Genomic DNA, 202,018 nt, shown 5'->3' on the forward strand with positions numbered 1-202,018 from the left:
AGAGCTCGCAAAAAACTAACTTGTAGCTTATTTAGCTGCCTGCATTAGTGATAGGATCAGGAAAACACCACCAACCATCTACAGGTAGCTTTAGCTGAACACTGTGCAGAGCTTGCAAAAAAATAACCTGTAGCTTATTTAGCTGCATGCGGTAGTGATAGCATCATGAAAACACCACCAACCTTCTACAGGTAGCTTTAGGTGAACACTGTGCAGAGCTCACAAAAAACTAACTTGTAGCTTATTTTGCTGCCTGCGGTAGTGATAGGATCAGGAAAACACCACCAACCTTCTAGAGGTAGCTTTAGCTGAACTCTGTGCAGAGCTCGCACTACACTAACTTGTAGCTTTAGCTGAACACTGTTCAGAGGACGCACTACACTAACTTGTAGCTTTACCTGAACACTGTCCAGAGGTCGCACTACACTAACTTGTAGTTTTAGCTGAACACTGTGAGGAGGACGCACTACACTAACTTGTAGCTTTAGCTGAACACTGTGCGCTACACTAACTTGTAGTTTTAGCTGAACACTGTGTGGAGGACGCATTACACTAACTTTTAGCTCATTTAGCTGCCTGTGGTAGTGATAGGATCAGGAAAACACCACCAACCTTCTACAGGTAGCTTTAGCTGAACACTGTGCAGAGCTCGCAAAAAACTAACTTGTAGCTTATTTAGCTGCCTGCGGTAGTGATAGGATCAGGAAAACACCACCAACCTTCTACAGGTAGCTTTAGGTGAACACGGTGCAGAGCTCGCAAAAAACTAACTTGTAGCTTATTTAGCTGCCTGCTGTAGTGATAGGATCAGGAAAACACCACTAACCTTCTACAGGTAGCTTTAGGTGAACACTGTGCAGAGCTCGCAAAAAAAAAACTTGTAGCTTACTTAGCTGCCTGCGGTAGTGATAGGATCATGAAAACACCACCAACCTTTTACAGGTAGCTTTACGTGAACACTGTGCAGAGCTCGCAAAAAACTAACTTGTACCTTATTTAGCTGCCTGCGGTAGTGATAGGATCAGGAAAACACCACCAACCTTCTACAGATAGCTTTAGCTGAACACGGTGCAGAGCTCGCAAAAAACTAACTTGTAGCTTATTTAGCTGTCTGCGGTAGTGATAGGATCAGGAAAACACCACCAACCTTCTACAGGTAGCTTTAGGTGAACACGGTGCAGAGCTCGCAAAAAACTAACTTGTAGTTTATTTAGCTGCCTGCGGTATTGATAGGATCAGGAAAACACCACCAACCTTCTACAGGTAGCTTTATCTGAACACTGTGCACAGGTTGCACTACACTAACTTGTAGTTTTAGCTGAACACTGTGCAGAGGTCGCACTACACTAACTTGTAGTTTTAGCTGAACACTGTGAGGAGGACGCACTACCCTAACTTGTAGCTTTAGCTGAACACTGTGCACTACACTAACTTGTAGTTTTAGCTGAACACTGTGAGGAGGATGCATTACACTAACTTGTAGCTTACTTAGCTGCCTGCGGTAGTGATAGGATCAGGAAAACACCACCAACCTTCTACAGGTAGCTTTAGCTGAACACTGTGCAGAGCTCGCAAAAAACTAACTTGTAGCTTATTTAGCTGTCTGCAGTAGTGATAGGATCAGGAAAACACCACCAACCTTCTACAGGTAGCTTTAGCTGAACACTGTGCAGAGCTTGCAAAAAACTAACTTGTAGCTTATTTAGCTGCCTGCTGTAGTGATAGGATCAGGAAAACACCACTAACCTTCTACAGGTAGCTTTAGGTGAACACGGTGCAGAGCTCGCAAAAAACTAACTTGTAGCTTATTTAGCTGCCTGCGGTAGTGATAGGATCAGGAAAACACCACCAACCTTCTACAGGTAGCTTTAGCTGAACACTGTGCAGAGCTTGCAAAAAACTAACTTGTAGCTTATTTAGCTGCCTGCTGTAGTGATAGGATCAGGAAAACACCACTAACCTTCTACAGGTAGCTTTAGGTGAACACGGTGCAGAGCTCGCAAAAAACTAACTTGTAGCTTATTTAGCTGCCTGCGGTAGTGATAGGATCAGGAAAACACCACCAACCTTCTACAGGTAGCTTTAGCTGAACACTGTGCAGAGCTTGCAAAAAACTAACTTGTAGCTTATTTAGCTGACTGCTGTAGTGATAGGATCAGGAAAACACCACTAACCTTCTACAGGTAGCTTTAGATGAACACTGTGCAGAGCTCGCAAATAAATAACTTGTTGCTTACTTAGCATGCCTGCGGTAGTGATAGGATCATGAAAACCCCACCAACTTTTACAGGTAGCTTTCGGTGAACACTGTGCAGAGCTCGCAAAAAACTAACTTGTAGCTTATTTAGCTGCCTGCGGTAGTGATAGGATCAGGAAAACACCACCAACCTTCTACAGGTAGCTTTAGCTGAACACTGTGCAGAGCTCACAAAAAACTAACTTGTAGTTTTAGCTGAACACTGTGAGGAGGACGCACTACACTAACTTGTAGCTTTAGCTGAACACTGTGAGGAGGACGCACTACCCTAACTTGTAGCTTTAGCTGAACACTGTGCAGAGGACGCACTACACTAACTTGTAGTTTTAGCTGAACACTGTGCAGAGGTCGCACTACACTAACTTGTAGTTTTAGCTGAACACTGTGAGGAGGACGCACTACCCTAACTTGTAGATTTAGGTGAACACTGTGCACTACACTAACTTGTAGTTTTAGCTGAACACTGTGAGGAGGACGCATTACACTAACTTGTAGCTTATTTAGCTGCCTGCGGTAGTGATAGGATCAGGAAAACACCACCAACCTTCTACAGGTAGCTTTAGGTGAACACTGTGCAGAGCTCGCAAAAAACTAACTTGTAGCTTATTTAGCTGTCTGCAGTAGTGATAGGATCAGGAAAACACCACCAACCTTCTACAGGTAGCTTTAGCTGAACACTGTGCAGAGCTCGCAAAAAACTAACTTGTAGCTTATTTAGCTGTCTGCAGTAGTGATAGGATCAGGAAAACACCACCAACCTTCTACAGGTAGCTTTAGCTGAACACTGTGCAGAGCTTGCAAAAAAATAACTTGTAGCTTATTTAGCTGCCTGCTGTAGTGATAGGATCAGGAAAACACCACTAACCTTCTTCAGGTAGCTTTAGGTGAACACTGTGCAGAGCTCGCACTACACTAACTTGTAGTTTTAGCTGAACACTGTGAGGAGGATGCACTACACTAACTTGTAGCTTTAGCTGAACACTGTTCAAAGGACGCACTACACTAACTTGTAGCTTTATCTGAACACTGGGCAGAGGTTGCACTACACTAACTTGTAGTTTTAGCTGAACGCTGTGAGGAGGACGCACTACCCTAACTTGTAGCTTTAGCTGAACACTGTGCGCTACACTAACTTGTAGTTTTAGCTGAACACTGTGAGGAGGACGCATTACACTAACTTTTAGCTTATTTAGCTGCCTGTGGTAGTGATAGGATCAGGAAAACACACCAACCTTCTACAGGTAGCTTTAGCTGAACACGGTGCAGAGCTCGCAAAAAATTAACTTGTAGCTTATTTAGCTGTCTGCGGTAGTGATAGGATCAGGAAAACACCACCAACCTTCTACAGGTAGCTTTAGGTGAACACGGTGCAGAGCTCGCAAAAAACTAACTTGTAGCTGATTTAGCTGCCTGCGGTAGTGATAGGATCAGGAAAACACCACGAACCTTCTACAGGTAGCTTTAGCTGAACACTGTGCAGAGCTTGCAAAAAACTAACTTGTCGCTTATTTAGCTGACTGCTGTAGTGATAGGATCAGGAAAACACTGCCAACCTTCTACAGGTATCTTTAGGTGAACACTGTGCAGAGCTTGCAAAAAAATAACTTGTAGCTTACTTAGCTGCCTGCGGTAGTGATAGGATCATGAAAACACCACCAACCTTTTACAGGTAGCTTTATGTGAACACTGTGCAGAGCTCACAAAAAACTAACTTGTAGCTTATTTAGCTGCCTGCGGTAGTGATAGGATCAGGAAAACACCACCAACCTTCTACAGGTAGCTTTAGCTGAACACTGTGCAGAGCTCACAAAAAACTAACTTGTAGTTTTAGCTAAACACTGTGAGGAGGACGCACTACACTAACTTGTAGCTTTAGCTGAACACTGTGAGGAGGATGCACTACCCTAACTTGTAGCTTTAGCTGAACACTGTGCAGAGGACCCACTACACTAACTTGTAGTTTTAGCTGAACACTGTGAGAGGTCGCACTACACTAACTTGTAGTTTTAGCTGAACACTGTGAGGAGGACGCACTACCCTAAATTGTAGCTTTAGCTGAACACTGTGCACTACACTAACTTGTAGTTTTAGCTGAACACTGTGAGGAGGACGCATTACACTAACTTGTAGCTTATTTAGCTGCCTGCGGTAGTGATAGGATCAGGAAAACACCACCAACCTTCTACAGGTAGCTTTAGCTGAACACTGTGCAGAGCTCGCAAAAAACTAACTTGTAGCTTATTTAGCTGTCTGCGGTAGTGATAGGATCAGGAAAACACCACCAACCTTCTACAGGTAGCTTTAGGTGAACACGGTGCAGAGCTCGCAAAAAACTAACTTGTAGCTTATTTAGCTGCCTGCTGTAGTGATAGGATCAGGAAAACACCACTAACCTTCTACAGGTAGCTTTAGGTGAACACTGTGCAGAGGTCGCAAAAAAATAACTTGTAGCTTACTTAGCTGCCTGCGGTAGCGATAGGATCATGAAAACACCACCAACCTTTTACAGGTAGCTTTAGGTGAACACTGTGTAGAGCTCGCAAAAAACTAACTTGTAGCTTATTTAGCTGCCTGCGGTAGTGATAGGATCAGGAAAACACCACCAACTTTCTACAGGTAGCTTTAGCTGAACACTGTGCAGAGCTCGCAAAAAACTAACTTGTAGTTTTAGCTGAACACTGTGAGGAGAACGCACTACACTAACTTGTAGCTTTAGCTGAACACTGTGAGGAGGACGCACTACCCTAACTTGTAGCTTTAGCTGAACACTGTGCAGAGGACACACTACACTAACTTGTAGCTTTATCTGAACACTGTGCAGAGGTCGCACTACACTAACTTGTAGTTTTAGCTGAACACTGTGCAGAGGTCGCACTACACTAACTTGTCGTTTTAGCTGAACACTGTGAGGAGGACGCACTACCCTAACTTGTAGCTTTAGCTGAACACTGTGCACTACACTAACTTGTAGTTTTAGCTGAACACTATGAGGAGGACGCATTACACTAACTTGTACCTTATTTAGCTGCCTGCGGTAGTGATAGGATCAGGAAAACACCACCAACCTTCTACAGGTAGCTTTAGGTGAACACTGTGCAGAGCTCGCAAAAAACTAACTTGTAGCTTATTTAGGTGCCTGCATTAGTGATAGGATCAGGAAAACACCACCAACCTTCTACAGGTAGCTTTAGCTGAACACTGTGCAGAGCTTGCAAAAAAAATAACTTGTAGCTTATTTAGCTGCATGCGGTAGTGATAGCATCATGAAAACACCACCAACCTTCTACAGGTAGCTTTAGGTGAACACTGTGCAGAGCTCACAAAAAACTAACTTGTAGCTTATTTAGCTGCCTGCGAAAGTGAAAGGATCAGGAAAACACCACCAACCTTCTAGAGGTAGCTTTAGCTGAACTCTGTGCAGAGCTCGAACTACACTAACTTGTAGCTTTATTTGAACACTGTTCAGAGGACGCACTACACTAACTTGTAGCTTTAGGTGAACACTGTGCAGAGGTCGCAAAAAAATAACTTGTAGCTTACTTAGCTGCCTGCGGTAGCGATAGGATCATGAAAACACCACCAACCTCTTACAGGTAGCTTTAGGTGAACACTGTGCAGAGCTCGCAAAAAACTAACTTGTAGCTTATTTAGCTGCCTGCGTTAGTGATAGGATCAGGAAAACACCACTAACCTTCTACAGGTAGCTTTAGCTGAACACTGTGCAGAGCTCGCAAAAAACTAACTTGTAGTTTTAGCTGAACACTGTGAGGATGACGCACTACACTAACTTGTAGCTTTAGCTGAACACTGTGAGGAGGACGCACTACCCTAACTTGTAGCTTTAGCTGAACACTGTGCAGAGGACACACTACACTAACTTGTAGCTTTATCTGAACACTGTGCAGAGGTCGCACTACACTAACTTGTCGTTTTAGCTGAACACTGTGAGGAGGACGCACTACCCTAACTTGTAGCTTTAGCTGAACACTGTGCACTACACTAACTTGTAGTTTTAGCTGAACACTATGAGGAGGACGCATTACACTAACTTGTACCTTATTTAGCTGCCTGCGGTAGTGATAGGATCAGGAAAACACCACCAACCTTCTACAGGTAGCTTTAGGTGAACACTGTGCAGAGCTCGCAAAAAACTAACTTGTAGCTTATTTAGCTGCCTGCATTAGTGATAGGATCAGGAAAACACCACCAACCATCTACAGGTAGCTTTAGCTGAACACTGTGCAGAGCTTGCAAAAAAATAACCTGTAGCTTATTTAGCTGCATGCGGTAGTGATAGCATCATGAAAACACCACCAACCTTCTACAGGTAGCTTTAGGTGAACACTGTGCAGAGCTCACAAAAAACTAACTTGTAGCTTATTTTGCTGCCTGCGGTAGTGATAGGATCAGGAAAACACCACCAACCTTCTAGAGGTAGCTTTAGCTGAACTCTGTGCAGAGCTCGCACTACACTAACTTGTAGCTTTAGCTGAACACTGTTCAGAGGACGCACTACACTAACTTGTAGCTTTACCTGAACACTGTACAGAGGTCGCACTACACTAACTTGTAGTTTTAGCTGAACACTGTGAGGAGGACGCACTACACTAACTTGTAGCTTTAGCTGAACACCGTGAGGAGGACGCACTACACTAACTTATAGCTTTAGCTGAACACTGTGAGGAGGACGCACTACACTAACTTGTAGCTTTAGCTGAACACTGTGCAGAGGTTGAACTACACTAACTTGTAGCTTTAGCTGAACACTGTGAGGAGGACGCACTACACTTACTTGTAGCTTTAGCTGAATACTGTGAGGAGGACGCACTACACTAACTTGTAGCTTTAGCTGAACACTGTGAGGAGGACGCACTTCCCTAACTTGTAGTTTTAGCTGAACAGTGTGCAGAGGTCACACTAAACTAACTTGTAGCTTTAGCTGAACACTGTGAGGAGGATGCACTACACTAACTTGTAGTTTTAGCTGAACAATGTGCAGAGGTCACACTAAAAATAGGATCAAAAGAACACCAGCAATTTTCTTCAGGTAGCTGTAAATACTGTAACAGAGACAAGCCTGCCTGTCAGTAGGAAGATAACAGGAACGGATCTAGCTAAACTGAATACAGTTTGTATATATATATATATATATATATATATATATATATATATATATATATATACAACACCTGGGATGCATATATATACACAATACACTGTAAGTACAGCTAACTCACTGACTGTCCTGCCTAATCTATCTAAATCAAATCAAATGACACTGTCTCTCTGTCTATCTCTTTCAACGCCGGAACACACACTACACAGGGCCGCCGTGCAGGCGGCCTTATATAGTGTGGGGCGTGTACTAAATCCCCTGAGCCATAATTGGCCAAAGCCTCCTTGGCTTTGGCCAATTACGGCTCTCTGTTCAGACGGCGCTGTGATTGGCCAAGCATGTGGGTCATAGTGCATGCTTGGCCAATCATCAGCCAGCAATGCACTGCGATGCCGCAGTGAATTATGGGCCGTGACGCGCCACACGAATTTGGCGCGAACGGCCCATATCGTTCGCAATTCGGCGAATGGGCGAACAGACGTTGTTCGAGTCGAACATGGGTTCGACTCGAACACGAAGCTCATCCCTACTTGTCAACCAGCAACTGGCCATACCTAGTTCTGTCCTAGCGCTATTTTCTGGATCGGCAGCACAACCTCTGTTGCTGAAACCCTCCCACTATGAGCTGCAGTATCTGGAAGAGGGTGCGTGTGAGACACAATTGAAGGAGAATTTGGCTCAATCAGGTAAGGTAAAGGTTTTTGTTTACTTTAGGCTCCTTGCATACTTCCAGCATTTTAGCACATAGAGCCCTAGTGGTGAGTACCACTTGATACAGCATTCAGTCCCATCTAGCCACAGCCTGCCATAGAATTGGACAGGCTGCAGGAAGTAGGGCTGGATGTTACACCTGTGCCTCGTAGGTGCGCTAGCTATTGCCCCCATATGCAATGGGCCTTATGAGGCTTGTGCACAACATCGTAAATTGATTTTGGACTACTGTATATACTGTCATATGGGAGCCTTTAGGTGTAATTTAAGTTCTCTGTTTGAATTGTTCATATTCTTGAAGTGTAACACATGCATTTGTGCTGAAGAAAAGGATCTTTATATAAATATGTAAGTGAAATTTATTTTGTTCTCATATGAAATTGAAAGTGTTACAAGCTTAACATCAGCCATATTTTGTTGCATGTTTCTGTGAATATTATTTTATTGTAACTGTTGATTCATGTGCTACATTCTTTACATACATTGTTCTGTTGTAGACCTTTAGAAATTAGATTCGAACAGCCTTACCTTAAGTTGGCTATACGATGCTTAAAATTTGGCCAGTTCATCAGGGACCAGCTGAATTTCAATCAGTGTGTTGCAGTTCATGATTGACAGAAGTCTGGCGCTTGACTAACTTCTGTCGAAGGGACATGTTGGAAAATGTTTCTCATTTACTGACTGCAGCCTCTGATCAGTGTATTCTGACAGCTGCAGGTGCAGCTGTCAGAATACAATGTCCCAGTGGGGGGGTGTTTCACTACCCATTTAGTTTTCCTCGATGAAGGGATCTGTTTTCTTTCTGTTCAGCCATAAGTACTGGATATTTTCTTTTCCGAGCCAGAGGGAGGACAAGATGGAAAGAAGAGTATGTGCTGTTGGAGAGGGGTGCATTAGTCCTCCTTCATGCAACCGTTTAGCCACATAAACTGGATTCCAGCAGCTCTTTTTGCGGCTTGAATGACAGGTGCATGTAAATAGTGGCAGCTGCTCAACATGTACAAATTGTTGACAGGCTGACAGGCTGACAGTTGCAGTCGCTGTTCGCATGTAGCCACACCAAGCAGTTACCTGCAGTTAGGAATGAGTGTCCAAGTCTGGATGCAGTCAGATGTCTGTCTACTCATTAAACTAAACACATGTGAGATAAGATAAGCATCTTTATTTTACATTACATAAAATCACCCAGATTCTAATTATACCAGGGCTTCTGTTTACTGGAGAGGTTTGAAAAACCAATTATGTTCTTAACGTATAAGGTGTATACTTACCTTATTCCTTACTCCCCCAGCCACAGCTCCTCTTTTGTCCAACACACCTGGGTTGTAAGCGGGCCCTTGGCATTATTTTGCACAATTATTATTATTATTATTATACAGGATTTATATAGCGCCCCCCAGAGTTCAGCTTTAAATAATTTTTACGAGGAAGGAGGACGTAACGTGTATGGGAGAAAGAGCCATGAAGTGTGATGTCACCCGCTGCTATCCGAATTCTAATTATCTGGTCGCAAAGGACGGGAATACCGGCTTCCAGCTGTTATTTGCTTGTTGCACGATCCAAGAGGAAGAAGATGTGCGTTTTATTCATACGGAGAGCACTTAGATCTGTCCTGTATTTTGCATGGGCGTTGGTTTGCATCCGTGACCGCTGGCATGGCAGATATTTCTTCAATACACCCCCGTTCCCCTGTTTCCAGGGTAGAGGCAAACAGTGTTTTTGACCTTCCTGTTCATTTAGGGGTCAATATTGTGAGGTGAGCGTGCATTTTTTGTGTTGGTGGAGGGCTCATTCACTTATTGGGGGATTACTACATGTGTCTTTACACAAGGGACATCTTCACCTCTCCCTGTGATTTAAGGACATTGGGTTCTGATTATGGACTATTGATATTTTCCTTACCTTTATACTGTGATACCTATTATCTGCGCTGCACCTTATATATGTTGTGGATGTTATTAGGGGCTATGTGAAATTCCCTTTGGTGTCCAGCTTGCGATGTGACTTAGGGTTCGCCGATTGCCTTCTTTATAGTTAATATATATTTTAAAAGAGCTAAGCTTATCTTTAGGCTTTGGTTAGGCATTATTTATTTATAATGTCATATTTAAAATAATTTTTTTAAGGGCATGAGTCTACCCTATTCTCTTGATACAAAGAAGAAATGTAAAGAGCAATATGTACATTGTTCTTGTTCAAGGTGAATCCATGTGCTTCTGATTTCCCTGTTGTATAGAACAAGAAATATGTCCTGGGGATACATTTGGCAGAGGTTACAGATTCATGAATTGCCAATGTGAGGTACTGTGCTTTTTTCATTGTCTGACAAGATCATGGATACATCCCAATGGAACAGGAACAGAGGATGCACTTTCTATGAAATTTGCCTTCAGTTCCCAAATGAGAATTGCTAAATTTACCACATTTAGGAATACAGCCGTGTCAGCTGTCTTGGAGACATGCCTTATCTGCTCGCTATAAATAGTCAAGGTTTAACAACTACTGTGGACAATTGCTAGTATTTGTATACAACAGTATATCAGTTTATCATATTTAACTGCTATCCCACATGACATTAACTCTTGGCTTGTCAAGAAGACCATGGGCTTGTGCCAGAGCAGAGATTATAAAAGAGTTCAACAAATCAATATCCACACCTGACTGGAATAACTCCACTTAATTAACTTGTAGTATGAACAACTGCAAAATCATCATCTAAACACACATACTGTACTTGGTTTTCTGTATTTTGAAACTGCTAATATTATCTGGTTTGGGCTGCATTTAAAGGAAACTTGTTATAATAGGCTTTCAAAAATGGTAACCTGCTTGTCATTGCTGACCCTTCAATAGTTTCTAAAAACTGATCTGGACCAGTTATGCAAATCAGGAATTCCAAATGTCACCAGATGCATATGTGTTTGGTGCTAATCTTAAGGTTCCCCCTTTTCCCCCCACAGAGAGAAATGGGTCACTGGTTGCAAGTGATATCAGCTTAGAATTAGGAACAGATTGGGCAAACGTAGAGAAAGCTTATATTGTTTGTTGCACATCTGTTGTAGTGATCAACACCTACTTTTGCTCTGTGCACAGGAAGAAATGAGGGAATGAGAGAGAGAATAAGAATGTGAGAGAGAGAAAGAGAGAGAGAGAGGGAGAGAGACTAACCATAGGTAATTTTCCTTTCCACCAGTCACAAGGAGTACACTTCTGCAGGAACTTCTGCACTTAACACAGAACTAAGCACCCGGGTTTGCATGATATTGCATATCATGGCAAACGTACCTTTGCTGATAGGTCCATGTTTCCCACATCTCACACCCACCCACATTTTATTGGGATTTTATGTGATAGACCAACACAAAGTGGCACATAATTGTGAAGTGGATGGAAAATGATAAATAGTTTTCAAATTTGTTTACAAATAAATATCTGAAAATTGTGGGGTGCATTTGTATTCAGCTCCCCTGAGTCAATACTTTGTAGAACCACCTTTCACTACAATTACAGCTGCAAGTCTTTTTGGGTATGTCTCTACCAGCTTTGTACATCTAGAGAGTGACATTTTTGCCCATTCTTTTTTGCAAAATAGCTCAAGCTCTGCCAGATTGGATGGAGAGTGTCTGTGAACAGCAATTTTCAAGTCTTGCCACAGAATCTCAATTGGATTTAGATCTGGACTTTAACTGGGCCAATCTAACACATGAATATGCTTTGATCTAAATCATTCCATTGTAGCTCTGGCTGTATGTTTAGGGTCGTTGTCCTGCTGAAAGGTGAACCTCCACCCCAGTCTTAAGTCTTTTGCAGATTCTAACAGGTTTTCTTCTAAGATTGCCCTGTATTTGGCTCCATCCATCTTCCCATCAACTCTGACCAGCTTCCCTGTCCCTGCTGAAGAAAAGCATTTCCACAACATAATGCTGCCACCGCCATGTTTCACAGTGGGGATGGTGTGTTAGCTTTCTGCCACACATAGTGCCACACATATTTAGGCCAAAAAGTAAAATTTTGGTCTCATCTGACCAGAGCACCTTCTTCCACGTTTGCTGTGTCCCCCACATGGCTTCCCACAAACTGCAAACGGGACTTCTTATGGCTTTCTTTTAACAGTGGCTTTCTTCTTGCCACTTTTTCGTAAAGGCCAGATTTGTGGAGTGCACACCTAATAGTCGTCCTGTGTACAGATTCTCCCACCTGAACTGTGGATCTCTGCAGCTCCTCCAGAGTTACCATGGGACTCTTGGCTGTGTCTCTGATTAATGCTCTCCTTGCCTGGTCTGTCAGTTTAGGTGGACAGCCATGTTTTAGTAGGTTTGCAGTTGTGCCACACTCTTTCCATTTTTGGATGATGGATTGAACAGTGCTCTGTTAGATGTTCAAAGCTTGGGATTTTTTTTATATACCTAACCCTGCTTTAAACTTCTTCTCAACCTTATCCCTGACTTGTCTGGTGTGTTCCTTGGCCTTCATGATGCTGTTTGTTCACTAAGGTTCTCCAACAAACCTATGAGGGCTTCACAGAACAGCTGTATTTATAGGTGGACTCTATTTACTAATTAGGTGACTTCTGAAGGTAATTGGTTCCACTGGATTTTAGTTAGAGGTATCAGAGTAAAGGGGACTGAATACAAATGCACGCCACACTTTTCAGATGTTTATTTGTAAAAAAAATTGAAAACCATTTATCATTTTCCTTCCACCTCACAATTATGTGCCACTTTGTGTTGGTCTATCACATACAATCCCAATAAAATACATTTACGTTTTTGGTTGTAACATGACAAAATGTGGAAATTTTCAAGGAGGTATGAATACTTTTTCAAGGCACTGTATCTTCTCAGTGACTTGTTCTGGCCCGGCCTCTTGTTTCTTCCACCCCTGATGAGGTAAATCTTGCACATGCATGCTGGAATTACATTATTCCAGCACCTGGCTGATGATCTACTAAACTTCTAGTTATTATTCTCTAAGGCTGGTCATAGATAGGTCATTTTTTTGTTTGTTCAGCTAGCAGGCTGAATGGAAACAAAATGAAGAGATTCCTCCATCCACACAAGGAATCCCTCCCTGCTTCTGTATTCGGACAGGGGGACTTTACTCAGACATAAAATATGAACAAAGAATATCCTTCTATAGTGTGTGCTTGTCTCAGAGCACTAAGTGTCATTTCTGTCTGCTGCTTCATTCCCCTGGTATTAGTATGAATCACTTCTGACAAGTTTTTCTTATAAAAAATGGTGACAGGGGAGGTAGCTGATTGACAGCCTCAGCTCTGTTCCTGTGTACTGTGTGCAGGGGGTGTGTCTCTTCCCTCCAATCAGCTCTCAGAGCTTTCCTTACTGGACTTTAAAGTGTGTACCAGGCCTTTTTCTGACATTTGTTGTTTACAAGTAAAAATATCTATTTTTTATGCTAGAAAATTACTTAGAACCCCAAAACATTATATATTTTTTTTTAGCAGAGACCCTAAAGAATAAAATGCTGCAAAATTTTATGTCACACAGTATTTGCGCAGCAGGTCTTTTAAATGCATTTTTTTTGGCAAAAATACACTTTAACCACCTCAGTCCCAGAAGGTTCACCCCTCTTCCCGACCAGGCCATTTTTTTGCAATACGGCACTGCGTTACTTTAACTGACAATTGCGCGTGCAATGCTGTACCCAAATAAAATTGTCTTTAAAATAGTTTTTTTTTCTTTTGCGCTATAAACAAAAAAACTGACCATTTTGAAAAAAATCTGCAATTTTTAGCGTGACTGCAACATTGCACCGAACTGACACTTTTGACACTTTTTGGGGACCAGTGACACTAATACAGTGATTAGTGCTCAAAAAATGTAGTGTTACTGTACTAATGACACTGGCAAGGAAGGGGTTAACATCAGGGGTGATCAAAGGGTTAAGTGTGTCCCTGGGAGTGCTTTCTAACTGTGTGAGGGACGCTTTGACTGGGGAAAACAGAGAACTGTGTTTCTGCTTAGCAGAAACACAAGATTTCCATTTTTCCCTCTGGCAGAACGGCAATCTGCCTTGTTTACATAGGCAGACCACTGTTCTTCCTCTCCTTAGAATGTCCCGGTGGACCCGCTGATTGGCTCCCGCTGTGTCCAATCACTGCGGTAGCAGGTCGCCAGTGGCATGTGTGCCCCAGACTCTTTGCACAAAATCACATACAGATACATGATTTTGCACAGGAGGGCCACCCTGCCGTAGTATATCTGCGTGGGATGCTCTTAAAGTGGTTAATGAATTTAAAAATAACAAAACACTAAAATTAGCTTTTGTACAATGTGAAAGATGATGTTACGCCGAGTAAATAGATACCTTACATGTCATACTTACACTGTTTACATATGTACATATATGTAAACTTACATTTGTGTTCGCTTGTGCATGCGACCACGGAGGGATGGGGTGCTTTACAATTGATCATAGAACATTTTGGTTTTAGTTCTTGATATCCTTTATTTTTTTCTGCTTGGTTTACAATGGGGAGTAAAGGATGTCACTTCAATTTTACAGTATATATGTCGAGCTTCCATGTTGTGAATATGTATCATCAGCATGTGTATGTGTTCGCTTGTGTGCACGAGCACGGAGGGATGGGGCTCTTTAATTTTTTTTCTTTATTTTACTTTTTATTTTTACACTGTCCCTTTATTTTTTTGATCATTTTTATTCCTATTACAAGGAATGTAAACATCCCTTGTAATAGAAATAAGCATGACAGGTCCACTTTATTGAGAAATCTGGGGTCAAAAAGAACTCAAATCTCACACTTACCTTTTAAACGCAAAAAAAAAAAAAAAAATTATTACATTTTGACTTTAAAAAAAAAAAATCCCGTCTATCTGCCCGAGGACCTGAAGTGACGTTGTAGGTCACTCCGGTTCTCCAAGGGCATAGAGTCGAGAGGGGGGCTATCTTGCCCTGACTCGACTTCCTGCCTAGCCATCGGCTGCATCGGATCAGCTCCGGTAAGCTCGGAAACGATCGGGAAGTGGCGGGAGCACCTCTCCCGCCACATATAAAAGTGATCTCTTGGAGAATCCGCTGTTGGGACCACTTTTATCTGAAAGCCGGTCACCAATGGGAAAAAACATGATGTACATTCCCAGTTAGGTGGTCGGCAAGTTGTTACATTGGCCCTCTTTTTGTGGCTATAGCAGCCTCAACTCCACTGTCTTCACAATTCTGGTGTATGTGTGTGAAATGTGTACCCATTCAGTCAAAATAGCATTTGTGAATTAATAATGGACAAGACAACATAGCTTGCAATAAGTGTTTAATAGGGTTGAGGTCAGGGCTCTGTGCAGACCACTCAAATTTATCAAACTGCGGTTTTATGGACCTGGCTTTGCGCACCTGAACTCAGTAATTTGGAGGGGTATCTACATACTATTGGTCAAATAGTTTAGTTTGTGAAGAAGGAAATGTCCTTCAAAGCTGAACTTCATGCAAGCAGCTAAATGCACAGTGTGAACGATTTTACTTGACAAGTTGTTCCTATGATCCAGACCCCATTAACAGACAGCACAGATTGGTCCAAAACACACTCCACCCTGCTGATTGCACAGTGATCAGCATTATGCCCAGCCATCACTATGCGCTTTCCCTTTGGCAGTATACTTCCGGCCAGCACAACAGTCATGAGTCCTGATGTACAGAGGATGAATCACTTGACCTCTGGATGGTTTCCCCACCTTCATGACCAGGGCTATTTTTTGCTACTCAGCACTGTGCTACTTTAACTGGCAATTGCTTGGTCATGCAACACTGTACACAAATGAAATTTATATAATTTATTTCACAAAATAGAGCTTTGTTTTTGGAGGTATTTGATCACCACGGGGGGTTCTATTTTTTAGTATATGAACAGAAAAAAATGAAAAAAGGCAATATTTTCTATTTTTCTACTTTTCTGTTATAAAACATATTAAATAAAATCATATTTCTTCATAAATGTAGGCCTAAATGTATTCTGCTATATGTCTTTAATAAAAAAAAAATCCCAAAAAAATCCCAATAAGTGTATATTATTTAGTAAGTTAAAGTGAAAGTTATAGTGTCTGCAAACTATGATATATATATATATATATATATATATATATATATTTACATTTATGCTGCTATAGAAGCTAAACTAGTAATGGCGGTCATCAATGACTTATACTGTGACTGTGATAGTGTGGCGGCCAATCTAACTGGTACTAACTGATACGGACATCAAAAGGGACACTAATACAGTGATAATACTTTACACTGTACTAATGACATTGATGGTGACAGGGGTGATCAGAAGGACAATCAAAGGGTTAACTGTGTGCCTAACAAGTGTATGTGTGCTGCTTTTACTCACAGGATCTGGCTGTCTTTTCTCCCTGAATTCAGAGTTGATTTCAGGGAAAAGAAACAGCCAGTACACTGTTCTGTGATTGGTGTTGTGTGTGTTTATAAACACAGAACACTGTGCCGTGATTGGCCACAGCCGATCAGCAGATATACAGCCCAAATCACAGCAGCAACCTGCTGACAAAGTTGTGCAGTGTCCAATCACAGCACAGGTCAGCTGGGGGCAACCAGGAAATTTACCGCTGCCGGTTACGTCACCAGCGCACACGCACTGAAGGAACGGCCGCCCGGGCCGAGTCCTGTGTTGTAAACAGTGGCTCCTGCGCGCATTTGCGGGAGTGACGTCATCACGGCTCTGGCCACTCACACACCCAGAGTCCGCAAACCCAGAAGGTAAAGATAGAACTTGGCAGTGGTGACAGCTCGCCGCTGGAAGGCTTCATTCTAAAGTAAGATGCCATGCATACTAGCACATTGTGGCTTTACCTTGCAGGTTCCAGGGGGGGGGGGGGAGGAGAATCACAGCAATTTACCATTACTTTAAGGCAAATTAAGGTACTCCTACCATTTGCATGAAAAAATTAATTTTTTTAAAAATTGATCTGCTTTTTTTAAATGTGGAACTGTATTTTGCATGGAGTTAAGCTTTAATACGCAATTGCAATCTTTTTTTTTTAACTGTAAATGTTCGACTAATCTTACAGCAACATTACAACCAATAAAAATGAAATCACAAGCATTCTTGTCCAACTGTAATTTATGTAAAGAAAACCAAAAACTGCATTCATTATCGTATGTGATATACAGTCGTATGCAAAAGTTTAGGAACCCTTGCCAATTTCCATGATTGCCATTTATAAATATTTGGGTGTTTGGATCAGCAATTTCATTTTGATTTATCAAATAACTGAAGGACACAGTAATATTTCAGTATGAAATATGAAATGAGTTTTATTGGATTAACAGAAATTAACAGAAAATGCTCAATATGCATCAAAACGAAATTAGACAGGTGCATAAATTTGGGCACCCTTGTCATTTTCTTGATTTGAATACCTGTAACTACTTAGCACTGATTAATTGGAACACACAATTGGTTTGGTGAGCTCATTAAGCCTTGGACTTCATAGACAGGTGCATCCAATCTTGAGAAAAGGTATTTAAGATGGCCAATTGCAAGTTGTTGTTCTTTGACTCTCCTCTGAAGAGTGGCAACATGGGGGCCTTAAAACAACTCTCAAATGACCTGAAAACAAAGATTGTTCTACATTACGGTTTAGGGGAAGGCTACAAAAAGTTATCGCAGAGATATAAGCTGTCAGTGTCCACTGTGAGGAACATAGTGAGGAAATGGGAGACCACAGCCACAGTTCTTGTTAAGGCCAGAAGTGGCAGGCCACATAAAATATTGGAGAGGCAAAGGCGAAGGATGGTGAAAACGGTCAAAAACAGCCCACGGAACCACCTCCAAAGACCTACAACATCTTGCTGCAGATGGTGTCACTGTGCATCCTTCAACAATTCAGCGCACTTTGCACAGGGAGAATCTGTATGGGAGAGTGATGCGAAAGAAGCTTTTCTGCACACACACCACAAACAGTCTCTTGACGTATGCAAACACACATTTGGACAAGCCAGCTTCATTTTGGAATAAGGTGCTGTGGACTGATGAAACAAAGATTGAGTTATTTGGTCATAACAAGGGGCGTTATGCATGGTGGCAAAAGAACACAGCATTCCAAGAAAAACACTTGCTACCCACAGTAAAATTTGGTGGAGGTTCCATCATGCTGTGGGGCTGTGTGGCCACTGCCGGTACTGGGAATCTGTTTAAAGTTGAGGGTCGCATGGATTCCACTCAATATCAGCAGATTTTTGAGAATAATGTTGAGGAATCAGTCACAAAGTTGAAGTTACGCCGGGGCTGGATATTTCAACAAGACAACGACCCAAAACACTGCTCAAAATCTACTTTATGCAGAGGAACAAGTACAATGTTCTGGAATGGCCATCCCAGTCCCCAGACCTGAATATCATTGAACATCTGTGGGGTGATTTGAAGCGGGCTGTCCATGCTCGGCAACCATCAAACCTAACTGAACTGGAGATGTTTTGTAAGCAGGAATGGTCCAAAATACATTCATCCAGAATCCAGACACTCATTACAGGCTATAGGAAGCGTATAGAGGCTGTTATTTCTGCTAAAGGAGGCTCTACTAAATATTGATGTGATTTTTCTGTTGGGGTGCCTAAATTTACGCACCTGTCTAATTTCGTTTTGATGCATATTGCGCATTTTCTGTTAATCCAATAAACCTAATTTCACTACTGAAATATTACTGCGTCCTTCAGTTATTTGATAGATCAAAATGAAATTGCTGATCCAAACACCCAAATATTTATAAATGACAATCATGGAAATTGTCAGAGGTTCCTAAACTCTTGCATATGACTGTATTTATGGCCTCATCTTAGGCATTTCTTTAAATTCTTTCTGCTTATATAAATAATATAAATATGTGTGCTTACTTTTATATATGCCCTATGTAAATGTCATCTAAACACTAGTGACGAATAAATGTGTTTAATACTATGAGAAGAAACAAATAATAAACAGTGTGATATATTATTTAATTATGACTAGTTAGATTGGATGATCAGACCCTTCCCAATCCTTCCCAAACCACTAAGTTTTAATTATGAATACCAGGAACACGCTGTCATTACTAAAATTACTAAATCCCCCATGGTTCTGATAAAATATTTTTACAATATTATTAAATAAGCCGGTGAAAAGCTGCAAAGACAATTCTCTTATTCATAGGAAATATGTACATTTTTCTTTTTTTTTTCAGATAAACAGGTAAAAAAAAAAGTTTGCTGTAGATAGGAGTATAAGTACAAGGGGCAGACATATTTGCTCATTACATTTGCAGGCTCTGCCTCTGCTTTTGCAGTGTTACACAATGAGGTTGATTTACTTAAGGCAAATACAGTGCAGTCCAGTAATTATTCACAACGCTTCACTTTTTCCACATTTTGTTATGTTATAACTCACTCTAAATGGATTAAATTATTTTCTTCAAAATTCTACAAACAATACCCAATAATAACAACTTGAAAGAAGTTTGTTTGAAATCTTTGCAAATTTATTAAGAATAAAAAAACGAAAAAAATCACATGTACATAAGTAGTCACAGTCTTTGCCATGACACACAAACTTAAACTCAGGTGCATCCTGTTTCCACTGATCATCCTTGAGATGTTTCTACAACTTGATTGGAGTCAACCTGTGGTAAATTCAGTTGATTGGACATGATTTGGAAAGGCACACACCTGTCTATATAAGATCCCACAGTTAACAGTCCATGTCAGGGCACAAACCAAGCCATGAAGTCCAAGTAATTGTCTGTAGAACTCCAAGACAAAATTGTATCAAGGAACAGATCTGGGGAAGGGTACAGACAAATGTCTGTAGCATTGAAGGTCCCAATGAGCACAGTGGCCTCAGTGGCACAGTGGCCTCCATCATCCATAAATGGAAGAAGTTTGGAGCCACCAGGACTCTTCCCGACCAGCCAAACTGAGCGATCAGGAGAGAAGAGCCTTAGTCATGGAGGTAATCAAGCATTTCTCCGTGGAGAGAGGAGAACCTTCCAGAAGAACAACCATCTCTGCAGCTCTCCATCATTTAGGCCTGTATGGTAGAGTGGCCAAACAGAAGCCACTCCTCAGTTAAAGGCACATGACAGCCCGCCTGGAGTTTGCCAAAAAGCACCTGAAGGACTCTCAGACCATGAGAAATCAAATTCTCTGGTCTGATGAAACAAAGATTGAATGCTGTGGCCTGAATGGCAAGTTTCATGTCTGGAGGAAACCAGGCACTGCTCATCACCTGGCCAATATCATCCCTACTGTGAAGCATGGTGGTGGCAGCATCCTGCTGTGGGGATATTTTTCAGTGGCAGGAACTGGGGGATTAGTCAGGATTGAGGGAAAGATAAATGCAGCAATGTACAGAGACATCCTTGATGAAAACCTACTCCAGAGAGCTCCGGACCTCAGACTGGTACGAAGGTTCGTCTTCCAACAGGACAATGACCCTAAGCGCACAGCCAAGATAACAAAGGAGTGGCTATGGGACAACTCTGTTAATGTCCTTGCGTGGCCCAGCCAGGGCCCAGACTTGCACCCGATTAAACATCTCTGGGGAGATCTGAAAATGGCTGTGCACTGACGCTCCCCATCCAACCTGATGGAGCTTGAGAGGTCCTACAAAAATGGGAGAAACTGCCCAAAGATAGGTGTGCCAAGCTTGTAGCATCATACTCAAAAAGACTTGAGGCTGTAATTGGTGACAAAGGTGCTTCAACAAAATATTGAGCAAAGGTTGTGAATACTTATGTACATGGGATTTTTTATTTTTAATAAATTTGCAAAGATTTCAAAGAAACTTCTTTCGTGTTGTCATTATGGGGTATTGTTTAAAGAATTTTGAGGAAAATAATGAATTTAATCCATTTTGGAATAAGGCTGTAACATAACAATATGTGGAAAAAGTGAAGTGCTGTGAATACTTTCCAGATGTACTGTATACTGTGCACTGCAAGTGCATTTGCTCTAGATCTGAGAGGAAGCGCTGCTGATTTCTATCATCCAATCATGTGCAAGCAAAAATGCTGTTTATTTTTCTTGCATGTGATTGAGTATTCTTTGCAAAGTGAAGCTTTACCTCATTTACTAAGCTCTGGATCAAATGCACTTGTGGTGCACTTGCAGTGCACAATATATTTGCCATTAGTAAATTAACATTAAGGCTCCATGCACACTAGCGTTTTAAGCTTAAAAAACGCTGGTAATAGCGTTTTTAGTAGCATCTTAGGAACGTTTAGGAGTGTTAGCGTTTTGACAGTGTTTTTTATAGTCCCTTTAGGAAAAAACGCTAAAAAAAGTTATTAGTAGCGTTTAGGGGCATTTAGCAGCATTTAGGAGGGTTTATGAGCATTCAGCATTTTTTTTTTCTGCTGTAAAAACGTTGCAAGAAACTCTACAAAAACCTTTTTTTTTCTGTTGCTAGATGCTGAAGCTCAAAAAACACTAATAGTCTAAAGTATGGACACATACTATTTAGCTTCTAGGAGCAGAAAAAAATGCTAATAACTTCTAGGAGCTTACAAAAATGCTAGTGTGCCTAATGGCTTCACTTTACTGCTACATCTCATGTTTTCAGTAAGCTGAATAATTGAAAACAATGCACTCCCTATGTGGATGATATGTTATTTCAACAAATAACAAAGTAATTATATTGAACTCTAAATAGATTCTTATAACGGCTAATCTAAGACTAGATCTCTATTTTTTCAGCTCCATTCATCAAGTATACCAGTACATTATATTTTAAAGGAAATCCTTAAAGCGGACCTTCTCCATCCTGAGGATAATCCCGCTTCTCCGCTCCTTCTTATTTCCTCTGCTGGAATAGGGCATCATTTTTTTTTCTTTTGTTTAGGTCTTTTTTTTTTTTTTTTTATGTTAGGTCCGCCCCGCCTCCTCATGCATGTCATTTGCCTTAAGCGAATGACATACACACTGCCCGCTGTGCCTCCCAGGATATGGAGGTCACATATCCCAGGAGGCATTGCCTTTCATTCAAAAACAGGAGGAGGGGGTGGGCCTATCCGCCTGTCATTGAGAGGCCCGCCCACTGAAGCCGGAAAAGCCAGCGGGCCTCTCGATGACGTCAGCGAAAACATAGAGGCATGGGATGGATCTGTGCCTGGGCCTGAGATTATCTCAGTAGGACAATGCTGGATCCACTGGATGGGTGAGTATCTGAAATGTCTAGATACCACCATCAGGTAAGTGGAGCAAAAAATTTAAAAAATGGGGAGATCCCCCAGAGTTTCTCTTTAATCTTGCACAGATGATTTAGTTTGAATTATTAGATATGTAATTCTAGCCTTCCAAAACACATATTCCTTATATATACACAGAACACATTACATTTATACTGTACATTAACATTACATTCATTGACACCCATGAAATACATACAGTACTTTGGTGTATGGAAATAATAGCTGCATATGTGTATCCGAACTGTGCTATCTCATCAGATAAGTTCCCCTTTGGTAAGTACCAAAAACAAATTCTATTTCAAATCCATTGCAATACCTGTAACTGCAAAAGCTCCACTATTTTTCTAGGTAATACAAAAATACTGAAACATAAAAAGTGTGCTTGTTGGTAGCACACTTCTCAATTCTGTGCAGTTAACAACAAAAAATAAATATAAAAAAAATATATATATATAAATATATATATATATATATATATATATATATATATATATATATATATATATATATATATATCATATTCATCAAACTGTGTTTTCTTAAGCTTTCTGAGTTTGTGTTTTCCTCCAAGTGACATTTTCATCCACAGTGGTTTGGTCATTTGTGTGCTTATGGCAACCCCCGAATGTTAGATGAAAGTGGATATGCTGGTTCAAAGACATCATCCTCCACACCTTCCTCAATTGGTTTCATCTTGGAAGATGCTCTTAGGCAGGGAGAGTGACCTGTTGGTGAGGAAGAATACAGACAAGCATTACAAATGATGCAAGCCCAAATTACTTTACTGGTACCATACTAGTGACAACACGTTCTGTACTTTGCAGAGTTTAAATCTACAACTCTGATCTAAGACACATATTACAGAAGTCTACCAAACAACACATTTTACTTTAGGATATAGCAGAGAAGGTTTTTACTGTTTACTATGTTCCCTTCCACTCACTACTTATTCTTGTGACTAGACTAGGTTGTAAAACACTTTTGTGGGGAAGGTCAGAATGTTTGGCTGTCTGGCCCCATGCATGGTAAGATTCTGTAACAGAAAGTTAGTTAAATTCTTCCCAATTGGGATATAGACATGGAATTCTAATACATAATACAGACACAAAATTCTGACAGGTGTATTAACAACCCCCATACACACGCAAAGTTTTTTTGAGCAGACATCTGCTTTAGCCATCTTGAGAATACTATCTCACCCATTTTGCAAAAATGATGTATGGGCTATGAATATGGCACATCTGAAGACACTGGTTATGAAGGTTTATGCGTGTTAGAATGAGGTCTGGTCTTAGGTAGCTGGTGGATCTAACATGCTCTCCTGTCCTGTTTGACTTTGGGTGGCTGAGATGTCGCTTGACATTCACTCTGATTATCATTTTACACCTTGCAAGTTTATAATGGGCGATTATCAATATTTGTTAACAACATAGTGTTTCATATTCCCCCATATATTTTGCTGCAAAGCAAGATAAAATTCAGAGTCCGATATAAGGGGAGATGGTGTTTGTTAAATAAGCTCAGAAAACATACTATACATGTAATATCTCCCCCAGTTATTAAACAAGGTTACCTGCTACTTGGTGCCCCTGGCAGTTAGGATAGCTTTTCCTCTACAGAGTTTTTAGACCCCCAAATCCAAGACCATTCTGGTATATGAATATAGACTCAGCTTAATGGGTCCATAGTATTTTCCACCTTAATACCCTGTACACGCGGTCGGATTTTCAGACGGAAAATGTGTGATAGGACCTTGTTGTTGGAAATTCCGACCGTGTGTGGGCTCCATCACACATTTTCCATCGGAATTTCCGACACACAAAGTTTGAGAGCTTGCTATAAAATTTTCCATCAACAAAATCCGTTGTCGGAAATTCCAATCGTGTGTACACAAATCCGACGCACAAAGTGCCACGCATGCTCAGAATAAGTTAAGAGACGAAAGCTATTGGCTACTGCCCCGTTTATAGTCCCGATGTACATGTTTTACGTCACCGCGTTTAGAACGATCGGATTTTACGCCAACTTTGTGTGACCGTGTGTATGCAAGACAAGTTTGAGCCAACATCCGTCGGAAAAAATCCATGGATTTTGTTGTCGGAATGTCCGATCAATGTCCGACCGTGTGTACAGGGCATTATTCTTATGTTTGGTCCATCACTAGCCTCACTAACCCACAAGTGGGGCTCTAGAGATGGAATAGGATAGAGTTATTCTCTCAACTCAGAAAGCTGGGTATACATGCCTACCAGAGTGTCCAAAGATTAGGGGGATGGGAACGGTGAAGAGTACAAGATGCTTGCTATATGGTACCAGCAGCAGCTCAGGAAAGTATTTTTACTTCTGGGTTGCTTTAGAAAAGTTTAAAATGTAAGTACGAAGAGGAAAGTGGCTAAGTCAATTTGCACATGCTGTAATCAGATTAGTAAATCATGAAACCTGTTTAGCTGCTATGAGCTACAAAACTTTGCACATACGGTAATTATTGAACTCTTCAGTGTGCGTTTTACAGTTATTCCTCTTTATCAAATCATTCTGCTAGTTTCTGAATGCCAATATTAGCTCAATAATAGGTATAGTTTAGAAAAGTCTAAAAGTTGTACTACGTGAAAAGGTGCTCTTACACTAAAAGAAAAACTCTCCAAATGTATCATTGGGGAAGAGCTGCACATCTCCTAGTCTGGGTCCTGTTAGTGATTACATCTGCTATCCTATGGAACAGAAAACCCTATACAGTCACTCTAGCACTACAGCTGACCACCGCAAAGTCACAGTTCAGAGTTTGCGGCCTCAGTTTACCGCGCGTACCTATGTTCTCATGTTTTTCGTTCTTCTTAAAGCCTTAAGATGCCGCCTGTATATTTTATTGTATTTTTATTTAATTAAATTATTACTGTACAGTATTTAGCCTAAAAATAGGCATTTATATGCATTTTATTTGACCACATCCAAAATTTGTGTTTTTTCACAATTCGCGGGTGCTCTACGAACGTAACCCCCACGAATTTCAAGGGTTGACCGGTAGAACATTTTTTTTTAAACTGGTCAACTAATTTAATGCAATTGAAGTCATCCAACGAAGGTAGATGAACGACTTTGTTACTTTGTTCGTCATGTTATGAAGACCTCTTAAAAATAAATTCATATGACAACATATAATATATTCATAAAACACAGCACTTTTTCTGAAATGAAAATATTTTAGTTAACACATGCACATGACTACATGCAGAACATGCAATTAATACATTTTTGAGACATGCAATATGGATGCAAAATGTCACAACTGATTCATGCAAATAGTATTCAGGTAGTATTGAGGAAGAAAATGTCACAGTATGTTACAGTAGATAGTAAAGTAGTATGTAAAGAAACTGTCAAATGTATGTAAAGGTAAAGTTTTTTTTCCCCTAAAATAAAAAAACATGTTGTACTTACCTGCTGTGTTCAATTGTAGTGCACAGAACATCCCCAAACCCCTCTTCTGGGGTCCCTTGCCGATGCTCTATAGAGCATCACAGAGAACAGCTCGGCCCCAACCCCCGCTTCCTCCTCACAGGCTCCTGCTGCTGCCCCTGTGTCCTTTGAGGAGAGGAACACAGACCAGCGTTGCTGCAGACTGACACAGCACTGGATCAAGATAGGTAAGCATTTGGGGAGGTAAAGGGGGTAAACAATTACTGGGACATTTTTTACCCTAACACTGGGAATGTATTAAAGTGGTTCTAAATCCTTAAAGTGGTTGTTAACCCACTTCTATAAAATTCTTCCATCCCCTCTGTACTATAACAATAAGTGCCCATGTGCCTGTGTTATAAAAAAAATATGCTTATCTGTACCTATAACACAGCGGCTCCCAGCGATCACGTGACTCTTCAGCTCTCTCCTCTGCCCAGGTCCAGCGGGCGGGGCAGAACACTGATGCTGACATCAGCCGGGAAGGAGAGAAGAGAGAGCAGAGGAGTCACGTGATTGCCGGGAGCCGCTGTGTTATAGGTACAGATAAGCATATTTTTTATATAACACAGGCACATGGGCACTTATTGTTACATTTCAGGGGGAATGGGAGCATTTTATAATTATTATGAGAGCAGCAGGAGTGGAGGGGGCAGGCGCTGACACAAGCAGACAGGCAGGAAGGGGAGGGTGGAGAAGATAGGACAGGACAGAAGAGAGACAGGAGGGCTGCGGATGACGGAGGCATGTAAACCGACCACGGTGTCAGGGCTTAGCAGCCATGATACACCGTGGTCAGCTTACAGGTGGGAGGGCATAGCCAGGCAGGATCAGCCAGGTTTTTTAGTTGTTACAGGGGGCCAAATTACACAGCACAAGCACCGTGCTGTATAAAATGATCTAGGGGAACAGGATCTGTTTTTTTTTTGTGTCAACAAATGCTTTAAGGTTTTTCACCTTTATGCATTAAGGTGAAAAACCTTCTGTGCTGCAGTCCCCCCCCCCCCCCCCTCTATTTCTTACTTGAGCCCGATCCGATCCAGCGATGAACACGAGCGCAGCGGTTCCTGTTGCTGTCTCCCACTTCATTGGACTGATTTATAGCAGCAGGAGCCATTGGCTCCTAACCCTGTCAATTAAAAGCTGTGACACAGGAGTAGGGGGCGTGTCTGTGTCAATGGACGCAGCAGCGGGACTCGTGAGCGAGCCCAGGGTGGCACCTGCCGAAAAGGAGGGGCCTGGAGAGCTGTCAGGGGGCCCCAGAAAAAGAGGATCTGGGCTGCTTTGTGTACAAGCATTGCACAGAGCAGGTAAGTATAGGCATGTTTGTTATTTTAATTGAAAAAAAAAAAAAACAGGGTTTAATACTGTGAAATATGCCCTGCCTGTAGAACCACTTTAAGGCCAAGCTCACTGTATAGAACAGACGGTGATAGGTGGCAGTCAGGTTTTTGGACGTCATTGTTTGCTTATCCAAGATTCCTAAATTAAAGAGCCTGCTATTTACTGATGTTTTCATTTTTATTTGTGCTCAGTAGAAAGGGTTGCTTTAAAGAGTTTTCCACTTTCAAACAGAAGGTAGGTAACCTGTTTACATGCCCTCTGCATATCAGAAATGTAACCACTTACCGACCACCCGTCGTTATTATACGGCGGCTGTTTGAAGAGGAAAACTGTTGTTATGGCAGCAGCTAGCTGCCATAACCCCAATATCCTCTTCTTCAGCAGGCAGTCGGCTTCCAGATACCAGTCATCTCCACCCGTCGTTAGCGGCCGTGATGATCGGGTCCTCTTCCCTCACAGGCTGGATGCAGAGTGAGGGAAAGATGCTAGAGGTGAGAGGCTGGGGGAAATAGGGGGCGCACTTCTGATCAATAGTTGGATGGAACAAACTTCATAGACACTCCTGTCACATCGATTGTTTATTGAAATTGCACTTTTTTACTTTTATGAACTGTTTTTTAGAAGACCTAGTTGGATGGAACAAACTTCATAGACACTCCTGTCACATTGATTGTTTATTGCACTTGCACTTTTTTACTTTTATGAACTGTTTTTTAGAAGATTTGACCCCGTCTTTATTTGGGAGTCATATTTTACGGTTCATCGGATTATATTCATCACTTTGTCACTTTATTTGCTATTTTTGGACAGTTTATTCACACGTTTAGCTGTGTCACGGCACTACTTTATTGCATTGATTATTGCGTTATTTTAGAATTGTTTATTTATTAGAAATTTGATTCATGCACATTGCTATATTTGTTATTTACACATTTGCACTGGTCATTTCACATTGCACTTATCCATATTGTTTATTTGGATTTACTTGTCTTTGCACTTTATTATTGATTATGCGATAATTATGCAATCTACGATAATTTATTTTTATTTATTTATTGATTGTATCTGTCATTTTTATACACATGTGGATTGTTGTTTGCTTCACAAGATATTTTACTTAGGTCAGGTAGCGCCACATGCCTTGTTTACCATCTACTTTTGAGGGAAAGATGGCTCCCGCTCAGCTCCACACCATTGGATGGCAGAAGCGATGTCAAACGTCACTTCCACCCAATGGTCTTGAATTTAATTTTTTAATTTTTATTATTGCATTTTAGTGTAAATATGAGATCAGAGGTATTTTTGACCCCAGATCTCACATTTAAGAGGTCCTGTCAAGGGATGTTTACATTCCTTGTAATAGGAATAAAAGTGACCCCAAAAAAATATTTTTTAAAAGACAGTGTAAAAATAAAAAATAAAAAGTAAAATAAGTAAGAAAAAAAAAAAAAAATTTAAAGTGCCCCGTCCTGCCGAGTTCGCGCACAGAAGCGAGCGCTACTTAAGTCGTGCCCGCATATGAAAACAGTGTTAAAACCACACATGTTAGGTATCGCTGCAATCAACAGAGTGAGAGCAATAATTCTAGCACTAGACCACCTCTGTAACTTAAAACTGATAACCTGTAGAAATCTTTAAACGTCGCCTATGGAGATTTTTAAGGGTCAAAGTTTGTCACCATTCCACAAGCAAGCGCAATTTTGAAGTGTGACATGTTGGGTTTCAATTTACTCAGTGTAGCATTATCTTTCACAATATATAAAAAAATGGGCTAACTTTACTCGTCTTATTTTTTAATTCAAAAAGGTGTATTTTTTCCAAAAAAAATGCGCTTCTGAGACCGCTGCGCAAATACAGTGCGACATAAAGTATTGCAACGACCGCCATTTTTTTTTTCTAGGGTGTCTGAAAAAATATATATATAATGTTGGTGGTTCTAAGTAATTTTCTAGCAAAAAAAAAAAATGATTTTAACTTGTAAACACCAAATCTCAAAAAGAGGCTTGGTCCTTAAGTGGTTAAAACGTGCTTTTGAGAAACTGTAGGGTTATCATTGTTTGGAGAGCTGCCTAGTGACACAGTCTCATCTTGTAAATGCCCTGCTCTTTGCCTTAGGATAGCAAAACCTCTTAAACTTCAACTAATCTGTATGTATTACTAAATTTTCTTTTTTTGCACCCATTACGGTACAGGTGGATGCAAGGTGATCATTGAGTGAACTGGGCAGCAACGCTTATGACTCTAGCTATTGGCTGTTTTGGTTTTCCCAGCTGACCTATTTCCTTGAAATAAGTCTGGTATATGCTCACTTCCTGATCGTAAATGTAAATGTAGATGCATATATATGCACAATAAATGAGCATGTCTATACAGAAATATTAATTTTAAAAAAGAGAGAATTTTGTACTCAACGTAAAATCCTTTTTTTGGAGTCCAATGAGGGATAGGGGATGTCTTTACATCTAAGATAAAGCCGCCAGTTCAGACACTCGCCTTGCTGAGGGGATGGCTACAAGGAACACCACCCTATGTGTGAGTGTAGAGAGGAATGTCAGAAATAAGTTAAAACACAATTGCTTGATGAGTAGAGAGAACTAGGTTCAGATCATGTGGAGTTACACAGGAATAAACAGAAAGAGCCATCTGGGAGACTCCCCACAGTCTATGTAACACGATAGCAAGAGCAGAAACCCAACCCCTAATAGCGGTCGGCAACCCATCGATCGCGATCCACCTGTGGACCATGGGAAGGTGACAGGTGGATCACGAACGGACACTGTTTCTTCCTGACAGCTTCAAAGCGCACAGATCCCCGCCTGCAGAGACAGCCCCGCCCCTTGTATACACACAGCTGTGGTGCGGGAAAGCCCTGCAAATAGCTCAGAGGGTTTGGGCTCGTGACATGCCCGAGCTCTTCCACTGACTGCAGCGTGCACCTCTGCAATGGCTCTCCCCCTCTGATCCATCCAGGGCAGCTGGGATCAGAATATGGAGCTCTACCATGACAGTTTCCCTTCGCCACTCTGCATTAGTACAGAACATTTGTGTCTTTCTGACCCCCCAATACTATATCCTCCTAACCTGCCTGCACCATGCTCTCCTGACCGGCCTGCTCCATGCCCTCCTGACCTGCCTGCACCATGCCCTTCCGATCTCCCTGCACCATGCCCTCCTGACCCCCCTGCACCATGCCCTTCTGACCTCCCTGCACCAAGCCCTTCTAATCTCCTTGCACCATGCCCTACCGACCTGCCTGCACCATGCCCTCCTGACCTGCCTGCACCATGCCATTCTAATCTCCCTGCACCGTGCCCTCCCGACCTGCCTGCACTATGCCCTCCTGACCCGCCTGCATCATGCTCTTCTAATCTCCCTGCACTGTGCCCTCCTGACCTGCCTGCACCATGCCCTCCTGACCTGCCTGCATAATGCTTTCCTGACCACCCTGTACTTTGCCATCCTGTGCCCCTGCACCATACCCTCCTCATCCCCATGTACTCTGCCCTTCTGAGCCCCCCAGTACAATGCCCTCCTAGCCCCCAACACCATACCCTCCCAACCACCCCTGTACTGTCCTCCTACCCCCCCAGTACTGGGCCCTCTTGAACCCCAAATACTCTGCCCTCCTGACCGCCCCAATACCGCGCCCTCCTGACCGCCCCAATACCGTGCCCTCCTGACCCCCCTGTTCCCTGACCTCCCTGTCCTCTGCCCTACTCCCTATACACTGCTCTTCATACTGCTGACCTCTATACATTTCTCATCATCCTATTGACCTTTGTTCACTATCCTACCTACTACTGACCTCTATACACTGTCCTACCTACTACTGACCTCTATACACTGCCCTACCTACTACTGACCTCTGTACACTGCCCTACTTACACTGGCCAGGAATCAGAGCAGATAGCCAGGCCTGAAACTAGTTGAAGAAGTCAGCCTGCAGTACCAGATGTTCTGCTTTGTGGGAGTAATCAATTACTCCCCAGACATGAAAAAATTTTGAATGAAAGCGAATGCCGAATTTCTCACTGAAGCTAAATTTTAAGGTAGGCTAAGTTTATATTTCTACAGTGACATTAGTTTTATAAGATTTCTCTGTTTTCTCTATCACGTCTTCACTTTTCATTGGAGGCTTGCTAGTTCATTTCTTTAAAAAAAAAAAAGGGCGTAGCACCAGGTGACCTTTGATCTTTTCCATGCTGTCCGGGTAGATCTCCACCTCTCAAAGGTTGCCTACCCCTGCTTTATAGCGTTGAGAGCCAAACACTAGTCCAGACTCAAAGGTAGGAAGGAGAACATTTATCCCTTGAAGCTCCAAGATTCAAACCAAGAGAAGTGTGCCTTCTCTGTTTGATAAAAGACCTTGAAAGAGATGTGTCAGAGATGCCTCTGTCCCACAGAACCTGGGTTTCAACACATGCCGTTAAAGCCAGAGGCTGTGGAACAGGATGGCAAATGAGTCAGTGAGACATAAGATGCAGGCGATACGGTAGAGCCCCTGGGGCATCCACTAAGATTCTTAGCAGGTCGGAGTACTACATAGACTATATTACCGGAAGTATTGGGACGCCTGCCTTTACACGCACATGAAATTTAATGGCATCCTAGTTTTAGTCCGTAGGATTCAATATTGAGTTGGCCTACCCTTTGCAGCTGTAACAGCTTTAACTCTTCTGGGAAGGCTGTCCACAAGGTTTAGGAGTGTGGGAGTGTGTCTATGGGAATGTTTGACCATTCATCTGGAGGCGCATTTGTGAGGTCAGGCACTGATGTGGACAAGAAGGCCTGGCTCACAGTCTCCGCTCTAATTCATCCCAAAGGTGTTCTATCGGGTTGAGGTCAGGACTCTGTGCAGGCCAGTCAAGTTCCTCCACCGCAAACTCGCTCATCCATGTCTTTATGGACCTTGCTTTGTGCACTGATGCACAGTCATGTTGGAACAGGAAGTGGCCATCCCCAAACTGTTCTCGCAAAGTTGAGAGCATGAAGTTGTCTAAAATGTCTTGGTATGCATAAGCCTTAATTGAGAGTTCCATTCACTGGAACTAAGGGGCCAAGCCCAACCCTTGAAAAACAACCCCACACCATAATCCCCCCTCCACCAAATTATTTGGACCAGTGCACAAAGCAAGGTCCATAAAGACATGGATGAGTGAGTTCGGGGTGGAGGAACTTGACTGGCCTGCACAGAGTCCTGGGCCAGAAAGTCATTGTGGTCTTGGGGCTCTAAAGGACTGAGAATAGCACTGGTAGAAGCAACAGCCATGGTGTGTACTGCACCAGAAACAGCAGGCATGGTCTCCTTGATTTAACAAGGTCAGCCAGTAAGGACTGGAATAACTCAATATCAGATCTCAATCTCAGGGCCACTAAGGCAATGGGCAAATCAGATATAGAATTTGCAGGGCAAGGATGCCTGTGGCCTCTGGGGTCAGAGTCATCAAAACACTGAGTTATTTGGACCTGGAAAGTGCAAAGTGGCTAACTTGTTTCCGGAACTCTGTCTGGAAAGTTCTTTATGTGGAACCCAGTGCTCATAGGTCACTTTAGGGCTTGCCCCAGAAATACCAGTTTAGTTAGCTGCAATCAAAGACACCGGGTCTAGTGGAGATGATCCTTGATTGAAAGTAAAAAAAAAAAGAGAAAAACTTTTCTAACAAAATTTAAACTTTCCCAGCAGAGCTAAATAAAAGACATTCATCCTCCAAAGACATTAGCAAAAAATTGAAGCATGCTGGAAAGTGTTATTCTGGGCTGGCCTATAGTTTTTTTGTTTGCCAGGGTCCTATCCCTCAATGGACAAGAAAGAAAAAAATAATTGGTCAAGGTACAGATCTTGTCCCCATATTCAAACACTATCTTATGTCTATAGCTTTTTTCATTTCTTGCAGATTTAACAGTAGTGAAGATTATCATGACAACAGATAAACTTAAGAATGACTGAACTGCCTATCCTAGCAAAATCACTAGACAGTAAATCACTAGTAAGCACATTATGCTTAACACTGCACTGATAAGCAATCCATTATACTTGTATATAAGCATCACCATGCTGTAAAATGTTATCCAAATGCCATTTTGAAACTCCATATCTGATGATTTGCAGGGCCATATATAAAATCACATTGAAAAACTGAAATTCCATTTTCCAGATGGCCACCCTAGTTACAACATAACCAGTCAGGCAGGAAATATTTACTCCTATTACATAAACAGCACTAAGAAGTATAGATTTTACTCCATCACCAATAGCTCAGTCAATACACCATTAATTCTATGTTACAGTATATATCAATATGTTAAATTAAAGTCAATAGTGGTAATACCTTTTATAGGAAGTCATAAAACAGTTTAGTTAGCTTATGCTAGGGTTGCAACCAGCAAAAGCCAATCTGCATATATTTTTTTTATGCTAGGGTTGCAATCCTCAAAAGCCAATCTGCATACATTTTCTATATATTAATTACAGAATAGGTTAAAAAAAATGACATTTGAAAAATCAGTCACAACCTTCTGTTTTTTGTTTATTGAATAAATAAACAAAATACCAAAGGAAGTAAAAACAAATCTTTAGAGCCAATAAGACTTCAAAAGATCTTCATCGCAGTGCAACAAGCAGATGCTGGACTCAAAAGGTAATGTGCTTATTTCTGAGTACAAGAGCTTTCCCATGGCATCCTGTGTGTAATGCTATTCCCAAAGCATTCTGTGCAGCAAAGTGGCTTTGTTAGACCTCTGCCCTGCAGTACTGGAGTCTTTGGCAGTGACGGCCTGTCCATTAGAGGCGCAGGGGCACCGCCCACTTAATCCATGTGCCCGGCCCCTAATCTACATGCAAGGGACCGGTCGCATAGATTTCAATGGGGTTTTTTTTTTGTGAAGCACATGATTAGAGCCTAAAGCTCTAATTGGCTTCAAAAAAGGGTGGGCTCGGGGGCACAGAGCACTGCCACCTGACCCCACCCAGTTGTGTGACAATAGCAAATTAAAATTCGCTATTGTCTTCCTGATTATCCTCCCGGCCAATCAGGAAGTGGGTCCCGAGACCTGATGGGCTGGGAGTCTTAGTACTGTAGTGACTTGGGGTGGGTGTGTCCTCTGTGCCTGGAGCTGAGCACCAGCCGCCACTTGTCTTTGATTTGAATCCCAGGCAGGACAATAACGGCATTGAGCTTGCACATTCTCCCTGTTCTTGCATGGGTTTTCTCTAGGTACTCCATTTTTTTCCCACACTCGGAAGACATGTTGGTAGTTTATTTGGCACCTGTCAAAAGTGGCCCCAGTAGGTGTGTGTATGCATGTGAGATAGGGTTGTATATCTACAGTATGTAAGCAATGTGTAAATTGTTGGCAATATATACTGAAAATGTAAATAATTTCTAATAATACTACTGTTATTACAGCATCCCGTGTGTACTGCATTCTCTGTTCTCCAGCAGACCATACTGTTCTTCAGAAAAAACACAAAAAAAAATAGAAAATAAAGTTCATGTTTCACTGGTTTTAAAATAATGGAGACTGCAGGTAGATAGTGCAAGCCAGCAGGGATTCAGTCCAGCAGCACCAAGCAATAGTTTCACTATCAGTTTTAGGTGGACTCTATACTATACTATAACACAATATACACACAATGGAAATAAATCTGCGAACAAGAATAGAGAATTTAACTTTTATTTCTTCCTATCCCCATCCTTAAAGCAGAGCTTCAGTCGTTTTCATAAATATTAAAAGTCAGCAGCTACAAAAAGTGTAGTTGCTGACTTTTAATAAACACATACTCACCTGTCCCACGGTCCAGCATTGTGGTTGCTAGGACCCTCACTTCTCTCCCTCTCCTCTGCCCGGTGCTGGCATTTCAACTCACCCGGCTGTGACACCTTGCAGGTGCGACTCATCCCAGAAGACTGCATGAAGGGAGGGGAGAGGAGAACTAGAGATCTGAGTGCAAGTGGGAGCTGTGACATACTCACCCGGGATAGAGGCTTTTGGAGGGGACTGAATGTGAGCCTCTTGCCTACAGATTATGGGCCCTGGCATTTGGGGTACCCTTGAGGTGTTGTTACTTTGGCTTCGGGTCCTTGTCCCCCCAGGACACACAGACTCTGTGGACCCTGTATTTGCCATAGTAGCAATAGTGACTGAGTCATACTGTTGTGACTTATACTGTGAGAAGATGCTAATGTCATCAACTCCACTCACCTGTCTGATGTCAGCTATAATGTGTTTAATGTAAATGAGTTTAGTCTGGCTTACCACAGGTTCTAAGGGTATTCGACTCATTGTTGTTTGTTCTAATTAACCCTGTGTTGATGTTTATGGTAATGTGTGTTGAATAGTCAATGAGCTAGGAGACGTAGTCACTTAGTCTGGGTAAAAGGATAAGTTAATAAGCTCATGTTAATTAGGTTAGGTTTTAGTCATTCTGCTGTGTATATATTTGTGTGAGATCTCAAATAAAGGGTCAGTCCATGTTAGCAACAAGCAAGTGTCGCCTTGTTTTGTGCTCAGAGAGGTTGGAATATCTGATATCTGTATCCAGACTACAAGGAAGTGGTATACTGACGGAAGCACTCAGAGTGTGGGACATTCCGTGACAGGAGCGGGTACCTGTCTAAACTAGGTACCCACTCCCCCCCAAACAAAAAATGACATGCCAAATGTGGCATAGGAGGGGCGGGGGTGGGTGCTTAAAGCTGAACTGCCACATTTGGGTGGAGCTCTGCTTTAACATGCTAATGAAATTGTTAATATAAAAAAAACCTTTTCATTACATATCTTATTTTAAACTCAGTGATATCATCACTGGGGTTTTGTGCTTTTCTATGCAACGCAGGCAGATCATGGCCAGTGGGAGGGGACATCAGGGTGCTGTACATAGCTTACTGAAAACATTGCAGCATCCTGTTTTAGTGCTCCTCTCAAGAATCCTCCACCGTGATGGAACCTGTGTGTTAGCTCTTGGGAGGAGTTATGCAAATATCAGAATGCCTTGATGGATGGATGTTAGTCTTATTCCCAGGCAGGCTGCATTTGTATGCTGACTGCTCTAGGTAATGCCCACGTGTGATGTTGAGCCTCCGGGATAGAAATACAACAAATAAAAGGGATGGGCCAGGCAGTACCAGGATAAGTTCATCTAGCACCCAGGGCAAGGATGTGGAACTGCACCCCTCCCCTACTGTTAATGCATGCCATAGAATGGGTTTACTGCCTTTTGTCCATTCTTTGCCCCCTTGCTCCAGTGTGCCTTAGGCAGCCGCCCCTCCTGTCCACGCCTGGTCAGAGCCCTGGGGCCAGGGGCAGTAAAGCTAGAGAAGAAAGAAGATGCTGGATGACCTTGAGCCAGGAAATTAAGCAGACTCTTTCTGACTTTAACGCACACTGAGACGCTCACATGCAGTGCGCTCATGTGCACAATGTACATAGAAATCAGTGGAAACAATTTCAGTATAGGACTGTACACTGTGCAAGACTGAAGGTAAGGCTGGCGTTCAGCTTTAAAATGTTAATGTCAGTTCTTCAAATGGATTATGGATGAGCAAATCCTACACTTTTATTCCTGTTCAAGGTTCCTAACCAAAAATTAAAACAGTAGTCTAATCTTATTAAAAGATTTGACAAAAAGAAAAAAAAGTTAAAATATCCACTCTGCAGGAGACAAAATGGATACACGAAGTACAATAAGTATAATCAATATGGCAAAAGGCAACCAAGATCGCATTTAAAAGGAACTTCACGGTATGATGAAATCATTTGGAAATCCACTGAAAATCAATGGTCTCCATATATATGAATGAACAGAACCAGTTTTGACCATATAAATACAGATTTTGGCCATTCAGAGTATATAGGACACAACATAAGATATGTAATGTACAGTAGCACAATATACACCACAGGCCAAAGCCAGTTTTCCTTGTATTTCATGCTGAAGTCACTTTTTCTTTTGATAAGGCACATTGTACAATTTTTGTGTAAAAATTACGGTACACCCTCAAAGGTTTAGAGAGTTTTTGTGATTAACACAAGTTGGTCAGGGAACAACAGAAATAAAAATATAAGTCTGTCTCTTGAGTTCTGGTTTGAATTTTAGAGAATTAAATTGACTAAGAGCCTAACACCAAGGAAAATACATGCACCCAAATTGGAATACAGTTTGTGAAGAGTGGCAGCAGTACATGCAACATCTCCATTTGTTACCCTCCACTAGCATTGGCCTTAAATTACCTGAGCAAGTACTAAATCAATGTATTTAATTAATGGATTTTTGGCCACCCTTAAAGAAAACTGACAAGAGAAAAATGAGGGTTGACCTCCATCTGAAAATGCTAGTTGCTGGTTGTTTGCTGACCTTAGTACTTTGAATTACTGACCCAAGGCAAACTATTCAGAAAAGGGTAGTAAAAGCAAAGTTGGGACTCCTTTTATGACTTCTTGTTCCAGTTGTGGCTAAGAAAGCACTGAAGAAAGAAGGTCAACATTATAAGCAGGCAAAAAGCAAAGTTGTTACCAATGGCAGCCTCTACTTTTCTCACATGAGAGGTTACTTTTATAGCAGATTCCCAGCCAAAAAGAACATAAAAGTTAATAGGTAAAAAACAAAATTAGGTATGCCGCCTGTGTTGCACTTTGTTCACTCTAATACCCTGTACACACGACCGGTTTTGCTGTCGGAATAAACGCTGAAGGTTTTTCCGACAGAATTCCGCTTAAGCTGTCTTGCATGCACACGGTCACACCAAATTCCAACCGCCCAGAACGCGGTGACGTACAACACATACGACGGGACTAGAGTTCAATAGCCAGTAGCCAATAGCTTCCGTCTCATACTTGCTTCCGAGCATGCATCGTTTTTGGTGCGTCGGAACAGCACACAGACGAGCGTTTTTTCCGATAGTAATTTGTTCCGTCAGAAAAATTTAGAACATGTTCTCTATCTAAGTCCGTCTGACTTTTCAACAGAAAAAGTCCGATGGGGCACACACACGGTAGGAATATACGATAAAAAGCTCCCTTCGGACTCCTTCTGTCGGAAATTCCGCTCGTGTGTACGTGGCATTAGATGATTCAAGCGAGGCCGATTGTAGGCCTTATTTTTGTATGTTTCTGTCTACCTCTTTACCTTTGTAAAACACTTTCAATAAAAAATACTGAAACAGAAAAACAAAATTAGCTTTTGCTGCCACATTCACCTTAATTCTAGAGATTTCCCCTGTAGTACTCTTTTTCTGTCACAAGATGTTCTCAAACCTATAGCAAGTATCATAAAAACACCTTCCCCTGAGCCCAGGTCATCCTGGACCAGCCCCAGCCTGTGATTGAAAAGTGAAAGGAGAAGAAGCACAGTGATGAGCCCATCTCTCTGTCACTCTTTTTCTTCCTATAATCATGCTACTTGTCAGCAAATGAACTGATTGGCTCTTTGTGCTGCTTACTACTCTCACATACCAGCCAGGTTGCACAAGTGAATGCAAGAGGCCAATATCAAGTCAAATTTACATATTTACACTGCTTTCACTTACATATTAGTGATTACAGAGCCACAATAATGTGTGTTTTTATATCTGTCTAGGGGTCAGCTTTTAACTGTCCTTTTATCTCCATTAAAACTTTCACATATAAAAAATGATGTAAGTACTATGCAATTTTCTTTTAGAATGCAGTCACTTGGTTATGCTATTCCTATTTCTTGATCATACATCACAGGACACAGAGTATTCATTACATAGTGGGTTAGATAGGCACCATCGGTGATTGGACACTGGTTAAACCCAATTAAGGAGAATGCCTCCCCTATATAACCCCTCCCATACGAGGAGGACCTCAGTTTTTTCACCAGTGTCTAAGGTGGTTGGTCACGTAAAACATGTGCTATGAAGAAAGCTCCAGTTTGGTCCCTGCGGGGGCTTAAAGGGCTATGCTGACCAGATCCATATCTCGGGCCGATATTTTGACTCCCAAGATGGTATGGTACCCGGGCCTCGTCATCCGAAGAAGCGAGGTTTTGCCTGTAAGTCTCTCTTTGGAGGACTGGGCTCTGAGAAAACCAGGCTTGGTGTACTATTAAAACAGTGGCACGAAAGTTTCTGGCAGAGTCTTTTACAGGTCCAGGTAAGAAGTTTCTCTGAGTAGGAATCCAAAAAACCCTGAAGGTTGGCACAACGCTACCCGCCGTGATGGGTGAAGGCTGGAAACTGTCAGTTCTCAGCAGTTCCTGCGGCGTGGACAGGTAAGAGAAGTTAATCCTATATATATATTTATATTACAAATGGATTTTCTTCAATGAGTAGTTGCATGTCTTACCTGATTTCCACCACTAGAGGGAGTAAGGAGCAAACTTACGTGCCTTTCAGATGCACACTCAGTGAGAGCCCATTCACACAGGGGCAACTTTTGATCCGACTTTAAGTCGCCCCAAGTCGCCCCTAGTCGCCTCAAGTCGCGCTACATGAAAAAATCAATGTAAGTGAATGGATCCATCTTAATGCACACTACTGCAGTCGCTCCGACTTCAGAAAAGGTTCCTGTACTACTTCAATCCGACTTGAAGGCAACTTGTACCCATTGATTTCAATGGAAGTTGCCTCCAAGTCTGATCACTGTTCATACTGAGGCAACTTTACAGGAAGCAGAAAGGAAACAGAAAGTAATTTCCTCCACTAAACAGCCAGCCCCCTCCTTCTCACACACAGCTGATAAGCTCTGATTGGCCACTTGTAAAGTTCCCTGTCCTGCAGGCGACTTCAAGTTGTGTTGTAAGTTGCCCCAAGTCGTGCTGTGATTCATACTCAAGTCGTGTCCAAGTTGCCTCCCAAAGTCGCGCTGGAAGACGTGTTGCCCCTGTGTGAATGGGCTCTGAAGCTGGTGTCCAATCCGCTCACTTCCTCCACTGCAGGTGTGCAGACGCCAGGTGGCTAATTTAAAAGCCCAGAGCGTTCAGAGCTCTGTAAACAGATGGACACAGAGTGTGGGCAGTGAGCATCCTAAAGTGGTCGGATCCAGGCTAAACCTAAGACACCTACTTGGCATCAGGTTGTGCAGTATTAAGCATATATGTATATTGTGAGACTTTTAGCACAACAGTGATTGCATATGTACTAGTACCTCTGCTTTGTAGCTTGGGACTATGTCTCCTCATAAGAGGGTCTCGGGGGGAGGTAACAAAGGCACAAGAAAGTCACCGCCTTTGTCTAGGGGTCCTAAAGATGCCTGCAGATTACCATCCCCCCTGTAAGACTGGAGCCAGCCTCACAGGATGAGTCAGTGCCCCTGTCAGGTTTTGCAGCCTCTCCTAATGTTACAGCTCCAGTGTATGTCACAGAAGATTCCCTTAGGGCTACATTGGAGGGTTTTGAGGGAAAAATTACAAATTTTATTTCAGCTTCCTTAAAAGATAGCAGAAAAAGGGGTAGATCCCTTCTCTCTACTGCACTTTCTCTTTCAGATGATTCTTCTGACAATGAGGAGAGATCCCTATCCAGAGATAGGGATCAAGAGCAGTCTGAGGATTCAGAGGAAGAGGAGAGAGCTTCTTCCTCTCAGGCACTCAAGAAGCAGGTCCAGTATTATACTGAACTAACGCGTTCCACATTTAAAATACCCTCTGCTGAGGCCGCCACATCCTCTTTTTCTTCCCTGGGGGTCAGAAGGATCCCACAGACTGCTTTCCAATTCATCCTTTAATGGATAAATTGTTGTATAAGGACTGGGGACATCCCGATAAACTGTTTACTCCTCCTAAAAGGTTTTCTATGCTTTATCCTCTGGAGGAAAGCTTCACCAAGAAGTGGGAGGTCCCATCCGTGGATGCGGCTGTCTCTTGTGTGAATAAATACCTGACCTGTCCCTTGGACAATGCTCAGGTGTTTAAAGATCCAACTGATAAAAAGCTGGAAACTTTATTAAAAGCCTCCTTCTCCATGGCTGGCGCTGTAGTTCAACCTACAGTCGCAACTGTGGGTTTGTTTTGACTCCTCAAGGAACAGGTTAAGCAGATGCTTGGCCTCTATTCACAAGGACAGGATTGTTATGCGTCCTAATCATTCCTTCTTACCTAAGGTGGTTTCAGGATTGCATTTGAATCAAGATGTAATCCTACCATCCTTTTTTCCAGATCCGCAGTCCGCGGAAGAAGAATCTTTGCACACTCTTGATGTGGTTAGAGCAGTCAGTGTCTATCTGCAGGCAACCGCTCAGATACGGAAAACTGATTGTTTGTTTATTCTGCCAGATGGCCATAAGAAAGGCCAAGCAGCGTCAAAATCCACTCTTTCTAGATGGATTAGACAGGTTATTTTTCAGGCTTATGATATAAAGAGGAAGACTCCTCCTTTTCATGTGAAAGGGCACTCAACTAGGGCTGTTAGTGCTTCTTGGGCAGTGCATCACCAGGCCTCCATGGCTCAGATCTGTAAGGCTGCGACTTGGTCTTCAGTCCATACATTCACCAGATTCTATCAGGTGGATGTAAGAGGGCAAGAGGATACCGCCTTCGGGCGCAGTGTACTGCAGGCTGCAGTTTAGTTCCTCTGGTCCGTTTGCGGTCTATATTTTCTGATCTGTGTCTCCCTCCCCTCAAATGAGCATTGCTTTGGGACATCCCACTATGTAATAAATACTCTGTGTCCCGTGATGTATGATCAAGGAAATAGGATTTTTAAATACAGCTTACCTGTAAAATCCTTTTCTTGAGAGTACATCACGGGACACAGAGCTCCCGTCCTTCTATGGGTTTTACGTGGTTACCTATTGCTTTGCTACAAAACTGAGGTCCTCCCCGTATGGGAGGGGTTATATAGGGAGGAGTTCTCCTTAATTGGGGTTAACCAGTGTCCAATCACCGATGGTGCCTATCTAACCCACTATGTAATGAATACTCTGTGTCCTGTGATGTACTCTCAAGAAAAGGATTTTACAGGTAGGCTGTATTTAAAAATCCTATTTTTAAATACATATAGCCTAGCACTGGGGTTGTTTCAGAGGTTCTAGTCAGTAAAATGTAAACTATTCACTTTACAATTGAGGGAGGGTTGCTCTGCAAAACAAAAGCCACAGGGATGTATTATGCAATATACAAGCCTCCAGTGCTGCGACAAGGTAATTTAGCGCCCAGGGCGAAGACACCAAACTGCGCCCCCCCTCCAAAAAAAAAATTAAAAAACTGAGCACTAATCGGCATACTTAGCCCCAAACACAAATAATACCCCCTATCATCCTTACTAGTATAAATTCTCCCCCCCAATCCCCATTTCTAACAGCCCCAATATTTCCTATCCTAGCACAAATCTCCCCCCATCACTTCTTCTAGCACAACCCCCCCAAATCTGCCTCCTAGCACAAATCCCCCCCCCCCATCTCCACAGCACAGGCACAAATCCTCTCTCCTGGCACAAATTCTCTTTCCCTCACAGAACAAATCCTCCCTCCCAGCACAAATCTTACCCCTGTCACCCCCCAAAATCCCCCTCCCAGAACAAATCTTACCCCTGTCACCCCCCAAAATCCCCCTCCCAGCACAAATCTTACCCCTGTCACCCCCCAAAATCCCCCTCCCAGAACAAATCTTACCCCTGTCACCCCCCAAAATCCTCCTCATAGCACAAATCCTCCCCCCAAATTTCCCCTCTAGAACAAATACCCCCAATCATCCCTAGCATAAATTCTCCCCCCCAATCCCCATTTCTAACAGCCCCAATATTTCCTATCCTAGCACAAATCCCCACCCCCATCACCTCTTCTAGCACAACCCCCTCCCCCCAAATACCCCTACTAGAAAAAAATCTTATCCTGGCACCCCTCAAATTCCCCATCCCAGCAGAACCCCCCCCAGAATTCCCTTCCTAACACAACAGCACAAATACACCCCCCTCCCCCATATCATTCCCACCTAGAAGTAATCATTTTCTCCCTACAAATACTCTCATTCCTCCCCTTGTGTCCTCAGCTTGGCAGCAGTTTTCCTCACACACAGACCTCAGATACAGTGCAGCACAGCGCTCTGTGATGCCTATCTTCCGACTGTCCTCCTCATGTTGTCCTGTCAGAGCTGAGGAGGAGCCGATTTCTAAACTTGCCTGTGCGGCAGCTAGCGGGAGGGATACCGCTGCTGAAGGGGACCGGGATCGCGGTTCAGAGATGCCCGCCTCCCACCCACACTGCTTTCCACTTCCGGGTAGAGCCAGGCTCCTCTGCTCCTCGGCTCCTCTAGGTTGCAGTGCCGCCAGAGCTCTCCGCACTCCTCTAAGTCCTCCCACCCTGCCTCCGGCCGTGAGTGACCTCACACCGCCGGCCGGGACTACGAGGCTGCTCCGTAGGGGGAGTGAACGGTGAAGCTGACAGGAAAGTGAGGTGAAGCCAGGGCTTGTTGTGCCGGGTGCAGGAGCGCACTCGGCACACTTACAGACAATTTTTTGGGTACAGCGGCACTGGCTAGTGCGTATAATGACAGGTATGAAGCACATTGCTGGCACTTCACCTGCGCCCCCCCCTTCCGATAGAAAATCGTACCACCCAGGGCATCCGCCCCTTCCGCCCCTGCCTTGTACCGGCCCTGCAAGCCTCTATTGGCAAAGAGAGAGGTGTGATGTCTCCAGTGCACAAATGTACAGATCACCTTCTATTTTATTGGATTGCTATCATTAGTGTCCATAACAGATACCAGATAGGGACCAACGGTAGCACCCGATAAATCAAGAAAGCTGGCTTCAGATGAATAGTGTAAGAAGGTAATGCATGTTGATTATGGGTAAAGATTAGTAAAGATTAAAAAAAACACCTTAAACTTCTGATGGGCTTGTTTGGAATACAACTGCAGATTAAGGCTGGGTTCACATCAGTATGCTGTGCGACATCGCATGTGATTCGCACTGCACTGCTGTGCAAATCACATGCAATGTCTGTGCAATGCGAATTTAGCCATACAGATTGTATGGCTGAATTTGCATCGTATTCGGGCCAAAGTCGTGCAGAACCCTTTTTTGGTCCTCACCACAATCGGATTGCATGGGTGTTCACACTCATGCGATCCGATTCATGTCCGAATTGACAGTTTGCACTGCGATATGCAAACCGATGTGGGGGTGTCATTAACTTTCTATTGACATTCCCAGTGTAAACTGCCCTGCGAGTCAGGTCCGTTGCGGGAACCTGGGCTGGATTCGCAGCGTTAATACACATCGCATCTATGGGTTCAAGCACATGGACATTTGTAGGCTATTTATATGCCTATTGGAAATTTTCTAGGTCTGGGAGGCCACAGGTACCAGCTGTAGTCTTGTAAACCCATGCATGCGTGTATGGCGTATCCCCAGAATGCAAGCCTTTGCCTTTCAGGCAGTGGCGGTGCATCCATTAAGGGCGCATGGGTGCCGCCCCCTCTCTCCAGCCACCCCCTCTGTGTGGTATTGATAGATTCATGCATTGCACTGCATGCGCTGTAGCCACCATCTATTCAGGCATCCGGCCCAGTTTTGGACACTGGGTGCCTGAATTACAGCGGCGGGGGGTGTTTTTGAAGCACTTGATTAGAGCCATAGGCGCTAATAGGCTTTAAAAAAAAATGAACTGTGAGTGCAATCCATTGCACTCGCAGTTCACCCAGGTGTATTAGCAAAGCAAATGATTATTAGCTTTGCTAACACAGATCCACCTCTCAGCCAGTCAGGAGGCGTGGATGTAATACCGGTCACCTGATTGGCTGAATGCAGGGGTGATCCCATTGGCCGCCTAGCAGAACAGGAAGAAGACGCGAACAGAGGACACATGAGCCAGCGCCGTGCTACAAGTCCCACAGTTTGCCACCTGTCCCGCTGCCTGACCCGCCACCACGATGAGGTAAATGCTGAGTAGACAGCGAGCAGACAGGGGGGCACAGTGGCTGCATATTATTGCCACAGAGGCTGCAATTGATGGGGCACAGTTGGCTGCATTTGCTGGCATAGTGACTGTATATTATTGGCACCGAGGTTAAAATTGATGGGCACAGTTGGCTGCATATGATGGGCACAGTGGCTGCATACGATGGGCACAGTGGCTGCATTTGATGGCACAGTGGCTGCAACTGATGGCACAGTGGCTGCAATTGATGTTTTTGTTTCAGTATTTTTCAGTTCGTTTGCTCCCCCCAAAAATTTTGAGCACCAGCAGCCACTGCTTTCAGGAGATATGCCATACATTCATGCGAAGGTAAATGCTAATGTAAAAAGCAACTTTGTTTAAAAGAGTATGGTCACATATAGCCAGTCAATTGTATGTCAGGTTTCATGCAGCACCTGTGGCTCCCTGGGCCCTGGAAAGCTTCTGAAGCACTGCCCATTCATTCCAATGGGCAGGGCGTTTTGGGAGTGCTAAATATAGCGCTCCCAACCCACCCTAAGGATGCTGCTTGCAGGACTTTTCGGAACGTCCCACAAGTGCACCACCGAATGTGAAAAATCACACTTAAAAAAACACCCCAGTGTGAAAGGGGTCTTAAGGAAAGTAATAAATAAGAAAAATAAAATCTGTAATGTTTAATAACAATAATTAATGCCGAAAGGCACAACAAATGCTGTTTTCAGTTATTACTCCAGTTATAAGTAATATATAGTACAACTATACAGCCCCTGGCAAAAAGTATGGAATCACCACTCTTGGAAAATGTTCATTCAATTGTTTAATTGTGTAGAAAAAAAAACTAATCACAGACGACTCAAAACTATTTTAATTTAACATTCCAACCTTCTGGATTTAATAAACACTTCAAAAATAAAAAAAAAATAAAGAAAACTGTAGTCAATTGCAACTGTTTTTGCAGATCAAGCAGAGGAAAAAAATATGCTAAATTCTGATGAAAATATTATGGAATCATGAAAAAAACACTATAGTACACCTTTAGTACTTTGTTGCACCACCTCTGGCTTTTATAACAGCCTGAATTTTCTGAGGCATGGATTTAACTATCGACAAACAGTATTCTTCATCAATCCGGCTCCAATTTACTCTTAGTGCAGTTGCCAGATTAGCTTTGCAGGTTGGAGTCTTGTCATGGACCAATTTCTTCCATTTCCACCATAAATATTCAATTGGATTGAGGTCCGGACTATTTACAGGCTATGCCATTGACATCATATGTCTTTCTTGAAGGAAAGTTTTCACGGCTTTTGCACTACGGCAAGATGCATTATCATCCTGAAAAATTATGTCATCATCACCAAACATCCTTTCAATCGATGGAATAAGAAAAGTGTCCAAAATCCCAATATAAACTTGTGCATTTATTGAAGATTTAATGACTGTCATCTCCCCCATACCTTTACCTGACATGCAACCCCATATCATCAATGATTGTGGAAATTTGCATGTTTTCTTCAGGCAGTCGTCTTCACACACTTCATTGGAACGGCACCAAACAAAAGTTCCAGCATCATCACCCTGCCCAATGCAGATACGTGATTCATAACTGAATATCACTTTCATCCAGTCATCCACAGCCCATGATTGCTTTTCTTTAGCCCACTGCGTTTTTTTCTGTTTAGGTGTTAATGATGGTTTTCGCTTGGCTTTTCTGTATGTAAATCCCATTTCCTTTAGGTAATGTCTTACAATTCGGTCACAGACATTGACTCCAGTTTCTAACCATTTGTTCCTCATTTGTTTTGTTGTGCATTTTCTGTTTTCAAGGCATATGTCTCTAAGTTTGTCTTCCCTGATCTATCAGTACGCTTCACTTTAACAACCTTCCCATTTGATTTGTACTTGGTCCAGATTTTAGACAGCTGACTGGGAACAACCAACATCTTTTGCAACATTCCGTGATGATTTACCTTCTTGAAGAAGTTTTATAATCCTCACCTTTGTTTCAACTGGAATCTTTTGTGTTGGAGCCATGATATATCAATCAGGTTGGTGTAACAGCTCACTAAGGTGTACAAGCACTCCTTTTTAACTGCAGACTAATTAGCAGATGTAATCTGATGCAGATGTTTGTTTTAGAATTGCAAAGTACATGATGATTCCATAATATTTTCCTCCGAATTTAGTGGTCCAATATTTTTTCCTCTGCTTGATCTGCAAAAACAGTTGCAATTGACTGCAGTTGTCTTTCTTTTAGTGTTTCTTAAAGTCAGAAGGTTGAAATGTTAAGTGAAAATAGTTTTGAAGCATGTCTGTGATTATTTTTTTTTCTGCAAAATTAAACAGTTGAATGAACTTTTTCCAAGATTCCATACTTTTTGCCAGGGGTTGTATTAATCTAAAATGCAAAGCAATGTTGTAAACATTTTAAAAAACTGATAAGAATTTACAGAAATATGAGGAAGCAAAAACATAGTACATCAACATACAGGTCTTTGTTTACTAAAAAATCTTTTAATTTGTTCCAAAAGCATGGCAGCACAAAACAATCAAGCTCCCATTTCACAAAGCAATGTTTTGGATCATGTCTAGCCCTTTACCAAGATAGAAGCAAACTAATATTTTCAAAGATGTGGGTGTGTATATACAATGTTTTTGCATGCTTAAAGCGGTGTTCCTCCCAGAAATGGAAATTCCGTGGATCGAATTTCTCCCCCCCTCCAGTGCCAGATTTGGGGGGAGGGGGGAGCGGATACCTGTCAAATCCAGGTATCTTCTCCCACTTCTGGGGAAAGATCACCGCAATCTGTGCGGCGAACTACACAATGTCCGACCTCTCCTCCTCCTCCCTCCTACCCCCCGCTACCTTCTGGGAGACACACAGGTCCCAGAAGACAGCAGGGACCATTCAGAAAGTGCAGCGTGACTCGCGCATGCGTAGTAGGAAACAGGCTGTGGAGCCGCAAGGCATCACTTCTTGTTTCCCTTAGCAGGGATGCTGGTGCCTGCACCTGGAGCTGAGGGACGGGTCAGCTTCGGTGCCGACATCGCAGGCTCATTGGACAGGTAAGTATCCTTATATTAAAAGTCAGCAGCTACAGTATTTGTAACTGCTGACTTTTCGTTTTTTTTTTTTTTCCTAGACGGAAGTCCGCTTTAAGGTTCCTCCAAGTTGCTGAAGGGGGTCCTGGCACCAGTCACTGAATAAGCTGTGTGCTCCAGAAGTACTTTTGTTAACAAGGAACGTCATTTCACATGATTAATTTGTTTGCAATTACAGCACTTACATGTACCAAATTTGTATATGAATGAGTAATAATTATGGTGCTTCATAACAACAGGTCTGGTCCAATCTTTTCTTTCCATCATTCACTGACACAGTTGAATTGGTTGCAGTGGGGTGATGCATAGACAGCTCATATCTAGACACTTTGTAAATGAGTTAAGGTGCTAAGGTTAATTAAAGGTTTTAAAAGTGTGGACAAGGGGGGGGCAGTGTTGCTTGAATTCTCCAAAACCCCTGTACATTCCACTCCCGTTATTGCTCTCATATGAACACCTACACAGCTAAATCATTGCCTGAATCATATTGTTTGCAATTATCTAAACCAATGCATTACCACTAAAATCTTTCTAAATAACAATATAGGAAAAATATTATTGTAGCCAATAGGAGTGTGTGCTTTTTATTGTTATGGATTAGTGAGATGTGAAAAGAGTGAAAGATGTCACAAGAATAGAAATTATGTAAGAGTTAGCGTGCATTATTATACCATACAAGTTAAACAGTAAACTTAATAAATAGCTTTGGGATAGATGATTATTACCAGAAGAAAACGTAATTTTATATAAACACACATAACATATTCAAAGCCACCGAAAGCTTAACATTACCACTGCACTCATTTAGTTCAATTTTCCATCATCCACAAGAGGTCAACAATCCATCACACTGTAAAGTGGACGATTGATTTATAAACATTTGCACAGTAAAATTACTACATTAGTTCAAGAATTACATTATTATGAAAAATTTCCCAGCAAACAGCATTTAAGAATCACCTATTAGTACCTTGTGGGTGGATCTTTTTATTTTTAATATGCAGTTATCAACAGAAAACATCATGCGCCACACGACCCATTCCGTAAGAATTATAGAACTCTTGGTGGTTATTCCCTTAACGTAAAAGCAGATGGTTAGTTTTTCTTAGTCAAACACGTTACATCAATTAGTTTCCAAACTGTTTATAATAATAAAGAAAGGCAAACTATTTATTAGGCCTAGAAGTTCAAAAAGCAACAATTGAGGGTAGAGTGCCGTAGCCTGCAACAACCAGTTTTAAGTTGACAACAGATTAACTTTGTTAAGCTACTGTGAGTTACTTCATTTTGTGCATGTCTCTTTGTCTTGTTTAGTAAGCTTATCTTTACAACTGTAATTTATAATAGTCAATCTTGCTTTGAAAAAAAAAACTTCCATACTATAAAACTGTGTGCATTCATATATTCTGAAACTGATTATTGCTGCACCAATAACCTCGGCCTTGTGAAACAATATGTAGTATTGTTGATGCTGAGTTACAGGATATGACAAGCTTTTTATCCAAGACATTTATAGTCACGATTATACTATGATTTAATTTATAGATTGGGGTAAAAAAAAAATCAAACAAATAGAATAAAAAAGAAACTTGTCCAATAAAGTAAAAAGAATACCCTAAACTTACTAGAGTTATCTACGTTTTTATAGACAGTGCATTCCATAAATTCTCAAAAGCATGCTTTAAAATTTATAGCTCTGTAACTTTTCTAAGTAAAATGCTCTTTAACTGTCATGCCATGCATCAAATGCTACTTACATTTTTACTAACCTTAAATGTTATGCCAAAGCTATTTAACTAGAATCTACCAAATAAGCGTATAGTTCTGGAGCTGCGAGAATAGAATGCCATGATCATGTACTCACTGTGGAAACATCTAAGTCACAAAGGAACCTTTATAGTCTTGCATTTTCCTAGCAATGATACACTAACAATGGCCTTCAAGCTGCATAATAATTCTCAAGATAAGCAGTTACTCGATACACGACCATCTGTTCCTCACACTAAATAAGACAGATGCTGACGTGCAGATTCTTTTAGGATCTTGCTGGGAAACTTACGCAGAGAAGAAGCAGTTGAAGTTCCCCGCAGAAAGTTCTGCAGACCATCTTCACTGTCACTTGTGCTGGCCATGCTGTTTCTCATCTGCATTACAGACAGTTGTGAGCACAGACTTGGCTGCCTGTCCATTTTCTTTGCCACCTAAACAGAAGCAGAAAACATTTTCAATGAACTCTACTTTCCTGACACAAACTGAATTACTGTGGGAATATAGCAATTTATATATAAAAAATAAAATATATATGTGGAATATAGCATTCTATATAATAGCTAGTATAACCTTGTGTTTATGTCCTGTGTAAAAGAATCAGCAGGAGAACAGCCTGTGCTGGTTTAAGAAATAATTGGGTCCAGGGAAATAATTAGCCTAATGGGACCATCTTTATATAGATAGCATTTATTTATCTAAAGTGCTGACCATTCTATTTTGTTTAGAATAGGGTTGGGAATGGATAAAACTCCCATTTGTGTCCTATTATAAGATTTCCCCTTTCTACCTGCCCTTGAGACACAACCAAGGGTAAAGGAAAAAATCTACTCCTAGACACTTGTCACGGAAATAGTTGCCCCCATTGGACGATTTCCCCTTTATGCCTGTTCCGGTATCACCTATAAAGTTTGGATTTCATATCGCTCGCTGTATGAATGACAATAGTCACCAGAACAAATACAGAGAGCAATAAAAACCTCACAGAAGTATTATTTTCACAATCTGTCTAAAGCCAATAAAACATTTTTGGCTTTAGACACATTTAAATGCTGTGCAAGATATTCTGTGAGTGTTCGATTTTGGATGCAGACATCTTAGATATTGGTCTAGTATTTACACTTGCAGCAGGATTAAAACTTTAATTTGCTGTTTGTTTGATTAAGATTAGTAGCATTGAATCGTCAGTATAAAATATAAGGATTTATTTTTTAAACCAACTGTGTCACACACCTGGGCAATTCAAATAAATTATAGAACATGTATAAGCAAATGTTTCCTTAATTGAAAAGTACTTTTCAATGTCATGACTAGCAGATCAAGCTGATATGATATGCAGATATTGATCTCCTACTTAAAGGAACCAAAAGGAGACTCTGAAAACAGAAGGAATGATGCCACATGCCTTCTGCTTATAGTCTCCTATTGGTCCTTTAAAATGAAGTTCAGTCTAAAATTATCAATAGGAGGCATCAGGAGGCTTAAAGTGGTTGTAAACCCTTGAAAAAAAAAAAAAAAAAAAAAACCTGCAAGACAAAGGCATAATCAGCTAGTATGCATAGCATACTAGCTGATTATGAACTACTTACCCGAGATCGGAGCCCCTGCAGCGGTCCTCCTTCACCATTCTGGCGGCCGACATCTCTCCCGGGGGTTAGTTCCGGGTATCGCGGCTCCGGGGCTGTGATTGGCCTGAGCTGAGATGGCGTCACTCCCACGCATGTGCGCTGAAGCCGCTGGTAATGGCACAGTATATCTGAAGTAAATGGCACCTACATGCCGTTGCTTCAGTTTGTTTAAGTGCGCATGTGCCGATGACGGCGGCACATGCAAATACAGGGATATCTCCTAAACCGTGCAGGTTTAGTAGATATAGTATAAAGTGGGTGTAAAGGGTTTACAACCACTTTAAGCCTGGTACATATTATGAGTTTTTTTTTTCGTTCATCCAAAAAAAAACTGTCAGCTCCAGTCAGAACACCTGTACTAACTATGCGAAGTTAGTATAGCAATCTCCCCTGCTGAGCTGTTGTGTTCTGACAGGGGGACCAGCACTCTCTGATCGGGAGTCGGTTGGCTGCTGGTTTTCCAGCATGCTCATTCGACAGAAGCTGTTTTTTTTTTTTTTGTACAGGCTTTAGTTAGGTAACCTCTGCTTACTTTTTTTCTTATTAACAGCTTGGTATAAATGATCAAGATCTGTAGAAGATTTACTTGAAAATAAGGTCTTATACTATGTCTATATAGTTCTTCAGGGGGGTTCTTTTGTAGAATATTTTATTATTGGCCTAGGGGAAGTTTACCTTTTGTCAAAAAATGTAAATGGCCCAGGAAAAAAACATAGAGACTGAGCTACCATATTTACTTCAATTAAATAGCAACTGAAAGACCATATAACAAAACACAGTTTACCAGAATCATCTACCTACTGTAATTCTTTTTCTACCAGATAAAGAACTGTGTATTTATTCTAAACAAATATGTTCAGCTATAGCTAGTCTAGCCATATTTTTATTGATTTTTCATTTTTTTAATTCTTTTTTTTAAACAACAAGGTTGGTCTTTATTTGAGAAGACATCATGTAACAGTTATCATCCATAAATTGAGCTCTTATATACAATCCAGGACTAAGCAAGTTAAAATACAGAAAAATACATTAGTAAAGGGAGAAATCAAAATCAAGTGTAAGAAGAGTAAGCTGTACAGATCAGCACATTCAACACCACATATAACTTCCCATGTGCACATGTTCTACAATGTCAGGTTACAAAACTATTCCTTGTCTGGGGGGGATTGTACCAGCTTATGCTATTTTCACAATATCTTGGGGCGGTGCCTTACTCGTCATGTGGTGGGAATATTAGAATTGTTCAGTCCAAGGTAACCATATTCGATCGAACTTCTGTGGGCAACCTCTATTAGTATAGGTCATCTTATATAGGGGTAGCACAGCGTTAACAGTGGAGTCCCATGCCTGCACCTTTGGGGGAGACTGTGAAGCCCACTTCTTAAGGACTTCCTTCTTGGCATAGAACAACAGCAATGAGGTGAGTGTTTTTGTATACTTAGGTCTCTGATCATCGTCATGGATGCCCAAGAGAGCCAGTTCAGGTGATACCAGCAATGTTAATTGCAAGCGGATATTGATGCTTTCATATCTCTGCCCAGAACTTCATAATAAGGGGACAGGTCCAGAACATATGCATGTACGTGCTATCAGGGGACTGACATCTGTGACAGTTTGGTGACCTATCAGGGTAAATCTGGTGCAGTCTCTGTGGCGTGTAGTATACACGGTGCATAAACTTAGTTTGCAGCAACTTATCTCTAGAAGATATCACTAACTTAGACCCGTCCTCAAAGCACTCCTCCCAAGTTTCCCTGTCTAGGCTGGGAATGTCAGCCTGCCACTTGGCCCATAGAGTGTTCATTTTAGGTGAATCAATTTCTAATAGGACAAGATATAAGGTGGAAAGGGTCTTCTTGAGAGTCTCCTGTGCCAGTATTCCCTCAATGGGATCCGTTTGTAAGCTTATAGGGTAGGGGAATTGAGCCCTAGCTGCATGTCTCAGCTGATGATATCTGAATAACATTCTCCCGGGGAGTCCATATTTCCCTGCTAAAGCCTGAAATGAAAGTAGTGTCCCTGAGTGGATAACATCTTGAAGGACCTTAATCCCAAATCGGGCCCATAAATAGTCCTAAAATGAGGGAGGGAAGGATTCCCCCATAGTGGAGAAAAGGGGGAGTACTGGCGAGGACGTAGGAATCTCTTCCTGGCCACTGCCCACACTTTGAGGGTTGCTTTGGTGGGGCCTGGAAGGGAGGGGTAGACCAAGGGACCTCTATATACTATATTACCTAGTTCTGTGAGGGAGCCAAAAATAGCAGCTTCTAAACATGTAGCTGCATTCGACCTGGACTGCTCAAACCACCATCTCACAGTGACTAGTACTGCTGCCCAATAGTAAACCAGTAGGTTAGGTAGTGCAAGACCCCCACAATGAGCCGGAAGCTGTAGAGTCGATCTAGCTAATCTGAGGGAGGACCCTTTCCATAAAAACGAACCAATGCACATATCTAATTCTTTAAATAGGGAGCCAAGAAGCCACACTGGGCAATTTCGGAATACATAATTTAGTCTAGGTAGATATAACATTTTCAATATATTAATGCGTCCTAGGAGATTAAGTGGTAATTCCTTCCATTTAGAGCAATGCTCTTTTAGCCTTGTGACAATAGGCTGAATATTAAGGCGACGAAAGGCCTGGAGGTCCTTGGTTACTATAATCCCCAGGTATTTAAACTCCTCCACCCACAGTAGCGGAGTCGATGGCACTGCTGCACGGGCCTGAGAATCTATTGGGAAAATGACCGATTTGGACCAATTAATTTTGACCCCCGAAAACCTCCCGAACCTATCAAAGATCTCCAGTGCTACTTGCAATGAAGCCTCGGCGTCATGCAGATACAGCAACGCGTCATCCGCATATAAAGAGATTTTCTCCTCCAGAAGGCCAACCCTGAGTCCCCGCACGTCGCACGATTCCCGTATCAGGATAGATAGCGGTTCAAGAGCCAGCGCAAATAAGCTAGGTGACAGTGGGCAACCCTGCCTCGAGCCCTTCTGGAGGAGAAAATAATCGGAGAGGGTGTCATTTGTACGGATCCTAGCCCTTGGAGATTTATAAAGTAAGCCTATCCAATTAAGAAATCTAGGGCCGAACCCAAACCGCTTTGTTATGTCCCACAGATATCCCCATTCCACGGAGTCAAAGGCTTTCTCCGCGTCTAGGGAAGCTATGACTCTAGTACCTCCATTGTCATGGGCTGTATCAAAATTAAGAAAAAGTCTGCGTATATTGATATCGGTACCTTTCCCCGGCACGAACCCCATCTGATCCTGATGAACCAGGTCTTCAATCACTGTGGCCAATCTGAGAGCCAGGATTTTAGCCAGTAACTTGGCATCTGCGTTTATGAGAGATATGGGCCTATAGGAGGCACATTCTTCAGGGTCCTTACCGGGTTTGGGCACCAACACCACCACCGCCTCAGACATAGAGTCTGGAAGGGAGCCAAGGGTATAAAACTGAGAAAGGAGAGAGGCCAGTCTGGGGGCCAACAGCTCCTGATGCAGTAAGTAAAACTCTATGGGTATACCGTCTGGACTAGGGGCTTTCCCCGCCGGCATGCAACCCATGGCCGTCTGAATCTCCCCAGCATTATGTCCTCATCCAGAGCTTTGCTTTGGTCTGGTTCAAGTGAAGGTAATGGTATAAGGTCTAAATATTCAGACAGGTCAATGGCTGTGTAGTTTACCCTAGAAGAGTACAACTCTTGGTAAAATTGTAAGAATGTATTGCTAATTGTCTCAGGGGTGGTTAAGAGTGTACCATCCGTGTCCCGCAGCCTACCTACATGAGTCATTGCATATTGCCCTTTGGCTAACCAGGCTAGAAGCCTGCCATTTTTATCCCCGTACTCAAACACCCTTTGGGCGCAAGCCAACATAGACTTCTTAGTGAGGTCCACTCGCAGCAGCGACAGTTCCCTAATGGTGTATTGCCAGGAGATGTAGTTATCTGAATTCGGGGTGCTAACATACAATTGCTCTTTTTCCCGGGCCTGTTCTTCTAGTTGCCCAAGAGACTGCACAGATACCCTTTTTCTATTTGCAATTTTCCTAATATATTCGCCTCTCAACCAGGCCTTAAATGCATCCCATGTTATGAGTGGTCCAGAGGAGTCTGCATTACTCAGCCAGAAATTGCATAATGCCTCGGGCATCTCCTCTTGGATCTCTGTGTCCATAATCCAGTATTTGGATAATCTCCACAACCGCGGACCCCCAGGTGGAACCGCCTGGACCGTAACCATCAATGGAGCATGATCTGAGATACCGCGGGAGAGAATCTCAGTGGACACTGTCTCCTGCAGCAGGTCAGATGAAGCAAAAGCCATATCTATACGGGACAGTGTCCAAAAGGTAGTGGATAAGCAGGTAAACTGAGCATCCGAGGGGTGGAAATGGCACCAGAGATCTGTCATATGAAAGGAGGATGCCCATTGCGACAGACCGGTATTAGTAGAGGGAGAGGGCCGAAGCCTGTCTCGTTCATTAGACATGACTAGATTGAAATCTCCCACAAGCAGCACTCTACTGACATCATATTGTATAACAGTTTGCATCAGAGTATGAAGTAAGGTATTATCAGGAGGAGGAGGCAGGTATATTCCTACAATTATATATGGAGAACCAGCAATTAGTGCATGTACAAGAACATATCTGCCCCCGGGATCAGTTTTAAATGCCACTAGTTGGAAAGATAGGGATCTATTCACCAGAACACTTACTCCTCTGGCGTAGTTGGAATAGGAAGCATGATAATGGGCAGAGACCCAGGCTCTCTTTAACCCCAGTATCCTGGCACCTATCAAGTGGGTTTCTTGCAAAATGCATATTTTGGGGTTATGCTGCTGTATGTTTTTAAGCACTAGGGACCGCTTTATTGCTGAGTTGAGACCCCTGACGTTCCAAGACAGCACTGTAAAATTAGCCATACTTCCTACACAACCATGTATGAAGGATATCATAATACTGAAGTATGCTGGTCTCGTCCGCAGGTGCGCAGCCCCCCCACCCTCCATTGCTCCCCAGACCCTGCCAAACTGTTGGGGCACGGTGACTGCACATCCCCGGACGGCCACTTGTTGCACAGAGCAATTAGAACACATAGACCAACCATGTATACCAGTAACCTTATAAGGAACAAAACAACCAAATTACAGATGGCAACGGCCATCCAACTCCCCCACTGCCACCCCGTGCACCCTCAAACATCAAGGGGCACATGACCCCAAACAAAACTTAGAACAAATCCAAAAGAAAATTTGGTATCGGGAAGCGTCTGCCCAATTTAGGACATTCCAAAGTTTGTACTTTGCAGCCAAAGAGAAAAGGGGAAAACAGAAAAGTGAAAAAAAACAAATTCGCCACTGAATTGAGTTGCTGGAGAGTTAATAAAGGAAGGGAGACTTATGAAGACAGTCATAATATGTTCCAGGCCAGCAACTGGGTTACGATAAGGCGTTTGCACCAATCTGTTACATTGGGACTTCGTCACAGGGTACAGTACAGGATAAACTAGGAAAAGCAAGTCCAGGCCCAACTGTATCCAAATGCACTCAAGGACCAAAATCTGGGATCAATCTGTACAGGACAGCGTCTATACCTCCTCAGTGCAGAGCCCCTGACCGCGGCCTCAGCAGCCCCAAACAGAATGAAACAACAAAAAATAAAAATAAAATTAAGGCTTAGGGCAGAAGACAGAGGAGCTTTAAGGAGGCAATGTCTCCAGCCATGCGCCGGCTTCTTTAGGACTGGTGAAGATCCTCACCGTCTTTCCATCGACTACATGCAGCTTGGCGGGAAATAGGATGCTATAGCGAATCCCCTTAATTCGAAGAGCCGCTTTCACCACGTCAAAAGACCAGCGCTGCCTCTGTGTCTCCATCGTGTAGTCGGGGAACAGCATGAGCTTCGCGTTGCGGTAGGGGATGTCACCTGCTGCGCGGGCCACTCTCAGGAGCTCGTCCCTGTCTCTGAAATTTAGCAGTCGTAGAATTAGTGTACGGGGGGGGGGCTCCTTCTGGTCCCGGCCTTGGCGGTACTCAGTGAGCCCTCTCCACCGTAAAGTAGGATGATAGGTGCGCCGCAGGAAGAACCGACCGTAATAGATCCTCAGTAAAGGCAGTGGGATTGCGCCCCTCAACCCCCTCCGGGAGCCCAACAATGCGAAGGTTGTTCCTCCTGCTCCGATTTTCGGCATCCTCAGCTCGATATTCCAAAGCCTTTACCTTCGTCTGGAGTGCTCTGATGGAGGCCACATGATCGGTCACAGTGTCCTCCGTGTCACCAACCCGCTGTTTCACCACTGTTATCCTAGATTGGATTTTATCCAGGTCTTGCCGCATCAGCCCCACGTCTAACTGTACAGCCTCTATCTTGGACGTAAGCGCTGTCTGGCACATAGTGATAGCTGCCATTACCTCAGGTATGCCTGGTGGAGCGGCCTCCTCATGGTCAGTCTGCGACGCCATGTTGCTAAGGCGCGCTGGTGTAGGTCGCTGATCCGGAGACGGGGTCGCCTCAAACTCAATGCCAGGGGGAAACTTTAGCCTTTTGCCCCATTTCTGGCCTCCAGAGGTTCTAGAAGGCATGCAGAAGCTGTGAAGACCTATTATAGTGCGAGTTGACCCAAAAATGGATTTTTAAACGGATTCCTCTCCAGCAGAGCTCAGAAGGCACATCTGCTCAGCCCACCATCCCGGCCACACCCCCTTTTTATTCTTTAAAATATGGGAATGGCCTTTATATCAAAATACCTCCAAGGCTCACCATACACTATACAATCTGATTTTACAGACTCATTTAGGTCTACTACCAACTCCTTAGAACAGGGGCTTGCCCGAATTGATAAAAATGAAATGCATTGTTTTTCTTCATATTACGCAGCTTTGGTATAATTGTATAATCAGATTGTATATCGTATAGCCGGCTTAACACATTTATATGCATCAACTGATAAAATATAAATGCATTTAATTTTATTTCTGAAATCTATAGCAACGTGTTCTTGGACCAGTCTGCCAAGCTAAGGTTTCTACTATAACATCACAATAAATGGTCAGTTAATGAAAACTTTGAGAAGACTTAATATGACATAGCTTGCAGCTTAGCAAAATCTGAATGGTGTTTACTTGCACATGAGATGGTTGCACTTGCACAAGAACGTAAACTACAGTAGACATGAATGACATCATTGAAAGTAAATCATGGTAATTTAGGAGCAAACAAATAATGGGTTTTGGCAGTAAATACTGCATTTTTCATTAGTTTAATGGTGTGCTGTTGAACACATATTTGCTGCACTTACCGCAGCATTATAGTCTAAATAACTTTAAACTTTAGTGGGGTTTTTTTTTACACTGACTTTTTCTTTACTATGTGTATAGTATATTTATTTTACTAATAAATTACATATAAAGTGCAACTGTGACAACGGTGTCACAAAAAAAAAATTACCAACACACTAGCCAATAATGCAAGAACATGAGTTCTTTGATTTGAACACACACAAGCTGTGAGAGACGCACACTCCACAAATTTGTAGTCAGAAAACTCTTCTCTGCAGCAGATAACAGGTTAGTAAAGGAAACATGCCACTTTCTTTTGTCACTACAAGGTTGACTAAACTAGCTACTTCCACCTACAAGGTTAGTGCAGACACATACACTTATGCCGTGTACACACGGGCGGACTTTTCGACCGAACTCGTCCGCCGGAACGAATCCATCGGACAATCCGACCGTGTGTGGGCTTCATCTGACTTCCGACGGACCTTTTCGGTCAAAAATCAGACGGACTTTAGATTTGAAACATGTTTCAAATCTTTCCGACGGATTCGAGTCTGGTCGAAAAATCCGTTCGTGTGTATGCTAGTCCGACAGATGAAAACCGACGCTAGGGCAGCTATTGGCTACTGGCTATCAACTTCCTTATTTTAGTCCGGTCATACGTCATTACGTACAAATCCGTCGGACTTTGGTGTGATCGTGTGTAGACAAGTCCGTTCGTTCGAAAGTCTGTCGGAATTCCGTCAAAAGTCCGTAGGAAAGACTGTCGGACCTTTGATGCCGAAAAGTCCGCCCGTGTGTACACGGCATTAGAGGCTCTATCTCTCTGAATTTGTATGTATTTTAGTGTAATCAAAAATAAACTTGCTAATTGTATATTTAATATTCTTAAAGGGTGGACAGTGCATATGTACCAAAAATATAAAATGTTACAAAGAATGTACATACAAGCAGAATGTTTTTTTTTTTTTAAAAAGGGATAAAAACAGACAGATTACCCAAGTACTCTTTTGTTCCAGGGGTTAAATGAAATGTGGAATATACCCCTAGTCAGCAACTGGACCGCAAGTATATGAACACAAATTAAATTTCAGTCAAAAGACTTTATACTGCATAGATCTCTCCATTTCTATGTAAAAGTCTGTTAGTTTCATGCTATGTTCATTTCCAGTCCATAAACATGTTCAGACTAAAGAAAGAGCTTCAATCCTAAATAGCTGCTGAGTTATGGTATATAAATATGGAATTATGATAAAGATTGTGGCATTTATTAATCTATACATATCAAACCCATTTTAGTCCTAGTAAGGCCCACATTTCCTGTACATATCCCAAGACTTTCAGGGCATATTTACACTCTTGTAATTTTTATGACTGTATACTACCAAGTATGGGATTCATGAGTGCTTTGCTGGGGTGACTATATGAGACCTCTTTTCCTGAAGAAAGTGCAAAAACAGAACATTCCATAGCTCAACTCACCAACCAGTCTGCCAACTGACCAAATTAACCTGTCCTACAGTCTGCATTAAAAAGAGGGGTTTAGTTAACATGCATTTGCATAGTTGCCAACATTGTAAAAAAAAAATTCGGGACACTTTTTTGGCTGTAGGCGGAGTAACCTTATAATTAGGGGGGCGGGGCATGCATTAGTAGGTGTGACATAGGGAAAGAGAAAAATGCGGCGCTCAGAGCGCCCCACCGAAAAACGGCCATGGTTTGCGTGAATAGTGGGTGTGGCTTAAAGGGGCGTGACTCAAAGGGGGTGTGGTTAGAGTCTGAGATGAACGAGGGATGGAGGGAGAAACAAAGTAAGAAAGAAAGAGAAAGAAAGGGATGGAGGGACAGAAGGCCCAGATCCTACACCACAATAGAAATATGTGTATTTCAGAAAGTTTAGCAATCAGCAAATAAATATACTCCAAACACCTGGTGTTAGCGCTTCAATCATCCCGACACCATGGTTGTTATGGTGTCAGGGTGATTAAAGCGCATTATTATTACATTGTAATAAAAAATTAAATAGTTCAACTCACCATAATGCAGAACCAGTGGGAGCCCCGAGTGTGTCACTTGTCATGTCGCCTGCCACCAGATGCCATCAGGTGTCCGCAGTAGAGTCCCTCCTTACATCTCAGGTGTCCCCAGCGGAGTGCCTCCTTACATCTCAGGTTGGTCAGTATGCAGTGTTGCAGTGTAGGGGTCCCTCTATGATAGGGGGTAGGTGAGTGTGGGGGTCCCTCTGACAGGGGGTAGGTCAGTGTGGAGTGTAGGGGTCCCTCTATGACAGAGGGTAGGTTAGTGTGGAGTGTAGGGGTCCCTCTATGACAGGGGGTAGGTCAGTGTGGAGTGTAGGGGTCCCTCTATGACAGAGGGTAGGTCAGTGTGGAGTGTAGGGGTCCATCTATGTCTGAGGGTAGGTCAGTGTGGAGTGTGGGGGTCCCTCTATGACTGGGGGTAGGTCAGTGTGGAGTGTAGGGGTCCCTCTATGACTGGGGGTAGGTCAAGACACATCCAAACTGGTGCACTCACTCACAGGGCTGCTGTTAGAAATTATCGGGGCCCCATACAGCCCGAGGAGGGAAAGAGGGAGGTGAAAGAGAGGCAGTAGCGAGGGGGGGTGAGAGAAAGGGGGGAGGAGGGGAGAGAGGTGAAAGAGGGGGGTCTGACAGAGAGGAGGGGGGTCTGGTGCACTCACTCACAGGGCTGCTCTTAGGCTGTATGGGTCAGACAAAAAAGAGGGGGGTCAGACAGAGAAGAGGGGGGTCTGACAGAGAGGAGGGGGGTCTGACAGAGAAGAATGGGGGTCTGATAGAGAGGAGGGGGGTCTGGTGCACTCACTCACAGGGCTGCTCTTAGGCTGTACGGGTCAGACAAAAAAGAGGGGGGTCAGACAGAGAAGAGGGGGGTCTGACAGAGAGGAGGGGGGTCTGACAAAGAGGAGGGGGGGTCTGACAAAGAGGAGGGGGGGTCTGACAGAGAAGAGGGGGGTCTGACAGAGAGGAGGGGGGTCTGACAGAGAGGACGGGGGGTCTGACAGAGAAGAGGGGAGTCTGACAGAGAAGAGGGGTGTCTGAAAGAGAGGAAGGGGGGTCTGACAGAGAAGAGGAGGGGTCTGACAGAAGAGGGGGGTCTGACAGAGAGGAGGGAGGTCTGACAGAGAGGAGGGGGGTCTGACAGAGAAGAGGGGGATCTGACAGAGAGGAGGGGGGGTCTGTCATTATCTCCGCCGGCCGCAGACCTCTACCAGAAAAAAAAATCATGAAAAAAGGGATTTCCCAGGACATTTCCAGGGAAACACTAAAACCAGGAAAAGGGTCTAAATCCCGGGAATGTTCCGGGAAATTCGGGACTTTATTGGCAACTATGCATTTGCAAGCACATGCATTAAATGGATAGATGAGGGGCAGGTGGGCCTGGAGGCAGCCCAACCCCCCTCTTGCTGGGTGTCCAGTGTGCTCCTTTTCCTTTAAGGGGGATTGGCCCACCTGCCCCTCATCTATCCATTTAATGCATGTGCTTCCATTGTGGAGAAGCTTACAAATTCAGTTTCGTTAGGACTGCAAACATACACAGGGTGCCGTGAAGAGCCTTGCAGCTTATGTATGCGTTTGCAAATGTGTGCTAACTAAACCCCTCTTTTTAACACAGACTGTTGGACAGGTTAATTTGGTCAGTTGGCAGACTGGTTGGTGAGTTGAGCTATGGAATGTTCTGTTTTTGTCTTTCATGTGATAGCCCTTCCATGTGCTCCTTGCTATGAAGGCCAGTTATAGGTGGGGGCAGGGGTCATTTGTTTGATTCTGATATAATTGTAAGCAGGCTTTAGCAGTTTTCTGCTGTTAGCGCATCCTCCTTAAGCATATTTAACATAATGGTGAAAAATACATATATAATTACAGCCCCAGGGCTGTATAATTTTTGACCCCTGATGGGCTGACTTAGGATGCTGAATCACCAAGAGTAATATTGTTTTTTATAGAGAGAACGCTACACTCGAAAAGAGAATGTTTTTACTGTGCCGTTTGATACATGGAGGGAAAGACTGACTCCTTTGACTCATTTCACTGTGTCTAATTTGAACTTGAGCTATTGACCTCTGTGAAAGACAGGATTCGTTCAGTAGTGCAGTTAAAAACAGCTAGGTAAACGTAAAAAAGTGTCTATTTTCCACCACATGGTTACAAATGTACTGTAAATGTGAAATATTAATATGCACTATTTCAGGGATATGCAATTAGCAGACCTCCAGCTGTTGCAGAACTACAAGTCCCATGACGCATAGCAAGACACTGACAGCCACAAGCATGACACCCAGAGGCAGAGGCATGATGGGACTTGTATTTTTGCAACAGCTGGAGATCCGCTAATTGCATATCCCTGCACTATTTTATGCTTACCTTACTGAAAAAAAAAAAACTCTCACTGCATTTGCAGTCCTTAACAAAAACATACATTTTCCTAAAGACCAACATAAAAAATACAAAATCATAAAGCCCAGAAAACATGTTTTAAACCCCTAGTCTAGCCAAACTTTTTTTTTTTTTTTTTAAGTTTAAATAAAGTGGGGAAGAGTTAGAAAATCTACCAGGTTTTTTATTGTAAACCCAAAAACAAATGCTTGGCTGGACTGGCGGTTTAAAATCGGTATAGCATAATGGTAGAAAAAATGGTTTACCCTAGCACTGTATACAGTAAACTTAGTAAGGTGACAATGCTCACTGCCTATTTCAAAGCACAGAGCTGACACTTCCTGCCCAGCCCCATACCCTTCTGCCTGACAGCAGCTCTAGCAGGAAGTAGCACTGTCAGCCAACTTTGGCCATGGTATTATATTAGTGGAAGTGATATTCTGCTGCAGCCTCATTAACAGACAGAGAACTAGAGATCATGTGTTCACTTCATAAATAAAAAAATAAAAAAATGTACATTGTTTTTTAAAACACATGTAACTTAGTAAGTATGTAGCTTTTTAGCATTCTCTTTAGTTTATAAAAAACACCTTTAAATTTGCTTTAAGAGACAACTGCACCTTTGGCCCAATGTAATTCATTGGGAAGTCATACCCTGCTGGACCGCTGGAAGCTACCATGAGTACGGATGTCCCATAGAAATGAATTGGGCTGGGCTCCATGTGCACTAAGAGGAAGACCTGAGAGGGACATATTCAGTAGAAAGGCTGGGAGACACTGTATGGGCATGCACAGCAAAGATCGCTGAAACAAGGAGAGATTTAGTAAGTATTCCAGCTGCTGGGTTGCACTCAAGGGGTGGGAGATTTATAATTTTGGTCTAGGTGATTACAAATGAATCAATACACGTGATTACAAACAAATGATAGAAAATGCTGATGTCATTGAAGCTGTGCTCTCCTTAATACAGCGCTGTGAAAGAAAGCCTACATGCAGAATATTTTACATGTCAGCATATCTGTATTAAAGTGTAAATTCAGCTTTACCAGCCTAGTGTACTAGATCTAACTGTAAGCCACGGTTCCCTTTCTGTTTAAAGTATGTAGTTCAAAACTACATTTAGAAGAAGCTTCTTAAAATCCTTTGTAGTCTGTGATAGCTCAGTTCCGACTCCTTGTAAGGATGAAGCTGCCGTTGGGACCAGCCCTTCTTAATGCCATGGGAAGGAGCGCAGTTCAGTTCTTTTAACCACACATGCATAGTGTATACTCTCTCCTGTTGTAGCCGCTAACCTCATAGGCAACAGGATGGGCGCCATCACAGGCCACATAGGATTTTAAGAAGTTTCTTTTAAATATGGTTTTGGACTACATTTTTGTTAAACAGAAAAAAAAACCCTGGCTGGTAAGCAGGTTAAGCACACTGTACTGCTATGGGACAGCATAGTGGGCTCTTTTGTAAAGCTGAATGAAAATGCTAACAAAATTCTACAATGTAATAAGGCCTTACTTGCGTCATTCAAATAACTGTAAATAGTCTTCTCACAGCAGTTCAAGAAAAGTTAAACACACCCTTACCTTGTCACTTAATGTGGGGTCATTCAGTGAGTATAGCTTATTTGTAATGTCTCTACCAATTAAATATTTAAATATCTCATAAAGGAATGGTTCGGACTCCAGAAAATATGTTAGCCTCTCCCGAGACCAGCACAGATATGCACAATTATCATCTGCTGTGATTGTGACCTAAGACAAGTAAAAAGGGAAAACAGGTTCAATTACTTTCTTTAAAAAAAATTTAAAAATCTAGATTCGATTAATTGCATTTCATGGTAATGTATACCATTTCATAAGGCACACATTGACTTTTATATAGTCTGAACTAAATCTACAGTGAAAATAATTACGGTACACAATTGTTGCTTTTACTCAGAGGCCCAATGGAAAAAGTTAGTTAGGTATGGGGGCCCACCTGGGCAACCCATCAATATTATCAATACAGTACAAGTAAAGAATTTACCCAACAACAATGCCATTATTTCTGATGCTGCAACTTAACACAAAAGAATTATACATTGCATTGTATTTAAAACACAATTGTGCAAATATATTTTGACAACTTATTTCAGCTGGTTTCATTATTGTGACCAATAAACAACACCCAAGCTGTAAACAGCAGCTTAATATCAGGTGAATTTAAAATGACATACCCAGTAACTGGTCAAGAAAGTGTCATTATATATAATAAGAATGACCAGTAATTGGTCAAGCAAGTGTCACTATATACGATGAGCAATGGTACAGGTACAGCTGGAATCACTATTACCCAATCTTCAAGATGTTGACATTCGTTATGTAGAGTTTAGCAATGTCTCTCTAGTAAGAATAATGGATATTGAGCAACTTTATCAAGGATGTCATCAGGCAAGTGTCACCAAGTATAATGAGGATGATGACCAGTGGTACTGAGCTGCAATCATTGCGTTACCCAGTCCTCAAGATGTTGACATTAATAATGTACACTTAACATGTTTATAGGATAAGGGTGTACCCACAAACACTTCTGCCAAAATCTTAATCTGAAGCGCTGCTAAAAAAGCCGCTAAAGCACCGGTCGTTTTTGCAGTTGCTTTAGCTGCGTTTTAGCTGTGGTAAGGCAATAATATCTTGAGGCATCTCTAGGCTGCATTTCAGCCAAAAAGTGCCCAGACACACAATTGATTCTGCTGACATCCAGCACAGTCTCTATAGGGGTGAATGGGGAGGTGAGGCCACTCTGGTGCACACAGGCCCACCATGCAAGGTAAACATTGGTGGCTCTCTCTAGCATAGAGAAGGAGCTGCTTAGCTCAGTGATAGCTTGGCATCAGGGGGCTCCACAACTGGATGGGCTACAGTGCAAATAGTCCCCTACCATCCATAAACAGCACAGGCAGCCTAAAGTGCTTAAAGACAGCCAGCACAGCTGCAGCGAAGGAACTCCAGACCTCTTTACTCAACCAAGAGGCTCTCCACTTCGTACAGGTATTGATTACGTTTTCCAAACAAGTGAATTTTACTTTTCATCACCTACAGCTTATCACCTCAGACCCTGCAACTTAGAAGACGCTTTTCACCCAGTCCCTAACAGATCACTTTGGCGAAAGATAGAGCTGAAGACATAGAGGACAGTCCCTGTGCAACAATGTGGGAACTGTGGGCCTTCCCATCAAAGGGCTTTAACCTTGTGGTATTTATAAAGAACTGGCTAATCTAAACATCTGATCATAGTTCTTTCTCTACCAACTTTGTGGACGTGTTTCATTTGACTAAATCATTTGGGGGTCTAAATAGGACATTTGTTTCATTTGTGGGGACATTTTTTCAGGTTGGTTGTCCACTGATCAATCACTACATAGAAGACATAATATTAAAATCATTCTAGCGGCCCATCCTGTAACAATTCAGGCATTAATTTTTCTTTTGTGAGCCTTTTCTGAAGTAAAGGGCTTTCAATTACAGCATTAACAATGCTCCAGAAGGGTACTGCTTGCCTTTCGACAAATGCTTCCACAAATGTTTCCACTTTTAAAAAGGATTCCTGAGCATTATAATTTGGAGTTTGGTCATTTACACCACTGGTTCTCAACCCTGTCCTCAAATACCCCCAACAGGCCATGTTTTGGTAATCTCTCTTAGATAAAATAGCTGTTCAAAATACCAAGCCATTGACACTGATTTAAAGCACCTGTGCAAGAAAACCTGCAAATATGGCCTGTTGGGGATACTTGAGGACAGGGTTGAGAACCACTGATATACACCATTGGCCAGGTCTGTAAAACATCTATGTGTTCGCATACACTGTGACACTGGACTAGCAATATCAAAAATTTGCATAAACAGAAATGAGATAAACAAAGATGTACTGTATATCATGTGAAAGCATGAAAGTAGATTTCTGGCCTAACTCACCGCTCAGACCACACAACAGAATACACTGTGCATATCTAAATTCTGCAACAGACCACTGGAGGATCACTGTCTGTGCATAACAGATCCCCATATGGGAATACTGCATACCTGTTTTTAAAGCCATGGGATTTAAAACCATAGAAGCCATAAAATAATGCTTTCTAGGGACGGTTTTGAGTGGTCTGGGCGGATCTATTTATCAATGTTTTTATCTCAGTGGTGGGGTTGTCTTCTACCTGACCTGCTTTGGAATTATTAAGACATCACAATAGTGTGTTGAACAACTCTCCCCTGAAGAATTCAATACATTTGTTGTTTTTGCATTTATGCTTACTCAAGGCCAAGAGATAAGGGATATAAAGTTATTATTCCCCTATAGAACATTTTGATATAGTATGTGACAACATATACAGCAGTGTGTTGATTTAGTGGGGTTGTGTTCTATCATCTATGTAATCTGTATCTGTCTTTGTTTTCTTTTAGATTATCTTGTTTTTAGTCATGTACTGGCTATTATTGCCTTTTTATAACAAAACAAAAAAAAAGGCTGTGGTTCAGCCCAGGGCTGGTCAATAATAAAGGATCTTGTTTGTAATTGTATTCTTTTGAGAGATCATCCACCTTAAAAGTCCCATTCCTTATGTATATCCCATGCCAGTTTTGGGAAAAGAATAAACTGGAGTACAAGTATTGAGGATGTGATGGTAATAGGTATGCTGTACCCCTGACATGGTTCATGAGCCCTACTCACTTTATCTAATATAGGGGATTCAGCAACGTGTTTCAAGCAGTACAGTAGAATGGTATACTGTGGTCTACAGTGAAACGAAAGATGGTACACAGTGCTCTTGACTTGCTGCACCACCATACTATTAATTGAAATACCTTTACAACATTTTTCTGTACGTTTTCTTGTGGTAGCAAGTTTTTCAAAATGTTGGCACTCATCTCAGACTAGGCCTCAACACTTGTTGTGTTTGGCTTGTTGTCAGTTGATACAGTGTTAGCATTTGGGTTCGGGGGTCAGCCTTTTAGGAAAAAAAGAAAATACAGAACTAGACTTTAAGGCGTGCCAAATTTTGGGCTCAATTTTGAAAAATGTGGTATGGCTGCCTCAAAAACTCCAGGCTGTCAACTTCTGGAGGACATCTCCGTGTTACATCTTGTTTGCCAAACATTGGGCAGGGGTATGGCTTCAGAAATAGAGCACTGCTGCTGTAGGACCTCGCTACAGTTACATGTTACAGCTTACTTGGTGTATGTGGACCTAGGAATGGCACCAAGAACGAGACACTGCTGCTGGAGGATATCATTTGCTTATACCTAGCTTGTTGACTTGGGGATGAAATCAGAAATCAGTAGCTGTGCTACTGGGCTGACTGGAGGCCAACACTGTGTTATATCATGGCTGGTGTGATATCTGTTGATTTGGGGATAGAATCAGGAATGTTCTGTTGCAAATTCTGAGGTTTCTAAATAGTATGATTTCTGCTAAAGTCTCAGATATGTCAGGTTTCAAGTAGGAAAACCTTGCAAAAAAAGGTGGATATAATATGAAGCGAAAATAAAGGTAAAATAATGAACATAAAACACTAGCTATACTACAATACTACTAGCAATGCAGCCACTTCTTTGTACAACTAACATAGTATGATATATACAGTACATTGCATAGTACATAATGTTTATCCTTGGCCTCACCATAAAATTAGCAAAACTGAACTTCAGTTACATAAACATGCAACATTTCAAAATGTAGTTTAAAGGGTTAGTTCAATTTTACAATAAAATTACCATGCATCCCAGTGTCCCCAGTACAGTAAAAACACGGCTTGGGTTTTGAAAAAGAAACTTCTGTTTGATGCCATACTTGTAGGCTGTCCGTGGCTTCTCCCAAGCCTGTCCTGAAAAACTTTCAGGTCGGCGACCCTCCCTGCTGGGGGTGGACATGCTGGAGTGACCCCCAAGTTAATGATCCAGGTTTAAGACAAAATATTTTTTTCAGTAAGTTGGTTAGATAAGGCTTAGTTATTAATTGATGAAGAAGATGGACAATGTCTGTGACACGTGTCTCATTCTGGACTCCCCAATCCCACTGTCTCTACAATCCCCTTGCCAGCAATAAGTGAACCCAAAATAAATTCTATCAGTCTAAAGTGATCTAGCAGGACAACATTTTCTGACTAAAGTTCCACTTTAAGAAACAAAAGCGAATGACTCTAGGTAGCCACGCTTGCTCTGGCCGGGGGGGGGGGGGTCTTGGAAGGGCTGCCTGGGCCATAGAGAAGTCTCTCAGCTGCAGCTTTCTTCTCTACTCATGCCGAGCTGTTCTTCATTCATCAGATCCCTTGTACGGAGGGGTCTACAGGAGCTGGTGGTGGATGGTGGAGATCGATACCAGGAGTATATAAGATTTATTATCACAACACTGATCAGGGAGAATGAAATCTGATTCTGGTTTTGGTTAATCATATTCTGTTTTCTATTTAGCGCGATTTTATATATTTTATAAGTTATTGAGAATACTTTAGCCATTCTTGATTCACTTATTTAGAGAAGATGGCTGCTGCTACCACGTCTTTTTCTTCCTGGACGCTTGGCCTGAACAGCCAGCCAGTTCAGCAGTGCAGTCTTCTGCAGCTCCTAAGGCATGCTCATGCAGGCTGATTTTTTGGGGTGTTGCAGAGGGTGCTGATGGGGGAAGGGGGGGTCAGTAAATCAGATGTCAGGACCTTGGTCTGTAGGTAGTTACATCACTGCCTAACAACAGGATACAGGCACAACAGAAGAGGGTAGATGGCAGCCAGGTGGCAGCTATTACCCAAGTACACATACTTGCTGAAATTGCTGTGCAATGTACAGACTGTTCAATCAATGATGGGAAATACATAGCTTGGGGCCTGGGGGTAGGATGCTTGGTGCTGAGAGGCAGGTATGACATTGACAAGTAGAACTTAAAGCCCCCCACTAGTTTTTTTTTCTTTTGGGCACGTAGTTGGTGCCCGCTGAAGGATCCTCTCATCCAATCTGTGCCTGCTTTTCCTGCACCGTAAGTGGATATCTTTGAGGCAATGCTCAGTTACTAAAACTCTAGAATAGATATGCATATTACAACACCAGCTATGAACAGTACACATTTTGACTATACAGTGCACTGAGGATTGGGGATTAAACAGTTGCTTTTTATTTTTTATTAGCTCATGCCATTGTTGGACTTCAAGGCTATACAAAACAACTGATATGGAAAGTTACCTGAAATTTTTCTCCTCTCTCCATTTCTGTCGATCTGAATTCCGGAGAATCTATATAAGCATTGGGATATATGTTATGAAGAAAATGACCTCGATAGGAGACCTTCATCCTAAGATTGATTGTGTAAAAACAAGATAACAGAATATTTACAGTATTCCCAAAATGTATACCGATTTATTATAAATACTGAAATACTTTGCTGCTGGTTATATACAGATTTCTTTTCAGGCTCCTTAAGGGCATTTACAATAATATAAATCAAATCTAAACAGGGTACTGTTTGTTACAATACTAAACTCCTAATTAGCCACAACTGACCTTGTTGAACATTTTTTTAGGAAATCCCATTTATGCTGTAGTTAGCACATACAGTGCATTCGTAAAGTATTTACAGCGCTTCACTTTTTCCACATCTTCTTATGTTACAGCCTTATTCCAAAATGGATTGAATTCATTATTTTCCTCAAAATTCTGCAAACAATACCCCATAATGACAAAATGAAAGAAGTTTGTTAGAAATCTTTACAAATTTATTAAAAATAAAAAACGAAAAAAATCACATGTACATAAGTATTCACAGCTTTTGCTCAATACTTTGTTGAAGCACCTTTGGCACCAATTACAGCCTGAAGTCTTTTTGAGTATGATGCTACAAGCTTGGCACACCTATTTTTGGGCAATTTCTCCTAATTTTCTTTGCAGGGCCTCTCGAGCTCCATCAGGTTGGATGGGGAGCGTTGGTGCACAGCCATTTTCAGATCTCTCTAGAGATGTGCAACTGGGTTCAAGTCTGGGCTTTGGCTGGGCCACTCAAGGACATTCACAGAGTTGTCCTGTAGCCTCTCCTTTGTTATCTTGGCTGTATGCTTAGGGTCGTTGACCTGTTGGAAGATGAACCTTCACCCCAGTCTGAGGTCCACAGCAGGTTTTCATCATGGATTTCTCTGTACATTGCTGCATTCATCTTTCCTTCGATCCTTACTAGTCTCCCAGTTCCTGCCACTGAAAAACATCCCCACAGCATGATGCTGCCTCCACCATGCTTCACTGTAGGAAAGGTATTGGCCAGGTGATGAGCCTGGTTTCCTCCAGACATGACACTTGCCATTCAGGCCAAAAGGGTCAATCTTTGTTTCATCAGAGAATTCTGTTTCACATGGTCTGAGAGTCATTCAAGTGCCTTTTGGCAAACTCCAGGTGGGCTGTCATGTGCCTTTTATTGAGTGGCTTCCTTCTGGCCACTCTATCATACAGGCCTGATTGGTGGAGTGCTGCAGGAATGGTTGTCCTCCTGGAAGGTTCTCCTCTCTCCACAGAGAAACGTTGGAGCTCTGTCAGAGAGAACATCAGGTTCTTGGTCACCTCCCTAAGGACCTTCTCCCCCTATCACTTATCTTGGCCAGGCGGCCTGCTCTAGGAAGAGTCCTGGTGGTTCCAAACCTCTTCCATTTAAGGATGATGGAGGCCACTGTGCTCATTGGGACCTTCAATGCTGCAGTGATATTTCTGTACCCTTCACCAGATCTATGCCTTGATACAATCCTGTCTCGGAGGTCTACAGACAATTCCTTGGACTTCATGGCTTGGTTTGTGCTCTGACGTGCACTGTTAACTGTGGGACCTTATATAGACAGGTGTGTGCCTTTCCAAATCATGTCCAATCAACTGAATTTACCACAGGTAGACTCCAATCAAGTTGCAGAAACATCTCAAGGATGATTAGTGGAAACAGGATGCACCTGAGCTAAATTTTGAGTGTCATGGCAAAGGTTGTGAATACTTATGTACATTTGATTTTTCCTTTTTTTATTTAAAAAAAATTTGCAAAGATTTCAAACAAACTTCTTTTACGATGATATTATGGGGTATTGTTTGTAGAATTTTGGGGAAAATAATTAATTTAATCCAATTAGTAATAAGACTGTAACATAACTAAATGTGGAAAAAGAGAAGCGCTGTGAATACTTTCCGGATGCACTGTAGTTAAGTCGATTTTAAACATATATTTTCATGTTATACTTACCTGCTCTGTGCAATGGTTTTGCACAGAGCAGCCCTGATCCTTCTCTTCTGGGGTCCCCCACCGGTTATCCTGGCTTCCGCCCTGTCAAGTGCCCCCATAGTAAGCCGCTTACTTGTCCCCATGTTGTGTTTGTCCATAGCAGTGCTGTAGCTAGCACATCTGGCACCCGGGGCTAGTCATTTTTTTCAAACCCCCCAAGAAAAATGTTAAGTGACAATATAGTGGCACATTGTCAATACTGTGGGTGTGATCAGATTGCATCAACAGTGGGAGGGGCTTAAATGGCCATATGCTTTAATGACTGTGCCACAAGTGAGTATGTAACAGACAGTACAAACCTAAGTACACTCATTTTAATAAAATAAAACTGTTCTTTTGCACACCCTTTACTACACACAGCTAACCTTAAAGTGATATTAAATTCTTGTTTTTTTAAATAACAAACATGGTATACTTACCTGCTCTGTGCAATGGTTTTGCACAGAGCAGCCCAGATCCTCCCCTTTCTCGGTCCCTCACTGGCACTCCTGGACCCTCCTTCTTGCCGGGTGCCCCCACAGCAAGCAGCTTGCTATGGGGGCATCAAAGCAGGCGCACTCCCAAGCCACGGCTCTTTGTGTCCATTCACACATGGAAAAGTGGCTCGCCCCCGCCCACTCGATCTTCTGATTGACTCACTGGCTGTGATTGACAGCAGTGGGAGACAATGGCTCCTGCTGCTGCCAAAAGCCCATGCAAGGACATTCCTGGATCGAGCGGGGGCTCAGGTAAGTATTAGGTGGGGCGGGGGGGGGCTGCTGCACACAGAAGGGTTTTTACCTTCATGCAAAGAATGCATGAAGGTAAAAACACCTTATGCCTATACAACCATTTTAACAAAGAATGTGCTGTACTTAGAATGCAGTAGTCAGGAGTAAGAAATGTAAAATACAGGAAGGGGGATTTATCAAAACTGGTGCAGTCAGAATCTGGAACAGCTGAGCATGGCAACCAATCAACTTCTATCTTCAGTTGTTCAGCTTTGAAAATGAAAGCTATGAGCAGATCGGTTGCCATGCACAGCTGTTCCTAATTCTGTCTGCTCTAGTTTTGATAAATTCCCCTAAGGGCTCATTCAGACAGGTGCTGAGACAGGTCCTGTATGCTGAGCCACTTTTTGCTGCATCTGCATCCACCAGAGAGCTTTACCTATAGAAGTGGGTGCACAGAGCCGAATGCAGACACTGTGCATTTGAATACATGCATTCCTTCCTGTCTGCCAAATTTTGACATTTGACTATGTCCATCCAGCTGCCACGTCCCAATTGACTTTGACAGGAGTGCCTGCACAGAGATGCACAGAACACCATGCATCCCCACGCGGTACACAGCCATCACACTGGGCATGGATGCATATGCTCCATGTGAATAAGGGCCTAATTGTCATGTGGGCCAGATAGCAGGAAAGAGATGTTGGGTAATTACAAGAGCGGTATGGAAATCTCTAGGTTGATGCTGCATCTGTGCCCTGCTGGCTCTAAGGCTGAGAACCGAGGAATCAAACACCTCCGATCACCCAGTTCTCAGTGCTTCCTGAGCAAAGAGCTAGTGACTGTCTCAGGCTCTCAGCGACTGGGTGCACATGGGCAGATCCTGACCATATGATTGCGATCTTTCCCCAGTCAGAACTGACTCTGTGACGTCAGCCGACAGCCTGATGTCAGCTGAAAATGGGTTACAGGAGTGCAAAACAATCTACACTGCTGTGATCCACAGGAGAAGTACAGCCAAACAAGCAGTAAATCTATCACACGACCTGTCTCTCTGCTCCTTTTCGGCATTACTTGCGACAATTCAATAAATGTCCCCATTTATGTTGTGAACCCACCCTCCAGGGCCCAGGCCAGGCTCTTCCTTAGCCCAAGCTTTAGATCCAGGCTCTTTCTGCTGCTTTAAACTTCTCCACAACTTTATGCCTGACCCATCTGGTGTGTTCCTTGGCCTTCATGATGCTGTTTGTTCACTAAAGTTCTATTTATGCTGAGGTTAAATTACACACAGGTGGACTCTATTTACTAATTAGGTGGCTTCTGAAGGAAATTGGTTCCACTAGATTTTAGTTAAGGGTATCAGAGTAAAGGGGGCTAAATACAAATGCACACCACACTTTTCAAATATTTATTTGTAAAAAAAATTGAAAACCATTTATCATTTCCTTCCACCTCACAATTATGTGCCACCTTGTATTGGTCTATCACACAAAATACCAATAAAATACATTTACGTTTTTGGTTGTAACATGACAAAATGTGGAAAATGTCAAGGGGTGTGAATACTTTTTCAAGGCACTGTATTTATGTGTTTTAGGTGCACAGAAAAAAAAATAGCTTACATTTTTAACAAGGATTAAATCTGTCATTAGGAACTATTTCCTGTGCATACACAAAACATGCAAAGCCAAGATAAATAAGATTATTTTCGCTTCCTGACATAGTTTCGGATTACATATTAAAAACACTCCAAAAACGATGATGAACGCTACTGAATATATGTAGCCGACTACAAAGAATTGTGGTCTGTTAAACATTTAAAGTTATAAAAGATAAAGTAGGAGGGCATTCCAACAGTTGCTCTCCATTCCACCCTTAATTTGCAAGGTTCCCTGGCTGTTTGGCTTATGTATGCCATGCACACTGTCATATTAAAGTGGAGGGCCACCCTGAAAAAAAAAATTCACCAAAAATCCTAAAAAAAATTTGAAAAAAACATTTGAAAAAAAAAAAATTAAACTTACCTGAATCCTTGTTGCTAGGCATTCTTTCTAATCTGCCTCTTCCTATTCCGCGGCGTGTTCTGCTCCTAGCTGAGCGGCCCCGTTGCCTTCTGGGAACTGTGTGTGTTCCCAGAACACCACAGGGCCATTCACAGATCGCCATGCCGCTCGCGTGTGCGCAGTAGGAAACTGGCAGTGAAGCCGCAAGGCTCCACTGCCTGTTTCCCTTAGGATGGCGGTGCCGGGACCCGAGAGCCGAGGGACGGGGCGGCCTCGGGTGGCCGACATCGTGGGCACCCACGACAGGTAAGTACTTATTTGTAGCGTGTTTAGTAGTTGCTAGTGTTTGTAGCTGCTGACTTTTACATTTTTTTTTCAGGGACGGAATCCCGCTTTAAAGTGGATGTAAACCCGATTCAATTTGAGCTAGGCACGTACTGTATATCTGCAGTGTTTTGTTATCTCTCTTCAAAGCATTATGTCCCGTAGCTGTCTCCTGCTCTGTTCTTCTGCTATAAATAGATTAGCAGAGCCCTGAACTATACAATGAACAAAGCTGAAAGTCTCTACCTATGAGGAGAGGGGGTGTGTGCCTTTCCCCCAATCAGCTGTCTTGGCTGTGTACCCAGGCTGCTCTGCAGTCTTAACCAGCAAGAGAAAATCTGTAACACGAAGAGCACTTTCTAAAGGATATATACAGTTGAAGACAACAGATATACATGTAAAACTTATGTAGGGAGATTTGTTTCATCTCTGTGTATCATCTGGGGCTGTTCACTTCACTGGGTATAAGAGAGGATTTAGAAAATTATACAGATATTCTCAATTTGCTCTAACAGAAAGTAAAAAATATTGGGTTTTTTTTAATAAATGTTGTATTTTTTCGTTTATAGCCCCAAAAAATAAACCCAGTGGCAATCAATTACCACCAAAAGAAAGCTCTATTTGTGTGAAAAAAATTATATTAATGTAATTTGTGCACAGCGTCGCATGATTGCGCAACTGTCAGTTAAAGTAACGCAGTGCCAAGAAGCAAAACATGGTTAAAAGCCATGCCTGGCCTACTTTTTGCACTAAATATTCTGGGTGAACCCTCTGCGTACTGCTATATACCCTTTATAGCAAGTTTTGCAATAAAAAAACATGGATTTTAAGTTCATGCATATTACAATACATGGTTAAGCTGGCGAACTGCATCAAAGTAATCCCTCTATGGCTAACCTGCTCTGCACAATACAAGTGCTACAGTGGACACAATGCCAACATGGAGCAAACAGACACAAATTGAGGGAGAGACACTATGTTCAGGTCTGGTCACTGACCTGCAATGCAACAAAAATAACATATACCTGTGCTCAGATCCCAATAGCTTGTACATGTATATAATCTATCAGGTGCTAAGGGGGCCTACTTTTTGCATTTTACGTGCGTGTAGCAGCCCACTGAATTGAATTGGCTGTCAAAAACAGCAAGTAAAACAGAAAGTATTGAAATGCACAAAAACTTGTTTTTCTCCTGTGTAAACTGGCCCTAAGACAGGAAGTGTGTTACTGGCTGGATCACCAGGTGAAATAAAAGAAAAACAGGCCTCAAAAAAGAAAACTAACACAGCCACAACATCCAAGGATTGCTTAAATGTAACACATTTTTGTTTTCTGGTTTATTACTGCTTTAAACATCACACCTTACCTAAGACAGAGAATTAACCCCTTCCCGCCGACCGAACGCACATATGCGTACTCGGCTTTCCGGGGTTATACCGGGATGATGCCCGCAGCTTCAGGCATCATCCCGGTACCGTTGTTTTCAGCGGGCGATCGGCTACCCGAGTATAACAACCGATGCGGCTAAAAGCCGCTCGGCTGTTATACCGGAGGAGCGGGAGGGGACACCCCCCCCTCCCGCCGCCTCCCGCCGCTGTTACCGGGCCTCCCGTGCGATCGGGAGGCCCGGTGTCCATTCGGGAATCTCCGGCGGCTGGGGGCGGGCTGGAACGAAGCTGTGAGCGGCTTCGTTCCAGCCTTCTAATTGTAAATGCGGAAGCGACGTCATGACGTCACTTCCCGTTTACTCGGCTGCCAATGGCGCCGAATTTAAAAAAGTATACAGTATTCAGAATCGCCGTTTTCGGCGATCTGAATACTTTGAAGTGTAAAGGAGGGATGGGGGGTCTTTTAGACCCCCCCATCCCTCCATAAAGAGTACCTGTCACCACCTATTACTGTCACAAGGGATGTTTACATTGCTTGTGACAGCAATAAAAGTAAAAAAAAAAAAAAAATTTTTAAACACAATTTATAAAAGTACAAAAATAAATAAAATAAATAAAAAAAAAAAATTTTTTTAAAGCGCCCCCGACCCCGCGAGCTCGCGCAGCGAAGAAAACGCATACGGAAGTCGCGCCCGCATATGTAAACGGTGTTCAAACCACACATGTGAGGTATCGCCGCGATCGTCAGAGCGAGAGCAATAATTCTAGCCCTAGACCTCCTCTGTAGCTTAAACCTGGTAACCGTAAAAAATTTTTAAAGCATCGCCTATGGAAATTCATAGGTACCGTAGTTCGTCGCCATTCCACGAGTGCGTGCAATTATAAAGGGTGACATGTTTGGTATCTATTTACTCGGCGTAACATCATCTTTCACATTATACAAAAAATTGGGGTAACTTTACTGTTTGGATTTTTTAAAATTCATGAAAGTGTCACTTTTCCAAAAATTTGCGTTTAAAACACAGCTGCACAAATACCGTGTGATAAAAAATATTGCAACAATCGCCATTTTATTCTCTAGACTCTCTTCTAAAAAAATATATATAATGTTTGGGGGTTCTAAGTAATTTTCTAGCAAAAAATACGGATTTTAACTTGTAAACACCAAATTTCAAAAATAGGCTTAGTCATGAAAGGGTTAAAAGAACTGATTGTATTTGTTGACTAGCATCAGATATAACTAGATAAATAAGAAAAAAAAAACTAAATTCACTAAAATGAACACCAGCCAGAGTTGTTACAAAGAAAGGTTTAACGTAATAATACAAAGTAACAACATTTTTTAATTATAGAAATAGCAGATGCTCAAGTTATCGGAAAACTTACTTTCCTTTCAGCAGTATACTTAAGCGGTCGTCTACAGATGTTTTATCCTCTATTGCATAGGTCTGTCCCTTTGGTAAGGTCTGAATCCTGCAAAACTGGCTAGTGAGTCTCTTGAACAGCTCCGGGGGCACGTGAAGAGGCTCAAACATTTTGTGATAGATACCTTTCAGCTCCTTTTCTATCTTGATCTAGAAAAGGAAAAAAGTAATGCAGCCATCATATTTGTTTGACAAATTAGTAATGCAATACATTGTCAGAAGTAATAAGACGAAGGTTATTGATATGTGATTAAAGCCTAAATAAGAATGCCTGTCACCTGGTCCTTAAAGTAGTACTAAACACTCAGTGATTTTTAGCTTAACATTGAGCACAATAAAATGAACATTCCCCAGTAAACTATTACTGGGTTGTTTACACTGTTATCATGTGATCGCTATAACTAATAATATCGGTCACATTATTACCCGGTTACCGGTTAATGGTAACAGGAGGAACGTGCTAAGCACCCCAGCATACGCACCGCATGCTCCTAACCCAGAAGAGGCAGAATCATGTATATATACATGACTGAACCTGCAGCTGCCACCTTGCCGCAGCAAATGTACTGTGATGGGGTGGCAAGTGATTAAAACAAGCCCTTATTCATCTCTGCAGTTATATGTATTGTGCAAAAATTTGTCTTAAAAGTTCACATAAAAGCACACAAATCTTAGGTTCAATTCACACCTGAGCAATTGGAACCAGCAATTCCTGAAGTGCCTCCATGCTCAACATTGAGATTTCTATTATATTCAAAGTGCCTATTCACACCTAAGTGTCGTGTCACTTGTTGTTTGAAGCTCGAAAAAAGTATGAGAGTCTCTTTGGGGCAGATTTCAATGAGAGTGCCTGAAAATTGCACATTTTTTTTTTCACAACTTTTCTACTATCTTTCTCCTATTACCTAGCTTTCTACTGGTTAAAACAACAACACTCAAGCCCAGAAACTCTTAAAAAAAATGTTGACAAATACTCATTAAAACAAAAAGCTACAAAAAAGCTTGATGAAGTGTGAACCTATTTTTTTCTATGACACCAGAATCTTGGAGGCCTGCCAGCCCTCTAATATAAAAAGGCATTAGATGTTTCTAAGCTGTTACAAAATAACTTCATAGTCTTTGTTGTAATCTTTGAGGGTCTTTAAAGTGGGGTTCCACTATCTCCGAGATTTTTTTTTTTTGGCAAAGATTACATGACAAAGATTAGGATCTATGAATATATATATGGATCTATGATAAACTCACTTGTTCCGTTTTTAAGGATCAGTGCTGTCCGTTTTCTCCTAATAAAGAAAGTTATAAATTCTGATACAGACGGTTGTCATCTTGCCTGTGGGCATGTGAAGCCCACAAGCATCCTCTTCCGGGATACGGAGCGTCTGATCGACCAGCATGCACCGCCCGTTCTATTCCCGATCTCGCACATGCGCAGTAGACTGACATCGGAGCGCCGTCAACAGCTCCGGTTGCCATCACAACGAGTGGCGGCTTCACTCCGTGCATGTGACGTCAGAAATGAAGTCATGGCGCCGGCATCTAGCCATAACATCTCTTGTCCTGATATGGGGAGGTCTCCGCGCTTGTTGCAGAGTGTATCACTCACTTCAGGTGCGGCTCCCTCTCCTCCATTGGTTCATTGGCGTGGCGTTGGCGGCATAATTACATCCCCCATTTAGGTGAGCTGTCTAATTTGACTAGTCTCCCTGTGAGGTCTCTACACACCAGCTATATGATCTGCTGGGGGTTCCTTTGTTACAGCATTAGGGTTGGCGTTTTCTTTTGCTTTCTCAACCTTTACCTTCTTCTCCTTTCCCTCTTTTGGTGGATCAGTCTTCTGTCCATACTACTTGCTCTTTATTGCACATTGGTATTTCCATCAGCATTCACACCACAATTTGCCGTATCGTCATGTTCATCACTTTTACACACAGACACTTCCACATTCTTGGGCACCATTCGTACCTTCCCTACTTTTTCCATATTATTTATAAACTTCTTATATGGAGCTATACTGGGTTCACCCATTGGTATTACTATCTCTTACTATATATTATCACCATGATTAATATTACTATATTTACACATATATCAAATATTTTGTTCCCAGATATCCTTGCTCCATGGAGTTATACACCATCTTTTTGGCCACATGGAGCTCTCATCCACACCTCAAGCTCTTGTCCCATCTGATGCTGCATTCCTGTATTATGCCGCCTCAGCTCCCGCGTTGAGGCCATATTCTCGTCCAACCCTGCACCGATCACCCCACTTTGCGGTCTATGCCTGGGTTGGTGAGTGTTAGTGGTTAACCATCTATATCAACAGAAACAACATTTTTGAATTTTTCTGAGAAGTACGGTTCCTTAAATCTTTTTATTCCATAGAAATGCCTGACTCATCCACTCCTGACGAGTGGGAAAACCCACGAAACGCGTAGAGCTTTATTTTGATGCCGCAGCCATATACCCCATACGGATTGAGATTTATTTATTTATTTATTATGAATACATGATGTTTTTTATACCATCTGGTGGATACAGATGTACCATGTGGGTGCATGTGCCGGTATTAGGCCTGCTGCTATTGGCACAGACATGTTATTCTTATGTATATATAGATTCATTATTCTGACCATATGATGTTATGCATATATTTTTCCACTCTACATACTCAGCCCTTGTGCACGCCTCTTGTGTATATATGATGTGAAATATTTTTTAATGTATGTAGACCCATGCTATTAAATAAATATGTTTATATTGTAATCCCCCTCCACTACTCAATTGCTTCATATAAAGTCCCAACTTCCCTTTCCTATGACGCTATACAGGGATGGAGGCACCTTAGGGTGCTTCATATAAAGTCCCGCGGGATGGAGGCACCTTAGGGTGCTTCATATAAAGTCCCAACCTCCCCCCATTTTTATATCACAACGAGCGGCGTCGTAGGAAGTCCCGCCCCGTTGTGATGGCAATGGAGATAAGCTTCCAGGATTGAAATCTCGAGATAACTCACGCCAGGCCACCGCAGTGACTCCTGGGAACAATGACACAAACTCCCAGGAGCCAGTGCGGCTCATAGGAAGTGACGATTTAGCTGCAGTAAACACGCCCATATCCGCAGGCTGTACATCCTGGAAGACAAAAACATAATAACAACAACAAAGGTATTGTGGAAAAAAAAAGTCATGTTTTGTCATCAGGACATTGCGGTAATCCTCTTCAGCTATTGTTTTAAAATCGGGTGGAGATCCGCTTTAAGAACAAACTTCTTCACATTATAAGCAGTTAGAGAGGTCAGGGATGGCTTGTTAACTTTTATGGCTTGTTAAAAATATTTAAATACAGTAATTTAATGTCCATATCCTGAACAGGTGCACTTTAATATACAGAAAAAAGCACTGCAAATACTTCCAAGGCAGAATTCTAGTGTAAGTGTATAAATTATGTCAAGAAACCAAAAAAAACCCATGAAATAAATGCAAATTGGTAATATAGCACTCCGCCATACTTGCTAGTGATTAGATTTTCTACACCAGGTTTTAAGGGAGAAAAAACAGCAAACCAAGCTATTTGAGCTCTTATTTTTTTACTTACTGGTCTTTTCTTATATACCAGATATATAAAATGCATAAAATTAATCCCCAGGAAAACTGCATTCCAAACCATTATATCCAAAGCACAGCGGAAAAGAGTTGCCCAAATGATAAAGAAGGCACACCCTGTTGAAGAGAGTAAATTTAAAACAAAGTAAGTGCATGCATTAACTAAATAAGTTAAATATTATAATTTGAATGCATTGCAAATTTCACATTTCATTTACATTATATACTTGACAATTGTATTCTGACGGGGTTATCAAGTAAAGCATTGCAACAAACAGTGATGAGATGTAATGTTCAGTTACTGAGTAGCTGTTGTGAATTTCTACACTTTACTTTCTGCTTTGCTACAAGCTTATTGTTCACACTACGTCAGATGCAGAAACATTTTTCGGGAGTCTTCTAAGTTGAAGTTAGAATGCTAATGCTAATGTTAAAAGTTACAGGCAGTAGAAATAGCCACACTACAACCTCCTTCTACCGATCTATTCTATTCTGATTTGTGGAAGCTTTGTAGGAGGTCATAACTGCTTATTATTATTTCTGTTTCAGTAAATGTTTATTCTTTTTGTAAACAATATAGAACAGTGCATGATGGGAAACTTCAAATTTCCTTATTATTATTGGTTTACCAATATCTAAGAATGAATCCTAAGCCTGGTTACCTTAACTGACTTCATACCCCAGGAATGTCATTACGAACTGACAAAATGACCAAGCACTTTCAGGAATGTGTTATCTTCCTTAAAAGGTAATATCACTTTCCAAAGGTTATGATGGGTCATTACTTACCCACTAGTCCTGTATATACCACAGCCAAAATTGTAATAAACTAGTCCCGTACCAGGGCAAGCATGAACCTGATTTGATAATTTGCCAAGCTGGAAGCAGAGGACTCCTTGGAAAAAGGCATCTGTAGCTAAGTATTCTTGTTACATTTTCCAATATAATTACATTTGTTATATTTATCTATTATTATTTAATTAAATGTTATATACAGTTTGACTTTACCGACAAGTGTTTGTGTGATCTCTTTTCACATCTTGAAAAGCCCCAAAACGTAAACTATCATGTAACCATGATAAAACAGTGCATTCGTTCTTGGCTCATATCTTTTATATGTACAACAGTGTAATGCCCTGTACACACGGTCGGATTTTTCGACGGAAAATGTGTGATAGGACCTTGTTGTCCGAAATTCCTACCGTGTGTGGGCTCCATCACACATTTTCCATCGGATTTTCTGACACACAAAGTTTGAGAGCAGGCTATAAAATTTTCCGACAACAAAATCCGTTGTCGGAATTTTCGATCGTGTGTATACAAATCCAACGCACAAAGTGCCATGCATGCTCAGAATAAATAAAGAGATGAAAGCTATTGGCTACTGCCCGTTTATAGACCCGACGTACGTGTTTTATGTCACCGCGTTCAGAATGATCGGATTTTCCAACAACTTTGTATGACCGTGTGTATGCAAGACAAGTTTGAGCCAACCTCCGTCGGAAAAAATCATAGGATTTTGTTGTCGGAATGTCCGATCAATGTCTGACCGTGTGTACGGGCATTAGGGTTTATAGAAAACTGAAAATATTGAAAAATATAAATACGAAAATATTAAAAAATATTATTACGTTTTGCAGCAATAAGTTTATATAATGAGTTTATGTAATAAGTAATATGTAATAAGTTAAGTAATACATTTATAACATAGTTGAAGAAAAGCTTAGTATGATGTAATTCTGTCACTGTCATTAATAAGCTACATCAATATGTTGATTGTAATGTGTTCCTTTTGGGATGGGGGGTTGTGCTCAGAGATGGAGGTGGTTATATAGGTAAGGTAGTTAGGTAAAGAAAAAGCAGTGGATGGAGGAAGGCAAAGAAGCCCGAGTGGTACTAACGTTTAGGACAGTATGCACCAAGGGACAAATGCCCTGAACCTTAAAGGTCTGTGTTCTGTGCATTCGGCTCTGATGCATACTGCCCTAAACATTAGTACTGCTCAGTGTACTGTACAGCCCCATCCAGCTGCAAAAGCTTTCAACCTCTCATAGTGTTTTACAGGCTGCTGGAAGTGGAGCTGGGCAGTGCGACTGTGCCTTCTGCCTGCACCTAAGCATCAAAGTACAATGCACACCCAATGTGCATGGGGTCTAAAAGGCACCCATGACCCATTGGTACTGGACCTTTCAATGATCCCCTGCCACTCCTTCCTCTATCACAGCTATTGCAAAATACTTGGCGCTTCCATGTGACCTCCTTCCATGATGCCTAGTGGTCAATTATTAATAGTCAAACCCTGTCACATTAAAGATGGTGTAACACCAAATGCCAGGTATTTTGGTGGCAGGTGTGACATAGTAAGGTGTGGAGGAGATTGCTGGGAAAGTATCAGTTGGTCAAAGGGGGAGCCTTTACACCAACACTGTCACCTAGCCCTGAATATTTTTAGCACTATTTTTTTTGTTTTTTTGTTTTCTTTCTGTCTATGGCCCTGAACAGATGGTTTTGCTATCATCCAAACAGGAAATAAGAGTAAACCTCCATTAGCTTTTCATTGTGAGTTTTGCTATAGATATAATTTAATTTCCTTTCAAATATACCACATGCATGCATGATACAATTGTCAATGATTGAATACATGTACAAGATTTGAAACGCCAAATATTTCACCATAATCAAAACAATATGTATATTGATCAATAGGTCAAAACATCAGCAAAAACCATTACCTACAGGCAACCTACAGCATGAATTGGAAATGTAGTTAAAATCATCTTAAATTGGAACTTTTAAAAGCACCGTTAGCTAAAATTATACACACCAATTTCATTTCTTTTATAAGTGTAGTTCCATACTGATACACAGCAAGTATGCCTAAACTGTCTTCATTATAGATAAGCAGCATTGCCAATCACTTAAACCCTGTCAAATACCCTAAATATCAACATAGAAATAGATTTCTAAAGGGCTGTCTGATCTTTGGTTTATATTTTTCAGGCTGCTTACCAAGCCACAAATCTTGTGTCAAGCCCTGACATTTAATCCAGCCAATATAATTCCATGACCTATTTATATTTCCTCCCCACAATCTGAAAGTTGGAAAAGCAAAGTCACTGCTCAGACATCAAAGTGACTGGCATAGCTAATTAAAAAGTAGAAAAATAATCTGTATTTTATAAAACTGGCATAAGGTGACTACTGATGAGCAACATACATATTTTTTTAGAACATAACTTTTAAAGGAAACCCGTCAAGATAGAAATATGTGAGCTGCTATTGTGAAATTGATTGAGGAGGTGCAGCATCAAGTGTTGTCATTCTTATCCTCCTGGTTCGACATAAAATTTAAGTAGCCAAAGGACTCCCTAGACCTGGTGCAATTAGACAAGTGCAGAGTTTGTCTAAAATGCTTTTCACGCTGCCTCCCAGGCACGGGGATGGCAAAACTCACCTTGTTCACTCTTACACTAGCCACAGCATAAGGCCTTGCGCTCTTCTATTGGACTTTCACCAAGTGCCAGCCATTTTACTCAAAGCATTGAGTCCCCAGATCCTCCCACACAGTTCTAAAATGGTGAAGTAATGGTTAATAAAAGGTGATAGACAAAGGTCTTGTCATTATCAGGTTTAGTAAGGGAAACTTGTATATGATGTTTTACCCACAGCAATATTTAATAGTCTAACTGGGCTGTGGCATAGTGGTTACTATTACTAGGTGTTTGGGTCCATTAGGCTACACATTAGAGGCATCACATTCCCTGTCCTTCAATGCCTCAAGGAGAACCAGTCAAAGCGTTGGAAATTCTGCCAGGCAGTACCTGAGCTTAGACGAGACCAACACTTTCAGTGGAGGCATCATAACTTTTGGTTTCAGCAGCTGTCACGGAACAGAACTGAGTATACCCTGTTAATTAGCTCGCTGCACATCAACAATAGACAGCTTGCAGATGTCACATCAGGTGTTCCCATCTACCACCTGTTCTTCTGGGCTCAGCTTAGGGGAGCGAGAGGAGAATCTAGATAACTGCATTCGCGCCAAATGTACCAGTCTAAAGAAAAAGATCTTTCACAAAATCTTTACAGAATCACGGAGCACTACCTGCTCTTATGTTTCAAATGTCAGTTCATAGATTAACATACCTCCTTAAATCTAGTCTGTCCAGACACCATGGTCACCTGATGACTTGGCACCACTCAGAGGCAGTTGAACTCTTTAACCACTTCAATATCGGGTACTTTTACCACCTTCCTGCCCAGGGCAATTTTCAGCTTTCAGCGCTGTCACACTGTGAATGACAATTGCGCGGTCATGCAACACTGTACCTAAACTAAATGTTTATCATTTTGTTCACACTAGAGCTTTTTTTTGGTGGTATTTAATCACCGCTGGATTTTTTACTTTTTGCTAAATAAACAAAAAGAAAACATAACATCTTGAAAAAAATGTATTCTGCAACATTTCTTTGGTGAAAATAACCCAAATCAGAGTATACTATTTAGTCTTTGTGAAAGTTATAGAGTCCGCAAACTATGGGATATATCTGAAAATTGATCAATCCCGATGTACTGACGGGCTATCTCTTTCTATCTCAGGCTTGCAAACTTCAGGAAATACCCCCAAATGACCCCTTTTTGAAAAGTAGACAATCCAAGGTATTTAGTAAAAGGCAATGCAAATTTTTTGAAGTTGCCATTTTTTTGTCAGAATTTTTTTGAAAATGTTAATTTTCTTTACATACTGTCACCAGTGCAGTAGAACGTTATCATGCAATTGGTGTGGCATTGATCAGGGACACTGACTGGTGACAAAACGGAAAAAAAATATAACTAATTACATTTATTTTATATACAAAATTACATTTTTTTTCTTTTATGATTTTATTCAACACACTGTGACCAGAGCAATATAATGTTACCAAAGTAACATTGTACTACTCTGAGGAAGTGATCAGGAATTTTTTTTTATTACACATTTTGATTACTTATAGCAGTGCATTACATTACTATAAGCAATCATTTTACTGAAAGAAACGTACTCATTCAGTTTGTTTTGTTTTGATTAGCGTGATTGGCCAAACTAATCACACAGTGCAAATGGGCAGTGATTGACCCTATCTGTACCATGTGATCACACGGACCAATCACAGCTAGCAACACAATTGAACACAATGGATGTCATGAAACAAAGCCATCCATTGTTTATAACTGTAATGTGACCAGCTGTGATTGGTTGGAACCATTTACAAACACTTTAATTCTTACTCAACTCAGCCTCTTAGAGTGGAGCTTAAAATGGCAATAAACCCAAATGCAAACATTTATTATTTTGCAGATTATCAATTCTTAGATGGGTAGCTACATTCATATTCTTTTTAGGCTTTCTTTCCATTATTTTCACCTGCAGATCTGACCAGTAAGTCTGTTGTCTTTCAACAGAACAAGCTCTCCTGCAAATGTATCATTTACCACTGACTGTGTTTACCACCACTGTGTTTGTATTAATTTTTTAATGTAAAACTTGTACCCAAAAGAAAAAACTGTTGCTGTAACTTCTTGTGTATCTGCAGTGTAAGCTGGAGTATGGCTTCTATTTGGTAGTGTAGTGTAAATCTACTAGTGCATATAACACTCCCCTCCTCCCAGACTGACAATGCCGCTGTCCAAAGGCGCCCCTGTGCCCTTTCATCCAGAGTTGGTGCAAGTATATTAGTCCATGAATATTTTAAGGCACTTGAGGGGCAGCTCTAATTTTGTAAAAAAAACAAAACATTGTTTTATATATATAGATATATATATCTATCTATATATATATATATATATATATATATATATATATAGATAGAGATATATATATATATATATATAGAGAGATATAGATATATATATATATCTATATATATTCACAGCAGAAGCTGATCTCAATGTCCTCCGGCACCTGCCGTTCTTCAGTAACACACACGGAATGGAGATCTGCCTATGTAAACAAGGCAGATCTCGGTTTTGACAGGGGGGAAGGAATGGGTATTGTGAACAAAATCTATCTCTTGCCTTAGTAAAAGCACCTCCCACAGTACACAAAAACACTGGCTAGGCACACAGTTAACCCTTTGATCACCCTAGATGTTTAACCCATTCCCATATTTTTAGCACTGATCACTTTATTAGTGTCACTGGTTCCGGCAAAGTGTCAAAAGTGTCAGTGTCCGATTGTCTTCCGCAATATCACAGTTCCACTATAAGTCGCTGCTCGCCGCCATTACTAGTATAAAAAAATATATATTTAAAAATTCCATAAATTGATTCCATAGTTTGTAGATGCTATAATGTTCGTGTAAACCAGGGGTGTCCAACCTCTTGAAGAGCGAGGGCCACTTTAGCGACCTGGTAACCGGTCGTGGGCCACAATGAGCTTAGTGGGCAGATGACAGGTTTGTGTCCACTCTGCATATGCTGGCGGGTACTGCTGGATAGTACTACTGGGGGGTACTGCTGGCTGGAACTGTTGGTGGGTACTGCTGGCTGGTACTGCTGGTGGGTACTGTTGAGGGGTACTGCTGACTCTTACTGCTGGTGGGTACTAATGGCTGGTACTACTGGGAGGTACTGCTGGCTGGTCCTGTTGGCAAGTACTGATGGTGGGTACTGCTGGCTGGTACTATTGGCTGGTACTGCTGTAGGGTACTGCTGGTGGGTACTGCTGGCTGGTACTGCTGGCGGGTACTGCTGGCAGGTACTACTGGCTGGTACTGCTGGCTCGTACTGCTGGGGGGTACTGCTGGCTGCTACTGATGGGGGGTACTGCTGGTGGGTAATGCTGGCTGGTACTACTGGTGGGTACTACTGGCTGGTACTGCTGGTGAGTACTGCTGTCTGGTACTGCCTGGGGGGTACTGCTGGCTGGTACTACTGGAGGTATACTGCTGGGTGGTACTGCTCGTGGGTACTACCGGGGGGGGGTACTGCTCGTGGGTACTGCTGGCTGGTACTGCTAGGGGGTACTGCTGGCTGGTACTACTGGGGGGGTACTGCTGGCAGGTACTGCTGGCAGGTACTAATGGCTGGTACTGCTGGTGGGTACTACTGGCTAGTACTGCTGGCTGGTACTACTGGCTGGTACTGGGTGGGGTACTGCTGGCTGGTACTACTGGGGGCAACTGCTGGCTGGTACTGCTGGAGGGTACTGCTTTGGTATCCCTGGTGGCTGCTGTCCCAGATCGCGGGTATCAGTATCAGGGCTGAGTAACGGTGTGACAGGAGCAGATGCTGGAGGAAGCATGCGGCTGCAGTAGAGAGCAGAGCCGATGCTTCCTATATTGTTCCTGTCACAGGCGGAGTACACTTGGCATTGGCTCTGCTTCCTTTAGCACCGGCTCTATTCTTTACACTGATGCTCGGGGATGGCGGGTCCGGAACCCCCAATCTGGGCTTGCCGACCTGCCATCCCAGAGCAGGAGGTGGCGGGCCACAATAGTAGGTGCCGCGGGCTACATGTGTGGGTCAGCGGTTTGGCATCCCTGGTGTGAACCAATCAATTTATGTTTATTGGGTTTTTTTTTTGTTTTTTTTACCAAAAACATGTAGCAGAAAACATATTGGCCAAAATTTATGAAGAAATTAGATTTTTTAAAATTTTTTATTGGATACGTTTTATAGCAGAAAATAAAAAATACTGATATTTTTTTCAAAATTGTCGGTCTATTTTTGTTTATAACTCAAAAAACACAGAGGTGATCAAATACCACCAAAAGAAAGCTCTATTTGTGGGAAAAACATTGTCACACGACCACGCAAATGTCAGTTAAAGTAACGCAGTGCCGCATCACAAAAAAATGGCCTGGTCATGAAAGGGGGTAAATCTTTCAGAGGTCAAGTGTTTAAAATTGCTTTAAGGTAAACACTGCAATAATAACTGAAAATGTACTACACTCAAACATATAGTAAATTATTATCTTTAAAACAGAAGATATTTCTGGTGGTGAAAATGCTTTACTACATACAGAACCTGCCCTGTAATCTTTCTGAGCTATACTGCATTAAGCCTATTATCAGCAGGAAAACGGTCATAACCAGAATCAATATGATGCTCTTAGCAATACTGCAAGTGTTAAACTCTATAAAATATCTCAAGGTATGCCAGGTTATTTTTGTACCTTGTTTTTAGGGCAAATTTTGTTTTAGAATTTCCTTCCAAATGAAAAGCACCGTTTTCCATGAATAGCAACATACTACTACAAAAGGCTAAATAAAAAAAGCTTCCCTAGAACTAGAGCACTTACCCAGGCAGAGAAAAGCACGAAGGAATATCATATGCAGGTTCAGAGTAGTCGGAATAACCAGTCCTAGGGCAAAGCACACATTTGCCAAATGGAAAACCAAGTGGTGAATCTCTCTCCAGTTGTCACACACCTCCTCCTCCTCCAGAGTCATGTTCTGGTTGCCACTTGTAGCATTCATTGGTAGCACAACAGTTAATATACTTTCAGTACTCATCTTTAGAAATCCTCAGGATCTGGTAAAAAAAAATGCAAGGATATGATTAAAAAAGTCATGCCAGCTATACAAAAAAAAATGATTACAGTCTTTACGGTCTCAAGAGAACTTTTATATACTCAGCGGGATAACACAGTGTATGACAGTTTACTTTAAAGCGTAAATCTGGGGAGCACAGAAAGTATATACTCGTCCGATCCTTCGGTCTTCTGATCTTCTGAAGAACAGCACTGCCACACATCCAGCAGTGGACTGTTCCTGCCGTCCTCATGTCCAGAGCCGGTCTATGGCCGTGATGACATCAGGAACAGTCCACCGCACAAGAACGCTAGACTGCAGGGGGGGGGCAGGAGTGGCAGGGACCGGTCTTACACTCAGAGGATCAGTGAATTAGGTAAGTATATCTCTGCTCTCCTCACCCATAGACCAAAATGAGCAGTTAACCCATACAGTGCGGCCATAACCCCACTGCATGGAAACATTTTTTTCCCTGGAATTCCTCTTTAAAGCTGAACAGTAGTCTGGTTATAAGGTGAATTACTAAAAGTTATTTCTTGCTTACTTGGCAACCAGCATTCTCCTCCACAGTGACGCAACCAGGATGTTGGCGGGCCCTAGATAAACATACAAACAATGGTTCCGAATTGTACAGGATGGTGTCAGACAGCTCTGATTGGTTGGGCAGCAAAGAGGAGCACTTTGGGGGACCAGTAGTACAGTATGGAGGAAGTCTGCAGGAGCAAGGAAGTATTTCACTTTATTCCTATAGGCAAAGCAAGCAGTAAACTCTTGAAGTGTGGAAGTAGACTGCATGGGTAACTTTTTCTCCAGCTCAGACTTCAGCTTTAACAGTATTTAAACATTCTGGCTATCAAGTTCATTAATGGGTGGTCAATGAACAAGTCTCTCACTGACAAGAGTTCTTGCATAAAGCAAGGCGTTATTTATTTTCTGCATTCTTCATAGTAAAAAAAAAAAAAAAAAATACAAGCATGAGTAGGAAACCTTTGTAACAACCTACATGCATTTTCCTAAAATATAAACACCAATTCTGGTCAGAATGCCCCTCTAAAGGGTAGATTTCTTCAGGCATGTAATTTAATTTACCTTTATGGTTTGCCCTTTGGGTAAAATATTTTCATGTGCACTGCTACGTATTTCCCACCCAAAGCTACATTTTAACTAACAAGTGTACTTTTAGACAAAGTTCAGTTACGTTGATGCTTTAAATTAATTGTCAACAGATTATTTTGGTCATACCATGTTTTGTTTAGGCAAATATGGATCAAATACTTGGCTAAAGTAATCCAGCTGTCCATGCTTGGTAGCAACTCATGCATCACCTAAGTAAGATAGATACTTTGCAGCTTTTAAAAGCTGTTCTTTAGACTTGTTCTGTCAATCCTTGGGTGGATGCCCACATTCTTTCACACCATTTTAGCTCAATTATCTATTGGCTCTATGACAAACTCAGAAAAGTAACACAAAGTGTGCCATGGCTGCAGACCATTACTGCTTTTGTTGACAACATGATAGGGAGGAAAACTTCATCTGGGCAGCTATGTTTACCATGTTTAACAAATATAGTGGGGAAAATTTGATCCCCTGCAGGTTTTGTAAATTTGCCCAAAGAAATTAAGGGCCTATAATTTTTATCGTAGGTGCATTTTAAATGATAGAGACAAAATAACAACCAAAAATCCAGAAAAAACACATAAAACAAATGCTATAAATTAAACAAGGGAGAAATGGCGCAAAATATCAACCAAACATGAAAGAAAAATTTTTTAAAATAATAATGTCCCAAGTGTCCAAAAGGTCCAAAATGATGGTATGTATCTATGATGTAGGCGTATATGGGAAAAAGATAGCAATATGGGGCACATATATTCTAAAACTGTGAAGTCCCCAAATTAACTAAAAGTTCAAATGAAGATGATACTGAGCACCAGCGGCTGTTCCCTTGGGAGTAGAAGCAATACTCTGGAAGGCAATGTGGAGATAAAAGACAAGGTGCGCCAATCTAAGTGCAGTATCGAACACAACTTTAATTAATAAATGTAAAAATGAACGACCAAATAGCTACTCACAAGGATTCAGTCAAAGTAAAGCACATAATAACATGTAGATAGCCCAAGGACGTGATCGCAGCTGCTCTCAGTGCAGGATCCCAAAGTAGTTACAAAGCGCTGGAGAGAGTGTAGAGAGGCTGTCCGCGGTATGTAGTCCTCTGCTGGCTCCTTTACTATGAGGGGTACGGAGAGACCCAGGTGTCAGCAAGATAAAGAGGTAATCTCTAGATTAGGATTATCTATATAAAGGATTGTTGGCTTGAACGGCTCGTCTATGCTCTCCAAACCTTGCACGTAGAGTCCTAATCGTTCTACCCACATATAAGAGCCCACAAGGGCAGGTAATACAATATATCACGTAGTCGTGGAACAATTAAAAAAGGATTTGAGGGTATAGTTGTTACGCACGCCAGATCCTCTATATTAATGATGCCTACTCCACCAGCCTATTAGATCTGAAGAAAATGCGGAAGCATTGAAACGCATCATCTGACACGTCCAGACGACACTTCCGCTGCCCTCACTCCAGTGTATGGTGCGCTCCACGCTGGTCCTCATCTGGTTCCAGGTTCCGGTTTCCTGGCTTCCGGTGCCTGACTAGATGCCGGCTTTACCTTGCTGACACCTGGGTCTCTCCGTACCCCTCACAGTAAAGCCCCCACCAGCAGAGGACTACATACCGTGGACAGCCTCTCTACACTCACTCCAGCGCTTTGTAACATCTTTGGGATCCTGCACTGAGAGCAGCTGCGATCACGTCCCTGGGCTATCTACATGTTATTACGTGCCTTACTTTTACTGAATCCTTGTGAGTAGCCATTTGGCCGTTCATTTTTACATTTATTAATTAAAGTTGTGTTCGATACTGCACTTAGATTGGCGCACCTTGTCTTTTATCTCCAAATGCTATCAATTAAAGCGGGGTTCCACCCAAATTTTGAACAATATCTGTATGTATTCTCTTCCTTGCCTAGATGCTGACATGCCGTTTAAAAAAATTTAAATCGCCGTAATTACCTTTTATTTTTCTATTCTTCTTTGCACTTCCTGGTTCTCCTCCCGTGGGAGTAGGCGTGTTTCTAGCCTCTCCCAGACTCCTGGGAGCTAGTCTCAGGCTTCCCAGGATGCCACTGAGCATGTGCTGGAATGAGCGGTGAATGCTGGGAGCACAGCATTCACCACATCCAGGAAATAAATGCTTGTGGGCTTCAAATGCCCACAATGAAGATGGAAACCGCCTGCAGTGAATAATATAAGTTATTCTTTCCGACAAAATCTGACAAAGGCGGACATATTACACACAATATGTGAGTATGTAATGCTGAGAAGAAAAGTTTGAGAATGAACTCAAAAAAAAAAAAAAAACGATAGATAGGTGGACCCCTGCTTTAAGTTGCAGTTCAGTGAGTAAAATAAGTATTTAATCCCCAAACAAAACATGACTTAGTACTTGGTGGAGAAACCCTTTTTCGCACGCACAAAGGTAAGACGTTTCTTGTAGATGGTGATCAGGTTTGCACACATCTCAGGAGGAATTTTGGTCCACTCTTTTTTACATATCTTCACTAAATCCTTAAGGTTTCTTGGCTGTCTTTTGGCAACTCAAGGTTTTAGCTCCCTCCATAAATTTTCTATAGGATTAAGGTCTGGAGACTGACTAAACCACTCCATGACCTTAATGTGCTTCTTCTTGAGCCACTCCCTTGTTGCCTTGGCCTTATGTTTTGGGTCATTGTCATGCTGGAAGACCCATCCACAACCCATCTTCAGTGTTTTGAGTGAAGGAAGAAAGTTCACATCAAAGATTTTACAATACATGGTCCCGTCCATTGACCCTTTAATCCGGCAAAGTCAGCCTGTACCTTTAGCAGAGAAACAGCCCCAAAGCATCATGTTTCCACCTTCGTTCTTGATTGAGCAAGGGGAGAGACCACACAGCTGGGATACCGATCATAGAGGGGAGAAACCTCAAAGCTAAAAAGTGAGTCCAGCATTTGCAATACATCCAATAGAGGAGACTAGGCTTTGTCCTTAATGAGACCTGATGGACATTTAGCACTCTGCACCCTGTGTCTGGAATAGCCAGTTTTCTGCAGAGTGGGGGGGGGGGGATTAAGGAAGTCCCCCTTGGACTTTTGTGGTGCAACTTTTCTCGGCCTCATTACCCTCCTCTCCCTTTTTCTCCCTCTCTCTCCAGAGTAACCATTACCCTGCCCTAAGGTGGGGAGTTGCTGTGCTGTGCTATTATAACATATAATTATGACGAGGAAGAGAGGGGAAGACCCGTCGCAACAGGACAGTGCCGGCTCCAGTTCCCAGTCACAACGAAGTGTGAAGGGGAACCAGGCAGCTGCAAAATTAGAGAAATTTGCCCATACTCCGGGTCAGAACCCCACAAAAGGAGGGCAACAGAACTTGCAAGTGCAATCTAAGGCGTATACCGGGGCCACAGCTGTGAGGAAAACCCAAGGTCAAGGGCAAGCTATAGCAGCACCAGAGGTAGACTGCACAGGGTTGAAACTGGCAGGTGAGGATATCCAGGATGCCCTAGAACCCTTGACTGGAGCTGGAGCCTTAACAGAGGGTGAACCAACACTGAAGGAGGTCCTGCAGGCAATTAATTCCTATAGGACATCTTTGGGTAAACTGTCTGACCAGCTTAAAACCATCAGGGAAGAGCTTTTCTTTGTTACAAAAAGTACGAGAAAGGACTGCTGCCCTTGAAGGGAGAGTGAGTCTATTGAATGATGAACCCCCTTAAGCAGGAGATAAGAACCGTAAGAGAACAAAAGGCTAATTACGAGATAAAAATAGATGACATGGAAAACAGGATGCAAAGGAAAAATGTAATGATCGCGGGGCTCCCTGAGCGCAGTGAGGAGGCATTTCTCGAAAAATGGTTCCGGGAACTATTTGGAAAGGACACTTTTTCACCCTTTTTCGCAATGGAAAGAGCTCATAGGGTACCCTCTATAACTCCTCCACCAGGGGGTCACCAAAGATCCCTCCTGGTAAAAATGCTTTTTTATAAGGACAGAGTAACCATATTACAGAAGACCAAGGAAATGGGTAATATTCTCTATGAAGGTGCAAGGGTATCTATTTACCCAGATTTCTCACCGGAACTGCAAAAACGGAGGGTTGCCTTTCGGAAGTTAAACACAAATTACAACAACTGAAAGTATCATATGCCCTGCTATATCCAGCGAGACTGCAGGTGACTGCTTTGGGGGAGACTCTGTTTTTTTAATCCCCAGAGGGGGAATCCCATAAGGCAAAATTATAGAAGAACTGGAAAATAATGTTTCAAAGATAAAAGTATAATAACTGCATGGGTGATTTAAGGGCACAGCTGACCACTTATTGGGCACATTAAGGAGCTAAGGTGGGGGGTTGCATTTTAGGTTAGGGGGAGTAATGTGTATGCAGCCCCATTTCTCAAAGAGATTTGGGAGAATTTTTTTCTTTCTTTTTTTCTTTTATTATTTGTATGAGATTTTTTTGGGGGGATGGGAGGGGGAGAGGGGAGGTTATATACAAGGAAATAATATTCGTCATTTCGAGCACATGGGAAGGTCACTTTGGAAGCCCCCAGAGAGGACCCAAAGGGTAGGTTAGTGGAGCCGGAACGAGACACGGATGGTGTGATAGGTAAGAAAGGTGTATGTAGGGATGTATGAAGAATAAATGCACTTCAAGTAGGAAACATTATGTCACAAAACTATCAAAGAAGAGATATAATGAGAAGAACGGGTACTGGTTATCAAGGAAATATTACACAAAGTATACGGAAATCACACATATTAAGATTGGGTATTTTGAATTATATGCATTTGTTGAACAATAAATGGTTAATTTTATGCAGGCAAAAAAGTTAATTATATGCTCTTGGAATGTCCAGGGGTTGGGAGACCCCGCAAAAAAAAATACAGTCCTTTCTGTAGCAAAAATGTATGGAGTGGGACTACTCCTATGCCAGGAGACGCATCTCACCAATGTCTCTATTCCGCAGCTGGCTTGGGGTGATTTTCAAACCCAGTATCATTCAGTTCAAACCTCCTATTCTAAGGGGGTGAGAATTTTGATTAGATCTGGAGTGATGTTCACCTGAAGGCAGATTAAGACTGACGAATTGGGGCGTATACATCTTTTTATATTCTACAATACAGAATAGATGTACTGGCTAATTTATATATTTCTCCTCCTTTCAATACTTTAAATTTATACAAATTAATGGAGTTTATTCTGGACAAACCGGGTGTGCTGGTTATTGTTATGGGAGACTTTAACATGGTCATGGACCAGAAGGCAGATAGGCTCCCCCAGGGAACACAGAAAGGTGCTATAGACGATGACCGGCTGACCCTATTTTTGGGAGGGACCGGATTAATGGATATATGGAGAGTGCGAAATCCGGAAGTCCAGCAGTGCTTGTGTTTTTCTAGGACACACTCCACTCTTTCCAGAATTGATCTGGTATTGGGGAATGAGGAGGCATTACAGGTGATAAGAAATGTTAGTTATATGCCAAGAGGTCTATCGGATCACTCCCCAATGACAGTATCAAAAGAGGTAAGGGAGAATTATTGCCTTGAGGAGTGGAAAATAAGCCCTTTTTGGATGGAATTGATGGGCAACCCAGATGAGGTGCTAACAGCTTTAAGTGAATTTGTAAACTCGAATAGAGGAACTTCCCCTGTGGGAGTAATTTGGAACACTTTGAAGGCCTTCCTTCATGGTTTAATAATACAGCCAAGTGTCAAAAATTTAAAAAAAACGTACCAATGACTTTATAAGGGTGGCAACAATGGAAGAGGAATATATGTGAACAACCCGACCCCTGATACTCTCAGAGGAACAACAGACTTATAGGACATTAATAGTTAGGAAGGCAGAGAATAAACTACTTTTTCAGAGGCAGAATGCCTTTGGGGAGGGGGAAGGGTGGGGCAAATGCTGACCCACCTGGTCAAGGCAAACTCACCCCCATCTGTGGACCCCGCGATTAGTATTGGGGTGGGCAGGGTTTCATCACACACTCCAGGAAATTGTAGATAAGTTCAAAGAATATTTTGAGCATTTGTATAGCTCCCGGCAGGAGATGGGAGAGGAAGTGGACTTTTTTTTTAGGGGTTTGGCAATTTCAGGCCCTCTCTGGAACCAATAGGGAGGCGTTGGACTCACCTATAACATTAGAGGAACAGCGTGCCACAAGGGAAATGGCTGGTCAGAAATCTCAAGGACCCAATGGCCTTCAAAAGATACGGGAAGGTGTTACTGCCCGAGCTGCTGGGGGTCTTAAACTGGTCGGCGACGGTGGGGGTGCTCCCTACATCTATGATGAAATCTATCATAGTTGTGATACATAAGGAAGGCAAGGATCCACTTAATACATCCTCATATAGACCTATTTCCTTATTGAATACAGATATAAAATTCCTGGGCGAAGGTCTTGGCGGCTAGGTTAAACAGGGTCATCCAAAAACTTGTCCACCCCGATCAGTCGGGATTTATCCCTCGAAGATCTACTAGTATAAATATAATTTAATATAATGTATTTGAATTTACACATCCTGGCTGACTGGGATGGATCGAGGGCTATTTTGTCTTTGAATGCCGCCAAGACCTTCGACAGCCTTGAATGGCGATATCTGTGGAGGGTCCTGGCTGAGTTCCAATTTGGTCCGGGCTTTATTAACTGGATAAAATTGCTATACAAAGTTCCGGAAACAAAAGTGAGAGTGAACAGTGAATATTCTGACAAATTTCGATTGCTGAGGGGGATGAGACAGGGGTGCCCTATGTCCCCCCTGCTCTTCGCCCTCGCAATCGAACCTCTGGCAGTGGCTCTCAGGTCCTCCCCAGAAGTAAGAGGCTTTAGAAGGGGTTTAGTAGAAGAAAAGGTGGCATTATACGCACATGACCTTCTACTATTTCTGAGTGACACACAGACTTTCCTGTTGAGGGGCAATGGAAATAATTACAAATTTTGGCCAATTTTCTAGTCTTGCCATCAACTGGGAAAAATCTGCATTGTTACCAGTAGACCCCCTGTGGGACCCCTTGCCTGAGGAGGTTGCTCAGATTCAAATAGTGGACAAAATGAAATATTTGGGAATTAACATTACAAGAGACCCCAAACAGTATATCACAATTAATATTGTCCCACTTCTGGAAAAATTCAGGGGAAAAATCTAAATATGGAAACGTCTCCCATTATCAGTAGCCGGACAATGTAACTTTATTAAAATGCTATGGATGCCACAGCTTTTGTTTGCATTACATATTTCTCCAGTGTGGGTATACAAAAAGTGGTTCCAAAAGTTAGATGTTATCTTTAGAGAATTAATCTGGCAAGGTGGTCAAGCAAGAATCCGCTTACGTACCCTACAATTACAAAGACAGGAAAGAGGGGTTGAACTTCCACACCATCAGAGTTATTTCCTTGCGGCACAATTACAGCATATGGGAGGGTATAATGGGTCGGAAGGGGGATATGTAGGGAGGGAAATGTTGCTACAAAATGCTCCACATGGATCAATGGTGGAAGCCATGGAGGCGGGCTCTTTCCCTTCTGGGCTCCCCACATTAAGCTTAATGGAAAGAGTATGGGATACAATGAAGACATTGCTGGGGTATAAGGGATTCACAGAGTATACCCTCCCATGGGAGAATAGAAATCTGGGAGAAATCCAGAAGATGAGGACAATTAAGGAATGGGGAAAGGTGTGGAATAAAGTCTATTAGCAAGCTATATAAAGATGACATTCTGAAATCTTTCAGGAGCTGAGGGAACAATATACAATACCGAATGAAACCTTTTTTAGATCCCTACAGGTTAGGCATGCTCAGTTTAGAGAGGGAATGGAGCAAGATTACTTTGCTCCAGAAGGTAATTAATGCAACAACCCTAAAAGACCTTATTTTGAGCTTATATCCGCACATATACAAGGGGAGCCTGGAGGGAATAGGGGCGCCACCAGGTAGGAGGGGGTGGGAACAAGACGTAATGGAAGAACAGTGGAGCAGAGTCCTTGAATTGAGCCCTTTGGTCTCACTTTCTCCCTCCCAAAGGATTTCACATCTGTTTGCTATATAGAGCTTATTATACCCCTCAAAGGCTTTTTTTGTTCAGCCACAGATTGCACGCAAGTTGTCCAAGGTGCAGGGAAAAGGGAAAGTAATTTAATCCATGTTTTGGAGGTGTCCGAAGTTATTCTGGTATTGGAGAGAGGTAGCTGGAGTTATAAGTCAGGTATTCAGAGGACCTCCAAACCTGGATGTTAGGCTCTGTGTAATGGGGCTTGTAGAGGGGGAGGGAAACTGCCGATGTACCCATATTGCAATCCTTATGTGTCTATTTCAGGCAAGGAAATTGATAGCACAAAGGTGGCAATCGGTCTTACCTCCATCTTGTACAAAATGGGAGCGAGGCATGAATGAGACAATTTGGAGGGGAAAATCTATATGTGTCAGGCAAGGTTGCATAAAGAAATATGAAGAAATCTGAAAACCCTGGTGGGAGGTAAAAGGGTATCCCCCTAGAAAAATGGTACTGGGAGGGGGAGGGGATAATGGTCCTATGTATGATAATATGTTTAATGAAAAAAAAACTCAATAAAGATTATAAAGTTAAAAAAATAAAAATGTATCCCAGATCCAAAGGGCCTGGTATGGACCGGGGGTGGGGGTGGGGGAACCCATGCCATTTTTTTTTCTTAATTCTGTCATAGGGTTCCCCTTAACCACTTCAATACACTGTATTATATACTGTACACTGACTGCACTGTATGTGTATATATATATATATATATATATATATATATATATATACACACACACACAGTGGGGACGGAAAGTATTCAGACCCCCTTAAATTTTTCACTCTTTGTTATATTGCAGCCATTTGCTAAAATCATTTAAGTTCATTTTTTCCTCATTACATTACACACAGCACCCCATATTGACAGAAAAACACAGAATTGTTGACATTTTTGCAGATTTATTAAAAAAGAAAAACTGAAATATCACATGGTCCTAAGTATTCAGACCCTTTGCTCAGTATTTAGTAGAAGCACCCTTTTGATCTAATACAGCCATGAGTCTTTTTGGGAAAGATGCAAAAAGTTTTTCACACCTGGATTTGGGGATCCTCTGCCATTCCTCCTTGCAGATCCTCTCCAGTTCTGTCAGGTTGGATGGTAAACGTTGGTGGACAGCCATTTTTAGGTCTCTCCAGAGATGCTCAATTGGGTTTAAGTCAGGGCTCTGGCTGGGCCATTCAAGAACAGTCATGGAGTTGTTGTGAAGCCACTCCTTCGTTATTTTAGCTGTGTGCTTAGGGTCATTGTCTTGTTGGAAGGTAAACCTTCGGCCCAGTCTGAGGTCCTGAGCACTCTGGAGAAGGTTTTCATCCAGGATATCCCTGTACTTGGCCACATTCATCTTTCCCTCAATTGCAACCAGTCGTCCTGTCCCTGCAGCTGAAAAACACCCCAACAGCATGATGCTGCCACCACCATGCTTCACTGTTGTGACTGTATTGGACAGGTGATTAGCAGTGCCTGGTTTTCTCCACACATACTGCTTAGAATTAGGGACAAAATTTTTTATCTTGGTCTCATCAGACCAAAGAATCTTATTTCTCACCATCTTGGAGTCCTTCAGGTGTTTTTTAGCAAACTCCATGCGGGCTTTCATGTGTCTTGCACTGAGGAGAGGCTTCCATCGGGCCACTGTGCCATAAAGCCCTGACTGGTGGAGGGCTGCAGTGATGGTTGACTTTCTACAACTTTCTCCCATCTCCCGACTGCATCTCTGGAGCTCAGCCACAGTGATCTTTGGGTTCTTCTTTACCTCTCTCACCAATGCTCTTCTCCCCTCATAGCTCAGTTTGGCCGGAAGGCCAGCTCTAGGAAGGGTTCTGGTCGTCCCAAACGTCTTCCATTTAAGGATTATGGAGGCCACTTGCTCTTAGGAACCTTAAGTGCAGGAGAAATTTTTTTGTAACCTTGGCCAGATCTGTGCCCTGCCACAATTCTGTCTCTGAGCTCTTCAGGCAGTTCCTTTGACCTCATGATTCTCATTTGCTCTGACATGCATTATGACCTGTAAGGTCTTATATAGACAGGTGCGTGGCTTTCCTAATCAAGTCCAATCAGTATACTCAAACACAGCTGGACTCAAATGAAGGTGTAGAAATGGACAGCACCTGAGTTAAATATATGAGTGTCACAGCAAAGGGTCTGAATACTTAGGACCATATGATATTTCAGTTTTTCTTTTTTAATAAATCTGCAAGAATGTCAAAAATTCTGTGTTTTTCTGTCAATATGGGGTGCTGTGTGTACATTAATGAGGAAAAAAAAAGAACTTAAATGATTTTAGCAAATGGCTGCAATATAACAAAGAGTGAAAAATTTAAGGGGGTCTGAATACTTTCTGTCCCCACTGTATATACACACACATACACTACACTGCCTGCACTGCACTGTATATATATTCTACACTGACTGCACTGTATTTATATATATATATACTAGACTGCCTGCACTGTTTATATAGTCTACACTGAATGCAGAGTATATATATATATATATATATATATATATATATATATATATATATATATATATATACACTAAACTGCCTACAGGCCACTAACTAACCTGCCTCTAGCTAACGTTCTCTCATTCATAACACTATATACGGCCGCCATGTAAGCAGCCTTATATAGTTTTGGGCGTGGACTTATCCCCCTGAGCCATGATTGGCTTGCCTTTGGCCAATCATGGCTCTCACAGCAGGGCGCGCTGTGATTGGCCAAAGCATGCAGGTCAGGTGTATGCTTTGGCCAATCATCAGACATCAATGCACTGCGATGTCACAGTACATTATGGGGCAATCCGCGGCGCTTGAATTTGCCGTGAACGCCCCATAAAGTTCGGTATTTACCAAATGGGCGAACACCCGATGTTCAAATTGAACCTACGTTCGACTTGAACATCGGGACCATCCCTACCCAGGAGTAAACTAAAGGCAAAGCCTATCTTTCAGTGTTTTCTCCTGCACTCCCAATACTCCAAATCCCAGTCAACTCTCATACATAAATATCAATATTCCTAGTAATTCTGGCTCATCACTATGATGGGTGGCCATGCTGGCCAAAAGAAATAAGGCAGGTAGGGTGAACAAGCTTTTCACACCACCAGGAAGTGTCAAGCTTTTCAAATAGGTGGCCTGAGATTTCGGGAAATTATTTTAGTAGGCATACTCTAATGCATTACCTGAAAATAAGGTAGTTTAAATGGGATTATGATTCCCTGGAGAGCATACCATAATAACAGATGCCAAACATTATTTGTAATAAAAACAGATGATGGTACGGAATGAAATCCCCACACAGACATTATTCCATTTATTTCTTATTAAGCACATAAACATAACTATCTTTCCAAAGTAACAGTCCTAAAGTGAAGAGGTACTTGTGACTGCTGAGGCATTTTAGCTAGAGGTTGTATATACCCATCTTCAAGGCAAGATGATGATACTGCAGCCAAAATCTTGTATATTAATGTTATAAACAAGTCATTTTCATTTGTAACTTATATCACAGAACATTTGAGCTGTATTCTGAGCAGCTGTGTGCTTCAAAAAGCACTTTAAAAGAAATGTATAATTGTTTTACATTTCCCCCCCATAGATATACATGCAAATGTAATAAGCTTAATGCCAATATTTCCATTAATGTATGCCAATATTTGTAAAGACTAACTTATATGTATATTTTCATATCAAACAAAATACATAAAGAAATGCGGGGGTTGCCATTGCTGACCTCCTTCTGAAAATACTAGCTGGGGAAAACACAGGAAGCACCACCTGAGTGTAGCATTAAAACACAGTTTTTCCTTGTCAAAAGAAGTTTATTGAGTATACAATGTTATAAAGATACATAAAGTAAGTTTACAAGGATCTATAAAGTAAGCTCATTGTTTTACAGTAGGGTTTATATAGGTAAATATCATGAAATTTCAAATATTAAACATTGGGTTCACGTAAACCTAAATTAAAGATATATATAATTTCCTTAGTTACTTTTGTAGGTATTTAAATGATTTATACCTACTATACATATTGTTTACAAGTAGAGTGTATATAGGTCAAATAAATTCTGATAATGAGCTTTAATCGTAAGGTGGAGAAAAGGAAAGAGAAAGAAGAAAAAGGGTTGAAAGGTAGAGGTATGGTCCACAAGGTTGTCCCGCTCGTCAGTTTATTATTCTTTTTAGTTCTCTTTGAAGCCTTAGAATGGGTGTCTCTGTAAGTCATTTAATCTGTTACCATGGCAACAGGACAGAGTCATTGAAGTTTGACAGGAACTGTTGTTTTATCCAAGGATGCCAAAGTTTTTCAAATTTTGGAATTTGATTTTGATCGATGGCTACCATCTTAGCATGGGACATTGTATTATTCATTCTGTGAATTGTTTCTGCTAGTACCAATGTAGGAGATTTCCATGCCTTGGCCACTGTTTGTTTTGCAGCCGTTATTAGTTGGATCATAAGTTTGAATTGAGAGAGTGTTAACCATTCCGGTTTTAGATTAAGTAAAGTTAAATATGGATCTGGTTGTATTATTTTTTTAAATATTTTAGATGCAATCACGAAGACTTCCTTCCAGAAGGTTTGGATTACTGGGCACGTCCACCATATGTGTAAATATGTGCCTATTTCTGGGCATCCTCGAAAACAAAGAGCTGAGGTATTAGGTGAATATTTTGCCACTCTGGCGGGTACAAGGTACCAGCGAGTTAGGGCTTTATAATTTGTCTCCAGTGCTAAGATGTTGGGAGAGGATGACTTCGATGTGAGCCATATGTTAGACCAGTCCGTGTCTTCTAAAGTTCGTCCCAGGTCCTCCTCCCACCTCTGAACGTAAGAGGGTCTATTAAGATTTGCTACTCCATATAATTGATTATAAAGTGATGAAATTGTACCTTTAGCAAATGGATTTTTTGTACAGATTGATTCAAAAATGGATAATTGGGATAATGGTGTATCCCCCTTTAGGAATGGTGTATAGAAATTTTTGATTTGGAGATATCTAAATATCTCAGAGTTTGGTAGATCATATTTTTCTCTTAGCGATGGGAATGAAAGGAATGATTTAGATGCTATGAAGTCATTTAGTGTCTGAATGCCTGATGTTGTCCAAGCTTTAAAAGAATTTGGGTAGATCCATGCCGGATAAAAGGCCGGATTTCTGATAAAAGAAAGGAGAGGATTGTGTGGAGATTGTAACTGATATTTGGTTTTTAGTTTATCCCAGAGAGATAAGAAGTGTTTAGTTATGGGATTATGAATTTTAAAGCGGTCTTTAGGATCAAGCCATAATAAATTTGATATTAATAGAGGGTCATTTTCTGAAGCCTCTATAAATACCCATAATGGGATTTCCTGTTTTGCATGGTATTTGGACAGACTGGCCAAATGTGCTGCTCTGTAGTAGTTAGTAAAATTAAGGTATCCCAGGCCTCCTTTATTTTTGGGAAGATGTAGTGTGTGTATAGGTATACGTGGTTTAGAAGAGCCCCATATAAACGAAGTTGCTCTTTTTTGTACTATTCTCAAAAAATAGGAAGGAATTGGAATAGGGAGGACTCTGAATAGATAAAGCAATTTGGGTAGAATAGTCATTTTGATTGCATTAATCTTCCCTATCCAGGATAAAGGAAGTTGCGACCATTGTTTTATTAGATTTGTGATCTGTCTTAATACAGGAGGATAATTGGTTGAGAATAAGTCAGAATGAGATGCTGTTAAATGAATTCCAAGATATGGGATTGATTTTTCTGCCCATGTGAATGGGAGTGCAGCCCTAGCCGGGATCAATTCCATGTTTGTGAGTGAAATATTAAGCACTAGGCATTTCTTAGGATTAATCATAAGGCCGGATAGGGCTGCAAATCCATCAAGAGCTGGTATTAAGTTAGGACCAGAGACCTGTGGTGATGATAGAAAAAGTAATATATCGTCTGCAAATATACATAATTTGTGTGTAATACCTCCTACTTCAATGCCAGTTATAGTTTTGTTTGTTCTGATGTATTGGGCCATGGGTTCGAGTATAAGGGCAAATAATAAGGGAGATAATGGGCAACCCTGTCGGGTACCTCTTTCGATATTAAAGGCTTCAGATTTGTATCCAGCATATTTTATATAGGCTTTGGGTTTATTATATAATGCTTTGATCCATGTTAAAAAGTGGGGTCCAAAACCCCATTTTTGTAATGAATATTGCATATATTGCCAGGATACTGTGTCAAATGCCCTCTTAATATCGAAAATATAGAAAACATAAAGGGATTTTCCGTTTTTTAGCAATATGTGCCAATAACACTGCCCTGCGTATATTATCGCCTGCCTGTCTATTTGGCATGAAGCCTACTTGATCTCTATGTATTAATTTTCCTATAATGCTATTGAGGCGTTTTGCTATTATTTTTGCTAATAATTTAATATCGAGGTTTAACAGAGAGATAGGCCGATAATTCACACAGGAAGTATCATCAGAAAGGGGTTTTGGGATCATACAAACAATTGCCATTAGTGTTTCTTGCCGAAAAGAATGTCCATCTAGAAGTTTGTTAAAAGTTTCAGTGAGAATGGGAGAGAGTATTTCTGAGAATGTTTTATAGTATAAAGCCGAGTAGCCGTCTGGGCCTGGTCTTTTGTTAAGTTTTAGGTCTTTTATGGCGTTAGCAACTTCATCTATAGTTATAGGCTCATCCAAACTGCTTTTTTGATTCTGAGATAACTCAGGTAAGGTTATTTTTGAGAAGAAGGATTCAGCCTCTGTAGGATTAAATTCATTGTTAGTCTTGTATAAAGTTGCGAGATGTGAGTGAAATTTATGGACTATTTTAACTGGATTACAAGTGTAAACATTTTTTGATAATTTCAAACGTATTGGTTTGAAAGATTTGTTAGTTGAATTTAATGCCCGAGCCAAATATGTACCTGGTTTGTTTGTATTCATGTAGAAATTGTGTTTGGAGCGTTTGAGGGATTTATCAACTGACTCAGTGAGAAATAGATCGTATTCCAATCTAGATTTTTCCAGATGAGATTTTGTACTCTGAGATGGATTATCTTGAAATGATATGTAGGCTGCATTAAAATTGAGTTCTAGTTTTTTTGCTAGATTTTTGCGTTCCCGTTTAAATAGTGCCATTTGTCTTTGTATTGTACCACGCAAGACAGGCTTATGAGCTTCCCACAGTGTTATTGGGGAGATGTCTGTTGTATTATTAATTGATATGTATTCCTTTAAAGCTTGTTCAATGGCCATCTGATGTAGTGGGTGTTTGAGCATTATGTCCGGTAAGTACCACGTTGGGTCATGCGCTTTTGGTATGGCTGAGGCTATAGTAGTGTATACTGCATTATGGTCAGACCACGGAATCGGAATTATATCTGATGCAATAATTTCTGGTATCATTCCTATTGTTAGAAAAATATGATCTATTCTGGTGAAGGTTTGATGAGGGTGCGAGAAATAAGTGAATTTCTTTTTCATTGGGTTACTTTCTCTCCATGAATCTACCAGATTGTATTTGGAAAGAAGTTGAGAAAAAGGTAATCTAGAGGTTATTTTGGATGGTGTAAAAGGTGATTTATCTAGAAATGGGAGGAGGACCTGGTTCGAATCCCCACACATTATCACTGTTCCTATTTTGTGTGTATTAATCACTTGTAATATATGTGAGAGGAATGGTGTAGGTTGTTTGTTAGGAGCATAGTAGGAAATCACCGTGATTGCTGTATCCATTATATAACCCATGAGTATCAGGTATCTACCTTCTGGGTCTTTAATTTCTGATGATAAGGTGAATGGTGTGGATCGGTGAAATGCAATTAGAGTTCCCCTTTGCTTGGTACAGGCAGAAGCCGTGTAAATTTGTTGATAAAAAGGAGAAATATATTTTGGAGTAGAATCTTTGGTGAAGTGTGTTTCTTGGAGGCATACTATGTGAGCCTTCTTGTTATGGAAAGTACGGAAGGCTTTGGTCCTTTTTTGAGGGACATTTATTCCCTGAACATTCAGGGAAAGTATATTCAGTGGTGCCATGGCAATAGATCAAATAGTTTTGACTTACTTTTTGTTATGCAGAGCTGACTGCGCAGATCAACCTGTGTGGACTGAAGAGATGAATAGATAGAAAAGAAACCAGTGAATTCTGGAGTAAAGAGTAAACAAAAAACATATGACATTAGATGATACATTGTATAAATTATTTTTTGCAAGTAATCACAATTTACCCGTGAAAGAGAATAAATATCTCTCTCAGGGGAATAAGTGCCTTCGTCACACTCCCACATAATATGGTTGGGAGAATGAGGAGGGCTAATGGGGGTACACGGATCTTCCGCTTACAGTAGAGAAGTGCTATGTCAAAAGACATCAAAATGATGTTTCATTAATTGGAGTGCAGAATATAGTTTTTGTTGAAATTATTTATTCCAGGGTGGTTGTATATGGTTAGTTTTGCCCTAGGCTAAATAATTCAGTTAGAAAGGTACTGTTAATAACTTTGGTATTGATGAAGATAGTTTGAATTATTTTGGGATTTTAACCCTTTTAGAGTAAACAATTACATATTTTATTCATATGTAACTGTTTAGATATGTTAACTCATAAAATTGAGGTTGTATTGCTTCAGATTAGAATAAACAAAAACATAATTCTAGGAACTAATTAGGTAATAATATATTTGTTTTAAGAAAAGAAAGAAAAAGCTTCCATTACTTCTGGATTATTGAACATATTTGTCCTTAAAAAGTAATAAATCTATTGTTATTACCTGATAATATATAACTGAACAAGAATTTCCTTATTTCACTTATACATTCTAAGGCTATATGAATCAGAAGTAATAAGAAATATAACTGGAATGTAACATGATCCCACACAGTGTGTGACTATCAGAATGCAGTTACATTCAGTTATAAATACAGGTTTTTTATAGAGAACCATCTCTTAGTATAATAAATGAAGAGATATCAGGAATTAGGATGTCAGTCCATTGAATCTTCTTGGTCCATGGATGATGTGGCATAACGGCCTCTTTTGTGAGAATGATGATTCCCATTTTGTTCTGAAATTTTCTGGGTGCTGCCTGAAGGTGAAGATGATGCCATTCTTCTGCGTGTGGGAGTGTTGCTGCTTGTGGGTTCTGTCAGATTTAATTTTAAGAGGGTTTGTTGTAGTTCATCTGCTGATCTGCTTCTGTAAATTGTACCTTGGTAGTTAAATCTGACTGAAAAGGGGAAGCCCCATTGATACATAATGTTGTGGCGTTGCAGTTCCATTAGTTGGGGTTTCATGGATCGTCTTTTAGTTATAGTAAGTTGGGATAGGTCAGCAAAAATTTGATAATTGTGTCCTTGAAAATTAAGTTCCTTTTTTTCTCTTGCAGCAATTAGTATTTGTTCTTTCGTTCTGTAATAATGAAATTTTGTGATTATATCACGTGGGGGTCCATCTTTCTTTTTGGCTGTGAGGGCTCTGTGTACTCTGTCCAGTTCTAAACGTTCAATAGGGATATCTGGCTTTAGTTCTTGTAATAGAGCAGTAATAGTAGATTGCAGGTCTGTCACAGTTTCAGGTATTCCCCTTATGCGCAAGTTTGAACGTCTGGCTCTATTTTCGTAATCTTCAAGCTTAGTTTGAAGTATTAAATTCTCTTCTTTTAATTGTTCCAATTCTGTTATATTTTCTTGGGTTGTAATTTCAATTTCATCCATTTTTATTTCTAAGGCTGCGGTGCGGTTTCCCAGCTCTCTTATTTCTTTGGTTAGGCTTTTTGTTATTTGGTCTGAGGTTTGTTTTAAAGCCTTATGAAGCATCTTTTCAAATTGTAATAATATTACTGGGGATACTGAGGAGGCTTGTGGAGAAGTTTGTGAGAGGATTTGTTCTGTATCTGACTCAAATGGAGAGTCTTGCTGTGACATTTTCTGTCTGTGAGAGCGCCCTGATGCTGTATCTTGTGAGGCGACTGGAGCTGCTTCAGCTGCAGTGAGTGCCTGTAAGCTCTTTGTGAGGTGATTTTTATTTCTGCCACGGTTTCCTCCCAGTACCATATTTCCTGCCCAAACTTTCACAGTTTGTTCCCTGGGGCAAAAAGGTTCAAATGGATACCTTTTGAGCCTGCAGGCTCCGCTTTGTCCTTCTCTTCTCTCCTCAGCGGTGTGGAGCTCTAACAATGCATGTCTGCTCCGCTAGGCTCCGCCTCCTGCCCCTCTAAAACACAGTTTTAACAGCAAGATATGCAATACACTCATAGGACAAAGATGAAATCAGGCTCATCTGTGTGTATATGTGGTATCTCTCCTGGCGTCTGAGACATGCATCCATGAGGAGATGGTAGGGGATCTGTTTTCAATCTACAGGCCTGTAGAAGGAGCTGATGCTCCGAGCGCATAACCTGCCCATTCTGCCTATCCAATACAGTCTCTCTCCCTAATGTCTTCCTGTCTCCGGTGATGTAATTTCCCTGCGTTCCACGCTGGTTCTGGCCGACTTTTCCTGGTGGCCACAGGATTGACAACGGATCCTCTACCATCTCCTTAACACGTGGATGCATGTCTCCGACGCTAGGAAAGATACCACATATACACACAGATAAGCCTGATTTGAATCTTTATCCTGTGAGTGTATTGCACATCTTGCCATTAAAACTGTGCTTTAATACTACACTCAGGTGGCGCTTCCTGTGTTTTCCCTTCCTTTTATCCTGTTTACAGAGCTGGCTTTCTCTGAGGACAGCTGCCGCCATCTATCTTAAGAATTGACCTTTTATGGACTTTTCGATTCATACGATTATTGGTTTATTGCCTACCTATATGTTCACAGTTACACTATCTTTGCATTTACAGTTACTCTTTTTCCTACAAGAAAAACAGAAATGGAAGGCGCGCACACCTAGTGCATTACCAAAGATAATTTAATAATAAGAAATTTTTATATAAAAGTGGGTACTCACAAAATGCAACTGACAAAAGGCCATAAAGACAGTGCATGGACATGCACAGAACACGGGGTACAGCTAACGCGTTTCGGGGCGCACCCGCTTCCTCAGAGCTTACTCTTTTTCCTATTGAAAATACTAGCTGTCTAACTGTTGTTGACTTCAATAATTTGAGTCACAGACCTAGAACAAGCATGTAGGTTAGACAGTACATGCAGCAGCAGCCAGTCCCTAAGGCTGGGCTCAGGGCACAGTGCCCACCCACTTGTGACATTAGCGAATCAATATTCACTATTGGTTTCCAGCTTCTCCTCCTAGTCAATTAGGGCAGGGGGTGGATCTGAAGAAGACCGGGAAGACCGGGTTGGCAGGGAGGAGAAGCCAGGGAAGCCACGGTGGTGGAGGGGTGGGTTTTTTGCTGCCCCCCCCCCCAAAGAAAAGTTTAGCACCAGACGCCACTGCGTACGCGTGATCTGCATACTTGTTTTGGGTCGGTGACTCAAAGTATTACAGCCATTATATCTGCAAGGACAGCCAGGCAACTAGAATTTTTATAAGAAGAGGCCAGCAATAGAATTCTCTGTGCTTCCTAAATACAAGGCATAACCTGCAATGCCCCCCCTCCCCCCACTCCATCAGGGACCAGATGTCAGTTTGTCCTGGTTGAGCATCTTATGATCAAATGTGATCAACTTTTAAATATGATGTAACTTTTTAATTATTGTTAAATACGATGTAACTGTTTTTTTTTTGTTACATTACAATTTTGCAGCTGTTACATGCAGATGGCATGCTTTTCTTGTGCTCTTCAGTATATCTGTTTTAGCGTGCAACTGGTGTTCACCATGTAGCAGCATTGAACAGTCTTATTTCATCTGTAAATTATTTGACCATGATGACCATAATTTTAATTTTGTGACAAGTATTTAGTGTCATGGTTAACACATGCAGACATCAAATACTGTAGCACTGGTTTATCTAAGGGAAACAATATTCCAATAAGATGTTCTTTAATCTCTAGATCCTCTAGATCAGGGGTAGGCAACCTCAGCTGTGGTGAAACTACAAATCCCATCATGCCTCTGCCTCTAGGAGTCATGCCTGTGATTGTCAGGGTCTTGCAATGTCTCATGGGACTTGTAGTTTCACCACAGCTGGAGGGCTGAGGTTGCCTACCCCTGCTCTAGATGATTATCTTCTGGCAATCGTTGTATGGAAGCAATAAACATGAAAACAGCCCAATCCAATGAATGGTAATTGATGTCTGAATGTACCTTACTAAAAAATTACCCCAGATACTGAGAGATGTGTAGCACTGTATAAACAGTGCAAAATGTCTACTAAGCGTGAAATACACATTTGTTGTTATCTATTAGTGGTGCAACTTGGGGAGGGCGAATTCATAATAGGTATAATAATATACAAGAAATATATTATATATACAGAAAGTTGTTTCTTTTTAGTACTACAGCGGAATATGTTTTCACTCTTCCTCCCAACGCACCATATTATAAAGTCAATAAAGATAATACTATGCACATATGTAAATTGTTATCCCTGGAAAGTCGGTACTCATATACATACAAGTGTGTGATTTATTTCTATCTAAAAATAAGACACCTTAATAAAACATGGAAGAGCAAGCAAGTAAAAATATTAGTCACATCAAAAATGTATTTCATATAAGATTTATAATAACAGACCACAAAATGTATTCACTGCAAATGCACTGTATTTTACCTTTAAAAGGAACTGAAAGTATATAGGGTATGAATTGTTTTGCGTACAATGTACACACAAGGATTTTTATTTAAATGGTATATTTATCCATTCTATTGATGTAGAAGTCTCCGCAAACACACAGAAACAAAGCTTGCCACACACAGATTTTTTTAAATGGAAAAAAATCTAACAAATTCCTCCATTCACACTAAGCAGCAAGAATGGGTGAATCTTCCATTGTGGACAATGAATTTGCTGGCCGTCAAAATACCAGAACCAGGTGCCTTCATCTGATAGGATGCAAGTGCTGTTTGGCCACTGGGGTTCCTGTTGGGCAGGAGGATGCCAACAGGGCCAACCACTGAAGGAATTTGAGCTGGATCATCCATGTATGGCTTGCCTTATTATGAGCTCCTGTTCAATAATACAAAAATCTTAATAGTAAATCATGTTTCTGCAAATAAAGCAAGCAGAGATGAGTTTGTTTTGTTCAATCAAATATTAGAATGCAAAAAATATGACTGACAAGTCCTCTGCTACGTTCCTGGTTACTTTCTTCGATTTTTTACTGATTTCAACCCTTTACAGCAGGACTTAACAAAAAATAATAATAATAATTAGCAGAAGATATCATGTAGGCCAAAACACATTTCTAAGGTAATTCTGACATCATCTCAATGATCCTAAAGTAAAGCTGTGGGGTAATTCCAACTATCCACCCTGCACTGGGCCCCCTCCATTGCCCATATTGACCTGTGCTGCCTCCCAAATTTCTGCCACTGCCTCAATGAAGCAATTGTCAACAATACTTAGTACTCTTGAGAACCGCACTTTTGATAAAAGGATCTGCTGTGACATTGCTGAAGCCTTGCGTTTTGCGATTTATAACTAAAGATCTGCTTTGTGGTGGTGCAGATGACATGTCCCTTATTCTCCCATGCCCTAATTTTCTTATAGAGTAACAGCACAGACTGGAGAAGTAATAACGGTAAGCACCCTCAGATTTGCATCAAAACTGTGGACAATGCCTGGGTTATGGTATAGCAAGTTCTGATACCTGCATATCAGTTTAATTTGCCTACGTAATGAACCACAAGCCCTGAATCTTTGGTTTGCAGCTTTCATGAACTTGCTCTCCTTCCTCTCTACCACCCAGTGGTCCCCCAATAGCTAGAAACACGAGGTGTGATCAGGCTCTCTAGCATTAGGTTTTGTTGAGTACTAGAGAGTCCCAGTAGCTGAAGCTCATTGGGTACCCATTCAGGGCAAAGTGACAGTCTCTTAAATAGCTTACTAACTAGTTAAGTTGGACCTGGTTTGTGTGAAATATGAAATGTACCTACAGGACATGTGTTCAGGGAGAATACATTTGAAGCCTCAGAATGGTCATCCACACTACATCATTGGGGTAAACTGGAATCTGCTGAACAGCATCTGATCCTTGAAAGAGTCATATGCTTCCCCATGCCCAAAGGACTAAGTATTTAGAAAGGGTTCTGACAGAATGGCAAACAAGAATATAGGACCTGGTTTGTGTGAAATACGAAATGTACCTACAGGATATGTGTTCAGGGAGAATAAATTTGAAGCCTCAGAATGGTCATCCACACTACATCATTGGGTAAACTGGAATCTGCTGAACAGCATCTGATCCTTGAAAGAGTCATATGCTCCCCATGCCCAAAGGACTAAGTATTTAGAAAGGGTTCTGACATAATGGCAAACACGAATATAGGTGGGACAGGGTTAGGCTTTCAATAAGCTCTGTTACCTTGCACTAAATGGGCAGAGTGACAGAGTCTCTTTATCAAAAGTCATTAATAGGGAGAGTGACAGAGTCTCTTTATAAAACAATTCATTAAAGCTGACCTTCACCCTGAAAGACGACGTGGGTGTATCTGGCGCCAGCCTCCTCCCTCTATCATGATACCATATTTTTATTTTTTATTTTTTGTGCTGTGGGGCAGCACTTCCTCTTTTCTTGTCTAGATGAGAATGAACCTGCGCTGAAGGGCTCTGCCTGGCTTCAGATGCAGGCACGGGAGCAGTGAAGGAGGTCTGGGACCAGTGCATTTGGGAGCACAGCTCAGAGCTTGCATAGATCCACAGCAGGGCTCCACCAGGTCCCGAAGGCTGGACAGAGCCCTTCAGCACATCTGCCCACAAGCGGGAAAATCAAAAATGGAGGGCCGCTCAACCACAATCAAGGGGACTGAAGTTCCTCTTTAATCCCTGTACGCATTATAGTGTTATAATGTCTCCTAGGAAGCCAACTTCATTTGTTACATGTCTGCATTACTGTAATGTTATTCCTTTATTCCATAAAAGTTGTAAGAATAATTTCTCACCCACTGTATACAGATGTAAGTATAATGAAAGGAAAAGTAAAAGTGATAAAAAAAGCAAAGCTTTCTGCAATATCTGGCTGTGATTTTCATTGTAATGTTATTTTTATACCTCACACCTTGCTAGAGGAGACCTTCCTGTATGTATTGATTGATAAGTGCATGTCCTGGACACTCTCCCAGGATCCTTGTGCTGCCAGTGAGATAAACAAAGCATAGATACGGGCTGACTTCTTCACATTCTGTGAGAACACCCTTCACAGTCTATTCTTAGTAACTCTTTTCTAACATGTTGTTACTTTGAGCATGTGATGATAGGAATATGGAAGCTGCCGTTCCTTTGGGGTATTATCGTAAACATTGCAATATTATTTTGTAAGTCACAGATTCAGATCATGCATGCAGCCAATGAAGTCTAAAGTCCAATTCTGCATGCCATTCCAGATCAAGGACTCACTAAATAGTGTAGCAAGGATCAGGATGAAAGCCTCAGAGCTAGCACCTGGCAATGGCAGTTCCATCTTTTCTATCCTTACAGCTTTACTTTAAATGACAACTTCACTTTCAGTGAAGTAGTCTTTTATAGCTTTTAACTTCAGTGTAACCCACATCTCCTCACTTCAGAGAGATGCCCCAGCCAGGCTATAAACAGCTCTGCCTGATTCATTCCTATGGCCAGTCCCTACTAATGGCATACATACAGTATCTCACAAAAGTGAGTACACCCCTCACATTTTTGTAAATATTTTATTCTATCTTTTCATGTGACAACACTGAAGAAGTGATACTTTGCTACAATGTAAAGTAGTGAGTGTACAGCTTGTATAACAGTGTAAATTTTCTTTCCCCTCAAATTACTCAACTCACAGCCATTAATGTCTAAACCGTTAGCAACAAAAGTGAGTACACCCCTGAGTGAAAATGTCCAAATTGGGCCCAAAGTGTCAATATTTTGTGTGGCCACCATTATTTTCCTGCCTTAACCCTCTTGGGTATGGAGTTCACCAGAGCTTCACAGGTTGCCACTGGAGTTCTCTTCCACTCCTCCATCATGGAGTTGGTGGATGTAATCCCCCTTCCGTTTGAGGATGCCCCACAGATGCTCAATAGGGTTTAGGTCTAAAAACATGCTTGGCCAGTCCATCACCTTTACCCTAAGCTTTTTTAGCAGGGCAATGGTCGTCTTGGAGGTGTGTTTGGGGTCGTTATCATGTTGGAATACTGCCCTGCAGCCCAGTATCTGAAGGGAGGGGATAATGCTCTGTTTCAGTATGTCACAGTACATGTTGGCATTCATGGTTCCCTCAATGAACTGTAGCTCCCCAGTGCCGGCAGCACTCATGCGGCCCCAGACCATGACACTCCCACCACCATGCTTGACTGTAGGTATGACACATTTGTCTTGTACTCCTCACCTGGTTGCCGCCACACACGCTTGACACCATCTGAACCAAATAGGTTATCTTGGTCTCATCAGACAACAGGACATGGTTCCAGTAATCCATGTTCTTAGTCTGCTTGTCTTCAGCAAACTGTTTGTAGGCTTTCTTGTGCATAATCTTTAGAAGGGACTTCCTTCTGGGATGGCAGTCATGCAGACCTATTTGATGCAGTGTGTGGTGTATGGACTGAGCACTGACAGGCTGACCCCCCACCCCTTCAACCTCTGCAGCAATGCTGGCAGCACTCATACGTCTATTTCCCAAAGACAACCTCTGGATATGACGCCGAGCACGTGCAATCAACTTCTTTGGTCGACCATGGCGAGGCCTATTCTGAATGGAACGTGTTCTGTAAAACCGCTGTATGGTCTTGGCCACTGTGCTGCAGCTCAGTTTCAGGATCTTGGCAATCTTCTTATAGCCTAGGCCATCTTTATATAGAGCAACAATTCTTTTTTTCAGATCCTCACAGTTCTTTGCCATGAGCTGCCATGTTGAACTTCCAGTGACAAGTAAGAGAGAGTGGGAGCGATAATACCAAATTTAACACACCTGCTCCCCACTCACACCTGAAACCTTGTAACACCAACGAGTCACATGACACAGAGGAGGTAAAATGGCTAATTGGGCCCAATTTGGACATTTTCACTTAGGCATGTACTCACTTTTGTTGCCAGCGGTTTAGACATTAATGGCTGCGTGTTGAGTTTTTTTGAGGGGACAGCAAATTTACACTGTTATAGTACACTCACTACTTTACATTGTAGCAAAGTGTCATTTCTTCAGTGTTGTCACATGAAAATATATAATAAAATATTTATAAAAATGTGAGGGGTGTACTCACTTTTGTGAGATACTGTAGCTATCCAGGTGCGTACAGACCCAACCATAGAAATAAATGAGGCTGTAGCACACATATGCAATAATAAACAAACACAGTTAAGGCGCTTCTTTGAAAGCTGCTAGTATTTTGAATATACAGTATGACAGAACCAGCTGCCCCTTTAAGTGCGTAAACACCACGATGTAACAGAAGGTAGGCGCTAGTTACTTACGATATACCATCAATTTCCACAGTTGCTCATTAGACACGACTAATGATTACATCTATATTATGAAATGGTCAACTTAATACAAGTCCATATATAATGTGACAAATCACTAACGATAATTCCAGTCCACTGTGTGAATCTGTGTGTGATAACTAATTCTTCACATTAGGTGAGTAAGTGCTTTCTCCACACACCCGGGTGAAATGTGCACTTACCATAAATATATGGCTGACAAAGTAGCCTATGCGATGTAAGGAAGATATATCCTCTCTAACAAGATCCTGCTATGTCTCAGTCTGGAAATCCTATTAGTATGCACTCTCACACCATCATGGGTTGAATAAAATATCCAAGAAATAGATCATTGTGTGGTATGTTTATTAAAACAAGGTGCTAACAAAGTAGGTATAAAATCAGCTACTCACATTTCTCAGGTGTCTGTGAGACACCAACACAAACAGCTCACTTGACAGGTACAAATTGCGCCACCACTCGTGGCCACCAAGCCAGCGTGCGTTCCAAAGAATGGATAAGAAACAGGTGATAGACCAGATATGACGTCGCGGCTCAGCCTCTATGGATTTTACACATAGCATGGCCACAAGCGGTGGCACAATTAGTACCTGTCAAGTGAGCTTTTTGCCAGCAGGAATCAATCAGGCTTCATCAGGTTTTTTGGTTGGTTGCTGCTAGCAAATTTAGTTTTTTTTCTCCAATATCAATTAATCAGCTTCTCAAGTTGAAGATATACGAGAAAATCTGGACAGACGCACTCCGGGAGAAAATGCAAGTGTCTTTTATTGTAAAAATTGAATCTATGACAGCTATTAGTTACATAGTTACATAGTAGGTGAGGTTGAAAAAAGACACAAGTCCATCAAGTCCAACCTATGTGTGTGATTATGTGTCAGTATTACATTACATATCCCTGTATATTGCGGTCATTCAGGTGACTATCAATGCTCCCCGCTGAGACCACCGCCTGTGGAAGGGAATTCCACATCCTTGCCGCTCTTACAGTAAAGAACCCTCTACGTAGTTTAAGGTTAAACCTCTTTTCTTCTAATTGTAATGAGTGGCCATGAGTCTTATTAAACTCTCTTCTGCGAAAAAGTTTTATCCCTATTGTGGGGTCACCAGTACTGTATTTGTAAATTGAAATCATATCCCCTCTCAAGTGTCTCTTCTCCAGAGAGAATAAGTTCGGTGCTTGCAACCTTTCCTCATAACTAAGATCCTCCAGACCCTTTATTAGCTTTGTTGCCCTTCTTTGTACTCGCTCCATTTCCAGTACGTCCCTCCTGAGGACTGGTGTCCAGAACTGGACAGCATACTCCAGGTGCGGCCGGACCAGAGTTTTGTAGAGCAGGAGAATTATCGTTTTATCTCTGGAGTTGATCCCCCTTTTAATGCATGCCAATATTCTGTTTGCTTTATTAGCAGCAGCTTGGCATTGCATGCCATTGCTGAGCCTATCATCTACTAGGACCCCCAGGTCCTTTTCCATCCTAGATTCCCCCAGAGGTTCTCCCCCCAGTGTATAGATTGCATTCATATTTTTGCCACCCAAATGCATTATTTTACATTTTTCTACATTGAACCTCATTTGCCATGTAGTCGCCCACCCCATTAATTTGTTCAGGTCTTTTTGCAAGATTTCCACATCCTGCGGAGAAGTTATTGCCCTGCTTAGCTTAGTATCGTCTGCAAATACAGAGATTGAACTGTTTATCCCATCCTCCAGGTCGTTTATGAACAAATTAAATAGGATTGGTTCCAGCACAGAACCCTGGGGAACCCCACTACCCACCCCTGACCATTCTGAGTACTCCCCATTTATCACCACCCTCTGAACACGCCCTTGTAGCCAGTTTTCAATCCATGTACTCACCCTATGGTCCATGCCAACGCACCTTATTTTGTACAGTAAACGTTTATGGGGAACTGTGTCAAATGCTTTCGCAAAATCCAGATACACCACGTCTACGGGCCTTCCTTTATCTAGATGGCAACTCACCTCCTCATAGAAGGTTAATAGATTGGTTTGGCAAGAACGATTCTTCATGAATCCATGCTGATTACTGCTAATGATATCATTCTTATTACTAAAATCTTGTATATAGTCCCTTATCATCCCCTCCAAGAGTTTACATACTATCGATGTTAGGCTAACTGGTCTGTAATTCCCAGGGATGTTTTTTGGGCCCTTTTTAAATATTGGTGCTACATTGGCTTTTCTCCAATCAGCTGGTACCATTCCAGTCAATAGACTGTCTGTAAAAATTAGGAACAACGGTCTGGCAATCACCTGACTGAGTTCCCTAAGTACCCCCGGATGCAAGGCATCTGGTCTCGGTGATTTATTAATGTTAAGTTTCTCAAGTCTAATTTTAATTCCGTCCTCTGTTAACCATGTAGGTGCTTCCTGTGTTGTGTCATGAGGATAAACACTGCAGTTTTGGTTACTGAAGCCCCCCGATTCACTCGTGAAGACTGAGGAGAAGAATAAATTCAATACCTTTGCCATCTCCCCATCCTTTGTAACCAGATGTCCTTCCTCATTCTTTATGGGGCCAATATGGTCTGTCCTCCCTTTTTTACTGTTTACATACTTAAAGAATTTCTTGGGATTTTTTTGCTCTCCTCCGCTATGTGTCTTTCATGTTCTATCTTAGCCATCCTAATTGCACCCTTACATTTCTTATTGCATTCTTTATAAATTCTGAATGCTGAGGATGATCCCTCAACCTTGTATTTTTTGAAGGCCTTCTCCTTTGCTTTTATATGCATTTTTACATTGGAGTTAAGCCATCCAGGATGTTTGTTCGCTCTTTTAAATTTATTACCCAATGGGATACATTGGCTAATGCCCTTATTTAATATGCTCTTAAAGCAAACCCATCTCTCCACCGTATTCTTTGTTCCTAATATTTTATCCCAATGATATCCGCTATGAGTAAGCACTTGGCATAAGTGTGAAACGCGTCAGAATTTCCTGTACTTTTTCTGCTGTAGTGTCTTGTATGCTCCATGATTGAATTTTTACAATAAAAGACACTTGCATTTTCTCCCGGAGTGCGGCTGTCCAGATTTTCTCGTATATCTTCTGCTTAGCTCAGCATTAGCCAGCACCTGGGGCTCTTTATTCCTGGAGGCTATCACTTCGTTCACTCCTGGTCTAGAACTACACCTGTGCGGTGAAGTCTTTCTCTCAGCTTCACAAGTTACCGTAATCTGGACATAGTCTTTTACCCAAAAAGGCATTTAAAAAAATGTGTTTGGCCAACTGGGCACCATGTATGGTGGCAGTGTCCCAAAGTAACTTATCTGGTAGGTGAAGGGATCAAATATCCCTAGATCCCTGGAAGAGGCCTTATTTTAGAAATGGGACCCTGTCATTCCTAAATAGAGCAGACGGATAATCTTGTATATAATCCTAGCGGCCAGAATTGTTATAGCGAGATGCTAAAAACAGACTGTGGTGCACATGGATTATGTCAAACAACATTTTTTTTTGGATTAAGATCAATGACAAACTCACATGTACCCTCCAGAACAATAACTCAAAATTTGACAAGACCTGGGACCCTTGGATCAGATATATTTCTCCAGATTGATGAGGCCCCAAAAGAAGAGTTGTTAAAGTGGATGTAAACCCACCACTCGCCCAGTATAAACTAATGGCACAGTATTAATACATATAATACATAAATGCAAGCCTCCTGCATATATCCCTACCTTGCAAATGTCACCCCCTTCAGCAGTAGGAGCCCTGCAAAACTCTGGAATCGGTGGGTGGGTCTCTTTGCCCGAGCTCAGTGGGCAGAGTTGGGATATCAAATTCAAATCAAACTTATCTGTGTGTCATTTTTTAACTTACTAAAAAAATATAAGAGGATTGCTCAGAGCTGGATTAACTCTTTGTGGCAAGACAAGGCACAGATGACTTGACATCCTCTACTTTACCAGGTAGAAGTATTAAAAAAAAAAATTTCAGGTTTACATCCACGCAAGATAAAAGTGCTTCCTAGGGACCAATCCAAGATTCATTTTTACTGGTAATATTTGTGACCATCCCTGCCATACAGAAAGCTCTACTTCCTGACAGTAGTTTGGCAAGCAGGAACTCAGACCAATTAGTTCTTTATCTTATTTTCTGGACCCATGTGGCTGGGGATTGCTAGTATCTGTTATGAGCCTTATCAATGCAATGACAGTGCATGTTTAGTGTGTCAACCTATTATTTTCTTTAACAAGAATATTTTGGTTCTGTAAGCTGTTTATTTATTTCCTTTCTATGTACTTTGAAGGTACATATGTACTATGAAAAACTCAATAAACAGACTGAAATGTAAAAAATGTGTTCTGCTGGGCAAACCAGTGCCGGTTATCCACAAACCATAGGCCATTTTCTAGGAAACTGCATTATGAAGTTTATTTTAAGTGGCTTGATCAGTGATGATAGAATAACTGACTACTTACCGCCACCAAGTAGAGACTGACTTTAAGGTTATGGATTGATACTTTGCTCCCTTGCAGCTTAGGTTGTGGTGTATGTCCAGCCAGGTGGAGATTAATCCAAAAAAAAAAAAAAAAAAAAAAATTATCCCCCCATTCAACCTAAGTTCCTAGAGGCCATATATATATATATATATTTATTTATTTATTTCAGGTACTTATATAGCGCCGTCAATTTACGCAGCGCTTTACATATACATTATACATTCACATCAGTCCCTACACCCTCAAGGAGCTTACAATCTAAGGTCCCTAACTCACATTCATACATACTAGGACCAATTTAGACAGGATCCAATTAACCTATCAGCATGTCTTTGGAGTGTGGGAGGAAACCGGAGTACCCGGAGGAAACCCACGCAGACACAGGGAGAACATGCAAACTCCAGGCAGGTAGTGTCGTGGTTGGGATTCGAACCAGCGACCCTTCTTACTGCTAGGTGAGAGTGCTACCCACTACACCACTGTGCCGCCCATATAGATTTTAGTGGTATTATATAAGAGGCTAAGCATTTTATTTTATTTACATCCTACATATAGTGCGTTGTATGATGATTGCCAAGGTCTGCTATAATAATTTCTAAATTAATTATTATAGCCACTGCACTACAGCTTTTATTTGCTGACTAAGCCACACCAGTGAAACCATGCCTGTTTAGCCACGCCCACTTTGATGTCAACTACAGTAAATACGTCATCCATCACCCTCTCCAATCATCCATTTTGCTACAACAAAAAGGCAGCACTGATATTTTATGCTCCCTGTAGTATTCCAAGGCTGCACTTTAAAACAATAATTCTAGACTAATTGATTTCACTGAATCTAGAGAAGTACTCCCTATCATGTGCTCCAACTCCTCCTAGGCAGCTGGATCTCATTTATATCCAGGGTAGCTACAAAGTCCTCTATTCATATCCCTGGTGCACTCTTTGCTATTTTCTCAGGAACCTTCTAATAGCTCAGGACTCCAAATACTTAATGGAAGTATAACCCCATAGCAAGATTTAGACCTTGAGGGGCCCAGGGCACTTCAGCTTTGAGGGGGCCCTTATACACAGAGCTGGTTTACATTCTCAATGACAGTCACACATTTTTAAAAAGCATGACACAACATCATTCTGAGGCTACACATTCCCACACAGACCCAGTCATAGTGCTTTATGTGTGGTTTGCTTAAGCTGCCAAAATTCATTTTTGAAAAGCGATACAACATAACAGTCCAGAGTTTTACAGGTGATGTCTGGCAAAATATTATTTCCCAAAGTAGATTTCATTTAGATTTAAGATTTAATCAAAGAAAATATGTTTTTTATTACATTTTATATTTTATTATTATTTTTTCTGTAATTGTATATATCATTTTTTATATTGTTTTATATCATTTTTTATATTGTTTTATATAATTTTTTAATATTGTTTTATATCATTTTTTTATATCGCTTTATATCATTTTTGTATAGAGGGGGCCCCTTCTGTCAAGGGGGCCTGGGGCAATTGCCCCCTTTTCCCCCTTATAAATTCAGCCCTGTATAACCTAACCCTTGAACGACCTCACCAGCAGTTGGCTTGTGTAATAATGTTTATAACATATAGCAAAAATTCTGGAACAGATCAACTTCACCAATCAACAGTGGCTGGTAGAAAAAAAAAATCACAGCCTTCTAAAGGAAATCTGAACCCACCAGTAAGGCCCCTGGAGAGCTGGGCTGACTAGAATTAAAAACCAAAATTCAAATGTAGCTCAGTGCATAAGTAGGATCCCTACACAATATTCAATCATTTAAATTGGCCTCTCTTTAACTTTACATGTGTGCATTAATGGATCCTGACATTCTTGTCTATATTCCTGTCATACATATTCCTGGATCACTAGGCTTATCTGTAGCTGCATCACTGCATCACTAGGCTCATCTGTAGTCGCTGTAGCGACTACCAGCTGGACACTGGGTATAACAGATCAATGCACATATTCGTCAGCACACCATGGATCTTCAATTGCAGTCTAAAGCAGTGGCGGATGGTGTTTTTTGTTTTTTTTTTATTTTTGGGTGGGGGGGCAGGGCAAACAATCCACATATATTCATTCCATAAACATAAACAATCCATATTCATTCGCTATTGTAACACAACTGGGTGGGCTCGGAGCGCAGTGCTCTGTGTCCCGTGCCCACCCTTTTTTGAAGCCTATTAAAGCCTCTGGCTCTAATCACGTGCTTCAAACCCCCCCCCCCCCTCCCCATTGGAATCCATGCGTCCGGCGCCCTGCATGTAGATCAAGGGGCCGGACCCATGGATAGGGGGGCGGCGTTCATGCGCCCCTACTGGACGGGCCGCCGCTGATCCAAAGCTTTTATTGCAGAGAGATCACAAAAGATCAAGTGCAATGTTTCGGAGCCATGCAGGACCCGTACGTCAGGCATGTGTCCAGATGCCTTATGAATCGGTCCTGCGTGGCTCCAAATCTTTGCGCTTGTTCTTTTGTGCAATAAAAGCTTTGGACTGCAATGGAAAATCCATGGTGTGATGGCGAGTATGTGCATTGATCATTGATTCCTGACATGTCACAATATAGGGCAACTGTATTTTTTATTTTTATTTTTCAGAAAAAGCTTTACCTTTTACAATTAACCACTTCCGGACCGCCCACCGTCGTTATACGTCGGCAGTTTGAAGAAGAGAATCATTGTTATGGCAGCAGCTAGCTACCATAACCCGGATATCCTCTTCTTCAGTGAGCAGTCCAATTTAAGATAAAAATTGTCTCTGCGGCGGATTCGCCGCAAGATCACTTTTATTGGCGGCGGGAGAGGCCCCACTCCCGCCGAGCTCCGGCGCCCTCCGCCGCTTACCGGAGCCAATCGGATCTTCACCCTTGCTGGGCATGGAGACAAGTGAGGGGAAGATGGCCCCCACCCGTCTCTATAACAATGCAGGGTGGAAGTGATGTCAAAACGTCACTTCCGCCCACAGCTCTTACAGGACCATTTTTTTTTTTTTTTTTTTAATTCTATTATTGCATTTTAGTGTACGTATGAGATCTGAGGTCTTTTTTGACCTCAGATCTCATATTTAAGAGGTCCTGTCATGCTTTTTTTCTATTACAAGGGATATTTACATTCCTTGTAATAGGAATAAAAGTGACATTTAAAAAAAAAAAAAACAGTGTAAAAATAAAAAATAAAATAAATAAGAATTTTTTTTTTTTTTAAATGCGCCCCGTGCTCGCGTGCAGAAGTGAATGCATACGTGAGTAAAAACAGTGTTCAAACCACACATGTGAGGCTTCGCTGCGATTGGTAGAGCGAGAGCAATAATTCTAGCCCTAGACCTTCTCTGCAACTCTAAACATGCAACCTGTAGAATTTTTTAAACGTCACCTATGGAGATTTTTAAAGGTAAAAGTTTGTCGCTATTCCACGAGCGGGTGCAATTTTGAAGCGTGACATGTTGGGTATCAACTTACTTGGCGTAACATTATATTTCACAATATAAAAAAATTTGGGCTAACTTTACTGTTGTCTTATTTTTTAATTAAAAAAAGTGTATATTTTCCAAAAAAAGTGCACTTGTAAGACCGCTGTGCAAATAAGGTGTTACAGACAGTATTGCAACGACCGCCATTTTATTCTCTAGGGTGTTCGAAAAAAAAAGTATAATGTTTGGGGGTTCTATGTCATTTTCTAGCAAAAAAAAAACTGTTTTTAACTTGTAAACAACAAATCTCAGAAAGAGGCCCGGTCCTTAGTGGTTAAAATGTCATCCCTGAACTTCAGCAAACTAATTTTGCCTCGGCAGAGATGATGTCACCAGTCTGCTACAGGCAGGAGGAAGCATTATATGTATCCTGTCATCCTTGCTGATCAGACTGGAGCATTGTAACTTTATAGAGAGTGACAGGGTGAGAGGCTGCAGCAGGTGACTGATCTGTTAAACATTTGAGAACACAGCCAAGAACTGCATAGACACCAAAATTGACATGATTGTGTCATCTCTGAGCCAGCATTTCTCTCTCGAGTAAGTAGATGCTGACCCTGCTTGACACCTGAACAATGACAGTGCTTTTCTTTTGGAGGGTAAAGCACATAAAGGCATTGTCAGGGAGAATATTGTGATCTCTGGAAAGTAACAAATACCTTACACATTACTTAGCTTTCTTTTAGGGTCGGTTCACACATGGGCAACACGACTTTAGCGCGACTTTGTACCGCGACTTCAACGCGGCTTCAGCGCGACTTTAGCGCGACTTCAGCGCGACTTCGGCAAATTATGAGGCGACTTGAAGTCGCCTCCATGACAGGCGACTTCGCCTGTGGCCAATCACCTCTCTGGGAGGGAGGGGGGAGGGAGGGGTTTTCTCTGCAAAGTCGCTTGAGAGATCCGACTTGCAGGCGACTTACATTGAGTTGAATGGGTACAAGTCGCCTACAAGTCGGATAGAAGTAGTACAGGAACCTTTTTTGAAGTCGGAGCGACTTCAGTAGTGTCAGTTAAGACGGTTCAATTCACTACAATTGTAATCTAAATGCAAAGCGACTTGGGGCGACTTGGGGCGACTTGAGGGCGTACAAGTCGGATCCCAAGTCGCCCCAGTGTGAACCGAGCCTAACCCTAAATAAAAATGATATCAGATCCTTGGTCCAAAAAAAAAAAAAAACAAAAGTCTCTCCATCTAAAGGTTAGTGCTCTGAACAAGCTGACCTCTTTATTGATCTTTTATTTAGCCCAGGTTCACACTGAGCTGTGGGAATGAAGCCGTGCGAGTTCAATGGAAATTGCACCACGAAATCACAAAAAGTAGTACAGAAACGACTTTTTGAAACCGGTGTGGCGCCGCAAATGCAGCGTCGCAGCGATTGGGGCGGTGTGACCTGCACAGATGTCTGTGAAATCGCCACCAAAATCAGTACTGACATGCGGGATTGAAATCGTGCGAGTTCAGCTGAACTTGCACGGCTTCATTCCTGCAGCTCAGTGTGAACCTGGGCTTAGACACAGTATCTGAGTCGGTTGCAAATTGCATCCGTAACAATATGTTCAGTGAGAAAGACAGATAAAGACAAGGAGAGAGTGCAGGTCAGACCTGCAGAGACAAAGCAAAACTAACATAATGAATTACAATTTCAGCCAGTCAATAATTGACCACACACAAAATTTCTACCCTCTGCCATCTATTCCATATTGTGATGATGATATGTACTATTTTTTGTATTGGGGGTGTCTGTTCCCTAATTGGTCTTGTCTTATCTGCACCTTTCTGAAAATGCTTATTCATATATACAGATTCCGACATTGCTATCTGCTATCCCAGTATGCTAACATTGCAGGCTATAGGCAATAGACTTAGCATATTAATGGTTAAAGTGGAGTTCCACCCAAAAGTGGAACTTCCACTCATCGGATTCCTCCCCCCCTCCGGTGTCACAGTTGGCACCTTTCAGGGGGGTGCAGATACCTGTATATTACAGGTATCTGTACCCACTTCCGGCGTAGATAGCCGCAGAATCTGCGGTTATTTACGCCACATCCTGTTCCCCCCCGCTGTTTGCTGGGAAACACACGGGTCCCAGAGACAGCAGGGACCAGCCGTATTGCGCTGCGCGACTCGCGCATGCGCAGTAGGGAACCGGGAAGTAAAGCCGCACGGCTTCACTTCCTGATTCCCTTCCCGAAGATGGAGGCGGCAGCACCCGAGGACCAAGAAACGGTTCGGCCTCGGGTGCCGACATCGCGGGTGCCCTGGACAGGTAAGTGTCCATGTTTTAAAAGTCTGCAGCTGCAGTATTTGTAGCTGCTGACTTTTAAAAAAAAATTTCAGCGGAGCTCCGCTTTAACTCAGACTATTAGTAGTTATCTAACCTATTAGTATTACTGTTATTGTTGCTATAATGTGGATTACCTTTCTTGTTATCAGTACAATTTTACTTTTCCTTCTTAAACATTTTCCAGCATATAATGCACTAAAGAAAAATGCAAGTAGCCAGTTAGTAATCAGAATGTAGACGAGGCATGTCTAATGCTGCGTACACACAAGCGGACTTTTCGACCGGACTGGTCCGACGGACTTTCGGCAGACTTCCGACGGACTTTCCTAATGAACGGACTTGCCTAGACACGAACACACCAAAGTCCGACGGATTCATACGTGATGACGTACGACCGGACTAAAATAAGGATGTTGATAGCCAGTAACCAATAGCTGCCCTAGCGTCGGTTTTAGTCCGTTGGACTAGCATACAGACGAGCGGATTTTTCGACTGGACTCGAGTCCGTCGGAAAGATTTGAAACATGTTTTATTTCTAGGTCCGTCGGACTTTTGGGGAAAAAAAGTCCGCTGGAGCCCACACATGATCGAATTGCCCGACGGAGTCCAGTCCGCCGGACCAAGTCTGCCAGAAAGTCCGCTTGTGTGTACGGGGCATAACTGATATTTTATGGGCTTTTCTCCCCTCCTCTGCAATCCTCAGTGGTTAAACGCAAAAAAAAAAAATGCACCCTAGCTGTTCTCTAGCTGATTAATAGTTCCTTGCCGAAAAAAATAAGAAAACGAACACTAGGGATTTTTAAGGTGCTTGAAACCCCAGGAATAAGATTTATAGCATTGTTATAAAAACATAAATGTTTTATTATAATAATTAAAATCCAAGTTCATAAAAACATCGCACTATGCAAAATAGGTACCCTCTAGATAAATTGCATCTATTAACCAAGCAGACTTGTCATAAACATAGGCGAGATTATACTGACTATTAAGCATGTACTTAGCGTGTCGGTATGAAGTACTCTTTAGAAAACAGGTTGGAAAAATATGGGAAACATCCAAGGTCTTCGACACGTTTTGCAGTTAAGTGCTTCCTCAGGATACGTATACATAATCATATTCAAAGAAAACCAAAATAACACAATATTATTAATATACAGTATCTCACAAAATTGAGTTCCACCCCTCACATTTTTGTAAATATTTTAATTTATCTTTTCATGTGACAACACTGAAGAAATTACACTTTGCTATAATGTAAAGTAGTGAGCGTACAGCTTGTATGACAGTGTAACACACAGAAACTGAGCTGCAGCACGGTGGCCAAGACCATACAGTGGTTTAACAGGACAGGTTCCACTCAGAACAGACCTCGTCATGGTCAACCAAAGCAGTTGAGTACAGGTACTCAGCATCATATCTTGAGGTTGTCTTTGGAAAATAGACGTATGACTGCTGCCAGCATTGCTGCGGACGTTGAAGGGTAGGGGGGTCAGCCTGTCAGTGCTCAGACCATACGCCACACGCTGCATCAAATTGGTCTGCATGGGGGTCGTCCCAGAAGGAAGCCTCTTCTAAAGATGATGCACAAGAAAGCCAACAAACAGTTTGCTGAAGACAAGCAGACTAAGGACATGGATTACTGGAATCATGTCCTGTGGTCTGATGAGACCAAGATAAACTTATTTGGTTCAGATGGTGTCAAGCGTGTGTGGAGGAAAACAGATGAGTACAAAGACAAGTGTGTCTTGCCTACAGTCAAGCATTGTGGTGGGAGTTTAAGCATACAGTGATCTTGCGCAAAACCTTCAGTGTCTAAATAATAATAAACAATATTTCAAACATAAATGTGAAGAATTGATTAATTATAGAAAATAAAGTCCATTCATGCGATTCATCCAGTGATCCAAGTAATGTAAATAGTGAAAAGAGTAGTCTATTAGTGGTTTTTCAGACGACACAGCCGCTATCACCAGCACCTCTGTGCTCACAGAACTCTCAACTCATAGGCATATATAATAAGCCTTGAATGTTAATCAAGAAAAAAGGGGAGATCAGCACGCTTTTCATCCACAGCTACAGCTTCCCACAAAAGATTCCTCCTCACATACAGGATATCCCGTTCACCATGCAAAGTAAACATGCCTCTAATGGTGCATTATCACTTAAAACCATTTATTAGACTAAAGAATGCCTGCTTACACAGTTAAAATAAAGATGCGCTTTAAAAGAAACAAATATCGGCATACACGGCACCTCTCACGTCACTTCCGGTCCGTGATGTGCTCCGGCCATGCCCTACGCGTTATGTCACATCGCATGACTTCCTCAGGGGAAGTGTATATTGTGGTGGGAGTGTCATGGCCTGGGGCTGCATGAGTGCTGCCGGCACTGGGAAGCTACAGTTCATTGAGAGAACCATGAATGCCAACATGTACTGTGACATACTGAAGCAGAGCATGAACCCCTCCCTTCGGAGACTGGGCTGCAGGGCAGTATTCCAACATGATAATGACCCCAAACACACCTCCAAGATGACCACTGCCTTGCTCAAGAAGCTGAGGGTAAAGGAGATGGACTGGCCAAGCATGTCTCCAGTCCTAAACCCTATTGAGCATCTGTGGGGCATCCTCAAACGGAAGGTAGAGGAGCGAAGGTCTCTAACATCCACCAGATCCGTGATGTCGTCGTGGAGGAGTGGAAGAGGACACCAAAGACAACTCTGGTGAACTCCAAGCTGTACACTCACTACTTTACATTGTAGTAAAGTGTAATTTATTCAGTGTTGTCACATGAAAAGATATAATAAAATATTTACAAAAATGTGTGGGGTGTACTCACTTTTGTGAGATACTGCATATACTTACAGTCAGGTACATAAATATTGGGACATCGACATAATTCTAATCTTTTCGGCTCTATACACCACCACAATGGATTTGAAATGAAACAAACAAGATGTGCTTTAACTGCAAACTTTCAGCTTTAATTTGAGGGTATTTACATCCAAATCAGGTGAACGGTGTAGGAATTACAACAGTATGTACTGTGACATACTGAAGCAGAGCATGAACCCCTCCCTTCGGAGACTGGGTTGCAGGGCAGTATTCCAACATGATAATGACCCCAAACACACCTCCAAGATGACCACTGCCTTGCTCAAGAAGCTGAGGGTAAAGGTGATGGATTGGCCAAGCATGTCTCCAGACCTAAACCCTATTGAGCATCTGTGGGGCATCCTCAAACAGAAGTTAGAGGAGCGAAGGTCTCTAACATCCACCAGCTCCGTGATGTCGTCGTGGAGGAGTGGAAAAGGACACCAGTGGCAACCTGTGAAGCTCTGGTGAACTCCATGCCCAAGACGGTTAAGGCAGTGCTGGAAAATAATGGTGGCCATACAAAATATTGACACTTTGGGCCCGATGTGGACATTTTCACTTAGGGGTGTACCCACTTTTGTTGCCAGTGGTTTAGATATTAATGGCTGTGTGTTGAGTTATTTTGAGGGGACAGCAAATTAACACTGTTATACAAGCTGTACACTCACTACTTTACATTGTAGCAAAGTGTAATTTCTTCAGTGTTGTCACATGAAAAGATATAATAAAATATTTACAAAAATGTGAGGGGTGTACTCACTTTTGTGAGATACTGCATATACTTACAGTCAGGTCCATAAATATTGGGACATCGACACAATTCTAATCCTTTCAGCTCTATACACCACCACAGTGGATTTGAAATGAAATGAACAAGATGTCCTTTAACTGCAGACTTTCAGCTTTAATTTGAGGGTATTTACATCCAAATCAGGTGTACGGTGTAGGAATTACAACAGTTTGTATATGTGCCTCTCACTTTTTAAGGGACCAAAAGTAATGGGACAATTGGCTGTTCAGCTGTTCCATAACCAGGTGTGTGTTATTCCCTAATTATCCCATTTACAATGAGCAGATAAAAGGTCCAAGAAAAGGCTATTTGCATTTGGAATCTGTTGCTGTCAACTCTCAATATGAGATCCAAAGAGCTGTCACTATCAGTGAAGCAAGCCATCATTAGGCTGAAAAAACAAAACAAACCTATCAGAGAGATAGCAAAAACATTAGGTGTGGCCAAATCAACTATTTGGAACATCATTAAAAACAAAGAACATACCGGTGAGCTCAGCAACACCAAAAGACCCGGAAGACCGCGGAAAACAACTGTGGTGGATGACCGAAGAATTCTTTCCCCGGTGAAGAAAACACCCTTCACAACAGTTGGCCAGATCAAGAACACTCTCCAGGAGGTAGGTGTATGTGTGTCAAAGTCAACAATCAAGAGAAGACTTCACCGGAGGGTTCACCACAAGATGTAAACCATTGGTGAGCCTCAAAAACAGGAAAGCCAGATTGGAGTTTGCCAAACAACATCTAAAAAAAAGCCTTCACAGTTCTGGAACAACATCCTATGGACAGACGAGACCAAAATCAACTTGTACCAGAGTGATGGGAAGAGAAGAGTATGGAGAAGGAAAGGAACTGCTCATGATCCAAAGCATACCACCCCATCAGTAAAGCATGGTGGTGGTAGTGTCATGGCTTGGGCATGTATGGCTGCCAATGGAACTGGTTCTCTTGTATTTATTGATGATGTGACTGCTGACAAAAGCAGCAGGATGAATTCTGAAGTGTTTCGACGAATATTATCTGCTCATATTCAGCAAAATGCTTCAGAACTCATTGGACGGTGCTTCACAGTGTAGATGGGCAATGACGCGAAGCAACCAAAGAGTTTTTTAAGGGAAAGTAATGGCAATGGCCAAGTCAATCACCTGATCTGAATCTGAATGAGCATGCATTTCACTTGCTGAAGACAAAACTGAAGGGAAAATGCCTCAAGAACAAGCAGGAACTGAAGACAGTTGCAGTAGAGGCCTGGCAGAGCATCACCAGGGATGAAACTCAGCGTCTGGTGATATCTATGCGTTCCAGACTTCAGGCTGTAATTGACTGCAAAGGATTTGCAACCAAGTATTAAAAAGTGAAAGTTTGATGGATGATTGGTATTCTGTCCCATTACTTTTGGTCCCTTAAAAAGTGGGAGGCACATATACAAACTGTTGTAATTCCTACACCTTTCACCTGATTTGGATGTAAACACCCTCAAATTAAAGCTGAAAGTCTGCAGTTAAGCACATCGTGTTTGTTTCATTTCAAATCCATTGTGGTGGTGTATAGAGCCAAAAAGATTAGAATTGTGTCGATGTCCCAATATTTATGGACCTGACTGTATATCAACAATACAATATTAAATAAATAAAAATTGCTTGCTGGGACTGGGCTGACGTCACTTCCGCCCTTCTCCTGAAGGCTGATTGTTATGATTGGTATGGCCTCCTGTTTGAAGCTTCCCTGGAAAGTCCGGCCCTGGCCTTTGGGCATGCATGACCCCATTATGACCATGCATGCCCAGAGGCCAGGGTCGGACTTTCCATTGGGCTTGACGGGGCTCAAGCCCATGGGCCCTGGCCAATAGGGGGCCCCGCCGGCCCCGCCTGTTCCGAAAGCCGGGGAGAGCGGCTGAGAGCCGCCGAGAGCGGGTGAAAGACGCCGAGAGCAGGCGAAAGCCACTGAGAGCGGGCAAAAGCTGCCGAAAGCCGCCGAGAGCTGCCGAGAGCGGTCGAAAGCGGCCAAGCGCCACCGAAAGCTGCAGAGAGCGGCCGAAAGCTGGCTCTGTATCTCGGCGGAGCCATTTTTAAACTGAAAGGCTGCAATGACAAGGCTACACTGACAAGTCTGCAAATGACACTGGGGCAAGGCTACACTGACAAGGCTGCAATGACACTGACAAGGCTGCAGATGGACACTGATAAGGCTGCATTGATGGGCATTTAAATGTAAGTTTTTTTCCTTAAACTTCCCTCCTAAAAGTTTTTTTCCTTAAAATTCCCTACTAAACTTGGGGTGCGTGTTATACGCCAATGCGTGTTATATGCCGATGAATACGGTAATTATCATTTTATCCATTTTTATTGCTTTTATTAATCGTGGACCCAGGACGAATACCAGTACAGTATTCCCCACTTATACGCTTATATATTATCTACTTTTGTGAGTAGCCATTTGGCTGTTTTGTCTTGTCCAATTAAGCAGAAGTTCTTTAATACTGCACTGAGTCTGGCGCACCTTATCCTTTTCTATTTCTGTTTTATAGAGCTGTGCATATGTATAGAAGGGTAGGGCCCGAAAGTGACTCAAGCCCAGGGGACCCCACCACCCTAAGTCCTGCCCTGCCAGAGGCATACCCACCCTCTATAGTGCCCCTGCTGAAATTCAGCTCCGGCGGACATGGGGGTGGAACTGATCCCCATCTTGCCTTGGAAAGGATATATATTGAGAGAAAATACCTATGATTTTTGGGTTGATTCTCTCTTCTTGGGCAAATATGGCTGGAAATGTTATGGTTATATGTTATTATATAGGCTGGCTGCTTTTTTGTCTTTTTGTTTTTTCTTCTCGGTCATTATATACAGTATAAAAACTTTTTAATGCTGTTTTGATTTGGATCCATTTTAACTGGATGGTTTTCCCTTTTCTTTCCCAGCATGCCTCTTTTTTGCCTTCATTCTTCTTTTTGATCACCAATAAGACTTTACTGAGCCTCTATCTTTTATGAAGCCATATATTGACCCATATACATATTAGGTGGATGCCTTTGTGTGTTTCTCATGGTAAACAATTATTTTTCAATGATAGAATTTATCAATATTTTTATTTATCTAGGGGTATTCAGTATACCATTTCTTTCCATTAGGTGGGGGTGTTCCCTGTTCGGGAGTGGCTCTGTTGCTGTCCACTGTGTTTTTTCTTACATTATACTGCAGCCTGATCGGAGAATGTTGGCCATTTTTGGTCACTGCTGGTGCAGCGCTCTTAATTATATTGTATTGTTGATATAAGTATATACACTATATTACAAATGTATTGGGACACCTGTCTTTACACGCACATGAACTTTAATGGCATCCCAGTCTTAGTTCGTAGGGTTCAATACTGAGTTAGCCCACCCTTTACAGCAATAACAGCTTTGAATCTTCTGGAAAGGCTGTCCACAAGGTTTAGGAGTGTGTCTATGGGAATGTTTGACCATTCTTCCAGAAGTGCATTTGTGAGATCAGGCACTGATGTGGACGAGAAGGCCTAGCTCACAGTCTCCGCTCTAATTCATCCCAAAGATGTTGTATCGGGTTGAGGTCAGGACTCTGTGCAGGCCAGTCAAATTCCTCCACCCCAAACTTGGTCATCCATATCTTTATGGACCTTGCTTTGTGCACTGGTGCACAGTCATGTTGGAACAGGAAGGGACTGTCCCCAAACTGTTCCCACAAAGTTGGGAGCATGAAATTGTCCAAAATGTCTTGGTATGCTGGTGCCTTAAGAGTTCCCTTCACTGGAACTAAGAGGTCAAGCCCAACCCCTGAAAAACAACCCCACAGCATAACCCCCTCCACCAAATGATTTGGACCAGAAGTATTATGCAGCGTACACACGAGCGGACTTTTCGACAGGACTGGTCCGACGAACCAAGTCCAGTGGACAATCCAATCGTGTGTGGGCTTCATCGGACCTTCAGCAGACTTTTCCAGTCGAAAATCAAACGGACTTTAGATTTGAAACATGCTTCAAATCTTTCCGACGGACTCGAGTTCGGTCAAAAAATCCGCTCGTCTGTATGCTAGTCCAACAGACGAAAACCCACGCTAGGGCAGCTATTGGCTATCAACTTCCTTATTTTAGTCCGCTCGTACGTCATCACGTACGAATCCGTTGGACTGTGATCATGTGTAGGCAAGTCTGTTCGTTCAAAAGTCCGTCGGAAGTCCACCGGAATGGCCATCGGACTTTTGTTGCCGAAAAGTCCGCTTGTGTGTACGCGGCCTGACACAACGTGGTTTGGTTGTTCTCCACATGGTGCTTTTGAGCTTCTTTGTTGGGCATCTTTGATGTCGCTAGATGATCCATGCAGAAAACCTGTTGTAGTGGTGTTTATTGCTTATGCTAATCTCTTATAATATGGAGATCTTATTCATTTAGTAAGGAGCTTGGGCACATTTGGTGCTGTGTTACACTAATGAAGGTACAATATACCCATAGGATTCAAGATTCTAACAATGTCACTTATGGGTTTTGTTGTTCACATTTAAAAGGACATGCACTTTTCAGTCTTGTGTTTGCACTTATTGTAATTATGGAGTTGTTTTCTGATGTACTATATTGGCTTTGCTATTTTTTTTATCAATTTAAAGGGAAAGCACACCCAAGTCCATATAGTTGCTGCATCTCCATTCACCTATATGGGTTGAACAGAGATATATTCTAACCCAAAGTAAATAAACAAACTGTTCTTCACACTGTATGGGGCTCACTGCCCATTTAAATGAAGACTTACAGCCAAATACCAATATGTTTGACCACTTTATTTTTGAAAAGGTGCCTACTTTAAAAAATGTTCAGGGGGGCGTGGCTTGGATGGCCTCCGGAGCGGACGTGTCTTCTTAGAGCTCCTGACCAGATCCGCCTGCATACAGCTAAAAGCAGCCAAAAAGCACCGATATCATGGGCAAACCTCGAAAGGCTAAAGACACAGAACCTAAGGGACATGCCACAAGATCCTCCTCGGCTCCCCCACCTCTTATTATGGAGTACTTTGGCCTCGGGGCTCCGGCGGGACACCACGAGGCCAAGATGGCGCCGGCGCCAGCTCCACCAAAATACGCAGCGGCCCTCTCCTCCTCTCCTCCACGTCTCTCCCCTGGACAGCGAACCGATAAGTATGCCTCAGAAGGGGTTTGTTGCCCGATCTCCCACCGCTCCCACCTACTAACACCCAGGCCGGTCCTGTGTTGTCCCTCATGGGAGACACACTAGGCAGCCTGTCTCAGCCGTTTCCTCCCTGCCTAGTAGGGCCTGCACTGTCACCGAGCGCAGGCCAAGCCTCCCCTTTGTGGGAATCCTCAGCCCAGGAATGGGATCCAAGCTCCCTGCCACAAAGACCCCAGGCCACAAGAGACAAGGCATTATCCTCATCCCCGCAGCGCTGGGAGTACAACAAAGCTGCAGGGCCTCCTTCACCGCTACAGTCTGATGAGCTGCAGGGGGCTTATTCACATGTAGCTCAAGTACATGCCACTGACCCAGCAAGGCAGCCTAACTTGAAGACCCCTCCACATGCATTGCAGAGGGGACCCCCCCGCCAAGCACCCCCTTCACTACCATGAGGGATTCACACTCCCATACCATAATGGACCCCAACCCTGAACCTGAAGCATGTACTTCATGGAGAGACTATGTTCGTTGCATGCCTACGAAACAGGACTTCCGTATGCTTATTCAAGAGGTATGTGACACATACAGATCTGAAATTAACATGCTCCGTACTGATCTACATCACCTGTCTGCTAAAGTCCATTGCATAGAAGAAGAAGCATATGATACAAGGATGGAAATCTCCCATATACATGATCGATTATCCACGCAAGCCTCGGCCCTTAGAGAGTTTCAACGCCACCTTGAGGACCTCGATAACAGAGGCAGACGCAATAACATTAGAGTCCGAGGCCTCCCAGAGGCGACCCAGGACGAGGACTTACAAGTCACACTACAAGCTATTTTCAATAATGTTTTGGGTCGCCCGGAAAACCAAAGAGTTAAGCTGGATAGGGCCCATCGTGCTCTTCGCCCCCGAGGACCAGGCCCAAGACCACGAGACGTAATCTGCAGGGTTCATAATTATGCCTTGAAGGAGGATATAATGAAAAAAGCTCGCAATATGCGCACCATCGATTTCGACTTGTCGACTTGTCCTGGATCACCCTTCAGCAAAGACGCTCCTTGCAACCACTCCTCACAACACTGAAAGAACATGACTTCCGATACCATTGGGGTTTCCCCTTCAGCCTCACAGCAAAGAAAGATGGGAGATCCACCACTCTGCGATACCCAGAAGACCTCCACTCATTTTGCAAAGACTTGGACATTCCGGTTCCCCCCACACCCGGGTGGGACCCCCTACCAACTCCACCACCTCGCCCAGAGCCCTGGGTTCAGATGAACGGGAGAAAGCGACAGAGGCCGCGTTCCAATAGCCCTTCGGCAAACACCCACCAGAGATGACTTTTTGCTGATTGAGAGGCATCGGATCAAGATGAGACATTAGCATAGGAGTCACTACTATTGCCTATCATGCTGAGAGCTCAGGAATTAACCTGTTTTTCTTGTTCCCTTATAGAGGGTTAGACCCTAATTGTCATTATGTGGGAATACGGGTTAATGGTTTAGCACTTATGCAACTTTAGTGTACAATGTTACTGATGATATACTATGGTTATGTTTAAGCTCTTCCAAACTTTTAATGGAGTCCCCTCCTGCTTTGTCCAACTTTCCCTCCATCCCCCTATCCTTGCCCTTCTTCCCATCCCCTCCCTACCCCATACTCACCATTCCCTACCCCCCCAATCCTTCCCTGCCCTCCCACCCCGTACTCTACTAGAGTGTATTACCACATTTACTTAAATGCCTTCATCCTCCCTAAGTTTCTAAAGGGCTATCTGGAGGGGTCTTTGGGCTTCTACCCTGACCAGTGCTCCCTATACTAGTTTGGTTTGTTCACCACTGAGCAAAATATGCACTAGCCGACTTTATTTGTTGCCTTAGTCTAGACCACATGGTATTTTGGTTATTAGCTGTTAAATGTAAGTTCTTCTTTATCTAGTTGCTCCACTACGGTGTGCTGCATAATTACTTAACTGCAGGCGGATCTGGGAGAGGATGGTGACCGGTCTGGAGCTGTCCTATCCTCCCCCGGGAGACCTTCGTATGGCTCCCCACATAACCCCTGTGGAGAGTATTGTTTTTATCTCCCACATGGGGGGGGGCCCTTCGAGGGTTTCCGACCCACCACCTTATTTAGGTGGATTAAACTTCATTTGGTTATTATTTGATTTTGTACTAATCTCGGTTTTCTTTGTCGTCCACATCTTTCTCTCCTCTTCTGCTACTGGCTTTTCTTTTCTCTGTTCCCTTCTAATCTGCCGCGTTGTGGGCGCCCCCCACCTCTGGAGCCCAGGCCCAGTCCGTAGGAGCATGTTTCCGGCTAGGTATGTGCCTTCTCTGAAGGTCCAGTCGTTCATCATCCTCTACATCCAAACACACTTCAATCGTCTTGGTAAGCGAACGCTCCTTTTATTTTTACCACCTGATGATTGACATACTGTCATTAAATGTGAAAGGCCTCAACTCCAACACTAAACAAACTTAGCCTTAAGGGAATTTAAAAGATCTAAAGCTGACATTATTTTCACCCAGGAAACACACCTTACTAAGACCGATAGTATGGCATTTGCCACCAAGTATTATTCCCAGATATACCTAGCCTCTAATCCTCGTAAAAAAGCAGGAGTGGCTATTCTGTTCAAAAAAGACTCCCCTTTTAAGTTACAATCAATAATCTCGGACCCCTTAGGACATTATATCATCTTAAGAGTCACGTGGAAAGATGCTAACCTTACACTCTGTAACATATACGCCCCTAACACTAATCAAACTTCCTTCCTATCTAAAGTGTATAAACGACTATTTGCATTTCCCCATCAATACCTGGTTATTGGCGGAGACTTTAACCTGACCTTCTCCTCTTGCCTAGACAGACACTACCTTGGACAGAGTCAGGCCCCCAAAGCCCTTGATAGAAGATCTTCTCTCTTCCGTCAATTAACTAGGAAATACGCCCTGTTCGACTGTTGGAGAACTGCCTACCCCTCAGCTAAACTTGACTTGGAAAAAACTATGAAATTATATTTTGCAGAAAATAATTCACCAGAGGTTTCCATTGCTACCCTCTGGGAGGGTCATAAAGCCGTCCTCAGAGGCCAATGTATCTCACTATCCACGGCACTCAAAAAGAAAGCTAATACGGCTCGTATATCCCTATTAGACAAGCTCAAACAATTGGAAGCACGTCTGCTTTCCTTTCCGTCCTTAAAAACGCTTAGACAGATTGTACAGGTACGGGCCGGTCTCAGAGACATAGACATAGGTAAAATTGAGAAGGCGCTAACACGACTACGGCAAACCTATTATGACAAGGCAAACAAACCACATACACTATTAGCTAGACAACTACGGGATAGAGTCGCGACTGCCTCAATCGCCCATCTTAACGATGGAAGTGGTACTCCCCAAACTCACCCCACTAAGATTGCTCAAATTTTTCATGACTATTATTCGACCTTGTATAATAATCCGGGTGTTCCACACAACCCTCCTCCGCAAGACTTGTCCCAAAGAATTCACACTTACCTAGAAGAATGTGATATACCGAGACTCACTCCCTCCGCCCTGACCACCCTAAACTCCCCCATTACAGAGGAGGAGATAACAGACACAATTAAATTGCTCCCGAACAACAAAGCCCCGGGTCCTGATGGACTTCCATACCAGTACTACAAAACTTTTCTACTGCATCTACTCCCTCATATGACAACACTGTTTAATTCATTTCTGTCTGAGACACCCATACCACGAGATATGCAAAATTCTTATCTCACGCTGATTCCCAAGCCTGGTAAGGACCATAGCTTACCATCAAATTATAGACCTATTGCGCTACTTAACGCGGACCTCAAAATCTTTACGAAATTATTAGCTAACAGATTAAACAATTTTATGCTGTCACTGATCCACAAGGACCAGGTAGGCTTTATACCCATGTGGCAAGCAGGGGACAATACCGTAAGGTTATTGACCTAGTGGAGGTGGCAAACAGGACCAAAGTAGAAGCACTTCTGCTCAGTCTTGACGCAGAAAAAGCTTTTGATAGGCTAAGTTGGCCTTTCCTGTTTGCGACCCTACGACGAGCCGGAATTACAGGCCCCTTTTTGCGAGCCATCTATCATCTATATTCGTCCCCATCAGCCATGGTACGCACTCAACACGCAACATCTACTACCTTTCCGATCTCAAATGGAACACGGCACCGCTACTTTACGCCCTTTGCATAGAACCCCTAGCAGCCCATATTAGGGAAAACTTAAATATACATGGCATCCCAGTCCGAATCAGAGACTTTAAGATCTCCCTATATGCTGACGACGTTCTCCTTACACTCACGCAACCTCACATCTCCTTGCCGAATCTACATGTAGAATTAGATAGATATAGCGCCCTATCGGGTTATAAGATAAACAACTCTAAAACAGAGGCTTTGCCCCTTAATATGCCACCTCAAACACAGGCGGCCCTTTCGCAATCATTCAACTACTCCTGGAAAACTTTCTCCTTAAAATACCTTGGGGTCCATCTCACAACCACATATGATTCCCTATATAAAGCTAACTTTCCCCACATAAATACTACCATTAGAGCCTCATTGACTAAATGGAAATCCATGAAATTGTCCCTTTTTGGGCGACTATCGACCCTTAAGATGATGATCCTACCCCAGCTCTTATACTTATTTGAGACGCTTCCGATACCTATACCAGCCACACACCTAAAGAGACTACAGGGCGACCTAATTAATTTCTTCTGGAACTATAAGAGACACCGGATTGCTAAATCGGTCCTCTACGCTCCCCGCAATCAAGGTGGCCTAGTGTTTGCTAATATAGCCAAATATTATTTGGCAGCTCATCTACGCCCTGTAGCCTCTTGGTGTACCCTACACGCTTATAACCGTTGGACACAAATCGAAAAGCTTTGGTTGGCCCCTATACATCCGGACTCCTTGTTGTGGAGTTCTGATGTATCTTCGGAAAACCTGCAGTTACTGGGACCAATGTCCCTCTTATGCCAGCTGTGGAAACGTGCAAAATCGACACACCCACTTACCACCCCTTCCTCGCCGGTTACGTCCTTTCTTATTTACTCCCAACATCCCGGACAGCCTGACCTCACAGATGTCCCATTTCTGGATGGAAAAAAACCTATTCCGCTATGGCCAGCTGATAGACCCTAGGACCCGCATATTAAGATCATTTCAAGATCTGCAAAGAGAATTTGACATTCCCAAACAGGCTTTTTTTAGCTATTTACAAATACGACATTATGCACAATCCCTAGTCCCTGACCTTCACTTCTCCCCGCTAACTGATTTTGAAAAGTTGTGTTTAGAGAGCTCATCTCCTAAAGGCATGATCTCACAGACCTATCAGCTTCTAACACATGATTTTTCACCAGAGGGTCCTCGGCATGCATATATGGGTAAGTGGGAGCGAGCCTTGGGTGCAGACTTTCCTCTCCACATATGGCAGCTTATATGGTCTCAGGCCTCTAAAAGTTCTATGTGCACGCTATATAAAGAGAACCAATATAAGATTTTGTTCCATTGGTACCAAACCCCTGACTTGCTCCACTCCATGTATCCACTGACTGACTCTAGCTGCTGGCGGTGTCATGATGACAGAGGGACATTATACCACATTTATTGGACCTGTCCTCTGATTGTGCCGTACTGGGAAATGGTTCACTCCCTCCTTGGGTCCATCCTTGGTGCAGGGGTGCCTTTCGATCCGAAGGTTTTTTTGCTGGGTGTCCCACCAATCTCTCTCCCTAAAAGATCCAAGAAACTTCTATCACATATATTAACTGCCGCACGATGTTTGGTGGCACTAAAATGGAAGCAGAAGGAACCACCTTCGATATCGGAATTGCATTCCAGGATCAGGGATGTCAAGAGGATGGAGTACCTCACAGCCTCCTTAAATGACAGTCTTGAGAAACATAATCAAGTATGGGAGCTGTGGGTCCTTTTTGAAAACCCCATAACCTAAATCTTCACATGACAGGCCTGGGGTTGTTGGTTTCCTCTTTCGGTGGGGGGGGGGGGGGGGGGGGGGGCTGGGCTTCTGGGGCGGGGCGCGGCTCCGTTGCCTTCATTTCTCTTCCCTATTCTTTACCCAATCTTACTTATCCCATAATAGACCTTCTGCTAACCCCCCCTTTTCTCTATTCCTCTCTATATCTCATAGTCTTTTATTTTCTTTTATCTACCTCTTTTTTGTTCCGTTGTACAAGGTATACAACCAGTAGTATATGTCTAAGGTATTGTCTTGCCAATATAATCTTATTTCATCAATCAAAAAGATATGTACAGAGAGACCAGCTTCACTTTATGAGTGCTATTAGGCTTGGCCTCTTCTTTAGAAATACCTACTGCACTTTATAATGTATTACCTTGTACCTTATGTTACTATTTGTGTACTCTTCTGGAAAAATTAATAAAAATTGTCAATTTTTCAAAAAAAAATGTTCAGAATAGATTACATTTTATTAAAGAAAATGCTTCCATGATTTTATTGGCTGTATATTATTTATTTGTTCCATACTTAAAGCGGAATTTCACCCAAAAGGGGAGGTTACGCTTCTTTGCATCCTCCCCCCATCCTCTTTAATTATTGGAAGTTTTTTTGGGGGGGGTGGGGGGAGCAGGTACCTAGTTTTGATCGCCGCGCAATCTGAGAAAAATCTGAGAAAAAGTTAGTCCCCCTCCTTCCTCCATAGTATTTGTAGCTGCTGACTTTTAATTTTTCTGGGGGAGACTGGCGCTTCTCTTTACCTACTTGCTGACTGCCCTATAGCAGATTTACTGCTAATGGGCAGCCGTTATATGCAGAATCACGTGTATGTATGTGATCCTGCACTTCTGGGGAGGGGACGCATGCACTGTTTCTGCTGTGCTTAGTCACAGCGGAAGCCAATCAGCGGGTGCCGGCCAATAGATGTCCGCTGGCACCCTCTGATCATTGAGGAGAGAGGCTGGACAGAGCTCTGCATATGTAAACAATGCAGAGCTCTTTCCCAACAGCCAGGATGTGATGGATTTTCTTTCCCTGCAAAGCAGGGAAAGAAAATCCATCACATCCTTTAGTGGAAGCAGCACACATAGTACACAAAAACACTGGTTAGGCACACATTTAACCCTTTAATCACCCTAGATGTTTAACCCCCTACCAAGCCAAAGTCATTGGTACAGTGACATTGCATATTTTTAGCACTGATCAATGTCTTAGTGTCAATGGTTCCCACAAAGTGTCAAAAGTGTCAGTTAGTGTCAGATTGTCTGCTGCAACATCGCAGTCCCGCTATAAGTCGCTGTTCGCCACTTTACTAGTATGAAAAAATTTAACAATAAATAAAAATTCTAGTATTTACCATAGTTTGTAGATGCTATAACTTTTGCACAAACCAATCAATATATGCTTATTTTCAAAATTGTTGGTCTATTTTTGTATATAGCACAAAAAATAAAAAACCCAGTGGTGATCAAATACTACCAAAAGAAAGCTATATGTGTGGGAAAAGTGTTGCATAAACGCGCAATTGTTAGTTAAAGTAACGCTGTGCCGTATCGCAAAAAATGGCCTGGTCGTGAAGGGGGTAAATCTTCCGGAGGTCAAGTGGATAAATTTCAGAGTGCACTGACACTGACACCGTTATTCCAATACAACTGGAAAAAGAGGGTGCTCCAAAATGTTTGACCATTTAGTTTATAAGGTATTAGAAGGTTATAGCTATATATTTAGTTCTTCCTTTTTAAGTGTGCATATAAATGCAGACAAGCATATTGTTCTATTACTAAATAATTCTTCCAGTGATTACGTAACGGTATAATTCACTTCCAAACATAATGCAGCAAGTGCCAATGAAATTTGTTTTCTGGAAGCAAAGAAAACCGTGTAGTAGATGCTTTTTATTGTGCTGGATCTCTGCAACTGCCAGTAGAAAAGTATAGTTATGGTGTAGTCACTTGCTTTATTATTAGGCACTTGTGTGTAAAACACAGTAGAGGCTTAATGGTTCCTGGTTTTGGCCGATATTTAAAGAAGAACTCAGTATTGCAGACCAACGCAACCTATTTGTGTGAATGGGGCTGCCCCATAACTGCCCTTCTTGTTTGTGATGTGGTGGGCCAATTTGAGGGTTAAAACAAGCAGTGAAGAGGTGACGTTTAAGGTGGGTCGCTTTTCAGAAGGGTGGCAAAGGCTGCCAAACGCATGAACGAGCCCTGCCAAATGCATGAACGAGTCCTGCCAAACGCATGAACGAGGTTGTAATGCTACCGTATGATAAATTATAACTTTAACCACTTCTAGCCCGGGCTATTGTAAAATAACGGCTGGACGGGAGCTTTCTAATCCCGGGTGGATGTCATATGACGTCTTCCAGGAGCATGCCTCCTGCGCATCCTAGCAGATGCGATCTGTAACCTGCTGTATCCGCTGTCTCCAGAAGACAGATCGTTGTACCAGGCCAGTCCCATACCATGTGATCGCTGTGACCAATCACAGCAATCACATGTCAATAGTACACGATGGATTTCATTAATAGCCATTCATTGTGTACTATTGTGATTATTCACAGTGACCATGTGGTACAGGGGGCAGTCACAGCAGACCTGTACCATGTGATAACTGTAGCCAATCACATCTATCACAATAGTACACAATGGCACATCAATGGATGTCATTCATAAAAATGATTGCTTATAACAGTGATCAGATCATCAATGTAATAATCAATTATGGTGAAAAAAAACCTGATCACCTCCCCAAGAAGACAATGTACTGCTCTGGTCACAGACTGTGAAAAAAAAAAAAATGTAAAAAAAAAAAAAGAAAAAATTATTTAAAGAATTTTTTTTTTCCTTTTTACATACTGTCACAGTTAGTGCCCCTGATCACCGCCACACCAGTCATATGATAATGCTGTACTTCTCTGGTGACAATATTTTGAAAAAATGTACATACTGTCACCTTTTTGTGTCCCTGATCGCCACCACACCAGTCATATGATATAGCTGTACTTCTCTTGTGACATTTAAAAAAAAAATGTACATACAGTCGCCAGTCAGTGTCCCTGATCACCACAATACCAGTAACACTGTACTTCTCTGGTGACAGTATGTAAAAACAAATTTTATTTAATTTCTTAATTTTTCAAAAAATTGTGCCAGAGTATAGTAGTAGTAGTAGTAATAGTAGTAGTATAGTATTTTTTTTATATAAATACATCAATGTGAGCTTTGGGGGCACCCCCACCTGTGATTTGGCAGTGAAAAAAGCAGCAGCAGAATGGTGAGATTATCTCTGTCACTCTGCCCTCTCCTTCTATCAGCATGCTCTCTATATATCTAAATGGTTCCTTGTGCTGCATCCCTCTCCCCCAGTCTGATCTCTGGTGTACAGGGACTGTGTTTTGTTTCAAATGCCACTTTATGCTTTGATATACCTCCCTAGACCCAGTCTGTCCAGACAGTATGGTCACCTGCTGACTTGGCACCATCCACGGACAATTTAACTCTTCTATAAGACACAGAAGTTGAATCCAATGCAATATTACTTCAGCTAACTGCAGTACAGAAGATCTTTTAAAGTGTAGGAAGATAATGACTTTCCTAAGCCCTGTCTCTGTGAATAACTAACACTAACTGAAGGAACATGGAAGAAGTGAAGAGCTAGGAATGAACTGACTAGCATGAATCAGGAGGGGAGGACAGAGGAAGATACCAAAATCACATTAGCAGACAAGTTGTTTTGGCCAAAAAGCTCCAGTGGATGTCAGCATAATACAGCTAAATTATAACCTCATGCAGTTCAACACAAGACATAAAAATACATAATAGTGGGGCAGAACAGACTGCATGAGGTTGACACCAAGGTAAAGTATAACTCTAGACAAAATTTTTTTTTTAAGTTTTGGATGGAGTTAGAGAGAGTTTAAAACACTTGTTAAGTTTTACTGCTGTCTGTATCATCCTCTCTATTTGTCCTGTTTATCGTTATCACCAAAAATGAAAATAAATGAAAATCCCAAATTGTGGGTTGACACCAGAGCAGTAATAGAGGGGAAATCTTCCAATAAGGACACTAGTTCTGGTGACTGTGGTGAGAACCAGAGATTCCCTCACTTTGGAGGGACTTCCTCTCACTTCCTATTGTGTCTATGAGACAGGAAGCAAAAGAAAATCTCCCCAATGGAGACACAGATGGCAATAAATTGACAGGGTTTTAACACTCCTATACTGTAACCAAAAAAAAAAAGTTTTGCCTTCACTTCTGCTTTAAAGGAGCACTATGGAGGCATGTAACTGAAATCAGGTTATTGCAGCCAATCACTGCTGTGAGCTAATAAACTGAAGAAAGATAGATGAAAGGTGTAGATATGTTCTTTCATATACTCTAGGCTCAGTACACCTGAAAGGATCAAATAATTCCACCAATGGCTTTTACCCTGGAGGATACCTACAACACTCAAGGTCATCTATGGCATGGAGACATTGCACTCTATAAAAACTTGTAAATGTATGTTATGCACAGTCCCTACGGAAAATAAAGCATCCATTAGACAAGCCACCACTGCAACCTAAGTGTTTGTATGCCTCTTTCTCTGAATGATGTCAAACACACAAATGAGAACCAGAATATGGAAGTTAAACTGCTCTGTAAAAGGTGATTACGAATAGTAAATTTGCAAACATCAAAAAAACGAAGAACAAACTAAACCAGCACAACCCTCTGTAAATGCGATCCCGTAATGTGAGATGAAGCATGATGAGAAACCACATTAAATGCTTTGCAGATTCATTTTTTCCAGTGTAATGAGTACATGTCTGCTTCTAGTCGCCATCTAACAGCTCTTCCTCAATGTTTTTGGCTAGGTTCACACTAGCATGCTACCGTGCAGACTAGCTCTAGGAGGGAGCGGTGCAATGCTCGTTCCAGTACATCGCATTGCTTACATTTTTTTTTTAACCTTATTTAAGTTCATTCATATCACTGCGCAGCAGCGTGGTGCTTTCAGCGCCATACAGTGTACTGCAGAAAAACATGGACATGCACCGCACATGACACTAGCATTGCAATGTGAATGGAACAAAAAGAATACAATTGTTTGCTTTGTACCCTAGCAGCGACCTGAATGTATCCAGTGCGGAATGTTAGAGGTCACCACTGATAGTGAAAATTAGCCCCAAGGGCCCATTTACATTAGTGAAAATGCATTAATGCATGTATGTTCGCATACGCTATGTCATGCATTAATATGCATCGCATTAATGCAGAACAATACTTACCGCTCCAGTGATGCGGCATCCCCAAACTCCCCGCCCGGCCGCTGACATCTTTGGGTGACTGGCTTCTGGGGCTCGATCACCAGCCGCTGTCATCGGCCGGGCACATAAGCGGGAGTACAGTCCAATTCAGTATTGCAAAATTCGCACAGTGAGCTGCATGTGCACAACTCACTGTACAAGGGCTGATAGGCAGGTAAGTAGCTTTAATGCAGAAGTGACAAACCATGTCTCTTCTGCATGAAAAATCCTGCCTGTTCACCAATTTTAATTATACATCCTAAAGTTGTACTTTAAGGCAGTCCATTGAAATCAATGTGCTTCTGATGCACCAAAACATCCCAAAAATTGGGCATGCCACAATTTTTTTGCCGCAATGCATCAAAATTTCCTATGGTGTGTTGAAATGCACGTGCATTGCCTTAGTGCATTGGGGTGTTATTCAAAATGAATGGCATGGCAATGCTTCAATGCTTCAACACATACATTTCCACATCTTGCAGTAATTTAACACATAGATAATTCAACCCTAACTCTGAAAAATATCTGAGTTGCCTGTGCTCAACTATAACCAAAATCACACCAAGCTGGAGCCATAATATTCTGGTGTAACATCTTTCTTTGTAAATAGCCAACAAAATGTCTAAAAAGTAGCAAAAGCCGAGGACTCCAGAGCAAACCCTTAACAGAAGTCTCACTTATCTCTTATAGGAATGTGCCTTGTACAGCAATTTAATAAAATGGGGTATAAGTTTGTGCTGTTTTTAGTAAGTATAATAAACACAGAGCAGCCTTTCTCAACCATTTTACACTAGAGCAGGGGTGTCAAACTCAATTTCATTGCGGGCCGCATCAGCATTTTGGTTGCTCTGAAAGGGGCGGTTGAATCTGTAAGACTATATAAATGTATCCGGGCTTTTTTTTCTCAGAGAATAGGCGCAGGAACCCAACCGTGCCCCCCACTAAACCGCAGTGGTGGCTGTGGTCAAATTGCACTAACAGTGGGAGGATCTTATTGGGGTAATAAATACCAGGAGTGCATTATGTGTGGAGTTCAGGGATGTGCTATGTACAGAGTGCAGTTTCAGAGGTGCCCTATGCACAGAGTGTAGAGTTCAGGGGTGTGCTACATAAAGAGTACAGAGTTCAGGGTTGCACTATGTACAGAGTGTAGGGTTCAGAAATGTGCTATGTACAGAGTACAGGACTCGGGTGTGCTATGGACAGTGTAAAGGGTTCAGATCTCTTTCAAAGACTGTCCACATCTTACTTCCACCCCTCTTCAGCTCTGACCTCTGCACCACTTTCCCCCATCCCCTACCTCTGCACACACCTCCTTTCACAGCCCCCCCCCCCCCCACCAAAAGCTTCTTCACATCTCACCTTTTCAAAAAATACCCGGTCCAGCTCTAGTACCTCTCCACAGTGTAGGTGGCTCTGCTGCTTATTACCACTAGCAGTGAGATTATTGGTCAACATCTGTGCACCCGGGAACAGATGGGGATCCTAGTGTAGCCTACCACATGATGCCCCATCCCACCTATGACCACGCTGCATCTGCATCTTCCTTGTCCCCACCATGAGTTCAGGGCAGGCAGGGATCTGTGAGAGGAAGTCTTCTATGTGGATCTCGTCCAATAGAAGCTTCTGTTTCTCCTTGATGGTGATGGCTCTGATTGGCTCCACTTTTACTTATGCTTGTAACTTTCTCCTTTTATGAACTTTGCATATGAATATAAGCGCTACACCTTTTTTTTCACATATGTTTACAAGAGACAGTGGTGAGCGGGGAGCAGAGGGTGAGAGCCGGAGGAGGTAGAAAAGAGTTCCACCATATTCCGGCTAAACAAAAGCCCTGGGTGTGAGGGCCACATGAAAATGCCTGGCGGGCCTTGTGTTTGACACATGTGCACTGGAGGGACCCTTGAAAAAATGTTAGGTCTCAAGAGTGCTCTTTACATTGGTGGTAAGTGGGAAAATGGTGATAAACCAGGAACTATGAAAGCACCATCAGATGGGAGGTTAAATATCCAAAGCTCAAGCCACCTCTTGCAGCCTCTGGAGGAACCCTAGGGTTGAGAATGTGGTGGTTGAGAATGACTGGTCTAGAGGCTCAAACAGCAAATAAAATAGAAAAAATAAACAATGGAAAAGAAAGGACAATGTTACTAGTATGGAGCATAATATGACCACATAGCTACACAAAAAGACCAGGAATGCTTGCCCATGTGGGCAGAGTCAGATTTAGACCTTGAGGGGCCCAGGCATTTCAGGTTTTGTGGGCCATTCATGCTAAGGAATTTAAATAAGCGGCAAATCATCAAATGCGCGCAAGTTTGAATTTTGCATGTCATTGGATCTGACAAGTTTTTACATACAGTACATAGAAAGGTTAAATGAGGTACTCACTATGGACCTACAGCCACTGTCCACATAAATAAAAAAAAACAGAATATTGAGGTTGTTCAAGCTTGACAGTGCTGATTAGACTTACTTCTACACAAAATTTCCTTGATATTTAACTTTTGTTACTAATCATTTACTAACTATGGATTTGATTTACTTTCTCAATGGCAGTCTCACAATTTGAAAATGCATGACACAGTGCCATTATGAGGTTGTGGGCATGCAAACTTACATAACTGTAGGCTACTTTCCTTATGGGTGTTAGTGCTCTATGCATTGCTCCCTTGAGCTACCAACCCTGACCAACTCACTTAAGCCCCGTACACACGGGCAGAATGCCACGAGACATTTGCCGGTTCAAAAAACTACAACATTATGCCTGTGTGAATGTCGGTCTGCCTGACAGGAGCCAGCCGTTCGGTGCATGCTGGAAAACCAGCAGCCAAACGACTCCTGATCAGCACTCACAGCCAATGGCGGAGTGTTCTGGAGGGGGGGCCGTCCCCCTGTCAGAACACAACAGCTCAGAGGGGGAGATTGCTGGACTAACCTTACATGGTTAGTACAGCGGCTCCTGACCGGAGCTGTTAGTTTTTTTCGTCCAACCCGCGGGGTTACACAAAAATGCCCTGTCCACTATGCTTTGCGGCTGCAGCAAAATTTATCTCCACTCAAGTGAATGGAATCTGTGCTGCAACTGCCTTGCAACGGCTGGTTGTGGTGCGGTGTTCAGGGCATTCTAAGGTTAAAACTGGTGGTAAGGAGGCGACATATTGCCTGTCAAACACTTCTGAAAACCTATCCACGGCAGATCACCCTTCAATGGGCAAGGCAGCTATAAACAAGCAATACATTTTACAGATCCATTTCAAGATAACTTTTATTAAAATATACTATTTTTTTTTTATTATAGCTTTACATAGGGAGGACCCCCTCTAGCAGGAGTCCTGGAGCAAATGTTCTTTAATTAATCGAGCACTGCACATGGGCCAAGGAGCAGTTGAACCATCTGCCCCGAGCAGTTTTGACTAGTGGCATGGGTCATAGCACTCATGATGAATCAAATAACTTGGACTGTCTTGGGATGCTAGTGGCCCCAGAACAGCTGCTTCCAAGGTCATGTCACACTTGTGTATTCCTTTTGCAGTTAAATACATATGAAGCTGCACGTAAAATGCATGATGACATATGGTATATGCCACTATAACAATACGCAGATGGCAGGGATGTAAACAGCCCTATTGATTACACTGGCACAGTATGCATTATGTAGCTGTACATGCAAAACCACATTAAACCAAGTTATGCAAAGCACAAGTCAGGGTGCATTTACCAAAGTGACGATTAGCAATTATACTATGCTCTCATTTCCTCTTCTTGTCATTGCCCATTTTTATTCTTGTGCAGCCTGACAATTTCCCAGGTATTCCTCTAGAAAGAGTCTGTCAAGTCAGACATGGCTAATGATCTTCTATATCAGTAGTGGAGGAGCCATGTTATTGTGGGAATAATGATTCCACTAAATATTGTAATGTAGTCCTCTACAGGAAGAGAATACAATCCCACTGGTAGTGTAGCTTACCATATTTTTATGAAGAGGGTGCATCAAACTCAGTGATATAGAGCATTGCTCACCTTTATCTGGCCCCTGGCTCACTATAACTTCTACTAATACGAGATACTTTTAAAAATATTTTAAGCAACAGACAGCATGGATTCATGAAAGACAGAAGTTGCCAGACAAATCTGATTTCTTTTTATGAGGAGGTAGGTAAAATCTTAGACAAAGGAGTGGCTGTGGATGTGGTATACTTTGATTCTGCAAAAGCGTTTGACACAGTTCCCCACACACGGCAAATGTGTAAGGTAAAGTCTACAGGCTTTAAAAAATCAGTTTGTAATTAGATAGAAAACTGGCTGAAAGACCATATCCAAAAAGTAGTGGTTAATGATTCTTACACTAAATAATCTACGGTTGTTAGTGGTGCACCCCAAGGTTCAGTTTTGGGACCCTTACTTTTTAAGATATTTATAAATGATGTATGGTCTGGGATTAAAAGTACCATTTCAGTCTTTGCAGATGACACCAAACTATGCAGTCTCCAATTTACAAGCCGACCTCAATGCTCTGTTTCATTGGGTAACTATGTGGCAATGAGGTTCAGTGTTCATAACTGTAAAGTTATGCACTTGGGAGCTAAGAATATGCATGCATCATACATAGTAGGGGGGAGTACAACTGGGGGAATCAATGGTAGAGAAGGAGCTGGGTGTTCAGGTAGATCATAAACTTAATAATAGCATGCAATGCCAAGCTGTGGTTTCCAAAGTGAGCAAAGTCCTTTCCTGTAATAAAAGAGGAATGGACTCCAGAGAGAGATATCATATTGCCCCTGTACAAATCATTAGTAAGACCTCATCTGGAACTTATATGCAGTTCAGTTTTGGGCACCCGTTCACAAAAAGGATATTGGGGAACTGGAGAAAGTGCAGAGAAGGGCAACCAAACTGATAAGAGGTATGGAGGAGCTCAGCTATGGGGAAAGATTAGAGGAACTGAATTTATTTTATCTTGAGAAGAGGAGATTAACATGTACAAATACATAATTTGTCCATACAGTGAACTTGGTGTTGCATTATTCACTTTAAGGTCATCACAGAGGACAAGGGGGCACTTTTTACATCTGGAGGAAAAGAGATTTAATCTCCAAATAAGGAAAGGTTTCTTTACAAGGTTTTCTTGCTCAGTAGAATGCTTTTAAAAAAAGGCCTTGATTCTTTACTAAATGTACATAATCTAACTGGATACTAACACATATAGGTAAGTTGATCCAGGGAATATCTGTTTCCCTCTTCTGGGATCAGGAAAGCTTTTTTTGCCCTGTTGCAGCAAGTTGAATCATGCTTTGCTTGGGTTTTTCGCCTTCCTCTGGATCAACTGTGGGTATAGGATTTTGTATAAACGATTGTATCATTTTTTTTTTTGGTTGAACAAGATTGACTTGTGTATTTTTTCAACCAGACTAACTATGTAATTATTCTGAACACTGATACCAACAATGGGGCACCATTCCTCCCACTGACATCAATAATTGGGCACTATTCCTCCCCCTTATACCAAATGTGGCGATGTTTACTCCCGCTGGCCCCATCCAGCCCCCTCTAAAGTCTGAAGGACAATAAACTGGCCCTTTGTTTAGAAAATTTGGAGACCTCCGAAAGGGAGGAAGAGTTTACCTACTTCAGTAAATGTACTATACAACTGATGTCCATACATGTTTTGATCCTATTATCTGATCAATGTGCGATTCAGTCAAAATGATTGAATCAGAAACCAATCCAAGTTTGTAAGTGGAGTGCAGCATGGTGCGGCGGCAATAATTCACACAGTCAGGTGCAATGAAAAACTTATACTGAAGTAAGACAGCAGCAATCGCAACAAACCCAGTGGGAAGGCTGCCCAACCGGGTGCAGTTTTCCACGACATAAAGAGAGCAGGTTTCAGCCAGTCTGACAGCTTCTGTTAAGAGAGCAGAATGTGGCCTGGCCGTCTCATTCCGTCTCATTCAAACGGGATGATGCCCAGAGAAGCAGCAACCCTACACTTTCCCTCCTTGTCAGGAACTTTCCCTACCACTAGTACTGTCCCTAATAGACGGGATGCCTTTCCCTACTCTAACCACTCACATAAAACGTGCCAAACCTGGGAGCCTGAGACCTAAATAGGCTCTGGCCACCAGAGTCACATGGAGCAACAGCATCCAACCGCATAGCTTCCCCAGTGACCCAGAAAACCATAGAGGAACTATGTTCCTCTTGACTTCCTCTCCAGCTGCAAGGCTGGTGAAGAAGGTAGACTGCAGCTGCCAACAAATTTATCAGCCAGGGCAGAAATTATTGATAGTTTTGCATCACTTGGCAGCACTAAGATGACTTGGTCATAAACTCAATCAAATATCGACTGAATGAATTATGAGGTTGCCTGGTCGAAATAGAGATAAGATGGATAACTTTTGATCGTACCTCACAACTATTGATCAAATTCAACTTTACCATGGGTGATATATTAACCGATTGTGTTGTTGACAATTCCTATTGGGAGGGATCGATCGTTTATCGAAGCGTGTATGGCCACCAATAGACTGATGTCAGATGGGTGACTCTGCCGCTAAAGATCCTGCCGTTCCTATGTAATGACTCACGTTGTCAGGACCGTTTTTAAGGCAGGGCAAAAGGGGCAGCTGCCCTGGGGCCCATCATTCTTGTGGGGCCAAAGCAGCTGCCTCATACTTGGAAATTATCCCTGTTTAAATTCCCTTGTTCTTTGAAGTTTTAGTCCCGTGCTGTGTTCCAATATCTCAGGGTGAAGTTATGTTAGTAATGTTGATCAGCTCTGTCATATTGCTGTGTACAGATGACTCACATGCAGACCCTGTGTTTTCATGTAAATAAGCTGTATTAATATGTAAATAGAGGAAACATTAATATGTAAATAGCCGTGGACCAACGGCATTGATATGTAAATAGAGGCGGCATTCATGTGTATATCATACCCCCCTGAGGTCATATTCACCATCACTTCTGCTGATAGCTACCCACTGGGGAGGTAAAGGGGCATGCTGGAAAGTCTTGCCTACAACTGTGGTCATTAATCCCAACATCAGCCTGTTCTGCAAAGGTAAGCAAATTGGCATGCGTTCCTGACACACACAAATGTGAACACAGGCTAAATGTCTCAGTTACATTGGTGGTCAGTGTAAATCTTCTCATTACATTGGGGCTTGGTGTACAATCCTTTCATTTTAATTTGCACTGGTGGCCAGTGCGAAGGCCCCCCTTTACTTGGTGGTCAGTGTACAATCCCTCTTTACATTGGTGGTTACTGTGAATGCTCCGATTACATTAGTGGTCAGTGTAAATCCCCATTATTTTAGTGGTCAGTGTAGAAACTCCTATTTGTATTGGTAATCCGTAAAAAAAAATCCAAACTTGCATTTGTGGTCAGTTTTAAATCCTCCCTTACATTGGTGGTCCATGTAGAAGACCCCTTTAAATTGGTGGCGAGTGTAAATCCCCCCTTACATTGTTGGCCAGTGTAGAAATCCCACTTTATTGGTTGTTGATGTAAAATCCCCCATTACATTGGTTGTCAGTGTAAATTCTTCATTAATTTGGTGATCAGTGTACACTTTCCTTCACAGAATTGCCCTTACACTGGTGGTCAGTGTAAACCCCCCTTTATATTGGTGTACAGTGTAAATCCCCCTAACATTGGTAGTCATTGGAGGTCATTGTATATTCCTCCTTACATTGGTGGTTGGTGTAAAATCCCTGTTACATGGTGATCAGTGTAAATCCCCCCTCACATTGGTGGTCATTGAAAATTCCCCATTGCATTGGTGGTCAGTGTAGAATCCCCCATTACGGTATATACTGTACTTGCCAAAGATTTCCAGCTTTGCTCTACATGATTCAGAATTTGCCACAGTGTACTGCCTCCTAACTAATCCCATCCCCCCACCACTGCCACTGATCCCATCAACCCCCTAGCATTGCCACTGATCACATACCCCCCCCCAAGCATTGCCACTGATCCCAGGAGTCCTAGGATCCCTAGGAGTTTTCTGTCTATTGATGGGTCCCCTCTCCTCCCCAGTCCATGGTGTGCAGGCAGTGATGATATAATGTGCTATAACCTTTGGCAACCAGTGAGCAGTAATGATGTGCACTAACCTCATGCAACCAATCATTGAGCGGTAAGGATATGCAGTAACCTCTAGCAACCAATCAGTAAGCAGTAATAATGTGCAGTAACCTCTAGTAACCAATTGGTGAGTGGTAATGATGTCTACTAACCTCTAGAAACCAATCAGTGAGCAGCATTGATGTACAGTAATATCTAGCAACCAATCAACAAGTAGAAATCATGTGCTGTAACTTCTAACAAGTAACCAGTGAGCCATAATATTTGCTGTAACCTCTAGCAGCAAGTCAGTTGTTAAAATTGTGTTGGCTCGGACAACTCAACAATTATCAACTGAATTCTGTAGGATATTATATTATTATATACATGTACATCCAGTGAGCGGTAATGGAAACCAATCACAATCGCTGCCTGATCTGATTCAGTAAACTGACAGATGATGACTCATGGTTGTTAAGGACACGAGCGGCTGGCTTCCCAGCCTGCTGCTTAACAACCAGCTATTTCTTCACACAGAATTCGAATCAGTCAATAGTTTCTCGACCAATCCGAATTCTAATCATTCTGAAAAGTTGCAATTTGTTAGAAAATTTATAAATGAAATGAATTTTAACAAAAACAAAACGGAATCTAATGAAAACAAAGCGAATTCCGAAACCAAACTAAACTAATTCCATAACGAAACGAAATTAGTACCATAAGGAATCTATCCGAAACTAAATACATTTTCCTGTTGCATGTGTCTACAGGTAAGTATAACATGTTTGTTATTTTTACCTAAACACAAACAAGACTTTACAATCACTTTAAGGCAGGTTTAGCTACGTTTTCATGCATTTATCTGCATTTATCAGATTTTGGACACACAAAATCCTATTTTCTCTAAACGCGGCTAAACTGACTGCACCTAAATGCAGGTGAATGCACGGTGTGCATGGGAACTTTAAAGTCACATCCGATGTCGGACAGCACAGCAGTGTGAATCGACACTAAAGCCTAACTTTGGGAGAAAACAGGAATAGAAACAGAGCACCAGGCCTCATGCACACCAGTTTGTTTTAATCGCTGTTTCTCCTGACAGGAGAAAATCAGCATTATAAACCAAAGCTACATGTTTTTCAAAACCAGTTTAGCAGTGTTTAGAGTTTGGACTTTTATATATTTCATTGGCCAGAATTTTAATTTATTCTGGCCATTGAAGTAAATACTGAAGTGCTAAATGTGCCTAGCATTTAGACACCTTTGGCGATTTTCTGTCAAAACACTCCTCTCCTGATTGTGATTTTCCTGCGTTCAGGAGAGGAGCTTTGACTGCCTCCAAATTCTGCTGCTCCTAAACTCTGGTAAAAGCCTATGTGTACATGGACATGGGATAGGCTTTTATTGAGTTAAGTTCAGGAGCTTTAGCAAAAAATAAAAAAGCCAAAAAGCTCCTAAAGCATTTTTTCTGCTGCTTTTTCTGCCAGAGGTTCTGGAATTTTTCTTTTGACTCCTAGTGTGCATGGACCCTTGGGCCGGTGTCCTGTCGAAAAAGGTCCCCCGTCGGAAAGTGTCCGCCCTGTACTGCGCAAGTGTATCGCTTGCACGGTACGGAGGACAAAAGAGACGCCAAAACATGAACAGCTGTTCATCAGCTGTACACTGCGCCTGCGCAATTAAGACTACATTGTGCCACATGCTCCCGCACGCTCCTGATGCTCATGCAACTCTGCAAGGGGTGGGTGTAGGGGCAGATGCATACAGAAGAGACCGCATGATGGGCAGAGCTCATACGATCCCCCCCTTACACGCTTCTCAATAATACATCTGCCCCTTTGAGAAATCCACCCCCATCGTATGAACTCTGCCCATCATGCGGCCCCTTCTGTATGCATCCGCCCCTACACCCGCCCCTTGCAGAGTTGCACGAGCATCGGGAGCGTGTGGCACAATGTAGCCTTAATTGCGCAGGCGCCGTGTACAGCTGTTGAACAGCTGTTCATGTTTGGAGACTTTCGGCGTCTCCTTTGTCCTCCGTACTGCGCAAGCGCTGCGCCTGCGAAGTACAGAGCGGACACTATCCGACGGGGGACCTTTCTCAGCAGAACACCGGCTGTGGTTGCAGGAAAAAAAATGTACTCAGTTCCCCCATCAACACAGACAGTGTTGTCAGGGGAATCCCTCTTGCCAAGGAAAAGGAGGATGGACTGGACCAGTGGCGGAAGTAGGAAGTATAGAGGTCGCTGAGGTCACCATGGCGACCGGGCCCCATGCTGCAGGGGGCCCTTAAGGGCCTCCTGTATATCTCGATAGGAGAAACAGCTAGGGTGGCTGAGACTGAGCTCCCCGATCCTCACCCGAACTGTAATCAGCACTGCGGGGAGCTGGTCACACTGAGTACACCTAAACTAAAATTACAGTGTGTGCTGTGCTCTTTGTTTCCCCCTACAGTGCAGTACCCAAAAGGAAGAGATACGGTAGAGGTCTGATGTTTTTTAAAACGCTATCTGTATGTATGTATGTTTATGTGTGTGCATTTATGTGTGTGTATTTGTATGTATGTATGTGTGTGTATCTGTATGTATGTGTGTGTGTGTGTGTGTGCATGTGCATGTATGGATTATGTATGTATGTGTGTGTGCATGTATGTGTGTGTATATGTATGTATGCATGTGTATATGCATGTATGGATGTATGTGTGTGTGCATGTATGGATGTATTATGTATGTGTGTTTATATGTGTGTGTGCATGTATGTATGTGTGTGTGTGTGCGTGTGTGTGTGCATGTATGTGTATGTGTGCTTGTGCATGTGTGTGCAGGTATGTGTATGTGCATGTTTGTATGTGTGTGTGCATGTGTTTATATATGTGTATGTATGTGTGTGCGTACATGTGTGTTTACATGTATGTATGCACATTTTATATATGCACTTTTAATCCTGACCCCCTATATGTGTACAATCAGAACTTTTTGTTTCTTGCTTGTTCATAGTACCAGCAAAAAAATGTTGTTCCTCTCAAAAGCGATCCATGGTCAGATCGCTTTTCAGAGGCATTTGACTGCCGGTAAAGAGGTAATATGTTGCCTCCTTACCGCCTGTTTTAACCCCTTAAATGTATCGTCACTATGCTGCAACCATAGGCGTACGCACGGGGTGTGCCGGGTGTGCCTGGGCACACCCTAATCACCCTGAGCGCAACAAGCACAGGGGCAGTTGTGTGGCCAGTGCTGGACAGCTCTGTGTTCCAGCAGCGGCACAGAAAGGAGATGCAAGCAGAGTGGCAGCGGAAGCTGGGCGCTGGAACCCTCTCTGTGTACCAGCACCCGGCACAGGAAGGAGTACACTGTCGGCGGCTGTTTTTTTTTTTACGATCGGAACCTCCAGCGCTGGCCTCTAGTGTCTGCACACACAAATCCCTCCCTGCTCTCCCTAAACAACAGAGGAGGGGCGGTGCGGAGTGTCCACTTGGCTGCTCTAGCCTCACACCCGCAGCATCAAGAGAAGCCCGTGGCAGCAGCATGACTAGCCACAGTAAGATTCTGTTTTGCGGGGCAGAGGAGAGCTGCTGTGGGTATAGGACAGGGAAGGTTGAAGAGCTGTAACTCCAGCTGCACTGGAAGGAGAGGAGAGCTTTTGCATGGGGAGATATTGTAGGAGAGAGGTCTGTACTGGGGGGAGGGTCTGTAAACTGGTGTAGCATCCCCTGAACTTTGTACAATAGCACACGTCTGAACTCTGCACCCTGTGCATAGGGAATTCCAGAATTCTGCATTCTACATAGCGCACTTCTGAACTCTGCACCCTGCGAGCAGCTCACCCCTGAACTCTGTACATAGCACACACATGATTTCCACACCCTGTACCTAGCTCACTCCTGAACTGTGCACCCTGTGTGTAGTGCACGCCAGAACTCTGTACTCTTTGCATAGTGCATACCTGAAATTTGCATTCTGTGCATAGCGCACTCCTGAACTCTGCACTCTACATAGCGGACTTCTGAACACCTGCACCTTCCACGTAGCTCACGTCTGAACTCTCTACATAGCACACGCATGATCTCTACACCCTGTGCATAGCTTACTCCTCAACTGTGCACCCTATATGTAGCGCACACCTGAACTCTGCACCCTGCATGTAGCTCACGTCTGAACTCTCTACATAGCACACGCATGATCTCTGCTCACTCCTGAACTGTGCACTCTGTCTATAGCACACTCCTGAACTCTGCATAATGCGTGTAGCTCACATCTGAACTCTGTACATAGCAGAAGCATGATCTCTGCTCGCTCCTGAACTGTGCACCCTGTGTGTAGCGCACACCTGAACTCTGCACTCTACATAGCACGCTTCTGAATGACGGACCTTTGTACACAGCACACGCGTGAACTCTGCACCCTGTACCTAGCTTACTCCTGAACTCTACACTCTTTATATAGCATTTCTGAACTCTGCACCCTGTGCGTAGCGCACACCTGAAGTCTGCACTCTGTGCTGGCGCACTCCTAAACAGTACACTCTGTATGTAGCATTCTTCTGAACCCTGCACATTGTATGTAGTGCACGCCTGGGCCCTGCAATCTGTACGAAGCAAAAGTTAACCCCCCTCACCCTGCCACACACTTTTTGTTGCCATCTCCCTGGTAGGGGCCCCAGTGTATCACTTTGCCCAGGGGCCCATGATACTTTTAAGACCACCCTAGCTCTGTGTGTAGATGGGGAAGTTCTCCCACTGATGGCTTGGCTTATAAGAGAAGTGTGGGAGCACGTGTGCGCATGCGTGCGTGTGTGTGTGTGTACTGGGCTCAGAGGAAAGGTCTCTGTCTGGGGGTCAGGAGGGCTCTTCATGGTTTCTTGCATTGGGGCCCTGAAGGTTCTAGTTTCGCCACTGGACTGGACATCATCGTAGATCGCCGCATCGCTCTGACCCGGAAGTGGGAGCGGGTACCTGTCAAAACCAGGTACCCGTCCCCTTTCCCCCCAAAAATGTGGCAGCGGAGGGAGGGCGGGTGCAAACAAGCGGAGCTTCCTTTTTTGGCACTTTAATGATGATTTTCTCCTGTCAGGAGTAACCAGTGTGCATGAAGCCTAAAGTAAGAAAAAAGTTACATTTTATTTAAACAAAGTGAAACATTGTAACAACAAACAGTTGCTGTTTAAAAACATTTAAATGTGAATCCCAATGACTAGGGATGTCCATATAACTGTAATAAAGAGTTCCTCAGAGTAAGAGAGCTGTGCAGCAACTGAATGCGCAAGAACTGTATGTACTATTTAGATAAAAAGCAGAGATCCTTCTTGAGATTTGCTGTACAAATTGGAGAGTGTATGGTAGGCAACAAGTCTGTGTCCAAACTGCAGCACCTATCATCCAGGCCAATGTACAAGATGTGTGCACGTATGTAAGAATTAAAGTGGTTGTAAACCTCAGATATGAAATATGAACAAAGCTATCAGCATGAATCACTTCTGACAAGTTTTTCTGACACCAAAAACAAAAAAGGTAACAGGGGAGAGAGCTTTAGCACACAGCCTGGGATCGGCAGCTTCAGCTCTGTTCTTGTGTGCTGTGTGGAGGGGGGGGGGGTGTCCCTTCCCTCCAATCAGCTCTCAGAGCTGAACTCACTGAGCTCTGCAGAGTGTAGTTTCAGCTCTCTCCCCTTTTTTCCAAAATCTCTATAAATTCTGGACTTTGAACAGCTGTAGAGAAGAGAAGACTGCACATAACAAATAGAACTTGTGTAGGAGGATTTGTTTCATCTGAGGCCAGTTACTTCACTAGGTATATGTAAAACCACTTTACCCACTTGCCGACCAGCTCACGCAGTTATACTGCGGCAGGTTGGCAGCGCTATGCGAATCGCTGTACCTGTACGGCGGCTCGCGCAGGTGCATTTGCGGGCGGGCGTCGCCGATGGCGTGCTCTAGTTTCCGCTGCACGCTGTGGGAGCATGCCCATGGGTCACTCGATGTCTGCCAGCCCCCGGCGATCACCTAGTACAGAGGCAGAACAGGGATCTGCCAGTGTAAACAATGCGATTCTCTGTTCTGACAGGGGACATGTCAGAGATCTTCTGTTCCCAGTGATCAGGAACATGATCTCTGTCATGTCCCAGTGAACCCATCCCCCACGCAGTTATAACACACCCAGGGAACACACTTAACCCCTTGATCACTCCCTAGGGTTAACCCCTTCCCTGCCAGTGTCATTTTTACATTGATCAGTGTATTTTATAGCACTGATCAATGTAATAATGTCACTGGTCCCCAAAAAGTGTCATTTGGTGTCAGATTTGTCTGCCGCAATCCCGCTAAAAATCGCAGATCACCACCATTACTAGTAAAAATAATAAAAATAAATAAAAGTCCCTAAATCTATCCCATAGTTTGTAGACACGATAACTTTTGCGCAAACTAATAAATATACGCCTATTGCGATTTTCTTTACCAAAAATTTGTAGAAGAATATATATCGCCCTAAATTGATGAATAAATGTGTTTTTTTATTATTATTTTTTTTTGGATATGTATTACCGCTCTTTGCTTTGTTTATAACGCAAATAATAAAAAGTGCAGAGGTGATCAAATACCACCAAAAGAAAGCTCTATTTGTGGGGAAAAAAGGACGTCAATTTTGTTTTAGCACAGCGTCACGCGACTGCGCAATTTTCAGTTAAAGCGTCGAAGTGCCATATCGCAAAATACAGCCTGGTCATTAAGGGGGCAAATCCTTCCGGGACTGAAGTGGTTAAAGGAGTTGTAAAGTCAGAGGTTTTTTTATCTTAATGTGTTTTATGCATTAAGATAAAAAGCCTTCTGTGTGCAGCAGCCTCCCCTAATACTTACCTGAGCCTCATCTCGATCCAGCAATGTTGCAGGAGTGTTTCGGCAGCGGGACTCCCCTCCTCATTGACTGAGACAGCAGCGTGGTGCCATTGGCTCCCGCTGCTGTCTATCAAAGTCAGTCAGCTAATGAGGAGGAACAGGTGTCGGGCGGGCCGCAGCTCAGTGTCTGAATGGACATATAGAGCTGTGGCTCGGCTCGGGTGCCCCCATAGCAGGCTGCTTGCTGTGGGGGCACTCAGCAGGAGGGAGGGGCCAGGAGAGCCAAAGAGGGACCCGAGAAGAGGAGGATCTGGGCTACTCTATGCAAAATCACTGCACAGAGGATGTAAGTATAACATGTTTGTTATTTTTAACTAAAAAAAAAAAACAAAAAAACGAGACTTAAGTATCACTTTAAGTTCAGTTATAACTCCTGGGATTTGCTGTACAAATTGTAGAGTGTATGGTAGACAGCAGATCTGTGTCCAATGCACAGTGCCTATGATCTGGTTATGATTTGTGGTTATATTTTTTGCAAATAACTATGATGCTGCACCTTTTTTTTCCAATAGTTAACTTTGGGAAAAAGTTCCCTCAAAGTGAAGCTGTGCCCATGCTGCAAGGGTTAAAAAGTTACTAAGCCCAGGACCCTGCATTCACTATATCTGGTCTCCCACAGTGCACAGAACATTGAAATGCAATTATTTTAGTAAATATTATTATGATTATTATTATTATTATAATACAGGATTTATACAGTTCACACCACATGCAGTCCAGTGCATTTTTTTCTGCATCAAAAACGCATGGAAAATAGGTTATATGGTTGGCATAGTTCACACCAGTAATTCCAGTTCCAGAAAAAAAAGTAGAACATGCTGCATTTTTTCTGCACTGGACTGTACTGGAACGCTGTAAAATGCATCAAAAACACACTGGAACGCACCGGAAAGCACCTAAATGCACCAAAAATGCACTGCAACACACTTGTCTTTATTTAAGGTTAAAAAAAAAAAGAGGGGGGGGGGAAAGCACTGGACTGCATCAAAAAGGCATTAAAAAACTCACTGGAACGCATCAAAAATGCGCATGCAGAAAAACATCTGGAACGCATCCAGACTGTGTTTCTATGGTGTGAACTGGCCCTCAAAAGTTTGCGCAGCATTTTATATATAAATATATACTGCTTAAATACCTTTTGTCTTCAGCAGTATATAGCTATCTTGTGACTTCTATCAGTACCCGGCAGAGCACTGGTTAAAGCTTGTAGGAGGAGTTTTCATTCTCCTCTGACTGTCCTATAAGGCTGCATGACCCCTGACACTCTTGTCTGGACAGTGCTGATTGGCCCTGTGTTGATCACATGCACCCTCCCAAGAAAAAAAGAACTCTCAAGCAATACACACCAAACTGAGCATGTGCGGAGTGCCCCCAAGGCTCTGTTCAATCAGGAGATGAATTGGGGACAGTAAAAGGAAGGGGAGGATCAGAGAAGACTGGATCAAACAGCCTTTTTACACAATGCACAAGATTAACCCCTTAGGTTCCACACTAATGGGTATAACAAGCATGCTTTATTGCATATACAAACTGATTTTACTGTTGAGAGTTTAGTAACATTTTAACTATTTATTTCTGCCTAGGGAGCAGGAAAAACACTTGTTCTTACCTTACTCCCCTACAGTCTGGAGATAGATTGTCCCTGCAAGGAAGGAGGAAGTTTTCCCAGAGCTTTCAATATCCAATCATGTGCAAATGAAAAAATACAAATAAGCAGGAATTTGCTTTTCACACGATTGGCTAACTGAAGTGAATTATCGCCCAATTTATTAAGTGAAGACTGATAACTCCTTTAGTAAATCAGCAAGAAAGTCTTCACCGCACTGGTGTGTATTCTGACCAGGTGTAAACCAAATGATTATCTCCAAGGTAAAGAGTCCCAGGTGCTGGCTAATGCTGAGTCAAGCTTGGAAATGTGCAGAAAAGTCCGGACAGCCGCACACCGGGAAAAAATTCCAAAAGTCTTTATTGTGAAATAAGGATCATACAGTATACAAGACACTGTGACAAAAAGTACAGGCAATTAGCTAACGCGTTTCGCACTTATGCTAAGTGCTAAGCACTTAGCATAAGTGCGAAACGCGTTAGTATTTGCCTGTACTTTTTGTCACAGTGTCTTGTATACTGTATGATCCTTATTTCACAATAAAGACTTTTGGAATTTTTTCCCGGTGTGCGGCTGTCTGGACTTTTCTGCACATTTCCTTTAGTAAATCAGCCTGAAAAGAGCAGACCTGGCAGACGCTGCTTTGTATCTGTGCCCAAATGTAGCAGTCCTCATTAGATCTCTGCTCAAGGACAGCCTTGTATTTCTCCAGGCTTGCTGTACACACAAGTTTACTGAACCTGGAGCTGCTCTTATAAAATATTCAGCAAAGCCCAACCAGCCTCTCTTGTTGCTGCCTCCCTCCCACCACTGCACTTGTCAGTGACTACAGGCCGGGCACATCGGATTGTGTATGCAATAGTGCTTAGAAGAGTACTGCTAAACAAAACAAGTCCCTGGGGGACCATCACAGGAGATAACAGGCATCACTGCAATTAAAACCATGGCAGCAACCTCTGATCACACCTAGGAGCAACAGGGCTGCCAGATCTGCGCACTTAGCGGCGATCTAACACTTATAATCAATCTGACACATATAGGCGATCTGACGATTATATACGATCTGATGACACATATAGGCGATCTGACGATTATATACGATCTGATGACACATGCAGGCGATCTGACACTTATATGCAATCTGATGACATATACAGGCGATCTGACACTTAGACTCAATCTGATGACACTTACTGACGATCTGATAACCATTAGTGGCGATCTGACACATACAGGCGATCTGATGACACTTACAGGCGATCTGATACTTATAGGCGATCTGATGACACTTACAGGCGATCTGACACTTATAGGCGATCTGCTGACACATACAGGCGATCTGATAACCCACACTGGCGATGTGCCACTTGCTGTTGATCTGATGACTTTGATGGGAAGTTTAGCAGAGCCATGTGTGATCACAGTGACCGCTGTCTTCTTACCTGTGTGTGCAGATCGTCCGTCCCGGGAAAGTTTGCCGAGCTGATCGGTGACCGGGGGATGGGTAGGTGGGTGGGGGGTGGGTGACTAAAATAGTCAGAAAGAAGGGAGAAGGTTGCAGCCGTGCACCCGCCGAGCACACTCCCCTTCCCAGCACAGCCTGCACGGCTCTGAGTGCTGGAGACACGCCGGGGGTGGAGCCACACTGACAGCTGGAGGCAAGGGGGAGGAGGAGGGGAGGGGCCGAGCACTGGGAGATCAACATCCACTCCTAGGTAGAAGTTTTCTGCTACTGTGCATTGGACGAGCACACTGCTATCACATCACATACTCTACTGTGTTTTGCTTTTTTTTTTTAAGGTGTTTTATTTATGGCTGTTTTTTTTCATGTACAAAACAAAATACAGTTAATCAACATTAAAGTATATTTCCACTTTTGCAGTCACGTTTGAGAAAATCACACCATTTATTATTATTATTATTATTTAAGGTACTTATATAGCGCCGTCAATTTACGTAGCTCTTTACATATACATTGTATATTCACATCAGTCCCTACCCTGAGGGAACTTACAACCTAAGGTAATTATTATTATTATACAGTATTTATATAGCACGCACCAATAGTTTGAGCAACGCTTTATAACATGAGATCAGACAGTACAGTTACAATACAATTCAATAAAGGAGGAATCAGAGGTTGTTATGTCTTCAGATTCACACAGCATACGTAAAAGTATAAAATATATATATTTATTTTGGATGTTTATTTTAGAGTAGGCTCCTGGCCAAATTGCATTCTGCTCTGGACAATGTCTCAGCAAACCGTACAGCACAGACATCCATAGATAACCCGGCTTTACTAAGATCCCAAACTAGCAAAATAGTTACACTAATATTTTGAGAGCACGGTGACCCTCTTTTTCAAGAAGACAGGCGGTTCACACTTGTGCACTCTGCGATATTGCATGAGATTCGCACCGCACTGCAGTGCAAATCACATGCGATGTCTGTGCAATGCGATTTCAGCCATACAGATAGTATGGCTGGTATTGCATTCGGAACAAGCACGCACAGGACACTTTTTTGGTCCGCACCAGAATCGGATTGCATGAGTGGACACACCCATGCGATCTGATTAATGTCCGAACTGTCAGTTCACATATGCAAGCTGAAATGGGGGTGTCATTAACAATGTATTGACACTCCCAGCAGTTCGCATATGGCAGTGTGATGCGGGAACTCGCAGTGGATTTGCAGGGTTCCCACATTGCACAAGTGTGAACTGAGCCTAACTTGTTAGCTGATAAGGGACTTCAGTAAATTATCTTGATTCTCATAATAACAGCATTCTTGTTATTTATGTAGCAAAGTCCTGGGCCCCTTTAGGCTTAATGGTGACCTCCAGAGTCAGGGATAGCTGACATTCTTCTCTGTAGAGTGGGTTACAAGGCATGGTGGGTGTAATGCAGGATGAAAAGGGTGGGCGCCAGACACTTTTTTGAATGCAAAGAGATTTATTGTCTCTTAAACAGATCTGTGGGAGAGAGGGTTAGGGCCAGGTCACCCTTATGCCGCGTACACACGAGCGGACTTTACGGCAGACTTTGTCTGGCGTATTTTTCGACGGACTTTACGACGGACTTTCCGAATGAACCGACTTGCCTACACACGATCAACCAAAGTCCGACGGATTCGTACGTGATGACGTACGACCGGACTAAAACAAGGAAGTTCATAGCCAGTAGCCAATAGCTGCCCTAGCGTCGGTTTTTGTCCGTCGGACTAGCATACAGACGAGCGGACTTTTCGACCGGACTCGAGTCCGTCGGACAGATTTGAAACATGTTTCAAATCTAAGTCCGTCAAACTTTTGCGAAAACAAAGTCCGCTGGAGCCCACACACGATCGAATTGTCCGACGAAATCCGGTACGCCAGACCAAGTATGCCGTAAAGTCCGATCGTGTGTACGCTGCATTAGGTACAGTGGTGACTGGTGCTCAAAATTTTTTTGGTGGGGGGTCGTAAACAAACTGAAAAATTCACTTTAAATATTCATTCCAGAATGAATTAGAGAATTCACTCTAATTTGTTTTATTTGACCAGGAAATCACCTTACTTTAGGGTCACTAAAGCAAAATGCGTCAGACAGCTACCTAGAACAGAACAGGTATATCACCATATTTACAGATTCATTCCCATAATGACATTAAACATAGACTTTTGCAGAATAATTGCATTGCAAAAAGTAAACCTGACACAAACCTTATTTTAATTCATACTGAACATTTGAAAAAATATTTGAAGAGGCATTTCAACTAACCAACCCAACCCACCATCCCTTTTTACCTTGTCTATTAGGTTCGGCTATAATAGCATACTTGGCATACCCAGCAAATCCAGTCTTTTTTTAGAACATATTTTCATTGCATGGACATTATGGGCAGCCTTAAAGGGGTTGTAAACCTTCATGTTTTTTCACCCTAATGTATCCTATGCATTAAGGTGAAAAAACACCTGGCAGCCACTGACCCCCCAGCCCCCCGTTTTACTTACCTGAGCCCCTTCATCTCCTCGCCGGGGGCGCGTTGTCCCTCTCTCCATGGGGTCTCGGCTCTTGATTGGATAGATTGATAGCAGCGCAGCCATTGGCTCCCGCTGCTGTCAATCAAATCCAATGACACGGGAGTCGGGGGCAGGGCTGAGTCCGGCATTCGTGTCTGTGGACGCAAATGCTGGACTCAGGAGCGTGCCCGCAAGGTAACCCCCTCGGGAAAGCGCTTCTCCTAGGGGGTTATCTGATGCGGGGAGGAGCCACTAGAGCCGCCAGGGGACCCTAAGAAGAGTATGTTCGGGGCCACTCTGTGCTAAACAAGCCACACAGTGGAGGTAAGTATGATATGTTTGTTATTTTTAAAAAAATAAAAAACGATTGTTTACAATCACTTTACAGTGTAAGTTCACCACAGAATTACTCTATGAACATTAATCAGGCAAAGCAGATTAAGTGGGGATATGATCAACAGGTATAAATACATAAGTGGTCCATATAGTAAACTTGTTGTTGAGTTATTCACTTTAAGGTCATCACAGAGGACAAGGGGGCACTCTTTACGTCTGGAGGAAAAGAGATTTAATCTCTAAATACAGAAGGGTATCTTCACAGTAATGCCGCGTACACACGGCCAGACTTCCCGACAGAAAAAGTCAGATGGGAGCTTCTGGTCGGACATTCTGACCGTGTGTATGCCCCATCTGACTTTTTCTGTTGGCATTTCCAACTGACTCAGATATAGAACATGTTCTAAATCTTTCCGTCGGAAATGCCGACGGAGTTTAACCCGTTGGCAAGTCCGCTAAGAGCTGTGAAAATGTGGAATAGACTCCCTCCAGAGGTGGTTCTGGCCAGCTCAGTAGATTGTTTAAAAAAAGGCCTGGATTCTTTCCTAAATGCGCATAATATAAATGGATACTAACATTTATAGGTAAAAATAATCCAGGGATTATCCGATTGCCTCTCAGGGGATTGGGAAGGATTTTTTTTCCCCCGCTGGAGTAAATTGGATTATGCTTTATTGTTTTGTTTTTTTTTGCCTTCCTCTGAATCAACTGTGGGTATAGGATTGTGTATGTGGTATTGCATGTTTTTTTCCCTTTCTATTGGGTGGACTGGATGGACTTGTGACCTTTGTCAACCAGACTTAATATGGAACTATGTAACATATAACACATGTATCTTGAAAAAAGCATGTTTGATATCTGTCAGTGCTCCAGTTGTCCAGCAATCAGCACTGAAAACCCATGGCCATTTACTGGGGACCCTATGCAACTCATATTGTCACTCGGCCTCCTCATGCTATCTATGTCATGTGATTGCAAAGCTTGACTTGAAAATGCTTTCACTGTGCCATGATGCAGTCAACGACGTAGATAGAACTAGGGGGGCTGAGTACCACTATAAGTTGCATGACGTTGCTCGTAAACAGCTGACAGTTTTAAGTGCTGATTGCTAAACAACCAGACCATGGACATATGTCAAACATAATGCTATGCAAGTACATGTCTCATATGGCTTTTTAAGGTTCATAGAGTAATTCTAGGGTGTACTTCAACTTTTAATGAACCTATATTTGTAAATACATTGATATTATCATCCTAGCTTTGCTTGATGGTAATGTTGGGAATCAATGTCTCAAGTAGCAATGCAGTTCCAACTCTTTTAGATCTCACTGAGAACCATAACCTCTTATCTTTCACTGTGGGCAGGATGCCCAGAGAGATTTGTTCCTGTTTGATAAGTCATAATGATTATTTTTAACTTTGATTGGAGGTCCAGGCACCATGCTGTATAAAAATGTTGGCAAGATAAAAGCTAAGAGTATAGTAGTTTTTGGAAATCTGCGTGGCAGATAATGTCCTTGCTGATAATATTTTTCAATAGCTTAGTGCTATTCCCGTATTGCAAGTAAAAAGCTGCATTCAGTTCACCTGAAGGCTAAAGAATTAAAAAGTGTCTTATAATGCACAATGACTTGAAGGTCTATTTTTAAAAGTTTGGAATTGATCTTCTTTGTTTATGGGAAATTTATGTCAACAGTTTTACCCAACAAAGTTACTACCTATGTATGCCATATTTGGGCTATGGTGAGTAATTGTGTTAAAAATTTACACCACTTAGTATTTTTAATTGAGTGAACCCAGGGAAGGAACCTTTCTCAAAGTTTATTGTTATTTTTGTAGACAGCATTTTACTATTGTTGCACCTTTTTTTCAATCAGCATACTTTCCTCTTTTTTATATGTTACTTCAATATCATTTTTAGATTGTAAAAAAGCAAAATTTAGCAGGAAAATAAGGCAAAGTATACCCCTAAACAAAAATCTTTACAAATAGGCACGTTATTTTTTTATTTGTATTTTTGCTACGAACTAATATTATAGTGATCTTTCACATACCTTTCATCTTCTTTACTTTTCCCTAAACCTAAGTATCTTACCAGATGGCCTCATTTATCTAATGCCGTGTAAACACGAGCGGACTTTCCGGCAGACTTGGTCCAGCGGACCAGACTCCGTCGGACAATTCAATCGTGTGTGGGCTCCAGCAGACTTTTTTTTCCCAAAAGTCTGACAGACCTAGAAATAAAACATGTTTCAAATCTTTCCGACGGACTCGAGTCCGGTCGAAAAATCCGCTCGTCTGTATGCTAGACCGACGGACAAAAACTGTCGCTAGGGCAGCTATTGGCTACTGGCTATCAAGTTCCTTATTTTAGCCCGGTCGTACGTCATCACGTACGAATACGTCGGACTTTGGTTGATCGTGTATAGGCAAGTCCGTTCATTCGAAAGTCCGTCGGAAGTCCGTCAAAAGTCCGTCGGAAAGTCCGTCGGAAAGTCCGTCGGACCAGTCCGGTCAAAAAGTCCGCCCGTGTGTACGCGGCATAAGTGTTTATAAGGAAAGGTGGCTGTGTTTGGCTAGACAAAGACAAGCACATCTTTTCACGAAAATATTGGACAAGGAAATATCTGCCCACCATTTTTAGCACTGGGGCTCACTGCTTCTTGTATACTCCATGCCCAGTGATAAGAATGTGAGCACATTCAGTCAGTGAGCATTAAAATATAAATTTCTTTCCAAAAGTATAGTGTAGGGCAGGGTTTTTCAACCAGGGTTCCCTAAGATTCAGCGAGAAGTTACCAGGGGTTCTGGCAAGATCCACCATTGCAGGGGATTTATACCGCCCGATCAAGAATGTTAAATGGTCTTCAATGTATGTCATCAGGATGAGAAATTCCCCAGAAGCTGAAAAAGAAGAAGCTAGTGATTGACGAAACATGTTGAGTGGATATAACTATATGTACAGTCCACATGGATATTCCTTGATGGTTTTAAAGCTCAACAACACTGTCTAATGTTGTTGTTTGTTTTTTTTATATATAGATTTGTATTTCTCATTTGGATGTTATCTTTGTAGTTTTTGGCACCTTTAAAATCCCTCATCCTAGTGTTGGATATCTTTGCTAGAAGTTAAAAGGAACACCATTTTCAAAGCCATTACATGACATGGTTCCTGCTTTGAACAACTTGATTCATGACAAAACAACTTGCTATGTGCGGGCGATGTCAGAATAATATTATCACTACTACTATCACTGTTCAGCACAGATCTCATTGAGTTTGCACTCCCCTATCAAAACAGCACCCAAAACTGTAAGCTTCAAAAATATTTTCAAGGCAAAGTCAGCATGTCCTGAGGCTAACAGTATCCATAGAATGAAATCCCCTGCTGCTTTCTTTTGTGCTATGTTATATTGTACAGCTACACCTCTTTGAAAATTACAATGCAGACTTGCATATGAAATATTATACCTTGCTTAATGCCAATTTTTCAGAAGAAAAAACGCTGATGTTTCCCAGCAGCCCCACTGGGGGATAGGGCAGAATTAACATTACTTGACAAATTCACCAAGACAGTGCATGGAATTGTGCTATACCAAATGCTACAATTAAATGTGCTAAATATAGACTTATACCCAGCAGGTGCATTTTAGCCTCCGTGGATGTTTTTTTATTGGTTCCTGAATAGATTTCAATTTATGACTTTATCAGACAAAACACAATTAGTGGATATTTTATGTAATCTTTTTTTTATGCCCATGTTTTCTTTTTTCAGATCATATTTACTATATATAGTTTTTCACTACCTTCTATAATTCACTCTTTTTGCATATGTTTTCTTTATAAAAGTTACCTCCAGCAGTTAAAATGAAATCCTTTCTGGTATAAGACCTGTCTGTACCTGACTTAATGGATACGGGTCTGTGTAATAGTTTATTATGTTGAAAAAAGCACTTTGATGTGGTATACTATATAAACAAGTAACAGTAAAAGGAGATCTTGTGATATGAGGGGTAACACATCCCTTGATAATATCACACCAGGCATACTCTGCTTCATTTTCACAATCTTCCCACATTCAGTATACAACCTTTTTTCCCTTTTTTTTTTTTTTTTTGCTAATTTGTCCTTCTTAATGTCTCCAATCAAGGCCAGTTGCTGGCACAAACTGAATACAGATTTTTCATAAAAGGCCCATATGCTTTACATAATCTGTGCATATTACTGTTTCTTCTAAAAATGGGGTGAAAAAAAATGTGGGTACAAAATAAATAGATATATTAGATTGAGTAAAACTGATATTTAATAGTTCATAACCAGGGTGTATCATGGTAATAATACATCAGAACCCAATTCGATTCATACATGGTAATAATACAAAATCGAACAGTTTGCACGATCAAACATTTATAAAATACAATTTAGCCAATATAATCTGGGGCCTCTCTTAATCCCCATCATAGATAATAAACAAGTTTATACAGTAAAGTAATACATAGTCCAATGAATCTCATATATACACATAAACAATAGTGCCCAATTGTGGGGCCTCGTGGATCCCTATCATAAATATTCATTATATCATCCCATGAGGAATAAACATAGACACCCATGGAACCAATTATCTAGGATAAAATAAATAAAGTGGTTTGAATGGGCATAGCGAAGTACACGACATCTATAGCTCGACGCGTTCCATGGCTGAAGCCAATCTTCAGGAGCGAGGCACGTGAAAATGGATCTATGATAAAAAAAACTATAATTATATTAATACCCCCAAAAATTGCGCAATACTGATAAATGGCAACAATGCGGTGGATATGAAAAATCCCCCTAGGGCGTGTTACTTACAGTGTGTCTGTATAATGATGGTAGGGCACTGAAGGTCACAAATCACCCAGAGAGGGTCATTGCCAGGAGCTGTGGGGGCACGCCAGCAGATGTCAGCCAATGCAGGACAGCAAGCAGGGTGGGTATAAATCAACGATAGTGGTTGAGTAGATGAGTGGGATCAGTCAATAGGGGCCTCTGTGGAGAATAATATAAGTTGTATAAATCAATATTGTACAAGATAGCCCAGGCGAAAGATAGGGCTGTGATAATTGTTCAACAGTGGCTTATTAAGAGCCCATATACAGGGATAACAGGATGAGGAGTGGGGGAGGTAAGCAATTGAATCACCCAAATACAAAACGAAGTGAATTAAAATCAAAACAAACCTGTGGAGTGACGGTTGAAAACGAAAATTGCCTTGTTCTAGGATATAGATCGAGGTCCAATGTGCTACCAATGTCCGGTGTAGGAAATGATGAATAATTATTCATCATTTCCTACACTGGACATTGGTGGCACATATTCAATTGCTTGATTCAATTGGGTGATTCAATTGCTCACCTTCCCCACTCCTCATCCTGTTATCCCTGCAGCTGGGCTCTTAATAAACCACTGTTGAACAATTATCACAGCCCTATTTTTTGCCTTAGAATACCTTGTACTGTTAATGTAATATAAGGATTTTAAAAATTCACAGCATCAGTGCTCATTGACATTGAGACTATACTTAAAAAAAAGCATACTGTAGATTAGGGATGAGCTTCATGCTCGAATCGAACGCATGTTCGACTCGAACATTGCCTTTTCGGTTGTTCGCCGAATTCCGAACGATATGGGCCGTTCGCGCCAAATTCGAGTGGCACGTCACAGCCCATAATTCACTGCGGCATCGCAGTGCATTGCTGGCTGATGATTGGCCAAGCATGCACTATGACCCGCATGCTTGGCCAATCACAGCTCTGTCTGTACAGAGAGCCGTAATTGGCCAAAGCCAGGGTGGCTTTGGCCAATTATGGCTCACGGGGTTTAGTACACGATCCACACTATATAAGGCTGCCTGCACGGCGGCCCCGTGTAGTGTGTTCCGACGTTGAGAGAGAGATAGATAGACAGAGAGACAGTGTAGTTTGATTTAAGTTAGATAGAGTAGGCAGGCGAGTCAGTTAGCTGCACTTACAATGTATTGTGTATATATATACATCCTAGGTGTTGTGTATATATATATATATATATATATATATATATATATATATATATACACTGTATTCAGTTTAGCTAGATCCGTTCCTGTTATTCTCTTCCTACTACTGACAGGCAGGTGTTTTTACAGTATTTACAGCTACCTGAAGAAAATTGCTGGTGTTCTTCTGATCCTATTAGTCCTATTAGCTACAGTATTTACAGTTAGTGTAGTGCGTCCTCTGCACAGTGTGCACCTAAAGCTACCTGAAGAAAATTAGTGTTCTTCTGATCCTATTAGTACAGTACAGCAGGCAGCTGCAGTATTTACAAGTTAGTGTAGTGCGTCCTCTGCACAGTGTGCACCTAAAGCTACCTGAAGAAAATTAGTGGTGTTCTTCTGATCCTATTAGTACAGTACCACAAGCAGCTGTAGTATTTACAAATTAGTGTAGTGCTTCCTCTGCACAGTGTGCACCTAAAGCTACCTGAAGAAAATTAGTGGTGTTCTTCTGATGCTAATAGTACAGTACCGCAGGCAGCTGCAGTATTTACAAGTTAGTGTAGTGCGTCCTCTGCACAGTGTGCACCTAAAGCTACCTGAACAAAATTAGTGGTGTTCTTCTGATCCTATTAGTACAGTACCGCAGGCAGCTGCAGTATTTACAAGTTAGTGTAGTGCATCCTCTGCACAGTGTGCACCTAAAGCTACCTGGAGACAATTGCTGTTGTTCTGCTCCAATTAATACCACAGGCAGGCAGCTACAGTATTTACAGTTAGTGTACTGTGTCCTCTGCACAGTATGCACCTAAAGCTACCTGAAGAAAATTAGTGGTGTTCTGATCTTATTAATACCACAGGCAGGCAGCTACAGCATTTACAGTTAGTGTAGTGCATCCTCTGCACAGTGTGCACCTAAAGCTACCTGGAGACAATTGCTGTTGTTCTGCTCCTATTAACACCACAGGCAGGCAGCTACAGTATTTACAGTTATTGCACTGTGTCCTCTGCACAGTGTGCACCTAAAGCTACCTGAAGAAAATTAGTGGTGTTCTTCTGATCCTATTAATACCACAGGCAGGCAGCTACAGTATTTACAGTTAGTGTAGTGAGTCCTCTGCACAGTGTGCACCTAAAGCTACCTGGAGACAATTGCTGTTGTTCTGCTCCTATTAATACCACAGGCAGGCAGCTACGGTATTTACAGTTAGTGTACTGTGTCCTCTGCACAGTGTGCACCTAAAGCTACCTGAAGAAAATTAGTGGTGTTCTTCTGATCCTATTAATACCACAGGCAGGCAGCTACAGCATTTACAGTTAGTGTAGTGCGTCCTCTGCACAGTGTGCACCTAAAGCTACCTGGAGACAATTGCAGTTGTTCTGCTCCTATTAATATCACAGGCAGGCAGTTACAGTATTTACAGTTAGTGTACTGTGTCCTCTGCACAGTGTGCACCTAAAGCTACCTGAAGAAAATGAGTGGTGTTCTTCTGACCCTATTAGTACAGTACCACAAGCAGCTGTAGTATTTACAAGTTAGTGTAGTGCGTCCTCTGCACAGTGTGCACCTAAAGCTACCTGAACAAAATTAGTGGTGTTCTTCTGATCCTATTAGTACAGTACCACAGGCAGCTGCAGTATTTACAAGTTAGTGTAGTGCATCCTCTGCACAGTGTGCACCTAAAGCTACCTAGAGACAATTGCTGTTGTTCTGCTCCTATTAATACCACAGGCAGGCAGCTACAGTATTTACAGTTAGTGTATTGTGTCCTCTGCACAGTGTGCACCTAAAGCTACCTGAAGAAAATTAGTGATGTTTTTCTGATCCTATTAATACCACAGGCAGGCAGCTACAGTATTTACAGTTAGTGTAGTGCGTCCTCTGCACAGTGTGCACCTAAAGCTACCTGGAGACAATTGCTGTTGTTCTGCTCCTATTAATACCACAGGCAGGCAGCTACAGTATTTACAGTTAGTGCACTGTGTCCTCTGCACAGTGTGCACCTAAAGCTACCTGAAGAAAATTAGTGGTGTTCTTCTGATCCTATTAATACCACAGGCAGGCAGCTACAGCATTTACAGTTAGTGTAGTTAATTATCATTTCTTTTCAGCCAGCGGTCATGTAAAAGCAATCCTAGCGGCTAATTAGCCTCTAGACTGCTTTTACAAGCAGGGGGAGGGAATGCCCTCCCCCCTCCCACCGTCTTCCATGGTTTTCTCTGGCTCTCCTGTCCCAACAGGGAACCCGAGAATGCAGCCGGTGATTCAGCTGACCATAGAGATGATCAGAGACCAGAATGGCTCCAATCATCTCTATGCCTAAGAAACCAGAAGCTACGAGCATTTCATGACTTAGATTTCGCCAGATGTAAACAGCGCCATTGGGAAATTGGGAAAGCATTTTATCATACCGATCTTGGTGTGATCAAATGCTTTGAGGGCAGAGGAGAGATCTAGGGTCTAATAGACCCCATTTTTTTAAAAAAAGAGTACCTGTCACTACCTATTGCTATCTTAGGGGATATTTACATTCCCCGAGATAACAATAAAAATGATTTTTAAAAAAAATGAAAGGAACAGTTTAAAAATAAGATAAAAAAGCAAAAAAAAAAAGCAAAAAAAAAAAAAAAAGCACCCCTGTCCCCCCTGCTCTCGCGCAAAGGCCAACGCAACTGTCGGTCTGGCGTCAAATGTAAACAGCAATTGCACCATGCATGTGAGGTATCACCGCGAAGGTCAGATCGAGGGAAGTAATTTTAGCAGTAGACCTCCTCTGCAAATCTAAAGTGGTAACCTATAAAGGCTTTTAAAGGCTTTTAAAAATGTATGTAGTTTGTCGCCACTGCGCATTTGTGCGCAATTTTAAAGCATGTCGTGTTTGGTATCCATGTACTCGGCCTAAGATCATCTTTTTTATTTCATCAAACATTTGGGCAATATAGTGTGTTTTAGTGCATTAAAATTAGAAAAAGTGTGTTTTTTCCCCAAAAAAATGCATTCGAAAAATCGCTGCGCAAATACTGTGTGAAAAAAAAATGAAACACCCACCATTTTAATTTGTAGGGCCTTTGCGTTAAAAAAATATATAATGTTTGGGGGTTCAAAGTAATTTTCTTGCAAAAAAAAAAATTTTTTCATGTAAACAAAAAGTGTCAGAAAGGGCTTTGTCTTCAAGTGGTTAGAAGAGTGGGTGATGTGTGACATAAGCTTTTAAACGTCGTGCATAAAATACCAGGACAGTTCAAACCCCCCCCCCCCAAATGACCCCATTTTGGAAAGTAGATACCCCATGCTATTTGCTGAGAGGCATGTCGAGTCCATGGAATATTTTATATTGTGACACAAGTTGCGGGAAAAAGACACATTTTTATTTATTTTTTTGCACAAAGTTGTCACTAAATGACATATTGCTCAAACATGCCATGGGCATATGTGAATGTGTGAGTACAGGGATACCACATGTGTGAGACTTTTTGGGAGCCTAGCCGCGTACGGGACCCCGAAAACCAAGCACCACCTTCAGGGTTTTTAAGGGTGTAAATTTTTTATTTCACTCCTCACTGCCTATCACAGTTTTGGAGGCCATGGAATGCCCAGATGGCACAACCCCCCCCCCAATTACCCCATTTTGGAAAGTAGACACCCCAAGCTATTTGCTGAGAGGTATGGTGAGTATTTTGCAGACCTCACTTTTTGTCACAAAGTTTTGGAAATTTCAAAAAGAAAATTGCAAAATACTCACCATGCCGCAATAGCTTGGGGTGTCTACTTTCCAAAATGGGGTCATTTGGGGGGGGGGGGGGTTTGTGCCATCTTAGCATTTTATGGCCTTCAAAACTGTGATAGGTAGTGGGGAGTGAAATCAAAAATTTACGCCCTTAGAAATCCTGAAGGTGGTGCTTGGTTTTCGAGGCCCCGTACTCCGCTAGGCTCCCAAAAAGTCCCACACATGTGGTATCCCCGTACTCAGGAGAAGCAGCAGAATGTATTTTGGGGGGTGCAATTCCACATATGCCCATGGCATGTTTGAGCAATATATAATTTATTGACAACTTTGTGCAAAAAAAAAAAAAAAAAAGTTTGTCATTTTCCCTTAACTTGTGGAAAAATATAAAATATTCCATGGACTCAACATGCTTCTCAGCAAATAGCTTGGGGTGTCTACTTTCCAAAATGGGGTCATTTGGGGGGGGGGGGGGTTTGTGCCATCTTAGCATTTTATGGCCTTCAAAACTGTGATAGGTAGTGGGGAGTGAAATCAAAAATTTACGCCCTTAGAAATCCTGAAGGTGGTGCTTGGTTTTCGAGGCCCCGTACTCGGCTAGGCTCCCAGAAAGTCCCACACATGTGGTATCCCCGTACTCAGGAGAAGCAGCAGAATGCATTGTGGAGTACAATTCCACATATGCCCATGGCATGTTTGAGCCATATATCATTTAGTGACAACTTTGTGCAAAAAAAAAAAAAAAAAAGTTTGTCATTTTCCCACAACTTGTGGCAAAATATAAAATATTCCATGGACTCAACATGCCTCTTAGCAAATAGCTTGGGGTGTCTACTTTCTAAAATGGGGTAATTTGGGGGGGGGGGTTGTGCCATCTTAGCATTTTATGGCCTTCAAACTGTTAAATAGGTAGTGAGGAGTGAAATCAAAAATTTACGCCCTTAGAAATCCTGAGGGCGGTGCTTGGTTTTCGGGGCCCCATACGCGGCTAGGCTCCCAAGAAGTCCCACACATGTATTATCCCCGTACTCAGGAGAAGCAGCAGAATGTAGTTTGGGGTGCAATTCCACATATGCAAATGGCCTGTGTGAGCAATATATCATTTAGTAACAACTTTGTGCAAAAAAAAAAAAAGTTTGTCATTTTCCCGCAACTTGTGGCAAAATATAAAATACTCCATGGACTCAACATGCCTCTCAGCAAATAGCTTGGGGTGTCTACTTTCCAAAATGGAGTCATTTGGGGGGGTTTGTGCCATCTTGGCATTTTATGGCCTTCAAAACTGTGATAGTAGTGAGGAGTGAAATAAAAAATTTACGCCCTTAGAAATCCTGAAGGCGGTGATTGGTTTTTGGGGGCTCCGTACTTAGCTAGGCTCCCAAAGAGTCCCACACATGTGGTATCCCCATACTCAGGAGAAGCAGCAAAATGTATTTTGGGGTGCAATTCCGCATATAACTATGGCATGTGTGAGCAATATATCATTTAGGGGGGGTCATTTGGGGGGAAGTTGTACTGCCCTGCCATTTTAGCACCTCAAGAAATGAGAGGCAGTCATAAACTAAAAGCTGTGTAAATTCCAGAAAATGTATCCTAGTTTGTAGACGCTATAACTTTTGCGCAAACCAATAAATATATGCTTATTGACTTTTTTTTACCAAAGACATGTGGCTGAATACATTTTGGCCTAAATGTATGACTAAAATTGAGTTTATTGGATTTTTTTTATAACAAAAAGTAGAAAATATAATTTTTTTCAAAATTTTTGGTCTTTTTCCATTTATAGCGCAAAAAATAAAAACCGCAAAGGTGATCAAATACCATCAAAAGAAAGCTCTATTTGTGGGAAGAAAAGGACGCAAATTTTGTTTGGGTACAACATTGCATGACCGCGCAATTAGCAGTTAAATCGATGCAGTGCCAAATTGTAAAAAGTGCTCTGGTCAGGAAGGGGGTAAAACCTTCCGGGGCTGAAGTGGTTAAAGAAAAGAGGGGGAGAAAAGGGATGATAGAAAGTAGAATAGAGGATATTGGAGGGGGGTGCACTCTGGCCCTGGAGAAAAGTACTCCCAAACCAATATCCATCTCATTATGTAGACGAGAGGTAATTAATCCAGGGGTCCCATATTTTGTCAAACAAAGCTATCTTATCGTTTGCAATTATTTTTTTTTAACAAAGAATCTGCAGAAAATATACTTCCTTAGAAACAGACTGAGAAAAAAGACGAAGCAAGTGAAGTTAGAAATCCCCATCAGTACACTTGCTCAAGTTCAGTGACTCAGAAGACATTGAATCTACAGTAGAGGATCAGCACAAAGGCTTCCTTTAAAGGTTAGTCTGAGAAGACAGAGGTCAGTGAATAAAAGAAGTGTGAGTATTCAGAGCAAGCTACAGACTTATCAGTGTGTTTGCCTGCTTCTTGCTGGATGGAAACAGGATTGAGTGCATGGTAAATGTCAGCTGCACTCTTAGGCCTTGTCATTATGAAGCAAGTGTTATGTTACTGAGATTGCTAAGGCACTAGTCATACCATACCGAAACAGTCCCTGTCACAAGAAAGAAAATGACCATACCTACAATGTCTCTGAGATACATTTTAATGCACCTGTTCCTTTACATAGTTCAGTGCTGGCTTTACTCTTCCTTCAGATTATAAACTCTCACGAGAAGAGTCTTCTGGACCCTACTATATGGATTTGTATTGTAACAGTCTGTCTTAACTTTGTAGCGCTGTACAAACTGTTGACGCTATATAAATTCTGTATCATATTAAAATATATTTAGATTCACATTCCTACATTCCTTCTCCAATGCACTGTAGGTTTGGAGATTTTGTAATTGTACACATGAACCAACAGACCTAACTTCAGTTACGAGTCAGTCTTACCGCTGTACAAGCCTATAGTTGGATTGCTCAACCGGTAAGCATCATTGTCAGACTCCCCTGCCGCTGCTTACATATACCAGTATATTTATAACACCAGGAGTGACACAATGGGGTTGATTTACGGAAAAGAGACTGCTCACTTTACAAGGAAGTTTTACCTTAGCTTAGTGAGGTGGTGAGAATTCACTTTGCAAATAATATCCAATCACATGTAAGAGAAATTAAAAGAAACAGTATTTTTGTTTGCACATTATTGGAAGATAGAAGTTAACAGAGTTTAGGCTAAGTGAAAATTTCCTTGCAAATTGAACATTTGCCATTAGTTAAATGAACCCCAATGCAACTCTTTGACTAGCAATTAAATACTCTCTAATTACTTAACATATTATATACCATTATGCAAATAATGACATCATTTAAAGGAAATCCTAAACCTTAAATTGCCAGCAGGTCTTTTGGTAGAAGAGATTGACTGCGGCGCATGTGCATTACAGTGCACAATCCTGGAATCTTACAGATGCCAGGAATCGAGAGGGGTGCAAGTATTAGGAGAAAGTCTGATTTTGCTAAAAGATAAGTAGCAGTCTTTTTATTACTTTATTTTTAGTGGCTTGGTTGTTTTGTGGATAGTTTAACATTTTGGCCGAAATGATTGTCCTACATTGTTTAATGTAATGCTTTCTGCTGATATATTAAAAATTAAAACAACTATTGCTAGAAAAAACTTGCTTGCAAAAGATGACTTGAAATACTTACCTATCTGGCATTAAGGGATGTCTCTTTAGGGCTATGGCCTGCCAGACAATCTTCAGAATCCAAAGCTTTTGACTGTGTCAGATGCCTACGTGCCCAGCTGCACACTGTGATTTCATCTGTTGGCCCCATCTTCACTACAGGACACATGTTTTGATCTCACTGGTGGCAATGAGGAACTTATAGTAATATAATAGGGAAAGACAAAGGGGATCCTGGATCACCAAGTTAATGTCAAAGGGCACTAGGATGGAATTATGCATTGTGATTGTACCTGAATGAAAAATTATAGCCTTGAGTTGGTGGACAACGCTCTCTGTGACAGACCCAACCAGGACAGGGGCTTTTGGAGAGGACTAGGGGCAAACCTCCTACCCACTGATTATGGTCCATGGAGGAGACCAGGGATTTTGTCTGCTTCTTCCAGTCAGATCATGGTGAAGAGCTCAGTTCAGCCTCTGATCCTATGGAGAGAGCAAATCATTCTCTCATGATGGACAACAATGTGATGAATGCTGAGAGCAAAGCTTGAATTAACTCTCTGAATAAGGACAATAAAGCTTCCCTTCTGGAGTGGATGGGAAGGTGTAATATGAATCTTGTACAGGTTAAGGGTCACAGGAAATATGGTGGCCCTACTTCAGACTGGGTTGGAGAGGCTCCTTTACTTGGGACAGAAATATTTATCAACAATATCCCTCAGGAGGTCTATTAATTCCACCTTTTCAGACTACAGGAACATTGTATGAGTTTGTCTCATAGACTTTTGTAGGCTGTTGCCGGCTAGTCTGAGGTGGGATCACTGTTTATGTTATGTGTGTCTCTCCCATTGTTTATTGAGTTAATTGAGTCATCTATTGTTTCTGTCTGTTGGCTAATTTGGCTAACTCTTGGAGGTCCTTATGATGGGATTAGCCTTGTGTCAACTTTAGCTTGTTATCTAACCCTTGTGTGATGTTTTGGGTAAATATTTGCTTTTATTGTTCATGTGGTGACTGACCTACTTTTGAAGTGTATGAAAACTTGTATTTCTGTTCAATAAACAGTCATTCCTTTGGATTTTACCTCAACATCTTGTCTGTGAGTGTGTACTATGCTTGGAGTAAAAGGGCTGGTATTAGCGTTTGATCTGCTGGAACGGTTTGGAAGGCATGAGGCGCCGCTTGGCGGAAGCACCCAAGCTGGGTGTCATGTGTTCTCTCACATTCTTTGTTTACATTTTACAGCTTTAAGTACACCACTCAGTTAACTATACCTTCAGAGATCTTAAGGTCCTGGAATCCATTGTTCTCTAATATGCTTTATATAACACTTCCTAGAGGTCTTAAGAGCTGGCCTGCCCCATCCAGCTTTCTTGGTCAGCACTGGGCCCAAATAATGATGTGATTCTGGCCCGGCTTAACATTGCTAGGAAGTGTTGAAATATGAATATTGGAACATTCTGGGTCCTGGGGCTACTAATGATACCTAGAGGTTAGATCAGTTTAATGTAGCCTGGCTAATAAAATCTTTGTGTAATAATCTGAATAGGAACAATCAACCATGGTTGAGTAGACTCATATTGACTGGATTGCCTGCCTGTCTGCCTGCTGTTTTTCCTATGTTCAGTCTTCATGTTTAAGGGTTGTCTGATATATATAGATACAGTATGTGCAGATTATTGGGAAATAAGGTCTATCTAGTTTAATTACTACGTATGTGCATATTATTGACATATAAGGTCTGATTGGCAAAAAATGAGTTCATATATCAGTTGCGTGAATATCAAATACTGTTTTTTTTATTATGTTTTGTGTTCTAATACAACATTTATCAGAGCAAAAATTTACTTGTTTTGCTCAATAAGCAAACTTAAATGTAAAAGCACATCTTGCTATCATTATGTTCTCCTAGCTGTTAATATTACAAGTCTGCTGCATGCTGGTACGTATCCTATATAAAAATGAGTATACTGCAACATAATGATGAATGTATGCACTCTTACTAATGCAGTCATACATTTTGTTTTCCCGGATAGTGTGATTTGCTTTTATGTAATTATATCTTACCAATGTTTGAGAGCACAATCAAATTCTGAGTTTCAGCTCTATTAAATAAAATGTATGTATTTATTATTGTCAGCCAAATGTCCATGCATCTAACAGAGTTCTACCATTGACAACATTATGTCAGTAATCCCTGTAGCAGCTGCTGATGTCAGAGGCCCCACAGAATCTTTTGTGTTGCAGCGAAGCCATTTTCATAATGAGCTGGCGTCCCAAAGGAAATGAAAATTATTACAAAAGATAATATTCAACATATTAATCATCCCAACTGCTTTAGTGACTCTTGTTATATGTAGAGATCTGTGCTAAGAAAAAGGCATTGTATTTGGGTATTACCTGGATGTACAAGACAACTATTCCACTAGGGGAATGATGGCAATTAAAAAAAGAAAGCATATACTCATTTGATTAACACTTGCGCTAACAAACGGAGGTCGTGATGATGGCAGCTGCTACACAGCAGAATTGATTCTGAATTTATTATAGTTTACTGGACAATAAGGGGCACATAAAGTACAACAGGTGTTGTATGAGTTCTAGCAGCAGGGTATTTGTCAGAGATGATGTCAAGAAAAGCACATGTTCACTAATTAGGACAGCACAGACATTCTAGTCTGGCATACAGAATGCTGTGTCATATTTATTCATGCTGTTGCTGTTGCCTGATGTCTATTTCAGAGATGTTAATAGAGTATATTTTATGTATCACTTGGTCTATTTTTAGGGAAATGATTTATTTTCCTATATTGATAACTTTAATATAGATATGGATGAAGTGTTTAGGAATGATTCTTATACACTGTATATGGCACTTTTAACAGCTTATCTGAATCCACTGACCCAAATGCATGATACCAGTATAAACAATTGTTTCACAGATTTCCCTTTATATACTTTGTGGATATGGTCACAGTCATGGTCATCCAAATCACCTAAACCAGTTGTCTCCAAACTGTGGCCCTGGGGCCAGATGCGGCACTTTCCTTGCTTTTATATGGCCTTTAGGGCATTATTAAAGCCAGCTGTCAGCTGATGTCAAAGAGCAGGTCCAGGCTCTGAAAAGTTCCTGACAATAATGTCAGGATCCACTCAGATGCCTGACCTGCAGCTGGCTTGGCCTCTCAGCGTGCAGCTGAGAGTCTGAGCCAGCTGGTCTTGCTCTTCCACAGTCCAGCGCTTCAGTGAGCGCTGGAGGGGTTTGAACATAGAGAGGTGACTGACATTCAGTGCTCTCTACTCAGAGCAGACATGAGAAATGAGCGACCAGTGGTCTTTACTCACTTGGTTCTCGGTGTAGAGCCGGCGAGGGACAGCTGCAACTCGGATCGATGCTGGAGCCATCTAGCAAAGTATGTGTGTTTGTTATTTTGGAATCCCATACTTCTCTTTTAAAATAGAGTCCCTGGCTTTAGTGTGAGCATTACCTTTACATATTGTTTTTACTCTTTAAATACTAATTGCATTAGCTTCTAATAGGAGTTCTGGTGTTTTTTTAGGCTGTTGGTAAAAATGTGTTTCATCTGTAAATATATCACACTTTGTCAGTAAAAACCTTGCCCTCCATTAGTCTGATTCACACTAGTAGCAAGTGGTGGATGAGAAGAATGGAGTTATTGAATGGCAGCCAAGAATTCCAGGCACCACTGACAAAAAACATGTATCTGTTACACCAGCTATTTACAGCACCTATTATTCTTGACTTTACACCTCTGAGCTATTTAAACACAACAAATTTAGTTTTTAACCACACCTTTGTTGTAAGTAACCCAAAGACATTAACAGATCATGACCTGATACTGTCAGCAGATAATGTAACAGGTCCCAGGGAAAAAAATCATTAGTATGAGATGGATTTTCCTTGGACAGTTGCTTATGTTCTCCAGGAAAAAGACTGGGGCTAGTAGTGTTTTTAGTTGCTGTAGAAGAAATCCCCACTTTTAAATCGTCTGCCCATTTACTAATACTATATTATTTGGAAAATGTAATGCCAAAAAACATTATATGCAGTTCCTAGTCGGATAGAGGCAGCAATCTACCATTTATTGGACATCTGCAGTCAGCACTGGCTATGGATGAGGTTTACTGAGGGAAATAGCGATTGAACAGGTTACAAAAATTGTTGGATAGCTTTTGTTTTGCTCCAAATAGGGTAGATCTACAAATTTCTGCAGAATAGACTGTGGGATTAGGATTTTTTTTTAATTTAGTGGGCATTTGTCTTTTTTTTTTAGCCAATCTTAATACAGTATGTTACTATGACACCTACTCTCTAGTCCTAAACTAGAGTTTCCCGATCTCTAGTCCTAAAGAGACAAAGATGTCTGGAAGTGGTCAGACTGTGTCTTCATGTCTGCTGTCTTTGGCCTGCTTTAGTTCTTTGAGAGGGAACTTTTAGTCTGTGCATGCTCGTTGTGGTTGAAAATCGAAACACCAGAGGGAATTTCCCTTTTTAGACGTTTATGTCACCAAGTACTTAGTAGCAGATAAATATTGTGCAGTCCCATGCTTCTTGCCCTTACGTAATTACACGCACCATTTCAATAAGATTACCACCACTCTTTTGCATCAGGGATGACTTGTGCCGAATGCCTAGAAATCAAGGAATCTTGCTTTCACTTTCAGATGAGAAGGAATTCTGTTAGATATGAATAATCATTGCTTCTCTATGCCATGCCTGCTCACTCACAATGTCAGCTCAGCATGGGTCTTAGATGAAATTGCTTTTCAACTGGCATACCAGGAGAAAGTGATCCATTCCAGAAACTCATTTTAAGTCAAGTGAATTGCAGCGTTCAAAAATTCAGTAGCATTGCCTAATGTCTGTAAATGGAGATTGGATTGTGCTTTGAGGTGACTAAATCAAGAAAAAAAATAAGGCTGTCAGCTGTTAGATGCCCATTTCATGAACAAAAAACTATTGCAGAGCTGTGATCTTTTTTTTTTATGAATTGGATATTGTTAAGAAAAATTTGTGGAAAAAAAAATGACTGACGCAAAACTATTCATCTTGGCCCCTCTTAGTCAACTGAGCAAGAACCCTGTATTCCTTTTATGATATTATTTTTACTTATTTTATTTTATTTTATTTTAATTTGTTCAGGTCTTTTTGCAAGATTTCCACATCCTGCGGAGAAGTTATTGCCCTGCTTAGCTTAGTATCGTCTGCAAATACAGAGATGGAACTGTTTATCCCATCCTCCAGGTCGTTTATGAACAAATTAAATAGGATTGGTCCCAGCACAGAACCCTGGGGGACCCCACTACCCACCCCTGACCATTCTGAGTACTCCCCATTTATCACCACCCTCTGAACACGCCCTTGTAGCCAGTTTTCAATCCATGTACTCACCCTATGGTCCATGCCAACGCACCTTATTTTGTACAGTAAACGTTTATGGGGAACTGTGTCAAATGCTTTTGCAAAATCCAGATACACCACGTCTACGGGCCTTCCTTTATCTAGATGGCAACTCACCTCCTCATAGAAGGTTAATAGATTGGTTTGGCAAGAACGATTCTTCATGAATCCATGCTGATTACTGCTAATGATATCATTATTATTACTAAAATCTTGTATATAGTCCCTTATCATCCCCTCCAAGAGTTTACATACTATTGATGTTAGGCTAACTGGTCTGTAATTCCCAGGGATGTTTTTTGGGCCCTTTTTAAATATTGGTGCTACATTGGCTTTTCTCCAATCAACTGGTACCATTCCAGTCAATAGACTGTCTGTAAAAATTAGTTACAACGGTCTGGCAATCACCTGACTGAGTTCCCTAAGTACCCTCGGATGCAAGCCATCTGGTCCCGGTGATTTATTAATGTTAAGTTTCTCAAGTCTAATTTTAATTCCGTCCTCTGTTAACCATGTAGGTGCTTCCTGTGTTGTGTCATGAGGATAAACACTGCAGTTTTGGTTACTGAAGCCCCCCGATTCACTCGTGAAGACTGAGGAGAAGAATAAATTGATTTGAAGAACAGTAGCTTAATTATCTTGTGACATAAATAACATAAACAATTACCACTACCACTGCCACCATTTTATTCTACAGTGTCTGAGCTTTCAGAAAATATAAAAGGCTTTGGGGGTGGGGAAGACGTCTACATTTAACCTTCAGGTCTAAAATCTGCAGTTAAAAAACATTAAAGGAGAAGTACAGCCAAAGCTCATTTGGCTGTACTTTCCCTGTGGATTACAGGAGTGCAGTTTGTTCTGCAATCCTGTGACCCATTATCAGCTGACAGCGGGCTGAAGCCCGCTGTCAGCTGACGTCACAGAGCTAGTCCAGGCTCAGGCAAGATCTGCCCACATGCCTGGACCGGCACCCGGCTCAGCCTCTCAGCGAGCAGCTGATAGCCTGAGCTGGCTGCCCCCACCCCCGCAGAGCAGACAGCAGTGACTGACAGACACCAGCTCTCTGCTCAGGGAGCTCTGAGAACTGAGCACTCAGCTTGGTATGTTTCAGGAAAAGTCCATACTTCTCTTTTAAAAATGGCCCCGGCAGAAAAAGAATTTAAGTATTTTTTCAGCACCATGGAGATAACACATTAGGCGGGTGACTGTTAGCATTATGCTATTAGCTGTACATGTTCATGCAATTATCAAGAAACATTTATTGTATCAGTATGGTTGCATTAGCTTATTTTATTGATTAATATTGTGCGGGTAAATTGTGCAGCACCTTACAAAGTACACAAAATAATTCTTATCTCCAGATGGAGATTACAGTGCAATGTAACTCCCTACTTCAGTCAAACACTGATACATTAGATCAAATGAAAGTGTATCTAAACCCAAAAAACAAAAAGGTAAAATGCTGCAACTTACCCCTCTGTGGATGTGTTGGCTGCATTGGCTTTCATATTTCAGGCTTTTTTCTTTAATTTCTCCTGGTGATCTGACCAGTGACACACTTACTGTCCTAGGCCTACAACACTTACTCACTGTACTGAAACTATTGAAGAACTGCGCTGTCAGCCTAGCACAGGAAGTGTTTTAGGACTGCAGAACACTTCCCCTCTTCTTCATAACATATAGGGGGTGTTCTGTCATTTACAGAGATAGCTGGGAACAATGCTATCTGATAAAAGGCAGCACAGGTGCAGAGTAAAGAAAGTTATCAGCTTGCTAGATTTGTGGCAGGATCAACAGGTTTTTTTTTTTGCACGCATAGAACAGATATTGAATAAGAAAAAAAGCTTTTAATGCTGTATTTAACATACGAAAAGTGAAAAAAATATGAGAAGTTCATTGTTAGGGTATACATACACTTTTAACCCATTAGTGTGTCTTTGAATGCTGGAGGAAAACCCACATACAGTAAATAACATTCAAACTGCATGCAGATACTTTTCCTGGAGGAAACAAAAGCCAGGATCTAAGCACTGCAGGGCATGCCAGGTAAGCATCAGGCATCAAGGGATTATCAATCATATTCTAAGGTGGGGCAGGTTACTATTATAGTATTGTAAAACATTCCTTCTACAATTTTTTGTTAATTTTCAGTTTAGTAAAAAAGCAACATTTTTAGATGATTTTTGGTCTCAGTTGCAAGAGCATCATAAATTAATGCCAGGATCTAAGCACTGCAGGGCATGCCAGGTAAGCAACAGGCATCAAGGGATTATCATTCATATTCTAAGGTGGGGCAGGTTACTATTATAGTATTGTAAAACATTCCTTCTACAATTTTTTGTTAATTTTCAGTTTAGTAAGAAAGCAACATTTTTAGATGATTTTTGGTCTCAGTTGCAAGAGCATCATAAACTAATGTCTGCCCCATGCTTCAGCTATTCTCTACGTTGTTAAAAGGAAAACCAATCATGAGCTACTAATGCTATCCAGCAAACACTACAAATCTGGACAGGCACACACCTTAATTAAAGTGGAATTCTGGCCACATTAAAAAATGCCTCCTACCCATAAACAAACTCAGTTTTTTTAAATATTATAATATTCAGTAATATCTAATTACCTAATCATTGTCCCACAACAGCTGATGTACCAGTCCTCTGATCTTTAGGGATGGAATGTAGGTACCACTTGCAGCAACCAAGTTCCAATCTTGATGACATGGCTACCGGTCCCACAAAGATGACAGTGCCGGTGTGTTGAAGACCACCAAAGGGTGGCTGCATACTGGTATAAAAAACACCTTCAGCAGACTGGTCAGTGCAATCTAAACCGGCAGCGTTAAGATCACTGGATCATGGTTTACGGTATTACTAGGTGATAAAACTTTTATACAAGGCTGTGAGAAAATTCTTACTACTATAATTTTTTGAAATAGGCTTTCTGTAATGCCACGTACACAGGACCGTTTTTTCCGTCACAATAAACTCTGATGTTTTTCTCGACGGAGTTCCGCTGAAACGGACTTGCCTACACACGATCACACCAAAGTCCGATCGTTTAGAACGCGATGACGTACGACAGGACTATAAAAGGGAAGGTCAATAGCCAGTAGCCAATTGCTGCCCTTGTGTCGTTTTTGGTCCATCAGAATAGCATACAGACGAACGGTTTTCCCGATAGGAATTGATTCCGTCGGAAAGATTTAAAACAGGTTCTATTTCTAGGTCCGTCAGAATTTTCGAAAGAAAAAGTCAGATGAAACCCACACACGATCGGAATATCCAATGGAATGATTCCGTCGGACCTTTTCTGACGGAAAATCCGGTTGTGTGTACGCGGCATAAGAGAAAGGCAGCATGCAATAGATATTTGGGAATCACAAGCAGGGGGTCTCAGGTCATCAAATTACTGACAAGAGAGGATTAGGTTAGACTGGTGCTCTACAGCAATGTCTGGATGACAAAGTGAACTTAAGCCTCGTACACACGATCGGATTTTCCGTAGACAAAACCTCAGACTTTTGTCCAAAGGGAGTTGGCCCCAAACTTGTCTTGCATACACACGGCACACAATTGTTGGCCAACAAACATGAACGTAGTGACGTACTACGTGGTTTTTCAGCTCTTTGGCGCCACCCTTTGGGCACCTTCTGCTAATTTTGTGTTAGTAGAAGTTTGGTGAGTGTTGCTTCGCGCTTTTCATTTTGCGCCTTTCAGTTAGTTTCTGAATGGCTATTCGTCAACCAGACATGTTCCGGAATAGGAGGAGATAACGTGTTTTTTATTATTGGCCTTGGAGTTATTGCTTTGACCCAAGTCCAGTCCAGGAACAGGAGGAGGAGGATTTCTTGGACCAAAATTGGTTGCTTTATTAATTGTGACCAATTATGTGATATGCCTTTGCTGCAGAAGAATAATCCAGATGATTTTTGGAATTATCTCCGGATAACAGACCCCTGCTTTCACCAACTCTTGGCATTGTTGACCCCCTATATTAAGAAGCAGGACACATGCATGGGGCTTTTATTTTATTTTTTGGATGAATAATGATTTGATTTGGTATATTTTCTATATTTTTGGATGCATAGAATGCACTTTTTGGTTAAGTTCTATTGGCAGATAGCATGTCTAATTTCATTTGTTTTCTTTTTTTAATGTACAATAAAAAAATTGTGTAGAATAATACTTGGCTATGTGTTTTACTTCAAATGACAGGTTGGGAGTAGGCAGTTACATTTTAAAAAATACAATGTAAAATTAACAAGGGACACCAACATAGTTGTATCTTTGGTCCTAAAAACCACGGGATAATGGTGTTGTGGTAACTTGCACCGAAAAAAAAAAAAAAAATATATAGATATCACTAGAAAAAAAAGCCTTTGAAAATTTGTTTGCCGTAACTCCATCAGTATCACCAGCAAAGCAGCTTCATTATTATCCCATTAGGAAGAAGAGAATGTGCGCTGCATTTCAAGATTTCATAATTTGCCACGTCACAAATGTTAATTCTCCATTACGAGTGCTAGTTTACAAGACCGACCGCTTCTGGCTCGTCTGGCTCTTCCGAGCATGCGTGTTTGTACTTTGGACTTTTGTCCACCGAACTTGTGTACACACGCTCGGAAAATCCGACAACAGACATTCCTTTTATTAGTAGCACAGTTAGCCCCCATTCGCGGGTGAGATTTGTCATGCGATTTGACAGTTCCAAATCACATGACAAGTTGCACCCCATTGTCTGCAATAGAACAGTTCAAATTGCCACGGCTCATGTTGAAGTGTCCTTGAAAAAGGTTCCTGCACTACTTTTTGCCGATTTCATGGTGACTTGCATAGACTTCTTTTAAATGAAGTTGCAAGCCGCAATTAATTCGGCAGTACAAATTGCACTGATGTGTGGCTTTGAAATCACGCTAGAGTAGCATGATTTCAAAGCCGCACTGGTGTGAATGGGGGCTTAGAGTATTTCAATTTGCTGCATACAATGTGATTGTGAAAAAGAGTTAGTCAGTGAGAAGGAGAAGACTAAAATGCCCCACAAAGTTAAATCCTTAGGCTGTGTAATGGCGTATAACGTCTGCCCTACCACTTGTGCTTTCATTTAAAAAATATTGCATATACGTATACATTAAAGTGACCTTAACGATGGGTTGCAGCTTGCATTAAATGGTGTTCAACCAATCACTAAACAATAAAGAAATAGGATAAAGATGACGCGCTACCTCTTAAGTGATTACATAAAGATAATTACATCAAATTATGTAGTGTATCACCATCAGTGTATATATGTACTTAACAATAAATAATGAATAATAATGATCCAATAATGGAAACAATGGTATTGCAGTTCATAAACCGTGAAAAAAACTTGACTTCTTTCCAAAAATCTTCAAGCCTCTTCCCCAATCACCTCAGTGCTCTCAGTGCCCTCACCTCAATAATGTAGCATACAAGCATGCGCAGTAATATCCAGCTCACTTATTTCTGGTCAGATTGGTATTCCAAGATCCCAGGGTACTCTGTAGTAAGGTCTCCCACTCGCCAGGGTACTTTTATTCACGTGTGTTCCATATACTGGGGTGCACTCATATACCATGTGGGGAGATAGAGGATAGCGCAATAATGTAATATGCCTAAAAATACTACTTACATCAATAAAAATTACACAGGCATATCAGGAATACTGTTCTTCCTGGTATGACATCACTTCCAGCCCTTGTTCCTACAGACTCCGCCCTACACGTTACATCACGTGACTTCATCAGGGGTAATTTTCCCCTGATGGTGATACATTGTTTGATGTAATTATCTTTATGTAATCACTTAAAAGGTAGTGCGGCATCTTTATCCTATTTATTTAAACCCTTAGGCTACCCATTGATACAAGGCAAAGCATGCCAAACTTGTAAACAGTCTTTCATATGAAATATCGTTCCATGAACAGTAACAAACTTACCTGCCAAAACATATAACACATGGTATTGAAGCAAGAATTTGAAATGCACATGCAGTGCATGCATATGTTTTTTTTAAAGAGCTGCAAACCATAATTTTTTTTCTAGGTATGCACATGAAAGAGATCAACCTAATGTCCTCATGTGTTATATTTAAGTACACTTTGGTTGATTTACTAAGGGCAAAGAGGCTGTTCCCCTTGCAAGGGACTTTTTTCCCCTTAGCAAAGAATTAACCCAATCCCATACAAAGGAAATTAAAAAAAAAAAAAAAAACAGCATTTGCTTGCACATGATTGGATGATAGAGGTCAGCAGAGCCTCACACCATTTACTTAGTTAAGTGAAAAAACTCCCTTTCAAAGTGAACAGCCTATTTGTTTTGGATACATCAACCAAAATGTTTTCTTGTATAGTTATCTACCGTATGTAAATGGATGTAGCAAAATAAAGGAGTTGTAAAAATTATTTATTTTTTTGGTTGAAATAATAAACGTGGTATACTTATCTGCTCTGTACAATGGTGTTGCACAGAGTGGCTCTGCGCCTCCTCTTCTGGGGTCTCCCACCAGCGCTGTCTGCTCCTCCTCTTCTGTGTCTGCCATCATAGTAAACTGATTGCTATGGGAGCAGACGTATAGGCTCGCTGCTGAGCTGGGCTGTGTGTGTCCATAGGTCCACTCCCTCCTCACAGGATTTGATTGAGAGCAGCAGGAGCCATTGGCTACCTATGTGTCCTGTGGGGAGGAACACAGACAAATGCCACTGCAGACAGGAACATTTCTGGATCAAGATGGAACTCAGGTAAGTATTTAGGGAGGTGAGGGGGCAATAGTAGTAGCAGGGAATGCATTAAGGTAAAACACGTCTTGGCTTTATAACCACCATAACTCATTACATATACAGCCCTGGGCCAGATCTAGCTTATCTGATCTGGGGGTGCAGTTGAAAAAAGTCAGAGGGCATAATGTCAACAGTATAACAGAGATTCAGGGAACCAGTATTCCCTGATTACTCAGTGTGCTTCTGTACCATAAATCATAACCCGTAGGTAATGTCTGACAGGTAGTGCAGAGGCAGTGCAAGAGTGAACAGGGAACACTAGTATGTGTTATGCTGTGATTAGATTAGGATGATTAAGAGGAACTTATGCCCCTTATTTCAGGTGTCCCTATCAGAGTCCCCCCTTACATCAGGAAACCTAATCAGAGTCCATTTTTTTATCAGGGTTCACATCTGAGTCGTGTCTAACATCAGGGTCCCCATCAGAGTTCCCCTTACATTAGGGTCCCCATCAGAGTACCCCTTACATCAGGGTCACCATCAAAGTACCCCTTACATCAGGGGTCCCCATTAGAGTACCCCTTACATCAGGGTCACCATTAGAGTACCCCTTTAATAAGGTGTCCCCATTAGAGTACCCCTTACATCAGGGTCCCCATCAGAGTACCCCTTACATCAAGTATTCTCATCCGAGTCCCCCATTACATCAGGGTCACCATCAGAATATCCCTTATATTAGGTGTTCCTATTAGAGTACCCCTTACAGCAGGTGTCCCTATTAGAGTACCCCTTACATCACGTCCCCATCAGAGTACCCCTTAGGGGTCTCTATCAGAGTACACCTTATATCAGGGTCCCCATCAGAGTACTCCTTACATCAAGTGTCCCTATCAGAGTACCCTTACATCAGGTATCCCCACCCAAGTCCCCATTACATCAGACACCATCAGAGTACCCTTTACATCAGGTGTCCCCATTAGAGTACCCCTTACATTAGGGTCCCCATCAGATTACCCCTTACATCACATGTCCCCATCAGAGTATTCCTTACACCAGGGGTTCCTATCAGAATACACTTTACATCAGGGTTCACTATTTTCTCTAATATGTGAAATATACATAATGCTCCTCATGGGCAGAGACATATGGGGGTTTATTTACTATTGGTAAATCTACTGTGCACTACAAGTGCACTTGGAAGTGCGGTCGCTGTAGACCTGAGGGGGACATGCAAGGAAAATAAAAAAACTGCATTTTTGCTTGTACATGATTGGATGCTAGAAATCAGCAGAGCTTCCCCTCTTTTTAGATCTTCCCTTCAGATCTATAGCACCTGCATTTCAAAGTGCACTTACAAGTGCACTTGCAGTGCATTTGTAGTGTACAGTGGATTTGTCTTTAGTAAATCAACCCTGTATGACTTGCTTTGCCTAGTTAAAAAGGGTTGGTTTGGGGGGGGGGGGCGTGGCCTGGACAGTGAGGCTGAGTGAGGCTGCTTTTTCCTTGAGCTCCCGGCCTCGTCCTAAACAACCCGGCTAACTACACCTTGTCAGCGGCATGCAATCAATCAAAAGGCATAGAACAAGAGCAACAATACGGGGGACACCCGTTGGCGGAAGTCCAGGCGAAATCCACCGTTATTTCAAACAGTTACAAGGACCATCTCCCGGAGACACAGTAGCGGCACCACGAGGCCTCCCACGTGGGGACAAGCAGAAGGCCTCAAGACAGTGTGGAGCTCATAACTCTGCCAGCTCTCCGGCTATACCCGAACTCTCCCTGGACACGATCAGAGGTTCGCAGCGGGATAGGATGGCATCCCCACACTCACCCGAATCCAGCATGATCGACCAAGACATCAGAAATTTACTGCAGGCTCTCCCCACCAGGTCGGACATTGAGGCTCTCATCCTCAGACTCGAGGAAACTCACCAACATGACATGCAGGAGATGAGGGGAGAAGTCTCTACCCTAGCGGACCGTGTGACAACAGGGGAAGCATCTGTATCCTCTCTAGGGGGCAGAGTGTCAGCGCTGGAACAAGCCAGAGACCAACAACGAGAATCTGCCATAGCCTTACAGCTCCATCTGGAGGATATCGAGGACCAGAGTCGCAGGAACAACCTGCGACTCCGGGGGATCCCGGAGGGAACAGAAGCAGAGAGCCTCAGGGAGACGGTAAGGGAAATCTTCCGTACAGTGCTAGCAGACCCTGAAATTGTTATTAAACTGGACAGAGTTCACAGGGCTCTTGGCCCTAGATCTGAAGACCCGAACAGGCCCCGTGATGTAGTTTTGCAGACTGCATTGCTATACCCAGAAGGAAAGCATTGTCCTCCATGCCTGGGAGCATGGGGATGTGGAGTTTGGGGGAACGCGGACCAAAATACTGCCGGACTTATCAAGGGCAACTTTGAGACGTAGAGCCCTCCTCTGCCCCCTCCTTGAGCTAGCAAAACAGCAGGGTCTAACATACCGATGGGGATATCCACTGTCAGTGACGTTCCGCAAGGACACAGGCATCTTTACCCTGCAGAGAACCGCGGTTCTCTCAGCCCTCTTCCAATTTATGGACACGGAACCAATACAAATACCGGACTGGCTCCAGTTTTTCTCACGCCCAACTGGCAGATCAGGTCCCCTCCCACCACATCAACCGAGGAACAGACGGAGACACCAGACGGCCTCGGGGGGAGAGCCACGTGAGTAGGCTTGCGGCCATTGATCCCTGTCCAGCCTCTCCTGCTAAGACCAATGTGGGTGGCCCCTAGTCCCTTCGTATAAGGCAATGATTTCTGGACACTTACCCCGTTTTGAATGAGAAACCGGGACCAGTGACAGTACCCTGGTTGCCCAACCGCCCCCCCCCCCCCCCCCACCATGCACGCCAGAACCAGCGATGACTAGTGTATAGGACTACACCGCAGGTTAAGTGCAAAAGTGGACTCCACTACGTAGCGTCCACTGCAGGTTGCTCCAACTTACTATCTGTACTGTAACAGGATCCTATAGGGCTTTCTTTCTGAACTCTCCTTCTGATCACAGGCACAGCTCTACTTAAGGAACTATGGGACACTGCCTTTACAACCCTTAGTGCCCTTTATTGGCTCAGAGGTCACTGGAGACTTTAATATGAAGGGTCATCAGGGAAATAACCTATATGAGACCCAATTCGACACGCTTTCAATAGAGAGAGAAGTCGCTGACGAGAGCACAACTCTTCCTCCTCGTGGAAGCGATACAGTGAGATGTGGACTGGTCCTGTTCCTGCTAAGCAACCCCTTCTTGCTTTGCCTTGATGTAATGGATACAGTTACACGCACGTTAACCCTAAGGGCTGCTACATGAGCTGGTGATGTGGGGGGAGAGGGGCACACCCTTGTTGTTCAGCCCCTGCTTTGTGTGCTGAGATGGAGGTGGGGTACTTAAATGCCTCTGAGTAAGTGACATGCGGATCATACATTTTGTGCCTTGACCTGTATACTGGAACACTAATACTTATATTGCTACCCCCCATTTTCTTCACTTTAATTGGACAATCCTGAATGCTGGATGGGGATGGAAATGTTACTCAAACCATTACACATTTTGGGGATTTGCGTATGTGACCGTTCTCGTTTCTGGTAATGTTGGCTTAATTTTTTGCCTTTGTTTGTTTGCTTGCTTGTACCACCAGTACACATGATATTTCATACTTAGTCTACCTGCTTTATTATCAGTGGTACACTGCCATATCACACAAAAAATCACAAATGGCCGGGGGTGGGTGGAGAGACCGGGAGCTCGCTTCCCGGCACTGTCTATCCACCGTCCCACTTAGGACTGCGCTCCATACCCAGCTTTTCCTGGGGAGCGTGATAGCCAGTTTGGCTGCTTTAGTATTACTACCAAAGCTGCACACCCTAGTGACGGCTTCCTAATTTCTTACTACCTCTCAACTGGGTCTATCCACCCTCATCTACTGACTCTACCCCTCTTAATTCCAGTCCTACCCCCTTTCCCTCCCCCCCCCCCCCCCTCCCTCTACCCCCAACACCCTTACAATCCGCGAACATGGTTATTCTAAACATAGTCTCACTCAATGTGAAAGGCCTAAACACACCTGAGAAAAGACGTATGCTGCTTCATGACTTGCGCCATATGGGTGCTGACATCGTCCTTTTGCAGGAAACACATTTCAGGAAAGGTTCCCTACCGACGCTTCAGAACAAATTTTATCCAGTAGTATACCACTCAAGGTACACGGAAGCTAAATCCAGAGGAGTTTCCATTCTAATCTCAGCTAAAATACCCTGGTCACTCATAGATGTAAAATACGACAAGGAAGGTAGATTCCTCTTCCTAAAGGGGCGGATAGGAGGCGATATATGACTCTAGCTAACATATATGCCTGCAACACACATCAAGACATATTCCTCAAACGCCATTCAGAACAACTTATGCAATTTTCAGAAGGACAACTGATCCTGGGCGGAGACCTTAACGTCCCCCTAACACCGTCAGAGGACACTTCCGCTGGTCTGTCCTCTACCTCGCGAGACATGCGTAAACGTATCAGCTCGACGCTACATTCCATGCAACTGATAGATGCTTGGCGTCTTTTTCACCCGGGAGAGAAGGACTATACCTTCTTTTCTAAACTGCACCAGACGTACTCTCGTATCAACTACTTCCTGATCCCTCACAGACATCTACAAGCGATTAAAGAAACCACAATAGGCTCAATCACTTGGTCGGACCATGCTCCGATAACACTGCGCTACGCTATCTCAGACACTTCGTCGACACAGAGACCACCATGGAGACTGAACGAAGACCTGCTGAAAGATGCGGATGTCCTGGCGGAGGTAGTTAAGGAAATAGGTCATTACTTTACTACTAATTACACCCCTGAGTGCGACATTGGACTGGTGTGGGAGGCTCACAAAGCCGTTATTAGGGGAATACTTATTAAACATGGCTCTCGACTCAAACCACAAAGGACTGCACAGTTAAACTCACTACTAATGAAACTACAAACACTAGAAGCAAATCACAAGCAGACCCCCACCAAACAACTAGAAATAGAACTTGACTTAGCTCGTATGCAGGTCACTGACCTCTTACGCTACAAAGCAAAAGCGACATTACAGATTAGCTGTAGAAAAATTTATGAATCCGGCAACAAATGTGGCAGACTACTGGCCCAATCGCTACGAGAGCAAAGACTACCGTCATATATACCTCATATCATATCACCCACGGGACGGAAGGTCTCCCTACCCTTGCATATTGTGCAGGAGTTCAGATCCTTCTACTCCGCTTTATACAATCTAAACGAGACACAAAACACTCCTCAAGCGACTGCAGATTGCATATCGTCTTCCCTTATGCCGTCCCTCCCGGAAGAAGCAAAGTCGCTATTAGAGGACCCCATTACCTTGCCCGAACTTCAACTTGCACTCAGCAGTACCAAACCAGGGAAAGCTCCAGGTCCGGATGGATTTACTACCTCCAATTACAAGACTTTACTCCCCTCCCTAGGCCAACATCTAGTCAGACTCTATAATGATCTCGGTACAAGGGGAAAGTTTCACAGATCCACACTACAGGCACAAATCTCAGTTATACCAAAGGAGGGCAAAGATCAAGGTCAATGCGGGTCTTACCGCCCAATCTCCCTTCTAAATACTGATCTCAAACTCTTCACAAAGATCATATCCTCAAGACTACAACACCATCTCACTTACCTCGTACACCTAGACCAAGTTGGCTTTGTCCCAACCAGGACGCTAGGGACAATACGATCAAAGTCCTCAATCTACTACATGTAGCTAACAGCACCAAGACTCCTTGTGTCTTTCTGGGGACAGACGCTGAAAAAGCGTTCTACCGGGTTAGCTGGAAGTTCATGTTTGCAATGCTAAAGCACATAGGATTGGGCGACAAAATGCTGAACTGGATAACCACGGTGTATTCAGACCCGACGGCTAGAGTTAGAGCAAATGGGGTAATTTCAGAGGCCTTCCCAATTACCAACAGGACCCAACAAGGATGCCCACTTTCGCCGTTGCTCTTCGCGTTGTCCCTAGAACCCTTCCTGTGTCACATTAGGTCAAACGCAGACATTACTGGAGTTGAAGTTAACAAGGAACAATTTAAAGTTTCTGCATATGCTGACGACCTGATGTTTTCCCTCACAAACCCAACCATCTCTCTCCCCAACCTTATGAAAAAATTCCATACCTATGGCCAGCTTGCTAATCTGAAAATTAACTTTAGCAAGTCAGAAGCGATGGGTTTGGGAATCCCTCAACCACAACTCACACATCTCCAAACCAGCTTCCACTTAAAATGGACCACTACAGCCCTGAAGTACTTGGGTACATGTATACCTCCGACATTTTCCCAACTATTTAAACTTAACTTCCCTCCCTTCCTAAAAAAAAAGTCAAAAAATCATTAGATAAATGAACCAGCGGCCTACACTCTTGGTTTGGCCGCTGCAACATCCTTAAAATGATGATCCTACCCAAGTTCCTTTACCTCCTGCAGACTATCCCTATTCATATACCCGTGGACTACTTTAACCAAATACGATCAGCTTTCATAAAATTCCTCTGGGCAGGGAAAAAAACGTGTCTACACCGGAAAATTCTCTCACTTCCCAAACCCAATGGAGGCCTGGCAATGCCAGAACTCCACACCTACTATAAGGCGACCCACCTAAGTAGGCTTATAGACTGGTGCAGACATACTAACACCAAATTGTGGACGCAACTTGAACAAGCACAGAGTACGACTCCCCTACACAGAGCCCCCTGGTGTTACACTGCCCTTCCATCAGATCTCAAACGCCACCCGCTAATAGGTAACACTATTAAGGTCTGTGCACAACTGATTGACTCTTCCTCCCTCTTTTCCCATAACTCACCCCTTCGACCCATATTGGGTAACCCTAGATTTTAACCGGGCCTGAGCGATGGGAGATTTAGGGAACTGGGTGAAGAAGGTTTATTCCAAGCTTCACACTTCAGTGCTATGGGTTGTTGGAAAATGATAGCGGAGCTATCAGACCCAGAGGGACAGTTTCGTCTAGATTTTCTGAGAGCGCTACAGCTCCACCATTTCCTACGCAGTATGCCACCACCCAATGATACCAATCAGGCCCTCACGTCAATGGAGGAGCTTTGTGCGGGGACAGGGACCTTGCTACATTCACTCTCACTAACATATGGTATGTTAATTGTACCACCAGGTGACTGTCAACTGCAAAGCCTCACCAAATGGGAAAGAGATCTAAACTGCCACTTTTCAACCAGCAAAACACAGCACATTCTTAAATTCACACACAAATCCTCCTTGTGTACCAAGATTCAGGAGACAAACTACAAAATTTTCACGCACTGGTACAGAACTCCAGCGCTACTGAACACGATTTTCCCTTCGGAGTCAGATGTTTGCTGGCGATGCCAAAAGGAAAAAGGCACACTCCTCCATATTTTCTGGTCCTGTACCCTGATCCAGAATTTCTAGAGAGAAGTCCGCCGAATAGCTCAAAAATTCACAGACCGCAATATCCCGGACGACCCGGCATATTTCCTCTTACACGCTACTGATACCCCTGCATGGATTTACAAAAAATCAGTCATACGCCACTTACTAGATGCAGCAAAGGCTTGCATCCCACTCTTTTGGAAATCCCCTCACACACCGACCATAGCCTTTTGGCTCAAAAAAGTTGAAGATATCAATCAGATGGCGGACTTAATCCTCACAAGCCAAAACAGATAGGAAATGTACTCCAAAACCTGGCAACTATGGAATATCTTCAAATATTCAGAAGAAGGGCAGGCCCTTCGAGGTCAGTAAATATAACCTGGTTACATGTAATTAGGAACAGCATATGGCAGGCGAAAGTTCACCTACATGTTTGTGCATTATTATCCCAAACCCAACCCCCCCCCCCCCTTTACCCCAACCTACCCCCTTTTTTTTTTTTTTTTTTTTCTCTTCTTCTTCTCTTTCTAATCTATATGGGCTCTGCCCGCTATTAACTTGTTCTACCCCCTGCTATTTCTAAAAGAACAGGGAACCGCTCACCACGGGAATATGACATCCTGACATACTAAAATCAAAACACAAGGTAAACAAACAGATAGATGACCAGAGGAAAGCCTGTTATGAGTCTAGCTATATGTAACAGA

The 202,018-nt window shown here is 42.2% G+C and overlaps 1 protein-coding gene across 3 annotated transcripts; it reads right to left on the reverse strand.

The window, feature by feature from the left end:
- Positions 1 to 15,355: 15,355 nt before the first annotated feature.
- On the reverse strand, positions 15,356 to 165,987 carry POPDC1 (popeye domain cAMP effector 1). Of its 3 annotated transcripts, XM_073627008.1 has the most exons (9): positions 165,416 to 165,985; positions 90,129 to 90,361; positions 81,842 to 81,966; positions 78,208 to 78,395; positions 70,336 to 70,444; positions 64,711 to 64,878; positions 50,094 to 50,235; positions 49,005 to 49,109; positions 22,886 to 23,022 (listed from the first exon to the last, which is right to left on the reverse strand). In XM_073627008.1, exons 2-8 carry the CDS (start codon positions 90,340 to 90,342, stop codon positions 49,042 to 49,044), a joined length of 1,014 nt encoding a protein of 337 aa, XP_073483109.1. In that variant the 5' UTR covers positions 90,343 to 90,361; positions 165,416 to 165,985; the 3' UTR covers positions 22,886 to 23,022; positions 49,005 to 49,041. The 3 variants fall into 3 exon arrangements, with proteins under 3 accessions (XP_073483107.1, XP_073483108.1, XP_073483109.1); XM_073627006.1 differs by lacking the exon at positions 49,005 to 49,109 and having other exon boundaries at positions 15,356 to 23,022; positions 165,416 to 165,987; XM_073627007.1 differs by lacking the exons at positions 49,005 to 49,109; positions 165,416 to 165,985 and adding an exon at positions 165,267 to 165,398 and having other exon boundaries at positions 15,356 to 23,022.
- Between the last annotated feature and the right edge of the window lie 36,031 nt (positions 165,988 to 202,018).

This window comes from Aquarana catesbeiana, linkage group LG04, assembly GCF_042186555.1.
Source record: "Aquarana catesbeiana isolate 2022-GZ linkage group LG04, ASM4218655v1, whole genome shotgun sequence".
Taxonomy (NCBI): domain Eukaryota; kingdom Metazoa; phylum Chordata; class Amphibia; order Anura; family Ranidae; genus Aquarana; species Aquarana catesbeiana.

Coding starts and splice junctions, on each gene's coding strand:
- POPDC1 (XM_073627006.1), bottom strand. CDS start 90,342: ATGAGTACTGAAAGTATATTAACTGTTGTGCTACCAATGAATGCTACA. Junction 64,879..70,335: donor AGAGAGGAGAAAAATTTCAG/GTAACTTTCCAT, acceptor TACTTGTCTTAG/GTCACAATCACAGCAGATGA. Junction 50,236..64,710: donor ACCCCACATTAAGTGACAAG/GTAAGGGTGTGT, acceptor GCTTCTGTTTAG/GTGGCAAAGAAAATGGACAG.